This window comes from Pinus tabuliformis, chromosome 2_2 (assembly GCF_031772625.1).
Source record: "Pinus tabuliformis cultivar Carrire ecotype Pingquan chromosome 2_2, CPIR1, whole genome shotgun sequence".
Classification (NCBI taxonomy): domain Eukaryota; kingdom Viridiplantae; phylum Streptophyta; class Pinopsida; order Pinales; family Pinaceae; genus Pinus; species Pinus tabuliformis.
In genome coordinates, this window is record NC_142300.1 from 244,678,826 (window position 1) to 244,967,183 (window position 288,358).

The window sequence follows — 288,358 nt, forward strand, 5'->3', positions numbered from 1 at the left end:
GATGATCCTTGGATTGTCCCATCTGAATCTGAGATAGACTCATTCGGTGATGCTATGCCTTTGAGTCCATATGAAATTGCTTATGAAGCCGTCATGTCTTTTGCCGACTCGCGTTCAACCCAAATCGACCAAATGAATGTGGTCAGTGAAGAATCACTTTTCACCTCAACCTTAGAACGGATAGCGTTTCTCGAAGTCGTGTCATCTGACGAACAACTTCGCGAAATCCTAAGTGTAGACGATCTACCATGGGAAGATCTCCATCACAGATCTTCGTTTTTACCTAAGGATGATGCTTTTGAAAATGATTTTTCATCTATCTTTACCGCTGAATATGTCAAAGACGCTCAGAATCCAACGAAACATTCTGATTCAGAGTTGAATTTAGGGAATATTTCTCGCACTATTCCCATTGATATTTCAGTGAAGCATGGAATTGAGGAAAACATTCATATAGGTGCCTCATGTACAGAAGATGAAATCCAAACTTACAAGGCCCTATTCCAAGAATTCCGCGATGTGTTTGCCTGGTCTTACGAGGAAATGCCGGGAATCGACCCTGCCATTGTTGTTCATGAAATAAAGACCTACCCGGATGCTAAACCCGTCCGGCAACGATTGCGTCAGATTCACCCTCGGAAAGCGGCTGCGATTAAAGCAGAAGTCGAAAAGCTGTTGAAAGCAGGTTTCATTTATCCAATCCCGTTAACGGATTGGGTATCGAATATTGTTCCGGTCAACAAGAAACAAGGGACAATAAGAATCTGTATCGACTATAGGGATATAAATCGAGCTTGTCCAAAAGACAACTATCCTACGCCTTATATCGATCAAATTATTGATGATTGTGCCGGAAGTGAAATGTTTTCCTTCATGGATGGTTTTTCGGGCTATAATCAAATCAATATTCTACCTGCCGACCAACCAAAAACGACATTCATTTGTCCATGGGGGACATTTGCTTATTGCAAATTACCTTTCGGACTTAAGAATGCCGGGGCCACTTTTCAACGGGCGATGTCTTACGCATTTCATGACATCAAACACATTGTGCAACCGTACCTCGATGATTTGCCTGCTCATTCTTTACATCGAGCTGATCACCTTGTCCACTTACGAGCGATCTTTATGAGGTGTAGGCATTATCGAATTCGGTTGAATCCCCACAAGTGTGTGTTCTGTATAGAGACGGGTCGATTGCTGGGATTTGTTGTTTCAAAAGCCGGCATTCGCGTCGATCCCTCGAAGGTCGAAGCTATCATCAAATTGCCTCCTCCTTCGAGTTTGCGCCAACTCCAAAGTTTGCAAGGGAAAGCGAACTTTTTACGCCGATTCATTCCAAACTACGCCGAGGTCACTAAAGGTTTTACACGGTTGTTGAAACAAAACGCACAATTCTTTTGGGATGAGATTGCCCAACAATCTTTTGATGCACTTAAACACGCGTTGACCCATGCACCGTTGTTGCATCCTCCCAACTACAACCAGGACTACTTCTTATACCTCGCAGCTTCGCATTCCACTATTGGAATGGTGTTAGTTCAAGAAGATGAATTCGGAGCGGAACATGTGATATATTATCTTAGTAGGACCTTAAACCCCACTGAGCTAAAATATTCACATGTGGAGAAATTGGCCCTGGCAGCCGTTCAAGCTGTCCAGCGTTTTCGTCACTACATTCTTCTCCGTAAAACTACAGTTATTTCGGATTGCAACCCTATGATTTATATTTTGACAAAACAACTGCTAGGGGGCAAGTACTCTAAATGGATCGTTATCCTGCAAGAGTTCGACTTGGAGTTTGAGAAGTCCAAGTCTAAGAAATCCTTAGTTTTTGCGGAATTGATGTGTGATTTCCCGCGTGCTGACACAGAAACTGTGGCAGAGGAGTCCATTGCGGACGAATCTTTGTTTCTTATCAGTACTGTAGATCCGTGGTACGGGGATATAATCATCTATCTCCAAACCCAAACCTTTCGGCCTGAAGCTTCAAAGTCGGAACGTCGAAAAATTCGGTTTCAATCCCAGCAATACAAGATTATTGGAGATACACTTTATCGCCGGGGGGCAGACTTAGTTTTTCGACGTTGTTTAACTCACGAAGAGGCTGAGAGGGTTTTGAATGATTGTCACTCTGGAGCATGTGGCGGTCATATGTCTGGGTATGCCACAGCTCAGAAGGTGTTGCGCGCTGGCTACTTCTGGCCATCTATGTTCAAAGATTGTATCATTGCAGTCCGGAAGTGCCACAACTGTCAAGTGTTTGATCGCAAGATGCGCGCACCACCTGCTCCTCTCCACCCAATAATTGCCGTTGGTCCATTCGCCAAATGGGGTATCGATTTTATTACTTGTAACCCTCACTCGGCCGGGGGGCATGCGTATATCATCCTCGCGGTTGATTATTTTACTAAATGGGCCGAGGCGATGCCTACATTCGACGCAAGCGGCAAAACAGCTGCAGTTTTCGTATTCAATCATATTATAACTAGGTTTGGTGTCCCACAAGCAATCATCACTGACCATGGGAGCCATTTTCGAAACATCATGATGACTGAGCTTACAAGCCAGCTTGGTTTGCGCCACGATAGCTCTACTCCTTATTATCCGCAAGCCAACGGTTTGGTTGAGTCTATCAACAAAGTTCTAGTTATCATGATCTGACGAACCATTGGTATTCATCGGTCGAATTGGCACAACATGTTATTTTCAGCGCTATGGGCATACCGAACCTCAGTGAAAACTTCAACAGGGTTCACTCCTTTCCAGCTGGTTTATGGCTTGGAAGCTGTGTTACCCATTGAATGCGAAATCCCATCACTTCAAATGGCTGTCGAATTACTTCCAGCTACTTCCGAAGAGGAGAAGCGTTTATTATACTTAGCTAAATTAGATGAGACTCGACGTGACGCTGCATTGGCAATCGAGACTCACGCAAAGCGAATAAAAGCTCAGTATGATAGAAATGTGACCCCTCGAAGTTTTTCGGAGGGAGACCTAGTGCTATTATATGATCAAGCTAACGATAAGCTAGGTGCTGGAAAATTCGTTCCTATGTGGCATGGACCCTACATTGTAAAGCGAAAGCTAGCAAAAGGGGCTTATGAGCTGGTAGATTTTGATGGGGACTCTTTGGGTAAACCCAGAAATGGACTTTACCTAAAGAGGTATTATGCTTAAATGGTGGGTATGGAGAATTTTTAGTTAAGTTAGGTTTTCTTTCTAGCTAGTGTGTTTGTTAGTTTAGTTAGTGTGCTTAGCTTAGAGAGTGTGTTTTTCGTCGTTATTCTGGCTTATCTTGGTTTTACTCTTGATATTGCAGATGTCGACGCCTCTCCAAACATACATTGGATTTGCTGATGGTGCTTGTCGTAGTACACGGAATATCTCTTCCGCAGCTTGGGTTATCTATTCGCCCTCTGATGAGTTAGTTTCTATGCATGGGGTAAGCCTCGGTCAAACGACGAACAACATTGCAGAATACAGTGCAGTGGTTGAATTATTATCCGAATCTATTTCATTTGGAATTCGACGTTTGATAGTGAGGTTAGATTCTGAACTTGTTGTATTACAGCTTAATAGAGTATATGCCATTAGAAATCCTGTGTTATTAAGGTTGTTTTTGAGAGTGCGTCTCTTGGAACGTGAATTTGATTACATTGAATATCAGCATATTCCGAGGTCTTTAAATACATTAGCAGATGCAATTGCTTCTCGAATGTTGGACAGACATTTACAATAATCATGCAAGTAAATTTAAAAACATTTCATCACATATGTTAAACAAGATAAACCGGTAATAATGATATATATATAGATAGGAGTGTGTCAAAAAATATACATCGTCTTCGATCATAGGCTGAAAAACACCTTATGATCGGCAAAAATGATAAGTACAAAAAACCAAAAATGTCATATGTGTCTACAAAAGTGACTAGCCAATCACTGGTGGTGCTCTCTATACGAGACCACTGCCCGCGCTACCCTACACAAGAACCTCCTAAAAGGTCCTGGGACTGCGATCACATAGCGCTGAAGTCGAATAGGAATATCATCTATGGCGGTCTCTGGTATATCCGCCGTCAGACGCTCTAGATCCTGTTCCAGCTCGACTAAGGTCTCTGCGGCCGCATCCTGTGGGGGTGGTGCTGGTACAGCTGGTACTCTCCTCTCAAAAGGCCGGAGGTTGGCTGGCCGCTGTGGACCAACATCTGCATTTTGAAAATTTTTACTGTCAGTTTTGAGACGATATATATAAAAAACAAAAAATATATAATTTGAAAACTTGTGAAAAATAAAGTACCTCTGTCGTCCCATTGTTCTCCCTGTGGAAGAACCATGTCCGGATCACCTCGAAAATCTACTCCGGCATACGGAAAGTCCTGAATCGCAAAGACCTGGTCCTCTAACCAGTGAAAATAACCATCAGGGAATCGAACAACTGCCGCGCCCTCGTCAGGATGCCGGGCCATCACCGTAACCCATCGTATCAACTTTGGCTCCCGAGGACCCAAGATATCAACAGTGAGTTGCTGAGGGATCAGCATCAGAACTCTCTCTAAGGCAAAGCTCACAACTAGAGGCCCATATCCAAAGGTCTTCAGTTGTCCGTTCTTTGCCCTAGTCAGTTGGCCCTTCATATTGGCCGACACAGCATCGCACCAGTTGAAGATGGTGCCTCGGAAACAGTCAATCGCCATCCGCATTTGGGACCCGTTGGCAATATGTAAAGCGGCTGCACCGCAAATTCTGGTAACCATGAAAGCTATAACCTTGAGTTCACGCCGAGAGATGTATTTGATTTCTACGCCTTTCGCATGGTTTTGATTGGGTATGCACCAATCTGCCCAGAGACTAGCAAGGGATTGGCCACCCGGCCTAGTCCCGGCTAGATTGAGTTGCTCGCCCCTATTTGGCAAGCCAGTGAGAAAGTATATGTCAGAGGGCTCTATCTCGAGCTGGTGCCCTCCGATGTAAAAGCATTGCTCATGAATGTTCCATCTCTCTACCAGCCACTCCAAGAATCTCACCTGAGCCCTCATGCCAGGTATGGCCCAGTATTTATATAGTCCGCATGCTTTTAGGGCATCAATGGAAGGTTGATGATTAATTGCGGCTAAATCAACGTCCTCGTGCTCTCTTTCTCTCCAATCCAACATGGTGAGTGCCCTACACATCAAGAAATAAAGATTAGAATTTATTTGGGAAATTTTTAATGGTTGTTTTGGGGTTTGGGGTTTTCAAATTCCGCCTTTCGCGGGGGACGCACCCCGCGTTTAGGACACAGAGCGCCGGGACGCAGCTGGCCTGAAGGTGGGCTGCGTCCCCCGACCTTTTTCCTGTGTAGGAAAAGGTCGGGGGACGCAGGTCACCCTTAGGGCACCTGCGTCCCCCGCAGAGCGGATTTTAAAACCTAAAACCCCCCAAAAAACCAAAACTAAAACCTAAAACACAATTTTAATCGGATGAAATTGAAGAGGAGGATGTTGTGAAATACCTGGAAGAGACGGCGTTCGATTCTGACGGTCGGATTCTCCGCAACGACCACGGGAAGTTTCTTGCCAAAAGCCCTTTTTTCAACCTCAACAGTAAAATGGTAAAAATGACATGGTAAAAAGTCTTTTTATAGGTTTTTTGGATGAATGAATGCTAGGTTTGTTTATTTTTCACCATGGAAGGATATTTTTCAATGTATTTTTTGCCTATCTTAAACAGGTATGAGTAATGTGTCGTTTTTGTGCAGGACAAAGGGATTTAGAGGAAAAATTGTCATTTTTCACGAACCAAAATATCAGAGTCATCTTTTAAGCCCTTTTCTGACTCCTAAAATATGAAAAGATTGCCGAGCGTTTCTTTTACACTCGTTAAAACGGAATTAAAAGACGGTCCCCTTATAGCCCTTTTCTGACCGTAAAATCAGGAAAAGATTGCCGGGTTTTTGTCGTTTCAAACTCGATACGGAAATAAAACGACGTGTCTTTGATCGCTTTTTACTTTTCAGGTCAGTGGCACTAATTATGAAAGTACTCCTTGGTCGCAAGATCAAGCGGTTCCCCCAGGTATTATTTTATACTTTTTTAGGCTTGAGGGACACAAATCTACGAAAAAGTTCAACTTGGAGTCTTCTTAAGTTTTTCAGACTCTCTAAAATTGAAAAACACCGAGTTTCTCCTATACTGGACTCGTTAAACATTTCACAGTAAAGGACCTGTTCAATTACAAACAGGAACGAACCACTCCTTCCTAGGGTTCGAATCAAAACTAGGTTGGACTCATCCGAAGGATGAGCTTATAATCAAGCATATGTTATCCTCCTCAAGCTTGTTAAAAATAAAGAGGTACTTGCCAGAAATGGTGGGGGAAAAGAGAGAAGAATGAGCCTATTTGTTATCTTTTGTTTCAGAAGAAACTTTATTACCACTCTTGGACACGACACTTTTCATTCACCTGGGTTGGGAAATCCTTTACCTCACAGTTAATCAAACCACTTTGAAAGTCTTCAGCCGGGTTCCGGGGATTAACTTTGAGTTATTCATCACCAAGCCATCTGTCGTGTCGTTATGTGTTCAAGAGGTCTGCAAGCAAAACTTTCATCTGCAAAATACTTGTCATCCATTTGACCATCCCTGAGTCAGTCCTTACAGCAACATTTCTTCAACTTGAACAAATGATTTCGTGTTGTGGGCTTGCCTGCAACGAGTCGCTTTCTATCGACATCAGCACATTATCTAGAGAGATGACTTAGAAATCGTCAGTACCTTGAAGTCTGCATGCATCAATGGCAGGTTTCTCGCCTTTGACGACAGTTTACATCATTGACTTTCGATCGAAGGATTCCGTGAAATGTTCGACATCAACTCATTCATTCACATCTCATGGATTGTACTGGGTACTTTGAGAACCATTGACATTACTGGTGGTCTCTCTCACACTTGTTAACAGTTTACATCATCGACTGGTAATCAAGTGGTTTCTACCATGTTCGACATCAACTCATTTATTCGCATGGCTAGAATCGTACCAATTCGGGAAGTAGAAATGAAGACCCTGGATCTAGTTGCCACCATCCAGGCTGCGAGGAGTTTTGTATTCATTATCTAAGTAGACTAATCATAAACAGATGGCTGCGCCCATACTGTGTCTACAAAAGTCTATGATTATGATGTACTGCAAGATCATTCCTGTATCAGAGTAGTTAGTCTGTTAGTTAAAGTTTTGATCTGAGTATGGGAATGCCTACCTCAGTGATGATATAATCTTATACATGTATTTTGTGTTGAAAATTGCAGGTTCTGACCAGGCTCTCCACGAGATAATCCTTGAAATGATAAAGCGCTTCACCCTTCCTAGATAATACAAAACCCTAATCTATTACAGGCTTCGCACTTTAGGGGGCAATCTGTTACACTAAAAAATGTCACCATGGCTATTTACAGTTAGTATGGCTCTATCAACAGTCATGCTATCCTCTTAGGCAAGTCTTATGCCTCTGCTCTCCATGTCAAACTCCAAAAAGAGAGAAAGTCTTTATAAATGTATTTATCTCTGGGTACGCAGGTTCTCTCAACCTTACCTGCGGGTACGCACCCAATGTTCACAAAAGCTGCGTCTTTGGACGCTCTGTATGTAAAGGGGCAGGTGCGTCCCCCTGTAAAGGTCAAAATGCGCAAGTTTCATCTTTAAAAAGTTACTTGTGGTCATTTCTAGAGCATTCTAGAAGGTTGTTCGACGTGTATTGAGCGCCTCCAGATGGTTCATGTACCCCTACCAAAGAGGAACTTATCCCATCAATAAGGGAGCTATCCCATCCAAAGAGGGGATTATCCCATTGATGGTGGACCTGATTAACTTCCTCTTGAGCACTATAAATACAGGCATTGGGCCAGAAGGAGAGGAGGTTGGAAGCTATACATTTCTAAGGGTAGATGCTGCTGGAATTAGGACTCCCATTTAGAAGCTTGTGAGGAGAGATTGCCATCTTTGCTTGTTCTATTTGGAAGTGGGTGAGCTTTGTCAAAGTAAAGGAGAACTCTTGATGGACCCTGGGAGGGACTTGCACAACACCAAGGCTCAGGTTGTATTTGTTCCTTTTGTTACCTATTAATGCAAATGAGTCCATTCTTCTCAATAACTTGTTATTTATGAGTTGTTTCATGTACTCCTTGGTCTATGTGTTAAATATGTTTTATTTTATGAGATTATCAAGTGCTATTTAATCGTTTGATTGTTAGTGGATGCAGGTTTCAAAGTGAAGGAGGAGCTCATTCGGATCAGCGAGGCTGGACTGCTACAACAGCGTGGGACTACAGGTAGGATCTAAACACTTGATTTCTTATATAGTAAATGCGTGTTTAGGGAAGGATTGCTCTTGTTTGTCTTGTTTGTCACTAGAGAGTCTTAGGCTCCTAGGGAGGTTGGTTGTGTCCGCACAATCGACTCTTTCCGCCTGACACTAGCTTCTAAGGCTTTAAATATTTTTTTCCTTTTCTGTTAAGTAAGTTTTAACAGTTCATACAAAGAAATATTAGCTATAGTTCTCTTCATGTATTTGACCAAGTCATATTCTAGAGTTTCAATCTAAACATTTTTGTTTGAGGTATAAGTTACATGCTATGGTATGGTTACAATAATTGATGGGTTACAATTGAATATCATCTTATGCTTTTTCTGGTTGCACATAAACAACATTTTAATTTTACAATGCCCAAATTTTTGTAGAAGGAAAATTTAATTCCAACAAAAAAGAAAAATCATTCCAACAAAACAAAATTTAATAATGCTTGAATTTATATACCAAGTAGTCATAAAAATAATGCCACCAAAAAATCTATAGAAAGACTTCCCAAGACCAAGCCAACGATCAAATAAGCCAGATAAAGACTTCCCAAGACTAAGTCAACCACCAAACAATCTTCCTTGAACAAAACAAGATCTCCAACGAGTCAACAAGGTTGACCTTACCAAGAATGTAAGTTCTCTAAATTTTGGCTTCATCAGTCAGGTTTGCAAATTCGACTTCCAAAAACTCGAAATTGTAGTAACCCAAGAATTACAGAAACTCGCACCTGTGGGAAATTAATAGTAGGAGATTAGAGTTATTCTTTTCCTAAGATTCTTCTTTTCTTCACTAGGGTGATTTATTGTCTTATAGACTCCTCACACTACTTTTCTATCACATATCAAATGCCAATATGTGTGTAACTAGAGGAGGTCAAAGTCCTCTTATTTATAGTCTTCATAAGGGCTAGAGTGGGCCTCTCTAGGCCGACTTTATCATGGATGGCCGAATTGGTCATGTTGTCTTTCTACAATTTTTTAAACATTAAAATAATATTTTCTTTCTTGATACAAGATCCCAATAGGTTCTATTACATCATGACATAAAATTTGAATAAAGACAAAAACCATAGAGCACTCAATGGGTGCTTAGACCTAGGAACCAAAAACTTTGAGCATGAAACCCATGCTTTAGTAAATAAATTTCCTTTACAATATTTTTATTTTTCTTTTGATAAGTACATAAGAGATACATCATGTCATGATTCAAATACAATTATGAATACCAATACTAGTAATGAATTTCAATAGAAACTTCGCATGTTGCAGACCTTCAATGTCTTTTAGGGCATATTACTCCTCAACTACACTCGTATCTCCTTATTTTGTACTTCACATATCTTCTTATCCATAGACTTGCTATGAAATTAAGTGCATGTGTGATGTCTCTCAAAGGAGGTCGAATGCCTACTTTATATAGCCTTCCAAGGGCTCTTTAAGCCCAATAGGAGGCTAACTTCAACTAGCTAGCTGACCTGTTCTTGGGAGCACTATAAACATTTTTCCGAAATACAATTTTTTTTTTTTGATACAAGTTCCCAAATGGGTCTTTGCATAGTGAAAATGACATTTTGACTCAAGACAATCCTATAGGTATGAAATGGATGCCTGACATATTAACCAAAGACTCAAGCATGAAACCCGTGCTTTATAAAATTTTCTTTCTTATTTTGATCAATATATAATAATTAAATCATGAAATGAGACAAATGACAATTATGAAGACCGAAACTAGTTATATTTCCCAACATACAGGAGCATGTTGATTCAACTAAGCCATAGGAGAAACACCAATTATGTTTCCATTTTGAGTTTCTTGCTCAGTTTGGTACAAAGTTTCATTTGATACACAATCAAAACAAGAAAACTATGGTTCATGATATACGTTTCATGATGAGATTGTCCAGTCCTCAAAGTGCAGTGAAACAAAATATCCAAGGGAAGCGAAACAAGATCTCTTCAAGATGATGGCTCATCTAGCTTTTCGTGCTCACCAAGGCAACCTGCAACACCTCCTGCAATTTTGGACCCGAGGACACCATAGAAACCTTGGGGTATTCGTACTTGTGAACATTAGAAGACAAATTACAAACTTTCAGAATATTGATGTCTCTCAATAGGTCGAAGATCCATCTCTATATAACCTTTCCTAGAGGCTCCATTAGCCCTGTCTAGGCCGACTTTTCCTTAGCTAGGCAACTTGGTCTTGGGAGCCTTCTACAAATTTCTATTTTCAAAATAATTTTTCTTTCCTTTATACAAATTCCCGAAAGGGTCTTTTAAAATATGACAAGGACTCTTGACACATGAAAAACCTTAGGAGAATTCAATGGATGCTTGAATTAATGGAAAAGTGACTTGAGCGTGAAACCCATGATTTACAAAAATCATTTTATTTCTTCTTTTGATAGATACATAAAAATTACATCATGACATGAGTCAAATGAAAATTATGAAGGCCAAAACTAGTTACATTCTTCAACATATCGAAATATGTGGGTAATTTTTTTGTCATGGAAGATTAAATGCTATGAGATTATGTTGAGTTCTCAATTTATCGAGTGAGTTCATTAGTTAGGATGAATAGGTTCTCAATTTATCAATTTTTTAAATATTACTTGAATACTTTAAATGCAAATAACTTCCTTATAACTCACTTGTACTAATATAATGTTCTTTTGGTTTCATCAAGACTTTTCTCAACATCCCTTATGACACTCGCTAAAAAGTTTTTCTCATTTGATGGAGTGTTATAGGACGTTCAACCGAACACGTATTTGTCAGATCTATCTTTGTTGATTGATGGAAGTTCAAGTATGATAGAAAAAATTGACCAAAAATATGCTATGTCATCTAGCAGGCAAAGATCAACTAAAGGTCAAGAGATTAGAAGAAAATTCCATAGACGCATGGAAATTTTTCTCGCTAAAGGGGGGTCATGTTCTTATGATAATGAGAGAATACATGACATCAAGGTACCCTTGAGGTACAAACATAAAGTGAAACAATGGGCACACAAGAATCTTCCTAAAATAAACAATGATTTTTCTGCCAATGAAAGGCTATACCGCATTGCCCCATCACCATTACATGGTTTGGGGCTATTTTCCATGAATGGAATAAAGGTATGTTACGGAGGATTAACTGAATTGATGGAGTATGTCATACCCTGTTACGACTACGATGATTGGGTACGACTAGTCCAATATACCGAAATTATGCGAAAATATGGAGTGGTCGCAAATTATATACAACTAAAAGACAATGATGAAAATAAAGGCACAACTATGTATATTGATGGAAGGCCAAAAGGAATGTGGATTATTGTAGGGTTTACAAATAGTGCATGTCCTGTCACCACAAAGAAGCAAATAATGTATTCGTATGTGCCTTTAAATAAATAACTACAGGGGAAGAATTGCTCATTTATTACAATTTTAATAGAATAAATATAAATACTGCTATTATGGTGGCGATATGTATTCAATTTTACCCAACTTGTAAGCAATGTCTATTGTATGTTATGATTGTCATTTAGTACGATATATTGTTAGACATCTTGTAAGTTGAGGAAACATTTTAATATGTCATGGTTAAAATATTGTGTCAGGTTGACCAATGTCAAAGGGAACCAACCTCATAGCAGGTAAACATCAATGTAGTTGTACGTAAAATAATATAACCACAAGATATATATACAAGTACCAATTTATCCATTATAGAGTAATTCAAATTCATATTTTTAGGCATCATATAACTAAATGAAAGATTCACTATGCATATGACCAAGTTAAGAAAATGCATTCCTTCATCTTAGTCAAAGTATTGTTTTTATACAATATGGAATATATATTGATCCTGTCATAATTCTCTTGAAAGAGCCTTCCAAGATGATGAAGTTTTCATAAATTTAGAACCTTTTATATTGGCCATGATATGTCATGAAGTTTCTATATAAATTTAGACATACGTCAGTAGTTTTTTTCTTACTAATATAATGATGATTAAATGTGGATGAATTGAAAATTACACTTATTTGATAAATAGGGTGATAAGGGGAAGGCACCAAAATTAGAGAATTCCACAAATTCTCATGAGGAAGAGGTTACTAAAGAAGGAAATTTTATATCCGCTGATCAAATCCAATAAATAATGAATCTTCGAATGAAAGAAAACAAGAAAATCAATTCTTTAGTTCTAATGGAGCCTCAAACCGATGAGATAAAGGGCGAAATCAAAACCTTGATGCAACAAGTTCGTCGGTATGCGGTAAGAAACTCATTTAAGTATCCTATTTATTTGTTTATTATTTAGTTATCTCATCCTTTATTAAAAAACTCTTTATTTTACAATCATTTTTGGAGGAGCATGATCCTCATGCTACAACTATGGGGCCGACGTTGGTAGTACTGCCAATGCTCCACCTGTGAGTGATTCACTGGTCATTGAGACCGATAGACTTGCTAAACCATCCACAAAAAGATCCACACCCCCTGAACAACATACATAAGGATATACACATGATGCTATGGATGTAGAGCATGATCTGATTGCACAATTTGAAGTGAGGTTTCCTGGATCTTCCTGTGTTGCTAGCACATGATCACTAGCAATCACATTTTTGGTATATGATGACAATTCCCATGAAAATAGAGAAACTTACAGGAATTTAAGAAGCATTTTAAATATTAATTACAACCTAAATGAAATTAACGTATATTCTATCATTATTTCAAACCTTGTATATCGTTTTGCAGGAAAAAATGTATTTTATAGGCATTTGTATGAAATAACCTTGGAAATATTTTGACCTCCCATTCACACAAACTAGAAATCCCAAATTTCCAAGTTAAAAGATGAACTTATTACAAGGATGGTTTGCCTGTTTGGTGAGGTACCTTCAACAAAACTGTAGTTACCTCAAAAACAAGCCTACATTTAAAATATCTGCAGGAACAATATAGGTCTTAATTGGAAAGGGCAAGGTTGCATGAGCACCCTCCATTGATTTCGGAGATGGAGTGGAGAGTGCTCGTGGCAAATGCAAATGAGAAGGCACTTCGAAAAGCAAGGAAGACACAACCCAGATCAGGAAGGTATGAGACACTTTTAATAATGTAATTATGATGTTGTTGGTAGTGCTGGACCCACCACCATTCATGGATCTTCTTGGTATGAAGTCCCAACTAGACCTCACACCATTTGGTGTAGGAGTCCCATCTGGTATGATGGCTCGGTTGCCATTATGTTAAAGATATGCCTTAGCTCTTGCTTGTCAGCACATGGGAGTGGTATACTTAGTCTTCAAACATCGAGGTTCATTTGCCTGATGAGTGTGCCTGTGGTGTACCATAGCTTCACCTCTGCATGGAACATCTTCCACACAAGCTAGTGTGAAAACCATCACGATCAAAGAATCGAATAATACTTCTAAAAGGTTTAGACTCGTTTTTCATGAAACAAGATCCATACAGAGAGCTGGAGTTCTACCAGTGTGTCGTCAATGTTGTATCGGTTGCAACCACCCTCCAAAATTTTGGCTCGCATGCAAATTTCAAAGCCTACCTTGGATCCTATATTGATCATTCTTGGTCACTTGTTGGTAAGCTGATGATTTCAAGCTCCCCTCCTTGATCTTAAGAGTTGTCCATGTTCTCATCTGTATGCAGCATGTGTCATCTTTAGGCATAGGGGTTTTTGTTTGTCATGCCAAGGGAATGTTGTTTCAATTCAAGGGAAATCTTGTTCGTAGGAGTTGTTTTCATTACATAGATATGTTTCACACTCACTTCATGCACTCTTTTCACGAAGGTTGTTGCATCAAGAAAAGTATTTCTTATGCATTATGGATGGTCTATGTTGTGTCACTAAGTGTCCGTGTGTAATCATAGTCGAGTCCTATCACTATTTACATATGTGTCACTGATCTCACACTTAGCCATTTCCCAAACAAGCTAGCCTCATCCAGCTTCTGGAACTCTACACTTTTCTTTTGAAACCCTCAAGCTTTCTCCCTTGCCCCATGAAACCGCACAGTGCATAGAGACCCCAACCAATACTACTATCTAGAAATGCGCAGAGCAGTCAGGTAGCCAGCACTACTATCTGTAAATGCACAAAGCAGTCTAGCCGCCCTGCATTCAAAAATTGCGCAGAGGTGTCCTTCCAGGACCCCCATCCCGCAACAGTGTCATCTACCTCAAGATTGCGCAGTGTTGACCAAGCTACCCTGTCAAAAATTGCATTCAGAAACTACACAGATGGGCCTCCCGTGGCCTCATCCTAGGAGCAGTCACTTGCCACTAAAACAGTGTTGATCTACCTCTCACTGACTACAGGAAAAGCTGACATGATGATATCACTCCCAAGGAGTTGATGATAAGGACCAAGAGACTAAGTGATGGCAAAATATTAGGACCGCATGCAAACTCTATCGAATGCATGATCATCTCAAGGGTAAGTATGGTAAGTAAAGAACACCTTTCGAAGTACACCTCTTAGTTGATTTTGCAGGACTATTGGTCATTGTCATATCATCCTTCCTTCAGTTACATGCATGAGTGCAAACACAAAAATGTCATTTCATGTGTTTCCCCTACATGTGTTGCTTCCTTTCTCTTTTTTGACCAATTGTCATCTTCAACATGTTGATTTCCATGTTGCGCACCTTATTCTAGTGATATCAAAGGTTTGTCTTCATGTGCATGAGTTTTTTCAACTATGTAAACACCCATCCCACTCACACACAATTTTGTAAGCACTGTCGTGCAAGTGCCATCACAATCAATCGAAGGTCTATCTGAAGTGTTGCACTTGTTGCCTTCACCACTAGACAATCTCGTAGACAGTTCACAATGAGACATGTTGTCTTGTTGGTTTGAGGTGTCTTGTCGTCCAGTCATGTTGAGTTTGTGTTCACAAGTTCATGTATACACAAGTTCACTCGCTCGCACACTTAACCATTTTGCCAAAAATCTGTCGATCGGACCACCCTCCATCAGCTAGACCCCACTACACTGCACTGCGCAGTCTCAACCCCCAGTGACCAAGCATTGTTGCCTAGAATTGCACAAAGCTTGAGGTTTCCCTCCAAGAAATCTGCACTATGCAATTCTAGAATCAAAACGGGTGATTTTCACCCAGAACAACGCAGAAGTTTCCCAAGAAGCTATCTTAGTTTGTGCTTCCCACAAGCCTAGCCATCAAGCCTCTCATTGTTCAACCGAGAATTTGAATGGCAACAAGAAATGCTAAAAATAGAAGTGCTAAAAATAGCACTACTATAAATAGTAGTGTGGGTACCAGTGTTGGATATAGCAACAAAGAATGAAAAATGGAAGTGCTAAAAATAGCATTGCTATAAATAGCATTTTGGGATAGATTCCAATTTTAGTTAGTCCCTAAACTAAAATTGAGAAGTAGAAATTCGAATTTGATCTTAGCAGTTGTTTGTAAAATAATTAATTAATTCACCATGAGTTAATTACTTGTAGAAAATCAAACATGAAGTCTATGTGGGGACATGCAACAGTTTCTCCATTGATTGAGGAATTTATCCTTCAGTTAAAGAGATAAAGATGAGTTGTAATATTGAGTTGTAATTAGTTGGCTCAGTTAACTGAGTCAAGTCTAGTTAGATTAATTCAAATAGTTTGTTGAATTAATTTTGAGTTCAATTAGTTAATGCTTGCATGCATGTAACTGCTGCTCTCCAGATAAGTGAATATTCTCTCATAAATAACTCATGCATGTCAGTTCAGTCAGAGACCCAGTTGAGATCAAAGGAAAGGACAATGTACTATCAGTTAGAGGATTTTTCCAATAAAGGAAACTCATCCATGCAGAAGGAATTATCTCCTTCAGGATTGCACAGTTAGATCAAAGGTTAGTGAGTGTGTGAAGAGGCCAATTCACACAGGTGGCAACACTGAACCCCAAGGAAAACTGCACAAGGAAATAGGAGGCTTGGAGGGCAGAGGAGAAGGTTTGTGAGAATCCTTTGACTGTCTATGAGAAGCAATTTGGTTGCAGAGAGAGCAGGATAACTTGAGAGCCGATTCTTTTTGTAATTTGAACATATTTCCACTTGTGTGATAATACAGAGATTGGGGTTTTAGGTTGAGGCTTTCCTCGGGTTTCTTCTGTGTTATGTGTGATTGATTTCTCATTCTCAGTTATATGTGTTCTCATTGATCGTGCTCAAATTGATTAAGCTTCCACAAAGTTTGATGTAGAAGTAGATCTTGTATTTTGCTTTAGTCTATTGCATAATCTGTTGATCCACAGTGGGAATTTCTACATTTTTGTCAGTCAGTCCCCTACCGGCCGACCTACCACTCCTCTTGAAAATCGTGCAGTTTTATTGGATAGTCCACCAATTGCCCGACACCTCGCTAAGCCAGGAAACTGTGCAGACATGTCCTACATGATTGCCTCCCAGTTCTATGCAGTTTTGGCTAGCAAGCTCCCGTAGCCCGCTCCCAACCTCCCCTGAAATTCTAGGCAGTTTTCACTGCCAGTGCCTCTCGCTGCCTGCACTACCTTCCCCACAAAAATTGCGCAGTTCTGCATCCTAGTTGAGCCAGATCCCGCATATGTGATTGTTGCCCTGGACTGCTCAACCTAGCCTCTCAATGACCTCTACACAGTTTTTCTTGACAGTGTCCTAGAGCCTCACATCCCGTCATGACATGTGCTCTGCTTTTCTTCAGAGCCTTGTCCTCTCTCCCGGTAACCTGCACCCAGAAACAAAATAAAATGCATCATGGTAGACTAGGGTATTTCTAGATTTGATGTCATCTCGTCATGAATGATTGCAGAAACAAGTACATGGTTGAGACATGGCGCGATGATGAACGGGATGAACAAGGATCACATGCTAGAAGACTTGCTCGTGGTTGGAAGAACATACCAAGTAGCAAGTGAAGAAGACACGTGCACATATATGAACCATCAAGCGAACACTAAGACCATTGAAGACTCTGCGCACTTGTCCCTACCATTCTCTTGATCAATCAACACACATTCCAAGCCAAGTCAACTTGGTTGTTTTGATTGGGGATGAGAGGTATATTGATGCACAAGCAATATAACTGTTGACTTTAAGTTTCATCTTTGGTGTTTCTCTGCTGCTAGTAGGCCTGGACAGTACCCTGACGGAGTCACGCAGGAACACAAGCATCACTCCGCTGCCAGGGAGCCTGATCAGTACCCTGACAGAGTTACTTGTATCACCTCTCTATGCAAGAAGCCTTTCTCTTCTTTCGCCTTATTAATTTTTCATTTTTTTTTTCAAAGAATTGTGCATAGGCACTTATTTATTTTAGAGGTGGAAGAGGGATCCCAACTTATTCAGAGAATAAGAGGTTGTTCCTTCAGATAATTATGTTATTTATATCTCTTACATACTTGTTAAGGTTTTCCCCATCACCTTACTCTACTTGACTGAGCTGACAACGGTTAACCCAAAATAACCAATTAGAGTAGGCAGTACTAGTTAATAGCGCAAGCATTGTGTTTTCACAAAGACTCACTCTGAACATAACATATTTTCCATCAAAGCATTATCAACTAAAGATAACAAGTTCTTCATAAAGAGAGAGGATAACAGATAACCAGATGTTGATAGCTGTACAAGTCCTCTTAGATTTTCCCGGTTTGTCTCGAAAGCCAAACATGGTTTCATGAGAGGATAACCTATTGTACAAGCAAACAAAGAAAGAAAAAAGTGAAAAGCGTAAGTAAAGTGAAAGAAAAATCGAGTAAGAAAATAAATAAAGCAAGAAAACAAAACCAAGTAAGCAAGCAAAGAAAACATGAAAAAAATGCAGCAAAGCTAAGCAAGAAAGCGAACACTACTCCTACTTCTACGCTAAATATTGCATGGCCCTACTCACATGAAGTGATATTTCCAATGCAGCCACCGGTGCATTGGCTGGACCATGTTGTCTAAGGCATGATAAATAAGAAAGATATGCATGTGAACCAATGAACAAGAAAGATTTAACAATGAAGACCAACACACTCTGAGTTTAAACAAGTCCACAGAAAAGAAAAGAGTGAAAGCGCAAGACAAGCATTCTGTGAAATTAACATGGTGTTGTGACACAATGCATGTAGATGATAATCATGTGTACTCTTTTGACTGTGAAAAACAAGCAAACATGAGAAATAGAGACAACTTACGTTTTGCAGGTGTGCTTGCGGTGTATGATTCCTCCAGTGCATAAGCGATGGGATCATGTGATTCTGGTGGAGGAAGTGAAATTTGTGTGTTTGATTGATCTCTAGTGCATACATATAAGTGATGAGGAGCCTTTGGTTTTTCAATTTTTTTTTTTATCGGAAGTGGAATTATCCTCAGGACAACAAGGGCCTACAATAATCATCAAATCAGGATGACGTGCCTCGACAACCTGCGGGGTTTCCACTTCGTCAATAGATAGATCATCAGAGACCAGTGGCTTAGAAAGATTAACATTGAGTGAATCAACATCGTGATGAAATGAATAAGTACAGAGATCATGAAAACCATGATCAGAAAATTTGGGATGTTCGTCGGCATCCTCATGATTTGATGAATCATGCAGAGGGGTAGATGAGAAATAAGGATGTTCACCCTCTATGTTTTTAGAAATGACAGATGATAGATGGGACATATTTTCATAGGCATATGTGTCCTCTTCATGATATAATAACAGGCTGGCATCTGGTGTATCCTGTGAATGATCGGAAGTAGAAACATCTGGAGATGAGTTTTCAAAGGGAAAATCAAAAGTGGCAGAATTACAAGAGATGTGAGGATAGAGTGGATGAGGCATGGATGGAAGGGAATCATCCTTCAATGTGGGTTCTTCTTCAGATTCTCTCACACACTCATCATGAATGATAGTGCAGGTTGGCTGCAAAACACCAACTCTGTCGACAACTTAATCCTTGTTCACAACAAGTGTGGAGTTAGGAATGGAAGAACACAAGATAGTAAAATCCATAGGATCAATAGAATGCAAGGATAGAGGTTGAGGTAACAATTCCACATGAAAAATAGCAAGCTTGAAATCCAAATATGCGCAGATATCGAGAGCAAGGGGGGTGAGAGGATGTGATAGTTCAACAGATGTGCGCGCACATTCTCCCACCTCGCACTACGGAGCTAGAACTGTTTGATGAGAAGAGGACGGATAGTCACTTGTGATAGTGACCTCGTCTATCTTAGATTTGGAAGCTCTAACATCGAGGTATGCTGGGAGGGGTTCAAATAATTCCAAGAATTTTGGATTTTCAGAGATGTAAAGAAGATAGTTAAATATTCCATCGAGGAATTCCTAATCAATTTCATCTTCAGGAAATCGATACGCAAGATTACAAAAGCGTGTTTGAAATTTCTCAACGGATTCATCAGGTGCTTTCCATAATTTCTTTATTGAGTGCTTTACGGTAAAAATGATTGAAAGAACGGTCTATCTCTGTGATCAGATGATGGAAAGAGTGAATAGATTTTTTTGGGCAATGGGGCACACCAATGCACTAGGTGCCCTCGAAGCGTGTATACGAACATCGCGCAAGTCATGTAATCTTCATAGATTTCATGCCTTTCATAGGAGTCTACAAAGCCAACTCTATGTCTAAGCAAGGCTGTTTGGCCTCCACCATCGTATGTTTTACATGACAAGTTATTCTAGATCTCTTCCGAGATTTCAAAGTCATTACCATAAGGCATACACTCTGGAAGAGAAATTCTATGGTTAGTCATGATAAGTATGCGAAGATTGAAAACAGATTGTGAGGACTCGGGTTTTCATCTGGCCCTCCTTTTAGCACCAGAAATGTTGATGGTACTAGACCCACCAACATTCAAGGGATCCCCTTGGTATGAAGTCCCAACTAGACCTCACACCATTTGGTGTAGGAGTCCCATCCGGTACGATGACCCGGTTGCACATGAGAGTGGTATACTTAGTCTTCAAACAACGAGGTTCATGTGCCTGGTGAGTGCTTAGTGTAACTTGTGTCTAAGTTCTTTCACTACAGAGGGAGAGGGTGAGAGTGAGTCTCAAGTCGAAAGGGCATAGTCCCAACTCTGTTAGAGACACACAACACAACAAGACATGCACAACTTTTGGTAGAGTAGTCCAAACGGATGTGGTAGTCACAAACCCAAAATGAATAGATAGCCAACACCAATCGGAATAGTCCACATAAGTGTGATGGTCGTTATAACAAGTTTACAAGAATTGTTGAACACCTAATCCTCAATGGGTTAGTGTGGAAGCGGAATAGACAAAAGGAATTCCAAGAGGCCTTGGGATGTGAAACCCAACGATCAAACCATGTACTATAAATGTATATGATTTGTTAATAAAATTGTACTCTCATGTTTTATCTTTCCTATTTGTCTTTGCCATGTGTGTGTTTAACATGGTATCAGAGTAGGTGTATTCCTGCCCTGCATAATTTCTTTGAGCCATTTTTTTTATGGCCTTTTTATGTAGGTCATTTCTACCATCAATTATGCATTTCATGAATATTTTCTCAGCTAAATTTTAGCTACAACCTGTCATTTCTCCAACGCCATTTTTATTCACCTGCATATAAAAGCACTACTCCTCTGCTTTGCTTTGACATATAATACCCTGCTGGTATCTGCTCTTCTTTGAACGATTTTTTATAATCACTTGCATATAACATTGCACTGCCCTGACATATAATTCTGATACATATAACACTGCGCTACCCTGACATGGTATAATCTGCTGTTCTGACATGGTTCTAACATAATCTACCGTCATGGGTGCCAAATGGCATATCGATCTCGGGTGGAAGCGAGGAGAACGTTCCGGCAATGGTAAAACCTAGAAGAAAAGAACTCGAAGAGAAGTTGGCGAAGTATTATTCCTGGAGAGCGCCGAAGTGGAAGAGTGGTAAGCCTGGATTTCATTTTGTTTCTAATTGATAGAATGGTGCGGTGAGCGTGGAGGTGACTATGCTAGTGATATGCTGGTATGATATGTTGCGCTGTTGGCCCTGGTGATATTTGCCTTTGTGATTACAAACAAGGGAAGGGGACACGCTGTTGCGTGAGGTTTTTCCGCTGGCCTCTCATCACCATAGGAGTCATTCTGCTGCTGGTCTCAGCTGCAGGTTTTGTGGGTGCACTCTGGAGAGTCCCATATCTGTTAGTCATATATCTCATCTTCATGTTTACTGCATACGCTGTCTATGGGTTTCATTGAAACGATATTATATGCTGCGTTGTTTGAGAAACAATCCATTGATACACACTAAGCATGCGAGTTTGAATAGTATTCTGACTGTGAGGTTGGTGTGGTGCGTTCAAGACCGCTGCAACAATTTGATTGGTGATAACATATGGTGCGTATTGTTGTGAGCAGTCTATGGTGTGTTGGGTTGATATATTGACTGCGTGTGAATTGAACGTTGTGTTGTTCATTCCTGATATGTGCATTGGTATCATATATGGTTGTTAACGCTGCCCCATATATACACAGTTCTTGTATTTACGTTGTATTACATTGAACGCTGGTTGAACTATGGTTGTGGTCATTGAACTGTGGTTGTGCGTTGAATAGTTTCTTGAACGCTGTATTACATTGAATGCTGGTTCCATTGAATGCTGGTTCCATTGAAGTTTGAATAGTTTCATTGTATTTACACTCACCATATATTGAGCATTGTGGTATTACGTTGATAAACTTTTGATACATAGTTTTGTGTATTACCTTAATACTCCGTTACGCTGGTATTACGAGCGCTGTGGTATTGATTTGGCAGACGTGAAAGCCTATTAGTGAGCTGAGTTATTTCAATTTTATTATTGGGCACCGGACATAGCAAGCAAGATTTTTCTGAAGAGAAAGGGGACGAGTTACCTAATATATTGCTGTTGGTTGGTCTGTTGGTATTCTGGGTCAATTTCTGCCATACCAAAACAAGTTTGTCTCAGTTTGGATGCCATTTAGAGGTTGTGCGTGTGGTTGTATATTCTTTTCACTGGGTAGAGTATCTGAGTTTATTTGTTGACTGTGGGAAGTGTGACTTATGTCGAAATTTTGAATAATATGACACTTATTCACAGAGATTATCCCGATTATGCACTATTGCGGAATACATGCACAATACATAACCTCCTCTACGTTTATCATCAATTTAGCAGCATTAAAAACAATGAAACATCAATCGTATGCACACATTAACACAATGTATAACCCGGGGAAAGCATACATCTGAAAACCCCACACTATCTATATATTATAATGATAGAGAACATGTAACAATACATAGTACAATACTCCTCACAAGTACTCAGTACTATCTCCACCTATTACACACAAAACTAGCTCAGATCTGATCAATCACAGCTCAAATCTCCTCCACTGCTTTGCCTGCCTCCACTGCGCAATCTGCAAGAGAAATCATCCATTCCGTAAAACGAATTCCCTTGGTATACTATGCAAGCCATCATTGGAAATCTCCATCTATGCATGTGCAAATCTCATGCACAACTATATTCACAACTAATAGCAATCTCAACCTCTAACACCTGTCTCCACTGAACTGTACATGCACTGAGTTAATTGATGTATTCTTCAGTTGCTTTATGAGTTAATAATTAGTGAATTAATTAATATTTAATTCACACAACTCATCACTAATGTATTCTTTAGTTAGACTAAATTACAACTAGTTCAACCAAGTCAAACTGAACACAACTCCATCAACTCCACAATCAACTCCACCGAAACTCAACCACATGAGTTCTAACTGAAGTCCTGCATGCAATAGCTCAACTGACCCACAAGAAAAGCGTATTTCCTTCTGACAGCTGCATGTGCCACATCTGTAGCTCAAACTGAAGTGCTCCAAGAGGATAAGATAATGTTTATAGTCCAAATATTATTATGAGACAATAATATTCGACTGTTCTATTTTTAGCCTGGCAGTCTAAAAATTGAAACCGCCCATATGTCTAAAAATAGAAGTCCATCTATTTTTACCGACATGACCAATCATCCACAAATAGCATCTTACAACTCATAGACCATGATCCATATGTCTAAAGATAGACATAGTCTAAAAATAGACTTTGCGCCAAAAATAGCCTGCGGGCCCACTTAGTGAAGGAGACTCCTTTCCACTAAGCTCCATCATCTTGTTGCATTCTCAACACTCCCTCTCAATAAGATATGGATTATCAGCAACCCCTATCCTGCCTCGGTGGTATTCGAATTTGCTCCTGGTGAGCGCCTTCGTCAAGATATCAGCATCCTGATCCTCCGTTGGAATGTATGAAAGTAACATGACTCTTCGCTGCACACAATCTCTGATATGATGGTACCTGATGTCAATGTGCTTAGATATATCATGAAATACTGGATTAGCTGAGAGTTTAATGCAACTCTGGTTATCACAGTAAATCACAGTAGGCTCCAAGTATGAATCGAACAACCCGACCAGAATCTTCCTCATCCATATAGCCTCGCATGCAGCCAAACTTGCTGCCATATACTCGGCCTCTGCTGAACTGAGTGCCACGGATCTCTGCTTCCTGCTGTACCAAGAAACTATTGTCGACCCGATACTGAAGACCCCTCCTGATGTTCTCTTTCTGTCCGTTGGGCTCCTTGCCCAATCTGCATCTGTGAAGCCACATAGCTTCACCTCATCCTCCTGTCTGTACCACAATCCATATCCCGATGTGCCTCTGAGATAACGCAATACATGCTTGCCTGCCTTCCAGAAGAGCTTGGTTGGCTTAACCATAGCTTGTGAAAGCTGGTTAACAGCATAGCATATATCGGGTCGTGTATTGACCAGATACATAAGCGACCCCACCAACTGTCGATAAACAATGGCATCCACTTCTTCTGCTGAAGTGGCATCCTCCTTCCTCCAACCTCCAGGAAGAGGAGTATCAACAGGCTTGCAGCCATGCATGTTGAACTTCTCCAGTATCTCCCGAGCATACTTACCCTGAGAAACAAATAGTCCATCACTGCACTGCCAAATTTCCAATCCCAGGAAATAATGAAGGAGGCCCAAGTCCTTCATTTCAAACTCCTTAGCAAGATCATCCTTGCATGAAAGTAACAATAGCTCATCACCTGTTAGAATCAAATAATCTACATAAAGTACAATGATAAGCAACTTACCCTCCACCACAATCTGGTATAGGTTAGGATCCGCCTCACTCTTGGAGAATCCAAGTCCAGTGAAATAACTGTCTATCCATGTGTACCAAGCACGTGGTGCTTGTTTCAACCCATACAACGCTCTCTTGAGCCTACACACATGCGACTCGCTGCTGAAGATCTCGAAACCTTCGGGTTGTTCTATGTACACCTCCTCCTCAATGGCTCTATTGAGGAATGTAGTCTTCACATCCATCTGATGAATGTGCCATCCCATCTGTGCTGAGAGAGCAAGAATCGTCCGTATGGAAGAATACCTTGCGACAGGTGCAAAGGTATCCTTATAATCAATCCCCTCTATCTGTGAAAAGCCTCGGGCAACAAATCTTGCCTTGTACTTCTCCACACTCCTGTCAGCTGCCTGCTTAACTTTGTAGATCCATCTCGAACCCACCACTGATTTCCCTTCTGGTCTTGGGACAATCTCCCATGCACTGTTTCTGACAATTGAATCATACTCTTCCACCATGGCATCTACCCATGCGGGATCCTCCACAACTTCCTCGAAAGAGGATGGCTCAGTCACAACACATTTGCTCACAAGAGCCATGTATCCAGTGTACCGATCGGGTGACTGTCTCTGTCTACGTTGAGCTGTAGGTGGTCCTACAACCTTCTCTGCATCTTGAGCCAGTCGCTCAGCTTCTGTCAAGCACTTTCGCCCTCTGATGGTTGGTGCTGCATGAGTGGTCTCTTCCACTCCATGAACTTCGTCCTATGGCTGATACACGTCTCGAAGCTCATCCTTAGGAACTAATAGCTCCTCATTTGCATGCAAGTGTTGCTCCCTCTCAAGCGAAAACTTCATGGCTTTCTCCTCCTAAAATTTTATATCCTGTTGCACAACAGTCTTGCCACTGTCTGGCAAATACGCACGATCATTGTGGGGCGTATCAGTGTACCCACAAATATCCCAACCTCTGCGGTTGGCTCTAGCTTCTTCCTGGCATCCTTCGTCACATGCATGTAAACGTTAGCACCAAAAATCCTCAAATGAGAAAGATTAGGCTTCTTACCAGAATAAGCCTCCTCGGGTGTACTCATGCCAAGTATCCTGTGAGGACAACGGTTCTGCACATATACTACAGTATTGCATGCTTCTACCCACAAGTGAAGGGGTAGGCCCTGATCATGCAACATCACCCGTGCAGCACCCACGATTGTTCTGTTCTTCCACTCAGCAACCCCGTTCTGCTGTGGGTTATGGGGAGCTATGAGGTCTATTTGAATCCCTTCTGCACTGCAAAAGTCCTTGAACTCGCCAGAGATGTATTCACCACCATTGTCGCTCCTAAGAGCCTTCACCTTCTTCCCCAACTCCTTCTCAACCAGTGCTTTGAACTCACAGAGCTTTGAGTATGTCTCGCTCTTCTTCTGCATGAAGAAGATCCAACACTTATGAGAGAAATCATCAACAAAGATCACATAATACCTATGTTTTGTTGTCGAAGCTGCTGAGAAAGGTCCACACACGTCTGTGTGAATTCTCTCAAGGATCATCGTGGCATGACTATCCTTCTCGTGAAAGGTGTCTTTCACAAACTTTCCCAAAGTACACCCCTTGCACTGATCTGACTGCGCCTTTAGGTAGCCTAGTAGTGATCTGCTGCAGTATCTTCAAGGCTCCATGGTGAAGGTGACCCAATCTCCTGTGCCACAGCTCACCATCATCCCGGCTCACCAATCCTTCTACCTTGCATGCCATTGCTGCGCAGCCATCTACATGCAACTGATAAAGGTTCCTAACTCGAACCCCTATCTTCCGGGTTTCTCCAGTTGTCTTACTGCACAGGAAAGCCTTTCCCTCGCTGAAAATAACATCATACCCCTTGTCTTCTAACATCGCCACAAAGATAAGATTCTTCTTCAATCCTGGAACATGCATCACTTCCTTCAATACGAAGGGTTTACCAGACTCCTTATCAAAGGAAATGGTACCGATACCGGTCGCACTGTATCTACCATCATCGCCCATCTCGATGTGCACTCCAAGATCTTTCTCCTCCATATCAGAAAACAAATCTCGATCTCCTGTCATGTGAAAAGACGCACCACTGTCCAAGAACCACACCGATCCCATCACACTTGAAACCAAGCATGCGATCAATGAAAAATCAAGCTCAAACTACAAGGCTAGAGCCTCTCCTACTGCAGATCCAGCAGCTTGCTTGTTCTTCTTCTTCTGCGGACAATTAGTGGCATAGTGCCAGTGCTGGTGACAGGGAAAGCACTTCACCTTGGACATGTCCTGCTTCTTTCCTTTCGCATCGGAATGAGAAGATTTCTTGTTCTTCCCCTTATTTTCTTTGGCAGCCAAAGCGCAATTTTCTTCATCAGGTACCTTTGATGAAGATCCGTCCCTGGTATTCCGCCTGATCTCCTCTTGCACAAGATCTGACCAAAGTCTCTCCCATCCTGGCAATTTCTCCCAACCATTGACAGAGTCTTGATAGGAATGCCAACTCTTCAGAAGACCAAGGAGAGCCAAGCTCACCAAGTTCTCATCATCGATAGTCACCCCCACACTTCCCAGCTCATCCCTCTACTAAGTGAACTTTGTGAGATACTTGGGCATACTGTCTCCCTTCTCGCATTTAAAGTTTGTGAGTTTATCCTTGAGCGCCAGCTTCCTCTGATTGCTCTTGCTTTGGAATAGATCTTTCAACGCTTTCCACATCAAGTATGGAGAAGCCTTTCCATGCAGGCTGGACACAATGTGATCCTTCACGCCCTCCAACAGAATCCTTCGACACTTTGCTGTCTTCTTTTTCCAAACCTCAGCTTCGGTAGCATCAGTAGGCTTTGGGACCTCAGCCTCTATGAACTCCTTTAGCCCATTATCATTTAACACCGCCTCCATCCTGTCCTTCCATGCAATATAGTTTGAGCTGCCCTCAAGAGCATACTCTAATCGCAATCCGTTGAAAGACATTGCCACGTTGACACCAAGAAAACACTGCTGCAAATTCGAATTCCACCAGCTCAAAAACTCAATTGCCTCTGATCTAGAATTCATGAGAACAAATTATTTCTCGTACATAGATTGACTGTTTGGGATTTTACCGGATATCTCACCTTCCAAAGGAAGGATGAATCCAGAGGCTACCTGGCCCGATTACAGACTCTGCCTGAAGAAATAAATTGTAAACACTTTCTGAATAGTAGATCTGATGATCAACAGCTCCAATACCATGTAGAAATTTTGATTAATATGACACTTATTCACAGAGATTATCCCGATTATACACTATTGCGGAATACATGCACAATACATAACCTCCTCTACGTTGATCATCAATTTAGCAGCATTAAAAACAATGAAACATCAATCGGATGCACACATTAACACAGTATGTAACCCGGGGAAAGCATACAGCTGAAAACCCCACACTATCTGTATATTATAATGATAGAGAACATGTAACAATACATAGTACAATACTCCTCACAAGTACTTAGTACTATCTCCACCTGTTACACACAAAACTAGCTTAGATCTGATCAATCACAGCTCAAATCTCCTCCATTGCTTTGCCTACCTCCACTGCGCAATCTGCAAGAGAAATCATCCACTCCGTAAAAACAAATTCCCTTGGTATACTATGCAAGCCATCATTGGAAATCTCCATCCATGCATGTGCAAATCTCATGCACAACTATAGTCACAACTGATAGCAATCTCAACCTCTAACACCTGTCTCCACTGAACTGTACTTGCACTGAGTTAACTGATGTATTCTTCAGTTGCGTTATGAGTCAATAATTAGTGAATTAATTAATATTTAATTCACACAACTCATCACTAATGTATTCTTTAGTTAGACTAAAATACAACTAGTTCAACCAAGTCAAACTGAACACAACTCCATCAACTCCACAATCAACTCCACCGAAACTCAACCACATGGGTTCTAATAGAAGTCCTGCATGCAATAGCTCAACTGACCCACAAGAAAAGCGTATTTCCTTCTGACAGCTGCATGTGCCACATCTGTAGCTCAAACTGAAGTGCTCCAAGAGGATAAGATAATGTTTATAGTCCAAATATTATTATGAGACAATAATATTCGACTGTTCTATTTTTAGCCTGGCAGTCTAAAAATAGAAACCGCCCATATGTCTAAAAATAGAAGTCCACCTATTTTTACCGACATGACCAATCATCCACAAATAGCATCTTGCAACTCATAGACCATGATCCATATGTCTAAAGATAGACATAGTCTAAAAATAGACTTTGCACCAAAAATAGCCTGCGGGCCCACTTAGTGAAGGCGACTCCTTTCCACTAAGCTCCATCATCTTGTTGCATTCTCAACAACTTACTGCTAGTGTGATATCAGTCAAGGGGATTATTGCTAAAGCGATGTGGACTTGTCCTATAGCGAATCATGAACTAGTTGAAGCGTGGCACCTCTGGTAGCAGCATACATCACTACAAATATATTCATGCAATTATCCCAGGTTGAAAGATCTCATGATAGTCTGAGCACATAAATCCAAATCTGGGCCTGTGAGGATGAATTCCATTGTTAAACAGAGTTAGTGCGAAGTCCTTGTGAAAAGGAACAATTTCCCTCGAGTTAAAATGTTGAAAGTGTGGCTTCTCTGTGGGCTAAGAATTGGCATCATTCTTGTGGCTGAATTTTGTTAAATAAGGGCCAAGTACCACATTTGGAGAGTTTTTCTGTGCTGATTTGGATGCTGTTCTAGAAGAGAGAAGGAACAAGTTTACTGCCTGCTGGTTGATTTACCCCTTGTGAGCTGAGTTTAGCAGAGTCAAGGGACGTGTTTATTAACTTGTTGTAGCTGATACTGAGGTGCTGATATACGTTGAAGAGGTAGCCAAAAATCTACCAGTAACTTACTCAAATCTGGTATCTCAAATGTTGAAGTGGACTATTTTTTTCTTTGAATAAAGTGGCAAGATCAAAGAATATTGATTCGTACCCTAGTCAAAGTATTTATATATGAGCATTCAAGTCTTGTCCATGACATGGTGCTATAGTTGTTGAAGTTTTGATAGCCATCATTTTTGCTTTGAAAGTGAAGGAGTATTTGAAGGATCCAAGCAAGTTTGCAGTTGTTGTTGCCCCAGTGTGGCATTGTATTTAAAACTCATTATAGTTTTTGTCTACATATATATGCATTGATTCCTTGATTCGACTGCTGCATAAGAGTTTGGTGGGCTGTATAAAGGCAATGATTGTTTTGACAAATAAAAGTAATCTTTTGTGGAGAAAAGTTTAGTCGGTTGTATTGTCAGAACATAGTGCTGGTCATGAGTAAACTCTTATTTTTTATGTAATGGATTGTAATTGGTGCTTGCTGGTTGCACACTGATCATTTGCTGCACATTTATAAAGGATATTGCTAGTGGGTATTACTCTTTTGCATTGAGTAGTAGTTGTGATCAATTTTTAAGGTGTAATTCTAACATTAAAGAAAAAATGGCCAGAATCAATGAAGTATTAGAGTTCCTCAAAACTCTGATATTGTCTACTACTCATGATACATTAAAAATCAGCAAAGTTTCTCTCACAGACATTTAGGTCTGTCTACAAAATGCACAAGAGAAAATTGATTTTTTGCAGCTCGAATCTCAGCTACAACAAGAAGAATTAAAACAGAGGAGTCATTCTGAACCTGTTTCTATTCAGAAGATTGAAACAGACTCCCATAAAGCAGCAAGGTTACATGCAGATGCAGAAGTTCAGCTTGCACTTCCCAAGCCCATCATCAAACCTTGGGAAGAGCTTGTCCACAACAAACATAGAACTGGTCTCGGATATGAGAAGGACTTGTCCTTTCATATTCCAGACTACTCAAAGCCCATTTAGTTTCAGAGTGTTGGATTCCTTCATGACAGTTCACCTCCAGTTGTTCCAGATTCTACTCCTCTTCCACAACAACAACAACAGATTGTGAAATGCCAACACTGTGACCGAGTTGGCCATTTGAAATATCACTGTTTTGATCTTCATCCATGTAAGCATTGTCATAAAACCACCCATTCTTCACACAGATGCTTCAGAAAAAAACGTCCTGCAAGAACAAAGATTCATCTTGGATGGATCTCTTCTTGGCAATGGGCATCAACAACCAATAAGATATTCCAGTGACATGTCAGAACTTGTTCTAGAGTATTGAACAGTCTTGCATTTGAGTTTTCTCCATCATCTCACCTTGTATCTGATAAGGGGGAAATGATGGTCATCTACAAGCTTCAAAGTCACATCAAGCGAGCCTGAGCCACAACCTGCCACACCAGTTTCAGAGTTGTAGCCAGAAACAAAGATGCCCCTGAGCATGCCTTCAGTTGGTAATCTGGGACACTTCCTCTAGCAAAAGACTTCAGCTTCTTACCAATTTCGGAAGAATTCCAAGAAAAAAATTGAGAACACTTCCTCTAGCAGAAGACTTCATCTTCTCGCCAGTTTTGGAAGAGTTCCAGGAATTGCATTAAGCATTCTAGAGTTGTTGGTCATCCTTAAACCATCATAGTATGAGACTTCCCTTTTCAGGCTGAAGTTCTCCCTTTTATGTGGGGTGAGACCTCCCTTTCATGGTTGAAGGTTTCCCTCTTCAAAACAATAGGAGCACTTCCTCTAGCAGAAGACTTCAGCTTCTTGCCAGTTTTGGAAGAGTTCCGGGAACTGCACTAAGCATTCCAGTGTTGGTGGTCATCCTTAAACCACCACCCTTTACACCAACATTTTAGAGATCACATTCAGCCTAGTGCTGCCATGCATTTTTGCACATTTTGTATTGCAACTCTCTTCTTGGACTCATACATAACCCTTCAGATTAAGGGGGGGAATGTTGGACACCTAATCCTCAATGGGTTAGTGTGGAAGTGGAATAGACAAAAGGAAGTCCAAGAGACCTTGGGATGTGAAACCCAACGGTCAAACCATGTACTATAAATGTATATGATTTGTTAATAAAATTGTACTCTCATGTTTTATCTTTCCTATTTGTCTTTTCCATGTGTGTGTTTAACAAGAATGAATTTGTCGAGTGTCTGACAGAATAATCCACATGAGCGAGACAACGTTAACAACTGATACAACACATTTCCAACAACATATGAACTAAAACAACTGAAATAGTTCAAATATATTAATACAGTTTAAAGCAACATGCATTACAAGCATCCAAAGAATAGTCTTATAAAAAAATAAAATGCATGTGTGAAATGTGCTGGCCCGTTAAGAGGCTTCTGAATTAAGTGAAAGTTACAAGACACATCCGTACACCATACATCACTAACCCTGATAGTGGGGTGTTGGATCCATTGTTCGCTCCTCAAATAAAATGACTACAGACTCTCAAGGCTATGAGGGAGGAGCCAAGGTGAAAATCCTTTTGCATGTACAAATGAGGGGTATATATAGCCAAGGGTGAAATTGACCCTTGTGGCTGTTCGACTTCCCTCATGAATGTTCGACTTAGATGACTCTTTGACTTCATCCGTGGGTCTCTTGGAATTCCACGTTACATCACATTGATTACATAGTTATGACCCAAAGTGGTGATGTGGCCGAGGAGACTCATGACACAACTTGACATGACACCGCTGGTATGCACATGCTGGCTGTGCTATTCATGTCGAGCTGATGTGCTGATGAGTGTGCCCATGGTGTATCATAGCTTCACCTCCGCATGGAAAAGTGCAAAAAGTCTTCAATTGTCTTGGTGTTCGCTTGATGGTTCATTCATGTGCACGTGTATCCTTCGCTTTCTACTTGGTATGCTTCGTGTGTTCGTCCAACCACAAGAAAGTCTTCTAGCGTGTGTTCCTTGTTCATTCCATTCGTCGTCGTGCCATGTCTCATCCATGTACCTATTTCTGAAATTAATCATGATGAGATGACATCAAATCTAGAAATCCCCTAGTCTAACATGATGCATTATCTTTTGTTTCCGGGTGCCAGTGATCGGGAGAGAGGACAAGACTATGAAACAACGCAGAGCACATGTCAGGCCAAGATGCGAGACTCCTGGACACTATCAGGAAAAACTACATAGAGATCACTGAGAGGCTGGGTTGAGCAGTCCAGGAAAATAGTGAAATCTATAGGATATGGCTCAGCTGGGAGGCAGAATTGTACAATTTTTCTGGGGAAGGAAGTGCGGGCAACAGGAGGCACTGGCAATGAAAACTGCCCAGATTTTCAGGGGAGGCTGGGATCGGGCTGCAGGAGATTGCTAGCCAAACCTGCATAGAAATGGGAGGTAGTCATGCAGGACATGTCTATGTAGTTTCTGAGTTGAGCGGGCTGTCAAGAAGCTGGTGGAATGTCCAAGAAAAATGTGCAATTTTCAGGAGGAGTGGTAGGTCAACCAACAGGGGGACTAACTGACAAAACTGTGCAATTTTCAGAGACAATGCAGTGATATCCAGCGAGCACCAATCCCTCTTTTTTGCACAATTTCTTCAGTCAATGAAGGTAGGCAGGCTGACAACTTCTATGCAATTTTTGGGAGGAGTGAAGCTCGAGGTCACTGCCCAGTCAAATTCTCTGGTTGACCAGCGAGAGGCTTGATGGATAGGCTTTCAGGAAGCGCAAACTGAGATATATTCTTGGGCAACTTCTGCGTTGTTTTGGGTGATGGTCAACCAGGTTGATTTTAGAATTGCAAAGTGCATATTTCCTGGAGGGGAACCTCAATCTCCATGTAATTCTGGACAACAGTGCTTGGTCACTAGGGGCTAAGTCTGCATAGTGCATCTCGGTGGGGTTTGGATGATGGAGGGTGGTCCTGTCGACAGATTTTCGACAAAATGGTTAAGTGTGTGAGTGAGTGAACTCGTGTATACATGACTTTGTGAACAAACACTCCATGACTCAATGACAAGAAACCTCAAACCAACAAGACAATGCGTCTCAGTGTGACTGACTGTAGGACTGTCTAGTGATGAAGGCGACAAGTGTGAATATTCAGATATACCTTTGGACAACCATGACGACACTTGCACAAGAGTGCTTACAACATTGTGTGTGAGTGTGACATGTGTTTAAATAGTCGAAGCAACTCAGGCACACGAAGACAAACCTTCGATATCACTAGAACAAGGTTGCAAGCGTGACATGGAAATCAACATGCCGAAGATGACAATTGGTCAAATAAGAAAAAGGAAGAAAGACATGTAGAGGAAACACATGAAATGACCTTTTTGTGTTTTCACACATGCAAGTTACTAAAGGTAGGATGATATGACAATGACTAGCAGTCCTGCAAACTCAACTAAGAGGTGTACTTCGAAAGGTGTTCTTTACTTACCATACTTACCCTCGAGATGATCATGCATCCCATGGAGTTTGGATGCGGTCCTGATCTTTTTCCATCACTTAGTCTCTCAGCCCTTCTCTTCAATTCCTTGGGAGTAATCTCAACATGTCACCTTTTCTTGTAGTCATTGAGAGGTATATCAACATTGTTTCAACGGGCAGTGACTACTGTCAAGATGAGGCCATGGGAGGCCCATCTGCGCAGTTTCTGAATGCAAGACAGACAAGGCAACTTGGAAAACATTGCGCAATTTTAAGGCACAGGACACTGCTGTGGGATGGGGGTCCTGGAAGGACACCTCTGCACAAGTTCTGAGTGTAGGGCAGCCAGACTGTTCTGCGCATTTCTGGAGAGCAGTGCTAGTTGCTTGACTACTCTGCACATTTCTGGAGAGCAGTGCTAGCTGGGGTCTCTGCGCACTATAGGGTTTCAGCAGGTAAGGGAGAAAGCTTGATGGTTGAAGAAGCAAAGTGCAGAGTTTCAGAAGCTGGATGAGGCAAGGTTGTTTGGGAAATGGCTAATTGTGAGATCAGTGACACATATGTAAATAATGATAGGACTTGACTGTGATCGCACACAGACTCTTAGTGACACAACATAGACCATCTAGAATGCATAAGACATACTTTTCTTGATGCAAGAACCTTTGTGATAAGAGTGTGTGAAGTGAGTGTGAAACATATCTATGTAATGAAAACAACTCCTACGCACAAGATTTCCCTTGAAGCGAGACAACATTCCCTTTACATGAGAGACAACAACCCCTATGCCCAAAGATGACACATGCCACATAAAGATGAGAACACAAAAAACTCTTAAGATCAAGGATGGGATCTTGAAATCATCATCTTACCAACAAGTGACCAAGGATGATCGATTGCAGGATCCAAGGTAGGCTCCGAAATTTGCATGCTAGCCCAAATTTTGGAAGGTAGTTGTAGTCGCTACAACAGATGCTTTATCATCATCGCAACATCTAATTAAGTTTTTTAATGTTTTAAATATAGGTACCCAGATAATTCCAAATCCACGATGGATAGAATAACAAAACATGGGCAACATAATCTTTGCCCAGATGGTTACTCAAAACTTGCCCAAAAATTGTAAGCATATAGAAAAATAATTTACATCCAAATTAAAAATTGTTAACAATTTTAATTTAATATCATAGAAGAAGAAAAATTCAAGTTCTAATGCAAAATTGTAGGGGTCACAATTCAAAGAGTCTCCCATGGAGGAAGACCTAAAGCTTTCTTTCAAGTATGGTTATAAAGCCATGGTTGAACGAAGGACAAGCTTGGCATCTTCAACGTCTTCCACCACCCAACCTAACACTCAAGCAAATAAAAACAACGAATAGAATTTATAAATCATTAGTTATATAATCTATTGGTTGTTATTTTTGGCCATAAAGTAATGTTCTTGATTGTAAAAAGTAGGCAACCAATGTAGATACAACACATGAGTCTACTAACAGTGGAGTTCTTGAGCTTGAGACTGTTGTTCATCTCGGTATTGGAGGTATTTCATGTGCTATAAAAAAATTGTAGTATGGAATACAATTAAAAGGATTTAAATGCAAATGGTGTATTAATTATAGCCTTTCTTGTTTCTACACCAGAGCATGTACAATATGTGGAGAGAGAAGAGGAACATATGGCGATATTAGAAAGTATTCTACTTATTTCCACTATTGAAACAAGTAAAGAACACTATACTACTCTTTTTATTAATAATTTTTTTTTAATAATAATAACTATAAATATGAATTTAACATTTATTTCTTATTGCAGTTGATGCTCGACCCCACTTACAACAACATAGTCATAGGAATAGGTCAACAACAAGACATATTACACTAGAGACCACAACAATTGAAGGGTACTAAGATCAAGACATCCTAGCTAATTACATATTAAAAAGGAGAAATAAACCTTATAAAAAATGATTGAAATTGTTTATTTAGAGATATCTTTATTGAGTACCACATTTTTTACTGAGAGGTTGAATGCCTCATGGAATTTGCACATGTAACTTTAGACTATCTTAACAAAAAGTTGTGATTTTTCTATAATCAGATTCCCATCTTAAACTAAGCATTTAAACAATCTGTTCCCATGATAAGTCAACCATCTAATAATTTGTATACCTATCCCACTCCACCATACACTACAATACTCCTAATTTAGGTGCTAGCTACTCTTGCTTCAATGCATAATCACAACAATTTGTGATTATGATGACAATTTAAGTACATATGTATGTAATGTCCATGATGGGATGTATGAATTGTCATCCCCAAATTTCCCTTCAATGGTTAAAACCTTAAATGGGCTACCATTGTTCTATCTCATCATCTCAAAATGACCTGACAGATGAAAATTTACAATTTCTATCATCATCACTTCACACTATCTCGTTAATGACCCTTTCTACATATTATATGCATGAATTTATGGAAGGCCATCCCCTCTACTTATCCTATGACCGATTGTGACATTAAGTGAATAAATGACAATTTACGAATCTTTTTTGACAAGATACCCTACTTATAAATTGTACTTTGTTCACCTATTCTCACAATCAATCATAGGCTAGGTAGAGGGGATGGTCTACCAGAAATTCATGCATATAATCTATAGAAGGGGTCATCTATGAGACAATGTGAAGTGATGATGATAAACATGGTAAATTTTCATCTGCCGGTTCATTTTGAGATGGTGATGACAGACCAGTGCTAGCCCATTCAAGGTTATAATCATTGATGGGCAATGTGCAGAGGAAAATTCATACATCCCATCATGGACATTACACTCATGTGTACTTAAATTGTCATCATAATCACAAACTATTGTGAATTGACAACTAATATATGTTAGAATTTTGTTAGACTAATATAGATTAGAAAATGCAACCAATATATAGATTAGTTACAATAAATATAGTAGAAAATATAACAACCATTCCAATAGTGTCGACCAGGCCATCAAAAATAAAGAAAAAGAAAAGGAAATGATTGTAATAGTTATATCATTAGAAACATCACGTACCATATTATGAATATATTTTTAATGATAATTTTTTTTGAGATGAAGTATTTTGTGTCAATGATTATTGAATGAATGAATGAATGCATCTTATATGTTAATGAATAATTGCTATATGTCTCTTTATGTACATGGCATTGTTTCATATTATGTAAACATATTTTTAATGTTGATTTTTTTTGAGATGAAGAATTTTGTGTCTATGGTTAATGAGTGAATGAATGAATGTTATATATTAATGAATAATTTTTATATGTCTCTTTATGTACATGACATTGTTTCATATTATGTTAACATATTTTTTATGAAAAAATTTATTGAGACAAAATATTTTGTGGATTTACGAATGAATGTTTTCTATTTTTTTTTTTATGTATCTTAATGTCTTTCTTTCAACTATTTCCTATATACCAGATAGATTGGGTACTAGGGATTGAGAGTGGTGTGAAGGGAGGGGGTGCATGAGGGATTCCACCTTCACACGATTGGCCTGTTCAGTAGAGAAAAAATTAGGATTTGGATAATCTTGGAGAAAAACACCCTCAATCCAACATAGCAACAGCAAAGTCAATGTAGGTTTTAACCCCATACAGAAATTATCTGCATACAAATTCTAAAACACAAAAAATAAACAATGCGAGAGCATAACACATAAAACACATATACACAAAGATTTTCCCCTGGATCCCAAAACTGGGACTACCAGCTTGATTTTTCATTATATTCCTTTCAATGTTATAATACATATTTATACATTCCGAAGCATCCAATACCATGGACCGAAAACTATCACGTCCAAAAAACATGTGCGAAAATCACGCACAAAACCATAGGTGGATCTGCCCAACCTAACATAGGGTCCAAAACCAAAATTTTCCTGGGCGCTGCCCTGGACCCCATAAAGTGGGGTTACGGGTATGCCTCAAACCCCTTGTGACCCCCCCTGCTACACAATTGGTGCAACGAAGGGGGGCTCCGCCCCCCTCTAACCCCCCGGTTAACTACGTGGGCTAGTCGTGGAAAGAATATAACACAACCCAACATTCTCCCACTTGTTGTTTTCTTTCCACAGGGGGCCACAAGAGAGCTTAGTCATTTTTCCACCCCCAAAACACCCATTGTCTCTCTACACCAAGAGAACTTCTCAGAGCTCACAGATTTTGTCAATGCATCTGCAATATTCTTCAAAGTGTCCACCTTTACTAGCATCTCCTTTTTGTCTTCTATCATATCCCTCACAAAGTGATACTGAACATTAATGTGCTTTGTCTTTGAATGATATGCGAGGTTCTTTGCCAAGAAAATTTCTCTTTGGCTATCATAGTCTATCCTTATAGCTTCCTATACTAACCCCATACTTGAACACAATCTCTACAACCAAATTGCTTCCTTGCTTGCATGAGTGGCTACCATGTATTCTACCTCTGTAGTTGATAGTGACACTACAGATTTTTTCTTACTCATCCAACTGACTGCACCTCCAAATAGGTTAAACACATACCCACTTGTAGATCTTCTCTGATCCATATCTCCAGCCCAGTCTGCATCAACAAAGCCATGAATATCCAACACTCTGTCCAATCCTAGTCTTCCTTGGTAGCACAAATCATAATCACTAGTGCCACACAAATACCTGAAAACTCGCTTCACTGTTGTCCAGTGCTCCTTCCCTGGTTTTGACATAAACCTGCTCAATACTCCCACTACATGCGTAATTTCTGGCCTAGTCCATACCATTGCATACATCAGGCTACCGACTGCACTTTCATATGGAACATGGGACATGTCCTCTTCCTCTTCTTGTGTCTTCAGACATTGTTCAACAGATAACCTCACACCTACAGGAATAGGAACCTTCACCGGTTTACTATCCTGCATATTAAACCTCTGCAATATTGTCTCAACATACTTCCTCTGGTTTAATCAGAGCTTCCTTTTTTTCTGATCTCTTTTAATTTCCATGCCCAAAATATAGTTTGCAACACCAAGATCTTTCATGTTGAATTTGGAGGACAATTGGGTCTTCAAATCCTGGATAATTTCTTTGTCATTTCCAACCAACAACATATCATCCACATATAAGACGAGATAAATAACATGGTCACCAATTAATTTAAAATACACACAGTGATCTGCTTTGCTTCTGGTGAAGCCAAGTCCCTGTATAAATGTATCAAATTTCTGATACCACATCCTTGGTGACTGTTTTAACCCATACAGAGGCTTCTTTAACTTGCATACCAGTTCTTTCTTACCCTTCACTTCAAATCCTTCAGGTTGCTTCATGTAGATTTCCTCTTCCAGATCCCTGTGAAGAAATGTTGTCTTCACATCCATCTGTTCTACCTCAAAATCAAAAGCAGTAGCAACAGATAAAAGTAATCTAATAGAAGTTACCTTGGAACAGGAGAAAAAATATCACCAAAATCAATTCCCGGCACCTGGGAATAACCTTTTGCTACCAACCGAGCCTTGTATTTCTCCACCTTTCCTTCTGCATTTTTCTTCTTCTTGAACACCCATTTGCTACTAATGGGTTTCCTTCTAGCCGGCAACTCCACTAGATCCCAAGCCTCATTTTGTGCAAAGATGCCATCAGATGGACTATACCTTTCTGTCTGCCTTCTTTCTCGAACTGATCTTCTCACACCCGGAGTTTGTGGCTCTTCATCTTCTAATTCCTCCTCTGCTGTAGAGTCTGATTCTTCCTCCTTAATCTCAAAATCTATCTTCTCAGGTTCCTTTGGTTGGACTTCATGTTCAATAACATCTTTTACCTCTCTAAACACCACATCTCGGCTATACACAACCTTTCGTGTGACTGGGTTCCAAAGCTTATAACCCTTTAAACCATCCTTATACCAAATAAAGATGCACTTTTTAAATTTACTATCCAACTTGGTTCATTTCTCCTTTGGAACATGTACATATGCATCACATCCAAATACCCTCAGATGTGAAAGAGAGGTTTTCTTACCAGTCCATACCTCTTGTGGAGTCTTATCCTCCAACGTTGATGAAAGTGACCTGTTGACCAGGTAACATGCAATATCCACCACCTCTGCCCAAAATTCTTGTCCTAACCCGGCACCACTGAGCATGCTTCTTTCCCTTTCCATCAACATCTTATTCATTCTTTCTGCAACTCCATTTTGCTGAGGTGTATATGGAATAGTCTTCTGTCGTGCTATACCACACTTATTACAGAATTCTTCAAATTCCTTGCTGCAAAACTCTCCACCATTATTTGTCCTTAGCACCTTTATCTTCTTCTCTGTCTGATTTTCCACGAGAGCCTTAAATTCTTTAAACTTGTCAAAGGCTTCTGATTTCTTCTTAAGGAAATATATCCATGTATTCCTTGAGAAGTCATATATAAATGATACATAGTACACAGAATTACCCAGTGATGGAACCTTCTCAGGTCCAAACACATCACTGTGCACAAGTTCTAATATTTGTTTTCACCTCTTACTACCAGATGGGAAACTCACCCAATTCTGCTTCCCATATACACAATTTTCACAGAAATCAAAATCCATAGAGCTATTACTCATACCTTCTACCATACCTTTACCATGAAGTATTTGAAGGCCCTTCTCTCCAATGTGTCCAAGCCTTTGATGCCACAACATGGTCTTCTCTCCAGAGACCACTAGATTTTCTGCTCCACTTTCAGGAACCACAGAACTGTTGCACCCATCAACAACAGTGCTACCTTACAGCTTGTACAGAGTTCCAATCCAAACTCCTCGCATCAATACCAGTGCTCCCTGAACCATCTTGCATGTATCCTTCTTGAACACTTTTTTTACACCTGCATCATCTAGCTTGCTAACATAAATCAAATTTCTGGCTAATGTAGAAATATGCAGAACACCTGGAACTGTTCTAACCCTTCCACCTTATAGCTTCAACTTTACTTTTCCACGACCAATGATTCTAGCCTTACTGTCATCCCCCAAGAAGACATCACCACCATCATATTTCTCATACTCGCAGAACCACTCTCTATGGGGAGTGAAGTGAAAGGATGCACCTGAGTCAATCAACCACGCCTCATGATCTACATGTGTACTTGAAGAAGCCAAGTACACATCCCCACCTTCATCTGAGGTGGTTTTCGCCTCTGTAGAAGGAACATCATCAAATCCCTTTCCTTTATCAGGAGCTTTAGATTTATAGTCCCTTTTGTAGTGCCCTTGCTTTCTGCATTTCTAGCACACCACCTTTATAGGTTTTCCTGGAGATTTAGATCTCCCACTCGATGACTTATTTTTGTTTCTGTTCTGGGACCGTCCTCGTACAGATAAGGCATCACCATTTTGGCTCTCCATATTTTTCCGTCTCATCTCCTCCGTCAGCAAGGCTAAGACTATTTCATCAAACTGCAAGGTAGTTGCATTGCTACCTATTGCAATAACCAGACTATCCCACGAATCTGGTAGAGAACACAACAAACTGATGCACTTATCTTCATCTGAAATTTTAATATCAACAGATGCTAACTGACTTACCACAATATTAAATGCGTTCAGATGCTTTGTCACCGAGTCTCCATCTTTCATCCTCAGGTTATACAACTTTTTCCGCAGGAACAATTTATTCACCAAAGACTTAGATTGGTACAAATTCCCTAACTTGTCCCACAAAGCCTTCACTGTAGCTTCCCCTGATACATTCAGCAATACTGAATCTGAGACACACAATCGTATTGTGCTCTTTGCCTTCCGATCCAACGTCTTCCATTCTTCATCAGACAATCCCGTTGGTTTAGTATCCAGATCTACCGCGATCCACTGATCTTTATCCACCAACAGATCCTCCATCTTGAGTTTCCACAACTCAAAACTCTGACCATTAAATTTCTCAATCTCTATCTTTCCACTACTCGTAATCTTCTTTCACCACCAAAATCGATCTCGCAGATCTCCCATTGAACAGGGCCTACCACAGGCCCGAGCAAAACCCCTCAGCAACAAAGGCATCCCCTTGAAGCCAAAACTGCTCCGATGCCAAATGTAGGTTTTAACCCCGTACATAAATTACCTGCATACGAATTCTAAAACACAGAAAATAAACAATGCGAGAGCATAACACATAAAACACATATGCACAGAGATTTTCCCCTGGATCCCAAAACCGGGACTACCAGCTTGATTTTTCATTATATTCCTTTCAATGTTATAATACATATTTATACATGCTGAAGCATCCAATACCATGGACCGAAAACCATCGCGTCCAATACCATGACCCAAAACCATTCCATCCAAAAAACATGTGCGAAAATCACACACAAAACCATAGGTGGATCCGCCCAACCTAACATAGGGTCCAAAACCAAAATTTTCCAGGGTGTTGCCTCGAACCCCATAAAGTGGGGTTATGGGTACGCCTCAAACCCCTTGTGACCCCCCGCCCCCTTCCCCCAGCTACACAATCGGTGCAACGAAGGGGGGCTCTGCCCCCCCTGTAACCCCCCAGTTAACTACGTGGGCTAGTCATGGAAAGAATATAACACAACCCAACAGTCAATGTTGACCTCACCGCTGTTTCGTTGAGTTGAGGGAGGTTTGTCCCAAGATTAAACTACTCCAACAATTTATTCTCGAGACCAAGAGGAGCTCATTTAGATATTCATGCAAATAATTCTTTTTAGTTATTATTTATTCATGCAATTAAATTTAAAATTTGTTCAAACTTAATCTAAGTTTACCTCATTGGTCTCATGAATATGTGTAGGACAACTAGTCTCAATTCATATGTTGAAGTGGAACAACAATCTGAAGCAAATAGCTCAAAATGGTAATGGTTTAGGTGAGACAACAAAATCTGTTTGATATTTGTGTTATATGTCTTGGCTGAATGGGAGTTACATAAAGTTTTATTAGAAGTATAAAAGTTTTCCATGAAAAAAATTCATGTAGAATTTGTTTTTCTTTGACAATTGGGTTTGTATTTGAGTGAAAGACCATAAAATGTCATTTTTCATGCAAGGAAGTAGGAGAAAACATTACTCTAATAATTGGGCATAAGGCACTGGTACAATTTTTCTTCCATTTTATTAATTATTTGTCACGTATTAGTTCTCCTCCTTCCTTTTTTTGTAGGTACTTTCATTCGCATATCGAGATTTGAAATATTAACTATGGTTGGAGTCATATATGTGGAAAACAATCATCGAAGTACTAATAAACTTTATCCCACCAAGCACTTAGATACTAGGTATGAGATTTAGTTTTTCATTGCATTTGATTTCAAGTAATTTTTTGTTTCTACATTGCAAATCTTCCAAGACCACAAATGTTGAGAAAAACTAGGGCAAACATAATTAGGGTTTTTGTTATAATGTTTTCTCTTGTTATATTGACAATTATTGTGATATAATGTTAGTTCATCATCATCATTATTATTTTTTGTTCCTCATCAAGACAATGCCAATAAAGAAGATCTCAATGAAAATAAGAACACCATAAACAGGTTCCAGGCTAGGGCAAAATCCCTCCACAAGGGAAAGACCCAAAAACTTCTCTTCTTATAGAAATTCAAGGAAGACTTCCAAGACCTTTGATAAAGACAACTCACCAAGTGATAGGCCAACCACCCAAACAACAGTGCTTCTCTATATAACTCAGTGTCCTGCTCTTCCCTAGCTCGAAATATGAACAAAGATATCTTTTTTCCCATACGTGCAAGCTTTCCAAATAAAGAATTGATGCACAAGCCAAACAATTAAACCTTCTTTATTTCCTTGCTATCCTTCACCTATTTCTGACTCTTAATTTTCCTCAAACTTCTTGAAGAGACTGAATTACTTGTGTGACTCAAATGAGGTCCAATACCTCTCCTTTGTTGAGAACGCTAGGGCATTATGTGGGTTAGATTCTTCAATTAGATTTCTCTTGTCTTCACATTTACTTGTGAAATTATATGTTGATTATGTTAGTTGTCCTTTTATCAAACAAATGGAAACATGAAGATCACAAAGACAAGATTACAATATGTAGGCGCATAGCTAGGGAAAAACCCCTATGAAGGAGAAAACCCAATCAACTCTTTCTCTAGTAGATTAAATTAGGTTGAGACACACTTGATCCTTTGAATAAAGAAATAATATTACTCCAACCACTAGACTAGTTCCTCCTGCAATTGTCTCTGCCATAATGGTTCTTGGCTCCCTCTGTTTCAACTTCAAAATTTCTACCCTCCTTATGCAATAGTCTCAACCCTCCTACTTCAAAAATCTCACCCTTCCTACTTCAAAAATCTCGACTTTCCTTTTGCAATAGTTTCAACCCTTTTTGTAAACGTCTCTGCAACAAGGAACTTCGACGTCTCTATCATTGTTTCTACAATTAAAATTTTGGCATCCTCTCTATAATATTCTTCTAAGATTCTCGAATTTCTCTCCATTTCTCGGTCTTGTAATAGTTTCTCTTACTTCTTGAACAAATGCTTCAACTATCTCCTTCAAATGGTTAAATAGTAAGTTATTTATACTTATTGGTCACTGTGCATTTGAGTCGGCCTAAACAATTTGGCTTGAAGAAAACTTGTAGGCTTGTAATGAAGGCTAACTTGATTATCTTATAATTGGAGGTGAACTTTAAAGGATGAATGGTAATACTTTTGGGAGAAGGAATTAATTTGGTGTAGGAAATATTTAGAAACAAAACATTTTTCCTTTCTTGAAGTTAAGGAGCCCAAGAAGAGTCTCTTACAAAAATAACTTTGACTTTGACTCAACAAAAATCTTAGAAGCCTACAATGGAGGCTTGACCTATTGACCATTGACCCAAGCATGAAACCCATGCTCTAATAAGTCAATATAAATAATTTTATGTTCTTTCTTATGACCCATACAATTATGAAGACCGAAACTAGTTACATTATTCAACACTCCCACTTCACTAGGGAGGTATTCAAAATTATTTACGTATAGGTACAAGGATGAACTCAAAATGAAATGATCTACAAATATAAAGAGTCATACAATGCCACAAATATTTCGAATTATATACTTGACCAAGGTATCTAACTAGGTGGGACTAAGGTGTTTTCCAACCTTCAACCACTATATGTACCATTAGGCTTCCGCTCTAACTCCAACCTATGGATCTAGGTGCATATCCAAGGTCAAAGCTCTATGACCAATGCCACCCTCCTTACATCAGGATCTAGACATCAACACATGGACCAACCAGTTGTCCTCCCAAGCATCAGGCAGTCAACCCTATATGCTTACATCTCTCCCTATAAACAACATATATATCCATTAGTCAAGCATGCTTCCAAAAATTCATATTTTATCATGGAGTGATCATGTGCAAACACAACCCCAATTAGAAATAACCTTTCAATACATATGTACTGTTATCACAAAATCAAGCACTGAAGGCTGCCAATCAGCAAGATTCTGTGTAACTATTTCAAACCAGGCTTTGGACTAAGGCTTAGCCTCCTTAGTCTGAGAGGGCTCTCTCACAGATTATGAATATTGACTAATGACAAGAAAAGATGGCTAACTCTTATAAGACACATGAAAATAAGCTGGCTGGACAACATTGAATTGATTTCCATTGGGCTTATGGAGTCTCTCATATCTCAGTAAACAAAAACACTATCTTTTCATAGAAATCAGGGCACTTTACATCTATATGTTCAAACATAACTTTGAAACCACAGTTTGCCAAGGCATACAGGAAGTCAGAGCATGATTCATGAGTTCTGAGTGATTATGCATTAACAAAACTGTAAAAGAACCTTAAAGAAAGAATACCATCACACATTTGAAAAAGAAGATCCATTGTGAATCCTGAGAAGAAAACACAGTCATTTGCATTACTGAAATTTGTTTACACATAAACCAAAAACAGTCTTCTCCAAAACATCCAACCCCCACTACATCAAAGTCTGATCTATATATAGAGATACAATCTTAACCACTATGAGCTTCCTCCTCCAGCATGAGGGGAGCTCGAAGACTATTACTAATTACCCCTATCTACCAATTAACTAATTCATTAAATACATTAAGTACTGACTGTAATTACAAAGAGTGCTAATTAAACTACATATCTAATTCTATCTTCTTCGTATCATGATCCTTCTTTGCTCTTGGACACCTGTCTCTTTTCAGTTTGGCCGAGATAACTGAGAAGTGGATGCAATTGAACAAGGTTAGCATTGGATACTGAATGCGCTGATGGTTCATTGATCATAAGAACAAACCCCTGTTTTTCCGGTCCTTGTCTCCCACCATCCTTCGAAAGTTAAGCAACATGTTCCCAGCTCTTTAATACCCCAAAATTTATGAGCATCACCATATTTCAGATGTGTTGGAGGCTTCGTTGATGGACATGTGTATAAACCAAAACAATACTCCTCGTATGCCACTTCTGCCAAACCCTAACTGGTCATAAAGTACCTTTATAAAAGTTTTAACTTGAGACAAAATATTTCACCTTTACAAAAAGGCACACTTGTCATTATCTGAATGGCTAGGATAGCCTCATGTGGTCTCCTAAATGTCCCTTAGACGTTTCCTTTGATAATTTTCTGATCCTACCATCAAACTGTTTGTCTTCATCATCGCGCTACGAAACTGCTGTATTATTTTAAACAACTTGCTTTTTTGCAATGATTATTTGAGGAAAGGATCTCAGAGGTTCTTGGAGTATGCGGAAAGTCACAATTTCAGTAAAAACTCGGCCTGGAGTAAGCTCTATATGCATTAGTACCCATGAGCCAAATGACATAACAGAAACTGCAAGCGGTGATAAGCACAGCCAATAATATAACAGAAACTGCAAGCGGTGATAACCACAGCACAAAAATGGTTTTAGCAGCATAATACATGAGCCCCCTTATCCAAATGCGTTCTTTACCACAAGCAGCATCAACCTGAAACCATTCTTTAACCACTTTAAATTCCCTTAACTTGAAGTTTCAAAAAGATTCTGGCTGAAAAATATGTCTTGGGACAGAGCTCATAATTTCTCACAGAAACCGTATTTGGAAAAAATGAAGGAGGTTTTTGTGAAACAATCCGTGCTTAACAAAAACCTCTTTTGGTTTTTTGAAAAACTACTCCAGCTGCCCAGAATCGATCCTTGAAGAAGATGTGTAAAACAGGAAATTAAAAACTGCATCTACAGCAGTTTCGTAGTGCAACTTTTAGTCACTCGTTTCTCCCAGCTCATAATCAATTTGAAGAAACTGAAAGAGGTTTTTCTAGTTCAGTATGTTAGGAATAAAAACCTCTTTCAATTTTTGAAAATATTCTTTCAGCTGCGCTAAATACCTCCTGGAAGTTGACTGCTTAAAACAGAGAAATATGCCTGTAACAAACATCACCTACAGCAGTTTCGTAGCGCGCTACGAAACTGCTGTGTTATTTAAAACAGCATGCTTTTACCTCTTCTCCAGCATCTATTTGAAACAAGTAGACTGATTCACTGGTACTGAGAGGACTTTCTTCCCTTCTCTCTAATCGGTTTCCCACTTGGCCTCAACTTCCCCAAACTTATTCTCACGGTCTTCCCAACTACATACACACTGTAAGGTATGCAAAAGATTGCATGCAGCTTCTGGAAAATCAGGGCGCAGCGCCAAGGCTTGTTTGCAATTCTTAATAGCAGCTTCCACATGACCACTGTCTTTGTAAGCGGAGGCAAGGTTTGCATGGCCTTCAGCCATGGTAGGTCTAACTGTAACAGCTCGTATATAATCCTGAATTAGCTTTGCTAACACGACCAATCTCTTTGAGAGTGTTTCCTCTGTTTACAAGACCATCAGCTGCCATTAGATTTATCCGAAGAACTTCATTATAGCAAGCAATAGCTTCTTCATAATGCCCCTGCTGTTTGTAGATTATTACTAAATTACTGTATGGGGCAGACAAGCCTGTTGTTACAGCTAGGGTTGCCTTATAAAATTGGCAGCTACACTGATCATATTCCATTCCATGTAAATATTTCCAAGTTTGGTGAGAGCTTTGAGCGGGGCTAATGATACTTGCTTCATCAAAATCACTAAAAAATTCTCTCTCCAACTCTTGCAGCCATTTCCCCAATTTCGTAGCGCAGCCAGTGCAAAATATGAATTATGCGCTAGGAAACTACCTAAACATGCTGCGCTGCGAAATTACAAAAAGGCTTTATGCGCATCAAACTAATGTGAGCGGTTTTGAAATTTTGGCATTGGAATTTTCAGTGATAACATGTACGTAAACAAAAACCTTATGGGTCTTCAATTATCCTAATGTTTCTCATATATCTTGTTGCATTTTTCAAAAAAGCATTCAAATGTTCTTCAACTTTATTATCAACATCTTATGAACTCATGGAGGGTATCCAAGCTCCCCCTTAACTCAACAATAAGCTTTATCGGGTTCCTCTTTTCATCATGCTCATCATTAATTCATTTTCAAGATAAATGAACATCTTCAACATTTTGAAGATTGTACCTTCAAATCTAGTAACCAAATACAAATATATAGGAGTATGAGATCAATACAGGGTTACCATATCAACATGAAGAGAGTATCAATCATAAGTAGTTAAATTTTCATAGCTTAAACTTGAATAATATTTCATATCCAACTCAAGATCTTCTGCTAGGGTTTTTGACATAATCCCTAGATTCTAAAGTCAAATCATAGTTATTAACAACTTGTTGACAATGCTGGACATCCCAACATTCAAGGGGGCCTTCTCGATATGTGGTCGCAATTAGACCTCACATCATTTGGGATAGGAGACCCATCCAGAATAAGGCCTAATTACCATTTTCTTAAAGGTTTTCCTTGGCTCTAACTATCAGCAAGAGAGAGGAATTCATATGTGCCTTTGAAAAGCAAGTAAGTGTGTATGGTGAGTGTTCGGTTGTAGGTGTGTTGAGGTTCTTCTACTGTGGAGGGAAAAGAAGGTGAGCCTCTAAGCAAGAGGTAGTTGTACCACTCTAGTAGAAACACACACAAACAAGAGAGATCCGTCTAACATCCAACAAAATAGTCCACAAAGATGTGATGGTTATTGCAACCATTACAACACATTCTCAATATGATAAGCACTAAAATAACCAAAATAGTTCAAATACTTTAGTACAGGTGAAAACAAACATGAATCATAAACATTCAAAGAACAGTCTTACAAATATTCATAATCCATACATGAAGAAAGTGTTGGCCATTAGGCTTCATATATTAAGTAAAAGTCCCAAGGCACATGTATACAATGAACACCACTTGCTCCAATAGTGGAGTGTTGGAGCCGCTACTTGCTCCCAAAAGGAACTAGCTTATCTCTCTGATGCCTTGTGGGAGGAGCCAAGGTGAAAATTCCTTTACTTGTACAATGAGGGTGTATATATAACTAATGAGGTGATCCTTCACCTCCATTGTGACTCTTTGACTACCCTAATGAATGTTTGACTTCCCTATGAATTTTCAACTTTTACATGACTCTTCATATTCTGTACATGTCCTTTGGACTTCCACTTTACAATACATTTCTGAATACGAATTTACATAATCCACAAAATGATGTGGCATATGATGACTCATGACATGACAATAACGACATGGACTGCATAATGACAAGCAAATTTCAAGTCATTCTTGTTGTTTCCCACTATGTGTCTTCTTCAGAATGATCTTCTATCCACCTCCGAATGGCCTAGAGATGAGGAGTCTTCAATGTTATTAGGTATTGAGAGGCGGTCACAAAATGATGTCCCTTTACATTCTCTTGATTGATCCACTTTCTTATTCAATGACAAATGTGTCTCCTAGCATGTTCTCCTTCTCTATCTCCTTCTTCATCATCCTTTCATAACATGATAGAGTTTCTGCGTCTACAATTCACTCATGACAAGATGACATCATTTTTATAAACCCCTAGCTTAAGATGCTCGATGATGATGCACTGAATGAGTTGGAACTGGGTGGTAGGTTGAGAGCGAGGCTCAGTGACATGGAAATTATGTAGATCAAGTAGTCAAGGGTTAGGTCTGAGCTTTGAGACTTTGTAATGCACAATTCAGGTTGGACTGGGCATGATGATTTCAAAGTTGGGGAGCTCAAGGAGCCAGGATGAGGGCTTGGTTACTAAAGTTTCCCACTACACAGTGCTGTAAGGATAGGGAGGCTAGGTGATTGCACAATTGCATAGTTCAATAGCTAAATGGTTGGGCTTGAGGATTGAGACTGCGCAATGCGCAGTTCAGGCTTGGTTGGAGATATGGATTGCATAGTTTTGGAGCTTAGGGGATGGTCCTGAGCACTGAGACTATGTAGTGCATAATCCTGGGAGAAAGGAACTACACATTGCGCAATTCCAAGAGGTAGGTTTGCTTCTTGAGAGCTGAGACTACACAATGCATAGTTCAGGAGGGCTTACACAATGCATAGTTCAGGAGGGATGGATGATGCTAAGTTGCTTGGTCAGGAAGTTTTCCGAATTTGACTAAGTGTGGGAATCATGAGGCTAATGTGACAGTTACAAGACTTGATTGTGATCACACATTTAGAACACTTGACAACGCAACATAGATCATCCAGAAAACATAAATAACATACTTCCCTCAGTACAACAACTTTTCAACAACAAGTGCAACACCAAAGATACACTTTACGACGACCGTGACGACACTTGTGCGACAATGCTTAAAACTTTGGAAATGAGTGAGACACATGTTTACATGGTAAGAAAAACTCATGTATGCAAAGATTACTCCTTGAAACCACAAAAACTAGCTTTCATACAATGTGCGAAACTTGACATGTGAAAAGACGACACTTTGATTGTCTTGCAAATGGTGTTGGCATTATGATACAAGTGTTTTCCTTGATGGCAACTCACACCGATGACAGATCATAGTGTAGCAGGTCAGTAGCAAAGAATTGATGATCAGACTACAAAGAATGAAGAAAGAAAAGTATATACACATGTTCACCATATAGCAAGTCATGTACACACGCAGGTTCACTATATACCAAGTCGCGTATATACGCAGGTTCGCTATATACCAAGTAGTGTATACACGCAGGTTCACTATATACAAAGGCGCGTATACACACGGGATTGCTGATCAAAAGTCACGTATGCGTATGCACGCACTTTCATGCACAGAAAAGCGCATACATGTGGGAAATTTTATTTTTGGGTCCGTGGTATTTAGACCTATGGTTTTGGACCTTGGTATTGCGTCCGAAGTATTGAACCTAGGTATTGGGTGCCTAGTATTGGTTCTAAATAGTTTTGGACCATGGTATTGAGTAAGGCCTAAGACTATAAAAGGAGAAGAAGATCATTAGGCAAAGGGAATGAAGAAAGTCTTGAATATCTGATGAAGTATGAGATCTAGTATGCAGGTTATGGGTTCAAGATGCTTTGCTTGATCTGAGCTAAGGAGGAATCTCAGCAGTTGATGGAGAGCAAGATCTAAGGATAGATCGAGATCTAATGGCGTGGAATGAATCATCTCTATACGGTTTGATCATGTTTATTCTAGATCTGTATATTGACGCATGTAATGTTTTGATCTGGGTATAACTTAAGTTTGAAATAGCTGCAACTCATGAATGAATATTTACAGATGTATACGCTGGTTGAATTTGACAAAACCACGTGCATACACAGGTTATATACATCTAAGTAGCGTATACCATATACACTATGATATTTGAAGTTTCAGGTGGTTCTGGTAGTTGATGCAAAGTCTGAGTTTTGGTGACTGTTTACTGGTGTCAGTATTCTGCATATTCAGATTGGTTGATTATGTTTAGCTTCAGTGTTGATGGATGAATCAGGATCATAATGACTTATCTTTAGGTGATCTGATGGACTAGATCAGGTTGCTAACATGTGTGTTATCCTTGTATATGTAATGATCTGGTTATGTCTGAAGGCAGAAAGTGCAGCGAAGACATAAGTAAGTAATTAATGACATATACGCTGGTTCGCTTTGGTGAAGTTTTGTATACACGCTGGTTTGGCTCTTCCAAGTAGCGTATGCACTCTGATGCATGATTTTTATGATACAGTTGGATCTGAACATTGTTGCAGAGTTTTGTGTTTTGCTCTGAGTTCTGGTGATTGCAATTTTTTGATAGGGTTTCAAAGATTCAGTATTGGGTGATTCAGAGATTGATGATGCTAGTATGATATTGATGGGTCCAGTATGAAAATTTGATGAAACGTGGCCTTCAGATTATGATGATGTGTTCAATGAGTATCCAGTGTGAAAATTTATGAAACGTGGTACCTGGAGGAAGAAAGAGAATGTTTTAGCCTTCTTAGGGTCAGCACCTACGTACTAGTACATCAACTAGTACAAGAGCTAAGGGGGTGGTAGCTCCCTTCCAGTAGCACCTAGAAAAGGAGTGAAGGTTGGAGCATTCAGTAGGCCAGCAACTACATACTAGTAAAAGGATCAGCTAGTACAAGAGCTAAGGGGGTTGCAGCTCCCTTCCAGGAGAAGCTGGAGAATGAGAGAAGGTTGTAGCCTTCTGCAGGTAGAAGCCTGTGTACTGGTATAATACTGCACCAATACAAAAATATTGTAAAAAGAAGTTTCTTATTAAAAGAAGATAGAGACGACTTGCAGCAGGTGGTTTTCACCCACATTGGGTTTCCACCTTATATCATGGTGTTCATGTGTGTTTCTTGTGTGTGATGATCTGTTATGTTTTACTGCTCCTGTTTACTGTTCATATGGTTAATAATGTTCTGATGCACTCATTAAGGATCAACTAATTGAATCATAAGTTTACTGGATATATGCTTGTTGCATTAAACACAGTTGCATATACACGTGGTTTGCCTTAACTGAATATAAATCTGAATATGGAAATGAAAAATTTATATTGATTTGATAATACTGATTCACCCCCCGCCTCTCAGTATTATTTCCAACAATTGGTATCAGAGCCGGTCCATTAGTAGAAGCTTGATCGCTTGAAGGGGATCCGTAGAACAATGGGAAAGAAGCTTAAGAAGAAAGCGCCTAAGAAAAATAATACATCCTAGAAGAACTATGAAAGTGGGAGAATCGATTGCAGAGTATGTGGAAGAAGAACTTCAGAATGAAGATGAACAAGCAAAAGAACTATCAGGTATGAATTTGTTATCCTCTGGTGATACATTTCTCCATCCATTTGAAGATGATGAAAGTGATAAACAATGTAAACTTTGAAACGGGAACTGATACTGTTACCCATTTCGTAGAGATAGCAAAAAAGTGACTTAATTTTGAAAAGGGGTGATGCAGAACGAACATGTTTTTTTTAGAGCATACTTTTTGGCACTTTAATTTTTTTATGTACATTACGTTTTAGAATCGTTTTAGAATGGTAGTGATTTTCATGCTGATTTAAAAAAGCGAGTATTCTGCATCACCACCTTTTTTTAAAAGACCTGTGTTTTGGCTTTAAATTTTCTAATGTAAATAATTATTTTGTAAATTTGATCATTTTTGAAGTGGCCGTTTTCTTCACATTTTCTTGTTTTTTATTTTAATTTTAACTTTTTTTTTAGTGAGGTTTTTATTGTTTTGCATTTTTAAATTAGGAGGTCGATATTTAGAATTTTCAATATTCTACATATTTATACATCCTTAATTAACTTTTGAATCCACATGAAATAATTGTTTCTAAAAAACAATATTTTTTAACAATGGACATAAAAATAACCATTTTTAACATAAATATAACTAAAAAATTACATGTTTTGATAATTTTTTGCTAGAATTGACATGTCAAAATCACAATTTTTATACAATAATTTTAACAAAAAACAGTTAAATAATAGTTTTTTTAATGAATTTCATGTCAAAAAATAATAATAATCACTTCTTCTTTTTCAAAAAATAATGATTAACTTAAAAATCAATGCGAAAATCACATATTACAAATATTGAACGTATAACAACCCTAATTGAGTGTTTATTATTATAATAAAATATCAAAGTCAAAACATTGCAAAGCTTGATTTACAAGCATAACTTAAATTTAATCAACAATGTCACGTAATCCAAACTCTTCGTCCTCTAGAGTTTCATCATTGTCTTCTTCCACAATATTTCTGTTTTCTTTTGCTCACTTTCCTCTTCTAATGGGTCTTTGATGTCTGCGAATCTCCCAATGTATGTCTTTCCAAACATTCCATGTAATGGTGGTTGGGGTTCCTTTGCCTTTTTTGCCACACGTGATTCACTAAAGTCCTCTTTATTCAACCCAATTTCTTGCATTGCATCTGGAAGAAATTGAAGAACATTAATTCTTTGCTGAATGAAATTGCATTGTACTGGATCTTTTTCAATTGCAATGAAATTTCTTCCTTTTTGAAGGCAACATGCTAGCGTTGTACCTAATTATCAAGCAGAAAAGAAATAATGAACTAAATTAGTACAATGACATATTAATTTAAAAATAACATATTGAAATTCAATTCGATATAATAAAACTTACCTGAGCCAGAAAATAAATCCAGAACCTAATCTCCTTCATCTGACAAATGTCTATAAGATAGTTAATCAATAATTGTGGTTTTTATAAATGTTAACTATCTCTCCTTTTCCTTTTGATTCCGGGAATCAACCAGCCACCACCCGGGTGGGCAGCTGGTGGCTGGGTGATTCCCACCAGCCGAGCGGGTGGCTGGTGGCTGGTTCATTCCCAGAATCGCCCAACCGGCCACTGGTTGATTCCAGGAATCAACCAGATACCAGCCGGCCACTGGTTGATTCCGGGAATCAACCAGCCACTAGCCAGCCAAGAATCAACCACCCACAAGCCGCCCTCCCGGCTGGTAGCTAGTTGATTCCCGGAATCACCCAGCCACCAGCCGGGTGGGCGACTGGTGGCTGGTTGATTCCGGGAATCAACCAGCCGCCTGCCCAGCTGGTGGCTGGGTGATTCCGGGAATCAACCAGCCACCAGCCGGGCGGCCAGCTGGTGGTTGGTTGATTCCCGGAATCAACTAGCCACCAGCCGCCTGGCTGGTGGCTGGGTAATTCTGGGAATCAACCAGCCACCAGCCCGGCGGCCGGCTAGTGGCTGGTTGATTCCGGAAATCAACCAGCGACCAGCCGCCCGCCCGGCTGGTAGCTGGGTGATTCCGGGAATCAACCAGCCACCAGCCGGGCGGCCAGCTGGTGGCTGGTTTATTCGGGAATCAACCAGCCACCACCACCAGCTGGCCACTCAACTGCTGGCTGGTTGAATCCCGGAATCAACCAGCCACCAGCCGGCCACACCAGCCACCACCCGCCCGCCCGGCTGGTGGCTGGGTGATTCCGGGAATCAACCAGCCACTAGTTGGGCGACTAGCTGGTGGCTGCCGCCCAATTGGTGGCTGGTTGATTCCGGGAATCAACCAGCCACCAGCTGGCCGTCCGGCTGGTGGCTGGGTGATTTCCGGAATCACCCAGCCACCAGCCGGGCGGGGGAATCACCCAGCCACCAACCGGGTGGCCGGTTGGTGGCTGGTTGATTCCAGGAATCAACCAGCCACCAGCTGGCCACCCGACTGGTGCCTGGTTGATTCCGGGAATCAACCAGCCACCAGCCGGGCGGAGCCCCCAGCCGGGCGGGCGGCTGGTGGCTGGTTGATTCCCAGAATCAACCAGCCACCAGCTGGCCGCCCAGTTGGTGGCTGGTTGATTCCGGGAATCAACCAGCCACCAGCCACCCCTGAAATCAACCAGCCACCAGCCAGGCGACCAACTGGTGGCTGGTTGATTCCGAGAATCAACCAGCCACCAGCTGGGCGGCAAGCTGGTGGCTGGTTGATTCTGGGAATCAACCAACCACCAGCCGGGCGGAGCCACCAGCGGGCCGCCCGGCTGGTGGCTGGTTGATTCTGGGAATCAACCAGCCACCAGCTGGGCAGTGATTCCGGGAATCAACCAGCCACTAGCCGGGCGGGCAGCTGGTGGCTGGTTGATTCTCGGAATCACCCAGCCACCAGCCGGGCGGGCCGCTGGTGGCTGGTTGATTCCCGGAATCAACCAGCCACAAACCGGGCGGCCAGCTGGTGGCTGGTTGATTCCCAGAATCAACCTGCCACTAGCCGGGCGGCTAGCTGGTGGCTGGTTGAATCCCGGAATAAAACAGCCACCAACCGGGCGACCGGTTGGTGGCTGATTTATTCCGGGAATCAACCAGCCACCAACCGGGTGGCCGTTTGGTGGCTGGTTGATTCCGAGAATCAACCAGCAACCAGTCGGCCGCCCGGCTGGTGGATGGGTGATTCCGGGAATCAACTAGCCACCAGTTGGGCGACTAGAGTCGCCCAACTGGTGGCTAGTTGATTCCTAGTCGCCCAACTGGTGGCTAGTTGATTCCCGGAATCACCCAGCCATCAGCCTGGCGGGGAATCAACCAGCCACCAGCTGGTCGCCCGGCTGGTGCCTTGTTGATTCCGGGAATCAACCAGCCACTAATCGGGCGGAGCCCCCTGCCGGGCAAGTGGTTGGTGGCTGGTTGTTTATGGGAATCAACCAGCCACCCGCCACCCGCCCACTCAGCTGGTGGCTGGTTGATTCCGGGAATCACCTAGCCACCAGCCGGTCGGCCAGCTGGTGGCTGGTTGATTCCCGGAATCAACCAGCCACCAGCTGGGCAGTGATTTCCGGAATCACCCAGCCACCAGCCGGGCTGGCGGCTGGTGGCTGGTTGATTCCCAGAATCACCTAGCCACCAGCTGGGCGGCCAGCTGGTGGCTAGTTGATTCCCGGAATCAACCAGCCACCAGTGGCCCACCCGGCTGGTGGCTGGTTGATTCCCGGAATCAACCTGCAACTAGCCGGGCGGCCAGCTAGTAGCTGGTTGAATCCCGAAATCAACCAGCCATCAACCGGGTGGCCGTTTGGTGGCTGGTTGATTCCGAGAATCAACGAGCCACCAGCTGGCCGCCCCTCTGGTGGTTGGTTGATTCCGGGAATCAACGAGCCACCAGCCACCCGCCCGGCTGGTGGCTGGTTGATTCCGCGAATGACCTAGCCACCAGCCCACCCGGTTGGTGGCTGGGTCATTCCTGGAATCAACCAGCCACCGGCTGGGTAAGCAGCTGGTGGCTGGTTGATTCCCGGAATCAACTAGGCACCAGCCGGGCAGCCAGCTGGTGGCTGGTTAATTCCCGAAATCAACCAGCTACCAACCGGGCAGCTGATTGATTCCCCCGCCCGGCTGGTGGCTGGATGATTTCGGGAATCAATGAGACACCGGCCAGGCTCGAGGCTGGTGGCTAGTTAATTCCGGGAATCAACCAGCCATCGACCGGGCGGGTGGTTGGTGGCTTAATGATTCCGGGAATCAACCAGCCACAAGTTGGGCGGCCATCTGGTGGCTGGTTGATTCCCGGAATCAACCAGCCACCAGCCACCCGCTCGGCTGGTGGCTCTGCCCGGCTGGTGGCTGGTTGATTCCTAGAATCAACCAGCCACTAACCCGCCACCCGGTTGATGGCTGATTGATTCCCGGAATCAACCAACCACCAACCGGATGACCGGATGGTGGCTGGTTGATTTTCGGAATCAACCAACCACCAGTTGGTCGCCCGGCTAGTGGCAGGTTGATTCCGGGAATCAACCAGCCACCAGCGGGGCGGAGCCACCAGCCGTGCGGGCGGCTGGTGGCTGTTTGATTCCCGGAATCAACCAGCCACCAACGGGTCCGGGAATCAACCAGCCACCCGCCTGGCTGGTAGCTGGTTGATTCCGGGAATCAACCAGCCACCAACCGGGCGGCCGGTTGGTGGCTGGTTGATTGCCGGAATCAACCAGCTACCAACCGATCGCCCGGTTGGTGGTTGGTTGATTCTGGGATTCAACCAGCCACCAGCTGGCCGCTCGGCTAGTGGCAGGTTGACTCCGGGAATCAACCAGCTACCAATTGGCCGCCCCGCTGGTGGCTGGTTAATTCTGGGAATCAACCAGCCACTAGCCGCCCGCCCCGCTGGTGGCTGTTTGATTCCCGGAATAAACCAGCCACCAGCGGGGCGGGCGGCTAGTGGCTGTTTGATTCCCGGAATAAACCAGCCACCAGCGGGTCGGCCCGCTGGTGGCTGGTTTATTCCGGGAATCAAACAGCCACCAGCGGGGCGGGCGGCTAGTGGCTGGTTGATTCTGGGAATCAACCAGCCACCTGCGGGGCTGCTAGTTGGTAGCTGGTTGATTCCCGGAATCAACCTGCCACTAGCCGAGCAGCCAGCTGGTGGCTGGTTGAATCCCGGAATCAACCAACCACCAACCAGGCGATCGGTTGGTAGCTGGTTGATTCCGGGAATCAACCAGCCATCAACCGGGTGGCCACCAACTGGCCACCCGGTTGATGGCTGGTTGATTCCGAGAATCAACAAGCCACCAGCCGGTGGCTGGTTTATTCTGGGAATCACCCAGTCACCAGCCAGGCGGGCGGCTGGTGGCTGGATGATTCCTGGAATCAACGAGCCACCAGCTAGCCGCCCGGCTGGTGGCTGGTTGATTCTCGGAATCAACAAGCCACCAGCTGCCCGTCCGGCTGGTGGTTGGGTGATTCCCGGAATCAACCAACCACCGGCTGGTGGCTCGTTGATTCCCGGAATCAACAAGCCACCAGCCGGTCGTCCAGCTGGTGGCTTGTTGATTCCCGGAATCAACCAGCCACTAGCCACCAGCCACCCTCCCGGCTGGTGGCTGGTTGATTCCGGGAATCAACCAGCCACCAATGAATCACCAGCTGGCCGCCCGGCTAGTGGCTGGTTGATTCCTGGAATCAACGAGCCACCAACAACCAGCCAGGCGAGCGGCTGGTGGCTCGTTGATTCCTGGAATCAACCAGCCACCTGGAATCAACTAGCCACCAGCCGGGCGGCCAGTTGGTGGCTCGTTGATTCCCTGAATCAACATGCCACCAACCACCAGCCGCACGCCTGGCTAGTTGCTGGTGGCTGGTTGAATCTCGGAATCAACCAACCACCAACTAGGCGATCGGTTGGTAGCTAGTTGATTCCGGGAATCAACTAGCCATCAACCGGGCGGCCGGTTGGTGGCTGGTTGATTCCGGCTGGTTGATGGCGGAATCAACCAGTCACCAGACAGGCGAGTGGCTGGTGGCTGGTTGATTCCGGGAATCAACGAGCTACCATCTGGCCGCCCGACTGTTGGCTGGTTGATTCCGAGAATAAACAAGCCACCAACCGCTCGCCCAGCCGGTGGCTGGTTGATTTCGGGAATCACCCAGCCACCAGTTAGGCGGGCCGCTGGTGGCTGGTTGATTCCGGGAATCAACGAGCCACCGACCGAGCGGGCGGTTGGTGACTAGTTGATTCCAGGAATTAACGAGCCACCGGCCGGGCGGGCGTCTGGTTGCTCGTTGATTCCCGGAATCAACCAGGCACCAGCCGGGCGGCCAGTTGGTGGCTCGTTGATTCCCGGAATCAAAAAGCCACCAGCCGGGCGTCCAGCTGGTGGCTGGTTGTTTCCCGGAATCAACCAGCCACCAGTGAACCACTAGCTGGTCGCCCGGCTGGTGGCTAGTTGATTCCGGGAATCAACAAGCCATCAGCCACCGGCCAAGCGGGCGGCCAGTGAATCGTTGATTCATGGAATCAACCAGCCACCAGCCGGGCGACTAGTTGGTGGTTCGTTGATTGTCGGAATCAACAAGCCACCAGCCACCAGCCGCCCGCCCGGCTGGTGGCTGGGTGATTCCCGAAATCAACCAGCCACCGGCCGGGCGGGCGGTTGGTGGCTGTGTGATTCCCGGAATCAACCAGCCATCGGCCGGGCGGGCGGCTGGTGGACCAACCGGCCATCCAGCTGGTGGCTGGTTGATTCCCGGAATTAACCGGCCACCAGCCACCCTTCCGAACGGTGGCTCCGCCCGTCTGGTGGCTGGTTGATCCCAGAATCAACCAGGCACCAGCCGGGCAGCCAGCTGGTGGCTGGTTGATTCGCGGAATCAACCAGTCACCAACCAGGCGGCTCATTGATTCCCCCACCCGGCTGGTGGCTGGATGATTCCGGGAATCAACGAGCCACCAGCCGGGTGGGTGGCTGGTAGCTGGTTGATTCCGGGAATCAACCACCGCCCAGAATCAACCAGCCACCAACCGCCCGCCCAGTTGATGGCTCTGCCTGGCTGGTGGCTGGTTGATTCCGGGAATCAACCAGCCACCAACCGGTCGCTCGGTTGGTGGCTGGTTAGACCGGTTGGTGGTTGGTTGATTCCGGGAATCAACCAGCCAACAACCGGGTGGCCGGTTGGTGGCTGGTTGATTCCGCGAATAAAAAAGCCACTTGTTGGCCGCTCGGTTGGTGGCTGGTTGATTCTGGGAATCAACGAGCCACCAGCCGCCCTGCCGGCCGGTGGCTGGTTGAATCCGGGAATCACCCAGCCACCCATCGGGTGGGTGGCTGGGTGATTCCCGGATTCAACCAGCCACCGGCCGGCAGGGCGGCTGGTGGCTCGTTGATTCCCGGAATCAACCAGCCACCGGCCGGGCAGGCGGCTCGTGTCTGGTTGATTTCGGGAATCAACCAGCCACCAGCTGGTCGTCTGGTGGCTGGTTGATTGCCGGAATCAAGCAGCCACCAACCACCCTCCCGGCTGGTGGCTTCGCCCAACTGGTCGCTGGTTGATTCCCGGAATCAACCAGGCACCAGCCGGGCAGAGCCACCAGCCGGGAGGGTGGCTGCTTGATTCCGACAATCAACCAGCCACCGGCTGGGTGGGCGGCTGGTGGCTGGATGATTCCGGGAATCAACCAGCCACCAGCGGCCCGCCCAGCCGGTGGCTCTACCCGGCTGGTGGCTGGTTGATTCCCGGAATCAACCAGCCACCAACCGGCCACGCGATTGATGGCTGGTTGATTCCCGGAATCAACCAGCCACCAACCGGTCACGCCACCCGACTGGTGGCTAGGTGATTCCAGGAATCAACCAGCCACCGATCGCCCACCCGGCTGGTTGCTGGTTGATTCCGGGAATCAACCAGCCATCAGCCGGCCGATCGCTGGTTGATTCCGGGAATCAACCAGCCACCAACTGGCTGCCCGACTTGTGGCTGGTTGATTCCGTGAATCAAACAGCCATTAGCTGCCCGGCTGGTGGCTCGTTGATTCTCAGAATCACCCAGCCACCAGCCGAGCCGAGACACCAACTAGGCAGGCGGCTAGTTGATTCCCAGAATCACCCAGCCACCAGCCGGGCAGGCGGCTGGTTGATTCCGGGCTGCTGGTGGCTGGGTGATTCTGGGAATCAACCAGCCACCAGCCGCATAGCCCCCCGCCTAGCTAGTGGCTGGGTGACTCCCATAATCAACCAGCCACCATTCACCCGCCCGGCTAATGGCTGAGTGATTCCAGGAATCAACCAGCCACCAGCCGCCCGCCTAGCTGGTGGTTGGGTGATTCCTGCTGGGTGATTCCGGGAATCACCCAGCCTCCAGCCAGACGGGCTGCCGGGGTGGGGCGACCCAGAATCTCCCAGCCACCAGCTAGGCGGGCAGGCGAGCCACCGGGTGTTGCCACCCTAGGCTGCGCCACCCCAATGGCCCGCCCGCCTGCCCGGCGGGTGGCTGGGTGATTCCGGAAATCACCCAATGACCAGTCCCCTGCCTGGCTGGTGGCTGGGTGATTCTAGGAATCACCCAGGCACTAGCCGGGCAGAGGGAATCTCCCAGCCACTAACCAGGTGGGCGGGCGGGCCGTCGAGATGGCGCGGTCTGGGCTGGTGCCACCCCGGTGGCCCGCCCGCTCGCCCGGCTAGTGGCGGGGCGATTCCGGGAATCACCCAGCCACCACCCGGGCGGGCTACTGGTGGTTGGGTGATTCCAGCCGCCTGTGTGATTCCCGGAATCACCCAGCCACGAGTCGGGCGGGCGCAGGTGGCTGGTGCCTGGGCTATTCCCTAAATCACCCAACCACCAACCAGCCGGGCAGGCGGGGTGGCGCGAATCACCCAGCCACCAGCCGGGCAGGTGGGTGGGCCGCTAGGGTGGCCCGGCCTGGGCTGGCGCCACCCTGGTGGCCCTCCCGCCCGCCCGGCTAGTGGCTGGGCGATTCCCGGAATCACCCAACCACCAGCTGAGCGGGTGGACAGGCCGCCAGGGTGGCACAGCTTGGGTTGGTGCCACGCCGATGGTCCGCCTGCCCACCTGGCCGGTGGCTTGGCGATTTCGGGAATTACCCGGCCACCAGCCGCTCGCCCAGCTGGTGGATGGGTGATTCTGGGAATCACCCAGCCACTGGGCAGGCGGGCCGCCCGGGTGGCGTGGCTTGGGCTGGCGCCACACCGGCTACCCGCCAGCCTGCCCAGCTGGTGGCTGGGGGATTTCGGGAATCACCCAGTCACGAGCCGTGCCACCCCGTCGGCCTGCCCGCCCGCCCAGCGAGTGGTTGGTCGATTCCCGGAATTGCCCAGCCACCAACAGGGTCGGCAGGCTGGCCGTTGGGGTGGCGCGGCTGGGCTGGCGCCACCCCAACGACCCGCCCGTCAACCCGGCTGGTGGCTAGGCAATTCCTGGAATCATTTTTCTTTTGTATCTAGCATGTTATGGTTGAAAACATGTTGAATTTATACTTAAGAAAGAAAAATGATATCCTACCAAAAACATTAATGTGTTTTTTTCCTCATAAACAACTTTGTTTGGCACATAAAAATTGGGTTTTACTAGCATTTTTTAAAATTTTTGATAATTGACCCTAAAAAAAAAAGTCATTGTTCCAGTATCATCACTTTCGTTTTTAAGCTATATTTTGCATGAAAATTTCGTAGTAAATTTCGTAGTCACTGCCATTTTTAAAACATGTTCAAAATTGACCCCTCAAAAATAAAATCATCGTTCCAGTATACACACTTTTCATTTTTAGCACTGTTTTTGATGTTTTTTCGGGGTTTTTTGGCCAGAGTTCCGGTTTTGAGTTTATAGTTCCCATTTCAAAGTTTACATTGTTGATAGTGAAACAACTGAATTTTCTCTTATGAGTGACAAAGAAAGATATCAAATAGAGGAAGAATTTAAAAGGCTTACAAACAAAATTAGAGATCAACAAGATCTATTGCACAAAAGGGAATGTATCTCCAAAGAAGAAGTTACCAAACTAAAAGCTCAACTAGAGGAAGGAAACAAGGTAAGGAAGATCAATGTCAAAAGTTGCAGGATGAAGTGACATCATTAAGAAGTGAAGTAAATGAAAGGAGCACAACAATCAAGAAACTCAGACAAAGATCCAGTTACTATGAAAGTCTTGAAGCCACGATCCTCTCGCTAAAAGAAGATCTTGAAGAATCAAATAAGCAAAATAAAGAACTACTCCAAGCTCTTGAAAAACAAGAAATCGAAGTTCTTGAATTAAGACACCAGTTGGAAGAAGGAAGAAAAGCTGAAGAAAACATGAAGAAGCAGTATCGTGAAAAGGAAGAGCAACTTCAGGTTGAGGTAAATATTCTAAAAGATAACTTAGAAGAAAAGGATAAGCTCTTACGATTTCAAGATAGTACCGAGATCTTGGATGATATTCTTAGTAGTCAAAGGTCTCCTGCTATCAAAACTGGTCTTGGATTTCATGAATCTGTTGAAGGTAAATCTAGTTCACAAAATAAGACAAGGAACTCTAATGCACAATCTAAAATACTCAACAAGGAGATGAGAGGTCAATCCCATCAACAACCAAGGAAAGAAATTCTTCAAAGAAAATCTTTTACTCCTCCGATGAATAATGTTGAATGTTATGTATGTCACAATCTTGGACATGTTGCAGCCAGATGCAGAAGTAGAATGGTTCAAGAGCATCACACAGAAAGATCATCACGTTCCAGGTACTTTAAGGGATATTGTTTTTCTTGCAATATGTTTGGTCACAAAGCTGTTGATTACTACAGAAGGAATATGAAAAATGTAAGATGTTATGCATGTAACAAGCTTGGACATATAGCAAAGGAATGCAGGAACAAAGTACGGGCACCATACCAAAAGGAGAAAACATCATCACACTTGAAGATATGGAAGAAGAAGGAAGTACTATCAGAAAGATGTGGCACAACACAATGTACAGACATAACAGACTTAGAGGAAGCTGAAAGTGTAAAACTTCAGTGTTTTCAATCTCATACGCAAGTTTCATAAAGAGAAGTTGCGTATATACATGAGTTAGGCAGTGCACAGTCGTGTATATGTCAGTTTGAGAAAAGTAGTTGCACAGGCTCAGGAAAAGGGTCCGATATGATTTAATCCATTACTTGCTCTGTTTGATAATGGTTACAATCTATTGATGATGTGTGGAAATGTCTTGATACTTGTAAGATGTTTAGAAGTGTTTTGATCCTAACTTGTTGATGATGATGCCTTCATACTTCTTGCTGATATATGCATGATCAGATCTGACAGTAAACAAGATGGCACAGGTTCAAGGGGAGCATATACTTTTAATAATACATTGTTGGCATTATGGTTAGTAGTCCTTGGTGATGATGCTTATATGGCTAAATGATACATCTTGCTATGATATGGTTATGAGTTTTCCATTATAAAATCTCATATGATTCTTGGGGTTACATAGTTGGTGTTCAGATCAGATTTGTGGTTGATTCTCTGATGATGCATATATGGTGCTTACATGGTGGTCTTCATAAGGATAAGGAAAAGTACAAAGCTTGAATACACAATTTCAATACTTGATGATGAGTCACTCATATGCTGCTGTCAACATATAATACAGTTATGATGCAGGATTCCTATAGTTCTTGGCGTTCACATGGATGAGGATTGTTGTTGTTGATGATATCAAGAAGTATTGAAAAAAGATCTTGAGCTCAAGATGCATAGTGCTATATACAGTGTGCTGGATACATGGATGATTACTCAAAGTTGCATTGTTGGAGACATGATGATGATGAGTTCTTACCCATATGATGACAGGTTGACACTTACATATGTTGATTGATACAGATGAGGGATGTCCCTGAGTGATGATACATGGATGATATATATAAGATCATGCAGATCTTGATGTTGATGAGATGGATATGGTGTCTTTCGCATATGATATAATGTGAATGATTTTATAATGCTCAAGATCAAGAGGATGAATTGATATCTATATGCAGACATATCTTGTCACAGGTTGATGCTATCTACACTAATGGACATATACAGGTTGCTGGTCTAGATGCTGTTGACATATGCTTATGGAGCAGATCATACACTGTGTATGATAGTTGCTGATGACTATCATGATCTTATTTAGATGTTTGGTCTCTGTTATAAATGTCATGTATATCATTCAATGTAAAGGTCATATCAAGACTCATGATGTAATAGTTTGTCTTTGTATATTGTAGTCATTTGATGAATCCCTTTTGGTCATATGATGTAAATTGTACCCCCACTATGCATGGGAAGAATGATGTAATATTTCAATCATGTATAAACAATTGGTATCTGGTATATCACCACTTGGTTGGGAGATGGATGTATGTATGAGTCTTTGATGATAGGAAGGTCATTTATGATGTATAGAGTCATGTTCTTTTGTAGAACATCTTTTTGCAGACCTTGCTTACAGTCAGGGGGAGCATGAACAACACACTTCAGCAGAGCAGAGATTTCAGCATGTACTCAGAGGGAGCATGGACAGATTAGTACAACTTGGCATATACAAAGGCAGAGCTCAATTAGAGATTTTAGCAGGTACTCAGGGGGAGTATGGACAGGGGAATGTATATCAAGGAAGAGAATATCTTGGTCCGCCCTTTGCCCTTGATGTCAAAGGGGGAGAGTGACTTGGTATGGTTATTGCCATCAAGTCCAAAGGGGGAGATTGTTGGCATTATGATACAAGTGTTGTCCTTGATGGCAACTCACACAGATGACAGATCATAGTGCAGCAAGTCAGTAGCAAAGAATTGATGATCAAACTACAAAGAATGAAGAAAGAAAAGTATATACGTAGGTTCACCATATACCAAGTCATGTACACACGCAGGTTCACTATATACCAAGTCGTGTATATACGAAAGTTTGCTATATACCAAGTAGTGTATACACGCAGGTTCACTATATACAAAGGCGCGTATACACGCAGGATTGCTGATCAAACGTCACGTATGCGTATGCACACACTTTCATGCACGGAAAAGCGCGTACATGTGGGAAAGCTTATTTTTGGGTCTGTGGTATTCAGACCTATGGTTTTGGACCTTGGTATTGCGTCTAAAGTATTGAACCTAGGTATTGGGTCCCTAGTATTGGTTCTAAATAGTTTTGGACCATGGTATTGAGTAAGGCCTAAGACTATAAAAGGAGAAGAATATCATTACGCAAAGGGAATGAAGAAATTCTTGAGTATTTGATGAAGTATGAGATCTAGTATGCAGGTTATGGGTTCTTGATGCTTTGATTGATCTGAGCTAAGGAGCAATCTCAGCGGTTGATGGAGAACAAGATCTAAGGATAGATCGAGATCTAATGGCGTGGAATGAATCATCTCTATATGGTTTGATCATGTTTATTCTAGATCTGTATATTGACACATGTAATGTTTTGATCTGGGTATAACTTACGTTTGAAATAGCTGCAACTCATGAATCAATATTTACAGATGTATACGCTGGTTGACTTTGACAAAAGCGCGTGCATACGCAGGTTATATACATCTAAGTAGTGTATACCATATACACTATGATATTTGAAGTTTCAGGTGGTTTTGGTAGTTGATGCAAAGTCTGAGTTTTGGTGACTGTTTACTGGTGTCAGTATTCTGCATATTCAGATTGGTTGATTATGTTTAGATTCAGTGTTGATGGATGAATCAGGATCATAATGACTTATCTTTAGGTGATCTGATGGACTAGATCAGGTTGCTAACATGTGTATTATCCTTGTATATGTAATGATCTGTTTATGTCTGAAGTCAGAAAGTGCAGCGAAGACATAAGTAAGTAATTAATGACATATACACTGGTTCGCTTTGGTGAAGTTTCGTATACACGCTGGTTCGGCTCTTCTAAGTAGTGTATGCACTCTGATGCATGATTTTTATGATATAGTTGGATCTGAACATTGCTGCAGAGTTCTGTGTTCTGCTCTGTGTTTTGGTGATTGCAGTTTGTTGACAGGGTTTCAGAGATTCAGTATTGGGTGATTCATAGATTGATGATGCTAGTATGATTTTGATTGGTCCAGTGTGAAAATTGGATGAAACGTGGCCTTCAGATTATGATGATGTGTTCCATGAGTATCCAATGTGAAAATTTATGAAACGTGGTCCCTGGAGGAAGAAGGAGAAGGTTGTAGCCTTCTGTAGGTCGGTACCTAAGTACTAGTACATCAGCCAGTACAAGAGATAAGGGGGTGGTAGCTCCCTTCCAGTAACACCTGGAAAAGGAGTGAAAGTTGGAGCATTTAGTAGGCTGGCACCTACGTACTAGTAAAAGGATCGGCTAGTACAAGAGCTAAGGGGGTTACAGCTCCCTTCTAGGAGAAGCTGGAGAATGAGAGAAGGTTGTAGCCTTTTGCAGGTAGAAGCCTGTGTACTGGTATAAGACTGCACCAGTACAGAAATGTTGTAAAAAGAAGTTTCTTATTAAAAGAAGATAGAGACGACTTGCAGCAGGTGGTTTTTACCCACATTGGGTTTCCACCTTATATCATGGTGTTCATGTGTGTTTCTTGTGTGTGATGACCTGTTATGTTTTACTACTCCTGTTTACTGTTCATATGGTTAATAATGTTCTAATGCACTCATTAAGGATCAACTAACTGAATCATAAGTTTACTGGATATACGCTTGTTTCATTAAACACAATTTCGTATACACACGATTTTCCTTAACTGAAGTAGCGTATATGAATCTGAATATGGAAATGAAAAAGTTATATTGATTTGATAACACTGATTCACCCCCCCCTCTCAGTATTATTTCCAACAATTGGTATCAGAGCCGGTCCTTTAGACGAAGCTTGATCGCTTGAAGGGGATCTGTAGAACAATGGGAAAGAAGCTTAAGAAGAAAGTGCCTAAGAAAAAGAAGACATCCCAGAAGAACTATGACAGTGGGAGTATCGATTGGGCAATATGTGGAAGAAGCACTTTAGATTCAGAATCACTTCAGAATGAAGATGAACAAGCAAAAGAACTATCAGGTATGAATTTGTTATCCTCTAGTGATACATTTCTCCACCCATTAGAAGATGATGAAAGTGATAGTGAAACAACTGAATTTTCTCTTATGAGTGAGAAAGAAAGATATCAAATAGAGGCAGAATTTAAAAGGGTTACAGACAAAATTAGAGATCAACAAGATCTATTGCACAAAAGGGAATGTATATCCAAAGAAGAAGTTACCAAACTAAAAGCTCAACTAGAGGAAGGAAAAAAGGTAAGGAAGCTATTCAAGGAAAAGGAAGATCAATGCCAAAAGTTGTAGGATGAAGTGACATCATTAAGAAGTGAAGTAAATGAAAGGAGCACAACAATCAAGAAAGTCAGAGAAAGATCCAGTTACTATGAAAGTCTTGAAGCTACGATCCTCTCGCTAAAAGAAGATCTTGAAGAATCAAATAAGCAGAATAAATAACTACTCCAAGATCTTGAAAAACAAGAAAATGAAGTTCTTGAATTAAGACACCAGTTGGAAGAAGGAAGAAAAGATGAAGAAGAAGTATCGTGAAAAGGAAGAGCAACTTCAGGTTGAGGTAAATATTTGAAAAGATAACTTAGAAGAAAAGGATAAGCTCTTACGATTTCAAGATAGTACCAAGATCTTGGATGATATTCTTAGTAGTCAAAGGTCTCCTGCTATCAAAATTGGTCTTGGTTTTCATGAATCTGTTGAAGGTAAATCTAGTTCAAAAAATAAGACAAGGAAATCTAATGCACAATCTGAAATACTCAACAAGAAGATGAGAGGTCAATCCCATCAACAACCAAGGAAAGAAATTCTTCAAAAAAAATCTTTTACTCCTCCGATGAATAATGTTGAATGTTATGTATGTCATAATCTTGGACATGTTGCAGCCAGATGCAGAAGTAGAATGGTTCAAGACCATCACACAAAAAGATCATCACGTTCCAGGTACTTTAAGGGATATTGTTTTTCTTGCAATATGTTTGGTCACAAAGCTGTTGATTGCTACAGAAGGAATATGAAAATTTTAAGATGTTATGCATGTAACAAGCTTGGACATATAGCAAAGGAATGCAGGAACAAAGTACGGGCACCATACCAAAAGGAGAAAACATCATCACACTTGAAGATATGGAAGAAGAAGGAAGTACTATCAGAAAGATGTGGCACAGCATAATGTACAGACATAACAGACTCAGAGGAAGCTGAAAGTGTAAAAATTCAGTGTTCTCAATCTCATACGCAAGTTTGATAGAGAGAAGTTGCGTATATACGCGAGTTAGGCAGTGCACAGTCGCGTATATGTCAGTTTGAGAAAAGTAGTTGGACATGCTTAATAAAAGGGTCCGATATGATTTAATCCATTACTTGCTTTGTTTGATAATGGTTACAATCTGTTGATGATGTGTGGAAATGTCTTGATACTTGTAAGATGTTTAGAAGTGTTTTGATCCTAACTTGTTGATGATGATGCCTTGATACTTCTTGCTGATATATGCATGATCAGATCTGACAGTAAACAAGATGGCACAGGTTCAGGGGGAGCATATACTTTTAATAATACATTGTTGGCATTATGGTTAGTAGTCCTTGGTGATGATGCTTATATGGCTAAATGATACATCTTGCTATGACATGGTTATGAGTTTTCCATGATAAAATCTCATATGATTCTTGGGGTTACATAGTTAGTGTTCAGATCAGATTTGTGGTTGATTCTCTGATGATGCATATATGGTGCTTACATGGTGATATTCATAAGGATAAGGAAAAGTACAAAGCTTGAATACACAATTTCATTACTTGATGATGAGTCACTCATATGCTGTTGTCGATATATAATACAGTTATGATGTAGGATTTCTATAGTTCTTGGCATTCACATGGATGAGGATTGTTTTTGTTGATGATATCAAGAAGTATTGACAAAAGATCTTGAGCTCAAGATGCATAGTGCTATATACAGTGTGTTGGATACATGGATGATTACTCAAAGTTTCATTGTTGGAGACATGATGATGATGAGTTCTTACCCATATGATGACAGGTTGATACTTACATATGTTGATTGATACAGATGAGGGATGTCCTCGAGTGATGATACATGGATGATATATATAAGATCATGCAATCTTGATGTTGATGAGATGGCTATGGTGTCTTTCGCATATGATATAATGTGAATGATTTTATAATACTCAAGATCAAGAGGATGAATTGATATCTATATGTAGACATATCTTGTCACATTTGATGCTATCTACACTAATGGACATATACAGGTTGTTGGTCTAGATGTTGTTGACAGATGCTTATGGAGCAGATCATACACTGTGTATGATAGTTGCTGATGACTATCATGGTCTTATTTAGATGTTTGGTCTCTGTTATAAATGTCATGTATATCATTCAATGTAAAGGTCATATCAAGACTCATGATGTAATAGTTTGTCTTTGTCTATTGTAGTCATTTGATGAATCCCTTTTAGTCATATGATGTAAATTGTACCCCCACTATGCATGGGAAGAATGATGTAATATTTCAGTCATGTATAAACAATTGGTATCTGGTATATCCCCACTTGGTTGGGTGGATGAGTCAATATTAGTATATCCCCACTTGGTTGGGAGATGGATGTATGTATGAGTCTTTGGTGATAGGAAGGTCATTTATGATGTATAGGGTCATGTTCTTTTGTAGAACATCTTTTTGCAGACCTTGCTTGCAGTCAGGGGGAGCATGAACAACACACTTCAGCAGAGCAGAGATTTTAGCATGTACTCAGAGGGAGCATGGACAAATTAGTACAACTTGGCATATACAAAGGGGGAGCTCAATCAGAGATTTCAGCAGGTACTCAGGGGGAGTATGGACAGCGGAATGTATATCAAGAAAGAGAATATCTTGGTCAGCCCTTTGCCCTTGATGTCAAAGGGGGAGAGTGACTTGGTATGGTTGTTGCCATCAAGTCCAAAGGGGGAGATTTTTGGAATTATGATACAAGTGTTGTCCTTGATGGCAACTCACACAGATGACAGATCATAGTGCAATAGGTCAGTAGCAAAGAATTGATGATCAGACTACAAAGAAAGAAGAAAGAAAAGTATATACGCAAGTTCACCATATACCAAGTCGTGTAAACACGCAGGTTCACTATATACCAAGTCGTGTACACACGCAGGTTCGCTATATACCAAGTCGTGTATATACGCAGGTTCGCTATATACCAAGTAGTGTATACACGCAGGTTCACTATATACAAAGGCATGTATACACACGGGATTGTTGATCAAAAGTCACGTATGCGTATGCACGCACTTTCATGGATGGAAAAGCCCGTACTTGTGGGAAAGCTTATTTTTGGGTCCGTGGTATTTAGACCTATGGTTTTCGACCTTGGTATTGCATCCGAAGTATTGAACCTAGGTATTGGGTCCCTAGTATTGGTTCTAAATGGTTTTGGACCATGGTATTGAGTAAGGCCTAAGACTATAAAAGGAGAAGAAGATCATTAGGTAAAGGGAATGAAGAAAGTCTTGAATATCTGATGAAGTATGAGATCTAGTATGCAGGTTATGGGTTCATGATGCTTTGCTTGACCTGAGCTAAGGAGCAATATCAACGGTTGATGGAGAACAAGATCTAAGGATAGATCGAGATCTAATGGCGTGGATTGAATCATCTCTATACGGTTTGATCATGTTTATTCTAGATCTGTATACAGACGCATGTAATGTTCTGATCTGGGTATAACTTAAGTTTGAAATAGCTGCATCTCATGAATGAATATTTACATATGTATACGCTGGTTGACTTTGACAAAAGCACGTGTATACACAGGTTATATACATCTAAGTAGTGTATACCATATACACTATGATATTTGAAGTTTCAGGTGGTTCTGTTAGTTGATGCAAAGTCTAAGTTTTGGTGACTGTTTGCTGGTATCAGTATTCTGTGTATTTAGATTGGTTGATTATGTTTAGCTTTAGTGTTGATGGATGAATCAGGATCATAATGACTTATCTTTAGGTGATCTGATGGACTAGATCAGGTTGCTAACATGTGTATTATTTTTGTATATGTAATGATCTGGTTATGTCTGAAGTCAGAAAGTGCAGCGAAGACATAAGTAAGTAATTAATGACATATACGCTGGTTCGCTTTGGTGAAGTTTCATATACACGCTGGTTCGGCTCTTCCAAGTATGTATGCACTCTGATGCATGATTTTTATGATACAGTTGGATCTAAACATTGTTGTAGAGTTTTGTGTTCTGCTCTGAGTTCTGGTGATTGCAATTTTTTGATAGGGTTTCAAAGATTCAGTATTGGGTGATTCAGAGATTGATGATGCTAGTATGATATTGATGGGTCAAGTATGAAAATTTGATGAAACGTGGCCTTCAGATTATGATGATGTGTTCAATGAGTATCCAGTGTGAAAATTTATGAAACCTCCACCCCCCCCCCCCCCCCCCTCTCAGTATTATTTCCAACAAATGGGACAAAATAAATTTGAGAAAACTAATGTAACAAGTCTTAATGTTTGCGAAGACAGTATAAAAGATCAAAGTTAGGCTTTGAAATTTTGGTGTAGGCCAAAATTTTTGAGGGTGTTGTAGTAGCGAAAACACTTGGCGACACACTAGTAGAATTCCAACTTCCCTGTCTAGGTTGATTATTTTTTGCAAGGTCTAATTCCTTGGGGAGTATTGATTCATTGTGCATATCACTTTGGTTTCCATGATTATCCCATGAATAAACATAGTCCCCTCTGTCCCTTATTGGTTGAGCATAGACATAAGATCAACAATGTCACAATGTTTCAAATCAAGAAAGGGTAGTATAGTTCGTGAGCTTTAGATTTTCAGAGTATAGTTTTTCATCTATGGTGTTGATTTGATGCTAACAGGCTTTAAAAGTACCCCCACAAAGTTTCTACATGAACTCAAACATTTCTCCAATGCCAGCGAGCCTGGACAATACCCCGTCGAAGTTGCTTGCTTCACCTCTCTGCACAGGAATCCTTTTTTTTCTTTCACCTTTATTTAGATATATATATAGGACTATGCATAGGAACTTATTAATTTTGTGGGAGGAAGATGGATCCCAAATTATTGAGAGTAGGATAGGTTGTTCCTTTAGAGAAGCATATAAAAACATATGATTTAGGTTTCCTCATTTAGGGTTTCCCCCTTTTCCTCTTCTACTTGATTGGATAAGCATGAAAACACAAAAACATAAAGAATCGAGTATTGATGTAAGGTTTCCATAATAGACATAGGTATCATGGTTCAGCACAAAACTCTCCTTACAGAAGGATCATATTTTCTGTTAGAACATCATTAACCAAAAGACGTAACCAAAACAAAGAAGGAGGGCCAAAGGTTATCCAAATGTTGTAGTGTCACAAGATTCTTTTCAACTTAGGCACACACAAACAAGCCAGAAAACACGTTCACGCACGACACTTATTTACATGAAGAAAAAAAACGCAAGACCCAACAAACAAATAAACAAGAAAAAAACTATGTAATAGGGTAGGGCACATCCATAGACAATTATTGAAAATATTGTTTTAAATCTTGGCCATTAACATGAAGAGAATCAATCTTTCGGTCTAAATATTGCAAATGATATGTGTTTTTTCCAAGATTTTCGTGCACCGTGAATGGTCTGATCCAAAGGGATTAGAACTTAGTATGTTTTCCTTTGTCTTTGTGGGCTTTGTCCCACTTCAAGACTAGGTCACTCACACTGAATTCATTTTTTCCTGCAAAATTCTTATCAAACCACCTCTTGATATGACTATGGTGAAGATAAAATTTATCTTTAGCCTTTTGTCTCTCTTCTAGTAGCTTGTGAAGGGTGTCTATCCTACTCTAAAAAAATAAGCATGGCTTGCCATGGGACTCTTGTGAAAGTTGAAGGGTAGGCAAATAGATGTTCAAGGGTAGGATGCATTCTTTTCCATACACCAAGATGTAGGGAGACATATTAAGAGAAGGTTTTTGCATGACTTGGTCAACCCATAGGGAATTCACCAAAGCAGAGTTCCAATTCCTTTGTTAAAATAAACAATCTTCTTAATTATGCGATTGAGGTTCTTATTGGTAGAATCATCAAGACCATTTCCCTGCAGATAGTAGTTAGCAAAATGTTTCAATACAATACCATTTTCCAATGAAAAATCGTATAATCTTAACGATCAAAAATACGTTGTATTGTAAAAAACAAGTGAAGTTAGAAAGCCAAACCTGGAAATGATATTCTGTTTGAGGAAGTTGATGACTTCTTGATCATTCACTTGCTTGAGTGGAAGGCTTCTATCCACCCCGTGAATTAATCTGTGGTGGTGAGAATATATGGGTGTTGCTTCAAAGAGTGTGGAAAAATCTCACTGATTACATCTAGACCCCATTATTGAAATGGTTCTTCCACAACGATAGGATGCAAGGGGGTGGCTAAATTCTTTCCTTGGTCAACATACTTTTGACAGACTGGGCACTTGCGGGCATATGCGTGAGCATCTTTGAATAATGTGGGCCAATAAAAACCAACCTGCATAACTTTGTGTGCTATAATGTCACTTGAAAATTGTCCTCTGGTTGGTCCGTCATGGAGATCACACAACAATTTCCCTGAATCATGTGATTCCAAGAATCAATGCAATACTCTGTTATGGTGCTTTCTAAAAATCACCCCATGCACTAATTGGTAAGATAATTATTTCAACATAACTACCCTCTTCTATCATGCAGATAAGTGAGAGGGAAAAGTTCCATTCTCAAGACACTGGTGCACATCTGCATACCAAGAGTCTGAGGTAGCACCAGGGTAGCTCGCTCAACATTCTACATCTTGATTTCCTACTCCCACATGGATGAATCATCTTATGTTGCATTCACAGCTTCTGCTGGTAACTACATGGACCATGGCCTTTAATAATATGAACTGATTTGAATTCTAGATCATATTCTTGTAAACCAATCATCCAGTTCGCTCTTCTCTTACCCAGCTCTCATTGGACAAACAACAATCTGACTACTAGGTGTGAAAAAAAGATAATACAATGATTTCAGGAGATAGGGCTGAGTGTTCTTCTCTGCGTTATACACTGCATACACCTATTTATTAATGACGAGATAATTAAGTTTTCTGTGTAAGCATGGTGGAAAGAGAAGTATCAGAAGTAAAGGTGTAGAGAAGAAAATATTTGTTGAAATATGGGATATACAAGGTTGGTGCTTATACGATAGCTTTATTAATATGGGAAAATGCATCCTTTTACCCCTTTTCCCACTTGTAAATGGCATCCTTCCTCACCATCTCCTGCATAGGTTTCAAAATTTGAGCGTAATCATAGATGAGCTTGCAGAGAAAGTTTATCTTCCCAGGTAAGGACTACATGGATTTTTTTTTCACTGGGAAGGGAATCTACGTAATAGCCCTGACCCTTTTAGGGTCTACTTTAATCCCACTTTTCTCTATGATATGGCCCAGGAGGTTTCCCCTAGACACTGCAAAAAGTATCTTCTTGGGATTAAGAGATATAATGTATGTTTGACATCGCTCAAATATTTTCTTCAAGTGGTGTAGGTGGTCAAATCTCTTCTTTGAAAAAACTGTGACATCTTCAAGATACAAAACCATGCTTTAATCGATCAATCCATGAAATGCGATGTCCATCACACATTGAGAGGTTGCACCAACATTAACTAGCCCAAAAGGCATTCTTCTGAATGCGAACATGCCCCACTTCATTCAAAAGGTAGTTTTAAGTCTGTCAGGATCTGAGACCATCACCTGGTTGTAGGCAGTATATCCTTCAAGTAAATAAAATATTTCTAACCCTGATATTGTCTGTAATATATGCTCCATTCACGACACAGGATAATTTCCCTTGTCCAAGGCACAGTTGATATTTCAGAAATCTACGCACAAGTGTATTTCCTCAGACTTCTTCCTTATTGGGACCAGATTTGAAACCCATGTTAAATTTCTCAACTTGTAAATGATTCGAGCATCCAAAAAATTCCTTAACTCCTTTTGAATTAGCGACTCAAGCGTCGGATGCACCTTTCGCAACTTCTGCTAAAAAGGCTTGGCCCCTTCCTTAATTGGGATAACATGTTGGATTATTCGCATGTCATAAGTTTTGAGCTCATCATATGTCCACGTGAAAACATCTAAGTATTGATTGAATAAATGGATAAAGGATTTTCACTCAAGTTATGGTGTGTAACAAGTATTGATATTAACAAACTTTTGATATTTTTATGTTCCAAGATTGATTTTCTCATGCAACAACGTTGAATTGTGGTTTTGAAGTTGACTTGTCCTCTAAAGTGATTATGCAAGTCTTCCAACTTCTCTAATGATACCACGCACTTATACATGGAGTTCTCCTTGCTTGCTCAAGTTTCATCTTGCAACACTTTATCATGCTCGTCCTTGTCAATGGCTGCATCTTTGAATACATAAGCTTTTTCCATGAAATGCAGTATCTGGTGGTAATCATTAAAAACACATAAATTAATGATATTATAAGGGAAAGATGTTTTATAAATAATTTCAATAGAAAAACTATCCCTAAGCAGTGACAACCTAGCAACAACATTTTCTAATGCATCCGAAACTGTGTTACACATTCTAGGAACATATACAATATTAAAAGCTTGAAATTGAGAAATCAAATTCCATACCTATTGTTGATAAATTTTCAAATTAGGTGACACACAATGTATAGTATCTCGTACCTACTATATGATGATCTCAGAGTCACCTACTACTTTAAGAACTCTAACTTTGAGGTCAATGGCCTTCTGTAAGCCCAGGATGAGTGCCTCATATTCTACAGTGTTATTAGTGCACTCAAATTCCAAGCAGCTAGATATTAGGTTTTTTCTCTGTCGCATGTCTATTAAAACACAACCAGCTCTAAAGCCCTCTCGTGTCTTCAAAATTTCAAAAAACAAAGTCTAAACATCATATGTACAAGAATTATGCCATACACTGCTACTACTATCTACTCTACACATGTCATTTCCACCAGTTGGACTCGGAAGGAGTTCCAACTATGTGCCTAGTGGGATTCGGGAAGGCTGAGAAAGGTAGCACGCTATGTCAATCTCCAAGAAGAAATTTCCAAAGATAAGATCTATGAAAGCAACTGGTTCATTCTTTTCCTTGAAGGGTGTGACAATGTGCTTCATGTAAGGTTTTGAGTCTACTCAGCTTTGTTTATTACTTCCCTTATACGGAAGCCATAAATGTGACCAGTCGGTAGCAAAATACCCCTGTAATTTTTTGGACCAGTCCCTACTTAGTAATACACCATATGCTTCCGAGATGTCCATAATTACTATGTTTATACATTGGTGAACTTGTTGATCAGATGATAGAAAAATAAGCACATTTATGAGTTCACCAATAGCATGGCCAAGAGTCCTGTCTAGTTGAATGATCTGTGTATTTGTCTTATCCCATTTCACATTGATTTTTTTAGCTATGGATAATGGAATTACATTTATAGACACACCAAAATCAACTAAGCAATTGTGCAAATTGTAATTAAAACTTTCAAATGTCAATAAAAATAGAGGGCAAAGTGTGTTTGATTCTAATGTTAATGCATTAAGAACAGACTCCAGGGGACTAGAAGACTTACCAGATCCCTTCTATGAAGAAGTGTTATCACCTGGGGAAAACTGATCAAGAGCTCAGATGAGTATTTCCCACTAGCTTGCAATCCTTGTAAGTTCAAAGATTGAAATATTAGCACAATCTTTCTTCATGTATTCAACTATATTATAATAAATCATGACGATAATTGTCAAAGTGTATAAGGGAATGATATTATCTGATACTTCCGGAATGGTGGACTTGATTTTACCATTAGAGGAAGTATTGTTCGCTGTAACATGGTTTCGAGACTTATTGTGAATGTTTTGAGCTGAGTTGATAGGCGGTGTGATATTCCTTAACAAATGTTCTTTCAATTTCTGCCTCGTCAACTCTGGTTTGGAAACTAGACCTTGGCTTCTCAAATTATATCAATTATGCTTTTGAGCAAGGTACTCACTTAGTGGTGGTTCTTTGACAATTTTATTTTCAGCAACAAATACACAACTAAAAGCATTCATTGTGTGCCCAACACTTGGAGTTTCTTCAGTCGCAACAATTTCTTCCTTTTCTTTCACTGGATCAGTGTGCTCATCGGAAAGTACAATATCAATGATATGCACAACCAGAGCGTTCATGCTGTGATTCCACTGCAGGTATGTCTTTTCTGAATGACACTCTTGATGAAAAGAGTAATATTAGTCCATGCCCATGCTTTCGAAATTCGGTACAATGTTCGAGCTTTGTGTAGACTTGACTGACTGATTATTGTTGTTGCTAGAGTTGTCAACCCTTCTCAAGAATTTGAATTTTGGGGGCTTGTTGCTGATGGTGGTCTCACTTGACCTTTGCTTTAACTTTTCCATATCATTGGATAGAGACTTGATGGTTTGGGTCAAGCTTTCAAGATCAATAACTTCTTTATCCTTGGCCTTACTTGAGGAGGCTTGAGAACTTTTACCGTGTCATTGGAGTCCTTTGATAGTTCATCATCAATGATGAACCCAATTGCACACAAATCCTTTTCAACCTCAATGTCTTCTACATAATTTTCAGCTAGAGTTCCTTTCACAGTGCTCTTAATGAACTGTGTGATTCTTTTCGGTAAGGAAAAAGTGTAATAATCAATGGTGATGGAGTCATGAGATTTCGTATATGTAGGAAATATTTTCAATATGCGATTGAACCTCTATTTAAAATATATCAATTTTTATTTCTTCTCCCTCTTCAGATTACCCATCTCTTTTAATAACATAGTTGGGGTTTTGTCATTGGAAAAATTTTCGAGGAAAAACTTTATAAACCCCTTCCAATTGTGGATTGAGTTCGAGGGAAGACTATGGTACCATACCACTGCTCTACCATCTAAGGTGCAAGGAAAAAGTCTACATGCGACATCATCATAACATACCTCAAGAATTTACAAATGTAGGTAGAAGTTGTCCAAATGGTCTTCTGATTTAACTTCTTTGTCAGGGTCGTACTTTGTTAAAAACTTTTCCAGGTGCATTGACATATTGTGTAAAAAACCTGGTAGAGCAAGTGGGACTTGGGTCATCCAATCTAGATCTTGGTCTGCCATGTCTTCGACTTTGTGCTCCTGCTCTTCTTCAAAACCTAAGGGATCTTCCTCCTCCTCTTCATAACCACCTAACTGGAGGAAAGTTTCGCCTGAGAGTACAACATTGTCCTTGTCACCACTATTAAAAGATGGAGGATGCTCTGATTTTTTTTGTATTTTCCACAGTCTCTACTAACTCTTCAAGGGTGGCGAGAACCAAATCTTTGACTGTAGAAACCACTATCCCAGTAGGAGTTGTTACATTCTTCTTTGGAAAGTAAGGAAGATTGTGTACTCTAGGGATCAATCCAATAACCTTTGCAAACTTACAGGTTATAAGCCAGATGGCCTGGATCTGCTCATAGGATATTTCACAAGTTTGTCCAAGACCGAGTTGAGAAGATCCACCAACTTCAGGAATATGAGTAGGGGAGGTGCTATGAATATTTCTGTCTTGACTGGAAGAAGTATGATGAGGGTGGGTGGAGTTATCAACGATAAAAATCTAGATTCCCTCCTTCTAGTGCTAGAAATGTTGACAGTGTTGGACCTACCAACATTAATGGGGGTCTCCCTGATATGTGGTCCCAATTAGACGTCACACCATTTGGGATAGGATCCCCATCTAGAATGCAACCCAATTACTATTTTCTTAAAGGTTTTACTTGGCTCTAACTATCAGCAAGAGAGAGGAATGCATGTGTGCCTTCAAAAAGCAAGTGAGTGTGCCTAGTGAGTGTTTGGTTGTAGATGTGTCGAGGTTATTCTAATGCGGAGGGGAAAATAAGGTGAGCCTCTAAGAGAGAGGTAGTAGCACCACTCTAGTAGAAACACACACAAACAAGAGAGATCCATCTAACATCCAACAGAATAGTCCACAAAGATGTGACTGTTGTTGCAACCATTACAATGCATTCTCAATATAATAAGCTCTAAAATAACCAAAATAGTTCAAATACTTTAGTATGGGTGAAAACAAACATGAATAATAAAAATTCATTGAAAAAGTCTTACAAATATTCATAATCCATTGATGAAGAACATGTTGGCCATTAGGTTTCATATATTAAGTAAAAGTCCCAAAACACATGTATACAATGAGCACCACTAGCTCCAACAATGGAGCATTGGAGCCACTTCTTGCTCCCCAAAAGAACTAGCTTGTCTCTCTGATACCTTGTGGAAGGAACCAAGGTGAAAATTCCTTTGCTTGTACAATGAGGGTGTATATATAACCAATGGGGTGATCCTTCACCTCCCTTGTGACTCTTTGAATACCCTAATGATTTTTTGACTTCCCTATGACTTTTCGACTTTTACATGACTCTTCATATTTTGTACATGTCCTTTGGACTTCAACTTTAGAATACATTTTCGAATAAGAATTTACAAAATCCATAAAATGATGTGGCATATGATCACTAATGACATGACATGACATTGATCAAATGGAAATGCCAAGTAATTCTTTCTTCTTCTTTCTATGTGTCTTCTTGATAATGATCTTTTGTCCACCTCCTAATGGTTTAGAGATGAGCAGTCTTTAGTGTTATGAAATATTGAGTTGCAGTCGCAAATTGGCGTCCCTTTGCATTCTCCTGATTGATCCAGTTGCATATTCAACTACAAAGGTGTCTTCTAACATGTTATACTTCTCCATGTCCTTCTTCATCATCCTATCATAACATGATAGAGTTCCTGCATCTCCAATTCATTCATGACAAGACGACATCAATCCGATAAACCCCTAGTCTAAGATGTTGCATGATGATCCATTGACTAAGCCATAACCATTTGGAAAGCTAAGGGAGAGGCTCAGTGACTTTGAAATTACATAACTCAGGCAGTTAAGGGCTAGGTTTAAGCCTTGAGATTGCACAATGCACAATTAAGGATGGACTGAGCATGATGATTGTGCAGTTGAGGAGCTCAAGGAGCCAGGTTTGGGGCTTGATGACTAAAGTTTCCCACTACACAATGATGGAAGGACAAGGAGGCCAGGTGACTATGTAATTGTGCATTTCAATAGCTCAAAGGGCTGGGATTAAGGAATGAGGCTGCACAATGCATAGTTCAGGTCTAGCTGGAGAGATGGATTGCATAGTTTTAGAGCTCAGGTGTTGGTCTTGAGCACTGAGACTATGCACTGCACAATAATTGGAGGAAGTAACTTTTGAATTTCATAGTGCTAAGAGGTAGGGTTGCTACTTGAGGGCTGAGACTGTCCAATGTGTAGTTTAGGAGGGTTGGATGAGGCTAAGTTGCTTGGTTGGGAAGTTTTCCAAATTTGACTAAGTTTGGGAATTATGAGGCTGATGTGACAGTGCCAAGAATTAATTGTGATCACAAACATAGAACACTTGACGACACAACATAGATCATCTAGAAGACATAAAAAACATACTTCCCTCACTGCAACAACTTTGCGATGATAATTGCGACACTAAATATATACTTTATGGTGACCATGACAACAATTGTGCGACAATGCTTAAAATTTTGGAAATGAGTGTGAGGCATGTTTACATTTTAAGATCAACTTATTTATGCAAATATTACCCCTTGAAACCACCAAAAATAGATTTCATGCGATGTACAAAACTTGACATGCGAAAATATGACAATTTGATTTTCTTGCAAATGGGACAAGAACACTTTGAGAAAACTCATGTAACAAGCCTTAATGTTTGCGACGAAAATATACAAGATCATGGTAGGATCCAAAATTCGGGTGTAGGCAAAAACTTTGGAGGGTGTTGTAGCAACAACGACACAACTTGAAAGTGAAATCAATTCTTTAAGTCCTAGAAACTAGACTCAACACCCATAAAATCAAATATTGTACATCTAGGGTTTCAACAATATGCTTTTTAGAATTTCATGACAAACTTTACTAGGATTTGTTACAAACCATATAACTAGCAAGTGGACATCTACGGTTTCATTCATACTAATCTTGTGCATGGATACAAAAATTAAACCTTAGGGATTTCAAATAGGGTTTCAATAATTCACCAAACCCTAAAGGTTTAGGGTTTTATGAAAACCATAAAAGGCTAGGGTTCTACCAAAGTATTACCAAAAAACCTAAATATTGTTAGAATTACAAACCCTAAGTAGCCTATAGTTTCAATATTATCAACGATAAATTCTAAGCATCACCAAGTTAGAGTTTAAAGTGAACCCCAAAATTTAGGTTTTCCACAAAAATGAACAAATTACAAGAGATATGGTAGAGGTAGATTCAATCTAGTGATTGATATTCCTAATAAGAATATTTTACGATTCAAAATACTGAACATAAAATAGTTAGTAATATAAGTTAAAATTTTAAATAATTTTGATAAATAATCTTTTACAAATATACATACTTGGAGTTTCTCCTTTTACAAACATTGTAGGGTTTTTCCTCAGAGTTCTCTCTCTCATGAATCACAATTTATACCTACAATACTTAATGACAAGTACAACAAAACAAACTATACGATACCAAAAATTGTGAAGTCAATCTAGGATTTCCTAGGCAATTAAAGTTTCCAATTACAAACTTTGGAAATCAAAATATCTTTTACAAACCCTATGACTAGGGTTCTTCATGAGTTACCTAGGGTTTTACACTATTGGATAGAAACTACCAATCTTAAATTTGCTAAACCCTAAGATGACTCAAATCTTGATCATACATATCTTATTAATACATATCTTTGCCTTTGTTTATTCCATTCAAATTTTTTCCCTTTGCGAACTAAGGCAAATTTTTTGGATAACTAAAACATAAAAGATAAAAGTAGTACTTACCTGAGATGGATGAGGTCTTAGTGTCAAGGATGCTAGAGATAATTCCTCATAAAGTTTTCATGATCTACATCGCTTGTTTGCAAACTTTGATCCTTCTAATTGTTTGTTCCATGGTGATTTCTACTTATTTAAATAAATGCACATGTCTTATTCACTATTGATTAGAATTGGACTTCATGAAGGTGACTGTAAGAGGTATTATTTGTCAGCATATCTTTACTGCTACAGAAATTGAAGTTTCCCATCACCAAACAAAGGAGATAGTTCCTTCTTAGAGACTATATATTTTTCTTTTATGATCATGTAGACTGTTGTTAGGCATGCTCCTACACGTCATGATCAGAAAAACTATATTCAAAGGGTATAGTGACTTTTATTAATGTCATTCAAAGAATTATAACTATGGACATCCTTCCTGTTCAGTTATGTGGTGTACATGTCTTAAAATATTGAATGATTTCATCAAAACTTCTTTGTAGAGATCTTCAAGAGAAACACTTGTAGCTTTTCTTAGCTGACTGACTTGTTTGGGCTTGAGTTGTGTATACATATATACCAGTCTTGACATTACTGCTATGCAAAGAACTTATACTACAAATTTTATCTTCTAAGGTGACTATAGCTAGATGATATGCCTAATAAGCCTTCACTCTCGGTCTCCTTTATGCTTATAAATAATGTCGAAAATATCAGTTCCTATGATTGAATGCTTTTAATATACTTATGCTTAGAAGGTGGTATTATGGTGGCTGATGTCACTTCTTATGGTCTTCAAAATAGTACTATTATATTCCTAGAACAAAGGGTCTTTACCACCAAATTTTATGTGACAAAATATTGTAATACCAGTGAAATACTTTCTCCAAGATGATGTCGTGAAGGACAGTGATAGATCATTTTATAAGTATTGACCTTGAGCTTTTTTATGCATAGAATGGGTTTCGGTCCTCTTGAAACAACACATAATTTGAATTTTTGAAACAACACATAATTCAAATCTTTTGGAGTGATTTTAGAGCATGTCAAGTGTGCTTAGAACTTTGATCTATAGCCCAGGAAGTTCGGTCTAGAGAGAGCTTCTTTTCCACCTATTCAGATTCTTCTAATGGAGATTAGACTAGGACCTTCATTGTTCTACCTTGGGTTACCAAATTATCCTTTTGGTCCTCTAGAACATAAAATATATCTATTATTTGTGCTAGTGTATGTGCCCAAAATAATTGAGCCTTTAGTCTATATAATGTTATTTCCCCATCCAAAAAAAATCCCATGGAGGTCTCATCTATATGTAAAATATATAAGTCTAGCAATCTAACCCCTCACAAAAAATTATATTTTCTAATTTCCTAAAATTAGTCATTATTAACCAACTATGTATTCAACTCACATATTTTACAAAGTGGGACTATTTCACTTGTTGTCCCATTACATTACTTGTCAACACTGTCACTGTCAATGTCATAGTAAAATGAGTTAAGTCAAAGCAAGAAACTCATCATAGTACTTGTCATGGTAAGGCATCAATGTTAGGTCTATCAATTCATATTTACATAGCTCAATATTCTATATTACAACATAGTCCAAAGGTGTTGTATCTTCATGAACTATGGTTGTCATGTTAACACAATACCATGTCAATGTACCACTGTCCAAGATGTTGTCTTGTGTGCATATCTATACTCATAAACTACTTTTACAACTCATAAGGTCACTATGTTAAGTTAACAATTGTCTACAAGTCACTGTTTCTATGTCAAGTTTAATATAAAGGACAAACAAACTTTATATTGAGTTCATATTTATTTGGTATATAAGCCATAATTCTCATAGAAGACATACCATACGAACTATATAAATAATCAATGCCAAGACTGTATGAAAACTTCCATCACAGAGCCAAAATAAAATTTATATTGAGGTCATATGTATTTGGTATAAAAGCCATAATTCTCAGAGAAGACATACTATATGAACTATATAATTTATCGATGCCAAGACTGTATTATATATATTTTTTAAAACACAGAACTCCATCGGATATTCGATGACACAAGCCGATTGTCGAATATTCAATGCCTATCCATCACAGTACTCGTTGGATAATTGATGCGAAAATCGACAGATGGAAGCATCGATAGTTTAACACTCCTATCGTACAAAACTCTTGTCTATCACAAATCTAATGCATCACTGCCGACTTGTGAGTGTCATAGCGATAACACTTATGTCACACAATTTACCTATACTTTTGATTACTTGATGCCTAAATATCTCTTTTTCCCGTTGGACAAAACAACCTATGTGTCAAATATCTGAATGTGGACTGCTGCAAGACCTGCCAAAAAATTGATGTTCAGTCCGTGTCATGATGATTTGATGAGAACCAATGTGTCAGATAGCTAATGCCAATAAGTAACTTAACTGACTAATAGGCATAATATTTTTTCCCCATTTGTACTAGTGACTTGGCCAAGATTTCCATGTCGAAAGAATATTTTTCCTTAATTCTAGTCGAAGAGAGTTGATTTTTCTTACCCGCATCCTTGGAGTATTTAGAATCATCAGAGTCTACAATGACTCCAATAGAATGCAGATCCTTTTCAATAGCAAGGGCTTCTGCAAAATTTAAAGACAACGTCTCCTTTATAGATCTCTTTAAAAAACAAGAGATATTGGTAGGAAAGGAAGTTGTGTTATAGACATTTTTGTGCCTTACAACATTGAGCATGAAATGTCCATAATCTAAGGGATCCAAAGTCCCTAAACATGTTGTTCCTACCCCTAGAGGAACAAGGCTAACAAACCACAGCAATTCACAGAAGTTCTCCACCTGAAAACTGCTCAAAAACAAGTCAATTCAGGATCATTTCAGTGGCTACACTAGCTGTCTGCGCTGAATGTCAAAGCCAACACTGGCTACCTACGTTGAATGTCAACTGGAACACTGGCTACCTGTGCTGAACGAGAATGGACAAGTGGCAGGCTCATTTCTCAAGGTGTCAAAACCCAGGAAGCTTCCAAAATGACACTTGCCTCAGGGAATTCGACTGGTGATGAGTAAGAGGTTCCAAATCTCCAAGTGGAAGCAAGAACCTCCAAGTGGACTCAAGAACTGACAGAGGGAGAGGACACTAGTCAGATCTCAAGCTGACTCATCCTCTCTCCAAACATCTATATATGGATCTCTCCTCCATGAGATCTAGAGGCTGGAATTTTGTTATTGCAAAGAATTGTTGTTGGTTTGAGACTGGAATCATTGGGTGCTTAATGCTTTGAAGGGGGAAAAGAGAGGAATTCCATTTGCTGGGAAGGAGATGCTGGATTGGAGCCCTCTGGGTTGTATCTCTTCCTGAACCTTGTTATTCATCAATAAAGCTATCTTGGTTTCTCCTATATGCTGATGTATTTTTGATGTATGAATGTATTAGCATGTTTAGTTTATTTCTAATCCTAAACTAGTTATGAATGTGAACATCTGTCTTTGAGTAGAGTTCTTCTCTTGTCGCAAGTAGCTGTTCTCTTGTGATCTTGCAGGAAGTTGAAGCTGGATAAGCAGGAAGGCAAGTAGCTGTGAACTCCCAAAGAGAAGAGAGACCGGATCGAGGGACAAACGGAAGACACCGATAAGTCCATTGATCTCCCTTCTTTCACATTTCAAAAAGGTAGAAACCAGAATAGCTGTACTCGTTTGTTGCTAAGGCACTGTCACACCTTAGGTGGATAGGATCGTCCTGCATAGGCATTTTTCCCCACAACAAATTGGCGACTCCGCTGGGGAGATTTGTTTAGTCATTTTATTTGTGTTTCTATCATTTGTTTGCATCATAGACTTGACAGCAACAATCGAACTGTATCTTTCCCGGATGCAAAGTAGAAAGTTGCTGCTTTGATCCAGTTGCTGGACTTGTCTATGATCTGAAAAATGGATTCACAAATGATTTGATGATCCTTGTGATAGATCTTAGTAGCCCTTCAAAGCATCCCTCTGATTGTACCTTGCTTGTTGCTCTTATTTGGCCTAAAACAGTGAATTAAATAGCAATCTGTGACCCAGAACCTGAGGGAAACGAGAGTTTCTCCTTCAGCGCAGACCCAGTGAAGGGATTCTGCATTTCAACGCAGGTCCTGTGAAGGCTACCTGCACTGAATGTCAAAACCCCTGTGTTGAGGTTGCGCTGAACCAGTTTGTCCTTGTGCAGCTGGGGTTCTCTTCTCTGTTTTGCCTTGTTTTGATCTCTGATTTTTGTGGCCTGTAACCAGCATAGGTACCAGTCTGATAACTCCTTTTCTCTGCTTAGATTCCGCCTCCTTTTGTACAAAAAGACTGTGAGTGTTTTTATGTGTTTGTGGCGTCATTTACAGTCTTCCTTTGCATGAGTGAAATAGTCATCCTGTAGCCCTTGATTCAGATCTGTTGATTGTGATCTTAGAAGAGAGTTCATTGGCTGTTTGCAGATTGATTATACATTTACTTTTGCTTATTGGTTTGAGTTTGTCTCTTTTAAGTGTCAAAACAAGTATTCATTTCGAAAATCATTAAGTGTTGTAATCTCTTCTATCTTCTCTGATTTCGAAAAAGTAAACTTGTTTGTATTGATCATTTAAAAGCAAATTCAAAGTTGTACAAAAAGCTTTCTTTGTAGGCATCAATACTAAGAAAGCGGAAAACAAACACCTGCATTGTGCATTTGCATTTGATAGTTTGCATGTTGGATTTAGGAAAAGTGCATTAGAGTGTGCTGATTGCTCTTTGAGAAAAGATGGTGTCTTTCTTTTCCCTTAGTAGCTAGGATTTTCAAAGTTGAAAAGATATAAAGCTTGCTTATCATCTTTAGACTGCATTTAGGAATTTGTATCTTTCATCTCGTGGTGAACCTTGAAAGGCAAACTTTAAAAAGATCAACCTAAAATAAATTGAATGAACTTAACAACGCTTTGTAACATAACGCACAACATAGAGGTCTAGGCTAGAGACGTGTTCCGGCGTCGTTAAGCCTGGTGACTGTCGATCTCGTGGATGGTGGGTGATTCCTCCTGAGGGACGATAGCGCCAGTATGGATTGTGATCCCACGTACCGTCGCGTATATATTGGGAGACCCCTATAGGCATAAAACCTTTATCCTTAGGAAACCGTGTCGGCCGCCCTACTGATCGCAATGCACTGAACACAGCATTCAGGAAGATCGACCACCCGTACCCTAAAAAGTATTCTGCGATTTTGCGAAAAGTTTGGCACACCCTCTGCCTAGAACTCCAGAGCAGTTCCTTTTGGCCTTTTTCAGACTCTATAACGGAAAAATTCCATCCGAACATTTGTCACTTCGGGCTCGTTAAAACATCGAAGGAGACTAGAGTCATCTTTAGCTTTTTCTCGACTCTTTAAAACTGAAAAAGCAAGTTGTGTCTAAAGCGTCGTTAAAATTTAATTTTAAACGGAACAATCACCCCTATTCCTGCGTTGATCTTTAGGTTGAAAAATGGAGCACACCAACCAAGGAATTCCCCTTGGTGGAAATCCTAGTCCCTTCTCCTCTTGGGGAGATGTTGGTGCGCCCCACATGGCCACATTGTCGCTTCCAGGACTGACAATTGGCCTGCCAGTTTGGCTCTTTTCAACCAATGTCGTTCAGAACACCACCATTCCTGAACAGTCGAGTCAACAGTTAGACCAGACCAGAGTTGCCCACCAGCCTTCTACTTCATCTTCCTCTCCGCTTGACGGAACTGGTAAAACAAAAAACCAAGTTCCTAAGGAGAAGAAGGAAAAGAAGAAGAAAGAGAAGAAGAAGAAGGAGCCAAAGGCGACTGGGGGCAAACAAGTGTCGTCTGACAAAAATCCACACACAGCATTGACCAGGCCTAAATCACCATGTGTCATATGCAAGGGAGACCACTTCCACAGAGATTGTCCCTGTATCCCTCGAATACTAAGGGACTGGTCTCCCCGTTTGCACAATTCGGTAGCATCAACCTCTGATAACCATGTTGACTGCTCACAGTCGACTAGTGAAAGTGAAGTCCTAGGACAGAGAGGGAAATCTAGATTTCCCTGCAAACTGTGTGAAGGCGATCACGCCATCCACCGTTGTCCCTTCTTAGACGAGGCTAAAAGAGTTCTGGAAGATCGCCCGATTTTATGAGCGCAACTTCCTCCTGGATATCAAAAACTCCTGCCAAGTCCTTCACTAGTTGAGAACCCGGCTGGCCCGCTCAAGTGGTCAGCCGAAGCACCTATCATTGAAGATGAACTGTCTGGATCCATGCCTGACGAAAGTCAAAAGGTTGATACGGCAGTTGACCCATTTTTTCCTTTAGAGGCTCTATCTTCGAATGATACCATCACAGAGGAGAATAAAGACGACACCGTCCAAATTCTCTTCATCAACACTGACTCTGATGAACAAGGGGGCAATGCCCCCATTCCTTTATCGCAGGAAGGAAGTTCGTCAGAGCGATATCCGGCCGTTTATTCGGTCCCACCACCAAGCAACCTGGTTGTGTCCTTTGACTGGAACCAACTAGGCAGACCCCGGTTGCCAGCGAGCATACCATTCAGAATTATCGTTCAAATATACAGAATGGTAATGGCTGGCACTATCATTGATGAGGGGGCATCTGTGAGTATCCTTTCCTCTATTGCTTGGAAAGCGCTTGGTTCGCCAGCGCTTTTGCCTGAAATGAGAAATCTATCAGGCTTTGATAAAGGAACCAGTCAACCTTTAGGGATCCTCCCCAATGTGCCCATTACATTGAAAGGGAAGACCGTTCAAATGAACGTGATGGTCGTTCAAGGACCCTTGGATTATAACCTACTCCTTGGACGAGACTATATATATTGCATGGGAGCTATTGTCTCCTCACTCTTTAGAGTAATGTGTTTTCCGCATGAAGGAAGAGTGGTCAAGCTCGTGGACCAGCTTTCATTTCCCGGATCACGCATCGCAAATAGTCATATACCATCCCTAAATGGTCTATACACGCAAGAAGTGTCTCAACCCACGGTCCGTCCTCCTGATGAGCTCGAGTAATCCGGGAGGATATGACTGGAACCCAGGGGGCATGCGTCCTGGTCTGCTTCGGCAGGGAAACTTTGGGTATAGAGTAGGTTTCCGCGGGAGAATATGACTAGTCTGTACCCCGTCCGTCTAGGAAGAGGGTTATTCTAGAATAAGATTCTTTTGTCAAAGTTATGTGAGAGGACGGGACCCGTCGCTCACCTCTGTCTACTTCGGTAGACATTGCCGAGGAAGTGTTTTGTTTGAAAGATTAACGAGACAATCTTTGGGTAACCTGAAAGAGGTAGGCCTCTCTCGGTGAAATGAAAGTTTTGACGGAAATGAAGTAGAGGTAACTTTGAAATCGTACTTTATACCTGGGGGCATGCAAACCTTTTGGAGTGCAAGCAAAGAACGGTTATTTATCTGTTTTTTGGATTAGCCGTTTCCTAACTTGCATGAAGAAAGGATGCGGAGCAAAGCTTAGTGAGATGAAGCTCCTTAAAAAATAGGATCTTGATGAGACACTCTTATCATATGACTGGGTAATCGAGCAGTTTTAGCAGAAAGTTCATGCTCGTTAAAAAATAAACGCAAGATCCGAGCAGTTTTAGCACGTAATTCATGCTCGTTAAAAAATAAACGTAAAACCGAGCAGTTTTAGCACGTAATTCATGCTCGTTAAAAAATAAACGTAAAATCGAGCAAATGTTTCCACCCGCGTTTAAGCTCGTTAAAAAATGAACTATCCCGGTAAATAACCACTGTGAATGTTATATCATCAGCCATTAAAGCCTTGGTCGTGTTTGCACCGTCACCTCCACTTTTCATTTGGTCGATCGTTCACCTCCATATGATTGTTTACCCATTTTGAGGAACAGCTGCGAAGAATGATTTCACCTAGCCATCCTTGTGACACTGCCGTGATTGGAAAATTCCAACCTGTACCTGGAATCAGCTGCTAACCCTGTTTATCACTCGTTCCTCAAAAGACGAGTCTTCTTTAAGCTCTTTTCAACTGACTCGTAAAATATGAAAAGATTGCCGAGTTTTGGCCTTCCAGCTTGATAAAGTGACCGGAAAAGCTATCCCTCCTCTAGATTTTAATCTTTTTGGACCTGAGGGATTATTGCACAAAAAGATCGAGCGCTTGTTTTATTCGGCTCGTTAAAACTATCGAAAACTCATCCCTTCTGTATTGTTTTATACTTTTTCGGACTTAAGGGATTAGATGACGAAAAAGGACTTTTGGAGTTAACTTTATGTACCTTTTCAGACTCTCTAAAAATGAAAAGGACCGAGTTATCTTTGTCGTTGGACTCGTTAAAATAATTAAATAGCGACAAACTTGTCTTTAGACGAGAACGAGTTTCACTATCGCTAGGCTCGTTAAAACATAGCGATGGGCTTGCCCGAAGGGCAGGTTATAGAACAAGCATATGTTATCCTCCTCAAGCTTGACAAAAATAAAGAGGTACTGGTCAGCAATGACTGGGGAAAAATTGGGAGAAACTAAAGAAAACTTTGATGGTAGCAAGTCACTCTTGAACATGACACTTTTCCTCCGTACCACATTCGGGTTGGGTTGTTTCATTCACCGGTCACATCCATGGTCTCGCCATACCATCCATATTTGGGGTAATGCTACCAATCCATCGCATCAGTGTCACCATATGTTCAAGAGAAGTCGTTCAGAAGAGTCAACCGTGTCCCATCCACTGCCATACATCATCCTTCATCCTTTCATGACCGCCACCCTGAATCATATGTCACAGATCGTTTTCACCTCCATTAAAATCATTAGCTCCGTTCCGTGTCACTGATGTGGGATTCATTAAGGCCCTCCTTTGACGGATCGCTTCTTGTCGACATCAGCTCATTATCCAAGAAGTTGATCTAGGAACAACCCCTTCAGTACTTTGAAGCTTTCATGCCACAATGGCAAGTTCCTCACTTCCGGCGACAGGTATACATCAATGACCTTCGACCGAAAGATTTTGCGTGGTGTTCGACGCCAAGTCCTCTATTCACACCACGTGAATTGTACTACAGTACCTTGAGGGTCATTATAATTATCGGTGATTCCTCTCGCGCTTGTTAACGGTTTACATCATTGACCGGTAATCGAGCGATGTCTTTCCATGTTCGACTTCAGAACAATCCTCACATGGATCGACTTGTACTTAGAGTGAAGATCGAACGAGTTTTAAGACCTCGGATCTAGTTTCATCCATCCGGGCTGCGATATATATTCAGGAAAGATAAAGACATTGACATGTACATCATTGCAGCGGATAATCATCCTACTCCAAGGATGATAATTTCATCAAAATTATCAGTCTACCATCAGAAGATTGTCTGTTCTATGTACAGAAAAATGAATTTATAAAGCTGAGCATGGGAATGCCCGCCTCAGCTAGATCATGAAAGCAGTATGAAAAATAATGTATTGTATTGTATTATATTACAGGTCTCCTCCCAGCATTGGATGAACTTCGGATCCCCCTGATAAAGCATTTCGCCCGATAAACAGCCTCATACTTTAGGGGGCAACTGTTATAGACAATTTTGTGCCTTACAGCATTGAGCATGAAATGCCCATAATCTAAGGGATCCAAAGTCCCTAAACATGTTGTTCCTACCCCTAGAGGAACAAGGCTAACAAACCACAGCAATTCACATAAGTTCTCCACCTGAAAACTGCTCAAAAACAAGTCAATTCAGGATCATTTCAGTGGCTACACTAGCTGTCTGCGCTGAATGTCAAAGCCAACACTGGCTACCTGCGTTGAATGTCAACTAGAACACTGGCTACCTGCGCTGAACGATAATGGACAAGTGGCAGGCTCATTTCTCAAGGTGTCAAAACCCAGGAAGCTTCCAAAATGACACTTGCCTCAGGGAATTCGACTGGTGATGAGTAAGAGGTTCCAAATCTCCAAGTGGAAGCAAGAACCTCCAAGTGGACTCAAGAACTGACAGAGGGAGAGGACACTAGTCATATCTCAAGCTGACTCATCCTCTCTCCAAACATCTATATATGGATCTCTCCTCCATGAGATCTAGAGGCTAGAATTTTGTTATTGCAAAGAATTGTTGTTGGTTTGAGACTGGAATCATTGGGTGCTTAATGCTTTGAAGGGGGAAAAGAGAGGAATTCCATTTGCTGGGAAGGAGATGCTGGATTGGAGCCCTCTGGGTTGTATCTCTTCCTGAACCTTGTTATTCATCAATAAAGCTATCTTGGTTTCTCCTATATGCTGATGTATTTTTGATGTATGAATGTATTAGCATATTTAGTTTATTTCTAATCCTAAACTAGTTATGAATGTGAACATCTGTCTTTGAGTAGAGTTCTTCTCTTGTCGCAAGTAGCTGTTCTCTTGTGATCTTGCAGGAAGTTGAAGCTGGATAAGCAGGAAGGCAAGTAGCTGTGAACTCCCAAAGAGAAGAGAGACCGGATCGAGGGACAAACGGAAGACACCGGTAAGTCCATTGATCTCCCTTCTTTCACATTTCAAAAAGGTAGAAACCAGAATAGCTGTACTCGTTTGTTGCTACGGCACTGTCACACCTTAGGTGGATAGGATCGTCCTACATAGGCATTTTTCCCCACAACAAGTTGTATAATAATCTTTAGTGATGTCACCATGTGGTTGCAAATATGTGGGAAACTTACTCAGTATACGGGTAAACCTTTGATTGAAATCCTTTACTCTCTCCTTGTCTCCCATCTTAAGGTTCCCAAGTTATTTTAACAACATGGTGGGAGTTTTATCGTCCACAAAATTCTTTAAAACTAATTTCTTAAACTCCCTCTAATTTCAAATCGAATTGGGTAGAAGACTATGCTACCATACAATAACTCTACCTTCTAAATTGTACGGAAAAAATATACAAGAAACATCATGAAATTGTACCTCAAGCATTCATAAATGCATGTAGAAGTTGTTAATATGATCTTCAACTATTTTATTCTTTTATGGATCAAACTTTGATAACAAATTCTCCAAATGTTTAGGCATGTGGTGAAGATTATCTAGAAAAGCACGAGGCCCTTGGGCCATCCAATCCAAACCTTGATCAACCATCTCTTCTCCTCCTTCCTCATAATTTGAAATATCTTCTCCTTCTCCATTCAAATATTCGTTATAATTGGGTTTTTCTTTGTGCCTTGACTGTTCTTCATCGACAAATTGAAAATCCCCCTCGTTGCCTTCTAAAACTTCATTAATAGGTGGAATATCTCCTTGTTTCACTATTTCTTCTAAAGTTTCTACTAACTCCTCAAGGTTGGAAATAACCAAATATTCCACTGATGAAACCAATACACCAATATAGGTTGTCTCTTTATTTCTTGGATTATGAGGAATATTATGAGCAATAGGGAGTAATCCAAGAGCTCTTGCAAACTAACAAGTAATTGGTCAGATTGTCCGAAGTTGATCGTAGGTAACTTCAAAAGTTTGTTCAAGACCAAGGTGAGAAAGTTCTCAAATTTTAGGAATAGGATTTGGAATTGAACTCAAATTGTTATTGCCTTACATATATGCTTCATTGTTTGGGTGAGGTAAATTGTCATCCATAAAAATGTGGCTTCCCTCCTTCTAGTGCCAAAATGTTGACAATGTTGGATCCTGCCAACATACAGGGGATCTCCTCGATATGAATTCCCAATTAAACCTCACACCATTTGGTATAAGGGTGCCATCGAGATTATGGCTTGACCACCATTTACTTAAATATTTTCCTTGGCTTGATTAGTTAGCATGAGAGAGAAGCATGTTGGAAATATTGAGAGGGGGGGTGAAACAATATTCCTTAGAAATAACACTTTTAAATCTTTTAAGAGAATTAGTTAATCTTCAATTATTATTAATGTTTATGCAATAATAATAGTAAATAAAAGAACATAGTAGGCACAAGAATTTTAGGTGGAAAACCCCCTCCAGGTCAAAAACCACCGAACACTTTTCTAATAAATTCTTTAATCTTCATCCCCAATTGAAGTGAAAGCAACAACTTCCTGCAATTTTAGAAAAGCATTCTTCTCCAACTCCCACTGGAAGGATGCCCAAACGCCCTGGTTTGTTCAGTAATGAACTGAATCAATGCCCCAACACCCTAGCGAGCCACAACTCGCCCTAGCACCACCCTACCACCCTGAAGTGTTAACAGGCCCCAACCTATAGGCAACTTCATACACCTACCTAGCACCTCCTTGCCTCCCTATAATGACTGAAATAAGATGAGACTGTGGATTCCCAAACCAAGGACAACAATCCACGATACTTTAAGATGTACAATAAATTTCGTGTACTTGACCAAATACCCAATCACTCTATTACCTGCAACTCAACCATGACATCATCCCAACAATGACTCCTATACCTCCCAATAATGCCTTTTCGACTCTAGGCATATTGACTCTTCTACAATAATGACTCTTCCAATGATGACACTTTTACAAATGACTCTTTTACAACTTTACAATGATGCCCCTTGGCCTTGACACTTCTTCACAATATATGGATGGTTTTCATGTCTTCAAAAGATGTCCCACTGCAATGGTTCCTTTGATTTGATAATTCTACTCTTGAATTCTTGCTTGAAGTTGTACTTGAATCTTCTTCTACTTGTATGCAAAATTTTCCAGGTGAAACCAATCCCAAAACAAAACAAAATACCCTTCAACTTACCTCTGCCTGCAAAACACATGTAAGTGCATAATAATTAATAAATACAAATTAAAATTACAATGTGTACCTGAAGTATGCTTGTCACTTTTGTTGTTGAATTGTTGCAGTAGTAGACAAAGACTACCACTCTTGATATAGGCATGGACTCTATGCAAGATTATATCCAAAACTGACCTAAAGATATATACAATAAAAACTGATGATAGACCCTAGACTTGTGACGGACCAAGTTCTAAGTACAACAACGGAGACCATTCTATCAACTATGAAAAGACAAGTAACATGAACCTACAACATCATAGAGATTTACCAGACTTGGTGTAGCATCAAGAATATGTAGCATCAAATGTGTAGTATCAAGAATAGGACATCCGAAATGTGGTATCAAAACTAATTATGACATATAGAGACATAGAGATATAACCGAGACCATGTATATACTTACGTTGTCCTGAAAAAACATATGTCAGAGATGATATTGATACTTCAAGTGTAAGAAGTAATCATACATACCTTGTTGTAGGAGACTTACCCTTGACTATTGATGTGTGGTCCTTACTACAGTGATCCTTGAATGCATGTTTTTTCTTGCCTTCTAGGAGCTCGAAATTAAATCTGTTGTATCTATGTAATTTCGGATCTACAGGGTCTAAAATTTTGTCATGTGGTAGCCCTCTGAGTCCTCTTTCCAACCCCATAGGTCTGATCAATATTGGATTCTTCAAGAAAGAGTTATGCCCAATTGCCCACGATGACCTGATTATAGACTGGTTCAGTAGAGCGAACGTGTACGAAGTGCCACGTGTCATTGTTGTGACCTTCGACCCTAAAAACACTACTCAACAAACTAAAGTCCATCCTATTTCTGTGAATATTTAAGAAATTTGAGTCCAATTCTTAGAGAGAAAGTTATGACGATTTTCCCAATGTCACCTGTTTGACATGGAATCTGGGAGCCTGCACAAACCCTAACTTCCTTAGATCATACCTCCGAAAATATAGTGAATCAAGATCTGAAATTTGGTCACAAGGTTCATCACGATTTCAGCTCAAATGGGTTTGAATTTCAGATTCTGAGGCTTCGCATAAAAAACGGTATAGCTAAAATTCCAGGATTACCTGTTTGAAACTACAAAATCCCTACTAGAGGAGGATATGAGGGTCACTATTTATATGAATGTCTTGAGTTGAGAGGGTCCTCAACAAGTGAATGTTGGAGGGATTTTAGGAGAATTTTATTATTATTAATCATTGAATATTCAATGAACACAACCAATTATGAGTTCCATGCCACAACCCCATAGGGTTTTATCCCACTAACTGGGGTTACTAACTTCAATCATGAATATCTCTCAAACCGTGAAGAATTATGTGGCGTGCCATATATCAACGGAAAAATATCGACGAGTAGAATTCATCTAGAATATCCCTGACTCATAATAGAGAAAGTTGTCAAGTCAAAATTCCCATGCAAGATCGGAGTAGCCCCTGGTGCTGCTTGGGTTGACATCAATGACAACCACTGATCAAAAAAGCATGCACATGCTTCTGTATGAGCAAGAGAGTATGCCTTGTGAAATATTCAATTGTATAATGTATTGATATTATTCCACTGAAAGGAACAAAAGTGAGCCTTCAAGAGATAATTACTAGTATTGATCTAGTTAAGACACACGAACATATGCATGAGATAATCGTTAAACAACAACATAGCTATGCTTTGTGATGGATGAATGCCCTCTACTTCTACATCCATAGTTTTATTGTGGTGCTTGCCTCTGTGGGAGGTGCTGGAATCTTTCCCTCATCCCCCATTCAACCTCTCTCACTTGAGGCTATCGCAATCAAAAACTTGGTGCAATCTGGCTTAAAGGGGATTATATCCAAACATGAAAGATTTGTGAAAAAGTTAGAAAGTATCCCAAAGTATTAGGTCAACCCTGCCAAATCTGGGGTTTCAAATGTATGTTTGGCTGAAACAGGATTAGTAGGATAGTTCATGGGGATTTTTCCATCCCCAAAAATTCTCTGCCAATGGGTGAAATGAAACTAGAACCCTCTAGTTAAAGGTCAGATTGAAATTTTTTTTTGCGGGAAAGGTTATTACACCTCCTTACTTCATGGGATCTCAAGATGTTTGTTTGAACAGTTTGAACTTGGATTTCAATCCTAAAAATGATGTCCATTCCACTGTTCCAGTATAGGTGAAGCTTCCTCATCTTCCTCTCCATTATTGGGACAGAGAACCCTCCAAAATATCAATAATTCTCTTGGAAAATATATCAACAAAGTCGGGGTAAGAAACTATATGTATGCATGTGCAAGAATGTTTATTGAAGTTGATTTAGAAAACAATTTGCTTGAGGTAGAGTAGTTACCTCTTGATGGTTGGTCCTTTATTTAACGTGTGGACTATGACAAAATATCGTTTGAATATCGTTTCTTACATGAGTTTGAGAATTTTCCCAAGAAATTCCCCAATAAGGAAGGATAAACCACCCAATAAGATTAAGATGGGAAATGGAAGACACACTGAAAAGGAAAAATTAGCCATGCCAAAATCACAATCAAAATCAGCAAAATGAGGATCGTGCCCCCCCTTCCATCCCTATGAGGGGAGGCTCTAATATGGTGAAGGAGGGTGAAGGAAAAGCACCCACCACTCATTCTACTATTCTAATATCTATAATTGGAGCTGGAGAGGCAGAGGGTGATACCCAACACCCACAGGAAAATACTCATGAACATGAACAACATGAGAACGATGAAAAAATGGTTACAAAAGGCATGCCAAACCTTGAGGAAGCCCCAACAATTCAAAATTAGAGGAATACAAGATATTTTGAAGATGAAGAGGGATTCAAACTGAGGATAGGTCAAGAACAAAAGCATAAAAGAAGATAGAGATGGAAAAAACCAAACCAACAAGGAAAATTTTAAGAAAACTAAATAGATAATTTTTTCAAGAAAAAGAATAAAGGGAAATGGAAAAGGTATACAGGGGTTAATAAAAAACCCATCCTTCTAAATCCCTAAAAATGTGAGGAAAAGTGGTCAAGCAAGCTATTCCCATGAAGGAGGGCGGGAGGGGGGGTGGGCAAACCAAGCATTAAATAATGAATATAATCTCCTGGAACTACAAGGGGTGGGAAATGAGAAAAGGGAACATGAGATCAAAAAACTCCCAAGAGTATAAAATCCCCATATACTGCTACTCCAAGAGACTAAGAGGGAGAAGCTCTCATCAAAAGTCACAAAATATGGACAAACTTTAGTGCCATATCATTAGGCTCTAGGGGGGTGTTTGGAGGCCTTTACTCCATATGGTTCACATCACTATTTCACTTTCTCTCTTAAGAGAAAACATTGCATTATATCAACACAAAACTCATTCATATACCTTCTGGGGAAATATGAAATATCTTCAACATCTACATGCCCAACAATTTTCAAAACAAGGTGGAATTTTGGGGATCCCTTCTAGGGAAGAATGAAAAGATCCAAAATTCCAGTATCATATTAGGAGGGGACTTTAATGTTACCATCCAATAGTGGGAGAATAAAGGAGTAAGTCTAGTTAGAGTTCAATACCAAGAAAGGATGAAGAAAATATAACTAAGTTAGATCTTATTGATGTGAAAATTAAAAGGCCCAAGTATACATGGAACAATAAGAGAATCAGACCATGGTTCAATACAACCGAGTTATATATATTCTTAGTTGGTAGCAAATATCTTGATCAACACCTCTCATTATACAACTCCCATTTGTTTTGGGGGAATTCGATCATCACCCAATTAAGTTGTCCATTGAATGGTTATCGAAAAAATGGTTCATTCCCTTTCGTTACAACCATTTATAAGAAAATGAATCAGGATTCAACACTGTAGTAAGAAACACCTGGTCCATATGGATTGCATGCTCTCCTATTTACATATGGGAACAAAAAATTAAAGGTCTCAAAGAAGAAATAAAGAAATTGTCTCAAGATAGATTTAAATTCAAATCGAGGGAAGTTTAATCTCTTCAATTTCAATTAGTTGAAACTCTTTAGTAAATGGAAGATCTACTAGTGACCAAAGAGCTAGTGCTGAAAGAGAAATAAATCTATACATACATGCATAATAAATTAAATGTAAAATAAGTGACTTTGAGACTTGAATCAAGAATTCTTTGCTTAAAAACAAGATATAGGAACACCAAATTATTCCATAAACAAAGAAAAATGAAGGAGCACATAAACAAGGTCAACCAAATTCATGTGAATGGAAATAATATCATGGGTCCTAATAAAATTAAAGAAGAGGCCCTCTTGTTCTTTCCTAATTAGTACAAGGAGGAAGGAGAGATGGAATCTTAAAGTGTTTCAAACTTCTTGGACCATATACCTCAATCTGTTTCCCCATAGTTCAGTGCATAGCTCATGAAGCAGTAAATGAATACAAAATATGGGATGTTGTTTGGTCCTTCAAACCAGATAAGGATCCATGATTCGATGGGTTCACTTGTTCATTTTACAAAAAATTATGGGATACGTTCAAATTTTAGTTCTATAGGATGGTGTCATTTGTGCAAAAGTATGGAAGAATGGGCAACACTCTCAACTACTCCTTCCAAGTGTTGGTACCCAAAGAGGTAAATCCTTCCTCATTTGAAAGGTTTCACCCAATTTCTTTGTGCAACTTCTCATATAAAATATTTACTAAAATTATGGCAAAAATAATGTAACCCCTCCTCCCTCAACTCATCTCATAAAATCGAGGGTTTATAAAGAAAATAAAAATTATGGACAATATTGTCTTAGTCCAAGAAGATATCCACTCTAGCAAATATATAGGGGACAAATTAATGGTAATTAAATTGGATATAGAAAATGCCTTTGATCTATTCATACATCCCTTCCTTTTTGTGGTTCTTATGAAAATGGGATTTTCTGATGAATTATTAAGTTGGATTGAAGCTTGTATATCCTCCACTTGGATCACCCCTTTGGTCAATGATATATCCATACATTTCTTTCAAGCTTCATGTGGGCTTAGACAAGGATATCTACTCTCACCTACCCTTTTTATTTTAATGGCAGATTCTCTAAGCATATGTCTTAAGCAAGATCATATATTTAAACAACTTCATGGAATTAGATTCATGGATGTTATTAGAAGTGTAAATCACTCTCAGTTTACTGATGACACCATTCTGCTAGGAGGGGCTTCCTGCGTCATAGCTCGAAGATTTAAACTTATTTTGGATGAATATATGGTTGTCTTTGGTAGGAAAATCAATGAATGAAAAAGTCATTTGTGTAGCTGGAATATAGGTAGAGGTTTACAAGGAAGGATCCTATGCATCATAGGAATACATGGTAATTATTCATGGATGGAATTCAAATACTTGGGGATTCCAATATGCTTTAAACCTTTCCCCAACCCTTCATGGAACAATATGATGGAAAAAATTATCTCCAAATTTGAGAAATGGGGAGCCCAAAGGTTAAATCCAACAGGAAAGATAGTTCTAATAAAATTAGTTATCTTTTTTTCTCTCACTCTATCAATTCTCTGTCCTTATAGCTCCAAATTCTATCAAATAGAAAATGGCACAAGGAATCAGGAACTTTCTTTGGCAAGGAGGCAAGACAAATTCTAAGAAATTTCATCTTGTAAATTGGAATACAATTCATCTATTGAGAAACCAAGTTTGATGATGTCTAACACCTAATTTCTCTTCTTGATAATTACTTGTGAAAGTTAGATATATTCTTATTACTTGTTATGTCTTCTTCATCTATAAATTATACAAATATTTAATCTTCCACGAAAATATAGTGATCATAAAGAGACAAGAAACACCAAAATTAGGCTGCTATCTAGGGAAAAACCCATAAGGGGAAAACCCAACAATCCTCCATGTCACCTCCAAAGTCAAAGTTGATGCTATTCAAACCTACTTTAATTTGTTCAAACTTCAGAATTTTCAAACCTGAAACTAGGGTCAAATTTCAGGCTGCAACCACTTCAAAAACATTGGGCCTCTTTCATATAAATTTAAATCCACACATGTGAGCTACCATAAGGTTAAACTTTGGTCAATTAGGAATATTATTCTTATCTTTTTCTTTGTCTTTTCTCTCCTTTGAATCATCTTCCTCTTCTTCTTTACTAGGTTCATATGTGCTACTTTTTGTGTGTTGAATGCATGTCCCAAGTAGGTCAAATTGCCTATTATATATAGTTGTCTAGGAGGGTCAAATAGGTGTCTATTGGAGGTCTAGGTCAGCTTGACTAGGGAGAGTCGACTTGGTCATCTTGTGGAATTTTTGACTCAACATAAAATTCAAATTTCTTTTTCTTACAAATTTCCAAATGAGACATGAATCAAATACATTTTCTTTTGACTCATAATAAATTCTTTTTGACTCTCTAAACATGAAGATCATGCTTTGAAAAAAATATAACAAATATAAATATAAATATAAATAGAATAAATACATCAATGATAAATTAACAATATGAATACCAACTCTAGCTACAACTTCAACATCGTCTACCCAAAAATTTGGGAGGATTAGGAATTAGATATCCCATTCTCTTAAATATTTCCATGGGACCAAAATTGGTCTGGAGACTAATAATGAGAAACCAATACTAGTGGAAATAAGTCCTTCACAACAAATATTTTTCCAGAGAAAGACACTTGCATTTTTCATCCTCTTCCAAATAGAGGTAACTCTAAAACATGGAAAACCATAGACGCAACCATCCCACTAATTCAATCCAAATTAACTTGGATACTAGGAAATGGAAATAAAATTAGTCTCTGACATGATAGTATCATGGGTCCCCCTCCCCTAGAATCATTTCCCTCTATTCACTCGTTTCTAGATTGGCTCTCTTCTAACAACAAAACCACCCTTGAGGATGTTAACAGCTTGGTCACCAAATGATACTTGGGAGTCCTGGAATTGGAGTTGTATTATGGATAGTTTGAACAAAGCAAGCAATGATTTGAAATCGATCCTTGTAGGTTGTGCTCTGAGATCAAATGACAAGGTTGACTCGTTCGGATGGGGTCAGTCTCCCTACTCGTTTAAAATTGGTTGTGCTTATCTCTTAAATCCGAGAAAAACAATGCCATCATCAAGATTATGGAGGGATGTCTGGAATCTTGATTGTCTATGCAATATCAACACTTTCTGCTGGATCTTGGGTCATAAAAAATATTAAATGCTGAAAATTTAGCAAAGCAATGGATTCAAGGTCCCTCATGGTGTGTTCTATAACAAAAAATTAGGAAACTATACAACACCTCTTTCTAGAATGCCCCTTCTCTTTCAAGGTTATGAGCTTACTATTCTTCCCTCTTAGGAATAGGGTTATCTCTCCCAATAATATTCTAGATCTGATTGGGATATGCGTAGAAAATTACTTAGGATCCTTCGCAAGGAATAAGAAAATGAAAAGAATATGGGAATCACAATAAAAGTAGTCCACTGGAAAATTTGGTTGTCCAGGAACAAAATAATCTTCTCTAATAAAGAGGAAAACAACACTAGAGTTTCTGCAAAGGTGAGGGGATTAATAGGAGAAATATACAAGGCCAAGGATATAAAAAATGATGACCCAAATCTAGATACTCAAGAATTATCTTGGGTAAATTCCTTCAACATTCCAAATGTCCCCCCCAAGCAGCCAAAATTTGAATAAGATGGAGAGGAATTCAAGAAGTGGATATCCCAACATAAGCAATTTATCCTTTTTTTATAGAGCAACGAAAGGTAACCCAAGGGTAGTAGGAGTGGGGGGGGAGAGGGGGGGGGGGGAGGGGGGGGGGAAAGGTGATTATTCACCCTAAGAAAAATCTAGAAATCAAATTCGTCTGGGGATTGGTCGAGATGACAACAAATATATAAAAAACGCTATGCTTTCTATCAATAAATTAAACAAGCATTGAACTTAAACATCCAAGAAATAATAGTGATTGGGGATTCACTCATTATTCTATCTAGGATTCTAAATGGATCTCTCCCTATCGATATCAAACTTGCTCAGATTATCAACAAGTTTTTAAAATTATTTGTCTCATTTCTCAAAAGAAATACATCCATGTTTTAAGAAGTAATAATTTAGTAGTTGACAAAATTGCTAACCTTGGAACTTCTCTTCCCAAAGGTGAATTACTTGTACAAGGGAAGCCTCAAAAGGAACCTCTCCCTTAATGAAAATAATGAAGCATAATATATTCATATATGTTTCCATAAGTTGGTTAATAAAAGATACCCCCCTAGGGAACTTCTCTCAACACATATCAAGTATGCAACCCATCATCCGAGAGACATCCCATAAAATCTTAAATCTGAAGCCAAGGATTCATATGCAGAATTGAGTTATGGGTAAACATTGGAAGTACATGCTCTCTAGCCTAATCATGATGGATAATTATCTATTGTCTCCAATGAATTGTCAGATTAGCAGGAGGTATGATTACAGGAATTGGACTACTACTTCTTAGGTTCAAACTTCCTACAACATGATTTATAAAATAATGGAAGGCTTTGATGCTATTGACACAAATGGTGGTTGTCGATGTTCTAAAAAGATGTTGATTATCTCAAAATTCCCTTTAAAGCCCCTCTTTAGGATTTACTTCTATCTTACATTTTTTTACTATTGCTGCTCCTTTGGTGGAATTGTCATTTTTGCTACTCTTTGTTCACTCCTCTCATTCTAAGTTATTTTCTATTAGTGATTTGGACTCAAGGCCTTTACTAGGTGTTTCTCCTTGGCACTAATACTAGGATACTGGGACCCCTGTATTGTCTCCTTGGAAGCTCTGTTTCTACCTACTTTGGAATTTTTCCTATCTTTCCCCTCATCCAACCACAATTGTTACAGATTTTCTATGACCATGTTGAATGTTTGGCCGCTTCTTTTTGGTTCACTGATTACATGTGTAATGATTTTTGGAGGATGGTTACTCAATATTACTTTGCTGAAATTCAAATTCCCAGATAGAGGACTGAGCTCTTTATAAATATTAGTCTCAATGTGCCTCCTCATTGTTACCAGGGGATAGTTACAATCTAGCAGGAAAACATTCAAGTGGCAACTCAAAGTACCAAGTTAGCTCTTTAGGAAATGTCTCTAATTATGGAAGGTTTCCTTCTTTACTATTTATGTTCTTACACAGTGAAGCTCAAATCCAAATTATGGCCTTCTCCTTTGGGTGGTACCCAAACTCAGTCAAAAACTAGTCACTAGGTGAGTTGAAATCAGAATCAACTTCAAGATCAACAACAATTAAATAATGCTCTACATAGTTCTTGAATTGCAAATTTTTCTTCTTGGTTAATTGTTTTTGGCGTGTCTACAAGTGTTACAAGGAGATTAGTATATATGTAGTTTTTTATCTATTGCATGATGAAATTAGAGATTCGACCCATGAAAAAGTTGTATATATAAGGTTGATCTCAATTTATTAGTTTGATATGAAAATTACTTGAGCCTTATGCTCAAACCTCTTTTAATATAAAAATACCTGAATATTGTTTTTTTTTTTTGACAATAACGGCTAGTTTTTATTTATGATTCGGAAAAACAGTTGCTGAGGGCTTTAACATGGCTACTCTGTAATTTATTTTTACAGAATTGCATTTGATTGCAGATAAGGCTTGATTGTGCACTTGAACTGGATTCAAAATTTCGTCTTGGAGTTCCTCTGCTTATGCAAGCCGCGATTTAACTCTGCTTCCTTGCTTGCAGAGAGAAGACCCAATGCACCTGACATCCTTTGCCAAGACATCCAAAGCTATTGCTTGTTTGATTACTGGAGGAATGATACATTGTGCTTATGGATGGAAAGAGATGTCAACAATGCCGGCATTGCATGTCTTATCAGCAAAGAATGCAATAGAGGCCTTTCTGCTCTCTGAACTATCCTTGAAGGAGCCACCGAGAACCCCCCAATAGCTATCCATCTGATTGTAGAAAGACACAACAATGAAGTCTAGCAAGGAGCGGAAATCGATGATGAGTTTTGAGATATTCCTTGTGGAGGAGTCTGCGGAACCAAGCTACTGCCAGTAATCTGAACCAGAGGAAGCAGGGGCCCAGAATTCTCTAGACTTAAGGAATGCTGCATTTCGAATCCACATCGTTGACTAACAGAGATCTCTTGCTGCGGGTGGTTCCTTGATTGGAATCCAGGTCCGCCTGAGAGTTTAACTTCCTCAAAATATGATAGAAGGAGATTTTGTGGAACAGGGGCAGAACCAGAATGATTTTTTTGAGAATGGAGGCTAAATGAACCTGAGAAGGGATCTTTTTAGAGATCAAAGCTTGGATAATAATTCTAGAGTCCCCAAAGACTGAGATGGAGAGGAGATTCCTCTTGATGGCCAGATTTAGCCCCTACCACAGAGCAAGAGCCTTCGCTCTGTTGTTAGTTTCATGCCCCAGACCCCAAGCAAGACGCACCTTAGTTGAGCCACCTGAACTAATGAAAACTCCACCGCCTCCCGCCGCTCCTGGGTTACCTTTAGAGGCCCCATCAAAGAAGAGACAGTGCTCATCCAAAGCTCTCCATTTGATGAATTCCTGTTCTTCCAGATGAATTTCCCAATAAGCGAGGGCTTTAGTAGAAGGAATGGGTCTTTTCTGATGGTTTGGAGCTAGTTCTTTTAGCCATTGATCTTCTTTGCTGTCCAGGAACATACCATTTCTTATGGTAGGTTTGGTTTCTAGGATCTCACCCAACAGAGCTTTGATCTTAGAGATAATTCTGACTGGATTACATCTCTCCTCCCTAAAAATTCTGTTGTTCCTCTCCAGCCATAGTTTCCAGCATGTGAATTTGGGGATCCACATCCAACCAGTCTTGAGAAGATTTTTTTTGGAGAGATAGAACGGGGATAACTTGGCCTAGTTTCTTAGTAGGTCCGAAATATTTTCGGGAAGCTCTATTTTGTCAGGTCCTAACATCAGGACACCCCTCCAAACTTCTTGAGCAGAGGGACACATTAACAACAGGTGATTAGCCATTTATTCATTCGAAACACAAAGAGGGCACCTAGAGGGACCTTCCATTCCACGCCTTCGCAGATTCTCTCTAGTGAGGATACTTTTGTGTGCCAAAGTCCAACAAAAGAAGTCAATTTTGGGGAGAGAAGGAAAGGACCAAATAAATTTCCATTGGGTTGGTTCTGGGGGAACGTTTGGAACAGCCAATATACTTTTGTAACCTTCTGCTGCTGAGTATGAGCCTGAGAGAGAGCCCCACCCTCTTTTGTCCTTAGAAGAGGCCTTTAAAGGAGATTTTCCTTGAAGCAAATCCAACAATAAAGTGGCTTCACCATCCAGCCAATGAGGGACCTCCCCCAGATTCCAACCATCCCAGAGTCTTCCTGCATCTTCTGTCCAATTGGAGATATCCCAAAGAGTTTCCAGATTGTTGGCTTGTAGCCAAACTCTGATATTTACAAGCTCTGCCATCTGATTCAAGGGTTGATCGCCAAGGATCAAATATTCCCAAATTCTAATTTGTTTCCCATTACCTGGGATCTAGTATAGCTTGTGACTGAAATGTTTCATAGCTGTGAGATAGAGTTTGAATATCGGTGATCCTTTGGTTATTTTTCGAGGCTGGTCCAAACACCTCAAGCGATGCCCATGGAAGTATTTTTTCCACAAAACTCTCTTGCTCCAACTTGGGTTCCTAGAAACAATGTTCCAAAGGAGCTTTGAGCCTAGAGCAAGATTTTGGGCTGCCAGATCCCGCATTTGGAGACCTCCTTCCAAGAATGGCTTCTTAAGAGTGTCCCAGTTAACTAAATGGAGCCGTCTTTCATTATTTTTCCCTCCCTCCCACAGAAATCTTCTCAGGAGGCCATCCACTTTACTAATCAAGGTTTTAGGGGCTAGGAGAATGGAATTCTGATATAACAGTAGACTTACGAGAACAAATTTCATTAGGATTACCTTCCCAGCATTATTCAACCATGAGGCTCCCCAAACTTGAATTCTGAGCTTTATATTTTCTAGCAAGGGCATCCAGTGAGCTACCTTAGGGTTTGATTTGAATATTGGGATCCTAAGATACTTAAAAGATTCCCAGGTCAAGGTTCCTTCCATTTCTAACAGCCTTGCTATGTCTATCAATTCCTTGATCGAGAAATTCCAACCATAGATGTTGCTTTCTAGATAGTTGATCTTGCTGCCCGAAACCTCCCTATAAATGTCCAGTTCCTTCTTGAAAATCCTAGCAGAATTGATGCTAGCTCCTCCAAGCAATAATGTATCATCAGCAAACTGGGCATGATTTATGTCTTTAACCTTGTGAGCCATCCTCAGTCCTGGAAGAGATTGGATCTGTTGACAGTAGTCAAGCTGGAAGCTGAGCACCGAAGCTTGAATGGCGTAAAGAAGTGGGGACAAAGGGCAGCCTTGTCTTAGCCCCCTCGAGGCCTAGAAGAATTCGGTTGAACGACCATTAACCAAAGGCGCTATCCATGGGGAGGCAATGCAGGCTTTCACCCAAGTTATGAGAGCTTTTGAGAAGCCAAATTTCTCCATCACTGAAAACAGAAAATCATGTCTCACCCTATCAAAGGCATTTGTCAAATCTAGCTTAATCACCATGCCTTTCTCTTTTCTATGACAACTTGAGTGTATTGCTTCTTGCACCAGCACAATATTGTCAAGAATCTTTCTCCCTTTGATGAATCCTCCTTGGTTTTCAGGGATGATGACCGGCAGAATTTTCTTAAGACGGTTGGCTATTATTTTTGTAACCAGTTTATAGCTTGTATTACACAGAGAGATGGGCCGGTATCTGCTGAAGTCGGTGGCGCCTTTATCTTTCGGAATCAAGGCGAGGAAAGCCGAATTGGTACTGCCTCCAATCTTGGTACACGTCTGAGATTTCCGAACCATTCTCAGCAGATCTTTTTTAATTGTTGGCCAGCAAGTCAGGTAGAACCTTGCTGTGAACCCATCAGGGCCCGGCGCTTTATCCGGTTCCATGCAATCCAGTGCTTTTTTAATCTCATCCATACTGATCGGTGCAGTCATCATAGTATTGTTAGAATATTGAACACAATGAGGAATTAGATCAATCGGATAGGCTTGAGAATCGATAGGTGGGTCTTCCGGGGCCGAGTAAAGGTCTTTGAAGAAGGAGTGGGTTGCTCGCTTTATGCCTTCAAAATCTTTAACCACGGTGTTTTGATAATGAATTTCATTTACTGTTTTGAAGTGCTTGCATGCTTCAGCTTGCTTATGGAACTAGCTTGTATTTTTGTCTCCGGGTTGTAACCAAAGATTTCTGGATTTCTGTCTCCAAAACTCTTCTTCATCCCTACTTGCTCTATGGAGATCTTTTTGCAGCTCTACTTCCTTTTGAAGAAGGATTTGGGTTACATCAGAGTTCTCCATAGCTAATTGATGACCTGCTAAACTGTCATGCATCTCCTTTCTTTTGGCGGTGGGTGTTTTCAACCTTTTAGCCCACTCCTTGAGCTCTCTTTTCAGTCCCCTCAGTTTTTCTTCCGACACAAAGAACGGGGATCCTTGAACTTGCTGATTCCAGGCCTCAGATACCACCTCCTGGAAACCTTCTTGATGAACCCATAGAGAACTAAATCTAAAGGGAATGGGGCCCAAATTTCCATCCAAGGAGAGCTCGAGCATAATGGGTTTATGATCAGAGATGTAGTTCAACGGGATTTTAGAGGTGGCCATTAGAACACAGGTCAAGAAGGAGGATTGGACAATAAATCTGTCCAAGTGAGCAGCAATGTGATCGAGGCCTATTATTTTGTTGGACCAAGTGAATTTTCCAGATGAGGGCTTGATATCCTCCAAATCCCAACCTAAAATGAGATCTTCAACCCATTCTCTAGCTGGGTCCCTGACCAGCGAGCCCCCCTTTTTCTCTTCTGCAGCTAGAGTAACATTCAAATCACCTGCAATAATAATATTTTCTGGATTGTGCAAGAAGAGATATGACTGGAGCGAGTCCCAACAATTTTTTTCTCAAATGGTAAGACCGGAGCATATAGATTGAACATACTTACTTGATGGCCAAATTCTTTGTGGAGAAGCTTAGTGAAAAGTGTTGGGTCCCTATAATACTAGTGATTACCCCATTACTATTGTAGTTGCATCCCTTATTAATATTGTTGTGCCCCTATTATCCCCATATTGTTATTATTGTGCCCCATAGAATCCCTCTATTATTATTTTTGTGGCTTTATATTATTATTGTTAGGTCGGCTGGGTTATATTATGACTCCTTAGACTCCTATATATAGAAAGGAGGTTTTATCATTTGAATCATCAAAGAATTATTCATTTATGTAATGTAAAGGAGGTTTCCCCCTCAAAGAGGCTGAATTCTAAGGTGTTGATCTATCTTTTCTATCTTTTCTTGAGCTGGTTTCATAACATTTGGTATCAGAGCCTTGGATTCTAGGGTTTCACTACTCCAAATAGGTCATCGTGTCATTTTCGATATAAATTTTTTTTTTGCGACGTTTTAGAATCTGAAAAAAAAAAAACCATTTGAGAAGACATCGCGCTGAACCTCGGGTCTGGATTTCAGAGCTTTTCGCACTATATTTGCGGAGATATGATCTGAGGAAGTTGGTCTTTTTGCAGACTCCTGAATTACATTCCAAACAGGTGACCTATGGAAAATCATCATAACTTTCTCTCTGACCATCGGATTGAAATTTCATAAGAAGTTACAGAAAGAGGACGGAATGTAGTTTCTTGTGGATATTTTTCAGAGCCAAAGGTTGAAACAGTGACTTGTGGCATGTCGTACAAGTTCGCTCTACTGAACTAGTCTATAATCAAGTCACTGTGGGAGATTTCGCATAACTCTTCCTTGGAGAATCCAATTTGGGTCAGACTGGTGGCATTGGAAAGAGAACACAGAGGGCTACTGTAGGTCGCAATTTCAGAATTGTATGATCAGAAAGTACAGAGATACATCAGAGGCAATATCGAGCTCCTACAAAGTGAAAAAAGGTGTGTAGATTTTTTTATATTTTTGCTTAAGCTTGGTTTGAAAATTTATTTTGAAGGATTTTAAGGGGCATAGTAGAGCATTATTATCGGTAACTGATGCCCCAAGGAAAGAAAATGAAAACACCTAGTAAGGAACCTGAAAGCTCTAGCATGACTCATGAAGAAGAGGAAGAAATGCTACATGATATATGAAAATTACAAGAACAAGTGCAACAAATGTCACTCTCACAAAAGCTAACAGAAGCTAAGATAAATGGCGTGGAATCTAAGATAAAGGGCGTGGAAGCTAAGATGGATGATTTGAAGATATATTTGAGGATAGATTTGAAGAGAGACATGGCAGATTTGAAGACATATTTGACAAATTTTCTACAAGAAATACTGACTAATGGTGAAAAGGTAGTAAAGGAAACTCATGATGCGAACAAAAGAAATGTTAATCATGATTTCTTAGAATCTAATGTGGGATCGAAGACCCACCATATTCCAAAAATCAATATGAGGAAGTTTGATGGCAAGGATCCCGCAACATGGATATTATAGATGGAGCAATTTTTCGATCTCAATAATGTGCAAAACACACAAAAGGTACGTATTGCAACTTTACACAAAAGGTACGTATTGCAACTTTATATTTGGAACCAAATCAGTTTATATGGTATCAATGGCTTTGCTCTCGTAAAAAAATTATCACTTGGGAAATTTTTACGGAAGAATTGACAGCACATTATGAGGATACAAAAAGCAACACTTTTTTTAGCCAATTGATAAGTCTCAAACAAAAGGGTTCAATAATGGAGCACATTGAGGAGTTCCAAAAATTGAACATAAGGGTAAAAAATACTCCAGAGGAGCATAGGATTGATGTGTTCATAGGGAATTTAAAGGATAATATCCAACATGATGTTCGCCTTTGCAAACCTGATTCATTAGAGAAGGCATTCAGGTTAGCAAGAAAAATGGAAAGCAAAATTATGGCAACCAGGAAGCATACCACTCACAACTATAAAGATGGAAGTGTTGTTGCCCCTAGTCTTCCACAACCTATAAGGTTGACACCACAACAATTGGAAGGAAAAAGAGCAAAAGGGCTTTGTTACAGTTGTGATAGCAAATACACTAAAGGTCATAAGTGTGCTGAGAATAAATTATTCTACATAGATTGCGAAGAGGAAGAAGAAAAGGAGCAAGAAAGGTCAAAAGAAGAGGATATACTCCAGGAACAAAGCCTAGATAAAGAAGAAATGAATCCGACCATATCTTGTAATGCATTGGCAGGAATTACCACTCCTCAAACCATCAAGATAGAAGGACAAATCAAGAAGAAAAAGGTAATAGTGTTGATTGATTCAGGAAGTACCCACAATTTTATTCATTGTAAGGTAGCAAAAGAATTGAATTGCTTCTTATATCTAGCACCAGAGTGTCAAGTGATGGTTGCAAATGGAGGAACAATAAATTGCTCTGGAAAGTGCCATAATATCAAGCTATCAATGGGAGAATATGTATTGACTAGCCCAATGCTTTCCATTCCAATGGGAGGTGCTGATGTTGTACTAGGAGTCCAATGGCTACAATCCTTGGGTACAATAGATTTTAATTTTCAAGAACTTTTCATGAAATTTTCTGTGGAAGGAAAGGAAGTTGAATTAAGGGGTATTGCAGGGAAAGTGGGAAAGATAATCAGCTCTAATGGTATGACAAAGCTTCTAAAAAAGGAACAAAGGGGTGTAATTGCACAATTATGTTCGCTAGATGTTTCCACATTGCAATCATCTATTTCTCCAGATCTCCAAAAAGTCTTCGACAATCATTCCAAGGTATTTGAGACTCCCAAAGGTCTCCCACCTATTCGTGATCATGATCATGCTATTCATCTGATTCCAAGAAGTGTTCCTCCAAACATCAAGCCGTACAGATATCCCTATGCCCAAAAGAGTGAAATTGAACGAATGGTTGCAAAAATGCTAGAGGCTGGTATAATTCAACCGAGTCAAAGTTCTTTCTCTGCTCCAGTAGAATTAGTGCACAAGAAGGATGGATCATGGCGCATGTGTCCGGATTATAGGGAGCTCAACAAGCTCACTATTAAATATAAGTTTCCCATTCCCTTCATTGACAAATTACTAGATGAATTGCATGGATCAATTTACTTCACCAAGTTGGATCTTCGTTCAGGATATCATCAAATCAGAATGAAGACTGAAGACATTCTGAAAACAACATTTAGAACTCATGAGGGTCATTATGAATTTTTGGTCATGCCTTTTGGCCTTACCAATGCACCTTCAACATTTCAAGGTTTGATGAATTCCATTTTCAAACCATTCCTTAGAAAATTTGTTTTAGTATTTTTTGATGATATACTAATCTACAGCAAGTCTTGGAAGGATCATGTTGAATATGTTGATAGGGTGCTACAATTATTGGAGGAGAAACAATTATATGCAAAAAGATCCAAATGTTTCTTTGGAGTAAAAGAGGTGGAATATCTAGGTCATATTGTATCTCATGAAGGAGTTAAGGTAGACCCTAGCAAAATTAAAGCCATTAAGGAATGGAAAATCCCCACATCCATAAAGCATCTACGAGGATTTCTTGGGTTGACAGGGTATTATCGCAAGTTTGTTAAGAATTATGGGAGAATAGCAGCACCTCTAACAACATTATTGAAGAAAGATGCATTTTCATGGACTCTAGAAGCAACAAAGGCCTTCGAACATCTTAAAGAGGCAATGTGCCAAGCACCGGTCTTAGCTACACCAGACTTCACAAAAACCTTTATTGTGGAATGTGATGCTTCAGGAAATGGAATTGGTGTTGTTTTAATGCAAGATGAAAGACCCATTGCTTTTGAAAGTTGTCCAATCAAGGGAAAGTTTTTGCACAAAGCTATTTATGAGAAGGAAATGTTGGCAATACTCCATGCACTTAAGAAATGGCGACCCTACCTAATGGGAAGACACTGCAAGGTAAAAACAGATCATGATAGCCTTAAATACTTTTTAGAACAAAGATTATCCTCTGAAGAGCAACAAAAGTGGGTCACAAAGATGTTTGGTTATGACTTTGAAATCATCTGCAAAAAAGGGAAGCAAAATGTGGTGGAAGATGCACTCTTAAGAAAGGATGAGGATGTGGAAGCATTGTTGTGCGCCATTTCTATTATCCAACCAGATTGGATAAATGAAGCAAGAGAGGAATGGAAGAATGACAAAGAAGTGTGGGCACTTATTCGAAAATTGCAACAAGATTCCAGTACGTCTGATACATTTAGCTGGAAAAATGATTCTTTATGGTACAAAGATCACTTATACCTCTGTAAGAATTCCCAACTAAAACAAAAGATTCTTATGGAATTTCACACTTCTCCCTTAGGAGGGCACTCAAGATTTTTAAAAACTTACCACAGGGTTAAGAAGGAATTTTTTTGGGATGGCCTTAAATCAGATATTCAAAAATTTGTGGCGGAATGTTTGGTTTGCCAAAAAAATAAAGTTGAAGCAATTAAGACACCGGGTCTATTACAACCTTTATCCATTCCAAGCCAACGTTGGGAGGAGGTTTCAATGGATTTTATCACAGGTTTACCCAAGTCTGAGGGAAAGAGTTTCATCATGGTGGTAGTTGATAGACTTATCAAGTATGCACACTTTTGTGCATTATCACATCCATTTAAAGCCAGTATAGTTTCTACTGCATTTATGGAAACAATTCAAAAGCTACATGGAAACCCAAAGATTATTGTAAGTGACAGAGATCCCATTTTCACTGGAAATTTTTGGACAGAATTATTTTCTTGTCTTGGTACTCAGTTAGCTCATAGCTCATCTTATCATCCTCAATCTAATGGGAAAACTGAGATAGTAAACAAATGTTTGGAAGGATATCTTTGTTGCTTTGTATCTGATAAACAGACATAATGGGTCAAATGGTTGCCTTTGGCTGAATGGTGGTATAACACTTCCTTCCATACAGCAACAAAAATGACCCCATTTATGGCACTTTATGGACATCAGCCACCATCCATCACATCATATTTAAGAGAAAATTCTAAGGTTCAAGCAGTGGAACATCACATCGAACATCAACAACAAGTCCTCCAACTCTTAAAGGATAACCTCGTGTTGGCACAGAATAGAATGAAACAACAGGCAGATCAACATCGTAGTGAAATAGGTTTTGATGTAGGTGAATGAGTATTCCTACGGCTACAACCATATAAGCAAATGTCCCTCAAGCAAGCTAAGAAGGATAATAAATTATCACCAAAGTATTATGGTCCATACAAGGTGTTGCGAAAGATTGGTACTATGGCATACAAATTGGAGCTTCCTGCAGCTTCTTGATTGCACCCAGTTTTCCATGTTTCATGTTTAAAGAAGGTTATAGGCGACCAGCTCCCAGTTCAAACAATATTGCCAGAACTTGACGAGGAAGGAAAAATTATATTGGAACCGGAAGCAGTCACAGAAACAAGAACTCGATAGCTACGAAATCGATCAATTTTAGAGTATCTTATCAAGTGGAAGAACTTATCCACTGAAGATTCCACATGGGAGGATGAGAATTTTATACAGAAGCATCCAGAACTACTAAAGTGTTGAGGACAACACTTTTTTTGAAGGAGAGGGGCATGTTGGGTCCCTATAATACTAGTGATTACCCCATTACTATTGTAGTTGCATCCCTTATTAATATTGTTGTGCCCCTATTATCCCCATATTGTTATTATTGTGCCCCATAGAATCCCTCTATTATTATTTTTGTGGCTTTACATTATTATTGTTAGGTTGGGTGGGTTATATTGTGACTCCTTAGACTCATATATATAGAAAGGAGGTTTTGTCATTTGAATCATCCAAGAATTGTTCATTTATGTAATGTAAAGGAGGTTGCCCCCTCGAAGAGGCTGAATTCTAAGGCGTTGATCTATCTTTTCTATCTTTTCTTGAGCTGGTTTCATAACAAAAAGCCAATGGGGGCAACATTCTTCGTAAATCAAATCATATTTGGAGCTGTCCTAAAAGGAGGCAATCCCTCCAAAGGCGCCTCTGGCACTGACTGCCCTCCCTTGCCCTTTATGCTAGAACGCTTTGCTTGCTTGATGGAGTAGAAGGTCCTCCAGCTTTGTCTCCTGGATGAGAAGGATTTCAGGTGAGTACATCCTCACAATGTCTTTCAGAGCTTCTTCTTTCAATCTGTTGCCTAACCCTCTGCAATTCCAAGAGACGTATTTCATTATTTACTAGCTTAGGGGGTTGTGGCTCCTTTTGGAGCCTGATCAGACTTGCGCCTGGATCTGGTATTCATCATTCCTTTGAGGGTTTTCTGAGAGCCTTGGAGTACATCCAGATACGTTTTTTCCTCTCTTTGTTTCTTCTTGGACTTTCGACCCTTGGCCGATTTGATAGGAGTGACTTGTGAGCTATCTAATTCAAAGACTCCATCTTCTGAATCTCCCTCAGAATCGGTTCCCAGATTGATGTGCTCCTCGTTTTCTTCTTTTCCCCCTTGCTCATCCTCTGATGGAGGAAGATTTGACTTTGCCTCAGCTTCTTTCGCTTTCTTCGACGGGTCTTCTGGTTTCTCTTGGATCCCAATGGCATCCGTCTTTTCCCATGAGGAAGAGCCTTCTTTTGGAGCTTCTGTGGCTTTTAGTTTAGGTTGGGGCTTCACCACTGGCCCTGAATTTTTCTTCACAGTTGGTTTTGGGATTGCCTTGCCCTTTTTGATCTCTTTCCATCCTTCTTCATCCACTTTGTCCCCAGTCGGAACTTTTGGGTAATTTCATTGGAAGTGTCCATGCTCGTGACAGGTTCTGCATTTAAAAGGCAATTGCTCGTAATCCAATTTTTGATAGTGTTGCCTTTCTCCGACTGTAAATTTTATCGCTTCGGGTAGTCCAGCTTCCAGGTCGACTTCTACACAGATTGTTGCACAGGTATATTAGTGCTTGTTGTCTACTTTGTCAAAGAAACGACCAAGACCATTTCCAATCTTCTGCAAGGTGTGATAGCTCCAGCAGTGGATCAGAAGATTGGGAAGCCGGACCCAGACTGGGACCTCTTTAGGGGCATCGACTGAGGGATCGAAGTTGGGAGTCCACTTATTAAGATACAGTCCCTGATTTCCCATAAAATACAGGCCGTTTCTGAATACTAGATCTCGATCTTCTTTGGAGGTGAACTCGAAAATGAAATACCCTCTTCCGACAACGTAGCAGATCACATTGTTTTTCAGTTGAGGTCTCCAGTTGCGATGGATCCAGTCATCTGTTGTTTTTGTAGATGGCCAACATCCCATAAATTGTCCTACCAACCCTCTTTCAGCCAGGGCAAGGGCGATTTTTATCGGTTGTTCTTATGGCAGGGCGATCTCAGGGATTTGTTCCAGTTTTTTGATGAATTTCGGGACTTCTGGGATTGGATTTTTCCTCCCTTTCTGCGTTAACAGTCTGCAGAAATCTTCCTCTGATGATATTGGAGGGGTGGGAGAAGGCTCCCCACCCCCGGGTGCACTCATGGCGGCGGCTAGGCTCCTCTCCGGTCGTTAAACCTAGCAGACGCGGACGCTGATGTGCGGTGCCTCTATTAACATCGACTAGCACTGGCCGGAGGAGGAGAGCAGAGACCGATTGCGGGGATGCCGGGGAGGAAGACTGGAAGCCCAACAGTAGGGGCTGCCAGGCAGGAAGCCTACGGAGGGCTGCAGGAGACAGGGATGCAGGGGCGTGGGAGCTCCAATTCAAACTCGCGCGCGTTTTTTATTACTCGATTATTGTTAAAAAAATAAGTAAAAAGTAATTAAAGATGAAATTATAATTTTTTTTACTTTCAAGTACTTTATCTCTATATATAAAGTTGATGTAAAATTAAGATGAAAATTGAAGTATATTTTCTTTATGGACGTCTTTGAAATATTTTTTGTTGTTATTACTATTTTTTAATATGTTAATGCAAATATTATTTTATTATTTTTAAATGTAATGTGATGTGTCAACATCTCCCCCTTACTTAGCCCAACCACATATCAACTCCATATTAAAAATTGAATAAATTACACATATAAAAATTAATTTCAATTCCTTTATATATTTGTATATAAAGTCGATATAAAATTTTGTTACTTAATATGGCCATTCAAATATTTTATTTATGGCTGACACTAAATTATATATATATATATATATATATATATATATATATATATATATATATATATATATATATACCATGAGTTACGTAGTTGAAATATCAATGTTATTTTTAGAAACCATGTGTCAACTCCATATAAGTAATAAAGGAAGTACACATCTTCTTCACACTAAAAAGTAAAAAGCAATTATAGATGAACGTTATATTTTTTTTCTTTTTTAACTTTCAATTATTTTATCTCTCTATATAAAGTCATCTTCTTATTTTGATACCATTTCTAATTTACCTAATCAAAATAAGAAGATGGTTTTTATTTAGGGTACCCTATATCCTCAACATTACATAAAGAGGGTATCGGGTACTCCAGAACAAAGGTTTATATCTTTTGTACCACTATTGCGTAGCTAAGATAAATACCATTTTTAGTGCCATGAGCTTTACATAATTATTTGAACCACAACCCAATCCCGCTCTTAATTTCAACTAATGGGAATCTAAGAGATGAACTTAATCCCCTATGCCAAATATCAAAGGCTCGCCCTAAATAACTCCATTAAAATGAATCCATGCCTATTGTCGTTGATCTCTTCCTTTATCTTCCTAGTAATCTTTTCCACTTTTAGCTGTAGGAAATGTTTTATAATGTTTAAGCTTAAAAAATATACCTATTGCTAAACAAACAAGTGTTAATTGCTATCCATATCCCCAAATGCAATAAAGGAAAAGCATTTAATCTCTTTATTTACCCATTTGGTTCCAATATCTTGAGAGTTATTTTAATAAATTCCTACTCCAAGTTTAATTAATACCTCCAATTAGATCAATCTCCTTCCAAACCTAAGAAGAAAAATAACATCCACATGGAAAATGATATATGGTTTTCTCATTTTCTTAACACGGATATCATCAACTAGGGCTAGATTTGTTACTCTTTTGGAGTTTATCCCAAGTGAGAACCTTATTAAATAAATTCAACCATAAAAAAACGAGATTTTAAAGGAAATTTGTATTTCCATGTTTTCTTTTGTCAATAAATGGATGTGCCTATAAATAGTAATTTGCATTAAACCTTATATCCAAGCCATGGATTATAGTAGCTCCCATTCCTATTTTTAGACTATAACAATTCATATTTTCCTCTTTGATCCTTGCAAGATTGGCCCTTAACGAAGAGACATAATTCTCTCAAAGCTCTACATCATCATCTCTAATACTTATTTGTTCAAATCCTTGGATCTAAAAAATAAATAATTTTGCATTAATAATTTGATACAATGTAAAAATTGATTTTTCACTAAGAACATTTATTATATTTTGTGGAAACCTATACCCAACACCACTTCCCACCAAGGGATATTAACCTTAATCTTTTGGCCATCCCATACTTTCCATATTAACCACCTCCTTATAAGTGGAAAAGCTACAAATAATAGCTTCCAAATAATTGGACCATTATGAAAGAGTTCATTAGCATATTTAATCCAATCCTTAATAGAATTTGGCCCAAAATATTTTTGAATATACACTTGACACCATAACCCATACTAGTAATCAAAGTCTACATGTTTTTTGTTGAGAGTGCTTTTGTAAAATGATGTATATTTATGACACCCCACACCCATCTCCTTAGGAGATACTATTTTGTTCCATATAACAAGGGAAATACCTTCTTCTCCTTACAATTATACCATATAAACCTAGCGCTATGGAGGACTAGATCAGGAGAGTGGATAAACCATATGCAAATATCATAGTGAATTGGAGAGAAATTCTAAATTCTTTCGACCTCATTAGTTATGGACTAGCTTGGACAGTCGACAAAATAAACAAAGTAAGAATTAGATCTGATCCTTGGCTAGGTTGTGGTGAGATACACATCCTCCCTCTACTCCTCATTGACTCCCTTAGAGACCAAGACATTTCAAAACTTGCACATATTGATAATCTCGCAACTACAACTCTATGGAGACAAGGTTATAAATCAACAATGGAACTAGGGTTGGATAATGTGCATCATGAAGTATGGAATGAATACATAAATTCCCTTACAGTTGGCTACATAAGACTAACAGACAAGGAAGATAATCTAGTTTGGAGAATATTCCATTTTTACTCTTACACTCCAAATCTTGGCTATATTCAACTAAACACAACTAGAGTTTTAGGGGAACTAAAGTGGTGGTTGAAATCAATCTAAAAATCCAATGACCTAGAAAATCCATGAATGTTTATGTGGTGCTTAATGGAAGAAAAGACCCTTGCATACGATGTTATGCGAAAACGTTTCACGATTGGGTTGGGATGGTGCTCTCTCTGTGAAGGGAGTGGTGAATTAGCTACACATCTATTCGTATAATGTTTGTTTACTTTACAAGTGTGGAAATCATGTAGATCATCACTTGGAACTTTATTTCACTTGGAAAGGGAAGATATAGAAGGAGCTTGGAGGTTTTGGTTTTCAAATCCCACCACCCGTGCTTTTAAAGCAATTTCGTTAATTATTTGTTGGGGGGTCTAGCTGGTCCATAATAAGGCCATATTCCAAGATAAACCTTCAGTTCCAGATTGTGTGGCGATGGAAGGGCTGGTGATCCTAGCAAACTTTCACCAAGATAAAAAATACAATCACCCCTAGAGTTACAGTGGTAGAACTCCCTGACCCATCCTGTCCTTGGGTTTATTTTGACGGAGTGTCTCAAGGCACAACCCAAAGAAACAGGGAAGGTTTTGTCCTTCACCTCTCAGAAACACACTCCTCCCATGCCAAAATGGGATTTGGAAATGACAAAAACAATCTTGTAGAATTACTGGCCTACAAAAACATGTTTCTCTTTGCAAAAGAAAAATGAATTAATCAAATACAAGTTTACAAAGACTTGATGCTTGTGATTAACTGGTTGAACAAAGTTCAAAATTGCAGAAATATCTTGCTTGCTCCTATTTTGGAAGAAATAGTATGTATCAAAGGCTCTTTTAACAACTTCACCTGTGCTCACATCTCAAAGGAACGAAACCAAGACGCATACATACTCTCCAAAGTTGGATTGGTACTAGAATAAGGAACATGGTAGATATCAGAGAATAATGATGGTAATGCACATGAATACTACCAATCAAACATTATATGAACCAAATAAAAAATTGAATCCACACATAATCTGTGAAATGATGTTTCTACATAATTTTTATTTTTGTATATATTATTAGACTTTGAGAAGTCAGACACCATTTTTCAAACACCATAGATAGAGATAGGGTTGAGAGCCATTTTCTCCACTTATTTTGAAACACATATATAGAACAATGTAAAGAAAAATGAGCAAAATAAAATATTAACTCTACCCTTGAATGATTAAAATAGAGCTAGGGAGAAATACACATAAGGGTATGTATCTACAAAATGTAATTTTGTATCATTTTCAGAATGAAATACAATTATGATTTTTTTCTTGCAGAAAAATTGTACCATATAAACCCAAAATCTATTTTCCTTAAATGGTCAATGAAACCTTTTGGAAAGAAAGCTAAATACAACCAATATACTAGAATTTATACAATCTTAGACTTTACTAGAATTAACCTACCACCTTTAGATAACCATTGGATAAAATAGATGGATAGTCTATTTTCAATATTTGCAACCAACCACTCCTAATCCTTTTCCCCGAGTACTTTTATTTTAGAAAAAAACACAAAAACAAAAAAAACTAGATAGTTAAATCCCCTTTCAATTTCAATTTATTAGAAAGGAAATAACTTTAAATAGAATTTTGCTTCATCAACATTGATACTTGAGAAAGATATGTAGACTTCCCAACAATTTTTTTCATACATGTGGATGTAGAATAAATATTAAGTATCTCCCTTCAAATTTCTAGAATTTCTTCTAGATCCATCACAAAATGTCAATATATCATGATATACAAAAAAAATGTGTCAACTTTAGAGATTTTCCAACCCTAATTCTTGACAAAGTACCATATATTTTAGCTCTTATCAATTTTGAAATAGGTAATGAGGTTTGGTCTTCATAAATATGAAATTTACTCTTGAACATTGTAAAAAGAAAGATAATTTTTTTTGTAGCATGGGTTTCATGCTCAAGGTAAATTTATTTATAGGTCAAGCACCCATTGAGTGCTTCTAGGAATTTGTCATGAAGTCAAGAAGTCAAAGAGTCATTGTAATATGTAAAAGACCCCATTGGGCATATTGTATCATGTCAAGAGAATTATTGTAAGTCAAAAAGTGTCATAAGACTCCCTCCAAGACAAGTCGGCCTAAGAAAAGATAAGTCAGACTCATAAGGGTTGTTCGAGCTACTTAGATGGTATATATAAGAGTGGAATCGACCTCATTTGGAAGAAAGAAATTCATTCAAGTTTGATCTCAAGGATAAGAAGGAAATAAAGACAAGAAGACCTAGTGAAGAATATCTTAAATAAGAATAAACCAAAGTTTTTAACGAATTTTTTTGGGTTAAATCCTCCCTCATGTGTGAAGAGTTAGGGAATCAATTTGTTGTAGGAAGACTGAAATGCAGAGTTGTCAAAAGGACAAATTTTTGGTACCAAGAATACCTAAAGTTTGGAAGCCGAGTATGCAAGAAGAAAAGATTAAACTAATCTAAGGAGAAAAAGGACTCACATAGTTCACATGTGCGAAATTCAAAAAGATTGCAGGAGGTCGAAAAAAATTGTAGGTCTAGGAGGCCAAAAATTTGTAGAACTGAAGGAGCCAAAATTTGTTGTAGGGGACAAATTAGTGCCAAAGAAGAAGTGTTTGACTTGAGTTGACTTTGTGAAACAAGTTCATCAAGGAGAATTTGAATTGGTCTTGGAGGGGTCTTTGTCAAGGGTCTTAGGTCTTGGAATTCATTAGTTAAATATTCTATAAGAAGAGAAGAATTCTTGTGGGTTTTCCTCTCAAGAGGAGAGGTTTTGGCCCTAGATAACAAACTATATTGTGTGTCCTCTTTTCTCATTGATATTCATAGTTTGGTAGCTATTTAATGATAATAACACATAATAATCAAGTGAAAGAAGAAGTTAATTATAAGTACATCAAATTAAGGAAAAGAAAATCATAGGCAGTTATCAAAGTAAGAGAAATCACCCTAATTCAACTACCCTTCATTGCTCAACAATCAAGGCCCTATTAGTATATTCAACTACAATTAGGAAGAGAAAATGGGATGGTGGATATTCCAATCTTAGCCCTTTTCTGAGTGTGAAGAAAATAGATGCTAAGCCATTTATCAATATGGAAAATGACACAATAGATGAGACTCATCACCCAATTGAAAAACTAAGCATAGAATCCTAGGTGGACCATCATTAATCTTAGATATAACTAGCTCTCTCTATCATAAGATTTTGATAAATCAATTCTAATCACCATAGTTGATAACTTCCTCCTTTTTATGTAATATAATCCTTCATGTGCAACACCTATTGCCTCATGTATATCTCTTAGAGAATAAACCAAATTGTTTATTATAAATTGAATTTGAATGCAAGCATTTAAACACCATGGAAGTGATTTTAGTAGTGGTCTTGTAGATGCAATTACATAATATTAACCTAAATTCTTCAAAAGGTGTGGGATTATCTGATTTTGGAATAAGAACAATAAATGCAACATTAAAGGCACCCAAAGTTATTCTATTTACTCTAGACTCGTCAACTAGTCTCAATAAATTCTCATTATTAACTTCATAAAAACTTGTAAATAAATTTGTCATCCAATTGTCAGGCCCAAGACTTTTATCTTGTGTCTAGCTATGAAGAACTAATTGTATCTTATATTTTGAAACTTCTTCAAGGATTCTCCCATTGTCTTCTTCAATTACAAAACTTGGAAAGAATGAAGTCATTTATACCACTTTTTCAATTATTACTCTTTCTTATTTCTTATAAATTTCTTTAAAGTGCTACACAACAAATTGTCTTCAAATTCTGGCACCATATCTCTATTGCTTCTTTTAACTATCCAAATGGTATTGACACTTTTTCAATGGTTTTCATAATGATGGAAGAAATGTGTATTTTAATCACCCTAAGTAAGCCATAATGCTCTACTTTTTAAACCTCCGAGCTACCTCCCTAACATCTAAAATATTCCTTATGCTATGCTCTAATCTACACACCTCCTATTTAAAAATATTTAGTAGGATATCCAACCATTTTTTTATTATACTTATGGCCAACTTCTCCTCCAAAGAAATCAATTATTGAGACCTTCTTTTTTTTTTTTCCATTTGCCCATCCCATAACATTTTTCTTAATCCTTTCCAATTTTTCCTCAACTTGAATTGTTGTTAATTCTCTTCTACTATTATCAAATGATAACCAAATATTCTTTTCCAAATTTACAAAATCCTCTTCCCATACCAATATGAGTTAACTTGAAATGAGCTTGGTGGTTTCCTCCCTTTATAGGAAAATAGGAAAATGGTTAAATTCACCCCTGACCCTTCCCATTATCTATCTATGAGATGATCATTAAGAAAATATTCAAACAATAAAAATATATCCAACCTCTTAGCAACCCTTCTGTCTCCTAGCTCATTTTTCTCCATGTGTTTCATATCAAGTAACACATGTTCCTCTAATATAGGAATACAAAAGTTATTTAAAGGATGGGCCTAAGAAGAAGCTCCCCAAATCTCATTTTTTCTTAATAAAACATTAATATTACCCCCTAGCATTACATCCCCCCATTTTAACATGTCCAAGATGAATATGTTCTCCTATAATGCCACCCTATTTTATTAAGGACCATCTATATTTAGAACCAATAATTATTTGTGTATCTCATGAGAAAAATTAACGTTTCTAGACCTTAATCACAAGAAATAAAAATAGTGCATTGCAAAGATATTTCCTTCTAGCTAGTAATAACACGTCTCGACCAACTTTTGTCATTAATAAAAGAAAATGCACATCCATTGAACATCTTGACTAGGTCTAATAATTTTGTTCTCCATCCTCATAATCTCTTGTAAAATAATAGTGTTTGGGTTGGTTAACTCCACCTTCCTCTTTAATCAAGTGTTTTAGAGTACTTTCCTAAACATTTCCAATTTAAGGATAAAAAACATAACTTACCCACTATCAGGGTAGCCTTTTCCTTGACTAAATTCATATGATATTTTGTAGCCATACCTAAGATTCTAACCTCATTTCCACAATTCATTGTTATTCCTTCTTTTATATCCCCACCTCCACCTCTAGTAGATTGCTTTTATTGCTCAATGTTTTTCTTGAAATATTGAAGGGTTACTACCACACTATTTATTATCATCTAAACCATTTGCCCCTTCATACCCACTTCCTTGTTGATTGAAATAAGAAGGATATCCAACCTTTGGAAAGAATAAAGAACTTAAGAATGTATCCCACCTTTACTTCCCATGTAGCCTACAACTAATCTTAGATACCTTTTTAACTTAATCTACTTCCTTGAGATCTCCTAACTAGCGTCCACAACACCATTGAAACTACCTTGTACAACTTGGCATCTTCCTTGAATATAAGCTTGGCCAAAATATTTTTTTGTTTCACACACTTCCTCTTCTTCTTCAATGCAATCGGCATCTACTCTTATGCCTTAGATAATTTATCCCCCCTTCGTCTAGACAAATCCTAGCTCTATCCTTTAATGATCCACAAAATGCACTCTCCTTTTTGATACCACCTCAACAATACACTCAAAACTTTTTCTCAATCTAAAAATAGCGTTTAAAGCATCATCCCCACTATCGACAATTTTATTTTAAAAATTCCCATCAATAATAGGGCTTATCTCCACCCTCCTCAACTCCTAAATAAAAATGCTTATGCTTTGAAAATTTTATATTATTAAACGTAGAATTTATGAGCTTACCCTAATCTAATTATCCAAAAAATAAATAAAATGTATTTTTGTAAAACCTCAAATTTTTAAATTCTTAAACATAGAGTTTATGAACTTACCCTTATCTAATTGTCCAAAAAATAATGAAGTGTATTTCTTTGAAACCTCAAATTTTATTGAAGAAATTAGATTAGCATATTATATTTTCTCACAATTTACTTTACCCATCAAATCCATTACCTAAAAACCAAAAAACAAACTTCGATCTATTCACTCAACCCAAAGTTAAAAATAAATCTAAAATAAAAACTCAAAACCTCTTTCCCTCACTGGATTAAATTTCTTTTCCAACCCTAAATTGAAATCCAATTAATTAGTACCAAACTCATAAGTTTTACACAATTGAGCCACCTAAAAAGTTGTCACATCATCCCCACCCAAATCCTTTCCATTAAAATGGACATCCAAAGCTAATAACTTACCTATTCCATCCCCACAATCCACTTTTGAAAAGTGGCTTGATCTCTTTTCAAACGCAAGAACCTTTTTAAAGTCAAATTTCTTACACCGACCTTTAAACTTAAGTGAAATGAAAATTTCAATTACACCCGACTAATCTTATGAATACTCTACGCATTCTTCATATGTATCCATATTTACCAGCTAAGGTATCGTGGAATAAAGAAACCTGAATTCATTTTTCAAAAAATCTTCCCGAAGCTTCATAAGTTAATATTTCTAATTAAAAATTGCATTTAATTTATGATGTTTTATATTAAGGGTAGTTTTAAAAATATATAGGATAGATGAAATGATTTTTTTACGTTATTTTTTTGGTTAATTTTAACTAAAATTTGGCAGAGATTTTTAAAATTTTGAGTTTAAATTGTTTAATCTATAAAATTGTGTGTTAAGAGTTTTTCAAGATTTTGAATTCATTTATTCATCCAAAGATATATTGTAAACAAAAAAAAATTCATTCTCACTTCAAATTGTATCGTTGAAGTGAAAAATACTATTTCGTTTATAAATTAAACTACACTATAATTTTATCTATAAATTAAATTACACTTATATATACCTACCATACTTATAATAACATCATATTTAAACTAAAAAATAATCCAATCAAACGTAATTAAAACCCATAAAAATAATAAATTATATAATACAAATCCACAAACTCGACTTCCCACATACATATATATATATAAAATAATAAAAAAATCAAACCTTTTAAAAAATTGATATATTACGCGCTTTTAAAAAAAAATGGATCTATTACATGCCCACAAATTTATAGTTGTGAAAAATGATATAATGCGAACCAACAAACGGATTTATAAGAAATGCTCAATAAAAATAATTTTATTAGTTTCCAATTGGTGGTTGGGAGTGATGTTAGTGTTATCTCATCAACTTCTTTAAAAGGTAATCTCTCTCGTAAAATTAAGATTACTTTACAAATGGAAAATTAAAGCCTAAAGGACCATAGAAATATCATTCACAAAGGAAATTGAGCAATCGAACCATTTCCCACTTGACATCTTTAACATTTAACTTTTCTTTTAGTTTTATTACAGTGTTATATGGTTATTTTTTTAGGGTGGGGGCTGCTAGTGTCTTTCATTTCCATATTATACAAATTTGGACGATAAATTATGTAGTATTTTTTTTCTTCAAGACGAAAAAGCACTATGTATTTATATAAGATATATAAAAAGCCCCATATACATGATGTAGAACAAAGCATATGACCCCGGAAAGAGTTCTGGATCAGCAAATAAAACCATAGACATAATACTGGGTAGACACGGCTTAAAAAAACCGGAACTCCCACCAACTAAAAAAGACTGAAGAGACTGAAGACCGGAAACAAAGAAAAGGATCCGCATAAGCAGATCGGCCACATGTGGAGATATACCGCATCAAAAAACAATGCGGACAACCAAAGCATATCGGTCACAAAAAATATGAAGCTATAAGATGTGTTCCTGTGGAAAAACCGCCTCATAAGACTAACAGACCTGTGGATATATAAGGCTGGAGCATCAAAACACTAAAAAGATTTAAAGACCTGCAAGCAAGAAATTAATAGTCAGAAGGATAAAAATCCTGAATGAAGTAGATATCGCTTTTCACGGAGACCTGAAGATGCCAATGACCAGGAGCTTCAAGAAGACCCTTCTTCGACAGAGCATCAGCCTGCGCATTTTTATCCCTGTAGATGTGTTGGATTGAGCCATCCTTCAGAAGATTCCAGTAGAACTTTATCCTGTCTAGCCAACCAAAGAGGTGAGGACTGGAGATGGAATTATTTCCTTTGACATATTCCACCATGATCTTTGAATCGCCGTAGATAGAAACACCCTGAAGATTAAGAAAAAGACAGAAGTATAAAAGGCCAGCGAGGGCCATAGCCTCGGCCAAATTGTTGGAGCCTTTTCCCCCATTCCAAAAGATTAAAAACTTTGTGTCTTTATCTACTACAATATAAAAACCACAGCCACATGATCCGTTTTGCTCAGCGCCATCAAAAAACGCCCTCGGCATAGATGAGATTTCCAGATAAGGATCCATACCAACCTGTTTCTTATGCTTGAGGGGAGGAATAGGGATAGCTTCGTAAAGAGAAGAAATATCAAGGAGGATTTCCTGGAGGGATGGGATTTTACCTTTGAATATGAGAATATTGCGCCATTTCCAAATACTCCACACAGAGATGATGAATATTGTCCTGCATGACTCCGATTGCTCGTTGTACCAAAAGAAAGCTTCCTTTATAGAATCTTGTAACAGAAACTGTATGCCGAAGAAGATCTCCAGAGATGACCACAGCTTCTGAGTACCCAAACAACTTATGAATAAGTGATGATTATCTTCCGCTGCGGACCTGCAGATGGGACAGTAGCTCGGTCCCTGCCACCCCTTCTTTCTTAAATTCTCCCATGACAGGTTTTTATTGTGAAATAACAACCACGAGAAAAAAACCATTTTGGATGGGCATCTCACTTTCCAGAAAGCAGTAGGGAAAATGAAAAGGTGGGAAGACTGTTTTTGCTTGATCAATCTCTGATACACATCCTTTACCCGGATGGACTGAATCCCTTTTGCATTTTTCCAAATTAAAGCGTCATGTTCCGATGAGCGAAAAATGCCACTGTTCCTGAGCTTAATCCTGAGATGGTCCCATTGAGCAGCCATGTCATCCGGCATTTGCAAACTATCCGCATCGCACCACAGAGGAATTGGACCCAGCCACCCAGAAATTAAACCATCCCAGAAAAAAATACCTCTTCTATGGAGGAAAGCGAGAAAGGATTCCGGGACAATGATCTCCTCCATGCCACTTAGGAATGCATCTTTTCCAATAAGGATCTTTTTCCCAGATTGAAAACGCCATATCAAATTCTTCAGAATTTTTTTTTCCATTTTACGGAGACTTAACCAGATTGACGATCCATAGGATGGGCCAATCCTTTCTTTCCTGTACCAGAAGGATATATCCTTTCTGCCTAGATACTTCGATTGTATAGCTCTGCTCCAGGGCCCGACTTCAAAAACACCCCTCCATAATGTTTTGCATAAGAGAGCCATACCAAAGGATCGTAAATCCAGAAGACCCCATCCTCCCATCTCCTTCAGCAGAGAAATATGGGATAATTTCGTGAGATGATATTTACACTTTCCTGCTTGACCTCCCCAGATGAAATTAGCAGTGAGCTTATTCATTGTTTTGATTATGCTTGAGGGGAGGAAGAACAAATGAGCCCAGAAGACAGCCAATTGATTTAATACAGACTGAGCCAATATTACTCTACCTGCCAAAGAGAGACATCTGTACTCCCATACTGATATTTTCTTGTAATATCGCTCTGGGATCCATTGCCAATCCGCCGATGAGTAAGCATTTGCTTTCAATAAAAACCCTAGATATTTGATTCCCCCACTGATGGATCGGGCCTCAATACCAAAAAGAGTACATAACCAGTCTATATCTTCTTGTTGAATGTCATTATGATAGATAATAGATTTCGAACAATTTATCAGCATCCCCGTTGCCCTCTGGAATTTTTTTAGAATTTCATAGTAAGAAATCCATGTAATTCTGCATAAAATCCCAAACAATATGATGTCATCCACGAACAGATTATGAGAAATCGTAACATTTCTGCATATGTGCAACGGCCGACATCTATTTTCCTGTACAACCTTGTTTATATGTAAACTAAGGGAGTTCATAGATAATATGAAAAGCAGCGGGGATAAAGGACATCCTTGGCGAAGGCCCCTGGATGCAGGGAAGAAAGTTGATGGAAACCCATTTATGATAACCGCATAATGCACCTTATCCACGCATGCCATGATCCAGTTTATCATGCCGATCCTCAAACCGATCTTCGCAAGCAAACATCTGATGAAGCCCCAATCCAAACAATCATATGCTTTACGAAGATCGATCTTGACAATGACTGCATCCTTCTTTTTTGAATGAATAGCAAAAAGGCCTTCTTGAGTTGTTGCCACCGCGTCTAAGATATTTCTCCCTTGAAGGAATGCATGCTGGTCTGATGATAAAGATGACGATAGGACTCCTTTAATTCTTTCAGCAATTATTTTTGATATGATTTTATAGGAGATATTACACAATGAAATCGGCCGGAACTCCATGAACGATTCTGCATTCCCTTTTTTTGGAATGAGAGCAATATTTGTGGAGGATATTTTTTTGTTGATGCAGCCCGACATCCTCGTTGCTTCTACCATCTTTAACAAGTCTGTTTTGATTAGATCAAAAAAATGGATGTAAAACTCTATTGACAAGCCATCCGGGCCAGGGCATTTGTCCCTTTTAAAAAGTTTCATTGTTCTTAGCAACTCCTCCTCGGAAACTGGTTGAAAAATCTGATCATTTAAGGCCTCATCAAACATCTGAGGAAACACTTCAATGCCCCATAAAATATCCTGGAAACTGTTGTTTTCTGATCTCTTATACTGCTTCTCAAAAAAACTTACTGCCTCCTTTGAAATTTCCTGTTGAGAATATATAAAACCACCTTTTCCATCACTTATTTTCCAAATGGAATTCTTCTCCCTTCTAGAGTTTGCAAAGTTATGAAAAAATTTCGTATTCCTGTCACCTTCTTTAAGCCACAACGCCCTGCTCTTCAACCTCCAGAACATTTCCTCCTATTTCAGTAACTCTGTTTTCCTCCTCTGTAAATCCTTTATATGAATCCTCATCTGGAAAGATAGTTGATGAGCAGCCATAGCTTCCGCTGCTTGATCCAATTCCAATTGAATTTTCCGGAGCTCGGTTTTGTTTGATTGTCTTTTGTTGAATTGCCACTTTTTAACCACTCTACGGATATGATCCATTTTGTCCCTGAAAGTCATTAAATACGAACATGGATTAGACGACAACATCTCACTCCAGGCATTTTTAATGAGCTCATCGAACTCAGGGTCCTCCAAATGAGTCCTGTTAAATTTGAAGGAGTATCCCTTCCTGAATCCATTAGCCCTCCATCCAAGCATAATCAGACAATGATCTGAGATGAAAACCCTCTCTATCGTTGAAAAAGGCATGCCCATCACATCGATTAAGCTGGCATGAATAAGAAATCTATCCAGTCTCTTTGCAATATAGGCCTTCTCAATTCTTCCGTTTTCCCACGTCGGATACAGTTGGGGAGGGAGGATATCCACAAAATTTCTTTTCAATAGCTCATTTTTTATTCTCGCAGCCAGAGGGTCCCTTCTTCTATTGATGCCCCATACTTCATCCATGTTTAGAGTGAGATTCAAGTCCCCTGCAATCAATAGAAAATCAACATCAAAAATCTCAGAGGAAAACAGATTTTCCCAGAATGACAGTCTGTTCCTGTAGGGAGCGTATATATTCAAGATATTTATGGGAGATTTTTGTCCTCTCAGATGAGCCGAGATTAGGATGTCGGCCACACAACTATAAGTTTTTGCTTTGATCCATAGCGGATCCCAAAGGACCGCTAAACCACCTGAGAGCCCATTTGCTCCAATAACAGATATGTACCAAGAGGGGAGCATCTTCCTGAAATAGGATATTGCCACTGAGGAGTCGTGCATGGTTTCCTGAATTAGTATAATCTTTGGATTTACAGAGATAAAAAGTTTTTTTAACGACAAAAATTTTTGGTCTGCTCCCAGACCCCTGATGTTCAATGATAGGATAAAATTCATTTTGGAATACTGTCGGCCTTGCTTTCTCTAAGCGGCCTGTCTTCTATCATATCTATGACCGAGACATCTATAAGGGCTAAATTGTGAATCCCCCTTCCCACCCCCTCTCCTCTACCCCTAAAGTGTCGGTTGCCCCTGTTGTTTTTTCTTCTGACCGTGATATTATAGGCAGAATTTGGATTGATTTGAGGGGACTTTTGAGATCCAGGTTTATGGATGGAGAGAGCTCTGAGCTCCAACGATTTTCTGCTCAAGAGAAAGTCCAAATTGCTGCCTATGGAGTTTGTGGGCGAGGATGTTGGAGAATTTTCAGGTGTGGCCGAAATCATAATCTGCTTCCCTTTCCCGGACGATGATGAATTCTTTATAGGAGAAGGAGAGGATGATTTAATAACATGGACTTCTTTTCGATCTATATCATATGGATGAGGAATCAAGGGCAGGTTGGGGATTTCTTTGTCCAGCGCCAGCTACAGAGGAGGTAAGGGAAGAGATACCTGATTGATAGGGGTTTCAAAGTCAGAGGCAGGCTCCAGCGGGGGCATGGATGGAGAAATGGGCTCTACCGGGGCAGGGAAATTCAGCGGAGACGAGGGACTCAGGATATCCTCCGATAGTGGAATATGTCGACCCTCAAATTCTGAAGTGGCACGGCTCTTTGAGGAAGGAGACCATTGCTGGTCAGGATGAGAATGTTTTACCCTCCGCCATCTTGTAGATAACTGGTTATGGTGCTTTCGATTGGGAATACGCCGAGAACAATTCTTAATTAGATGGCCTGTGAGATGGCAAGCAACACATCTAAAAGGAATCCCCCAGAAGTCTAATCTTTGCTTGATTTTATATTCCTTCCATTGGATATCAATATATTCCGGGAAGCCACCTCTGAATGCTTTTTCTATTAAAACCCACGGCACACATTTGTCTTTCTCTCCAAGGCACCATGGATCAACATACACGCATTTACCTATAGCATTTCCAATCTCCGGCAGGGATTCTTTTGACCATAGTTCTAGAGGCAAGCCTGGAAGTTTAACCCAAATCAGATTATTTGTTGGAGTATTCCTTAGCGGATTGTAGCCCAGATACCATCTATGCAATGCCAGAAAGCTTCTCTTGTAAACCCACTGATGCCTGAAGATGGCTTCCAGATCATCCGAATTCAGAAAATGAAAACAATACCACCCCTTTAGCAATCTGGCGATAATGGGGACATATCCTATTATCGGTTTCCACTGAGATTCAAGCCAGCTTCTCGTCTTCTGGTCGTCCATTTCCGGGAAGTGCCACCTCCCGACTAGAGCGTTTCCCTTTAGGCTTTCAATGCGTTCGACCAGGTGGATACTGTCTATTTTGATAGCAAAAGGAGGAGGAGTCGTCTTGGCAGGTTTCTGGTTTGCCTTTCCTACAGGGTCACTTTTTCCATGACTAATACGCTCAGGCTTTCTGGTAGGTCTATCTAGATCATTCACGTTCTCCTGTGGGGCCGAGGGGCGGACAATCATGTCCTCCAAGGTGGACTGCCAGTTGTATGCCAGCCTGGCATTTTCATGGGATGATTCTGCTTTGATGGCGGCCTGAATCATTTCTTCCATGGCAGATGAATCAGATAATAACTCCATACTGCAGGGTTCACCTAACTCTATCTTTCAGAGTACAAATGATAATCCAAGAAGGATATGTCTCGGACTATGCCTTCAGAAAGTACATCAGATTCTGAATATAGTCCCCAGAGGATAAAGATATGGATAGTAAATACGCAGCCCGTCTCGGTACTTTAGAAGCACCTCGAGAAAATGGAAAGCACCAGAAGGAGGGAAATTAGAATGCCATCTGTCCCTCTGGATTACGTAAGATGACTTTACCAAGACAGAAATATGACCGACGATGAGGGAATTTTGAAAATAGGCGGCTTGTCTTAATTCGGAGAGTCCTATCTCGACCCAAGAAGAAATAAATTTCCCGAAATGTAGTACTAGCGGACCAATCCCGAAAAGAGACGAGAATTTATGGAGGTAAGATGGAGTTTGCCGATGGTCAAAATCCGGTGTCGATTGAGATTATCCGGCCCGGAAAGATCAAAGGAGCGAGGACGATAGGATTCGACCAGAGGTTTCTGGAGGTGGAAGCTCAGAAAAACTACTATGGCAGAGGCATTACGAGGCTTCCTCTGGACAGGCAATGCAGCAACAAAAAACCTCACAAACACACCACCCAGGCCCCAGCTTACAACGGAAGTCAGAACACGGTTTAGTGATAATGAAGTACTTCTGTATCTTGAAAATCGACTTCCATGACCGATATAGGACTGGTTTCTCAGACATATTACTTTCTGGACACCTTCAGGAGCTAGAATGAAAACAACTTAATTCCCACCCAGATCGATGCCTTTAACAGTATGCTACCCCGGTGAATAACTTCCATTTCCTTCAGCGATCTACTTTACTTCAGCAGATAAATTAAATAGAAAGATATTCCTATAATTAAAACCTTCCATGCTGATAACAAAACTTCTGAAATAAAAAACTGTTCGTTTAAACCACAAAAATCAAGACAAGAATAACCCATAACATCATACTAACAAGGCAGAGAGAGAGACTGACCCGGAGAGACGCAGGCAAGTCCGAAGCGGAGTGCAAGAACGGTAATATAAAAACACGTCCAGAAAAAAATACAATGCTCAACGCAGGATTAATATTCTTCAGCAGAAATCCGGATAGAAAATGGAAAATAAGAAGCTAACGATAGACACTCAGGAAAGAAAGCTCTGATAGCCTCCTCCCCTGGAGGGGAAGAAAACTCCGGACAGTCAGAAAACAGATGGCTTTCTAGGCAGAATGTATGCATAACTTCCGGAAAGAGAAGGAAATTTTCATTCTGGCAGGATACACTGCATGCACTGGCTGATGATACACACCTATTCAGCGTTCATAAGCTCTTACCCATAAAGACGATCTTCGGTTGGTTGATATTACCAGCACTCCGCTCCGTCGCTGCCGCGTGCTCCCGATTAATTATGTAGTATTATATGATGGTTTGTTGTCTAATTAAGCCAAAGGTTACGGAACCCGTGGGTAATCTACGAAACCTGCCACCATGAATGGCCGGAAGCTCGACCCCTCAAGTAACCGCTGAGGGGTCTCCATGAAACACTCTTATCCATTACTTATAATTTGGATTTTTTATTATTTTTAGATGGATGTAGAATTTGGGAATTGAAGTTATTACTATTTATGAATTCTAGAATTTTAAATTGTGAAAATTGTATTAATATTTTATAGTATTTAGTAAATTTTTATAATTAAAAATATTTTATGGTGATGATTAATAATTAAATATGGTTTATTATTTACTAAAAATTTTTATATGTTTGATTATATTAAGAAAAATATTTCAAAAGTAGTATTTCCTTTTAAAATTAAAAAAATTATTAAAATTATGAAACAAATATTTATGTGAATTAATGTTGGACAATTTAAGAAAAAATGTTTGTCATTTTTAATTTTATTAGCATTACAAAAGCAACAAATTATTTCATTTACATAGTTTTTTGGAAATTGATCAGTGTCGATTTTCATATTAAAAGTCTTAAATATTTTATTTTTAATTTCTTTCCTTATTGAATTTTAATATAATATAATTTTATTTTGCAAAATGATTTCATTCTTTATTTCTTAATGGTTCAACAAATATTAAATATTCTTATGCTATTTTGATTTTTGCTAAAGAGATTTTGAGGCTTATTCTCATGACACTGTTCACATTCGTCGTTCCTGATAGAATCTTGAACTGGTGTCTTGAACAGGTGTCCCTCCCCCACCATTTAAAGCCGTCAACTTTTCTTTGCACGATAATGTGCAAATACTAGTTTAAAGTATTGAGGATGGCTCTATCCGTCGAGATGCCTTCGTGTTTATTTGAAAAGGTTTGAGGAATGAAATGGGTATCAATGTATTAGTGTGTAGCGTATAAGTATATAGATTGGTTAAAAAAAATTGAGTTGTGGAATATGTATAATTTAAATGTCTTAAATTTGAGGGTGTATTAGGTTTTATAATGTGTATAAAGTTTAAAGTTAAGTGATAGAAATAATTGCGTTGAGAGGCGCTCTACAACCCAGTTTAGGGTGGATGGGTGAGGATTAGATGTGTAAGCGTTAGATGGGTGAGCATTAGATGTGAGATATTTTTTAAATTCAATTTTTTTTATATTGTAACTTTGTTTTTTATTAGCCCACGGGGGTTTGGATTGACGGTGAATGGGTGCGCTGTTAAGGCACTCCTTGCGATAGGTCACCGGTTCAAATCTCCCGTGGGTACGTAGGTTAGTCTTAATATAGAAAAAAGAAAAAGAAAACTTTGTTTTTTATTAACGAGCGTAAATCCATCTTAACCCCAGATCTATCAAGCGCCAAGAGAGATCAAATCTCTCAAGGTTTAAACCTCTTTTTTGGGTGCAAAACTAGAGGAAAAGTTTGCACCTCGAGAGATTTGATCCCTCTCAGTGCTTAATAGATCCAAGGTTAAGATGGATCTAGGTTGGTTTCAGTCGTATGCAGCCATACAATATTTGTTGAGCATATAAGGATTTTGATCATTTTAATTATGCTAAATATGTCTAATATCAATTTCGTCAATTTAACTTTAACTTTTCTTAGTTACCTCAGTTTGTTGAGATGAGAGAGACTCTTAGTAACTTGAATGATGAAAAATGATGAAATAAAATTTTTAAGTGCAAAGTGACAATGTAACAATGTTGAACGATAGAAAATGTGAATAATAAAAATATAGTGAATTACAAACAATCTTCATTGCGATCAATCTGAAACTATTTTCTTCTACTATTCTTATTGTCAACTTATTTGTGATTTTCTATTACCGCGTTTGAATGCAAAGTGATTAACAATGTTGAATGATGGAAAATGGGAATAATAAGAATGTAGCCAATTACAAATAGTGTACATTTTTAAGAGGAAGACATTTCTGGTAAGTGAACAATTTAATTAGGATGAAAATTCAAGTATTGTATTTATGGTTGAATTATTGTAACGAAGAAGTCAATTCACGTCATGAATAATGTTTAAGTGTGCACATAGAGAGAGAGTTTGTATGTTTTGGGGGTGAGATAGAGATATAGATGGAGGGGGACAGAGAGGGAAGAAGAGAGAGGAAAAGACATGGAGGGAGGAAGAGATATAGATATAGAGAGAGAAGTGATAGAGAGAGAGAGAAGGGGAAGAGAGAGAGAGAGAGAGAGAGAGAGAGAGAGAGAGAGAGAGAGAGAGAGAGAGAGAGATATGGAGAGAGAGAGAGCGTGTATGTTTGTAGGGTGAGATAGAGAGATAAAGAAGGAGAGACAACATGAGATAGAGATATAGATGGAGGGGGTAGAGACGTGCTTACGTTGAAATCAATGCACACTATTAATCTAATTACTTTGAAATCATACATCTAGTTGCATCAAATTAGAAATCAACATCCACATTGAAATCAATGCATCTAGTGCAAACAATCAAATAGTATTTCTAATCCCTCAAAAAGGAGTTTTGTACTCGAAAGAGATTTTTTCACCTCAAGAGATTTGGTCCTTCTCGACACTTGATAGATCCAGGGTTAAGATGGATCTAGGCTGCTTAATACTAGAAATTGCCTCTAAAGGTGTAAAAATACACCAAAGGAATTGAACATGCTTATTATGTTACTGTTAAAATGTTGCAGCAAAGGACAGATAACGACCTAAAGGGTGGAGGATGGAGGGGAGGAAATGTGTTCATGCTTGCAATAGTCTCACACTTGTGCCAATACCTGTCTGACAGAGGTTGCTCGAACAACCTAGCTAAATCATTTTTTCTAATCACACCACTATGCCAAAATCTTATATACACTTTATATCCAAGCTATAACATGCAAGGTAATGAGGAGAAACATTACCGTAGGTCCTTGTGGGCACTGGCACACAAAAAATGTAATTGCACAGAGTAAATGACTAAAGTCAATGTGTGTTGATAATGAGATTAAATAAAGAGCATCTTTCACTCAAGTGACCTTTAGATTCCAGGATATTCTGCAATCAACATAAAGAAGGGGGTTTGTTTTAGAATTTTAGCTATCTCCTTTTAAAAAATTTAAATTAATTTGGAGCCATTTTCCTAGAGCCATTAATTCCAGTTTTAAATTTAAATTTAAATTTTGTCTAGCAAATATTTGTTGGAATTGCAAATTTATGTGGTGTAGTTTACACAATCCAACTATCCAAGTAAACTTTCAAGGCATTGTATCCATTTATGCATTCAAAAATACAGTTTTAAAAATGAAAAGTTACACATGCTATATGCATATATAGAACCAATACAGATCCATTTTGAAGATGATTAAATCTCTTGAGGTGCATACATTTTTTCAAGTTTTTGACTCTAAAAGAGGTCCCATAGATTGTCTTTAACCTTGTGGACATTAAAAAAATTTCTTCTTCATTTTTCATCTTTCCAGAAGTAATTATGATTTCCCTTGCACAACTCATGCAGTTCCCACAATAACAAGTGACCATCTAAGTTAACCATAATTAAGAAGTCTTTATGTCAAGGATGGCGATTCTTAAACAAAAAAATACCCAATAACGTCTCAGGTTGAACACAATTTAAGGTGAGACTTTATCATTATTGGTTAAAGCAATTTTGTGTGAGAGTTATCTTAAGAATCCCCAAAGCCAGAATTTCTATACGAACTTGACTAAAAATTTAGATATTTTCTGTTATATAAAAAAATTGGTTAGGTTATGATCTAATTGTAAATTGGTTAAAAAAAATCAAAATTAAGCCCATTTAATTTTTCAATTAAACATTTTATATCATTCTACCTAAAAAAATCCCTTAAACACCTAAAGGAAATCTTTAAAAATACATAATTTAATGTAAATCTTATCATATTTATTAATATGCTAGCATCAAGAATAGTGTAAAATGCCATGCCAAAAATGGCTTGTTTAAATCAAATTTAATTTAACGAAGCTCCATAACCACATCCTAAAAAAGAATATAGTTATTTTTATTTATGATATATAAATAAATATTCGACTGCACATTACATGTATCAGAATCAACCTATGTAAAACCCTTGTACCTTTCCTAGTTTTAAGATGAAGATAGTTCATTATATTTTAATAAAATAAGAACTTTTTTCTTGTAAAAGTTTTTATGACTTTGCTTGATGTGTTGCATGAGTTTGCTTATTTATATTTTATTTTCAATGTCATATTATAGTGATGCATATTTATTTCTTATTTCTTAGTAATTTAAATATGTAATATAATTGTAAAAAACAGGGTTATCAAGTTTTTATTAATATACAAATTTAAATGTGAATTTTTTAAAATAATGCTATTTAAAAGTGAATTTGATTAACTCCAAACTTTTTATAAATAAATTAAAAAGTAATTATATTTAAAAAATAAAATAATTATAATATATTTTTTAAATGGAAATATTTAGTTTAAATGAAAGTGAGTTATTTAATTGATGTGATAATTTTTCCATCACTTGAATGTTAACCTTGTTAATAATTTTGTTATTATGTTTTATTTTCCTTTAATAATGAGTGAGTAAACATTTTCCCCATTTTTAATTTGAAACAATAAGTAAACACTCATCACTCTTGATTTGAAGGAGTACCTACTAAATATATGATATGCATTTATAGTTTGGAAAATTTTCATATTATTGAATTGTTTATTTTACATATATTTGTTTTGTATGTGGAATGGAGAAATTATAAATCTCAATTTCATATTAACAAAATATAATTATAAATGAGAGAAATTTAATTTATATATATATAACAACGATTAAGAGTATGTATCTCTTTGGTAAAATGTTATAGGTTCAAATTTAAAGAGGATTAAAATATATATAACTTTCTAAATTTTAAATGAAAAAATCTTATACATCAATTTAATATCTAATTTAGCCATAATCTTAAAATTAAATTATTATTATTATTTTTCAAAAACATTAAAAATAAATAATAACAAACTTAATTTTTTTTTTTTTTTTGAATAAAGACTAATTCTATTAAGATTAGAAAGTATAGTACAATCAAGCTTGCATGCAAGCTTAGCAGAAAAGCAAGGGAGCCGAAGGTGAAAGGCTATCCACCTCGCTCCAAATAGACAAACAAGGGAAGGGCCATAGAGAACATGGGAATACAAAAAGCTAGAACTAAGCAGAGAGATCTACCCTGAGAGGGCAATTACTGCCTTACAACATTTTTTGCCTTTTGTCTTGCTTACTTTGACCCATCCAGAGGAGTTTGGCTGAGCCGTTACAAGTTGTCGACTATTCTGCCTTGGCGGCGGAATATCCTTATCAGAGTCTGAGGACGAAGATAAATGAGAACGTTTCTGAGAGATCTGAGGGGCGGAGGGGTTTGTCGGACCGACCGAGGGAGCGTCCAGCGGAATCTCAACATTCTGCCCATCTGCTACAATTTCTTCCTCATCCGAACTAGAGGAATCTGTATCGTCCATAGGAGGGGGAGGCACACATGGATTCCAGCTTTTGGATTTGGGTTTGCGATTCAGATTCTTCTTTTTGTCGAGGAAGTGGGTACAGGAACTCTGGAGGTGCCCCGTTTGATGACAATGGCGGCAACGAAAGGCTGTATTCTCGTAATCCAAGGTTTGAGTCCAGTGGAAATCGCCATACTTGAGATTAATCTGATCCGGTAGTCCTTTGCTAATATCTATTTCTGCACAAATTCTGCCATAGGTGTAGAGTCCATTTTCCTTTCGTGAAGAATCTACAGCCAGGTATCGTCCTAAAGTGTCTGCAATGGCTAAGAAGACAGAGATATGCCATAGATGAGCCGGAAGATTCGGGAGCCTGACCCAAATGGGAATCTTGGTGATGACAGTTGTAGAAGAGTCGAAGTCTGGAAACCAGGGGGTGAGGAAAAGCCCAGCCGAGCCCCAAAACCAAGGGCCTCCCGTTAAGGCCTTCTGGTAATCTTCATTTAAGTCAAAAGCCACAATGAAGAATCCTTTTGAACATAAGTAGATCTCGCTTTTTTTAGTCCAATTGGTATGGATCCATTGGTATAGATCTGATGTGTGAGGCCAGAGCCCATTAAATCTTCATATGAGTGTGGATTCTGCAAAAAGCTGATAGCGCTCATCAATCCCATAATGAGAGAGACTGATGGAAGGAATTTGCTCTGATTTGTCTACCAAAAATGGCTTTGGAGCCCCAGATGGTTGGGCTGCTTTCGCAGAGGGCTGCGGTTGGGCAGCGTCTTTGCGGACTGCATCTTTATAAGAGAAAGAAGGGGCAAAGGAGGTCTGCCTAAAGGAACCACCTCTTAAACGAAAGGTAGCCACAATAGAAGTGTCCTTATGAATGCTGTAAGAGGAGAGAGGAAGGGGATTCATAAGTTGCTTACCCTTATATAGTAATTTGAGGTAAGAGGCGGGGATCCCCAGCTGGTGTTCGAGTTTTTGCAAAAAGATCCTGCACGAGATCTGTTGCGCGTGCCCATAGCATTGTCGTTTTGCCCGAGAGATTGACTTGGATCTGAAATGCATGTGTTTCTTTAGTCAGATCTAGTTGGTTCAAGAGAGGAAGCCACTTCCAACCAACAGCGGATAGATCCAAGTCCAGTTTCGCCAGTCTTTGAGCATTGACCAGAGTGTCTCTGAATTGTCTTTTGGTGCCTTCGACAGCAGCAGCAATAGCACTGCCATTTTCCGCGACCTTTTCCATCTTTGCTATGGCTGCCTCAGTTATCTGAAGACCCAGACCTGGGCTATATTCCATGGCTGGCTCCTCGCGTGCTACCTTCTAGCGCTCGTTGGTGTGCTCATGGAAAATCCATGCGGTTTGACTGAGATCTATGATGTGGCCGGTTGCAAGGTAGATCTCCTCTTTCCAAGCTCCAATACGGGCCTGTGTGCCCTCTGCTGAGAGATCCATGCAATGGGCTATGCATGCAGTCCAACGGCAGCTTGTTCCGTCCAGAGTCGACCTTACGGCAGCCAGTTCTCCCAGGGCAGCAGCAACATAGCCGGCTGCACCGCCTCTAACCCCCTTATCATTGTGTCCCTTCTTGAAGTGCCTAGCGTTTCTCCTAGTTGGGATCTGCAATCCTACCTTTGTTGTTTTGCACACAGGCTGCTTCCTGGAGCCTGTTCCGAGTCGCCCACCCTTTCCGCTGCTCTTTCCTGAATTCACCATCGCAGCTCTCCGCATAATAAGTAATCTAGATTTCTTATGTGTTATGGGAACACATTATTCACTTTCTCCAAGCTTACAAACAAATGGTCAATGTATTAACCTTGATACTCTTCACATTCACATCAATAACAAACTTAATTTTAATTTAGATATTAAAAACGAATTAAATATATTTATCTAATTTAGCCATAATCTTAAAATTAATTATTATTATTATTATTATTCAAAAACATTGAAAATAAATAAATAACAAAATTTATTTTAATTTAGATATTAAAAATTAATTAAATATATTTATCCCTACTTTATTGTGGAGATTCTTAATTTATAAATAGACTTTATTATAATAAATTTTTTAAAATGGAAATATTTAATTTAAATGAAAGTGAGTTATGTCTCACTTCCATTTAAATTATATATGGATGTAATATTAACCCCTTTGATTAAATATGAATAAAGACTATCTTACAATTAATTAACTAAATATTTAATTACATGATTTTAATATAATACTAAAAGTTTTTGTTTAATTATATAAACTTTATATAAATTTAATGTCAGCCCTTTTAATTTTAAGTAATTCATTACCTTATTTATATTGATATTAAACTAACTATTTAAGTATATGTAAATTTAATATTGCCCCTTTTAATTTAGTATAATTAAAACTAACTTACAATTAGTTTTAATAATTAGTTAATTTTTAATTATATATTTTATATATATATATATATATATATATATATATATATATATATATATATATATATATATAATTTTTATATGAATAAATATCTTATCTAATTTATATTTGATTTTAAACTAACGAACTAAAGGATTTTTTATTTTACTTAAATATAGGTCATTTCAATAAATAATTATTTCCCTTAATTAATTTAGATTTAATAATGATAATAGGCATTATTAACTTTTTAACCATTATATTCTCCTGTCCATATCCTTTTGTCAAGTCCAATTAGCCGTTTCCCAGTCAAATATAGCTATTAGCATTCTAGCTGACCAATTCAATATAGTCATTGCCTCGTCAAATATAGCCGTTGGATGTTCTGCTATGTCTATTTAACATGTAGCCTAGATTTGAATCTTCAACTTGTCCTGACTATGAACCACACTCGTCGGTTCGAAACGCATCAACAAATGCATTCGAATGTGATTTACATCGAAAAATCTTCTCAAAAAACTTGATATGGATCACAGAAGCTTAAACTCAACGAAAGTGAGTTATTTAAATGATGTGATAATTTTTCCATCTCTTGAATGTTAACATTGTTAATAATTTTGTTATTATGCTTTACTTTTCTTTAATAACGAGTGAGTAAATATTTTCCCCATTTTTAATTTGAAACAATAAGTAAACACTCCTCACTCTTGATTTGAAGGAGTACCTACTAACTATATGATATGCATTTATAGTTTGGAAAATTTTCACATTATTGAATTGTTTATTTTACATATATTTGTTTTGTATGTGGAATGGAGAAATTATAAATCTCAATTTCATATTAACAAAGTATAAATATAAAGGAGATAAATTTAATATATATATATATATATATATATATATATATATATATAACAACTATTAAGAGTATGTGTTTCTTTGGTAAAATGTTATGGGTTCAAATTCAAAGAGGATTAAAATATATATACATTTATAAACTTTAAATGAAAAAATCTCATACATCAATTTAATATCTAATTTAGCCATTATCTTTAAATTTAATTATCATTATCATTATTATTATTCTTTTTCAAAAACATAAAAAATAAATAAATAACAAACTTAATTTTTTTTTTTTTGGTAGGTAAGCACCCACAGGGGATTTGAACCAGTGACCTATCACAAGGAGTGCCTTAACAGTGCACCCATTCAACGTCAATCCAAAGCCCCGTGGGCAATAACAAACTTAATTTTAATTTAGATATTAAAAATTAATTAAATATGTTTATCCCTACTTTATTGTGGGGATTTTTAATTTATAAATAGACTTTGTTATAATATCATGGGGGATTACTATGGCAGACAATGCCTAGCTTGACCAATTTCAAAAAGGTGTAGGAATTTACAGGGTAAGTTCCTCGGATAGAACCCCAAAGGACACTGCTCACAAACAGATCATAGATCAATACACTAGTATTCTTGACGTGGTTAAAACCCTCAAAGAGAGAAACAGTGCACGGCTTGAGCCAACGCGACCACTTCAGGCAATTTATTAATAAAAGAATGAAAATTTACATAAGCTCCTATCATGAATGGTTACCCTACAAATGACCCTCCATGATCTTTAAATAGATATCATGGACCAATCGGGTGTTAAGCCACGAATCAAGTGTCAGTAATACCGAGGAGAGAATGAACTGTCGGATCACTACATATCGCGACTGTCGGAATGTAAGTTACAAAAGTACATAGTAAAGAAACACACTTTACCTAACTCTATACTAGACTAAGTCATACTCAACTATTTCCTATGTGTCGGAATATCCTAACATCTCCCCTTAAGAAAAACTTGGGATAGGATTGAAGGACGTACAAATATGACACAATAGGAGAAGGAAGGAGGCATTAGAGCCTATCACCCCTGAGTGACAACTTCCTGAACTCCAACCATAAATCGAAGTTTAGTAAACTTCGCCTTTGTGAGAGCCTTTGTAAAGATGTCTGCAATTTGATCATATGTAGAACAATATTGCACTTCAAGAACATGATCATGAATGAGCTTTCTGATGAAGTGCACGTGCAGTTCAATGTGTTTGCTACGCTGATGTTGGACTAGATCTTTGCATCGTTAAATGGCACTTTGATTATCACACCAAAGTGTAGCTGGATGCTACTGCTGAAAGCCAAACTCTGATAGGATCTGATGAAGCCACAGGGCTTCCTTACTAGCTTCTACGACACCACGATACTCTGCTTCTGTTGAAGAAAGAGAAATAGCACTTTGTTTCTTGCAAGCCCATGTAATAGGTCCCAAACCAAGAGTGAACACATAACTTGCAGTAGACTTCCAATCATTAGGGTCACCAACACAATCGGAATTAGTGAAACCAACCAATAGAGGAGGTGCTTCGGCACTGTAATAAATCCCAAACTGAACTGTACCTCGAACATAACAAAGTATTCTTTTAGCTTCTTTCCAATGACTTTCATGTGGGTTTTGCATAAACCGAGCAATAAGGCCAACAACAAAGGAAAGGTCAGGATGAGTATGGGTCAGATACAAAAGTTTTCCTACAAGTTGATGGTATAAGGTAGCATCAACTTCAGGGGAAGTACAAGTGACTAAAAGTTTGGCTCCAGACTGAAAGGGAGAAGGGGCTGGCTTACAGTCTTCCATGTGAAAATGGCATAGAAGATCACATGCATACTTGGACTGGGAAAGGGAAATACCTTCCTTGGATTGCAAGACTTGAAGACCAAGAAAATAATGCAAGTGTCCTAAGTCTGTCATTTCAAACTTCTTTTTAAGGTTGGACTTCACATGTTTTATAAGGTTGGGATCACTACCAGTAAGGATAAGATCATCAACATAAAGAACAAGAATGATAAGAGACTTGCCCACTTTCTTGGTGTAGACAGTATTATCAGAATGACACCTAGAAAAGCCAGTTTCTAAAAGAAAGCTATCCATTTTGGCATACCAAGCTCGAGGGGCTTGCTTGAGACCATAAAGGGATTTCTTAAGCTGACATACAAGGCTGGAGTCTATTTGTATAAAGCCAGTAGGTTGTTCCATATAGATTTCTTCATGCAAGTCCCCACGCAAGAAGCCAGATTTAACATCCATCTGATGGACTTCCCATTTGAAAGAGGTAGCAAGGGAAAGAACAAGGTGGATATAGTTCATTTTGGCAACAGGGGAGAAGGTTTCAGTATAGTCAATGCCTTCTACTTGTGAAAAACCCTTCGCAACAAGACGAGCTTTATGTTTATCAAATTTTCCATCTGGTCCATACTTGGTTCTGTAAACCCATTTGCATCTAACAAGTTTTCATCCCTTTGGTAGAGGAACAAGATCCCATGTATCATTTGGCAATAATGAAAGATATTCTTCATTCATAGCTGCGTCCTAATCTGGATGTTCTGAAGCTTCTGCAAAGGTCTCAGGATCATAATTAGCTGAAGCTTGATCCAGTAAAGAAGAGGCTCTATCAAACTAAGAACATGTACGTTGTTGATCTGTAGGATCACCAGCAAGAGCACCTGCTGCATCCTGAGTAGCATGGACCCATTTTGAAGATGAGGAGTTGAAGGAGGGTCCTGAGAAGGTGGGGGAGGATTTTCATCCTCACTTTCATCATCTAAAAAAGAAATATTTTCAAAAGTAGAAGAGATAGAGAGAGGTGGCACATCCGCCGAACTATGCTTGTAGGCCGATATATTTTCAGCAAAATTTACATCTCTTCTAATGATAACATTTTTGGACTTAAGTGGAATAAGTCTATATCCTTTGACATCTTCAGAATATCCAACAAAAATACGTTTTTCACTCTTAGGTTCTAAAGCTTTATGTTTCTCATCTGGAATATGGGCCCATGCTTCACTTCCAAAAACATGAAAGTGACTTACATCTGGTTTAATTGAGCTCCATGCCTCTTCTGGAGTGATATTCTTTAAAACCTTAGTAGGAGTGAGATTTATTATGTAATTTGCACAGTTAATTGCTTCTGCCCAAAAATTAAGACTAAGTCCTTTAGATTGAAGCATACAATTAGCCATTTCCTTTAAGGTGCGATTCTTCCTTTCAGCTACACCATTTTGTTGTGGAGTATATGGAACGATATGTTGCATTTGAATTCCATTCTCAGTGAAAAAGTTGATGAATTTGTTGTTAACATATTCTCCGCCATTATCAAATCTTAGCTTAAGAATTTGATGTCCAGATTGTTTTTCAACAAAGGCCTTAAAGGCCAAGAACATGTTAAATAATTCACTTCTTGATTTTTAAGAAGTATACCCAAGTGCGTTTGGAGAAATCATCAATGAAAGTTAAGAAATACTTGTAGCCAGAGAATGAAACAACTGGAAGTGGACCACATAAATCACTATGCACAAGTTGTAAAGGGGCTGAGGCGTGCCAAGAGGCATGTTTTTCAAAACTATCCCGATGATGTTTTTCGAGTACACATCCAGAACAAACACCATCTCTGCAAGATATCATTGGAAGACCTGTCACCATATTTTCTTTACATAGATTTTGAAGGGAGCGATAGTTTAAGTCACCAAATCACTCATGCCAAAGTTTGCTCACTTCATCATTATGAGCAACAAATACCGAGGGAAGATTTGATGGCCCAAAATTGTTAAACTTATACAACCTTGTAGAATCATTAGCAATGCCAGTAGCTAAAATCTGTCTAGGATCTCTTAGGTCCTTAATTACAACATCGTGAGGTGAAAATTCATCGATTTTACCTTCACCTGAATGAGTTATCTGATATACAGATAGAAGGTTGCAGGATAAGGTTGGAACACATAATACATCATTAAATTGACCATTGTCTATATGAACAGTTCCAGCCCCTACAACACTAAGAGATCTATCATCACCAACATATATATTTTTGGTGTTACAATCAGTTAAAGAAGAAAACATGGCTTTGTTTTTGGCCATGTGATAAGAAGCTCCAGAATCAATGAGCCACTCATGAGAATTAGAAGAAGAAGATACATTTAATGCATATCCAGACCGAGATGTTTAACAACCACATGCAGAAAGTGCTATTCCTGAAGATGAAGTTGAAGTTGAAGAGTGCTCCAAATGGATGTTATGCTTCTTCGTTACTACTTCCAAGGCTTCCATCTTCTTAAAGCATTTGGATTCTAAGTGGCCATCTCGATTACAAAAGTGGCAATGTCGATCAATCTTCTTCCCTTTGTTTTTATTTGCCTTATCATTTTGTTGAAATGATTTTTCATTTTGAGGCTGAAATTGCTTAGGACCCTTGTTTGGTTTAGGACCATTCTTTTTAGGATATGACTTTTTAGGATTCTTTGAATTTGGTTGTTGCTGGGCGGCTAAGGCTTTCTTAGAAGAGTTTCCAAGATTAAGAAGACCAAGGTGTAAGAGTTTTTCTTGTTCTCTTATTAAAGAATCACAAAAGGCATCAAAGGAAGGGGACTTGTAGTCTTGTCCTTGAGAAATGAAGGCTTCGCTTGTAGAATGGAAGGTGGAAACAAACACAGCGTAGGCTGGTCCCAACTTAGTAAGAATGGAATAGATAAGGTTACCATCTTCTTTCTTAACCTTAACACATTCCAAGAGAAGTCTAAGGGTCTTGAACTTGGACAAAAAATATTCAATGGAAGAAAAATTATTGGGGTCCAATGTAAGCAACTCATTTTCAAGTTGATGGGCTCTAAGTTCATTTTTAATTCCAAAAACTTTAGTGATCTGTTTCATTGCTTCATTAGGAGTATCAAGTTCTGTGATATGGAATCTAAGGACTGGAGAAAGAGACATCCCTATCAACCCACGTGCTTGTTTCCCATTTGGCTGCCTTATCTTCATCTTTCGGTTTGGTTTCTTGGCTTGAGGCTATTCTGTAAAGACCTTTACTTCTAAGTAAATCCACAATGTAGGACCACCATTGGAAGTAGTTGGTGCTGTCAAGAATAACTTGGCATGGACTTTCCTTTTTAACAGAAACTGAAGCTATAGATGCTGAAACTAAGTGTTCCAATGGAAAGATCTCGAAAAATTAGGTTGATTAAAAAAAAATGGCTTTCGGATGAAGAAGTTATGGTTTTTTGATAAAAAGTTGTTGAAGATGCCGACGAAGTGTGGGAATGTGCAGAAATGAATGATAATGTTATATTTTAAAAAAAATCCGCCCCCTTTCCAAACTTAATCTAATTAGCTCAACAAAGAGAAAGACTTGAACTCAAGACCTCTATTCTCATAAAGTAACTTTGGACCAAGTGAGCTAGTTTAAAAGGTTAGTAATTTTTGGAAAAGAGGAAGGGTTTTTTTTTTTTAGTCACCAAAGCTTTGGGGTGCATGCTTACTTGAGAAAGCTCTTTTTTGCCTACAAAACAAAAACCACAAAACCCAAAATCGGACATACAAAAGAAAACAAACCTTATGGTTTGAAGTTAGCTTTGCCCGGAAACTAACAATTTTCCTCAATGTTTCTGATTTTTCGAGATCACACTAAGGTGCGACGGAAAAGAGCATACAAATGAGAAAAAAAAATTCCTTTCTGTTTCTGATTTTCCCAGATTTCACAGAGTCGGGGGGCAAAGAGCATACACAAAAATGAACGGTGTAGATCCGGTAATAAAAAAAAAAGAGATAAATAAACTGAAATAAACAGAGAGAAAATAAGTAGAAACTGCAAATAAACATTGTATACCTCCAGTTCTTAAAAATGACGTAGTTAGGGCTACGAGGAACCTTTTCACGTGAAACGAAAGGGGTTCCTCACTGGAAAAAATGCTCCTAACACAACAGAGCAGTCCTCTCAGCCCGAAAGCAGTAAGAAATAGTAGATCTAGGAAACGATAGTCGGATGCAGTTCTACCGGTTTTAGATTTGGATCACTAATGGATGCGGCCTTCAAATAGCTCTGATACCATGTAGGAATTTATAGGGTAAGTTCCTCAGACAGAACACCAAAGGACACTGCTCACAAACAGATCACAGATCAATACACTAGTATTCTTGACGTGGTTAAAACCCTCAAAGGGAGAAACAGTCCACGGCCTGAGCCATTGTGGCCACTTCAGGCAATTTATTAATAAAAGAATGAAGATTTACACAAGCTTCTCTCATGAACGGTTACCCTGAAAAATGACCCTCCATGCTCTTTAAATAGAGATCATGGACCAATCGGGTGTTAAGCCACAGATCAAGTGTCGACAATACCAAGGAGAGAATGAACCGTCGGATCACTACATATCGTGACTATCAGATTATAAGTTACAAAAGTACATAGTAAAGAAACACACTTTACCTAACTCTACACTAGACCAAGTTATACTTAACTATTTCCTATGTGTCGGAATATCCTAACAAAAGGGACACATTCGGTGTAAATATAATAAAATAATGTTTGAAGTCTTTAGGGTTAGCTTAGTTGGTTGAGTCTCTACATTGTTAAAACACTTATGCTATTGAGAGGTTACAAGTTGAATTTTCTCGAAACTCTTAGGGCGAGACATCATTGTTATGCTGATAAGAAGTGATCATTTTGGATAGATTTGCATAATACAATCATTCCATGGAATTAACGACCACCAACCTCTGGAGACCATGAACCACATAGAAAAAATAAATAAAAAAATTGAAAATATTAATAAATTAATAAAACTTGGAAATTTTAATGTAGTGTTATATAGGTTTTTTTTTTTTTTTTTTCAAGAATAGGATTTTTTAAAAGTATTACATGGTTCTTTTCGAAAATTAAGCAGGACAATGTGATGATGTTATAATAGTGTTGATTTTAAACAATGTGATGATTTTATGACAATGTAAGTGATGTTGATTTGAGTAACATGTAGAGTGTTGTATATTGTTTCGATCAGTGGAAATGATATGGTTTTGGATATTTTTGTATCAATTTAACTGTTATAATTATTAATATTTATTTTTCTTAATTATTGAAAATAAAGTCATTTGATTTTTATTTAAAGAAAAGTATGAAGTGCGTTTAGATCTTCCTAGGTGCAATTATATGTACAACCACTATTTGGAAAAACTTAAAGTAACTTATAACTTTAATGTTAAACTCTAATTGAAATTAAATCTAACTTAATAATAAAAGAAAACCATATATACAACCACTACTTGAAAGTACTTGAAGTAACTTATAACTTTAGAGTTAGGCTCTCTTTAAAACTAAACCTTACCTAATAATAAAAAAAACTCCTCACATTTTACTATCAAATCTAACTCATTAAAATAAACATACTAAAATACATTTCTTTTCCGAAAGTCAAAATAGAAAAGTGGAAGATCTTTAACTAACAATGCCTTTTATATATACCGACGTAAACATCTTTGACGCTTGACTTTACTTTTATTAAGATATTATTTGTGGACATCTTCATGTGCTAGTGTGTCGTATTATTATTTGAAGTCGGAAAATTTGAGGCGTGATTTTGTAAAGTATCTCACCCATTACATGATAGTGTTAGATAAAGGTCTGTCTATAAAGGTATGTGTATAGGTCGGCTGATGGCAGATAGGGTTATAAAATTAACTAAAAAAGAGAATTATTATTATTTTTTTTTTTGTTGTGGGTTAGTTGGTGCATTGTGGGGTTGAAAGGTATAATTTAGTATAAAAGAAATACAATTTAAAAATAGCTATTAATAATAAAAATTTGTTTAAAATTATTATAAATAAAATATTTTAATATTTATTTTAAGTATGTGTATATATAAGTGTAAAATGATATATGTTATAAATAGGTGTTTTCTATATTTAAGTATAATTTGAGTGAGTTTAATGGTTAAAAATATGTTTCTTTCTTTTTAAGAAGTTATAGGTTCAAATCCAAAAAGAGGTAGAGCATGTACATCTTCTAAACTTTAAGATTCAAATTACATGATGATGATGATGATTATTATTATTATTATTATTAAGAAGGTGATGTGTAATTACTTTGTATTCAAAAATACATTTCAATTAACTAAAAATAGTGATTTCACTCAGAAATGTGTCAATAGAATTAGGTGGAAAAGACAAATGTGTAGAATAGCTAAACTTTACCTAGGAAAATATTAAATAAATAAATAAATAAATAATTCAACATTGTTGGTTATAAATAAAATATTTTAAGATCATATATATATATATATAATGAAAGTATATACATACATATGGTCTGAAGTAAAACTATTTATTATTAGACACAAAGTCACTATTTGCAATCCAATATAAAGGGATGTGTAATTCCTCCCCTATTCAATATGGAGTTGACATGACATTTAGAAAAATAGTAATTACAAAATATATTTCAATATTGATTATAAATAAATATTTCATTGTACATTAAAATATTTTAATATCAACTTTTTCTTTTTCTTTGGAAAAAAATCTCTGTATTCCAGAAAAGAATATACATATGACTGTCCATCTAAACTCCCAAGTAGACTTTGCAATTCCTATTTTGTTTCCTTCATACCTAATATTTGAGATTTACCAACCCAAAACTTCATACAATAAGCAAGAAATGTACATAGCAGTAGTGTTCACACTTAAACAAAAACTTATGCAATAAAAAGAAAGACTTAGATGATAAACTTATAGTACTTATAAGACATATTACATATAAGATCAAACCTAAGTCTTAAAAGGAAAAATTCATGCTTTGCACCTCCTGTCCATTGACAAACTCATAGACTACAAAAGCTCCTTCCTTGCAATCTAGGGCTTCCATAGAAAAACTATTGACCATTTGATTGAGTTAATGGAGGATATGAGATGACAAATACCACTCTAGCTCTTGGATGAAACTATGGATTTGAGTGAGAAGACATTGGAGCCGAATGGTATCCACCTTATTTTTTCCTTATTTTGAAGCTTTCGATTCCCGCTTGTATTAGCAATAAACAATAGTGCAAACATAACAATGAACTTGGATTTTGTATTAGACCCGAGACCTAGTGAATACATGATATAGAGATAATGTTTTGTATTAATGAAAAACACACCCAACCCCACATTTGGGGTGGGATGGGGAGGTCTCCTTGATTAGTCCCATTAAAAAAAAGCTAAGATTTTTTAATCAAGAGCGGGCACTGTTGGCATATGACCTTTCTTTAGTTTCAACTCACATTTGTATTCATGAGAGAGATTGATAATGAAACCTTTTTTTCCCAAGGAAAAATCACAATTTTATTCCAAGAACAAAATTACATTTTGCATATGCTAAAAAGAATTCAATCATACCAGTCAATGACTGGTGCCCAAGAAAACGAAACTAAAAAGGAGAATCACAACCAAGGAATATGACATGCATTTGGAGCTAAGTGTGAAAGAACTTAGTTACTCTTTTTTGCCCTTCTTTTTCTCCACTTTGATCAAGCCTACAAGAATAAGTTTTGAAAAACATGTAAGTTTTGATCTCACCAAATATAGTAAATAAAATGATAGGGAAAAGAATCAAAACACTCTACAGTTTCATCCACTATGAAATATTCAATGCATAGTGTTAGAAAATTATATATTACAAAGCAATGGAACACATAAAATGTTGCAGAAACACAAATACAAAAATGCATAAAACAAGAGAGACACACATATACATGGTTCACCCAAATTGGGCTACGTACATGGAGAAACAACCAATCCTTCCTTTTGCATTATCTAACAAATTGAAAAGATACAATCTACACTGGATCTGCTGTAATTTCCTCTTTTCTCTCACACAACCTCCTTTCTCTCTCTCTCAGAATAATCATATACAACCACAATACAATTCCCTCATATAAATCGAGGGTTTCCTTCTAGGGAAAAAAACATAAATTAACATAACTTCTACTGTCATATCATTCGCCTAATGAACAACCCAAATTGACTACAAAATTATAATATTTTACAAGGCAAATTTTCATCTATTTTTAACTTCGGGGGCGCTGCGCTGAACCCCCGTCAAGGGGGGGGGGGGCTCTTTAAAATAGTTGTCGGCCCCCCTGGACCCCCTGGCAACTATCATACAAGTGGTGTTGTCGCCATATTTAGGAACAGGGGTCCAACGCGGCTGAGACCTCTGAATCAAGAAGATAATCAGGCTCCACACCCAAGAGATAACACCAAGATTTCTTTATTCCACAAAGAGTGTAGATTAAGGTTGTTACTAGCCAATCTCTAAACCCCTTGAGAGAAAGAACATGAGACATTGATATGGAATATTGATTTAGACTTTCGATGGCAGAGGGCACACTAGCTTGGCCCAATCCAACCACACTTAATAATATAGTCCCAAGTGAGAAATTTGTTATTGAGCACCAACCATAATACAACTTTAGACTTCATATGCCCATGTAACTTTCAAATATGATCCTACTACTAATGAACAATCCTGAAAGGAGAATTCTCCTCCATCTTGGTTTTATATCCAAGATTTACAGTGTAGACACTAGTATGAGGATTCTTGGACCATGAAAAGACATCTTCTTCTTCCTCAATCAACCTAACATGGAAAGACACCAACTGGATAACATACCTGTGCCATTCCTCAATAAGATCCTCTAGTGATGGGCCTAGTGAATCTTTAAATATCTAGCTAGATCTTCTTATACTACCATGTAGGTCCGATCTGACCCCCCACAGACTAAAAATGTCATGCGAATTGCAAAAAAACATGATATTATCAATGGGTCTAAACTCATATTTCACCCCTACCCATGGATCCTCCCTAATTCTAACCTTTTTCTTATTTATGATATTCTAAATGAGTCATCTTCCTATAAATGGGAACACATCCACAAAGGATTTCTACATAACATAACTATTTTTATATGATTTTCTTGAAATCTAAACCAATATTCCATTGAAGAGCCTCCAAGATATTTTGACCGCATAACTCAGCCTGAGAGAGCTAAGTTGTAAACTATATGTCAAAGGCTTTTTCTTACCAATGCTTTATTAAAGAAATGCAATTTTCTTATGCCCTAGCACCCAAGATCTATAGGATAGGTGATCCTTAACCATTTAACCAACGAGATTCCAAATTTATCCTTTGAAACCAAATAAAATGAGAACACTTCTTCTCGATCTTACTTAGTATTCCCTTAGACACCTTTGCTATTGATGTCTATCACATGTGCATATTGTCTAAAACAAGGATAATTTTAGGGGCGAATGTTCGCCCTTTGGCGAAATTAAGGGGTTTTAAATTTTTAGTGGGCGAATATTTTGTATCATAGTACATTTTTACAAATCACCTCAAATAGCCCACCTTATTTTAAGGGAGAGTGTAAAAAAGGTAAATTTAGCCCTTGAAATTAGGACTTACAACCTTCCATTCGCCCATTTTCAAGAATAGTTTTATTTAAGTGAATCCATTCGCCCATTTTCAAGTATAGGTTTTATTTAAGTGAATCCTATGGGCCAAATACCATATTTATAAAAAAGGTATGGTAAATTAATAAAAATATAAATAAATGAGAGGTATGGTAAATAAATAAAAGATTTTTTATATTTACTCCATAAGTCACCTTATATACATGTAAGGGTGTAAACAAATAAAAATATAAGTAAAGTGGAGGTATGGTAAATAAATAAAATGTATTTTTATACTTACTCAAAAGGTATGGTAAATAAATAAAAATATAAATAAACTAGACGTATCGTAAATAAATAAAATCTCTTTTTATATTTAGTCCATAACTCTCGTTCTATTTATGAAGGCTCAAGAAATAGGTTTTATTTAAGTGAATCCTATGGGCCAAATACCATATTTGTAAAAGAGGTATGGTAAATTAATAAAAATATAAATAAACGAGAGGTATGGTAAACAATTAAAACATGTATTTATATTTACTCCATAAGTCACCTTATATTTAAGAACACTCAAAAAATGGGTTATATTTAGGTGAAACCTATGGCCAAAATACTATGGGACAAATACCATGGACTAGATTGTTATTAATACCATGCAAAAAACCATTGTTAACCCTAATATTAGAATTAATAAAAATAAAAATGGCACATGGTATTGACCCATGATATTCACCAAAATGGCACATGGTATTGACCCATGGTATTCACCTGGAATGTAGCCTATTTAAATTAGGGAATTAAACCAGCATGTAGCCTATGCTAAGATTCACTAGGACTTTACAAAGTTTTATTATTTAGTGAAAGACTCACCAAGATCTTACAAGATTTTATAATTGAGTAAAATATTCGCCATGCCTGGTGAGAGATTCGCCAAAAAATTATATATACATATTATATTATTGATAAAATCGCCTTCCATTTTTCCTATATACCATGGAGATTCGCCAATTTATTATATTTATAAATTTAGGGGGGGTTCTTAAAATTTTCCCTGGTCTAAAAAATATCTAATCAACATTAGTCAACCCTCTTTGAATAACCATATGTTGACAAAGTGAGTTTTGGGCCTTAATTTTTTTGTACATCCATATCTAATCTCCCAAGTCACATTAGAGGAAATTTCAGCCTAAAAGTGGCATCCTAAGGAAAAATAATAAAATAATAGTTAAAATAATAAAATAAGAGTTATGAATTTTGGAGGAAAAATAAGAAAACTACTTTTTTTTTTTTTAATTGTATTTTTGGCTTATATCCTTATAGGTTTACTCAAATTTCAAGTGTAGATGCTCTTTGGATGCGGAATTAAATTTCACATCCAACAAGTACCCATTATGCATACTTTTGAGAAGACCTACATTGATAAAAAAATGAAGATGCATTAAAAAAGCGTGTTGAACACACTTTTTTAATGTATCTTCAATTTTTATCAATGTGGGTCTTCTCAAAAGTATGCACGATGGGTACTCGTTGGATGCGAAATTTAAGTCAGTATCCAACAAGTGTCTACACCTGAAATTTGAGTAAACCTACAAGGAGATAAGCCAAAAATACAATTTAAAAAAAATAATTTTTTTCTTTTCCCTCCAAAATTTTTACATGTACATGTTTTTAAAATTAAAGGATTTTGATTGGTTTACATATTATGACATGGAAATTATGTGAAAATTTCATAGGCTCTTTTAGGCTAAAATTTCCTCCAATGTAGGCATTGGGCTTCAACTTGAACCTAGAGTCAATACTTTTCCAAGGAAAGGGAAGCATAACATCCAAAGGAGCACACATATCCTCCCAAGGGAAAGAGAAATGGATACCTGATTTATTCTAATTTATTTCCCTTCCCTTGACTACACAAAACAAGTCTAGGATTCGATGAATGCTTTGAAATTCTTATGGATAACCTACACCAAACACAAGGACATTATAAATGAACAATAGGAGAAATGAAAATTTAGATGGCATGATTTTGAGGCAGAATAGGTCACCCATAAGTTAAGCATTGATTATCAAACTTATCCCTTCAACAACTAAAAGAAAAAGAAACATGGAAAAAGAACATCCTTGTCTCAACCCTTAGAAAGCCCAATTTTTTTTTGAAGGAGAATCATTTACAAGAAAAATATAAGAAACTATTTGAATACACCCAAGAATCCAATCGATGGACTCCAAATTTAAACCCATTTAGATAAAGACTAATCTAATGAAATTGTAGCTTACTTTGTCCTAAGCTTTGGACAAGTCCAACTTGAGCAGAACCAAGATTTTTTTTGGTTTTGATTGAATAAATGGATTCTTGTGAAAGGGAAACAAAATCATGGATTTGATGTCAAGACAAGAACCTGATCTCTGATCTACTCTTCAAACATAAGTTTTCTTAGAAGAGGCTTACTCTAATTGGAAATGATCTTTGAAATGACTCTATGAACAACATTGTAGCAGGATCTAGGCATGTAATCATCAAAATATGCAACCTCATTTTTCTTAGAAATGAGACACAAAAGCATAAGATTAATGCCCGTAATGAATTCAAAAATATATTTGGACTCTTGCAGAACCTTGAGAACGTCATATTTTAAAAGCTCATAGAAGCTAGTATAACCATCAATAGAGAAACCATCTCAACTAGGGATTCCCCCCTCCTTCATAATGAACATGGTAAACAAAGCTCATATTCCATCACCTTTTCTTCCATGGCCTCATTCATTTCATTAATGAAGACTTTTGGAAAAATCTGAATAACACCCATCATCTCCATAATAGGACAACCTTTTGATCCTTTAAATAGACAACCAAAATAATTTTCTCTTGCCTCTGCTTTATTAGCAAAGGATTTAAGCATGACTCCATCCTTATTTTTTATTTACTATATATTATTTATATTCATGTGGGGGTTGGAATAATTCCAAAATAACTTAGTATTGTTGTCTCCCTCAGAGATCCAAAGCGCTTGAATCTTAAGTCTCCATGTCACCTCTTTTTTTCTAGCAAATATTTTCTATTGACCATATGGTATTTTACAACAGCTCATTCTTCCTCCAAAATTACCCCCAACGAGTTGTTTTCATACATGGAAATAATCCCCTTTCTTGACATCTATTCTCTAAGAAAAGCTTGAGAATGCTGGTAAAAGGAGGCCACCCCATTCTGAGTGAACTTATTACTCTTTACACATTATCACTAAATTAATGCATATATGAAGGCTTTGAATCTTCTCTTAGGTGGATCCACACCAAAGAAACCAAGTTTTGATAATCTTCCTCAAGGAGCCAAAAATGATTGAATTTCATGGGAGAAGGAGGTTTTTTATATATACCTTTACTTCATAGGAAAATGGGAATATGGTCAAATAAGCTCCTAAACTCCACCCAAAACTTAAGCTTCCATAAGTTATCTACCAAATATTCTAATATTACAAATTGATCGAGCTACCTTGATACCCCCTCTTCACCTTGCCTCTGATTCCACCAAGTGGGGATGAGCTTTGGAGGCTCCAAGTCTACCAATTGAATAGATTATATCAAATGTAAAAATAAGCCCTCTAGGGGATCCTTCCTTAGACTTGCACCCCACACTTTCTAGACTAATAAGTTTAAATTAATATCTCTACCCAAAATAATGTTTGTCCTGATAAAATTCTTGCATCAAATAGACCTTTCCAATAAGGTGTTTTGTTCATGTAAGGGCCATATAAGTTGATCACTCGAAATGAAAATGCTATATCCCAGACTTCTAAATCTGCTACTATGCCAAAATCAACTAGTACTAATGAAAAAAGCATGAGGTTTGGAGTCCAAGAAATGATCATACCACCATAAAGGCATTTTTAGTCTAATAGATAAAAGAACTAGTTTTTTTATCCAAGGAGACAAAATATCCTCTACTTTGAGCCCATAACACATAGTCTTTGAAGCAAAATCATGTCAAGAGAATATTGTTTGACTAGTCTTTTGAGGGCTTGTAGCTTAGGAGAACCTCGAAACTCTCAAGTGTTAAACGACATAAAAACAATACTGCACCTTTAACATGGGCATCCCCTGCTCTAAGGGGTTGAATGGTTGTGGCTTGTTTACTCCATTAAATTTCGTTCATGAATTATATATAGGGTAGGGAAATGTGGGACTTCCTTCCCACGTGGCCGACATTGGATATTTCTAAAGGTAACCCCCCATCAACCAAACCGTCCACCTTAGGATTTTGATGCAACCCGAGAATGTACATAGGATGTCAAGGACTATCTAGCCTCTTCAGTATTGGGTCATGGGAGGCTTCTGTTGGGTCTCCAAAATGTCATCCATTTCACCCTCTTTTCTTTCACTTTCCTTCAATATTTACCATATTTCGTAGCTCCATCATCCTACACTAAGACCATTTTCATGATCATATATGGGTTTATCCTTATTATTTTCCAAAGCATTTATTTTAGTATTTTGAGTGAATTTATGATTAAATATTAGAAAAATAACATATATTCAATTATATATAAAAGTTGGATGATTTTTGTGATTTCTATAGGTCTATTTTAAGATACTAACACAGTCATATTTGGCCTCTAAGTCTCAAATTCGAATTTCATCTTCAAACTCTTGAAGATTTGAGATCATCCTTCAAGCACATTTCATGGAAAATAATCATGGGAGTTTTGATATGTGTTTCCTATCAAAGCTATGAGAGATTTGTGAGAGGAAATGAAGAGATGTTACTTGCTAGATGTTAATACATGGTTGTAACCACATGATATTTTTTTGGATCTAGGAGATATTTGTGGATCTAGGAGAGAAATGTGGCTATTAGTTTTTTTGTAAATAGGAGTGCCTTCTCCATTCAAAGGTGTGTTAACTTTTGGAATGCTAAGGATTGACTATGCTTATACTTAATGTTATGAATTCTATTGAAGTTCACATGTTATGAATACAATCCTTTGATATGGTTATTCTTTCGTGATGGGATCTGGTGTTTGATCAATAACTTCCTGAACTTTCCACCTCTTGTGCACTTCAAGATGATCACCTGATGAGTATGAGTGTATTTTAATGTTTCATTTTTGCAAGATAGATTAGTTTCTTTTATGCTCATTTTCTGCAATGTTTATTTCAAGTCTTTTGATTAGATGCTTTGTTGCTCATTCCATTTATGTTCTTTTGCATATCAAGCACATTCATTTCATTCACATAAATTATTTCATAGCATAATTTTCTTGCACAAACATTCTTAGGAAAATCATGGTTTTAATTTATGAATGAACTCTAAGCTTTGAACACACACTAAATTTCTAAATTGCTTTACAATCTTCAATGCTTTCATATATTAGATTTACTTGGTTTCCTAGATTAAAGATTTCCATGCTTTCATAGACTAAATTTCAAATGTTTTCATAGATTAAGATTTCATGCTTTGATAGATTAAGTTCAAATGCTTTCATTAGATTAGATTTATTGCTTTAATTAGCATAAGTATCTTTTCTTTCATTATATTACAAGTTCTTTTCTTTCCTAGAATATATTGTCTTTTCTTTCACTAGATTATAATATTTCCTTTTCTTTTACTGCCATCAAGAATATTCATTTCATCACTTCCATCAGAATTATCTGTGTGTCCTTTGACTAGATTTAATCTCATAAATTTTCCTTGCATTTGCAGTCTTTAAAATTCATTTTTTTTTAGATTAATATTTCATTTTCACTTCATCGCATTCTTTTGATTCATTTTCATAGGCCTACCATTCATTTCTTTCTATTATAATTCTTCTTTTATAATTAAAATTGGAAGTTGTTTCTTATCATACATTGTGCAAGTGTACTTCACAAGTATACGAACCTGGATTGAGAATTTAATGTTAAGTATTTAACCAAAAATTAAATTACCCAACAAGTTCCACGAGGCCTAGGGAACACCCTTCCTTATTATCCTCAAACCCATGACATAGGTCCCTCATCGGGAATCTGGAGAAATAGTAAGGGGTTGGGGTGAAGTAGTGGGTATCATCATCAACAAAAGAAAGGATAGAGTTTGGGGTTTTCAAACAAATAACTATTTTATCTTGAGATAATGTGATGGTACTTCCAAGGGAGATAGACTCAACATTAAAATAAACGTGACCTGAAAAATAATTTGAATGAGAGATAAAGGAAGAAGTCACAGGCTTACCCTAACAAGCTTCCACATTGTCAACTGAGTGCTCACCTTTTCATTGATTTTCCACCTCCTTGCCAACATAGTTAGAACAAGGAGAGGGAACTTTACATTCTTTATTTGTCACTCTATTACTACTAGCTTCTATAGATTGAGCACACTTATTTTTCCATTCTTTTTTGAAGGGAGGATGGAGCCTCAAAGAGTTTGGACAATGCTCTTGCATATGGCCAACTTGACGAAACCCGTAATAATGAAAAGGAAAGAACCCATAATAAATACTTTGAACCAATGCTAAGTCACCATATACCAATCCAATTTCTTCACGCAGTCCTTCTTTAGCCTCAAATTCAACATGCACCCATGTTCATCCATTATCAGGATTAAGCTACCAATCCTTTTCTAACCCTATGAACCACATGATTTTATTTCTAATAAACTTGAAGATACTCTTGTGTTAGAAAATTAGGGGTAGTTTAGGTAGAATCACTCAAACCACCATGGTGGAGATGGGATATCATATGGGTACAAAAGAAACTTCCCATTCCTTAAGTGAAAACTCAAATTAACCACAACTCCAGTCTTTACTGATAATAACTTGAAGATCATTTGCGTTGTTGAATATAAAACAAATCCAACCTCTACTAAGACGTGAAAGGGAAAATTATACCTGAAAATAGGAACCCATGAAGAATCCCACAAAATCTTGAGGGTTTCGTATGAAACAATCTTCCCACTAAACTAACCAACTATTGATTTACCTAAAATCTCTAGAAAACCTTCCACTGAGACATCCATTCCTACCAACATTCTAACTTTTTCTTTTTGGATGCACATACAATGTGACTTTTTATAGGCTTGTGACAAGGTAGGACTACCCTTTTCCCTATATGTCAGTCCCACACCAAAAATTGGACGATATAGAGGCTCTAGGTCTAACATGAGTTACAGTATTGGAAGTTCAAAGGGGAGGACCTTATCTATGGCATGAAAACTTTAAGAAGCTCCACATTGAATAAAACTACCACGTTGGAAAATATTATGAGCATGGGGCTTTGCTCCTGGATCTTAACCGGATGTCCCTCCATGCATCCACAACGAATGGTCCCAAATGGATAGAGGGATATTACATTATTTGAGCTAGATAATAATACATTCTAAATATATTCAAAATATGTTTTTCTTAATTGAGTGGATCATAACCGTAGTCCAGCTTTTCCCAACATTGTGAGAACCTCATGTAATTCTATAACCAATGTTTTTCTATTCATGTACATACACCCATAAGATTTAATATCTGAGCTTCTTTTGACATAATGAGGGTTTTTTTAATTGGATATAAATATTGGAGTTTCATCTAGTTCAAATCCCTCCTTCCCAACAAGCTTACAAATTACCTATTTCAAGCATCAATGTTTATTCATTTCAATATCAACCTCGTATTTCTCTATACACACACACACATATATATAATACCTCATCAATTGGATGTAGCTCAAGAAGTTGGGAGAAATGTTGTTATGCTCCCCACATAGTTTCAATTAGCATACATGACATTCTTGAGGTTATAATGAGTATATCCTTGTAATGGATTCAAGCCTTGTTGTATAAAAGTCCCTTGAGGACCAAAACTTGCATATTCCTCATATAGAATATAAGGAAAATATATAATACCCTAGTTGCACTCTCAAATCAAATGGATATCTCAAAAATGACTAGCTATGGATTTTCACAAAGGTTGAAAAAAATAAATACCTAGTGCAACAAATGGCTCTCCAAAGCAAGCCAACTTGTCCTAGTTAATTATCTTCTAGAAGCTATCCTAGTCTACTAGACTATTGGGTTCTTAAGGGCATCTTGGGAAAAATTGGACAAATCTCATTTTTGTTTCTATGGTTAGGATGAGATGAAATTCAAATGTTAGTTCTTTCTTCATGGAAGAATTTGGAAATCCCGAAAACTTTGGGGCTGAAATCTATTTCCTTCTCCAAGGCATTGGTTACAAAAAGTGTATGGGGGATACTTATAGGTTCAGGTCTTTGGACAAAAGTACTTTAGGCCAAATACTTTCCAAAAGAAATAATTATATTTTAAATCCAAAATACAAGAAAATTAATGTCTAATGGTTCCATCATCTCGAAAACCATCATCAAAGCCTTTTCTCTAATAGGAAATTGGTTGATCTTGAAGATTGGGAATGGGACCAACTTCCTTTTAGGAAAGTATCTTTGGATCAAATGCAACAACAAAAATAACTTATTACCTAAAACTTCAACGACAGGGCTAAATCAACTGGATTATTTTTCCTTAATCAAATATGGCTCAAAGATATGGACCCGTGTAAGAGTAGGACAATGACGTAGTATGAAGTGAGACTCTCAATTGTTCAAGTCCCTATATAAACTCTCTTATATCCACCTTTTTTTAGACGAAGAGGATAAATTAATTTTGTCCCTCCCTTGAGGTGCATATGTCCCCAAAATTGGATACTATACTCTTGCTCAAGGAAACATGTGGATCCTACACCTTGGTGGGGGATAAAACTATTGAAAATTCATTTCCCTTCAAAAGGAAAACTATTTATGTGGCTCATTATTCATGAAAAGGTCTTGACTTGGGATAATATTCAACTTAGGAATTTTAGAGGTCTCGGTAGATGAAACCTTTACAAGTTGGATATTGAATCAAGCAAATGTATTTTCCTCAAATGTAATTTCACTATTGATGTATAGTGTGAGATTTACAGATCTACTAGAACTAAACATAGGTGGTTGTGGGATGCCATAGATGAGGGCCCAAAATGTTAGATGAATAGTCAACACAATAAAAAATTCAATTTCGTCCCTCTCACTATAAGATGGGGTATTTTTCTTGCTAGGAATAAGGAATTATTCAAGGATAAATCAATCTCTTTGTCACAATGTTCCCTTCAAATTCTAGCCATTCTCTCTACCTACTCATATCCAACTCCTTCAAGGCCTCATAGATCTCAACATGAAGTGTTTTTCCCAAAGGATAAACCCCAAACATTATTTGATGATGCTACCTAGGGAACACCTTCTATTGAAGGTGTAAGTGGCATTATTAATTTTTTTGAATCTCATACTATTTCCTTCTCTACTGGTTTAGGCCCCGCAACAAATAATTTCAGCAAATTAATGGCCTTAAAACTATCTATTTGATTGGCCTTTAAGAAAGGAGAATCTCATATACATATTTATGGAGACTCAAAACTTGTTAGAAAATTGATGAATGGGGATATCTCTCTTCAAAATTACTTTCTATTTCCACTTTCCAAGATATTAAAGGAAGCATAATTACCTTATCTTACCTCTCATTCACACATGTGTATAGGGAATGGAACCAAGAAGCTAATCAACTCTCCAATGTTGGAATGACACTAGACAGGGGCACATGGAAGATATCTAAAAATAAATTGTGCTCATGTTCATAATATTTTCACCATTCATGGCTCTAGATATGAGCAAAAACTTAATTAACTATCTTAGATTTTATATGGATAGATATATGTGTTTCTTTTGGTACAATTTTATGAGCACTTTCTAATGTAGATGAAAACATATTATAAGTTTAGTGAATCAGTTTTCCCTCCTTGGGATGGCTGATTTTTTAGAGTCGCTACAAGAAATTTCACTCCTTCTAGTATCCGACCAAATAATGATTAGATGTTGATACAAATTGATACCCTCTCTTTGTTGATCCTTTTTTATTCGACAATTTATAGGGATTGTCTCTTATATCATATTTCATTTGGGCTTATAACTTGAAGCTTGCCAAGAACATATAATTATGTAATTTTGTTTATATGAAATAAATTTATTTATTTTTTCTTTGCAATAGACACACACACACACACATAACATAGTTCAAAGTTAAAAATTTCTAATATTTAAAAGAATACAATGGCATGCTATTCAATATTAAGCATATAATGTGATTATTTTCATGGTCAACATGGAGTTGACAAGTGACATTTAAAAATATATTTAATAACAAAAGTAGTTTAGTATGGACTTTGAATAAAATATTTCAAATTCAACTTTACACACACATACATACTTGGAATGAAAGCACGAGAAACCCAAAAGTACTTCCCCACATTTCATGAATAGTAAACCGGGTAAATAGTCAACCCTAATTACGAGGCCTTGCCCCAAGGGAATCGAAGAGAATCGAAGCTAGGCTCAACAACAACTAACAACAATATCAAATAACTTCACATCTAGATCTAGACCGATTGGACCTAATAAAGAATGTAATTGAAGGTAAAAAAAATCTTATTCCATATGTAAATGGGTGATTTAGACATTTAAGTATGAATGTGATGTGTAATTCCATCAATTCTTAACATGGAGTTGAGACATGGCATTTGGAAAAAATATATTAATAAATAACAAAATATTTCAATGTTGGTCCTAAATAAAATATTTCAAGATTGGCTTGATATGATGATGATGATTAACATCCATTGAGATAAAAAATGGTCTATCAGAACTTAAGAAGGTAAGATATTACTTGGAAGTCTTTACAATTTAATTTCTATATTCAAAAAGCATTAAGAGAAGCATTCCATGATCACCATAGTTTTGCTGAGTTAAAAAATCAAGAAAGCTAGTAATGTGACAAATATTTTGAAATTTAAAATCTAATTTGAGTATATGATTGACATTCTAATAGAATTTTTTTCATCTTCAATCCTTTTAGTGTCATAAAGGTGACACTCTCACTCATCCCAAAGGTTTTGGGAATTTACTAACGCACAATTTCATTATAGAGCTCATCATAATTTGTTATTATTTTAGAAATGTTTATTTTTTGCTTTACACTAGTTAAGATAAGGAGATACCTTTGAATTTTGAGATTTGGATTGGTTTCCTCCTTATAACATCTTCATTTCCTTTGTCTTTGTAACTCCTTATCACACCCCAATTTCCCCTTAAACTTTGAGGCAACAATCTTTTTAATGTTATCCTTATTATGAAAAATGATATATTTCTTTATCCCCCATTGGTGTAGCCAAGAGTGAGCATCCTATTGATCCCTCTTCCTATCAAAGACAAGAGTTAAACTCCTAGGGACTTATCTAAATTTCATCTATGTTTTTATAGAGGTGGTACTCCTCTTTTCATTAACTCGTATCCTGAAAATTAATTCAATGCAAAAAATTTAACAGTCAATACATTCACCTTAAAGTGGACTAGGCAATTTTTTAAAGAAAGAAAAGAAGAAATAATAGAAACAGATATTATCTCATTGGTGATTCATTCCAAAGTACATATCCATTAACATATCATTAGGAAGACATATTTGAATGAATTTATAGACATAAATAAAGAAATGTCCCAAATTTTTAGAAAACTCTAAAATGATTTTATTCATTCAACATCATAAAGAGTCATAGGAAGACATTGATGATATCTTAATGCTTAGCCAAAAGCATATGAGACCAAAATTGTCATGCACTCCTAAAAATAGTTCTATGTGAGTGAAAAAAATAATATTATAGATTTTAAGTTCAAATAAAGTAGATTCCTAAAGCTCTCTACAAAATTCTTGATACTTAATCAGAGTTTGACTGCATATGTCCCTAATAGAATAGGATGGGGCTCTTGTGGGCCAATAATTAATATATAGAAACCGAGAAGAAACAAAAGGAATAAAGTAAAGGATCAAATTCACAAATGTAAAACACATTTCGCAAAGATGGATTATCAAAGGTTGGGGAGAAAGAAAGGGGAATTGCTTTAGATAAAATAAAGAACACTCACAAAATTGTAGAAGGATAACCAGTGGAATGAATCTTCTCTTCATTGTAGCATCATATTTTTGGACTATATATAATTAGCTTCGTATATTTGTTAATCTAATTTTTGGACAATTATTTAGGATTAAAATTCTCGTTTAAATATTTCCTAATCCATTCTTCAATATACTGCCTCATTGGTGGGGCGATTAAGATATATTATTCTATTTCCTTTGAATATGAATGCAATTGTTCAATGACTAAGAGTTTGTCTTCATTTTTATTAATAAATGTAATTAACCATTTTTTAATTTCTTCTTATGGAAAATTTGTTAAGTTATCGAACTCATCATTTAATAACTTTCAAAACTTCTGGTAATATATCTTTTAGAACTAACATGGAGTCTCTAAACATTCTAATACCTTGAAGATATTCGACAAATTTAATAGCTTTGAAGAAATAATTACTCCTTTAGTCATTAATCCTTGTGCACTTAAATATAGCATCTCGTGACATCTTGATCCGAATATGCCATTTTGCATTAATTTTTTTTTTATTTGCTTCCCTATTGGAAGCCCTTGTTGATTCTTCTATAAGTTGCTAAGGGTAGCAATTTTATTGATAAACATCATTAAATCATTATCAACAAAGTGTTGATCATGTTCTAAGTTCCTTCACCAATAATATTAAAATGAAGAAATCCTTTGAGAAATATTTCTTAAATATAAGAAAATGTCCCATGCTTCTTAAATAATACCCAATTGTTTATTAATATTATTTGCGACATAGGTACTAATGCCATTTAATTAAAAAAAAATTCCTTTTGAAATTTACTAGTTGTGTTAGGTGTAGCTATTGGTGTATATTTTGGGGCTTCAATAGCCAAAGGGGATGTTGGGTGTTAGAATTGTATTTCAATCCACAACACTCACTTGTCAAACCAAGGCCTCATATACTTTGAGGCGTAGAAAAATCAATGCCAAAAGAACCTATCAAATTATGCAAGTCCTATCTCTAGTCCATTAATCAATCTTTCCAGATTTTGTAATTAAAATTAAAAAATGAAAACCCCTTTACTTATATTCCCGCATTACTCACACAAAAACACCAAGATCACTCTAGATGCTGGCCTCCTTTCATAATGTTGATAAATACTTTAAACTAAAATATCCCTTTTAAGAAAAGTTAAAATAGGTTCCAATGATGACTTAAAAAAACATACTTAGAGAAAAGAAACACACAAATCACCAAAAATGTTCCTGTATTGAGAAAAAATTCAATCACTCTTATTCCTGCACTAATTCAAATCATGAATCTCTTGCATACTACATAAAGAAGATACAACTATTCTGGTGCATTCAAAATGTAAACCAAGAAAGCCTTTCTCAATTCAAAAATCACTCAATCTTTCAAATGAACTTTGTCAAAAAAAACTTATCAAACCCTACTCAAATAATATCAATCAAATCCCATGCTAGAGTAATAAAAAATCAACAGTAAACTCTTGTTCAAGAGACTTTTTACACATGTGCATACAACATCACAAAGAAAACCATCCGTGATTTAATCATTAAACAAGCAAATTCAAACATATAATACTATGTTTTATTTGCTATACATTTCAAGACCAGATCTTAATATATAAACATCGATACTAGAATCGCTAGACTTAAGGCTAGATAAAGAGACCCAATCTGAAACTTGGAATCATTCAACACCAGGGAAAATTTTAAGAACCACCCTAAATTTATATGTATAATAAATGGGCTAATCCCCATGATACATAGGAAAAATGGGAGGCGATTTTATCTATAATATAATATGTATATATAATATTTTTGGCAAATCTTTCACCAGATTATATTATCTTGTACAGTGATGGAGAACCTTTCACTGAATTATAAAATCTTGTAAGATCTTGACAAATCTTTTACTGAATAATAAAACATTGTGAAGTCTTGGCGAATGTTTTGTTAAAGTATGAAACCATATATGATAATAAGAAAACTTATTCATTAAACTGTAATATACTAACATACATGTTTGGAAAAAGAAACATAATTTTCTCTTCCTACAAACAATGTTCCAAGTTTCAACCGTGCTTGTCAAGGTTCTTACAATACACTCTTTTATATCCTTCTATTAGTTTTGATAATATTCCACAACAAAGTTCTTGTAGGTGTTGATATTGACAACGAGTTCTGTCAAGGTAGGAGAGATTAATCTTTTCTCTACAACTTTTGTCAAGCTACCAGTTTTTTCAAGTTATCAAATTTATTTCAAGTTTGTTTACCCCAACACGCCAACAAGTAGCAAGCCCCAACTATATTATATAAGAAAGTATTAGGTATCCCAAGGGCTCGAAGGGGATCTAATTGAAAGAAGTGACCATTGTGAGAATCCTTCCAATCAATATATGAATATATAAATGTAGATTTATTATTATTTTAATTGGAAATCTTCTATTAAATAATAAAATTTAATTACGTCCCTCCCAATCTAAATTGCTTATTAGCATAATTCACTACCCTCATAGGTCTCGCATTTTTTAACAACGTTGTAACATGTAGATTAATTTCCTTTTTGGTGAACAATCTCCAACTTTTAAGAAAATATGGTGCAATGGTTCCAACCCCTATAGATCATTAGGACAAACTAAGAATAGCACAGAAGATGAAAGGTTGTACAAACCAACTTATTTTTCAAACAACTAATCCAACATCAGTACCTAAACTTTTCATGAAGATATCATATTGAGAATGTTTGAAAAATGGTGAGAAATCTTCTGTGAGGGTGATGTGGAAAGAGTGATAAGGTTTCATTGTTTTGAATTTTTTTTTTTGTTAAATCAGAAAAATTTAAAACCCAATATTAATGGAGATGTTGGTATTTTTTACTAAATTTTGTGAAGTGACTAAATGTAGCTTTAACCATTCACCTTAAGATGTTTTTACAATATAATTTCCTAAGTCTATTTAATATCTTCATAATCATAAAAACCAACCTATATCCATCTTAACTCCACATCTACCACTCTTAGGGGGATGCAATCTATTTATCCCTCTGAGCACTTGGTAGACCCAGAATTAAGATGGATCTAAGATGATAGAATTTCCCCTTTAAATAGTCTATGCTCACATGAATACCATGGTATTACCATGGGTCAATACATGGGTTATCATAAACCTGGAGGTTAAAAATTACTATTAGTAATTGATAAAAATTAATAAAATTAATAATTGATTTTTATTTTAACAAAGTTAAAATGTTTAACATACATTAAATTACAACATCCATTTTTACTCTTGATCCACCAAGCCCGAAGAGGGATCAAATATTTTTTTCACTCTATGCTAGTTTGCATATCACGATATTTGATACCTCTCAGGGCTTAGTAGATCCAGAGTAAAGATGGATCTATGCTGGTTTAATTCCCCCATTTAAATAGGCTACATTCCACGTGAATACCGTGGGTCAATACCACGTGTCATTTTTGTTTTTATTAATACTAATATTAGGGTTAATAATGTTTTTTTGCATGGCATTAATAATAATCTAGCCCATGGTATTTGGCCCATAGTATTTTGCCCATAGGTTTCACCTAAATATAACGCATTTTTTGAGTGTTCGTAAATATAAGGTGATTTATGGAGTAAATATAAAAAAATGTTTTATTTGTTTACCATACCTCTCGTTTATTTATATTTTTATTAATTTACCATACATCTTTTACAAATATGGTATTTGGCCCATAGGATTCACTTAAATAAAACCTCTTTTTTGAGCTTTCATAAATAGAAAGAGGGTTATGGACTAAATATCAAAAGAGGTTTTATTTATTTACCATACCTCCACTTTATTTATATTTTTATTTGTTTACACCCTTGCATGTATATAAGGTGACTTATGGAGTAAATATAAAAAATGTTTTATTTATTTACCATACCTCTCATTTATTTATATTTTTATTAATTTACCATACCTCTTTTATAAATATGGTATTTGGCCCATAGGATTCACTTAAATAAAACCTATGAAAATTAGGGCGAATGGGAGGTTGTAACTCCTACTTTCAAGGGCTAAATTTACCTTTTTTACCCTCTCCCTTAAAATGAGGTGGGCTATTTGAGGTGATTTGTAAAAATGTACTATGATACAAAATATTCATCCACTAAAAACTTAAAACCCCTTGATTTCAAGTTTTTATTAATATAAAGATTTAAATGTGATTTTTTTTTTAATAATGCTAATTAAAAGTAAATTTGATTAACTTGAAACTTTTTATAAATAACTTAAAAAGTAATTATATTTAAAAAATAAAATAATTATAATACATTTTTTTAAATGGAAATATTTAGTTTAAATGAAAGTGAGCTATTTAATTGATGTGATAATTTCTCCATCACACGGATGAGTAAACATTTTCCCCATTTTTAATTTGAAACAATAAGTAAACACTCATCACTCTTGATTTGAAGGAATACCTACTAAGTATATGATTTGCATTTATAGTTTGGAAATTTTTCACATTATTGAATTGTATATATTTGTTTTGTATGTGGAATGGAGAAATTATAAATCTCAATTTCATATTAACAAAGTATAAATATAAACAATATATATATATATATATATATATATATATATATATATATATATATATAAAATAAAACAACGATTAAGAGTATGCATCTCTTTGGTAGAATGTTATAGGTTCAAATTCAAAGAGGATTAAAATATATATACCTTTATAAACTTTAAATGAAAAAAACTCATACATCAATTTAATATCTAATTTAGCCATGATTCTGAAATTAAATTATTATTATTATTATTATTCAAAAATATTAAAAATAAATAAATAACAAACTTAATTTTAATTTAGATATTAAAAATTAATTAAATATTTATCTAATTTAGCCATAATCTTAAAATTAAATAATAATAATGATAATTATTATTATTCTTTTTCAAAAACATTAAAAAAAAATAAATAACCAACTTAATTTTAATTTAGCTATTAAAAATTAATTAAACGTATTTATCCCTACTTTATCGTGGAGATTCTTAATTTATAAATAGGATTTGTTATGATATATTTTTTTGAATGAAAATATTTAGTTTAAATGAAAGTGAGTTATTTAAATGATGTGATAATTTTTCCATCACTTGAATGTTAACATTGTTAATAATTTTGTTATTATGCTTTACTTTTCTTTAATAATGAGTGAGTAAACATTTTCCCCATTTTTAATTTGAAACAATAAGTAAACACTCCTCACTCTTGATTTGAAGGAGTGTGATATGTATTTATAGTTTGGAAAATTTTCACATTATTGAATTGTTTATTTTACATATATTTATTTTGTAAGTGGAATGGAGAAATTATAAATCTCAATTTCATATTAACAAAGTATAAATATAGATTAGAAGAGCTAAAGGTTCCTTTTGAGTTGAGAGCTACCGCTATAAGGTTATACGAGAATGTAATTGCCAAGTTAAAGAGCAATGAGGGGTGGTCGAAAGATATTAAGTGTAGTATCAGAGTTAAACAAGGTTGCCCCCTCTACCCTACCTTATTTGGCATTTACATCGAAAAGCTAGAAGGTTGTTAGAGGAAGCAGGATGTGTTGGCACGATCTTAGCTGGGATAGTCATCATCCTTCTTCTCTATGCTGGCGATATCTTTCTTCTCGCAAGGTGCCCATCTGATCTTGATAAGAAACTTAGACTTCTTAAGGATTTCTGCTCTACCATGGGTATGATTGTTAATACTGACAAAACAAAAGTTATGATTATCAAATCCAAGAAGGACACTTACGCTAATTTTATGTATGGGAATAGTAACTTGGAGGAAGTGTCTTCCTACAAGTACCTAAGAATTGATATTCATCACAAGCTCAACTGGAACTATAGCATTGAGAAAAGGATTAATGGGGGGTGGAAAGCTTATTTTGGTCTTGAAAATAATTGTAAAACAGCAAACCTTGTAATGTGGGATAGAAAGAAGTTCCTATTTGAAACTTTAGTCACTCTGGTTATCTTATATGGATGTGAGGTTTTGGGTTGTAGCATCTCTAGAGAATCCTGGAGAAAGATTGAGCAAATCCAGAAGCATTTTATAACGTATAACCTCAAAATTAAAAGCAACACACCTTATCATATTCTCCTTATAGAAGTGGGTCTTTCCCCTATCGAGAGCCTAGCTATGACTAGGCTTCTGTTGTATAAGCACAAACTCAATAACATAGGAGACCATAGACTTCCTAAACTAGCTTTAAATTCCAGCCAAAACCACCTAAGGCTCAAGCGAGGCTGGTATAAAGACATCAGGGCCTGGTTAAACCATTGTGAGATCGACAAGAATGTTGCATTGCAAAACATTAATAACATTAAAAATATTGTTACTTCTAAGTTCAAAGAAAAAATGTGGTGTGAGAAAGATTTAGTAGCTCAAATAAAATTAAGATATTATAAAGAGGTCATCGACCCCACCCTAGAAGATCAAAAGTATCTCTCTGTTTTAACTAGCTCAAAGAAGAAAATTAATATAGCCAAGATTAGAACGAACTCTCATGAACTCCATAGTGAAATGGGTCGTTGGGCAGTTCCTAAAACACCATGGATGGAAAGGTTCTGCCATCTATGTGAGAATACGAACACTGAGGATGAAAATCACTTCCTCTTAGAGTGCCCCGCCTACAACCACATTAGATCTCAGTTTCAAAATATTTGTTGCAATACTGACCTTCCTAGCCTTTTACGATGTCAAAATTATAGTGAGCTCGGAAGGCTTCTCTCCAAGCTTTTTGAGCATAGGAATAAAATTTTAAATCAAACTAAATAATTCATTTCTTTAGGTCCGATAGACCAAAATTTGGTCTCAGTGGACGTTAACCATCATCATCATCATCATAAACAAGAGAAATTATATATATATATATATATATATATATATATATATATATATATAGCAACGATTAAGAGTATGTGTCTCTATGGTAAAATGTTATAGGAATGTTATAGGTTCAAATTCAAAGAGGATTAAAATATATATACCTTTATAAACTTTAAATGAAAAAAATCTCATACATCAATTTAATATCTAATTTAGCCATAATCTTAAAATTAAATTATCATTTTTAATATTATTATTCTTTTTCAAAAACAGTAAAAATAAATAAATAACAAACTTAATTTTAATTTAGATATTAAAAATTAATTAAATATTTTTATCTAATTTAGCCATAATCTCAAAATTAAATTATTATTATTATATTTATTATTATTCAAAAACAGTCAAAATAAATAAATAACAAACTTAATTTTAATTTAGATATTAAAAATTAATTACATATATTTATCTAATTTGGCCATAATCTTAAAATTATATTATTGTTATTATTATTCTTTTTCAAAAACATTAAAAATAAATAAATAACAAACTTAATTTTAATTTAGATATTAAAAATTAATTAAATATATTTATCCCTACTTTACCGTGGAGATTCTTAATTTATAAATAGGCTTTGTTATAATATATTGTTTAAATGCAAATATTTAATTTGAATGAAAGTGAGTTATTTAAATGATGTGATAATTTTTCCATCACTTAAAAGTTAACATTGTTAATAATTTTGTTATTATGCTTTACTTTTCTTTAATAATGAGTGAGTAAACATTTTCCTCGTTTTTAATTTGAAACAATAAGTAAACACTCCTCACACTTGATTTGAAGGAGTACCTACTAAGTATATGATACGCATTTATAGTTTGAAAAATTGTCACATTATTGAATTGTTTATTTTACATATATTTGTTTTGTATGTGGAATGAAGAAATTATAAATCTTAATTTCTTATTAACAAAGTATAAATATAAAGGAGAACATATATATATATATATATAAAGCAATGATTAAGCGGGTGTTTTTCTTTGGTAAAATGTTATAGGTTCAAATTCAAAGACGATTAAAATATATATACCTTTATAAACTTTAAATGAAAAAATCTTATATATCAATTTAATATCTAATTAAATTATTATTATTACTATTTTTCAAAAACATTAAAAATAAATAAATAATAAACTTAATTTTAATTTAGATATTAAAAATTAATTAAATATGTTTATCCCTACTTTATCGTGGAGATTTTTAATTTGTTAATAGGCTTTGTTATAATATCACGAGTCATTACTATGGTAGACAATGCCTAGCCTAACCAATTTCAAAAAGGGACACATTCGGTGTAAATATAATAAAATAGTGTTTGAAGTCTTTAGGGTTAGCTCAGTTGGTTGAGTCTCTACATTGTTAAAACACTTATGCTATTGAGAGGTTACAAGTTGAATTTTCTGGAAACACCTTGGGTTAGACATTCAAGCCGATAAGAAGTGATCTTTTAAGGTATATTTGCCTAATACAATCATTCCTTGGAATTAATGACCACCAACTTCCTGAGACCATGAACCATATAGAAAAAAAGAATTAAAAAAAAGGTTTGCTATTATGTAATGTAAAAAAACAAATAAAATAAAGTCCTATAATATTTAAATTTAAATGAGATAAAAATATTTGAAAATATTAATAAATTAATAAAACTTGGAAATTTTAATGTTTTTTTTTTTTTTTTATTAAAGAATGAGATTTTTTCAAAGTATTACATGGTTCTTTTCAAAAAGTAAGGAGGACAATGTGATGATGATATAATAGTGTTGATTTTAAACAATGTGATGATTTTATGACCGTGTAAGTGATGTTGATTTGAATAACAAAAGTGTTGTATATTGTTTTGATTAGTGGAAATGATATGGTTTTGGATATTTTTGTATGAATTTAAAAGTTATAATTATTAATATTTATTTTTCTTAATTATTGAAAATAAAATTATTTGATTTTTATTTAAAAAAATATGAGGTGTGATTTAATCTATTTATATGTGTACGAATCACAATATTTTTTGTTTGCTTGATACGATTATATGTACAACCATTTTTTGTTTGCTTGATACGATTATATGTACAACCATTACTTGAAGGCACTTAAAGTAACTTATAACTTTAGGGTTAAGCTCTCATTAAAATTAAATCTTATTTAGTGATAAATAAAACTATATGTACAACTACTACTTAAAAATACTTGAAGTAACTTATAACTTTAAAATTAGACTCTTTAAAACTAAAACTGATTTAATGATAAAAAAAACTGCTCACTTTTTACTATCAAATCTAACTCATTTAAATAAACCTATTAAAATTTTAAAAATAGTATTCTTAATAATATTTTTATAAATTCAATTTTAATTTAAAAAACAATCAATTTTTAGAGATTGATTGTAAAGTTGATTGAGTAGAGCATAACTTGCATGAGCAAAAGTTAATGGAGTAAAACACCATATATAATTGGATTTAAGGAATTTGAATGGGAACAATAAATTTACTATCATGGTAGGGAAACCACTTCATTGAAATTAAGAAAAAGAAGTAAACCTGACGTATAAGATGTTTTTGTTACCCTCTTAACCAACCATAAGATTTTTTGTTAACCTCTTTCACGCTTAACTTTACTTTTATTAAGATATTATTTGTCGACATCTTCATGTGCTAGTGTGTCGTATTATTATTGAAGTTAGCAAATTTTGTAAAGTATCTCGCACATTACAGGATAGTATTAGATAAAGGCATGTGTATAGGTCGGCTGATGGGCGATAGGGTTAGAAAATTAACTCTTAATTTTGTTATGGGTTAGTTGGTGTATTGTTGGGTTGAAAGGTATAATTTAGTATAAAAGAAATGTAATTTAAAAATAAATATTAATAATAAAAATAGTTTAAAATTGATTATAAATAAAATAATTTAATATTTTTTTTAAGTAGGTGTATATATAAATGTAAAATAACATATTTCAAAAATAGGTGTCTTTTACATCTGAGTATAATTTGAGTGGGTTTAATGGTTAAAAATATGTCTTTTTCTTTTTAAGAAGGTATAGGTTCATATCCAGAAAGGGGTAGAGCATGTACATCTCCTAAACTTTAAGATTCAAATCATGATGATGATGATGATGATGATGATGATGATGATGATGATGATGATGTGTAATTACTTTGCATTCAAAAATATATTTCAAGTAACTAAAAATAGTGATTTCACCGAGAAATGTGTCAATAGAATTAGGTGGAAAAGACAAATGTGTAGAATAGCTAAACTTTACCCAGAAAAAAATTAAATTAATAAATAAAAAATAATTCAACATGGTTTGTTATAAATAAAATATTTTAAAATCATATATATATATATATATATATATATATAATGAAAGTATATATACATCAGTATATATACATATGGTTTGAAGTAAAACAATTTATTATTAGACCCAAAGTCACTTTTTGCTATCCAATATAAGGGGATGTGTAATTCCTCCAGTATTCAATATGGAGTTTGCATGCCACATTTAGAAAAATAGTAATAACAAAATATATTTCAATGTTGATTATAAATAAATATTTCATTGTACAGTAAAATATTTTAATATCAACTTTTTCTTTTTCTTCGGAAAAAAATCTCTGTATTCTAGAAAAGCATATACATATGCCTGTCCATCTAAACTCCTAAGTAGACTTTGCAATTCCTATTTTGTTTCCTTCCTACCTAATATTTGAGATTCACCAACCCAAAACTTCATACAATAAGCAAGAAATGTACATAGCAATAGTGTTTACACTTAAACAAAAACTTATGCAATAAAAAGAAAGACTTCGATGATAAATTTATAGTGCTTATAAGACATATTACATATAAGATCAAACCTAAGTCTTAAAACAAAAAATCCATGCTTTGCACCTCCTGTCCATTGACAAACTCATAGACTACAAAAGCTCCTTCCTTGCAATCTAGGGCTTCCATAGAAAAATATTGACCATTTGATTGAGTTCGTGGAGGATATGAGATGACAAAGACAACTCTATCTCTTGAATGAAACTATGGATTTTAGTGAGAAGACGTTGGAGCTAAATGGTATCCACCTTATTTTTTCCATTTGCTCAATCATTAACAACCTGGGAATCCCAAAGACCTTCAAGCTTTTGATTCTCGCTTGTATTATCAATAAACAATAGTGCAACCATAACAATGAACTTGGATTTTGTATTAGACCCGAGACTTGGTGCATACATGATATAGAGATAATGTTTTATATTAATGAAAAACACACCCAACCCCACATTTGGGGTGGGATGGGGAGGTCTCCTTGGTTAGTCCCATTAAAAAAACCCTAATGGATTTTTTAATCAAGAGTGGGCATTATTGGGATATGACCTTTCTTTAGTTTCAATTCACATTTGTATTCATGAGAGAGATTGATAATCAAACCTTTTTTCCCAAGGAAAAATCACAATTTTTTTCCAAGAACAAAATTACATTTTGCAAATGCTAAAAAGCATTCGATCATACCAGTCAATGTCTGGTGCCCAAGAAAACAAAACTAAAAAGGGGAATCACAACCACGAAACATGACATGCATTTGGAGCTAAGTGTGAAAGCATTTAGTTACCCTTTTCTACCCTTCTTTTTCTCCACTTTAATCAAGCCTGCAAGCATAAGTTTTGAAAAACATGTAAGTTTTGATCTCACCAAATATAGGAAATAAAATGATAGGGAAAAGAATAAAAACACTCTAGAGTTGCGTCCACTAGGAAATATTCAATGCATAGTGTTAGAAAATTATATACTACAGAGAAATGGAAGACATAAAATATTGCGGAAACACAAATACAAAAATGCATAAAACAAGAGAGACACAGATATACATGGTTCACCAAAATTGGGCTACATCCATGGAGAAACAACCAATCCTTCCTTTTGTATTATCCAACAAAATGAAAAGATACAACCTACAGTAGATCTGCTGTAATCTACTCTTTTCTCTCACACAACCTCTTCTCTGTCTCTCAGAATAATCATATACAACCACAATACAATTCTCTCATATAAATCGAGGGTTGTCTTCTAGGGAACAAAGCCTAAATTAACATAACTTCTACTGTCAAACCATTTGCATAATGAACGACCCAAATGACTGTGAAATTACAATATTTTACAAGGCAAATTTTCATCTATTTTTAACTTCGGGGGCGCTGCTCTGAACCCCTACTGGTGGGGGGGGGGGGGGTCTTTAAAAGTAGTCGTCGCCCCCCCTAGACCCCCTAGCAGCTATACTATAGGTGGTGTTGTCGCCTCATTTAGGAACAAGGGTCCAACGTGGCTGAGACCTCTGAATCAAGAAGATAATCAGGCTCCACATTCAATAGATAACACCAAGATTTCTTTATTCCACAAAGAGTGCAGATTAAGGTTGTTACTAGCCAATCTTCAAACCCCATGAGAGAAATAACATGAGACATTGATATGGAATATTGATTTAGACTCTCAATGGCAGAGGACACATTATCTTGGCCCAATCCAACCAGAATTAATAATATTGTCCCAAGCAAGCAATTTGCTACTGAGCACCAACCATAATACAACCTTATACTCATATGCCCATGTAACTTTCAAATATGATCCTACTACTAATGAACAATCCCGGAAGGAGAATTCTCCTCCATCTTCGTTTTATATCCAAGATTTATAGGGTAGACACTAGTTTGAGGATTCTTGGACCATGAAAATACATCTTCTTCTTCCTCAATCAACCTAACATGGAAAGACACCAACTGGATAACATACCTGTGCCATTCCTCAATAAGATCCTCTAGTGACAGTCCTAGTGAATATTTAAATATCTAGCTAGATCTTCTTATACTACCATGTAGGTCTGACCTGACCCCCCACAAACTAAAAATGTCATGCGCAGTGTAGAAAAACATGGTATTATCAATGGGTCTAAACTCATATTTCACCCCTACCCATGGATCCTCCCTAATTCTAACCTTTTTCTTATTTCTGATATTCTAAATGAACCATCTACCTACAAATGGGAACAAATCCACAAAGGATTTCTACATAACATAACTATTTTTATATGATTTTCTTGAAATCTAAACCAATATTCCATTGAAGAACCTCCAAGATATTTTGATCACATAATTCAGCCCGAGAGAGCCAAGTTGTAAACTATATGTCAAAGGATTTTTCTTGCCAATGCTTTGTTAAAGAAATGCAAATTTTTATGCCCTAGCCCCCAAGATCTATAGGATAGGTGATCCTTAACCATTTAACCAACGAGATTCCAAATTTATCCTTTGAAACCACATAAAATGAAAACACTTCTTCCTGATCTTACTTAGTATTCCCTTAGACACCTTTGCTATTGATGTCTAGCACATGTACATATTGTCTAAAAAACATCTAATCAACATTAGTCGACCCTCTTTGAATAACCATATGTTGACACAAAGTGAGTTTTGGGCCTCAATTTTTTTGTACATCCATATCTAATCTCCCAAGTCACATTAGAGGAAATTTCAGCCTAAAAGTGGCCTCCTAAGGAAAAATAATAAAATAATAGTTAAAATAACAAAATAAGAGTTATGAATTTTGGAGGAAAAAGAAGAAAACTACTTTTTCTTTTAATTGTATTTTTGGCTTATATCCTTATAGGTTTACTCAAATTTCAAGTGTAGATGCTTGTTGGATGCGAATTAATTTTTCATCCAACAAGTACCCATTATGCATACTTTTGAGAAGATCCACATTGTCAAAAAATGAAGATACATTAAAAAAGCGTGTTGAATTTTTATCAGTGTGGGTCTTCTCAAAATTATGCACGATGGGCACTCGTTGGATGCTAAATTTAATTCCACATCCAATGAGTGTCTACACTTGAAATTTGAGTAAACCTACAAGGAGATAAGCCAAAAATACAATAAAAAAAAATAGTTTTTCTTCTTTTACCTCCAAAATTTTTACATGTACCTGTTTTTAAAATTAAAGGATTTTGATTGGTTTACATATTATGACATGGAAATTATGTGAAATTTCATAGGATCTTTTAGGCTAAAATTTCCTCTAATGTAGGCATTGGGCTTCAACTTGAACCTAGAGCCAATACTTTTCCAAGGAAAGGGAAGCATAACATCCAAAGGAGCACACATATCCTCCTAAGGGAAAGAGAAATGGATACCCGATTTGTTCTAATTTATTTCCCTTCCATTGACTACACAAAACAAGTCTAGGATTCGATGAATGCTTTGAAATTATTATGGAGAACCTACACCAAACACAAGGACATTATAAATGAACAATAGGAGAAATGAAAATTTAGATGGCATGATTTTGAGAGAGAATAGCTCACCCATAAGTTAAGAATTGATTATCAAACTTATCCCTTCAGCAACTAAAAGAAAAAGAAAAAGGGGAAAAGAATATCCTTGTCTCAACCCTTATAAGGCCCCAGAAAAATTTGAAGGATAATCATTTACAAGAAAAATATAAGAAACTATTTGTATACACCCAAGAATCCAATTGATAGACTCCAAATTTAAACCCATTTAGATCAAGACTAATCTAATGAAATTGTAGCTTACTTTGTACTAAGCTTTGGACAAGTCCAACTTGAGCAAAACCAAGATTTTTTTAGTTTTGATTGAATAAATGGATTCTTGTGAAAGGGAAACAACATCATGGATTTGATGTCAAGACAAGAACATGATCTCTGATCTACTCTTCAAACATAAGTTTGCTTAGAAGAGGCTTACTCTAATTGGAAATGATCTTTGAAATGACTCTATGAACAACATTGTAGAATGATATAGGCATGTAATCATCAAAATATGCAACCTCATTTTTCTTAGAAACGAGATCCAAAAGCATAAGATTAATGCCCCCAATGAATTCAAAAATATGTTTGAACTCTTTCACAACCTTGAGAACATCATATTTTAAAAGCTCATAGAAGCTAGTATAACCATCCATAGAGAAACCATCTCAACTAGGGATTCCCCCCTTCGTCATAATGAACATGGTAAACAAAGCTCATATTCCATCACCTTTTCTTAAATGGCCTCATTCATTTCAATAATGAAGACTTCGGGAAAATGTTGAAGAACACCCGTCATCTACATAATAGGACAACCTTTTGATTCTTTAAATAGAGCACCAAAATAATTTTTTCCTGCCTCTGCTTTATTAGCAAAGGGTTTAACCATGACTCCATCCTTATTTTTTATTTACTATATAGTATTTATATTCATGTGGTGGTCGGAATAATTATGAAAGAACTTAGTATTGTTGTCTCCCTTGGAGCTCCAAAGCGCTCAAATCTTAAGTCTCCATGTCACCTCTTTTTTTTCTAGCAAATATTTTCTATTAACCATATGGTATTTTACAACAGATCATTCTTCCTCCAAAAATACCCCCAATGAGTTGTTTTCATACATGGAGGTAATTCCCTTTCTTGACATTTATTCTCTAAGAAAATCTTGAGAATACTGGTAAAAGGAGGCCACCCTATTCTGAGTGAACTTATTACTCTTTACAAATTATCACTAAATTAATGCATATATGAAGGCTTTGAATCTTCTCTTAGGTGGATCCACACCAAATAAACCAAGTTTTGATAATCTTCCTCAAAGAGAAAAAAATGATTGAATTTCATGGGAGAAGGAGGTTTTTGATAAATACCTTCATAGGAAAATGGGAAGATGGTCAAATAAGCTCCCAAACCCCACCCAAAACTTAAGCTTCCATAAGTTATCTACCAAATATTCTAATATTACAAATTGATTGAGCTACTTTGATACCCTCTCTTCACCTCACCTCTGATTCCACCAAGTGGGGATGAGCTTTGGAGCCTCCAATTCTACCAATTGAATAGATTATATCAAATGTAAAAATAAGCCCTCTCGGGGATCCTTCCTTAGACTTGCACCCCACACTTTCTAGACTGGAAAGTTTAAATTAATATCTCTACCCAAAATAATGTTTGGTCCTGATAAAATTCCTGCATCAAATAGACCTTTCCAATAAGGTGTTTTTTTCATGTAAGGGCCATATAAGTTGATCACGCTAAATGAAAATGTTGTAATCTAAACTTCTAAGTCCGCTACTATGCCAAAATCAACTATTACTACCATAAAGCAATGTTAATACCACCATAAAGGAATTTTTAGTCTAATAGATAAAAGAACTAGTTTTTTATCCAAGGAGACAAGATATCCTCTACCTTTATCCCATAACCCATAGTCTCTTGAAGCAAAATCACATCAAGAGAATATTTTTTGACTAGTATTCTGAGGGCTTGTAGCTTAGGAGAACTCCTTGCTCTAAGGGGTTGAATGGTTGTGGCTTGTTTACTCCATTGAATTTCGTTTGTGGATTGTATATAGGGTAGGGAAATGTGAGACTTCCTCCCCACTTGGCCCACATTGGATATTTCTAAAGGTAACCCCCCATCAACCAAACCGTCTACCTTAGGATTTTGATGCAACTCGAGCATGTACATAGACTGTCAGGGACTAGGTAGCCTCTCCAGTATTGGGTCATGGGAGGCTTCTGTTGGGTCTCCAAAATGTCATCCATTTCACCCTCTTTTCTTTCACTTTCCTTCAATATTTACCATATTCTATAGCTCCATCATCCTACACTAAGACCATTTTCATGATCATATATGGGTTTATACTTATTATTTTCCAAAGAATTTATTTTAGTATTTTGAGTGAATTTATGATTAAATATTAGAAAAATAACATGTATTCAATTATATGTAAAAGTTGGATGAGTTTTGCGATTTCTATAGGTCTAATTGAAGATACTAGCATAGTCATATTTGGCCTCTAAGTCTAAAATTCGAATTTATCTTCAAACTCTTGAAGGTTTGAGATCATCCTTCAAGCACATTTCATGGAAAATAATCATGGGAGTTTTGATATGTGTCTCCTATCAAAGCTATGAGAGATTCGTGAGAGGATACGAAGAGACGTTACTTGCTAGATGTTAACACATGTTTGTAACCACATGATATTTTTTTGGATCTAGGATAGATTTGTGGACCTAGGAGAGACATGTGGATCTTAGTTTTTGTGTAAATATGAGTGCCTTCTCCACTCAAAGGTGTGTTAACTTTTGGAATGCTAAGGATTGACTATGCTTATACTTAATGTTATGAATTCTATTGAAGTTCACATGTTATTAATACAATTCTTTGATATGGTTATTCTTTCATGATGAGATCTTGTGTTTGATCAATAGCTTCCTAAAATTTCCACCTCTTGTGCACTTCAATATGATCACCTCATGAGTATGAGAGTATTTTAATGTTTCATTTTTGCAAGATAAATTAGTTCCTTTTATGCTCATTTTCTGCAATGTTTAATTCAAGTCTTCTTATTAGATGCTATGTTTCTCATTCCATTTATGTTCTTTTGTAGATCAAGCACATTCATTTCATTCACATGAATTATTTCATAGCATAATTTTCTTGCAGAAACATTCTTAGGAAAATCACGGTATTAATTTATGAAAGAACTCTAAGATTTGAACACACACTAAACTTCTGAATTGCTTTACAATCTTCAATGCTTTCATATATTAGGTTTACTTTCTTTCTTAGATTAAAGATTTCCATGCTTTCCAGACTAAATTTCAAATGTTTTCATAGATTAAGATTTCATGCTTTGATAGATTAAGTTCAAATGCTTTCATTAGATTAGATTTATTGCTTTAATAAGCATAAGAATATTTTCTTTCATTATATTACAAGTTCTTTTCTTTCCTAGAATATATTGTCTTTGCTTTCACTAGATTATAATATTTCCTTTTCTTTTACTGCCTTCAAGAATAGTCATTTCATTGCTTCCATCAGAATTATGTGTGTGTCCTTTGACTAGATTTCATTTTATAGATTTTCCTTGCATTTGCAGTCTTTAAAATTCAATTTCTTTTTAGATAAATATTTCATTTTCACTTCATCACATTCTTTTGATTCATTTTCATAGGTTTACCATTCATTTCTTTCTATTATAATTCTTATTTTATAACTAAATTGATAGTTGTTTTCTTAGCATACATTGCGCAAGTGTACTTCACAAGTATACGAACCTAGATTGAAAATTTAATGCTATGTAATTTAACCAACAATTAAATTACCCAACAAGTTCCACGAGGCCTAGAGAAGACCCTTCCTTATTATCCTCAAACCCATGACACAGGTCCCCTCATCGGGAATCTGGAGAAATAGTAAGGGGAGGGGGTGAAGTAGTGGGTATCATCATCAACAAAAGAAAGGATAGAGTTTGGGGTTTTCAAACACATAACTATTTTATCTTGAGATAATGTGATGGTACTTCCAAGGGAGATAGACTCAACATTAAAATAAATGTGACTTGAAAAGTAATTTGAATGAGAGATAAAGGGAGAAGTCAAAGGCTTACCCTAACAAGATTCCATGTTGTCAACTGAGTGCTCACCTTTTCATTGATTTTCCACCTCCTTTCCAACATAGTTAGAAGAAGGAGAGGGAACTTGACATTATTTATTTTTCAGTCTATTACTACTAGCTTTTATAGATTGAGCACACTTATTTTTCCATTCTTTTTTGAAGGGAGGATGGAGCCTCAAAGAGTTTGGACAATGCTCTTGCATATGGCCAACTTGGCGAAAACAATAATAATGAAAATGAAATAACCCATAATAAATCCTTTTAATCCATGCTAAATCACCATATACCAATCCAATTTCTTCACACAATCCTTATTTAGCCTCAAATTCAACATGCACCCATGTTCATCCCTTATCAGGTTTAAGCTAACAATCCTTTTCCAACCCTATGAATCACATGATTTTATTTCTAATAAACTTGAAGATACTACTGTGTTAGAAAATTAGGGGTAGTTTAGTTATAATCACTCAAAACACCATGGGGGAGATGGGATATCATATGGGGACAAAAGAAACCCCCCATTCCTTAAGTGAAAACTCAAATTAACCACAACTCCAGTCATTATTGATAATAACTCGAAGATCCTTTGCATTGTTGAATATAAAACAAATCCAACCTCTGACTAAGAAGTGAAAGGAAAAATTATACATGAAAATAGGAAACCATGAAGAATCCCAACAAAGCTTGAGGGTTTCATATGAAGAAATCTTCCCACTAAACTAACCAACTATTGCTTTACCTAAAATCTCTAGAAAAACTTCCACCGAGACATCCATTCCTACCAACATTCTAACTTTTTCTTTCTGGATGCACATACAATGTGACAAGGTAGGACGACCCTTTTCCCTAAATGTCAACCCCACACCAAAAATTGGACGATATAGAGGCTCTAGGTCTAACATGAGTTACAGTATTGGAAGCTCAAAGGGGAGGACCTTATCTATGGCATGCAAACTTTAAGAAGCTCCACATTGAATAAAACTACCACATTGGAAAATATTATGAGCATGGGGCTTTGCGGTTGGATCTTAACCGGATGAACCTCCATGCATCCACAATGAATGGTCCCAAATGGATAGAGGGATATTACATTATCTGAGCTCGATAATAATAAATTCTATTATCTTCAAAATATATTTTTCTTAATTGAGTGGATCATAACCTTAGTCCAGCTCTTCCCAACCTTGTCAAAACCTCCTGTAATTCTATAACCAATTTTTTTCTATTCATGTCCATAGACCCATAAGCTTTTATATCTGAGCTTCTTCTGACATAATGAGGGTTTTTTCATTGGATATAAATATTGGACTTCCATCTAGGTCAAATCCCTCCTTCCCAACAAGCTTACAAATTACCTATTTCAAGCATCAATGTTTATTCATTTCAATATAAACTTTGTATCTCTCTATACACATACACACACACACACACACACATATATATATATAATACCTCATCAATTAGATGTAGCTCAAGTAGTTGGGAGATTTTTATTTTATCCTCCCCACATAGGTTCAATTCCCACACATGACATGCTTGAGGTTATAATGAGTATATCCTTGTAATGGATTCAAGCCTTGTTGTATAAAAGTCCCTTGAGGACCAAAACTTGCATATTCCTCATATGTAACATAAGGAAAATATATAATACCTTAGTTTTGCTCTCAAATCCATTGAATATCTCAAAAAGTTTGGCTATGGATTTTCACAAAGGTGGAAAAAAGAAAATACCTAGTGCAACAAATGGCTCTCCAAAGCAAGCCAACTTGTCCTAGTTATATATCTTCTAGAAGCTATCCTAGTCTACTAGACTATTGGGTTCTTAAGGGCATCTTGGGAAAAGTTGGATAAATCTCATTTTGCTTTCTATGGTTGGGAAGAGATGAAAGTCAAATGTTAGTTCTTTCTTCATGGAAGAATCTGGAAATCCCGAAAACCTTGGGGCTGAAATCTATTTTCTTCTCCAAGGCATTGGTTACAAAAAGTGGATGGGGGATACTTTTAGGTTCAGGTCTTTAGACAAAAATACTTCAGGCCAAATAACTTCTACAAGAAACAATTATATTTTGGACCCAAAATTCAAGAAAATTAGTGTATAATGGCTCATCAAAGCCTTTTCGCTAATAGGAAATTGGTTGATCTAGAAGATTGGGAATGAGACCAACTTCCTTTTAGGAAAGTATCTATGGATCAAATGGAGCAACAAAAATCACTTATTACCTAAAAATTCAATGTGAGGGCTTAATCAACTGGATTCTTTTTCCTTAATCAAATATGGCTCGGAGATATGGACCCGTGTAAGAGTAGGACAATGACATAGTATGCAGTGGGATTCTCAATTGCTCAAGCCCCTTTTTGGAACTAGTATATAAACTCTCTTATACCCACCTTTTTTTTTAGATCAAGAGGATAAATTAATTTTCTCCCTCCCTTGAGGTACATATGTCCCCAAAATTGGATACTCTACTCTTGCTTAAGGAAACATGTGGATCCTCCACCTTGGTGGGGGATAAAACTATTGAAAATTCATTTCCCTTCAAAAGGAAAACAATCAATGTGGCTCATTCTCCATGAAAAGGTCTTAGCTTGGGATAATATTCAACTCAGCAATTTTATAGGTCTCGGGAGATGCAACCTTTACAAGTTGGATATTGAATCAAGAAAATGTATTTTCCTCAAATGTAATTTCTTTTTTTTCTTTTGCAAATGCAAGAGTCGGACCTTCCAATTCATTAATAAAAAAAATAAATTACATATAATACATCTAAACTCTCATGGTCGATAACTGGGGGGTGTTACACTAAAAAATGTCATCATGGCTATTTACAGTTAGTATGGCTCTATCAACAGTCATGCTATCCTCTTAGGCAAGTCTTATGCCTCTGCTCTCCATGTCAAACTCCAAAAAGAGAGAAAGTCTTTATAAATGTATTTATCTCTGGGTACGCAGGTTCTCTCAACCTTACCTGCGGGTATGCATCCAATGTTCACAAAAGCTGCGTACTTGTACTCTCTATATGTAAAGGGGCAGGTGCGTCCCCCTGTAAAGGTCAAAATGCGCAAGTTTCATCTTTAAAAAGTTACTTGTAGTCATTTCTAGAGCATTCTAGAAGGTTGTTCGACGTGTATTGAGCACCTCCAGATGGTTCATGTACCCCTACCAAAGAGGAACTTATCCCATCAATGAGGGAGCTATCCCATCCAAAGAGGGGATTATCCCATTGATGGTGGACCTGAATAACTTCCTCTAGAGCACTATAAATACAGGCATTGGGCCAGAAGGAGGAGAGGTTGGAAGCTATACATTTCTAAGGGTAGATGCTGCTGGAATTAGGACTCCCATTTAGAAGCTTGTGAGGAGAGATTACCATCTTTGCTTGTTCTATTTGGAAGTGGGTGAGCTTTGTCAAAGTAAAGGAGAACTCTTGATGGACCCTGGGAGGGACTTGCACAACACCAAGGCTCAGGTTGTAATTGTTCCTTTTGTTTCCTATTAATGCAAATGAGTCCATTCTTCTCAATAACTTGTTATTTATGAGTTGTTTCATGTACTCCTTGGTCTATGTGTTAAATATGTTTTATTCTATGAGATTATCAAGTGCTATTTAATCGTTTGATTGTTAGGGGATGCAGGTTTCAAAGTGAAGGAGGAGCTCATCCGGATCAACGGAGCTGGACTGCTACAACAGCGTTGGACTACAGGTAGGATCTAAACACTTGATTTCTTATATAGTAAATGCATGTTTAGAGAAGGATTGCTCTTGTTTGTCTTGTTTGTCACTAGAGAGTCTTAGGCTCCTAGGGAGGTTGGTTGTGTCCGCACTATCGACTCTTTCCGCCTGACAAATTGGCGACTCCACTGGGGAATCCATTGATGTGAAAGTCTTTTCCTTTGTATGCAACTTTGCTATGAGAAAAGTCATTTATTTTTTGGTTTTTGGCTCTGTGACTTTGTTTTTGGGTGGGTTAGCTTAGGGTTAGATTCAATTTAGTTTTTCTTGAATTTTCCAGTAGGACGCACCCTCTGAGTATTGCACAGTGCGTCCCTGTACGCACTGTCGCTGTGTGCACAGAGCGGGCCCGCACCTGTCTTAACGGGTTGCCTGCGTCCCCTGCTAAAATTTAAGAAAATTCCATTTTTTGCATTTTTTCTCTTAGATTTTGCTTTTTCTTAGTTTTTACTGCCCAGATCCATTAGTCTCTTGTCAAAGATCTTCACCTGAACTTGTTTCGATAGCATTGAGTGTTTTAGTGGATTTCATAGAAGTTTAAGCCCTAGGGTTTGATTTTTGGGTAGGTCTTGTAGTGACTTTGGCGGTAGAAGTTGTCAAGCCTTAGATCTCTCTGGTTTTGTCAGCATTCTTAGAAGTCAGACCTGTCATAAAGTCTACCTGTGAGAGCAACTTACCTTTGAGTGGTCTCTTTGGCAAATTTCGAAGTGCTTGTTGATTAAGTATTGAATTCCATTTTACAAAAAGAACAAAAAGATTTGAGTTTTGTTTTGACTGGTCTTTTGATTCTGCATTAGCTGGTCCTTGACTTGATTGTGGTCAAGTAAAACAACCTAGAATCATCTTTGTAGGCTTTTGCCTCGTTAGGTTTGCTTAGAGTAAATTTCTTTTTGATTTGCTTGTGAGTCAAGTTTTCATAGATTTTATAGCTTTTGAGATTGATTTTCGTTAAAATAGATTTATATGCTTTATTAAATAAGAGAAAATACAAAAACATCTCCTTTGAAAAGTTTTGTTTCAAGTAGCTTTGAAGAGTTTTGAAAGAAAAAGAGTTTTTCGTGCACGTAAGGAGTGGTCATGTTTGTATGCTTGGAAAGATAAAGAGAATTGTTTCTTTGATTGTCTTTACTAAGAAAGTTGTTTTCTATAAAATTTGCATTTCTCAACTCTCTTAGTTAGGAATTTCATTGAAAGAGAAAAGTAGCGTAAATCATCTTAGGTGCATCTTTGTAGTGGTTTGAGTCGAGTCTACACACCATTGGTTTCACTTCCGCTACCTTTTGTCTTTAAGAAAAACCATAAAATTAACGCTTAAAGTAAAATCAACGTAGTAACTTTTATTTACTAGGGCTCTGAAACACCAATTTAGATCAGGCTAGTGTCTTGGAGTAGGTGAGTAATTAACTCTCCAAGACAACAAAACCAAACAAGTAGCTTATCTTGTGATAGAATAAATCCAATTGTCTCATTTGTACTCTGGGAAAGCTCCTCTTAAAGGAGAAGCACGAGCTCGTGTCCGAACCAGTGAGGGGATCAATCCCCCCTCGTTGGGAACGACGCCAGACACGCACGTATTACAAACGGTAAACCTCGGATTAACCATTGTCGAGGAGCCAGGGGTCACTTGTCGGTAAACCTTGGATTATTGTCAAGGAACTGGCAAGGGGATTGAGCTTGATACTCCGCCCTTGCGTGCTGTCGGAGTGTAGACTGTTCCCCCAGGTGCATTTGTTGCGGTTGGTAACCTTAGTGACCATTATCTTTAGGATTCTACCGAGGTGACGGTGGAGGGAAGATCCCACTGTACTTGGAGCAGACGTCGGCTAGACTCACTTGGATTTTCCAGGGGGTTCACTTCACTCGAGACGGTTAAAGTGGAGGAACTTGTGCCGGTCTATTCATTAAGCAGGTTGCCGGGGTAACTGTTCCACCCGCCACTTCTGTACTGAATCCGGCGATGTTGGGTTTCATCTCCAACTAGCGTTTTCGGTCTGGAAGGCTACTGTTTGTGCTTGGTTTGACGCCCTAGATTCTTTAGGCGTGTGATTCAAATTTGTTTGGTTCTTTAGAGACTTTAGGCGGTTTGATTTGAAATTTTACTTTGTTTTCGTGTGTAGTAGTTAAAAGTTTTTAGCTGTGGCGGAATTACCGAGACAGTCCCGTAGACTTCGGGGCCAGTCTCCTGAAGTTGTTTCTGTGGCCGAATTGTTGAGAAGATCCCGTAGACTTTGGGGTGAACCTCCTCGAGACGACCCCAGTAATCTAGAAGGTTTGAAGGTCCTTGTAACTCCTCCTAGTGGTAGTAGAGTAGGTTCACCTGAAGAAGGAGAATCTTCCTTGGTAGTCCATTCAGATTACCAAGGTCTAGAGACAGGTTATAATCCCGAAGCTGTTACAGTTTCTGAGCTTGTTGGTAGTTTTTCGTCTACTAGTGATACAGGCGAAGAACCTGAAATATCTGAACCTGTTACTCCGACTTCTAGTGTTCCAGATTCACCAAGAATAGAACGAGTTATCACCGAAAATCTTCCTACCGGTTTGATTGCTATCGAAGAACTTGCTCCAGAGGAAGAAATAGGCGTCTCTAACCTTGAAGATCAACTTACTATTGATCTAAGGGAGCGTGAATCCATCTTTTACAGTCCTCCTAGAAGTACTACTTGGTACCTTTCGTTAACCAATTATTTAGACAACTCAGGGGTAGGTTTTTCTACACCTCGTACTCCCTTTCCACCTGGAGGTATTTATACTCCTGTAAATATGTCTGGTCAGTCGTCCGTGTTTACTCAAACTCCTGAATCTTTTTTACACGGCGGTCCTTCTGTTCCCACCGGGTATCAATCACTTTTTGGTACCTTTGCGGGGGCATCTCCTCAACCCGTTGATCATGGGTTATTAGCTGGAAACAATGGTAATATACCATTGGGTGTAGGAGACATTTACATGATGTCAGGTTCAGTTCCTGTTTCCCAACCTCAAGGTGGCCAATTACCGCCTGGGGGGCAGCCTCAGTTAACGCCTGGGGGGCAACCTCAAGGTACACAAATCGTGTCTGGGGGGCAACCTCAAGGTCAGTATGTACCTATGGTGCAATACATGCCTCAAGGTCAACCCCAGCCTCAATATGTACCCCAGGGTCAACCTCAGTATCAATATCAACCTCAAGGATGGCAACCTCAAGGGTATCAACCTCAAGGGTATCAACCTCAAGGTCAAGGTTAACCCCAGTATCCGTATTTACCTCAAGGTTATCAACCTCAAGGTCAATACTCGAGTCAAGGTTATCAACCACCTCAAGGTCAGTCATATGTTCCAGGTATGGGAACTACACCTTTCAATTATCAATCCTATCCTCAATCCGGTTATGGATCTCAGTATCCTCAACCTGTTACGGGTCAATACCCCGGAATGTTAGTGTGGGATCCATCACAGGGTCAACAGGTGTTGCAGCCAAGTTTACAGTTGGTACCTCAAGCTGGACAACCCGTAGTTTCTGGTCCACCCCAGCAACCGCAACCTGTCCAGTCAAATGTTCAAACTTCTGTAACTTCGGTAGTTACTCAGCCGCCAATTGCACCTAGTACTCCATCTCAAACGGCTGCTGCAACTACCGCCACATCTACCATACTTACTTCTGGAGTATCGACAGCTCCGGTTTCTACTGTCTCTGCAACCACGCCTCAGACATCTTTACCGTTGTCTGGATCTACGATTCAAACCACGGTCCAGATGCCTACAGGTCAGCCTGGTATAAGTACGGTTGTCACTACTCAACCTCAATTTGTTCAACAACCGTACCAGGGACAGTACCAACATGGGCAAGCTGTCCAACAGCCGGTTTACCAGTATCAACCGTATCCTGGGTACACTTATCAACAACCTCAAAAACCCCAGTACGGTCCGGTTAATCCTGGTTTTCCAGGAGGATATAATATCCCTAATGCGACTCCTGTACCTAGTTATCCTGGATATCCTCCTCCTGGGACTGGTCTTGTGACCCAGAGTTTTAGAGATCCTAACCGGCAGTTACCGTTTATCGCAACTTTGGATTTACCAGACTTGACGCGCCTAACGAATGATCCAATTCAATATCTTCAGTTCTGGCCGCCAATGCCAAATAAGTTGCCCAGTGATATACCCAAGTTCGAAGGTAAGTCTGGAGAGGATCCGTCCAATCATGTGATGACTTACCACCTCTGGTGTGCTTCAAATTCTATCTCGGATGATTCGATCCGCTTACGTCTTTTCCAGCGTACACTCATTGGTCTCGCGGCCAAGTGGTACATTGAGTTACCACGGGCCTCTTTTTACAATTTCAGCCAGTTAGCTACCTCGTTCCTAACTCATTTTCAGTTGCCGGTCAGATACGATAACGGCACGAAATTATTAACTTCACTAAAACAATCGACGTCCACGTATATTTCTGATCACATTCATGAGTGGAGACGTCGAAGAAGGTTGGTGAAAGTTTTCATCCCGGACCAAATCTTAGCTGAATGGTTTGTTAAATCATTATTACCGAAGATTACTGAAGATGTAGCTAAGGCCGAAGTAGTTACTGAGGAGCAAGTCATTTCTCAGGCGCAATACCTTGACTTAGTTTATACACAGTCGGGTACGTTACACGAGAAGATTCCAGATCTTCCAAAATCGAATCAAATCGCTGCTGCTCCTTCGGGATCTCATGCTGCTGATGGTATGATTGGTATCGTGAATACAAAGAGTAAGAAGAAGTCTTCCAAGGCTTCAACTACTCCTATAATCACTTTGCCCGATTCCCCGACAGGAGAGTCTTCTCCTGAACTTTCCGCCGATATTCATGCTGTAGAGTCATCTACGGCCAAATCAAAAAACGGTGGAAAGAAGAAAGGAAAGAAGAAGGCTAAAGCAGAGAAGGCTCCGAAGGAGAAAACGGAAAAGTCGGAAACCAATGACGAAAAGCGCAAACCTCGATATCCTTGTCTTATTTGTGAAGAGGATCATTTTACGAGAGATTGCCCTCATCGAGCCGAGGTTGTGAAAATAGTCAAAGGTTCTCCTACTCCTGCTGTGTTAAAAGATCCATTTCCAAAGCAGGAGAGTAAGATGATAGGTTCTTCCTCGACTGCCAGTGAAGAACCCATTTTGATGATGTCTCATGTAAGGATCCTGTTGATGGTAAGGAAGCAGAATCTTCTCATTCTAATCCATCAACCTCAGCTCCTGGTTCCGATACACTACAGATCGAGAAACCTAACCCGAACTTAGTAATCAAACCGCCCGCCAAGGGTGTACTTCGAAGGTCTGCTTTCAATCCACATGCGAGAGCAGCCCAGAATTACAACATTGTTGAGGACTTAGCTGTTTCACCCTCAGCAATGTCGGCTTTAGAAGTGCTGCAATCATGCCCAGCACAACGAAAATTACTTTTGTCGGCTATCGGAGCTGTTGATGTTCAGGACCCGAATCTGATAATCTTCGATCTAGAAAATAGTACACCGCGTCTACCCCATCAAATGGCTTTCCAAATTCCAGTGATAGTCAAAAACAGGCCTATTCATCGGACTGTGATTGATGAGGGAGCTTCTACGTGTATTATGTCGATTCAATGTTGGAGATCGCTTGGTTCTCCTTCGTTGAACCAATCCCCGACCATCCTTAAGGCCTTTGATGGCCGTGGGTTCCGTCCGTTTGGTATTCTACAGGAATTGCCTATAGGGGTAGAAGGTAAAACCGTTAGTCTGGATGTGGAGGTGGTTGATGCCCCTCTAGACTACAACCTTCTTTTGGGTCGAAGTTGGTCATATGCTATGACAGCGGTCGTTTCATCGGTCTTCAGAGTAATTAAGTTTCCACATAACGGTAAGATCGTGAAAATTGATCAGCTGACATACTTTTCATCCGACCCAGCCTCTTCAGAGAGTATCCAGCATGTCGGTAAGACGACAATCCCTTATAGGGACGTTGGCGTAGGTTTAGTTAAAGATTCCGGTTTACTGGGAACTTTTCCTTTCCCTCCAATCAACGCAGACCCTTCATTTGCATCAATTCATATGATTACATCAGAAAACATTATTTATGATGATCCTTGGATCGTCCCATCTGAATCTGAGATAGACTCGTTCGGTGATGCTATGCCTTTGAGTCCATATGAAATTGCTTATGAAGCTGTCATGTCTTTTACCGACTCGCGTTCAACCCAAATCGACCAAATGAATGTGGTCAGTGAAGAATCACTTTTCACCTCAACCTTAGAACGGATAGCGTTTCCCGAAGTCGTGTCATCTGACGAGCAACTTCGCGAAATCCTAAGTGTAGACGATCTACCATGGGAAGATCTTCATCACAGATCTTCGTTTTTACCTAAGGATGATGCTTTTGAAAATGATTTTTCATCTATCTTTACCGCTGAATATGTCAAAGACGCTCAGAATCCAACGAAACATTCTGATTCAGAGTTGAATTTAGGGAATATTTCTCGTACTATTCCCATTGATATTTCAGTGAAGCACGGAATTGAGGAAAACATTCATATAGGTGCCTCATGTACAGAAGATGAAATCCAAACTTACAAGGCCCTATTCCAAGAATTCCGCGATGTGTTTGCCTGGTCTTACGAGGAAATGCCAGGAATCGACCCTGCCATTGTTGTTCATGAAATAAAGACCTACCCGGACGCTAAACCCGTCCGGCAATGGTTGCGTCAGATTCACCCTCGGAAAGCGGCTGCAATTAAAGCAGAAGTCGAAAAGCTGTTGAAAGTAGGTTTCATTTATCCAATCCCGTTAACGGATTGGGTATCGAATATTGTTCCGGTCAACAAGAAACAAGGAACAATAAGAATCTGTATCGACTATAGGGATATAAATCGAGCTTGTCCAAAAGACAACTATCCTACGCCTTATATCGATCAAATTATTGATGATTGTGCCGGAAGTGAAATGTTTTCCTTCATGGATGGTTTTTCGGGCTATAATCAAATCAATATTCTACCTGCCGACCAACCAAAAACGGCATTCATTTGTCCATGGAGGACATTTGCTTATTGCAAATTACCTTTTGGGCTTAAGAATGCCGGGGCCACTTTTCAACGGGCGATGTCTTATGCATTTCATGACATCAAGCACATTGTGCAACCGTACCTCGATGATTTGCCTGCTCATTCTTTACATCGAACTGATCACCTTGTCCACTTACGAGCAATCTTTATGAGGTGTAGGCATTATCGAATTCGGTTGAATCCCCACAAGTGTGTATTCTGTATAGAGACGGGTCGATTGCTGGGATTTGTTGTTTCAAAAGCCGGCATTCGCGTCGATCCCTCGAAGGTCGAAGCTATCATCAAATTTCCTCCTCCTTCGAGTTTGCGCCAACTCCAAAGTTTGCAAGGGAAAGCGAACTTTTTACGCCGATTCATTCCAAACTACGCCGAGGTCACTAAAGGTTTTACACGGTTGTTGAAACAGAACGCTCAATTCTTTTGGGATGAGATTGCCCAACAATCTTTTGATGCACTTAAACACGCGTTGACCCATGCACCGTTGTTGCATCCTCCCAACTACAACCGGGACTACTTCTTATACCTCGCAGCATCGCATTCCACTATTGGAATGGTGTTAGTTCAAGAAGATGAATTCGGAGCGGAACATGTGATATATTATCTTAGTAGGACATTAAACCCCACTGAGCTAAAATATTCACATGTGGAGAAATTGGCCCTGGCAGCCGTTCAAGCTGTCCAGCGTTTTCGTCACTACATTCTTCTCCGTAAAACTACAGTTATTTCGGATTGCAACCCTATGATTTATATTTTGACAAAACAACTGCTAGGGGGCAAGTACTCTAAATGGATCGTTATCCTGCAAGAGTTCGACTTGGAGTTTGAGAAGTCAAAGTCTAAGAAATCCTTAGTTTTTGCGGAATTGATGTGTGATTTCCCGCATGCTGACACAGAAACTGTGGCAGAGGAGTCCATTGCGGACGAATCTTTGTTTCTTATCAGTACTTTAGATCCGTGGTACGGGGATATAATCATCTATCTCCAAACCCAAACCTTTCGGCCTGAAGCTTCAAAGTCGGAACGTCGAAAAATTCGGTTTCAATCCCAGCAATACAAGATTATTGGAGATACACTTTATCGCCGGGGGGCAGACTTAGTTTTTCGACGTTTCTTAACTCACGAAGAGGCTGAGAGGGTTTTGAATGATTGTCACTCTGGAGCATGTGGCGGTCATATGTCTGGGTATGCCACAGCTCAGAAGGTGTTGCGCGCTGGCTATTTCTGGCCGTCTATGTTTAAAGATTGTATCATTGCAGTCCGGAAGTGCCACAACTGTCAAGTGTTTGATCGCAAGATGCGCGCACCACCTGCTCCTCTCCACCCTATAATTTCCGTTGGTCCATTCGCCAAATGGGGTATCGATTTTATTACTTGTAACCCTCACTCGGCCGGGGGGCATGCGTATATCATCCTCGCGGTTGATTATTTTACTAAATGGGCCGAGGCGATGCCTACATTCGACGCAAGCGGCAAAACAGCTGCAGTTTTCGTATTCAATCATATTATAACTAGGTTTGGTGTCCCACAAGCAATCATCACTGACCATGGGAGCCATTTTCGAAACATCATGATGACTGAGCTTACAAGCCAGCTTGGTTTGCGCCACGATAGCTCTACTCCTTATTATCCGCAAGCCAACGGTTTGGTTGAGTCTATCAACAAAGTTCTGGTTATCATGATCCGACGAACCATTGGTATTCATCGGTCGAATTGGCAGAACATGTTATTTTCAGCGCTATGGGCATACCGAACCTCAGTGAAAACTTCAACAGGGTTCACTCCTTTCCAGCTAGTTTATGGCTTGGAAGCTGTGTTACCCATTGAATGCGAAATCCCATCACTTCAAATGGCTGTCGAATTACTTCCAGCTACTTCCGAAGAGGAGAAGCATTTATTATACTTAGCTAAATTAGATGAGACTCGACGTGACGCTGCATTGGCAATCGAGACTCACGCGAAGCGAATGAAAGCTCAGTATGATAGAAATGTGACCCCTCGAAGTTTTTCGGAGGGAGACCTAGTGCTATTATATGATCAAGCTAACGATAAGCTAGGTGCTGGAAAATTCGTTCCTATGTGGCATGGACCCTACATTGTAAAGCGAAAGCTAGCAAAAGGGGCCTATGAGCTGGTAGATTTTGATGGGGACTCTTTGGGTAAACCCAGAAATGGACTTTACCTAAAGAGGTATTATGCTTAAATGGTGGGTATGGAGAATTTTTATTTAGGTTAGGTTTTCTTTCTAGCTAGTATGTTTGTTAGTTTAGTTAGTGTGCTTAGCTTAAAGAGTGTGTTTTTCGTCGTTATTCTGGCTTATCTTGGTTTTACTCTTGATATTGCAGATGTCGACGCCTCTCCAAACATACATTGGATTTGCTGATGGTGCTTGTCGTAGTACACGGAATATCTCTTCTGCAGCTTGGGTTATCTATTCGCCCTCTGACGAGTTAGTTTCTATGCATGGGGTAAGCCTCGGTCAAACGACGAACAACATTGCAGAATACAGTGCAGTGGTTGAATTATTATCTGAATCTATTTCATTTGGAATTCGACGTTTGATAGTGAGGTTAGATTCTGAACTTGTTGTATTACAGCTTAATAGAGTATATGCCATTAGAAATCCTGTGTTATTAAGGTTGTTTTTGAGAGTGCGTCTCTTGGAACGTGAATTTGATTACATTGAATATCAGCATATTCCAAGGTCTTTAAATACATTAGCAGATGCAATTGCTTCTCGAATGTTGGACAGACATTTACGATAATCATGCAAGTAAATTTAAAAACATTTCATCACATATGTTAAACAAGATAAGCCGGTAATAATGATATATATATAGATAGGAGTGTGTCAAAAAATATACATCGTCTTCGATCATAGGTTGAAAAACACCTTATGATCGGCAAAAATGATAAGTACAAAAAACCAAAAATGTCATATGTGTCTACAAAAGTGACTAGCCAATCACTGGTGGTGCTCTCTATACGAGACCACTGCCCGCGCTACCCTACACAAGAACCTCCTAAAAGGTCCTGGGACTGCGACCACATAGCGCTGAAGTCGAATAGGAATATCATCTATGGTGGTCTCTGGTATATCCGCCGTCAGACGCTCTAGATCCTGTTCCAGCTCGGCTAAGGTCTCTGCGGCCGCATCCTGTGGGGGTGGTGCTGGTACAGCTGGTACTCTCCTCTCAAAAGGCCGGAGGTTGGCTGGGCGCTGTGGACCAACATCTGCATTTTGAAAATTTTTACTGTCAGTTTTGAGACGATATATATAAAAAACAAAAAATATATAATTTGAAAACTTGTGAAAAATAAAGTACCTCTGTCGTCCCATTGTTCTCCCTGTGGAAGAACCATGTCCGGATCACCTCGAAAATCTACTCCGGCATACGGAAAGTCCTGAATCGCAAAGACCTGGTCCTCTAACCAGTGAAAATAACCATCAGGGAATCGAACAACTGCCGCGCCCTCGTCAGGATGCCGGGCCATCACCGTAACCCATCGTATCAACTTTGGCTCCCGAGGACCCAAGATATCAACAGTGAGTTGCTGAGGGATCAGCATCGGAACTCTCTCTAAGGCAAAGCTCACAACTAGAGGCCCATATCCAAAGGTCTTCAGTTGTCCGTTCTTTGCCCTAGTCAGTTGGCCCTTCATATTGGCCGACACAGCATCGCACCAGTTGAAGATGGTGCCTCGGAAACAGTCAATCGCCATCCGCATTTGGGACCCGGTGGCAATATGTAAAGCGGCTGCACCGCAAATTCTGGTAACCGTGAAAGCTATAACCTTGAGTTCACGCCGAGAGATGTATTTGATTTCTACGCCTTTCGCATGGTTTTGATTGGGTATGCACCAGTCTGCCCGGAGACTAGCAAGGGATTGGCCACCCGGCCTAGTCCCGGCTAGATTGAGTTGCTCGCCCCTATTTGGCAAGCCAGTGAGAAAGTATATGTCAGAGGGCTCTATCTCGAGCTGGTGCCCTCCGATGTAAAAGCATTGCTCATGAATGTTCCATCTCTCAACCAGCCACTCCAAGAATCTCACCTGAGCCCTCATGCCAGGTATGGCCCAGTATTTATATAGTCCGCATGCTTTTAGGGCATCAATGGAAGGTTGGTGATTAATTGCGGCTAAATCAACGTCCTCGTGCTCTCTTTCTCTCCAATCCAACATGGTGAGTGCCCTACACACCAAGAAATAAAGATTAGAATTAATTTGGGAAATTTTAAATGGTTATTTTTGGGGTTTGGGGTTTCAAATTCCGCCCTTCGCGGGGGACGCACCCCGCGTTTAGGACACAGAGCGCCGGGACGCAGCTGGCCTGAAGGTGGGCTGCGTACCCCGACCTTTTTCCTGTGTAGGAAAAGGTTGGGGGACGCAGGTCACCCTTAGGGCACCTGCGTCCCCCGCAGAGCGGATTTTAAAACCTAAAACCCCCCAAAAACCAAAACTAAAACCTAAAACAAAATTTTAATCGGATGAAATTGAAGAGGAGGATGTTGTGAAATACCTGGAAGAGACGGCGTTCGATTCTGACGGTCGGATTCTCCGCAATGACCACGGGAAGTTTCTTGCCAAAAGCCCTTTTCTCAACCTCAACAGTAAAATGGTAAAAATGACATGGTAAAAAGTCTTTTTATAGGTTTTTTGGATGAATGAATGCTAGGTTTGTTTATTTTTCACCATGGAAGGATATTTTTCAATGTATTTTTGCCTATCTTAAACAGGTATGAGTAATGTGTCGTTTTTGTGCAGGACAAAAGGATTTAGAGGGAAAATTGTCATTTTTCATGAACCAAAATATCAGAGTCATCTTTTAAGCCCTTTTCTGACTCCTAAAATATGAAAAGATTGCCGAGCGTTTCTTTTACACTCGTTAAAACGGAATTAAAAGACGGTCCCCTTATAGCCCTTTTCTGACCGTAAAAACAGGAAAAGGTTGCCGGGTTTTTGTCGTTTCAAACTCGATACGGAAATAAAACGACGTGTCCTTGATCGTATTTTACTTTTCAGGTCAGAGACACTAATCATGAAAGTACTCCTTGGTCGCAAGATCAAGCGGTTCTCCCAGGTATTATTTTATACTTTTTCGGGCTTGGGGGACACAAATTTACGAAAAAGTTCAACCTGGAGTCTTCTTAAGTTTTTCAGACTCTCTAAAATTGAAAAACGCCGAGTTTCTCCTATACTGGACTCGTTAAAATTTCACAGTAAAGGACCTGTTCAATTACAAACAGGAACGAACCACTCCTTCCTAGGGTTCGAATCAAAACTAGGTTGGACTCATCCGAAGGATGAGCTTATAATCAAGCATATGTTATCCTCCTCAAGCTTGTTAAAAATAAAGAGGTACTTGCCAGAAATGGTGGGGGAAAAGAGAGAAGAATGAGCCTATTTGTTATCTTTTGTCTCAGAAGAAACTTTATTACCACTCTTGGACACGACACTTTTCATTCACCTGGGTTGGGAAATCCTTTACCTCACAGTTGATCAAACCACTTTGAAAGTCTTCAGCCGGGTTCCGGGGATTAACTTTGAGTCGTTTATCACCAAGCCATCTGTTGTGTCGTTATGTGTTCAAGAGGTCTGCAAGCAAAACTTTCATCTGCAAAATACTTGTCACCCATTCGACCATCCCTGAGTCAGTCCTTACAGCAACATTTCTTCAACTTGAACAAATGATTTCGTGTTGTGGGCTTGCCTGCAACGGGTCGCTTTCTATCGACATCAGCACACTATCTAGAGAGATGACTTAGAAATCGTCAGTACCTTGAAGTCTGCATGCATCAATGGCAGGTTTCTCGCCTTTGACGTCAGTTTACATCATTGACTTTCGATCAAAGGATTCCGTGAAATGTTCGACATCAACTCATTCATTCACATCTCATGGATTGTACTGGGTACTTTGAGAACCATTGACATTACTGGTGGTCTCTCTCACACTTGTTAACAGTTTACATCATCGACTGGTAATCAAGTGGTTTCTACCATGTTCGACATCAACTCATTTATTCGCATGGCTAGAATCGTACCAATTCGGGAAGTAGAAATGAAGACCCTGGATCTAGTTTCCACCATCCAGGCTGCGAGGAGTTTTGTATTCATTATATAGTAGACTAATCATAAACAGATGGCTGCGCCCATACTGTGTCTACAAAAGTCTATGATTATGATGTACTGCAAGATCATTCCTGTATCAGAGTAGTTAGTCTGTTAGTTAAAGTTTTGATCTGAGTATGGGAATGCCTACCTCAGTGATGATATAATCTTATACATGTATTTTGTGTTGAAAATTGCAGGTTCTGACCAGGCTCTCCACGAGATAATCCTTGAAATGATAAAGCGCTTCACCCTTCCTAGATAATACAAAACCCTAATCTACTACAGGCTTCGCACTTTAGGGGGCAATCTGTTACACTAAAAAATGTCATCATGGCTATTTACAGTTAGTATGGCTCTATCAACAGTCATGCTATCCTCTTAGGCAAGTCTTATGCCTCTGCTCTCCATGTCAAACTCCAAAAAGAGAGAAAGTCTTTATAAATGTATTTATCTCTGGGTACGCAGGTTCTCTCAACCTTACCTGCGGGTACGCATCCAATGTTCACAAAAGCTGCGTACTTGTACGCTCTGTATGTAAAGGGGCAGGTGCGTCCCCCTGTAAAGGTCAAAATGCGCAAGTTTCATCTTTAAAAAGTTACTTGTAGTCATTTCTAGAGCATTCTAGAAGGTTGTTCGACGTGTATTGAGCGCCTCCAGATGGTTCATGTACCCCTACCAAAGAGGAACTTATCCCATCAATGAGGGAGCTATCCCATCCAAAGAGGGGATTATCCCATTGATGGTGGACCTGAATAACTTCCTCTAGAGCACTATAAATACAGGCATTGGGCCAGAAGGAGGAGAGGTTGGAAGCTATACATTTCTAAGGGTAGATGCTGCTGGAATTAGGACTCCCATTTAGAAGCTTGTGAGGAGAGATTACCATCTTTGCTTGTTCTATTTGGAAGTGGGTGAGCTTTGTCAAAGTAAAGGAGAACTCTTGATGGACCCTGGGAGGGACTTGCACAACACCAAGGCTCAGGTTGTAATTGTTCCTTTTGTTTCCTATTAATGCAAATGAGTCCATTCTTCTCAATAACTTGTTATTTATGAGTTGTTTCATGTACTCCTTGGTCTATGTGTTAAATATGTTTTATTCTATGAGATTATCAAGTGCTATTTAATCGTTTGATTGTTAGTGGATGCAGGTTTCAAAGTGAAGGAGGAGCTCATCCGGATCAACGGAGCTGGACTGCTACAACAGCGTTGGACTACAGGTAGGATCTAAACACTTGATTTCTTATATAGTAAATGCATGTTTAGAGAAGGATTGCTCTTGTTTGTCTTGTTTGTCACTAGAGAGTCTTAGGCTCCTAGGGAGGTTGGTTGTGTCCGCACTATCGACTCTTTCCGCCTGACAGGGGGAAGCCCCCACAAAACTATTCCTACATCCTATCTTCAAGCATTACATTTATCGAAAGAAAAAACACATGGACTTGGCTCTGAAAAGAACCAAAGGATGATTGCATATAAAGGCCAAAACACCGCCCGATTACTTAAACATTGGTTTGGTGGCCCGCACGGAAAGAACTTTAAAATATCCCCCGGTAAACGCTTTTCCCGCCAAACCTAGCCCTCCTTTAAAATCTTGACCATTGAACCATTCCGATTGATCAAATGGCTGAAGCCCAAAACGCCAAGAAAAAATGCTCACCCTTTACCGCCAGGGTCCACAACTTGCACGCGTGACTAGAACCATTGATTCGCCTTAAGAGATCCAACAGTAAAGATAGATCTCGCACCCACCAACATTCAAGGGAATTAACGTGCGATAAGGGTGGTTTTCCTCCCTACCCCACCGCCACGTGGAGTTCATCGAGTGGGATCACTCCCGAAAGGGAAAAACCGCTTCCCGCTTGTGATGGCCGCGATCACCTGAAAACCACTCAATTTGCGGAGAACAGGGCGAAAAAGGAAAACCTCTGGTTACGTTGTCTTCAAGTGTCATCTACTCCCGCTTGCTCGCACCTTCTGCCCTCCTTGACCCGAATCTTGGAACAATCGTCACCTGCCTTCCTCCAACCCCTGAACCTTTCTTCCTCTTCCGTACAACTGGAAACTTCATTGAACCAATTAATTTGGGAATCACCGGTTAACCTCTCCAGACCGCTTTCAAAAGACCCCATTGTGAACCTGCCTCTGATCAAACACCTGCTGGTTAACTGTACCCGCCCTCATGGCTTTTCTAAGGAACACTGTATTGTCTTCGTTCGCTTGGTTTTGACACTCCATCTTTAGTCTGTTTCTAGGGAACTCTCGCCAATTCATCACTGCCCTATTATCAGTGCAGATCACTCCTTGATTGGCTAGCAAGTCTGCTAGTTTATTGGCCTTTCTTCTCACATGAGCAAAGCTAACAGTTCTCAGTCTTTGTAGATGACTTTGAATCTATTGGAAGACTTGAATTAGCCTCCAGTTTGAAGAGGCTTTTTCCGGTTTTGTTCCCTAGCTTATTCTTTTGACTGCGTTAATGACTAGTTCGGAGTCAGCTTCAATGATCGTGTTTTGGTGATTTTCGTGAACCAGGAACTCAAGACATTGTTCCCTGGTCATTAACTCCACCCTGTTGTTGGTGGATTTTCCTAAGTGGCCATGGAAGATACACATAATATCTCCCTTGTCATCCCTTAGCACCCCTCCATGGCCTGCCTTGCCTGGATTACCTTTGGAAGCCCCATCAATGTTAAATTTTAGAAAGCCCTTAGGGGGAGGATGCCAGACATCTAGATCAGGATCCACTATAGAAACTTTTCTGACTAAGCCCTGAGGAACAAGACCCTGCAGTTATAGCCTACAGAGAATCCTCCAGTCTGTAGCAGAAGGGGGATTCGAGGGAAGATTTCGAATGGTAGTCTTGACTGTTTCCTTAATTTGTTTTATGATCAGATCATAAATAAACTGGGAATATTTCTTAATATTCTTGAAGATTCTATCATTCCTTTCTTTCCACACATTCCAAAGAATGAATCTTGGTGTAAGAGTCCATGCTGAATTGAGAACTTCATTATCTAAAAATTTCTTTCGCCAATTGGAGAGAGTATTGAAAAGACTTCCAATATCTCTATCAGACTGTTGGAAGATTACTGTAAAAGAATCCCATAATTTGGAGGTGAAAATGCAATTATTGAGAACGTGTTCCATGGTTTCCTCTTGAGCCTCATATAGATGGCATCTAGAAGGCCCAAGGAAGCCCCTTTTCCTGATATTATCCCAGGTCAGGATTTTCCTTTGCAGAACCAGCCATAGAAAAATTTTAATTTTCAACCAACCCTGATGCTTCCAAAGGTTTTGCCAAATCCTGTCAGGAGCCTGGGAATCCAGTTCAAGGAGAATGAGTTTAGCTTCTTTGAGATTAAAGTTCCCCTCATTTTTGTTTCCCCATCTCAGCTGATCATGCCCCCTTGAAACAAGAATTTTCCTTTGTTATAACATTTTCATTAGTCTTTCGGCCTTGGTTTTCAGAGGACTATCATTTCTGAGATCAAGTTTTGTCCATTTTCTCCATTTCCCTGAACTATCAGTTTGGTCCCAAAAATCCTTTACCTGGGTGAGCTCCTTGGTATCTGTCTCTGCTTTGAGGTTCTCAAAGTCCTCCTGTAACAGAATAGGTTCTTGTTGCCATCTATCCTCCCAGAATAAGGCTAAGTCTCCCTCCCTAATTTCCCAGAAGCTATGGTCTTGAATTAAGCTTCTGTTATCCCAGGCTTTGTTCCAAATATGAGATCCTCTTATATTCCCATCCATCCTTATGCATTCATTATCTAGCCAAGAACTTGCATATTTTTCTTTCCAAGTGATGGCCCATTGTGCTTCTGGTTCCTTTATCCATCGCCACCATAGTTTAGCCCCTAGAACCTTACTAAGAATCTCAGGATCATCCAATTTGAGACCCCCGTGGTTCTTGGGTTTGCACATTTTTTCCCAGGCAACTAAGGCCCATTTCTTCTTTTCTTCCCCCTTGCCCCAAAGAAAGTATCTTTGAATGTTTCTCATTTGATGTAGAATTTCTTTAGGGGTAGGGATAGCTGAAAGCATAAAGATTGGGATTGATTGAAGCACAACCTTTGTGAGGACCAACCTGCCAGCCAAGTTTAATGATCTTACTGTCCATTTCCTGGTCTTGTCTTGCAGCTTACTTATCATTGGCTCCCAAATATTCTTGTGTAATGGTTTTGCCGTTAATGGAACCCCCAGGTATTTCAAGGGGAGAGAGTCTCTTTGGAAACCCAGAATTCTAGATATATTCTTTTGAATAGCAATGCTAGTATTGAAGAAAAAAATCTTAGATTTGGAGAGATTAGCTTCCATACCAGAGGCCTTGGAAAAGTCATGGAGGATTTGTTTGTAAGAAAGAGCTTCTTTGACTATGGGTATTCCCTGAAGCATGATGTCATCCACAAATTACTGATGAGTTAAGGCATGTCCATTATCAGAGAGTTGAATCCCCCTAATATTACCAACTGTTTTTGCACGCTTGATAGCTCTGCCCAATCCTTCCATCATGAGGATGAAGAGAAAGGGCGAGAGAGAGTCACTTTCCTAAGGCCCCTGGAAGGGGTGAAAGTCTTTGAAGGAGATCCATTGACCGGAATTGAAAAACTAGCAGAAGTAACCAAAGCCAACATCCATCTTACCCAATTGTGATCAAACCCAAAAGCAATCAGAATTTTCCTGATATAGTTCCAATTCAGTTTATCATAAGCTTTGGCTATGTCCAGTTGCATGATCATTCCCGCTTTTCTCTTACTAGTAAGAGAGTGCAACACTTCATGAGCTTGGATGATGTTATTAAGAATTTTCCTTCCTTCCACATCTCCCGACTGTTCTCCCGAAACTAGTGAAGGCAAGAGGGGTTTGAGTCTATTTGCAGCCACCTTTGATATTATCTTGTAAATCACATTGCATAGAGCTATAGTTCTGAACCTATTAGGTGTTTGAGCCATCTCCTGCTTAGGGATTAGAGCTATAAAAGAGGAGTTCAGAGCTTTCAAAATGGTTTTGTGCCTCTTGGAATCTTCCACTACCTGCAGAATATCATGTTTGACAATATTCTAGCACGCTTTGAAGAAATCGACATTGAAGTCATCCGGGCCTGGCTCCTTACCATTCTGCATTTCTTTGAGAACCCCACTAACCTCCTCTTGGGTCACAGGCCTATAAAGGTTAACAATATCCTCTCTGGAAACTAACCTGCGTATGTGCTTAGTGAAGTCCCGGATGTGGTGATCTATTCCATAACATGTTTCCTATGCTGTGTTTCTAAAGTATTGGACTAGAACTGCCTCTATATCTTCATGAGATTTGAGATTATTTCCTCTTTTGTCCTTAATCAGAGAAATTCTATTATTAGCTCTATTTGCCATGATGGATTTGTGAAAAAATCTGGTATTACGATCGCCTTCTTTTAGCCACTGGACTCTGGATTTTTGTCTCTAGAATATTTCTTCTTGTTTGCATATATTCTCCCATTGTTGCTGATATTTTGTGGCTTGATCACTTCGGTCTTTGTCATGGCCCTCTTTGATAAGGGTTTGGTTAAGTACCAGCAGTCTGCCTTCAATCATTTTTTTCTCTTCAAAGATATTGCTAAATTCATTCTTGTTCCAATCCTTAAGCCTGAGCTTGATGTGTTTTAATATTTTCTGTAGGAGGAACATTCTGGTTCCCTGAATGTTTAAATCCTCTGCCCACCATTTGGTTACATTGCTGATGAAATATGGGTGGGAAAGCCAGATGTTCTCAAATCTAAAAGCTCTATTCCTGGGGTTACCAATGCCTCGAACCTCTAGTTGAACTGGCTAGTGATTTGACCCGCCAAAGGGTAGCACTCTTGCTACCATTTCCTTTTCATTGAGCATAAGATCCTCTGAGATTATGAATCTATCTAATTTGGAAGCTGCTTGAGACTCTCCTCCTCTTTTATTTTTCCAGGTGAAGATTTCGTTATTCATTTCAATATCCACCAGCTCCATCTTATCAATAAAGGTTTGAAAATCCAAAGAGTTTTTTCCAAGCACTCTGGTTACCCCTTTTTTCCCGTGAATGATTAATCATGTTGAAATCACCCCCTAAGATCCAGGGTATTCCTACATGTCTATTTTTGAGAGTCTCCAGAGAATTTAGAAGCCTAAGTTTGTCATCCATTCTTTGTGGGCCATAGACATTTGTAACCCGGTAGGTTTCCTTTTCTCCTACTGGTTGCATTACTATAGATAAATAATCCCTAGATGCCTCCACATATATTAAGTCAATTTTTTGTGGATTCTAGAGAGTGAGAATACCTCATGCTGTATTCTCTTCTTTGACTTCCAGGAACTCAAATCTATTGAGCCATTTACTGTGGATATCTCTTATCTTCTGAATGGAACACTTAGTTTCCTGAATGAAAATCACATTCGGGGATGCTTGTTTCATTCTATTACTCAGTAATCTTTGTTTCCTTTTACTACCTAGACCCCTGATATTCCAAGAAGTGAACTTCATAATTAAAGATTAGTAAAGGAGTAGCTGGATAGGTCTTTCATCTTACCTGAATCTATCATTAGCTTCCCACATTCCATCAACAACTCTTTCTGCTTTTTTCTGCCCCTCTTCTTTCCTAGGATTTTGGGTGCTAGTCCTACTGTATTTTTCATCGTTTTCACTCCTTCTTTGACTTGTCTATCTTTGTGTTTTAGTCTGTCCAACCTCGTAGTTTGGGTCTTCCATAAAAATAGCTGTTGAACCCTATTGAACTCCTCTATGGGTAACGAGTCTAACCCATCTCTGGTTCCTTGATTCAAGAAACCTTCTAAGTCTAGGTTCTCTTTCTCAAGAATTTCCTAGAGTTCATGGTCCTCCATATCTGTCTCACTTTGGGTCATTTCAAGATCCATCGCTCGTTCTCCAGTACTTAGCATAAATTATTTTTGTTTGTTGTTTTCTTGTATTTGAACACTTTCTTCTTCTTTTTCCTCGTCCACTAGGCTTCCTTCCTTTGCTTTAGCAGTATCTATAGGACCTTCGTCTGCTTCAAGGAATTGGAACATGTTCTGGTTAACTTGCTATCCTGCCGCTTTGCGTGTTCTTAGTCCTCTTTTGCCCCCCTTTCCTTTGTGTTCCACCTTGAAGAAGCTTTCTGGGTCCTTCATTATATCCGCATTGTTTTTGTTCTCGATCTTACTAAGAGGGAAATCTCGGAACAGATGTCCATGTTCGTGACATTTGCGACATCTGAAAGGAATATGTTCATAATCTACTGTTTGTATCCATTCCTCATCAAAAACTTCTATAATAACCTCATCCGACAAAGCTCCAAAGAGATCCATCTCCACACATATTCTAGCGAAGGAAGTATACTTTCCCCTTCTAGTAGCCTCAGAAACTTTCACAAAGCGCCCTAACTTATTTCCTATGGCTAATACAGATTCCATTTGCCAGTAGTCAAGAGGTAGAGAATAGAGCCTTACCCATACTGAGACTGAAGTAGAAGTTTCACATTCCGGAACAAAGTTCATGGTCCAAGGTCGCATATAGAGGCCAGCTGCAGCATAAAAGTATGGCCTTCCTTCAAACACTCTATCCTTATCTTCAATATTTGCAAAAACTACAATGAAAAATCCCTTGGACCCAAGATGTAGGTCAATGCTGCCTTTTGGTTTCCGGTGGTATTTAATCCATGTTTGTAAAGCTTTTTCAATGGGCCACACCCCTATGAATTTACAAATGATTGCATAAGTTTGCATGTGATCCCTGTGCACCTGCAGCGCTGGATCATTTAAAATGACTCTTGGAGTTACCGCTGCCTTGGGTTTGCATGGTCCCATGTGAGCTTTGTCTTTAGTGCTTTGTTCCTTGATTCCTTCCTCATTTTCCAATGCATCATTGTGTTCCCTTGACTTAGTTCCCTCTTGTTCTTCTTCATTGTTTCTCTCCTTTCCATTTGGAGGCTCTCTGTCATTTTCCATTGGTTTTTTCCCCTATTAGCCACAATCTGCTTATAGGAGGGAGTGGAGCTCCCTCCTGTGCGTCCTTTCATGGAGGTCTGTCTCAGTGGCAGTTCGAAACCCTGGTTTTCTTCCTACTACGTTTCCACCGCTTCTTCCGCAAATGTAATTTCACTATTGATGTATAGTGTGATATTTACAGATCTACTGGAACTAATCACATGTGGTTGTGGGACGCCATAGATGAGGGCGCAAAATGTTAGATGAATAGTTAACACAATAAAAAATTAAAATTCGTCCCTCTCACTATAAGATGGGATATTTTTCTTGCTAGGAATAAGGAATTATTCAAGGATAAATCAATCTCTTCGTCGCAATGTTCCCTTCAAATTCTAGCCATTCTCTCTACCTACTCATATCCAACTCCTTCAAGGCCTCATAGATCTCAACATGAAGTGTTTTTCCCAAAGGATAAACCCCAAACATTATTTGATGATTCTACCTAGGAAACACCTTCCATTGAAGGTGTAAGTGGTATTATTAATTTTTTTGAATCTCATACTATTTCCTTCTCTACTGGTTTAGGCCTTGTAACAAATCATTTCAGCAAATTAATGGCCTTAAAACTATCTCTTTGATTCGACTTTAAGAAAGGACAATCCCATCTACATATTTATGGAGACTCAAACCTTGTTATAAAATTGATGAATCAACATATCTCTCTTCGAAATTACTTTCTATTCCCACTTTCCAAGATATTAAAGGAAGCATAATTACCTTCTCTTACCTCTCATTCACACACGTGTATAGGGAATGGAACCAAGAAGCTAATCAACACTCCAAAGTTGGAGTGACACCAAATAGGGCCACATGGAAGATATCTAAAAATAAATTGTGCTCATGTTCATAATATTTTCACCATTCATGGCTCTAGATATGAGAAAAAATATAATTAACTATCTTAGATTTTATATGGATAGATATATGTGTTTCTTTTGGTACAATTTTATGAGCACTTTCTAATGTAAATGAAAACATATTATAAGTTTAGTGAATCGATTTTCCCTACTTGGAATGGCTGCTTTTTTAGAGTCACCATAAGCAATTTCACTCCTCCTAGTATCCAACCAAGTAATGATTATATGTTGATCCACATTGATACCCTCTCTTTGTTAATCCTTTTTTATTCGACAATTTATAGGGACTGTCTCTTATATTGTATTTCATTTAGGCTTATAACTTGAAGCTTGCCAAGAACATATAATTATGTAATTTTGTTTATATGAAATAAATTTATTTATTTTTTCTTCGCAATAGACACACACACATATAACATAGTTCAAAGTTAAACATTTCTAATATTTAACATAATACAATGGTGTGTTGTTCAATATTGAGTATATATGTAATTATTTTCATGGTCAACATGAAGTTGACATGTGAAATTTAAAAATATATTTAATAAAAAGAAATATTTTAATATGGACTTTGAATAAAATATTTCAAAATCAACTTTACACACACACACACACACGTACTTGGAATGAAAGCATCAGAAACCCAAACGTACTTCCCCACGTTTCATGAATAGTAAACCGGGTAAATAGTTAGCCCTAATTATGAGGTCTTGCCCCAAAGGAATCGAAGAGACTCGAAGCTATGCTCAATAAAAAGTAACAACAATATCAAAGAACTTCACATATGGATCTAGACCAATTGGACCAATAAAGAATGTAATTGAAGGTAATAAAAATCTCATTCCATATGTAATTGGTTGATTTATACATTTAAGTATGAATGTGATGTGTAATTCCATCAATTATTAACATGGAGTTGACACGTGGCATTTGAAAAAAATATATTAATAAATAACAAAATATTTCAATGTTGGTCCTCAATAAAATATTTCAAGATTAGCTTTATATGATGATTATGATTAACATCCACTAAGATAAAAGAATGGTCTATTAGAACTTAAGAAGGTAAGATATTACTTGGAAGTCTTTACAATTTAATTTCTATATTTAAAAAACACTAAGAGAATCGTTCCAAGATCACCATAGTTTTTCTAAGTTAAAAAATCAAGAAAGTTAGTAATGTGACAAATATTTTGAAATTTAAAATCTAATTTGAGTATATGATTGACATTCTAATAGAAAATGTTTTTCATCTTCAATCCTTTTAGTGTCATAAAGGTGACACTCCCATTCATCCCAAAGGTTTTTGGAATTTACTAACACACGATTTTATTATAGAGCTCATCATAATTTGTTATTATTTAGCACTGTTTATTTTTTGCTTTACACTAGTTAAGACAAGGAGATACCTTTGAATTTTGAGATTTGGATTGGTTTCCTCCTTATAACATATTCATTTCCTTTGTCTCTCTAACTCCTTATCACACCCCAATTTCCCCTTAAACTTTGAGGAAACAATCTTTTTAATGTTATCCTTATTATGAAAAATGATATATTTCTTTATCCCCCATTGGTGTAGCCAAGAGCAAGCATCCTATTGATATCTCTTCCTATCAAAGACAAGAGTCAAAATCCTAAGGACTTATCTAAATTTCATCTATGTTTTTATAGAGGTGATACTCCTCTTTTCATTAACCCGTATCCTCAAAATTAATTCAATTCAAAAAAATTAACATTCAATACATTCCTTTTTTTTGATCAAGTAAGAGTAGGACCTTCTATTAAGCTAGCCAATTATACGTAATATACATGAATCCACACCCGCTCTGTGAGAGTTCAACAGTCAGCAGGGCAGGCAGAAACCGAACCACTCACCCAAAACCATGAGAAGCCTAAACAGGAAAAACTGAGGAGAAACCGCCAAACAAATAGGGCAAAAGACCATCTGGTAGTGCTGACGTGCAACAAATGAACCTTGAACTCCTTGGAAGACGAGTCCACCGAATCGGGGGCCACAAAAAGGCCACAAATGACCCACCGAGGGTCCATAAGAAGTCCCACCACAAACCACACTTAAAACTTTCAAACGGACTCGACAAAAATTACAAGCATAGCACTCTAAACTTTTTCGGGTCCAAAAATCCCAACCAACTAACACAAACAAATCGCCACCGTTGATCACTCGACTTGGATCCAATGGCCTTTGTGAATATCAGGAGGATGAGAAGCGCGAGAGTTAGCTGCTCGATGAGGGTGGTTTTCTCTCACCTCTCGCCGCAACATGTTGCACGAAGAGTGGAATCGGGGCCAACATCAAAAAACTAGAAACCAGTTGGACCCCTTCAGATAAACCACTTTTGGTTTTGAATCGGTTGTTTTGCGGAAAATAAAACATGCTCTTTTGCCACTTAATGTCCGTCAGTCTAGTCCAGCCGGCAGTTCTTGAGCCAATCCAGTCTACCCAAATTCTCTATTAGACACCAACTAAGTATGAAAATGGACAACCAAACCTGTGGTACTATTCGAGTCCATATTTTCAACATTCAAACAAAAGTGCTCCGAGCTTTGGAAAATGGCCAAACCAAAAAGGGTCAAACAGTTTAGGGTTCTCCACCCTCTTGCCTGTCTCCTAAATCCCTTTGATCCATCCTGTTAGTCCATAGTTCCATATCTTGTGTTGCCTAACAGAGATAGTCCTCCCACAATTTTCTTGTAGGTAATGAATCCCAATCATACCTGGAATCCCTATCCCTATTGGTGACTCCTTCATTCACCAACCGATCCGCTGACATGTTAGCTTTCCTTTTCACATGAAAAAATATGACAGTTTTAAGGGTTTGCAGGTGGGAGTAGATATGGTGAAAAACCTGCAAAAGCTTCCAATGCTTCGACACTTTATCTGGAGAGGTTCCATTGCATATTTTCTTGGCCACTCTAATAATCAATTCCGAATTTGCTTCAATTATAACATTGTGTGAATTTGAGTCCAGTAGGATTTCCAAGCATTGCTTTAATGCCATGAGCTCATCCATGTTATTAGTGGCCTTACCCAAGTGGCCATGGAAGATTTTCTTTATTTTCCCCTGATCATCTCTTATGGCACCCCCAAAGCCTGCTAATCTTGGGTTGCCCTTAGATGCTCCATCAATATTAACCTTTAAGAAACCATAAGGAGGGGGCTTCCAAATGTTAACACCTGTATTTATTAGGCTCACTTCATTTATTATTCCTAGAGGACAGATGCACTGGAGGCCCAAGTGAAGTATAATACTCGCCTCTTGGGGCAGAGGAGGATCCTTAAGAAGAGTCCTCAACAAGCTTCTTACTGTGTCTTTAAGCTGCCTTAGAATTTGATCAATTATGTGTTGGGGTTGGCTTGTCTTGTTTTTGAAGATCTGACTGTTGCGCTCTTTCCAAACATTCCAAATGACAAAGCTTGGAACCAGAATCCAAGATTTATTAATAATCTCATTCCCCGAGAAATTCTTCCACCAATTCTTCAAAGTATTAGATATGCTAAGACTATCCCTATCAGTTTGTCTAAAGATTGAGACCACCCAGTCCCACACCTTGGAAGTGAAAGGAAACAGGTTGAGAAGGTGTTCAATCGTCTCCTCATGAGAGCCACAGAGGTAACATTTGGAAGGATCAATGAAGCCTTTCTTTAGGATATTCTCCCAAGTTAAGATCTTCCTTTGATGCACTAGCTAGATAAATAACTTTATTTTCATCCAGTGGGGGCTTTGCCATAGTTTGTTCCAGACTTGATCAGGATTCACAAAGTTAAATCTTGTAACTTCCTGTTTGGCCTCCTTGAGGTTAAATTTACCTTCGGTGTTATTTCCCCATCTTAATTGGTTAGGTGAGGAGGAAACCAAAATCCTTCTATGCTCTAGATCCTGGGTGAGAGCATCTACCTTGCCCTTTGGTGGACTCTCATCATTGTATCTTAGAACCTTCCAATTCCTCCATTTTCCATTATTCCTTCCCTAGTCCCAGAATTATTTTACCAAAAACAGACCTTTTCTATCTGTGTCACTTTTGAGATCTGCTAATTCATCCCTATAAGGGTTGGGTTCCTATTGCCAGTTGTCCTCCCAAAATCGAGCAAGGTCCCCTGCTCGGATTTCCCAGAAATAATGTTGTTGAACAATACTTTTATTTTCCTAGGCAAGGTTCCAAATATGTGAGCCCCTGATTTGCCCTGACATTCTAATGTGATCCTTCTCTTGCCAATACTTGGCATACTTTTGTTTCCAAAGCTTAGCCCAGGGGGAATTCTACTCCTTGATCCATCTCCACCAAATCTTGGCTCCTGAAACTCTGCTGAGGGTCTTAAGATCATGAAGCCCCAAGCCACCATGGATTTTGGGCTTGCAGAGCTTATCCCAGGCTACTAAAGCCCACTTCTTTTTCTCTTCCCCTCTACCCCACATAAAGTCCCTTTGTATACTTCTTATCTGCTGCTTAATGCCTTAAGGAGCATGAAGAGCTGAAAACATGAAAATGGGAATGGCCTGCAAGACTGCCCGTGTGAGCACAAGGCGCCCTGCCAAATTTAGTGACCTGCATGCCCATTTTCGGACCTTGTCCTAAAGTTTATTTAATATTGGCTCCCACACTTTCTTTCTTAGAGGTTTTTCAGTAAGAGGAATGCCAAGATATTTGGAAGGTAGCTTCTCCCTTTGAAATCCAAGAATTCTGGTAATGTTTCTTTGAATAGCAATATTAGTGTTAAAGAAAAAGACTTTGGACTTGTTAAGGCTTACCTCAGTGCCTGCTGCCATAGAAAATTCATTTAAGATGTTTTTGATTGCTCTGGCTTCCCTTACTGTGGTTATGCCCTGCAACATTGTATCAGCCACAAATTGTTGATGAGTGTTTTCCACTCCATTCGAGGTGAGTTTGATGCCCTAAATTCGTCCTTCCACGTTTGCCCTTTTGATCGCTCTACCCAGCCCTTCCATCATGAGGAAAAAGAGGAATGGTGAGAGTGGATATCCCTGTCTGAGTCCTCTGGATGGTGTGAAGGTTCTTGATGGAGCTCCATTAAGCAGTATGGAAACACTGGTCGTAGTGACTAGTGCCATAACCCATCTTATCCAATTTTGGTCAAAGCCATATGCTTTTAGAATTGCTCTTATGTAAGACCAGCTTATCTTGTCATAGGCTTTCGCTAGGTCCAACTGAATGATCATACCTGCTTGTTTGTTGCTTTTGAGAGAGTGTACCACCTCATGAGCTTGGATGATATTGTTGAGGATTTGTCTTCCTTCCACATAGCCTGTCTGCTCCTCCGAGATGAGAGAAGGTAGAAGGGGCTTGAGTCTATTGGCTATTACTTTGGAAATAATTTTATACACCAAATTACATAAGGCTATGGGTCAAAAACCATCCGGAGTCATGGAATTTTCCTGTTTTGGGATCAAAGCTATGAAGGAAGCAAAAAGAGCCTTCAAAAACTTTTTGGACTTTCTTGAGTCTTCCACAACCTCGAGGATATCCTGTTTGATTGTTTTCCAGTAGGCTTTGAAGAAGTCTACATTGAATCCATCCGGGCTTGGTGCTTTTCCATTCTTCATTTAATTAATTACTTCACTGACCTCCTCTTCTAACACTGGCCTATTAAGATTGTGGTTGTCCTCTCTAGTAACCCGCTAAGGGATAAACTGAGTGAAATGGTCAATGAACCTGGATCTATCCTCCAATGGATCCTTTGCAATATTGAATAAGTGTTGAACAAGGACAGATTCCATATCATTGTGAGAGACAAGCTCAATCCCTTGAGAATCTTTGATCTTTGTGATTCTGTTGTGAGCCCTGTGAGCCATAGTAGATTTGTGAAAGAACTTTGTATTTCTTTCTCCCTCTCTAATCCATTGTATCCTTGATTTCTGCCTCCAGAAAATTTCCTCTTGTAAGCATCGATCTTCCCATTCTTCCTGCAAAGAGTTAGTTATTTTTTTCCGCTCTTCGGTGAAGCCATCCGTGATGTTGATCTAATTGATCTCCTGGAGTTTCTACTCAATTTCTCTTTTGGCTTTGAAGATATCGCCAAATTCCTTTTTGTTCCAATCTTTAAGTCTAGATTTGATATGTTTAAGTTTCTGTTGGAGCATGAACATTTTAGTGCCTTGAATGTTCAACTCCTCTCTCCACCATTTATCAATGTTACTAGTGAATTCAGGGTGTGAGAGCCAGGCATTTTCAAACCTGAAAGGTCTGTTTCTCGGTGTTCCCATAAAGGTGGCTTCTAGCAGTACCGACCAGTGATCCAATCCTCCAAAGGGCAGAATGGAAGCTGTCATGGTAGGGCCTGTGAGAAGGAGGTCCTCTGAAATAATAAATCTATCAAGTTTGGATGCAACTTGAGAAGCTCCTCCCCTCTTGTTGTTCCATGTGAAGGTTCCATTTATTGTTTCAGTGTCCACTAGTCCCATGTTCATAATGAAGTTTTGGAAGGCCATGGAGTCTCTGCCTAGTTGTCTAGTACCTCCTTTTTTCTCTGAAAGAGATCTTATCATGTTGAAATCTCCTACAATGATCCAGGGCATAGTGGGATGTCTTGCTCTTAGATCCTCCAGTGAGGTGAGAAGCTTGAGTTTGTCTGCTTGCTTTTGAGGTCCATAAACATTTGTGATCATGTATATCTCCTTATCGCCTACAGGTTGACATACCAAGGAAAGATAGTTCCTGGATGCTTCAACATCTAGGATTCCAAATTTCTGTGGATCCCACAGTGTGAGAATCCCCCCTGCCGAGTTATTTGCCTTAACCTCTAGATACTCATACTTGATTAACCACTTATTGTGAATTTCTCTTATCTTATCCATCGAACATTTTGTCTCCTGAATAAAAACCATATCTGGTTTTTCTTCTTTCATTTTGTTACTGAGATTTCTTTGTTTCCTTCTATTTCCTATGCCTCTAATATTCCAAGTTGTGAGCTTCATTAAGAAAGGTTTGTAAAGGAATAACTGGTGAGATCTTTCATCTTACCTGAGTTAATCAATAGTTTCCCACATTCGTTCAGCAGCTCATTCTGTCTTTTTCTTCCTCTTTTCCTTCCTGAGCTCTTTGGAGATTGTGCCTGTGAATTCTCCATCATTTTGACCCCACTTGGTTCCTGGCTTTCATGATTTCTTTTGACTCCAGCTCCCTTCGATTGTGACCTCCATAGAAAGAGTTGTTGTACTCTGTCATAATCCTCTTTCGGCAGGGAGTCCACTCCTATGTTCTTTCCTTGTTCTAGAAATTTCTCTAGATCTAGATTTTCCCTATCTAGAATCTCTTGTAGTTCATGGTACTCCGTTCTTGCTTCACTTCGAGTCATCTCATGGTCCCTACTGATCTCCATGCAGTTTGGTAGATCATCCTTTTGCTGGTTGTTTACTGTGATATCCTCCATTTCAGCTTCCTCATCCTGCTCCTTGGTTATATTTTCCATGTCTTGGATTGTATCCTTGTTACCCTATTCTTCCTCTATGATCTTGAAACTGTTGTGTCTTGTATGTCTGTCCTCATTTATCTTCTTGTGTTGATGTTTACCCACTTTCCCTTTGCCCACAACCTTGGTGAAACCCTCATGATTTCTATCCACAATAGTTTTCCCACTACCTTCCATATTGATTGTTGGGTAGTCTCTGAATAGATGCCCATGTTCATGGCATTTGTGGCATTTGAATGGGATGTGCTCATAGTCAACCGTCTGCACCCATTCTTCATCATACACTCCTAAAATTATCGCTTCCGAAAGGGCTCCAGATAAGTCCATTTCCACACATACTCGTGCGAAGGAGGTATATTTTCCTTTCAGAGTTGCCTCCGAGATCTTTAGAAAATGCCCCATCTTGTTACCTATTGTTTTCAAGGATTCTGGTAGCCAATAATCCAGAGGAAGGGAGTAAAGTCTGATCCAAACTGGTACTGATGTGAATGTTTCACGTTCCGGGACAAAGTTCATCATCCATGGCCACATGTAGAGTCCTGCCGCATAATAGAAAGATGGCCCCCCTTTGAACACTCTATATTTTTCCTCTAGGCTTGTGAACACCACTGTCAAGAAGCCCTTAGAACCCAGATGTAGATGTATTTCCCCCTTTGGCTTCCAATGGCTCCTTATCCAGACGTGTAACGCCCTCTCCATCGGCCATAACCCCATGAACTTGCATATGATCACATGTTCCATCATATGATCCCTATGCGCTTGTATTGCTAGATCGCTCAATATGACCTGGGGAATGATGCTCGACTTGGGTTTGTAGACCCCAGTTGTCCTTATGGAAGTTGGTTTTTCACTGTCGCTTCCATTCTCCTTTTCTTTACTTGTTTCTTGTTGATCCCCTTCCCGATCCTGAAGTTTGTTTCTTCCAAATGCTCCCTTGCTTCTTGCCTCTGATACCTTCTCTAGAGGTTTTTTGAAATGCGTCTTTCCTGCTTCCTTACCTCCTTCTGTAACTACCTGACTGTAGGAGGGAGCAGCACTCCCCACTGCGCGTCCCTCCATGGTACCCTGAGTCAAAACCCTAGCGCTAACTTCAACCCTAGCTCAAGTTGCAGTCTTTTTGTCCTCGCATTAACCTAATATCATTCAATATCATCAACATTCAGTACATTCACCTTAAAGTGGACTAGGCGTTTTTTTAAAGAAGTAAAAGAAGAAATAATAGAAACAAATATAATCTCATTGGTGATTCATTCCAAAGCACATATCCATTAAAATATCATTAGGAAGACACATTTGAATGAATTTATAGACATAAATAAAGAAATGGCCCAAATCTATAGAAAACTCAAAAATGATTTTATTCATTCAACATCATAAAGAGTCATAGGAAGACATTGATGATACCTTAATGCTTAGCCAAAAGCACATGAGACCAAAATTTTCATGCACTCCCAAAAATAGTTCTATGTGAGTGAAAAAATAATATTATAGATTTCAAGTTCAAATAAAGTAGATTCCTAAAGCTCTCTACAAAATTATTGATACTTAATCATAATTTGAATGCATCCGTCCCTAACAGAATAGGATGGGGTTCTTGTGGACCAATAATTAATATATAGCAACCGAGAAGAAAAAAAAGGAACAAAGTAAAGGATCAAATTCACAAATGTAAAACACATTTCACAAAGCTAGATTATCAAAGGTTGGGGAGAAAGAAAAGGGATTTGCTTTAGATAAAATAAAGAACACTCACAAAATTGCAGAAGGATAACTAGTGGAATGAATGTTCTCTTCATTGTAACATCATATTTTTGGAGTATATATAATTAGCGTCATATATTTTTTAATCTAACTATTGGACAATTGTTTAGGATTAAAATTCCCATTTAAATATTTCCTAATCCATTCTTCAATATACTGCCTCATTGGTGGGGCGATTATGTATTACTTCATCCTCAATGTGAAGATATATTATTCTATTTCCTTTGAATCTGAATGCAATTGTTCAATGACTAAGACTTTTCCTTCATTTTTATTAACAAATTTAATTAACCATTTTTCAATTTATTCTTCTGGAAAATTTGTTAAGTTATCTAACTCATGGTTTAATAACTTTAAAAACTTCTTGTAATATATCTTTTAGAACTAACATGGAGCCTCTAAACATTCTAAGCCCTTGAAGATATTCGACAACTTTAATAGCTTTGAATAAATCATTAACCCTTTGTCATTAATCCTTGTGCACTAAAAAATAACATCTTGATCCCAGTATGCCATTTTACATTAATTTTTTTTTATTTGCTTCCCTATTGGAAGCCCTTGTTGATTCTTCCGTAAGTTGCTGAGGGTAGCAATTTTTTTGGTAAACATCATTAAATAATTATCAACAAAATGTTGATCATGTTCTAAGTTCCTTCACAAATAATATGAAAATGAAGAAATCCTTCGAGAAATATTTCTTAAATATAAGAAAATTCCCATCCTTCTTAAATAATACCCAATTGTTTATTAATATTATTTGCGACATAGGTACTAATTCCATTTAATAAAAAAAAATTCCTTTTGAAATTTACTAGTTGTGTTAGGTGTAGCTACTAGTGTAGATTTTGGGGCTTCAATAGCCAAAGGGGACGTTGGGTGTTAGAATTGTATTTCAATCCACAACAATCACTTGTCAAATAAAGGCCTCATAGACTTTGAGGCATAGCAAAATCAATGCCAAAATAACCTATCAAATTATGCAAGTCCTATCTCTACTCCAATAATCAATCTTTCCAGATTTTGTAATTAAAATTAAAAACGAAAACCCCTTTACTTATATTCTTGCATTACTCACACAACTCCAAGATCACTCTGGATGCTGGCCTCTTTTCAGAATGTTGATAAATACTTTAAACTAAAGTATACCTTTTAAGAAAAGTGAAAACATGTTTCAATGATGACTTAAAAAAACATACTCAGATAAAAGAAACACACAAATCACCAAAATTGTTCTTGTATTGAGGAAAATTTTCAATCACTCCTATTCCTTCACTAATTCAAATCATCAATCTCTTGCACACTGCGTAAAGAAGATACAACTAGTTTGGTGCATTCAAAATGTAAACCAAGAAAGCCTTTCTCAATTCAAAAATCACTCAATCTTTCAAATGAACTTTGTCAAAAAAACCTATCAAACCCTAACCAAATAAGATCAATCAAATCCCATGCTCGAGTAATAAAAAATCAACAGTAAACTCTTGTTCAAGAGACTTTTCACACCTGTGCATACAACATCTCAATGTTCTATGCCTACCTAAAGTATCTCATTGATTCATGTTCCTCATGTATCGCAATGTTCTTTATGCTACCTAAAGTGACATGCTACCCCTGTTCTATGCCTACACATGAATCTTTAAGCTATGCATGCATAAGATTATCATCTTGTTGTTTGCTTGATTATTCTATAATGGTTGATGGTTGCGGTCCTTCCTATGTGATCAAAGCTTCATATCAATTTCCTCCCTTTTTGGATTCTTTAGATGCATTACTTGTTATTCATAAATTTTTTCTTCTTGGAAGACAAATTCTCAAAATCTTAAAAATCTTTCTACCCTAAGATTTTGGAAACTTGCTAAGAGGAGTTGAGCGGAAATTCCTTAAGTAGATACCCATGCACATGACACTTCCTAAGTCTAAATGGGATATTTTCATAATCCAATGGTTGATACCATAGGTTATCCTGGTATTAAATACAAATGTTTACAAGAAGTGGTTGAGAAACATTCATATATACACAAATGCATTCATAGGATGTATATCTACCTTTTTCTGTGGCTTCTAATCACATAATGTATTATCTTAAGGCATTATCAATGCCTTATAATGGTTCACTATTCCAAAACTCCAGAGGAAGGGAGTATAACCTAATCCATAAGGGTGTTATCAAGAAATATTATATATCTAGGGAGAAGTTCTCTCTCCATAAATAGAGGTATGGCCTAGTCAAGTTGAACAAATATGGCCCATTTTGAAAGGTTTTGGTATGATCCTTTAGTTTATTGAAGATTTTATGAGAAATCCCTTAAATCCTAGTTTATGTTCCACATCCCCCTTTGGTTACCAGTGTTTTTTGGATTCTACCTATTAGGTATTTTTTCTGATGGCCATAGCCTTAGAAACTTTCCAATAAATGCATGATCATGCATGGATTGAATTCTTTCTGCAATTCTTGAAGACATAACCTCATATTTGAGGATATTTTTTCCTTGGGGATACATGAGCCATTTTTGACTTACTGATCAGAAGTGATGTTATTGATCTTTTTTTTTGGCATCATATCTATTCCTTGAGAATAATTATACTCATTTTCAGAAGGTTTATTCATATGGCTTCATGATCCATGAGTATTTATGGAACTGCATGGATCCATGGCATACCTGGCTATGTTATCCATTTCGGCAAGAATGTTGCAATAGGAGGGGGTTGGTCCCTCTCCCTCAAAACGGTCCATGCCCCTAATATGTAAGGATCATAGGGCTATTTCATGTTGGTGTGGTTAGAGTCTTAAATTGTATAAAACACTAATTTAAAATACTTTTCTTTTCCATTGTTAAATTCCATACCTAGTCGTATTTCCAAAAGTTTGTGTGCAAAACGTTTTAGATCAATTAATAATCTCGCACTCCGCACACTTTATTCTCTACACATAGTTCATCCCACACTACTCTTATAATCATTCATTTCAAAAGTGTGCAAAATTCCCTGCCCATCCAACACTTAGAAAATTCAACTTTCCACACATCCCATTCTTCTACACAACACTTTCCTCCACACTTTTATTTGTCTACACACATAAAACTTTTGCACAATGCATACCATATACTGTATCAAAGTGACTTCTCTGCACATAGGCCATGCTTAGTGAAAATCATAGCCATTTTCTCCTTTTAGGGCTAATTTAAATATCATTCAAGTAAGTTTTATCTTTGAGGTGGAAAGGTGTTGATATTGTGTAATGTGAACCAAATCTGCTAATACAACATTTAAAAACTTGCAATAGGTTAAAATCTTCTTGTTATTATTCTTTCATGTCCCAATGAAGATGATATGTGTTGAAGGATTTACTATTAAATGCTACCCATAAATTGAGCCTTAAACAATTAAACCTGCTTCGTAAATTGTCACTTGACTTGTCACATATATCAAAGTGAAATATAAGAATAAAGCAATATGGAAAGTAAGAGGAAGGAGTAATTTTGTGGGGTTACAATTAATTCACTCATACAAAAAGACAAGAACATCCATTACTATATAGTTTATCTAATGTATTTGAACTTAACACCCAAGGAGAAGCATAATAACAAAATTTGGATTATAGGCCTCACTAATGTTGGATTGTCCCAGAAGTATTTGATTTTAAAGAAATTATTTTCTAGTGTGCCTTCCAATTCAACCCTAAGACTAGGATGATAAAAGTTTCTTTATAAGGAAATAATACAACCCTATTGACTCCCAAACCTTTTAGAAGGATTCTCAAGTTTCCAAACCCAATTAGGTATCTCGTTGATGTTTTTCTTGAATCTCAGGGTGGTGTAATCAATGTCATCTGAGAATTCATGCTCAATTTGTGTATGTTCAAACAATACTTAATTATATTGATATTTCATTGCTAGCATATCCATACATGGAATTTTCTTAGTCATTATCCCTCACTATGGGATGTAAATCAATGTCCCATGTACCCAAGTTGGTATTATACATCTTGGATTCTTCTTTCAGAAAGGATACTCTTTTCAACTAGGAAGAAGTAACCTCTAATAATATTTCCTTCCAATTAGCAAATTATTATAAGACCTAGGTATTTTTCATGACAACCTATTTAGTGATGACCATAATTTATTGTAACCTATTCAATGTCTTACCTCCAAAAATCAACATAAATACTAAAGTGGAGCACATATAATTTTAGTATCTTGTTTTGTGGAGACATAAACCATTGTTTCACTTATGCCATGTCCAAGACTGTTTTGTTATAGAATTTAGATACATATTGACTAGAAATTAACCATAGAGGATAACTTTAGAAGCATAGGAGTTCCTCGAAGGAAGATGAGTATATGTAGCATGGGACATCCATATATGCATAAGAGTTTATGGTTATCAATATAAGCTATTGTTACTCCCTATTTTTATTTCTATAAGTATTTTATTGCAAAAGTATGTAGATAATATTGTTACTAATCAATTTTATTTGACAGGAAAAAGAAGTAATTCATGTCATTATTGTTTAAAGTTGGAGAAGTCATGGTGAAAAATTCTACATATTTAGTAGGATTGTTTGAAGGGTTAATAGCTTTTAACTTGAAAGAGTTTGAACCCACCCAATGATTTGATCCAAAGGGCATATTTTAAAAACACATGTCATTGGTAATAAACAACAACCTGTTCACCAAAATTATATACGGAAGTGGAGAGAATGAAGTAGAAACACTAAGAGAAAAAAGGAAAGGAACCAATCGTACATAATGATGATTTAATCACTGTAATTAGTACCAATTAAGAAAGGAAGACCAAGACCAAGAAAAGAGGGAAGAGCCCTAAAAATGTACAATCCTCATCATACCCATAAATTTGTTGGAGTTTCTCCTTAGCTCATAGAAAATAGGAAAAAACTACAAACCTTGGAGAGAATAATGAATTATGAGTAGGTGGAGATGATTATGAAGATCCACCCCCTCACGGTAGCTTGGAAAATTCTCATGTTTCCACTTCATCGAAAAGTGATGAAAGCTCCAGTGAAAAAGGGTCACAACACATAGAAGAACCCACTAACATGGAAGTGGACAATGGTATAATCCCAGACTAGGTAGCACTACGTTTAGATGAAAGTAAAAACATAGTAGAATAATTAGCTACATAGGAGCCAACCATTTTTGAACAACAATCACTAACAATACATAATACTCAAGATGATAGGGCTAGTAATAAATTGAAAATTGAAAAGGTGCATATTAAAAATAAGAAATTCACAAAAATATCGAAGTAAGAGGTAGATGTATTATGAGTTGGATCTATTGTACTTCTTAAATTTCACATGAATACAGGGGGTGCACTTGCTACCTCTATTACAAAGAAATAAACTGAGAACGTGATATTGAAGAGAAAGATCAAGAAGCTTGAAGAAGCTCTTAGTCAAAGACGATTATTCATGCCCCCTATTAGACCCCAGTATTGCTCTAATTTCTACCTATAGAACCTGACCTTATCCTTTGTTCCACAATTTAAAAAGACCTTTATGCATGCATTTTTAGCCTCTACTAATATTCCACGAGAAATTGGGTAGAAGTTGCTCATATTTTAAAAAAGGTCAATATGTTAATATTTTTATGGTTATGTGCATATATTCATGTTATCGTATAAGATTTTGTTGATATTTGACATTTATTATAGTTTGGAGTGCATTTGGTATAAGAAGTAGTCAATTACGGGATTCCTGCACTAGTCTAAAGTCTTATTCCTGAACTAGTCTAGGAGGACCGTTGGATGAAGAAGTTTAGCTAGCAGTCGATGTGACATGTCAAGATAAGGTTTTCGTGGAAAACAAGGAAGATAATGCCCACCTTTCACTCCTAGTCTCTAGCAGATCAACTGTAGTTTTGGTATCCTCCTACTGAAGATAGTCTAAGATGAAACAGAGTGTGAATGAACCAATGATGTTTGTTGGATAGGTATATTGTTAAGAAATTGTTAGTAATGGCTTCCATTTTTTTCTATGAAGAGATGACTCTATGTGGCCGATTATTTACTATAAATACTTATATATACTGAGTCATAGAAACGCATAGGTTAGTGATACTATTGGTTATCTTATATTCCTTTTTGTCAAAGGTTTGTATCACCCGGATCTCCTCTAGAGTTGGATCTTTCTGTATCAGATGTATTAAGAAGAGACTTCTATTAATAAAAAAGATCTTTAATTCTAGGTTCAAATCATTTTCATGTTTAATATTTTGAATGGTTTATCATACTTCATAAGTTAATCTCTTTTTTTCTTAGCCAACCCAACTCGTTCTCCCTTAAATAGTCACACTGTGTGTGTTATATTTTCTATTTTGGTGTGTGAGTTATTCTCAATGATTGGTACAAAGAGTGTGTGAGTTGTTATGAAACCTTGGTTAATTAAGGATCATAGAAGGTGTGTTCTTTAAAAAAGAGTGATATTAATCTAGATCTGGAAGCTAGATGTGTGTTTGGAGGGTTTATTATACTGTTGTGTTTTACCTTTGAGATCATTCTTAAAAGGGATTCAAACCTTAGGTGGTTAATCTTATGTTATTTTCTTGCTATAAAATTTTCAACAACGAAACAGAGCTTGGGAGTTGAAGTAATGACTGAGAAACCCTAGTAAAATCAAGACTTGATTTATTCTTATGCATTTCGATTAATGTGTATAAACGTTAGGATATCTCATTGATATACTACATGTCTTGGGTGATTATACCATTATCACAATCCTATGGCAAGCATACTCTCCTTGTTTAAGTTTGGGGCTGTGGAAAAACTTTAAGGTTAATCTGTTGAGATTATTTTATGTTTATAAACAGACTATGATTGATCTGGTTTCATTCTACAATTTTGTTTATGTTTTAAATAGGATATTTGATCTCAAGGTAATCGGGTAAGCATGTGTAACGTCCTCAGGTTAAAAATCCATGTAATAAAGTTAATAAAGGAAAAATAAGACCAAGGTCATGGGATACGTATTCCAAGTTGAATGTTGGGAAAAACATCCTAGTGTGGGTGTTCATTTGGTCTATTATGGCTAAGGAAAGTGGAAAATGCAATGACAAAGGCTTTGAAAAGGCAAAGAGCCATTAATTGACATTTTATTTATGAAAATAATGGAAATTGGGAGAGAAGGAAGGTGAAAGGTCACAGGTTGGATGTGAGGAGGAAATTGAAGGAGAATAATGGAAATTGAAGAAAATTGAGGCCTCATTGATAAAAAGGCTTATGAGGATTAGTTCATGGACTTTTAATAGTTTTTGGGTGGAGCTCTCTCTCCGTTATCTCCCTCACACTTAGAGCATTCTTGGAGCACTCTAGCATTGGAGTAAGGAAGGAAAAGGAAGGACAAGAAAGCAAGGGGAAGCAAAGATCAAGTAGGGAAGAGTTGGATCAAGCTGCTACATCGGGATTACTTGCAGGTATCAAGTTGCATGTGTGATTCCATTGTTATTTTTTGCATGCATGGTACATGCATGTGTGTATTTGGTTCTCTTGTTGTCATTGGCATGGGTTTTTCCAGGTGTGACAGTGGCTTTCAACCTTGCCTTGCCATTTCCATATAGCCATGGTGTGATGGGGTTTATATTATTTGGTTGAGTTGGTTTGTTGGATGGTTTCAAAACTAAGTGGAGTCGTCTCAGGGGAGAAACACAAGGCCTAGGGATCCCTAGACCAGTGAAGGTAGGATTGTGGTAAATCTTGGTTGTGTATACCGTTGTTGGTCCTAGGAATCCTCGACTGGTAAATGGCGAGATATACAGTAAAGCCTAGAGGGTGGAGACATATAAATTCCCCGTAGTTTAGGTGGAGAGATCTAGAGGCCTCCATGCTTGTATAGGCCTAATGATACCTGGACTAATATATCGTGGGATTGCGGTAAAGCCTAGTAGTGTATGTTTCTTTCTTGGGCCTAGGAATCCCTTGGTGGGATTTCCATAAACCCTAGTTGTATAGATGAGGGATTGGGCCTAGGAATCCCTTGAGGGTATTTTCGTAAATCCTGGTTGTATAGATGAGGGATTGGGCATGGGAATCCATTGGTGGATTGCAGTAAATCCTAGGGAACCCTGATTTTTTTGTTGTAAGTCCCACATTCATGCTTGGAATATGACACAGGGGTGAATTGGTTGAAATGAAGATTTCTTTCAACCCAATCTATGGTTGGGTGGTACGTGGAAGTCCTTGGCTTGGTTGGATTTTGCATATGTTAATAAGACCTCTTTTTCCCTTGTATTTCATGACTAAATGTGCTTGTTAGTATGTGATTTTAATGGTTATTCTATCATAGTTATTATTCTATTTATATGTTGGTCATAAGCATGGTTTTATGATAGACTTGAGTTATGGCCCTCTTCATGTTTCAATTAATAAATGAATGAATAATGGATGTATGACCTAATAGGTGATATCTCAACTATTATGAGAAGGCACAAGACCCTCTTGATGATTCTCAAATAAGTATGAGACCCATATGCTGAGGTGTGTATTCATGACCTATACATTACATGTTCATGATGTGTTTGACGAAATGCTTGTCATGGTTAGGCTTGGCTAGGAAAATTCCTTGATCAATTTTTCTGTTAGAAGCTTTATATTTGTGTCATTTATTGTTTTGGAAAGTTTCATCAAGTTTTGGGCAATGACTTGGAGTCTAGCCTCGAAAAGGTGGCACAAATTTCGTGGTCTCAAGCACAAAACTGGCTGAAAAGTACTGCAGTCACACCCAGGATGCAAAACTAGAAAAGTTGGATATCCAATTACTTGCAACAACTATGTAAAATCAAGATCCACTTTAGATTCCTAAACAAGAGGTAGAGATAATTTCAAAGGCATATATGCAAGCTCAAAAGAAACAATACATTTTATTGAAAGGTAAGAATTGTTAGGGTCCTATAATCTTTCATTCTGCAAGTTATTTCCAAATATATATATATAAACAATAGAAAAAGAAAAAGAAATGAAAAAGGAAAAGCAAAGGGGATACAAAAATATATATTGTGAAACAATGAAAAATGGGAAAAAATGAAAGAATTAAAAAAGAATCAAAATAGCTTATATATATATATATATATAAACAATAGAAAAAGAAAAAGAAATGAAAAAAGGAAAAGCAAAGGGGATACAAAAATATATATTGTGAAACAATGAAAAATGGGAAAAAATGAAAGAATTAAAAAAGAATCAAAATAGCTCCAAAATAAAAAGAAAATGATGAATAACCTTAGAAAAAATCAATATGTGCTTGCAAATCCAAATGTCGCATTAAGGTTAATTAAGTGTGTTTAAAATTAATTAATCGCATCATATAAGCACAATTAATATAGTTGTAATAAAGTTATTTGGTGAACACGACGTTTTTCGTTTATAATAAACAATGTGCAAAAACAAGCGGCCGCGATTCACCCTGCCTGGATCAACGGTGGGTAATCATATTCAGCCCCTGAGTCCCTCTGACGCTTAATCACAAAAGGGGCGTCTGAAAAGGTGGAAACCACTTTCCCACTTTGGGAAATGTGGCAGCGTCGCAGGTGCTTCGCACCTCCCCCCTCTTAAAAACCCTTACTACCCTTGCCCCCCTCCAAAAACCGCCATCCACCTCCCGCTAAAAATAAGACCATCATCCCGCCACATCTCCCATCCCATCCACTAACCTTTTACCATGTACCTTCCCCGCTCCTTCCTAACATTACTCTTCCCCCACTCTTACTCCAACCATATCCTGCCATTTGTCCCTCCCGTTACACCTATCCGTTAACTATCTGTTCACCATGTGAATGTCCCCCCTTTGTCAACAGATCTGTTCCCTAATGGTCTCAACCCAATTGTAAGTTGTTTTTACAAAGTGTAAAAACCCACAACCCTGTTCAGTGGCCCCCTTTTGCATTTTGTTCCCGGAAATTAAAAATAAAGAGATTCTTTGCAATGACTAATCAACAAAATCTACCTACCTTTGCGGCCCATTCAGCAGAACCAGAGCCTGTACAACCTTCAGCCATTAGGATTACCTTACACATCCATAGGAACTAAGCCATTATCTCTAGTTTTCCTTTCCCAGGTAATTACAACATCCATTTTTCCTTTTTTCTATTCATCATGGCCCCTAAATGAATGTCTAAAAAAATCGAGGAAAACCCCATGTTACCCACAATCATAGACATGGACCATCAACCTCTGGTGGACAATGAGTACAAAATTTCTAAAACCAGTTGTGAATTTGACTTATATGAACTTCACAACTGGTTAAAGAAAAACTTCTTAGACCAGAGTGATGAGTTGAGTCTCTCGGAATCTCTCCTACCCCAATTCATCTTTCCCCAAACATACCATTTCCCTAAATTTGTCTCATGGTGTCATTTTAGGTATATTCCTAGTTATATGGCAGTTGTGGCCTATAATGGAGACATTGTGTTCACCATAACCCCTAAGTGAATCAACCAAATACTGCAAATCCCAAATAGTGACTCTCTAAGCCCATGTTCAGTAGATTCCCTCATGGAACTCTACAAGAAACTTACCTTCCCACAGAGAGCTAAAATTTTTGAAATTTTGCTTCAAGAATATGTTTAGTTACCAAAAAAGAATCCACCTTACCCATATTCTATGTTTCCAGACATGACCAAGCAGATTATTTCATTAGTATCATGTCTTTTAGGCTATCAATGTGATCAGTGGGTTGATGAGCCCATCCTAGGTTTTCTGTTATTTTTTTGCCGCAGGAGAGAAACCTTTTGTCATTTTCAACAACAGTCAGTCTCTAACAGATACAATTCATGAGAAATTTTTGAAATTCTCAACAGAGGGAGTGTTTAAATATGCTTATGTATTAGTTTATCTATTTTTATTTCACCAGGCCGAGAGATTCTAGATTTCATTGCAAAAAATAGATGAGCAAGGAAATTCTCAATCAATAATTCATTGGACTTCCTTGATGAGGAAGCATTCCAATGAGTTTACCTTAAGTGACTTTGGAGATCAATTTCCATATATAGTTTCCTTCTTGCTGAACAATGATGTGGAGCCTAGGATAGGACCAGAAATACAGAGAATTATGCATCTCAGTGAGCAGACTAAGACAGGAGATTGGTACTTGTACCAAAACTATATTGAGATTAGAGTTTATGGGTGTGAATTTCCACCATACAGGCTGCAAAAATTTGTTCCCATGAGGATCTTCTCATTAGAATACATAAGACAGATGATGAATATGGATGATCTCCATTTTGTTGCAGCAAAGAAGAAGTCTCAGTTTAAGATCAAGGCACAGGTTGGACCATTTATATGTAACATTAGGGCAACAAGTAAGGAGGCAGATTTGATTCTTAAGAAATTGAATTTCATGTTGAGTTTCACCTGGTCATATGACCCCTTTGGAATCATTTCCAAACTGAGATTGGAGCAGAAACCTACTCCCTATATTCACACTCCTAGACCAGAGATAGAGAAATTTATGAATCAAAGTCAGTGGGAGGAGAATACTCTACAGGAGGCAGAAGAGTAGGTGATATCCACAACTACCTCACAGAATCCAGTACCTCAAGAGAAACAATACAAGAGGCCAAGGGAGGATTTTTCCCCTTCAGTGACAAAGATTGGAGTAAAACAGTTTTAGATATACAAGAAGAAACAAAAGACTAATCCTACACTAGTTTTTCTGGAGGAGGATGATGAGAATTCCATTATAGTCCTAATAGGCCTTCATGATTCTACAAGGAAAGAAGATATCCTCACAGGATCTGCATCTTCCTCAACTTCCCAAGATTCCCCAGATACAACTCAAACAACAGAATTGATTCAGGACGAGGCTAAACCAGACATTTTTTTCCAAATTCAAAGAAATCAAGAAGAAAAATGAACTGCTCAAAGCCACCACATACTCCCAATTCTGGAAGCAGACAACCTCTTCACAGCATAGGCTTCTTTCAGCCTTTGACACAGAAAAGGGGAAAATGCAAATTGCATTCCTTCAAGCGCATGTCCCATTTCCAAAAACTCCAATTGATTACAAGAAGTCTATATTTTCCTTTGATGCCCAGTAGATGTATCCCATTGACCAAATGGACATGCATAAACAAATTGGGGAAATTCTATACTCTATTCTAACCAATACTGCCATGACAACATCCAAATTGCAGGCCTCAGTCAGAAACATACAATCTTAGTTAAAACTTGAAAAGATCTCATATCTGGCTAAAGATACAAAGATCAAATATTTAGAAGACCTTGTAATCAAACTGAGGTATGATCCCAGCGATGTGAAAGCAACATAAGAGATTGTAAAGAGGAAAAATGTTGACATTGCAGCACTCAGGAAGCAGCTCAAAATTCCCTCTACAGAAGATCCATGGACTAAGGAAGTTTGGGGAGCTTGAGAAAGAAAAAGAGCACATTTTCAAAACTATAATTGAACAAAATGGTCAGATTAAGGACATGGAGGTTGAGATGGAAACACTGCTAAAGGAAAAGGACCAGTATTCACAACTAGGAATAGTTCCACTGAAAACAATCCCTATTTTAGTTGCAACTATAGCAGGAGTAGCTACATCAAAAACAACAGAATCACTAACCAATGACTCCTCAAATGAGTTGGTTAAAGCTATGGAAGACCTATCCATGAGAGGGCGGGAAATTGAAAACTTAAAGGCCCAACATAAAATTTTACAGGAGTAGAAATTGAAAATAGATCATTCATATATAACAGAGCTACAGAAATATCACAGGCTAACCCAAATGATTAAGAAGCTTGAAATTGAATCTATAATGGCTCAAACACTGGCATAGGACAAATAAAATATATGGATTGAAATCAATGAGGGCATCACAAAAATTTGGCCTTCAATTGAAATAATCTTTGAAATGGAGGACTTAATACAGAGATCAAAGGGTATAATTGAAGAAGTCAGAAACAACTTGGGACAAAGGCCAAGGGAGGCTATTACTTTAATTAAAATTTTGAATTCAAAGACCAAGGATGAGTTAGCAGAATTTGAAATTGCAGATAGGAAAGAGACTATTTTGGAATTAAGGAGAGTCCTTACTAAAAGGAATTTTCTAGTACAGTTGGAAAACAAGTGCCAACATTTGGAGACTAGCATCCAAAAGTTCCATAAGAAATTGAATGTATTACATTTAAAGGGACTACTAGGACTAAAGGGGATTGGACACAAGTTAGTGCCACTAGCAGATTACCAACATAAATTGTACTCAATAGCCCAGAACAAATCAAAGTTTTCTATTGTCAAAGGCACAATCAAAGGAAAATCTTTCATGGAGGATTTAGAATTTGATTTGCTTATCAAAGCTAAAGTCAAGCATTTATTTTTGGAAAAACCAACTTTCTAGAAATATACTGAGGTAGATGAAACTTATAGAAATTAAAATGCCCGTTCCAGATGAAGACAGATGGGACAATCTATGTCAACTCATGGAGTAAAAAGTAGTTTTATCTTCAGTAATAGAGAAACACTTTTCCAGGCTCAGTCATCAACAACAACCCTCGAAGATAGTGCCAACAGATTTAGCAATTTAAAGTTATTTATATATTTTTTTCTATTTTTACAAATAGTTTAGGTTATTTTGTAAAAGACCTTAAGGTTTTCACTCAAGATATTTTTAGATAATCTTGTATAAGTACTTGATAAATTTAAGTACAAATGTTGGAACTTGGATGAAGAAAGTAGCCTCTTGATGTAAATTTGTTCATTGAGATGAAAGTGATCATTTCTTTAATACAGAAATATGTTCCAGGATTCTTGTGTTAGGCGAACTGGTGATGTTTTTCTTTTGTAAAATTGATGTATCTCTGCTTTCCATATGTTATTATGATCTATATTGTTTAAAGAAAATGAAAGACTGAATTTGTTTAATTACACTTTGTCTTGGGTTATAAGCAATATCTATGTTTTCAAACTGAAATTAAATATAGAATTCTTAACTGCTCTATGTTTAATTAAACCTTATGCTTTTCCTCTCTATCACTCCATCAAGCTACGAAGATCCAATAGCCTGCCTACCTTGCGCTATTACATCTGTTCTGATATTTCTGCAGCTGATCACCCTAAGGCCTTCAACTCCATTTTCCCAGTGGCCTTTCTCTGCAATCTCAACGAAAAAATTCAAAAAACCAAACTTTGAACCTTAAATCTAGCCTAAAATCCCAAATCAATAAAGTTAAACCTGATAGAGAGATCCCTCTCTAAGTTTAGAAGGGATATCTTCTAAAATTAAAAGTGGTTTTGTGGTTACCTCTGTAATTCCTTTACAACCTTGGAAATTATGGTGTGATAACATTCTAGTGACTCCACTAGGGAGAACATATTTCATAGAAAATTAATTTTCCTTGGTAATAAAAATCATTATACCTTAAATCTATTTCAAGTTTGTGGCTTTGAAATAGATATGTTTTAGGTTGTTTTCCACTTTAAAGTTGTATACATTTTATCTGTGAATACTTAATAGTAGATCTGGCTCCTAAAATAATATAAACCTGAGCTAATCCAAATCCAAATCCACTGAAAATTGTAGATAATCTAGAAAAAATAATTAGAAAGAAAATTCTATCTGAGAGTGAATCAAGTGAAGGTCCTTTGCCTAGGGTTAACTCCCTTCCTGAGAATTTTTTCACTTTAGAAGATATCGAATTCAATTTATATTTTGATCATAGTCTTTTTAGAAGTAAATATAACAAATTTGTGTCTAAAACTGTGATTGATGAAAGCTTGCTAAAACCCTATAAATCAGACTCTGTTGATGATGAACTTAAACAATTTGAAAAGCTTGAATCTCTGGTAAGCCAGTTAGATTAGGATGTGCATAAATCCCTAATCCATCAATCACCTAAACCCTCACCTTCTTCTTCTATCGCTTCATCCCCAACCCCACCAAAAATTACACTTAGTATTTCCATCCCACTAGAAATTCCTCCCATTTATATAGTTCCTTTAATAACTTACCTCATTACGATAGTACCTACCTCCACTACTACTACAACAACTCAATAGAGTTTTTCTCCACCTCCTTTAATCCCTCCCACATACACAACTATTATAATTTCATTATCTTCTCATTCTCATTTACCAATCATGGCAACCTGTTATGCCCCCTTGGTCCTACCTACACAACTCAATGCAACGCCTCAAGATTACTGGAGTAGGATTCCTCAATTCGATAGCACTGGGCCCATAACTTCTTAGTAGCATATTGAAAAAATGAATGACTACTTAGACCTCCAAGAGATAGATCACGATGATGTAAAAATGAGATTGTTTGCTCAAAGTCTCATTGGTGAGGTTAAAAAGTGGTTTAAAGGATTACCAGCTTGTTATATCCCAAACCTTACTCAATTTCATAAAAACTTCCTTAGAAGATGGGAAGTGAAGAAGAACCCTATACAAATCTTAGCAGAGTATAAAAGTATCAAAATAGCCCCTGGTGAAATAGGCTAGGACTATTATATCAGATTTAACAAATATCTATAACTCTATCCCTATAGCAATACAACCCCATCTAATGCTAGCCCTGATTAAATTCTCATATGGTTTTGACCCTGATATGTATTACCAATTAAGAGAAAGAAACCCTGCAACCCTTGAGGAAATGAAAAGAAATGCAGTTAGTGTTGAAGCCAATCTATTAGCAGAAAGAGCTAGACTAAATGCCAAAAGAAGAGTTACCATAAAATAGGAACATGCTTCTTCTTCCTCTGATGTTAAGTTGGATACTTTAGTAAAAAAATGGAGAAAATAGTGGAGAGAATTACTATCACTGATAGAGCCCCTCCAAGGGAAAATCAAGATGGTCCCCAAATTAGAGATCCAAATTTCAAGAAAAACCAGCCTCAGATTAAACAAAGAGAGCAGAGAGGCCAAAATGATCAGCAACAGTTTAGACCTCCATTCTAAGAAAACTATGCAGATGAGGAAGTTGGCATACTTAAAGATCTTGAAGAAAATCAAATAAATTTGTTTGAGGAAACCGAAGTTGACCACATTTTCCTGACTAAGGAAGAGCAAGACATTTTCCTACTCTCACAACTAGAAGCCATTCCATTAGACTCTGAAGACTACAAACAAGGATATCAGAACAAAATTATGGAAGTACATAGACAATATAACTTGAGGAGTAAAAAGACTACTGACACTCCTCCCAAGAAGACCAAAACCGATACCCCTTCTACTACTCAACCTAAAGATGATTCTCAGAAGGAAACTTCTAAGAAGCAGGATGAAACTACTAAAGAAATAGAAAAACATCCTATATCTTTTAGCTTTGAAAATGAAATGGCTAAGGTAAAAATTTATATTCCCCTCATTGAATTAATCAATAAAAATGCATATAGATCACAAATCATAAAAGCCTTGAAGATAGGGGAAAGAACTGAACAATCAATTTGACTCATGACCAACCTGAGTTATTGTTTGGCCTGAGGTCGAAGGAAAATCTCAAGATGGTAGTGTGACCCCTTTCTACATTAGCTTGAATATTCATGATAAAATTCTACACAATGTTATGCTTGATTATGGAGCCTCACACAATCTAATTCCTATGGATATTATGGAGAAGCTAGGCTTAGACATAACCAGGCCATGCAAATATTTATATTCATTTGATTCAAGGTAAGAAACTTAGAATTAATCAAAGATTTATGTGTTACTCTAGTTCAAATACCAACAAAGAGCTTGGTGATGGACGTTGTAGTAGCAGACATACCTCCTAAGTATGGAATGTTTCTCTCTAGATCCTGGGGAGCAAAATTACAAGGCACTTTACAAATGGATATGACTTATGCTACCATTTTGGTGTTTGGTCAGCCAAGAAGATTATACAGGGAGACACTAATGAAGTACATGGTTAGTAGTCAAGACAAACCCAACAATTATCCCCTGTATTCAATACATTTAGACATGGATTCATTTATCTTGTATAATAATGAATGTGTAGAAAATGAAGTTTCACACTTAGAGGCTGAAATCAGTAATACAGAAGTAATAAAATTGGATATTGAAGAAAAGGATGTAGAGGGAGAAGCTCTTTGGAATATGAATTTCGATGGGGCTGTGAGTAAGGATGGAGTAGGGGCAGGTGTTTTCATTGTAAACTCATCAACAAATATGGCAAAGGGACATGGTTACAAACTTAATTTTCAGTGCACCAATAACATAGTTGAATATGAGGCATTGATCTTAGGGCTGCAAATTTTAAAGAGATTAGGAGAAAAAAGAATTTTTGTGCATGGGGATTCTGAGCTAATTATCAATCAAATTAAGGGTGAATATTCTGCTAAACACCCTAGATTAAGAGCGTATAGGAATGCAGTCTTAGATTTTTTGCAATGCTTTTCTGAATATGATTTGTCTGTTATCCCTCGAAGCCAAAATATTTTAGCTGATGCCTTGGCTGTTTCAGCCAATACTTGCAAAATGCATTTCCATCCCAATAGGAAATATGTGGTGTAAGTAAAACACAGGCCATTTGTTCATGATAAAGTAAGATATTGGCAAGTTTTTGGTAATGATGAGCAAATATATATTTTTTTACAAATGAAAGATGCGTTTGAGTGTGTGAATATTGATGTAGATAATGATATTGATGATGATGTAAATATGAATGAAAAAGAAATAGTGTTAAATGAAGTTGATGACAATCAAGAAGAACTTGAGGTTCTGCAATTAAATGACAATGTTCTTCCAAGAGGATTGGTGCCATTGGAAGAGCTTTTTGACTTCAATGCTGTGGCCAAAAATCCAAAAATTGAACCTATAGGGGATGAGGTAGAGGACTGTAATATAGGGATGGAAGAAAATCCTAAAATTTTAAAACTGTCTAAAACCTTGCCTCCTAAAGAAAAGAAAAAACACATTGAATTGTTTAAATAATTCTCTAATGTGTTTGCTTGGAGTTATGAGGACTTAAAATCTTATGATACTAGTATCATAAAGCATACCATCCCCATCAGAGAAGAACAAAAACCCTTCAAACATAAATTAAGAAGGGTAAATCTAGTGTTATTACCTCTAATACAAAAAGAAGTGAAGAAATTGTTTGATGCTAAAATCATTGTACCCTTGAGGTTCTCAAAATGGGTCTCTAATCTAGTACCAACTAGGAAGAAAACAGGAGAAATTAGACTTTGTGTAGATTTTAGGAATTTAAACAAGGTCTCTCTTAAAGACAACTATCCTCTCCCTAAAATGGACCATATTTTACAAAGAGTAGTTGGTTCTAGTAGAATTTCTCTATTGGATGGTTTCTCAAGGTACAACTAGATTCTGGTTCACCCTGATGATCAACACAAGACAACTTTTACTACACCTTGGGGGACCTTTATGTATGTCAAGATGCCCTTTGGCCTCATGAATGCAAGGGCCACCTTTCAAAGAGCTATGGATTATGCATTTGTTGATGAAATAGACAAGTTCATAGTAATTTACCTAGATGATATAATTGTGTTTTCAAAAATAGATGAAGACCATCTGTTACATTTGAGAAGAGTTTTGGAAAAATGCAGAAAGTATGCAATATCCTTAAACCCTAAGAAAACTTTTTTTGGTTTAAAGGAGGGAAAACTTCTAGGTCATATTATTTCTAAAGAGGGTATCAGGATAGATCCAAATAGAGTAAAACCCATACAGAAAGTTGACCCTCCCATAAACAAGAAAGAAATCCAATCTTTTATAGGCCAGATAAACTTCCTCAGAAGATTTATTCCAAACCTGGTCGAGATCTTAAAAGCCATCACTGATATGCTAAAGAAATATGTTGAGATAAAATGGAACACTAAAGCCAAAAATATTTTAATGAAGTAAAGTTAGCTTTAACAACAATTCCAGTTTTAATTAGCCCTGAATTTACAAAAGGATTTTATGATTTTTTCTTTTGCATCTGAACATACTATTACAACTGTTCTTTTGTAGAAAAACAGTGAAGGATTTGAGCAACCTATTGCTTTCTTTAGCAGGTCCTTGAGAGATGCATCCCTAAAATATAACATCATGGAGAAACAAGCCTTTGAATTGGTAAAATCAGTGAAAGATTTCAGAGTTTACATTTTACATTCCTACATCATTGCTTATGTTCCTAGTGTTGTGGTAAAATATATTCTTACACAGACAGATCTTGATGGAAAACGAGGCAAGTGGATAGCAGTCATCCTAGAGTATGATATTGAAATAAAACCTACCAAGCTTATTAAAGGGCAGGGATTGGCTAAGCTAATGGCTGAGTCAAATTTCCATGCTCTTGACATAAATTTCATAGCTTCTCTTGATGAACAGGAAGAGTAGGCGACTCCACAGGTTTCAGAAGCATTTGATACCTCTCCTTGGTATGTAGATATAATTTTTGTTTTATAGAATTCACAAGCTCCTCTCGGTTTAACTAAAACTAAAGCTAGATGTCTTTAAGTTAAAACCTATGAAATTTTGCATTTTAGATCAGAATATGTATTTGAAAGATGCTGGAGGTATTTTTTTAAACTGTTTATTTAAGGATGAAGCAGATAAGACCATACAAGAATTTCATCAAGGAGACTGTGGAGGACACTTCTATTGGAAAACCACAATCAATAAAATCCTCAGAATTGGTTTCTACTGACCCACCTTATTTGTAAATGTGTACAAGAAGGTCTCAACATGCCATCAACAACAAATTTTTGAAGGTAAAATAAAGTTGTTGCCCTTACCCCTAAAACCTATTTCAGTAGAGGTCCCCTTCCAACAGTGGGGCCTAGATTTCATTGGAGAAATCCATTCGAGCTCCTCAGCTCAACATAGATGGATCTTGACAGCCACTGACTATTTTACCAAGTGGATTGAGGCTATCCCAACCAGGCAGGCTACAGACATGATCATCATACAATTTTTAGAAGGTAACATTTTGTCTAGGTTTGGATGCCCACACAAGATCATAACAAACAATGTTGCAACCTTTAAATCAAGGAAAATGATAGAGTTTTGTCATAAGTATAACATAAAATTAGGACACTCAACTGCCTATTACCCACAAGGAAATGGGTTAGCTGAGTCCTCCAACAAGATTTTAGTCAACATCATCAAAAAGCTATTGCAGGAGAATAAAAAATCCTAGCATAAAAAGTTGATTAATGCCCTGTGGGCTGACTGAATTAGCACCAAAAAGTCTATTGGAATGTCTCCATTCCAAATAGTATATGGAGTTGATGTTGTTTTTCCTACTTCTTTGGGAGTTCCTGTGTTAAAATTGTTACAAGAATATCAAGTAGAAACCAATGATTTACAAAGAAGAATTAATCAATCCATACAGTTGCAGTAGTCCAGGGAGGAAGTCTACAATAAAAATCAAATCATTCAGGATAAGATTAAAAAGATCCATGATAGAGGGAATAAATCAAATTATTTCCAACTAGAGGATCTAGTATTGAAATGGGATTCAAGGAATGAGGACAAAGGAAAACATGGGAAATTTGATCATTTGTGGAAGGGACCCTACAAAGTTGCAACCTTTTGAGGAAATAATGCATTTTTCTTGAAGGACTTGACTGAAGAAGCACTACCTGGTGGACTTGTCAATGGCAGACTTCTCAAACACTACTTTCCTCAAAGTTAAATCAATTTTCATTTAGAATCATTGTATATATCATTTTACTATTCTACTGCAAGAGTGAAGGTGGCTAACATCAGAAATTGAAGCCCGAAGAGAAGGCCCTGAGCTTCTGGTGATTTGTTACCCATATTTAAGAATAACAACAGGTAATCAGTTTATCTACAGAATAAGGACTCCATGCCCAATGGATAAAGGCTACTGATCTACAACGTTCTTGACATCTCACAAGGAGCATGCCATCCCCATTGGAGCCACTGTTAGGGTCCTATATTTTATAGGATGAGCTGACTATTAGCTATTGATTTTTTTGTATGAGATGTTGTATATAATCTTTCATTCTACAAGTTATTTCCTATATATATATGTATATGTATATGTATATGTATATGTATATACATATACATATACATATACATATACATATACATATACATATACATATATATATATATATATATCTACATATACATATACATATATATACATATATATATATATATATATATATAGATATATATATACATATACATATACATATACCTATACATATACATATACATATACATATACATATACATATATATATATATATATATATATATATACATATATATATATATATATATATATATATATATATATATATATAAAAGAAAAAGAAATTAAAAAAGGAAAAACAAAGGGGATAAAAAAATATATATATTGTGAAAAAATGAAAAATGGAAAAAAATGAAAGAAATAAAAAAGAATCAAAATAACTCCAATCAGTGAGCTAGTTTAAATGCCATTTAAAAATAAAAATAGATGTATTTTTCAAAAAAGAAAAAGAAAATGATGAATAAACTGAGAAAAAATCAACACGTGCTTGCAACTCAAAAATGCCGCAATAAGGTTAATTAAGTGGGTTTTAAATTAATTAATCTCATTGTATAAGCGCAATTAATATAGTTGTAATAAATTTTTTTGGTGAATACGACATTTTTTTGTTTATAATAAACAGTGTGCAAAAACAAGCGACCACGATTCACCTTGCTTGGATCAACGACGGGTGATCGCATTTGCCCCCTCCCAATCCCCTCCGACGTTTTATTGCAGGGGGGGGGGGGGGGCGAAAAGGCGGAAACTGCTTTCCTATTTTGGGTTACATGGCGCCTCCTATGTGCTTTGTACCCCCCCTCCTAAAACCCCTTACTACCCTTCCCCCCCCCCGAAAAATGCCATCCGCCTCCCACCAAAAATAAGACCGTTACCTTGCCATGTCTCCCATCCCATCCACTAACCTTCTACCACGTACCTTCCCCACTCCCGCCTACCATTACTCTTCACCATGTGAATGTTCCCCTTTATCAACACATCCGCTCCCTAATGGCCCAAACCCAACTATAAGCCATTTTTACACTATAAAAACCCACAACCCCTTACGGTGGACCCCTTCTACATTCTGTTCCCCGAAAATTAAAAAGAAAGAGATTCTTTGCAGTGACCAATCAAAAAAATATACCTACCTTTGCAGCCCAGTTAGCAGAAACAAAACCTGTACAACCTTCAACCATTAGGATTACCTGTCACAACCATAGGAACCAAGACACTAATCTTCAGTTTTTCTTTCCTAGATAATTACACCATCCAATTTTCTATATTTTTTTTTTCCTGTTCATCATGGCCCCTAAAGGAAAGTCTAAAAAAACCAAGGAAAACCCCATGTTACCCCTAGTCATAGACCTGGACCATCAACCTCTGGTGGACCAGGAGTACAAAATTGCTGAAACTAGTTGTGAATTCGACTTATATGAACTTCACAACTGGTTAAAGAAAAACTTCTTAGACCAGAGTGATGAGCTGAGTCTTTGGGACTCTCTCCTACCCCAATTCATCTTTCCCTAGACATACCATTTCCCTGAATTTGTCTCCTGGTGTCAGTTTAGGTATATTCCTAGTCAGAGGGCAGTTGTGGCCTAGAATGGAGACATTCTGTTCACCATAACCCCTGAGTCAATCAACCAAATGCTGCAAATCCCAAATAATGACTCTCTAAGCCCATTTTCAGTAGATTCCCTCATGGAACTCTACAAGAAACTTACCTTCCCACAGAGAGCTAAAATTTTTGAAATTTTCCTACCAGAAGATGTTCAATTACCAAAAAAGAATCCACCTTACCCATCTTCTATGTTTCCAGACATGACCAGGTAGATTATTTCATTAGTACCATGTATTTTAGGCTATTAATGCAATTAGTGGGTTGATGAGCCCATCCTAGGTTTTCTATCAGTTTTTTCCATAGGAGAGAAACCTTCTATCATTTTCAACTATAGTTAGTTTCTAACAGATAAAATTCATGAGAAATTTCTGAAATTATCAACAGAGGGAGTGTTTAAATATGCTTCTGTATTAGTTTATCTATTTTTATTTCATTAGACTGAGATATTCCAGGTTTCATTGCAAAAATTAGATGAGCAAGGCAATGCTCAATCAGTAATTCATTAGACTTCCTTGATGAGGAAGCATTCCAATGAGTTTACCTTCAGTGACTTTGTAGATCCATTTCTATATACAATTGCCTACTTGTTTAACAGTGATGTGGAGCCTAGGATAGGACCAAAAATACAAAGAATTATGCATCTCAGTGAGCAGACTATGGCAGGAGATTGGTACTTGTACCAAAACTATACCGAGATCAAAGTTTAGGGGTGTGAATTGCCACCATACAGGCTACCAAAATTTGTTCCCATGAGGATATTCTAATTAGAATACATAAGATATATGATGAATATGATGATCTCCATTTTTTTACTGCAAAGAAGAAGTCTTAGTTTAAGATCAAGACATAGGTTGAACCATTTATATGTAACACCAGGGCAATAGGTAAGAAGGCATATTTTCTTCTTAAGAAAATTAATTTCAAGTTGAGTTTCACCTAGTCATATGACCCCTTTCACATCATATCCAAACTGAGAGTGGAGCAGAAAACCACTCCCTATACTCATACTCCTAGACTAGAGATAGAGAAATTTATGAATCAAAGTCAATGGGAGGAGAATACTCTACAGGAGGCAGAAGAGCAGGTGACATCCACAACTACCTCACAGACTCCAGTACCTCAATAAAAACAAGACAACAGGCCAAGGGAGGATGTTTTCCATTCATTGACAGAGATTGGAGTCAAAGAGTTTCATATATACAACAAGAAAAAGAAGACTAATCCTACACCAGTTTTTCTACAGGAGGATGATGAGCAGTCCACCATAGTCCTAACAAGCCCTCATGCTTCTACAAGGAAAGAAGATATCCTCACAGGATCTCCATCTTCCTCAGCTTCCCAAGATCCCCTAGATACAACTCAAACAACAGAGTTGGTTTAGGACTAGGCTGAACCAAACATTTTTGTCAAATTCAAAGAAATCAAGAAGAAAAATGAACTCCTCAAAGCCACCACATACTCCCAATTCTGGAAGTAGACAACCTCATCACATCACAAGCTTCTTTTAGCCTTTGACACAGAAAAGGGGAAAATGCAAATTTCATTCCTTCAAGCACAAGTCCTTTTTCAAAAAACTCCCTCTCATTACAAGAAGTCTATATTTTCCTTTTATGCCCAACAAATTCATCCCATTGACCAAATGAACATGCATAAACAAATTGGTTAAATGATATACTCTACTCTAACCAATAATACCATGACAACATCTGAATTGTAGGCCTCATTCAGCAACACTATAATGGCTCAAATGCTAGCACATGCCAAAGAAAATATATGGATTGAAATCAATGAGGCCATCAAAGAAATTTGGCCTTCCATTGAAATAATCTTGGAACAGGAGGACTTAATACAGACATCAAAGCGGCTAATTGAAGAAGTTAGAAACAACTTGGGATAGAGGCCAGGGGAAGCTAATACTTTAATTAAAATTTTCAATTCAAAGACCAAGGATGAGTTAGCATAATTTGAAATTGCAGATAGGACAAAGACTATTTTGGAAGTCAGGATAGTCCTTACTAAAAGGAATTTGCTAGTATAGTTGGAAAACAAGTGCCAACATTTGGAGACCAACATCCATAAGTTCCATAAGAAATTCAATGTATTACATTTAAAGGGACTACCAGGACTAAAGGGGATTGGAGACAAGTTAGTGCCACTAACAGATTACCAACAGAAATTGTACTCAATAGCCCGGGACAAATCAAAGTTTTCTACTATCAAAGGCACAATCATAGGAAAAGCTTTCATGGAGGCTTTAGAATTTGATCTGCTTATCAGAGCTGAAGTCAAGCATTTATTTTTGGTCAAACCAACTTTCCAGAAATATATTGAGGTAGATGAAACTTATAGAAAGCTGGTTAAAATGCCCATTCCAGATGAAGACATATGGGACAATCTATGTCAACTCTTGGAGTAAAAAGTAATTTTATCTTCAATAATAGAGCAACATTTTTCCAAGCCCATTCATTAACAACAGCCATCGAAGATAGTGCTAGCAGATTCAGCAATTTAAAGTTATCTATATTTTTAATCTAATTTTATAAATAGTTTAGGATATTTTGTAAAATATATTGAGGTTTTCACTCAAGATATTTTTTGATAATTTTGTATAATTACTTGATAAATCGAAGTACGAATGTTGGAACTTGGATGAATAAAGCAGGCTCTTGATGTAAAGTTGTTCACTGAGCTGAAAGTGATCATTTCTTTAATATAGAAATCTATTCCAGGATTCTTGTGTGAGGTGAATCGGTGATGTTTTTCTTTTGGAAACTTGTTGTATCTCTGCTTTCTATATTTTATTCTCATCTATAGTGTTTAAAGAAAATGAAAGAATGAATTTGTTTAATTACACTCTACCTTGGCTTATAAGCAATATCTATGTTTTCAAACTGAAATTAAATATATAATTCTTAACTACTCTATGTTTGATCGAACCTTAAGCTTTTCCTCTCTATCAATCCATCAAGCTACGAAGATCCAATAGCCTGTCTACCTTGCCCTGTTACATCTGTTTTGATATTTCTGCATCTGATCACCATAAGGTTTTCGACTCCATTTTCCCAATGGCCTTTAACTGCAATTTCAACCAAACAATTCAAAAAACCAAACTTTGAACCTTACATCTAGCCTAAAATCCTAAATCAATAATGCTAAACCTGACAGAGATATCCCTCTCTAAGTTTAGACGGGATAACTTCTAAACTTAAAAGTGGTTTTGTGGTTACCTTTGCAATTCTTTTATAGCCTGGGAAATTATGGAGTGATAACAGGAATAATTATGCATCTTCAAATTTTTGGGTTTGTAAACTTAGTATTAAAGACACTGTAAAAACTATCAAAGAGGAGAAAAATGAGATGTAAATCAAATATATAACTAATTTAAGAGATGGGTGAGAAATTGGTCAAATTTGGTAGGACTAATTTCATGATTAAATCCTACCAAATCTCCTTCTCAACCTAAATATGAAGATTATCTCTTGGTATGCAATGGGTGTGAATGGTAAAACCAAACATAGAATCCTAAGGGAAAAAATAAGATAAAAAACTAACCATTCTCATGTTGCAAGTAACCAAAACTGGAGGGAACCAAATTCTTCATCTAATTCAAGTCGTATGGAAAGGATGCCAATATATAGCATTAGATGCTAGGGAAGCATCTTAAGGATTCACAATTTGGTGGAGAAATCACGCTCTCAGATTTTATAGCCAACAAAAGATTAATTTTAGTTAAGATTAAAAGCATAAGATACAAAATTATAGGATACAAAAAAAATCATATTGTCCAACCATTACAAGAGAAAAAACTACCTTTCTAGATAGTATAAAAAATATTAATTCTAACCTAGTAGCAAACAACTGGATTTTAGGAGGTTACTTCAATTTAATAAAATCACTACAAGAGAAGGGGGGGGGGAGTATTCGTTGGTTGGAGGAGGAAACATTTTAATTCAAAGATTTGATAGATGATGTAACACTAGTAGACATGGAAACTCCTAATGATAAATACACTTGGAAAATACAAAAATGGGTAGAGCACAGGTGCCTTTGAGATTGGATAGACTTATTATAAAAAAATCGCTACTAGTCAAAGGCATACAAATGGAGGTAGCAACCTTACCAAGATATGGGTTAGATCACCATCCCATAAGATTATGGGTAGACTAGAAGGGATGTAAAACAAGATAATACTTCAAATTTGAGTCCTTCTAGTTAAGGCACCACTCCTTCGTAGACAACACTAAAAAATGGTGGAAGGAAGCATCAATCATTAAAGGAACTATCATGCATAACTTATACCAAAGAATGAAATATATCAAACAACAATTGAAACATTGGAACAAAAAATAGTTTGGAAATATATTTGATGCCAAATTTCAACTCAATAAATACTTGATAGAAATAAAACAACAGATCACGCAAGAAGGCAAGACAAAGAGGCTAGCCAAAAAAGAAATGGAGTTGCAAGCACAAGTAGAAGAATGACATAAGTAAGTAGAAATCATATTGAAGAAAAAATCAAGTGTAACATGGCTAGAAGAAGGCGACAATAATACTAAGTTCTTTCACATATATATTATCTAATATAGATAGAAAAACACCATCATAGGCATCAAATATTCACAAGGAAATAGAAAGGAAAACCATGCTAATATGTAACATGAATTTGTTTCCTTCTACCGTCATATGTTAATAAAGACCATCATTAAAAAAAGACCAACTATTTAGAAAATCACTAGGAATATTCCAACTTTTATAACACCAAAAAAAACACTTTCCTTAGCAAAATCACCAAACAAAGGTGGAAAATGTGGTGAAAGGAATGAGCGGAGACAAATCCTCTAGGCTCAACGGATTTAGTATGGAATTCCTCCAAGCATGTTGCCCAATCCTAGGGGATGACGTTTGGGAAGTAGTGGAGAACTCTATAAGAAAAACCTTAATCAACTGAACACTAGATGCCACTTTCATTGCCCTAATACCCAAAGACGAAAAAGGCAAGTCCCCAACTTCTTTCAAAACTATTGTGCTTTGTAATGTTATTCATAAAATTATTTTAAAAGTGATAGCAAACACACAAAATTCAATTCTTCCAAATATTTTCTCCAAGTATCACATGAGATGTTTAGAAGGGAGGAAAATCTTGGATAACATCATCTATCTCATGAATTGATTCATTCTTTGACAATCATTAAGAAACTTGGAATTCTCGTTAAGTCACATATCCCTAAATAGCTTGTGGTATTGTCTAATAAGTGAATCCCTTGGCTTCTAGCCTTAGTGACTAAAGCATTCTTTTCCATTATTCTAAATGGATCCCCTTTGAAAAAATTCACGCCCTCCAAAGGTATTAAAAAATGGTACATCCTTTCACCTTTCATCTTTCTTTTGATGGTGGAAGGTCTGGGCCATGCATTAAAATTACTTGTCCATAAGGGAAACTTAAAACGACTCAAATTTTCCAATTTAGAGTCTCCCATCATCCACCAATAGTTTGTCAATGATAGCTTGTTGTCTAGTTTCCCATCATCTAGAGAAGCTAGAACCTTCAAAATGGTGTTAGAAGATTTTTAGGTAGCCTTTGGGATGGAAATAAATCTAAAGAAATCCCAAGTTTTCCCCTTCAATACTCCTCCAACTGTGTAAGATAATATCTCTAGAATCCTAGAAATTCAAGGGAGTTCCCTTCTATCCAAGTATATAGGAGCCCCTCTTTTAGAAAACTCTCTTTGATATTATGCATTGGAAGAATTGTTTAGAAAATTTGAAAATAAACTCTTAGGTTGGACCTTCATATCTTTTCATATTGTTGGTCAACTAGTCCTCCTTAGATTGATGCTTCAATTCATTCATATTTACCTTTTTTCATCTCTTGTAGCACTGCTGATTATAATTAAGAAAATTAGAAATATTTGATGCAATGTTCTTGGGGAAGGATCAAAATTGGAGATAAAATCGACCTTAATATCTTAGTAGAAAATATGTAAATTAAAAATAAAATGAGGCTCGGGATTAAGTGACCCAGACATACTGGGAAACCCACTAACTACTAAAACATGGTGGAAATGGCTAAACCCTCCAAGTGAATTATGGAGTATGCTATGGAGGAAAGAGTAGACCCAAATCTCAGTTGAAGCCAACTTAATCTGCCTGAAAGGGGATACCAAAGGCTTTAAAATTTGGAACAAAGCTTGGGAAAACTAGGCCATCATTCAAGATCATAGTTTCTAGGAAGTTAGAGAACGAAATGATTTTTAATTTTAGGAGGATGCTTGGAATCAATAGAAAAACATTTAGGAGGAAAATAGTTACATTGATTTTAGGACATAGTTCATTCATCAAGGAAATATGAGGATAGTTCATTCATCAAGGAAATATGAGGATAGTTGACTATTGGTGACCTCAATCTCATCCCCAACACTCGACCTTGAAGGAACATTGGCCTTTGAAAAATACATTAGAAGTAGTGGAAAAGTTATGAGAGGCATTCCAGTAAAGGAAAATTAAATTTCAGGTAGGTCCAGACAAAACCAGACGGGGGTTACAAAGAATCAGGTAATTACACTGCCAAAGAATCATACAATTTAGTGATTGACGATGACCCAATATTGGATAATAAACTATGGAAAAAGATATGATCATTAAAGCATTGGAAAAAGGTATCATTATTTTTGTGGCAAGTAGGACACTAAAAATTTCTCACTTGGGACAACCTTCAGGAAAGGGGATTTCTTGACCCCTCACTTTTCCATCTATTCAATCAAATAGGGGAATTGACAGATCACCTTCTATATTCATGTTCTTTTTCCTATAACTTATTATTTATCTTATTTATTCTAATTTTACCTTCCCATATAGAATTAATAATTATTAATAGATTGCTTTAAAATTAATAATTATTAATACATTGCTTTTGTTCACATCCCCCTAACAATTAGATTCTTTATCTAATTATTTGAGGTCTAGCACTCTTCGTATCAATAATTTAGCTTTTTGTCCCCGGAGATGGGTGAAGTTTTCACTTAAAACATGACACACCTCAACAATAATACATAATATTCCATAAAACTTAACATCAACATATTATGATTGTGAAAACGTACATGCTAAGACTATTACCTTTTAGTGCTAACAATGGTATACAAGATTGAGGTTGTAGAAGTGCCATAGAATCACATGTGTTTTAACCCCCTAAATAGTTGTTGCAAATATCTCAACAATTGTTGCAACTCTTTGTGGGACAAAAGTGTTGCAACTTCGAGTTGTTGCAACTACCTGTTGTTGAGATTCTCAACTTGCCATTGTGCTAATTCACTACTCTCTGTTGTTACGCCCCTCACCTTTTCAATGTTGTAACTCTTTCTTGCTATGACTTGCATCACATGGTTGTTTATACAACTCACTCAATACTATTGTTGCAACTCAACAAAAGGGTGTTGTAACTCCATGATAGCTGTAATAATACATTAGTGAACTAAAAAAATGTCATCTGTGGATTGGATAGGAATTCAAAGAACCAATATCCTCACGTAGGAGAATGACAAAGGAAAATAATCACTTAGAAAGGATTGAATGACTCAACTATCATTTGTCTTACAATTGATTAAGTCAACATGTGCCTGATTTTTTCTAACTTTTGGAAAGTTGATGTAACAGGATGGAACAACCTAATTCTCATGGTTTTCCATCAACTACTTTGATTAATTTAGATAGATAACATCACTAATAAAAACCCATTCTCTCATTGAGTTAGGAAGTTATCAAGTTATCTAGTTAGTTAATGAGAATTAGAAGTAAGTTCTTTATTGTATTTCCACTTTCCTACAATATAAAGTTTCTTCTCATTCTAGTTCAATCAATGGTGTGTTGAGTATCTAGCACCTTAGTACTTTCTTAAAGCAATGCCTTGTCTAAGGAGGTAGGCCCCCCTCCTCAGTCATGTACAATCTATTATTTATAGAATAGTTGTAGTATCTTTTTTATATAGTTTCCTTATGTCCACAATAACTTATTTAGTACTTAGATGTAATTCTGATATTTCCTTTGTCACAACTTTGAATTTTAATTTCTATAACACTAATATTCATATTGATGAAACTTTGCATATTAATTGTTGAAACTTTGGATTTTAATTGTTGCAACTTTGGTATTCTATATCACTATAACTCTTCATTTGAAGTTCAATTGTTGTAACTCGGGTATCTCCTTTGTTGTAACTATGAAGTTTAATTGTTGTAACACTAAAATTCATATTGCCATGTTGACGGTTATGGACTTACCAACATGTCAGGGGATCTCCCCGGTAAGAAGTCCTAACTAGACCTCAGGTCGTTTGGAGTATGAGTCCCAATAGTGGGTAGTAAAGGTAGTGCCTTAATCATGGTAGCGCACAAAGATAAGTATGATAAATTTGTCAGAAGAAAGTGTGTGACCTCACAACGAGTCAAGTGATATGCATGAGGGTCCTAACACACGGAAGGGAAAAAGGAAGTGTGTCCCTTAGAAGCCTATAATAGTATGCAACCTAAAAGGAACACACGAGAGGAATGACATCATCGGCTGGAAGTGGAATAGTCCAAAATCCAAAGTGATGGGTTAACACAACAACACGTCTCCAACAAATACAATTGCATACAAATAGTTCATACACAAATAACATACATAACTAAAATAACCATAATAGCCGAACTACAATAACAACATATGCATGAAAATGTGTTGGCTCAGCTATATATTATTAAGTGAAAGTTCCATCCATACACCATTGACAACTGCTAGCCCCAATAGTGGAACATTACAATGAACACCACCTGCTCCTCCAAAGATATGTACTCGCTTTACATTGTGGAGAAGCCAAGGTTGGACACAATGCTCTCCAAGCCTTCTCTAAGCAATGCCTAGACAAAAGCTTGACTTCCAAAAGCCTAGACTATGAGTTATGAGGTTCTATATATAGAAAAGGGCAGGGTGACCCTTGAAATTCCCCTTTGACTCTTGGACTACCCTCATGACTCTTCACATTACATAGTGAGTGTTCACATTCCACTAGTGACACTTGGAATTCCACTTACAACATATTGACAATAACAAAATTTCCAGATATACCCATGTGGGACAAAATAGGCTTGAGTCAACCTAACAAGACAAACAACATCACTCGGGGTCTTGGGGAAAGACCAACTCGGTAACCTCCTTGTGTTGATCTTCGGTGACAAATTGATACCAAGCTTGGTACTGCACTATCGTGTCCCTGTACTGTTTGGTGATGTCTTTATCAAAGCAGACTCTTCCCTCCATGGATTCCAGGTATATGGTTTTGAAACCTCTATCCAGCTCATCCTGAAGCATGTGTTACACTATCCTGAGTGTGGCTGGACTACTGATGTACTTCTGCATGTTCCCTCCACTAAACTGCAAGTCATCACAGGTGGTTTCAGGCATCAACTGCTCTATGTACCTGTCAACCTCCAACATGACTTGGTTCTTCCTCATGGCTTGAGTGATGGTTTAGATGGAATGGATCATGTGTTTCCTAACTATGACATCCAAACTCATGTACAACCGTGCATAGGAAGCCTTAGTGCTAGTGATGAGTAGAGGGAGTTTCTCATAACTACGGATCAACATCTGAATCTGTGCTTTGTCTAGCTCTGCCTGCGGCTTCATCGTACCTCATTGTCCATTCCTATACATGTGTAATGGAAGCATGGATGTCTTTGAGAGTTTGGGTTGTCCTCGTGCACTACTGCTCAAAACTGTATAGATGGACAACCACTTTGTGCACGGTGAAAAATATTCTATACAACATCCGTATGGTGGTATCCAAATTTGATATCTCTACAAGTATTTCTTTCTTTGTTTCTGCCATACCAGATCTTGGGGATTACTCTGTTATCTGCCTAGCCTCTTACAAGTCCTTCGCCATTCGATCATTCTCTAGTATCAAGAAATTTCCTGTCGAAATTGTGGCTTTTGCATAATCCTTAGAAGCCTTTTCCATGGCAGCTCAATGTCTTATAACATTTGATACAATCACCCTTTCCTCTATGTACGTAGGTGATGTGTGGTCATCTGGGAGATGCTTTCTTCGTGCCTGTCCAATCTTGTGTTGTGACTTGTCGAATGACATATTCTACACATCCATCTCTAGATCATCATCAAGGAGAAAAACCTCCCCTTTCTCGCTCAGGACCGGTTGTGATTCTACATGTGAGACTGTGATGCGACCTTGGATCCTCTTGGCATGAGATCGATGTCTTGGTCCCGTGGCTCTTGTTTCGTCTCCATGTTCGTTGCCTCAACCATCTGTTCAACCTGCTAAGTAGATTCCCGAACCTCCACCTTCTCACCCTCTTCTTCATTTGCTGGCTTCTCTATTATCTCAACCTATATAGGCGCAATTTTCTCTGTCAATGCACCTTGCCTTTCCTCCTGTTCCTGTTTCTTCTTTTCTTCCCTTTCTCTCCTCCTGAGCTCTTGCTCTACTTTCAACTTCTTTTTTGTTTCCTGCAACTTCCTCTCTGCATATTCCAACCTTTGTTTCTCTCTCTTCCTTCGTTCTACTCTCCTTTCATATTGTCACCTCTTTGCCTCTATCTCCAAAGCCACTTTATCAACAAGAGGATCTTCTCTGAATTTCTAGCTTTGCTCAGCCTCTAGGCTCTCGGAAATCTTCCTCTTGCCTTTTTCTTGCGCCAGTTTGCTACTCGCTATTTTTTTGTTGTTGCTTCCTATGGTGTTGTTTCCTACAGTGTTTCTTTCCATTCCACAGCTATGCTAACAAATTCATTGAGCCTAGAGGAGTTGTAGCAATACCTCATAAGATCTTCCTTTGGCTAATGACATGCCATGTGGATCCATGTGTAATACACCTTCGCATGGTGGTTCTTGTATATGCAGTGGGGATCATACGGATTGGAACTCCCGGTGCCGAACCAAAAATTCTTCAAGTCCTTGGCCTCGACTTCCACATCCTTCAAGGTACGGATCTCGTACAACCCAATCCACAAAGGAAGAGTACTCCATGTTGCCCTCTTCCTCCTACACAATCTTTCTAATAACCCTCTGGAGATGTGGTATGCAACCTCTTGCATGACCAGCTTGTCCGTGGCAAACCTTGGTTGTTCAAGTAGAGGTTTCTCCGTGCCAAAAATCCTAATGAAGGTGCCTCCAGGTGAGGCATATCGATCTGCAATGTTAAGCAATGCATTCATCGCTTCTTGGGACATGCAAAGGTGGATCATGTTTGAATGTCATCCTGTACAGTGGGGTGATGAAGTGGTTAGACAACCTCGCCATGAATCCTCAGTAGCTGCAGTCAGAGAGAAACTTGCAATAGATGTCCACAACATCCTCTAATGGTGTCCATGTCCAACCCATGCCAGGGAACTACCGTTGGGCATAAATTGCATCAAGCAAGTACGCGAACATAAATAATATTGCTTTCTAATCTGTAGACAGACTCCGAGCATTAGACACATTCACTTTCAACTGAAGAGCCAACATGTCTGACCAGTTGAATGGCCTTCCTTCATTTGCCACTTGATCCAACATAACCACACAACTTTGTAGGAAGGTCTCTGTGTTCTCTTGACCATACAAGTGGCATGCAAAGATGACCAAGAGTTGGTAAGCCTTCCTAAGTGACTTCGTCTTGTAGACCTAGTTGGGTGTCGCTCTGAACTTTGACGGATCTTTTACCTAACGCTTAATGATGTCCCTAGCGTTCACATTGTTGTTCAGAGTGTAGAACAGTGCATCCATTTAGTTCACCAGTTGCAGCAACTGATACATCTGATGGTAGTTTTTTGTCCTGAAGGCGGCAAGTTGTGTTCCACTAGTAATTCTCAGTGTCATCGTCTCATAATCAGTATGTGAGACAATCTAGTGAATGATATATGTGCATGGGAAGGCGGGGTACCTACATGCAACCCTGTACAAAGCCTGACTTGTGAAGTTTGACATAGATTTGTCAATCTTCCAGATCTTCCTTGAAATTGCCTGCAAATGTGTCCTTTATTTCTTTCCATGTAATCTCCATGTCCTTCTCTATGAACAACTAAGTCTCTGCATAGATAGGCAAGTTCATTGGCACTTGTTCAATCACATCTCCAGCTCTCTTGGAAACCATGCTGCATGTACTGCTGAGGAGCTTCTCAATAACTGATGTACCTGTAGACAAAGTGGACACTCACGGCAAGAAAATGTCAACTTAAAAACACAAAGAACTTCAAGGATCAATCATGCAACAAACCAGGGAACTGTTGGGAAAGATTGTGTAATCGTGGCTCTCAGAGGTGAGGGATTGTCAGCTAGATTTGCGCATTACACAGTCCCAACTTCCAGTGAGAGGTACTAGTGATTGGAGCTCTGCAGAGCGCAGTCCAGTATGGCTTGTTGTGGAATGGAACTGCAAAATGCGCAGCTCAATCTTGTTGTGAATACACATTGCACAATCCCAATGGGAAAGACTGGGGACTGTCTCCTGGAACTATGCAGAGCACAGCTAGAGCCAGTGACTGGTAGCCTATATGCACTTCCTGGAGCCAAGGCAGAGCCTTGAGTTCCAAAAATGCGCAGTGCATGCCGGGAAGAGCTAGATCTGAGCCAAGGCAACCCAAATCTACCCAAGGGAAACTTGAAAATAAGTAGAGCTGAATGCATGAGCTAAGGATGGTGCAAATTTGAGTGAATGACCATGAATTCAATCAAAGCAAGTGCAGAAATCAATCAAACAGACAAACGATGAAGCTTGTGGGGAGAGTCGTTGTAACGACGACTGTTAGTGAAAAAAACAAGGTTATGCATTCGACGCTTAAGAAAGGCAATGAACAACTTGAAACAACACTTTTGCAAGTTAAAACAAACTAAAATGCTAGTGGTAACTCAAAACAACACTCGCACAAGCCAAGGAAACAAAAGCGATAGAAAAAGCAGCAAAAGACTTGAAAAGAAAAACTTACCCGGAAAAGTTATGCCAATCATGCCAAAGGTTTCTAGATGCCTCAGGAATGCCATATCTCCAAGATCGAATGTGAAAATAAGCTCTGATGGCACCCATTAAATATATTTGATTGATTCATGTGAAAAATCTAGGAAAAAGCGAAAAGTGGTGGTAATTTTCTAAAATTAACTCAAGTGTAACTCCCAGTGCTAAAAATATATCCCTATTTTTTAGGGATGTTTTTTTATTTTTTATTTTTTTATTTTTTCTTCTTTGGGAAAGGCTGCCATGCATGCATGGAGAAATTGCGCAATTCTAGGGAGAACCAGGCAACCTACCAACACATGCATCGGGAAATAGTTGAGGGAATGCTTCTACGCAATCCTTGGGCTGAGTGGCTCTAGCTGCCTCTCATGCTCTATGCAATTTCCCAGCTGAAGACAACTTGTCAGTTGGGTCTACACATTTCTGGAGTCGAAGCTCACTACTGGGATGATCTGTGCAATTCTTAAGAGAAAGGCTCACTACTGGGCTTCTCCGTGCAATTTCTGAGAGCAAGGCTAGTTTCCCTCTAGGACTGTGCAATTTTCCAAGGCAGTGCAAGAACCAGATGAAACCAAGTCATGGGGGGGTCATATTGTGGTTAGAAAACAAAACAATTAAACGAAACAACCTATAAAGCGAAAGACAAATTCAAATGAAAGCACAAGTACCTGAGCAGTGCAAGACAAGCTGCTAATATTTAAGTAGGGAGGGTCCAAAATTAAGTGAAGGAAAATTTTTGGAGGGTGGTTGTAGCCATTACAACATGCCGCAACTTTGGATTTCAATTGTTGTAGCTCTGATATTCCATATCACTACAACTCTACTTTGTAGGTTTATTGTTGTAAATTTGATAATTCATATTGCTGCAACTCTATAAAATAGGTTTATTTCTACAATACATTCATTAAATTAACATTAATTATAGACTAATCATTTCCATGATATTTACACAACAATTTGTGACTTAGGTCATTGTTGCAACTCCATATTCACACTAGAATTATGTTTACTCTATTTTTGATTGGGTTATGTTTACAGCCTCTAATTTATAGCCTTATTTAATTTATGAACAAAGTATTGTTTGATGGTTCATGAGTTATTGCATCATATTTCACGTACAATTTCATTTTTGTTACAACAACCATGATCATTTTAACACTAGAACAAGTCACCTTAGATGCCTATATGATTTATTTTTTGCAAGTGTGGTATTTAATTTTCTAGAAGTGTAATCTTTAAATTCCTACAAAGTGTGGATTGGATTAGTAGATTTCTCGTAATGACTTATCAAAGCATCCTAATATCATGTTTTGTGACACTCGTTTATACTAGTACAACTTGAAATTGCACTAGCATAAACGATGCACAATAGTTCCTGAGTTCCATACAAACCTTGGATTGAAAATTAAATGTACAATATTTTTGGTTATGTTTCTGAAAAATTAGAAAGGTGATTGAAAGGCCTGACATTTTTGGAATCGTTGCGAGGAACTTATCCATAATACAATTAACTATTAATAACATAGCCATTATTTTATTACTTGAATTTTGTCTTTAAGTTTTGTTTTAGTGGTCATGATTTCTTTTACTACAGATTAATATAATCATTTCTTTTTATAGAAACCTATCTTAGATAGAATGTATTTTCAATATTTCATGTCTGGAACTAGAGATCAATAGGGTATATTTACCAAAATCCCTAAGGAAACCAACAGTGAAAGACAATTTTAAGATGAAAAAGGGAAAAATCAACAAAATTACTTGACTCCCACAACGAGCTCTCTTGCCAAAAAATAATCTTGAAGTCTTTAGGAAAAAATCCAGTGTCACACAAGCATCATCCTCCACACCAACATAAGGTGTTTTTTTGTGTTTTGTTTTTTGTTTTTTGTTGTTTTTGTTGTGTTTTGTGTTTTGTTTTGTTTTTTATTTTGTTTTGTTTTTTTGAGGATCTAGTTAACTAGTAAGTAGTTCTACTCTAAGGAAATGAATTTTCTAGCCTCTCCTAAAGCAACTTTGGAGGAAGAATATAAGTCCCAAGTATAGATGGCCCACACAATCAAGGAGGAAGAAACCACCTCTAAATTCCCCATCCTTGAGTCTAATGAATAAACAAAGATGAAAAAAATTCCTCACTCATATTTTCCCAAATTCCACAATCTTTGCAAGGAAGATATTGATACCTTCCTTTTTGAATTATATGTACTCTGTTGAATCTACAACTATGTTTTAGATGTTGAAAAGTTCAATTCTTCCCCAACACACTCAAGAATGCAACAATAAGTTAATTCATGAGCCTCAACAAAGGTAGCATCCGCATGAGGGATCAAATGAAGAAGAAATTCTTAGAAAAATTCCAAGATCACTATAAGGATCAAGAAAGAAGGGAAGAGGTATTTAGAATGACCCAAAATGAGGAAGACAACCTTGATATTGTCAAAAGATTCAACTAAAATCTTCACAGAGTAAGACAAGAAAACTTGGCTCCTGATACACTATGTGTCTTGTTACTAAGAAGAATTCAGGATGATTCCATCGAGCTCCTCAATCTGATGGGAGATGGATATGTCTCTCCACAACCTTACAATTTCATCATTGAATTATTTCAAAGATATTACAAGGGCATTTCAAAGGTTGGTAAAGGATCTAGAGACATACTAACAAGAATTGGCAAGGCATTTGGTAGTGGGACAACAAGAGCAAAGATTCAAAACATGCTTGAATATTACAAGACCAATATACTTAGTTCCTTGAGCTCCTAGCTAGAAATTCTAAAAATGTAGAAGAGGAGGGAAGAAACAAAACTAGCTCTAGTCATCTTCTACCCAAAATTAAGAATAAAATACCCACTAAAGGAATGTCCCTTGGATTAGATTGATGTTGCAACAAATAACACGCTATAAACAACTTCCCCTCTCTGCTTGATTTGAAATTTGTTTATCAAGGAGTGGAATAACTAAAACAACTATATATTTTAGCCTAGAAAATGCCATGGGAGAAGAAACCCCAAGGTATGAGTCAAGACCAGTCTAACAATTGTAATTTTTAGTGGACCATCCATTCTATGCAATATACTTCATAGCCATGGTGTCTGTTAGCACAACCAGGGATAACATCTTTGTTGGAGAAACCTTGCTTATGAAGGCCCTCAACATGATGTTGTATAGCCACCCCATGCAACTTTTATCCCCTTCATAGATGTAGACATCCACATTAGCCCCTTCTCATCCATAATTACCTACAAAAACTATTCCTAACCTTAATAATGGGAGGATATCCCAAATAGCATAGTATACTAGACTCGCCAACTACACTACCTATTCTACCTCTTCCCTAAACTGGCAGGATATTAATCTTCAGTTTAGGAAGACATTAACAAAAATCAATCCTCTTGTTCATATTGAATATTTGAATGAGATGTATAGACTAAAGAAGCAAAACAAGAACCATATCCTAAACCTTTGAATGATCCCAAATGCCCTAAATCCTAAAACCCACTTTATCCTAAACCTTTGAATGATCCCACATGCCCTAAATCCTAAAACCCACTTTATCCAAAGAGACTAACCCAAGAGAAACCTATTACTCAACCTAAATTTGAATTCTTTGGGGAACTTAAGAATGTGTGTGTTAAAATACCATTATTCCAATCCATCAAGGATGTTCCCATCCATTCGAAAGTGGTAAGATAATTTTTTTTAAGAAGGCCCCGTTGAAGAAGTAAGGATCACAAAACTATCTATGTCATGGGAAAGCTATCAAAGTTAATGTTTGTGTGTGTGTGGGGGGGGGGCGGGCGGGGGGAGGGTTCTCGTAGCCAAATAATATTGCCTTGGTATATCATTAATTAATGTATAAATAAATAATATGGTTGCTCATAACACATTAATCAATCTAGGAACTACCATTAATGCCATGACTCAGGAAACTACGGAAGCCCTAAGACTCTCTAGTCTTATTCAAACTCATACTATGCTCCAACTTGTTGACAAATCCACCATTAAACTAGAGGGAATATTGGAAGACATAGTGATATTCATAGATTCATGGGAATATACCATCAATTTCATGGTCCTATAACCCAAATCCTCTCTAGGTGGGTATCCTTTAATCTTGGGAAGGCCATGGATGGCCACGATAGATGCTTATATTGACTGTCGATATGGTAACATGAGCATATCTCACAAGACCTCTACTAAAACATTAACCTTGCATCCTCCGACCAAACCCAACATAGATTTTGAAACACCAATCTAAGATGAAGGAGAGGATAGTGATGATGAAGAAGAAGATCACTAATTCCTCTATATATACTAATATGTATCCACAAAGGGGGAAATCGAGAATGATGAAATCAATGATTTCATAGCCTCTTCCTCTTCCTCAGCAATCTCACATGCTCTTAACCATGTTATGCATCATAAAACATAGGATTCTCTTTCTTCAACAAGTTCTTCACCTTTAGATCATTAGTCGTCAACTAAAAAAGACCAAGGTTCCACTACAAGAGCTATAGAATTTATCCTTGTGATGGCCCTAAAAATTAATCGGGGGTTGACTAAATAACAAAAAGAGTGTTTGGTTAAAGTGCTGCAAAATCACAATGATGCCTTTGCTTGGGATTACTCTGACATGAAGGATATCAATGTGTACACACCATATATACATTAAATAAGGATCCAAACTCATCTTCCAACCCTTGTGCAAGATCAATCCAGCATTGAGGGAAATAGTGAGCGAAAAGATGTAAAAATTGCTCGAAGCCAATTTTATATATCCAATTTTTTTCATCCAGTGGGTACCTCCTCTCATCATTGTACCAAAGAAGAAAGGTAAATGGAGGATTTTTTTGGATTATCAAGAAATCAACAAATAAATGCACAAATACCATTTTCCACTTCCATTCATTGACCAAGTATTGGACATGTTAGTAGGGAAGAAATGATTTTCTTTCCTTGATGTATTTAGCGGGTACGACAGATCCATATCACACCTAAGGATCAAGACAAAATAATTTACCTGTCCATCGGGGACATTTATCTATCATGATCTACCACTTTGGTTATAATGCTTATGCCAACTTGTATTGTGGCACTGCATTTTGGCTAAAGGCATCCAAGTGGATTTAACAAAAATCAAGGTAATATTAAACTTTCTAACTCCATATTCAAAAAAAGAGGTACAAAGTTTCTTTAGGGTGTCTTGGTTAATATCGTCGATTCATTGAAAGATTTTCATAAATTTCTCATCCATTTTTTCTTTACTTAATAAGAATTATAAGTGTTTGTGGACAAAAAGTTTCCAATCTGCATTTGAAGGACTAAAATCCAAGATATCTTATGCTCATATATTGAGAGGACCCAATTAGCCCCTCAAGTTTCATATCTCTACAGATGCATTAGACATCGCCATTGGAGTTGTTCTAGGACAATTAGAAGGAAATTATCCGTACACAATCTACTACATCAACAAAAATATTTCACCTACAAAACTAAATTATATGGTAATGGAAAATGATTTTCTTGTGGTGATACATGTGATTAGTAATTTTTGGCATTACATCATAGGATATCGAATAGTATTACACACTTACCATTGTTGGTATTATGAGTATCATAAGCAAACATTTACACCCAAAAATTACAAAATAACAAAATATACACCAAAAGAATCACATTGTATTAAATTACAATAATGATACATCACTCTGACACACACTAATACATTACATGAGGCCTCTTAATATAGAATTGGGGTTCCCATAACAAATTTCTAAAATGGATAATTGTTTCAACCATATCCATAACTATCTTTACAATATCTCCATGAATATCTCAACAAATATATCAATTGATTTTATGTGATCTCCATCCCTAACTTATCTCATTGTCCTCATCTTTGATGATATGTAGAGTAAGTCTACTTTAATTATTAATAATTTCATCATATCATTATCATATCATAAGTGTGAATTATTCCATCACACTCCCCCTTAATGAATACTTATGATTCAACCTGGATGTCTTGAATTGTCTACATCTTTATTCTTCAACACTCTGCATCATCTTCTTCTATATCTTCCATTGTTGTCTTCTTGTACCAACATGTGCTACACCATTCTTTGATATTTATGAATCTTGAGTCATTCATCTAGACTACATCATATTCATATCAAGGATTACTTTATCTTCCCCTTGATCTTCCGATGGGTTTTCTATGAATCATCGTTTAACCATTACATCATACTCTAGGGTTTTTAACTTACCCTTAGCCTCAAAATGGTTCAACGTACCACGAACCAATCATTACATCTAATGGTTTCGGTTGACCACAAACCTCCATCTCTCATTTCAAAGTGGTTTTTGGTGTACCATGAACCAATAAAAAAATACTTATGCTTCATATGACTCAAGAAATTACTCTAAAAACTCTTTCCTTAATGAAAACTAACCTTTGAGGGACCAACTAGTTCATGAATTTTATATGGGAGATATTGTTGTAAAATTGAAGTTTTGACCTTCTAAAATATTTTCAACATAAAGCTAACTTTCTGCCATCCATACAAATATATCCAACCACATTATACTTTTATATCAGGATTTGATATTTTTTTATTACAATACTTATGATGATCATGACTTGTAAGACCACAAACATTGCATGGATGTAGATTCCAATATTTATCTCATACATGTCCTTTTCTTTCACAATTACTGCAAATTTGTTCTTGCTTTTGTATTTGATTTGTTGTATTGCTAGTTGTAGATGTCCCACTTGTTGTCAACGTTTCTCCTTTCCCAAATTTGTTAGTTGCATTTCTTGTTGACCTTCATAACCCAGGCCTTCATTTTTTGACCTTACATATATCTATGCGGGATTTTGAATTCCTTTACCTCTTTTTTGTAGACCCTTTCCATCATAACCATTTTATTTAGAAGTTTGGCACCAATTCCTTTTGTATGTTTCTCAAAATAGCCTAGTTCATCATCTTTATGAAATTCATTATTTGAAGCCTCATGACAAGAAAGAGAAATATGTACATCATCAACAATCAAATGGGAAGTATTGGTAGAACCATCATTTTCTAAATGAGGTCACTAGTATCACAAACTACATCACACTTGGATTTTTCTTGATTTAACTATTTCACTTTACTTTCAAGTGCTAACAATACATTTTCTTTTGTCACTAATCCTTGTTGCAATGATTCAATTAATTTGTCCTTTTGATCTTGAATTTTGAAAATATCATCTACCCATTGATTTAGTGATGTCATTCTTTCCTCTAAGGTGTTGATGCATTGTGTAGTGAAACTGACAGATTCATGATAGAGTTCATTATCTCTTGATCTTAGTTCTGCAACTTTGCCTATCATGAAATTATTTTGTGTTTGTAATCTCTCTATTTCTTGTAAAGCATCATCAAGATCTTGTTGCAGTAGTTCAATTTCCTAATTAGCAAATTGTGACCTTTTTCCTCCTTTGATTAATGTTTGCTGCCAAATAATAACCACAATATACATAGGATGTATGGTACAACTAATAATATACCCTACTTTCAAATATAATAATAAAATTAAAGTGTCAAATAACATTGATCAAACACCTTTAATTTAACTTGAACAAATTAATCTCATACTTGACTTTGATATCAACTCTCTATCATGACTTTGGCTTTGACTCAAATGGTCACACTCTTCCACTTTAATATTTTAACTTTTTACCAACTCACTTCACTTTAAACTTTTGACTTCAATAATTCAACAACTTTCACTCTTTACATCAAAATTTACTTTATTCTCGCCTTGGCTCAAGTTATCAAATTCTTTATGGACTTTGACTAAACTTACACTTACTGATTTTTTAAAGTGCCCCCTTACATTTATAAACCGGCCCATACTTTTAAGTAAATTCTAAATGAATTCTTCACTCAAATGTTCTTTTATATCCTTTTAATACCGAAAACCCTATCAAAGAAAATAATGCCATGTAAATCATTTATACGTGACCTTCGCATTGGTTATATGGAGATACATATCTAATATTTAAAAATTTTGATGCTTTTCCATTAAAACATATATTTGCTTTTAAAAAATATGCATGCCTTCACTTGAATTGTTTAACAATCAATATAGATTTATATTAATTGCAGATTTAGTATCAGAGAGAAAGATTAGATTTTTTTTTGTGTAAATTTATTTAAAGTTCAAAATATAATATGTTATTTTTCATTGTTTAAATTATATTTTTGAATGCTAAATACAGTGTATATAGGACTAAATAAATGTTTTAACCATAAAATTTTATTTTTTGTGATATATACATAATTTTAAAAATGATATATAATGTATATGTAATCGACATTAAAATATTTTACATAACATGTGTATCGAGACATTTTATCATGCAAATTAAAATTATTTTTTATTAATAATATATTTTTAAATATATGTCAATATTAATTCGTATTAAAATATTTTATGATAACCCATATTGAATATTTTTATACAACATTAAAATATTTTATTTTAACAATTTGTTTTAAGTTCATATGGACATAAATATTTAAATATCTTTTAAAAATATAAGATTTAAACATCTTACTCACACATTTTTTTTACTTCTAATTACTTTGCAGCATATTCATTTTTTTTTATTATAAGTGGACATTATTTTTCAATTTAGAAATTAATTTTTAATTTATATTTTTAATTAAAGAGGAACGGATGAACGAACAAACTTAAACACACATGGGCAGCAACAAAAAGGAAAGATAAAACATGAGAATACAATTTTATTAACAAATGATATACATTTATAGTACATGTTGTGACCGTTGGATTCCACATCCCAAGGTCTCTTGGATTCCTTTTGTCTATTCAGCTTCCACACCAACCCATTAAGGATTAGGTGTCCAACATTCCCCCCCTTAATCCGAAGGGTTATGCACGAGTCCAAGAAGAGAGCTGTAATACAAAATGTGCAAAAATGCATGGCAGCACTAGGCTGAATGTGCTCTCTGAAATGTTGGTATAAATGGTGGTGGTTTAAGGATGACCACCAACACTGGAATGCTTAGTGCAGTTCCCGAAACTCTTCCAAAACTGGCAAGAAGCTGAAGTCTTTTGCTAGAGGAAGTGCTCCTATTGTTTTGAAGAGGGAAACCTTCAACCATGAAAGGGAGGTCTCACCCCGCATAAAAGGGATAACTTCAACCTAAAAAGGGAAGTCTCAACCTGTGATGGTTTAAGGATGACCAACAACTCTGGAATGCTTAATGCAATTCCTGTAACTCTTCCAAAACTGACAAGAAGATGAAGTCTTCTGTTAGAGGAAGTGTTCTCAATTTTGTTCCTGGAATTCTTCTGAAACTGGCAAGAAGTTGAAGTCTTCTGCTAGAGGAAGTGTCCCAGAGTCTTCGAAGAGGCATTACCAAATGAAGGCATGCTTAGGGGCATCATTGTCTCTGGCTACAACTCTGAATCTGGTGTGACAGGTTGTGGCTCAGACTCGCTTGATGTGGCTTTGAAGCTTGTAGATGACCATCATTTCCCCCTATCAGATACAAGGTGAGATGATGGAGAAAACTCAACTACAAGACTATTCAATACTCTGGAACAAGTTCTGACATGTGATTGGAATATCTTCTTAGTTGTTGATGCCCATTGCCAAGAAGCGATCCATCCAAGATGAATCTTTGCTCTTGCAAGACGTTTGTTTCTGAAGCATCTGTGTGAAGAATGGGTGGTTTTATGACAGTGCTTACATGGATGAAGATCAAAATAGTGATATTTCAAATGGCCAATCGGTCACAGTGTTGGCATTTCACAATCTGTTGTTGTTGTCATTGCTGTGGAAGAGGGGCAGAATCTGGAACAGCTGGAGGTGAACTGTCATGAGGAGCAGGTGAACTGTCATGAATGAATCCAACACTCTGAAACTGAATGGGATTTGAGTAGTCAAGAATATGAAAGGACAAGTCCTTGTCATATCCAAGACCAGTTTTGTGCTTGTTGTGGACAGGCTGTTCCCAAGGTTTGATGATGGGCTTGGGAAGTGCAGACTGATTTTTTTCATCTGCATGTACAACTGCTGCTTTATTGGGCACTGGATCTGAACCAACTGTAACATTATTGACTTGCTTTTGATGGGTTGCAGTCTCAATGTTCTGAACATAAACATGTTCAGAATGACTCCTCTGTTTTAATTCTTCTTGCTGTAGCTGAGTTTCAAGCTGCAAAAATCAATTTTCTCTTGTGCATTTTGTAGACAGACCTGAATGTCTGTGAGAGAAACTTTGCTGATTTTTAATGTATCATGAGTAGTAGACAATATGAGAATTTTGAGGAACTCTAATACTTCACTGATTCTAGCCATTTTTCCTTCAATGTCAGAATTACACCTTAAAAACTTATCACAACTACTATTCAATGCAGAAAAGTAATACCCACTCATAGTACACAGCAATATCCTTTATAAATTTCAGCAAATGATCAGTGTGCAACCAACAAGCACTAATTACAATCCATTACATAAAAAATAAGAGTTTACTCATGACCAACATTATGTTCTGACAATACAATCGACTAAACGTTTTTCCATAAAAGACTACAATCAGCCCAAACTCTTTATGCAGTAGGCGAATCAAGGAATCAATGCACTATAATGAGTTTTAAATACAATGCCACACTGGGGCAGCAACAACTGCAAACTTGCTTGGATCCTTCAAATACTCCTTCACTTTCAAAGCAAAAATGATGGCTATCAAAACTTCAACAATTATAACACCATGTCATGGACAGGACTTGAATGCTCATATATAAATACTTTGACTAGGGTACAATTCAATATTATCTGATCTTGCCACTTTCTTCAAAGAAAACAATAGTTCGCTGTAAGAAACCCAACTGGAATAACTAAGAGAAAACCACAAAGAGTCTTGAGTTTGTATGGTTTGGTCCACTGTAGTATTTAAACAAACAGTTTGTGTATCAAATGTTGTAGGTGCATTCCTTGTTGTTGGCTCATGTAAATATATAATATGTTGGACAAATACTTCTGGAAGAACTTCAAAATATTAACTTGATATCAGCTTTCGACCCAGCAAGCATAAATAATACTAATAACAAGTGTAGCAACCACAAACTTCTTCACTCTTCACTGAAATACATGTTCAGGATTTACACAATGATGTTGTAGATAAAGGGGAGAGCTAGTACACAAACAAAATCTGATATATATATATGCACTGTCTATGATGGCATTAACTCACAGTTCGCTTCAGCATTTGGTCATGTTGAAACGCCCAGCCCTTGCTGTATATGCACTTATATATCTGCAATGCAACTTTCAGAGAATAGATGTTCCATTCTTCCACTTTATTCCCTCTTCTACAACCATGTGAAGCTATAGGAATAGATTCAATTGAAAAGTCATAGGTATAGTCAATTAAATGACTGCATCCCTCTAGGAACTCATGTTTCTGCTACTTGAAAGGCACACACAGTCAGCAGAGAAGAAGAGTGGCTCTGTTATGTGCAAACATGGGTCTAATCTTCCTCAAAGAGCACCCAGCAAACATAATAAAGACAGTGGCTTAGTTTAGCAAAAGAACACGACTATCTGAGGGCCACTTTTGAACTCCAAAAAGGAAGCCCCTGCAGTTTTTCCTTGAGTCTATATCAGTTGACATTTAAACACTGAATTTTCATCTTACATCATGAAATGCCCATTTTAGTATATTATGCACCTAAAAATTCCAAAGAGGATTCTAAATCTTGGAAGTATTGACATTAACAAAAATGGTGTTAAAGGATAACCCTGATGGAGTTATTTTATATGGGCGAACAATACTGCATTAGCCATGGTCTCTTCTCATTTTTTGTTGCTAGAAAGAAACAAAAGAAATGAATATTCGAATACGTCCATGACGAAACCCATGATGTTCAAGACTTGAAGAAAACCTACGAGGAAGAACTCTACGAATTTCGCTCAAAAATAATGGTGCCCATTCACTTCTTTAATATCTATAGGAGTGGAAGCCATGACATTAGCATCATGCTATAAGAGTTAGTCAAATAAGTGAGAAGTGTCTCCTAGCTGTCGAGAATTTTGAGATGCTACTATACAGTGCTAAATATGTGATTAATTTCTAGAAGAGGCTTTGCTGGACTACAGAGATAGATACCATGTATAGGCAGCGTACCAAAACAACGTTCAACACATGGCATTCAACACATTTTACATGCCATGAACAACGTTAAGACAATGCCATGAACAACGTTTAATAAGACCAGCGTTAATACAATACTATGAACAACGTTAATACAATGCCATGAACAGCGTTAATGGGACCAGTGTTAATACAATGCTTGTATACCAGCGTATAGCCAAAAATTTCAACGTATAGCCAAAAACTTTAACATATATACTAGCACTTCCAGAATCTTACTGCAGTCTGGATTGTCAAATTGCGAGTCTGGTTTCTTGGTCTAGAGATCTTGGTGTGCATTCTCTAGGTGTCCAGGGAGTTGTAATGGACAACATTGCCTCTGAAGATCGATCTGCACGAGAGAGTGTTGATGCAGAAGATCTACTGTGAGCGTAGATGCTTCTGGTCCCTCTCTCAACCCAGCAGCGTTTCACACACCATTCATGTAGTCGTTCAACGCAATAGTGTTCCTTCACGCAGGTATGGTGCACAACACTCCCTCACACTTCAATAGTTACTGGCAAGGGAAGGCGAAGCGGTTGTTGGCAAGGGTATAAAGGATATTTCATTCCCAGTAGCAAGAAAACAGTGGATAGATTGTGCAGTAGGCACGCAGAGAGGTAGTGGACCATGATGATTATGCGCAAAAGACACGCAAAGAGGCAGTGGATAGACTGTGCAGTAGACAGAGATTATAATTAATGAAATGGCCAGATGTACAGTGGACGTTGGAAAGAAAGAGCGCTGACAATTGCAGAGAATGCCCAAAAATGAGAAAATGTGTTTCTGACAGAGGCCAAATTAGCAAAGTGTTAGGTCATGCAGGCAATTAGAGCACTCAAGTTCTGGCAAGTAGGATAGAGCCAATAGAGAAAAAATGACCAAACCAGGGCTCAAATTGGAGCAGGGTCAAAATTTGCCCGCTCTGATACCATGTTAAACACACATGGTCAGCAACAAATAGGAAAGATAAAACATGAGAATACAATTTTATTAACAAATGATATACATTTATAGTACATGTTGTGACCATTGGGTTCCACATCCCAAGGTCTCTTGGACTCCTTTTGTCTATTCAGCTTCCACACTAACCCATTGAGGATTAGGTATCCAACACCCTCATACTAGGTTGTAGAATTAGCCTCTCGACTCAATCAATTCGAATGCCTATGCATGCAACCATTTTCCAACCATCGAAAATTGAAAGGATTTTCCGCAAGCATTTTATTTGGATCTCACAATCAATGATTTCTTCTATCAACTATGGGTTGCATCAAATGAATTTTAAATTACATAGTGAAAATTACAACTTTATATTAGAGTTTACATTTCCAAAAAACATTGTCGAAAATATAAAAAATGCTACATAGTAGGCAGTCCTTGCCGCTTAGTTTAAATATAACTAAATTAAAATAAAAATATTGAATTCAAGTTAGTGTTAAGGTTAAGTATATGGTCAATTTAGGTTTTGCCAATTACTAAATTGAGGTAATTTGTTAATTGTAATTATGTATTATATGGAGGTATGAACAACTTTGTTGCTAATTTCATTTGTTGAAATATGAATTCATTCACCATAATCCTTTCTCATCATTAAGTTAAAGGGTGATTTCATTGAAATATTTAACCTAAAATTTTCATGCTAAAATTATACTCTCTTTAGCTTATATACTTTATTATAGTGTTCTAAAATACCTTGTAAATGATTTGTTAGCAAATATATATGTGTGAGAGATTATTTTATTAGTTATATTGTTAGCGGATAAAAATATTGAGAAGATTATATAGAAGCAAATAATTAATATATATATATATATTATATTTATATATATGTATAATAAATAATTATCTTTTATTTATAAAAGATATAAATGTATTTTTATTATTTATTTATTATATATGTATGTGAAGTAAATGTGGATATCCACAATTTTTTACTTTATTTTTAATATATCAACGAAATCCTCAATAACAATTTAGATTTTTATTATTATTATTATTTATAATATTATTATTCTTTTCTGATGCCTTTTCATGTTTTAAATAAAGAGATGACGATGTGGGGCTGCTCCATTTCTTGGAATTAGTAGAAAACAAAACATATGTCATTGCATATAGTAAAAGTGTTATATATAGAGATATGCTTTGTTATTCATCTATTATGCAAATATGTTTAGTTATTTTATATTTATTTATGAAATTAAGTTTTGTTAAAATATTTATTTTTAATGATTTAATGTTTATATATTATTTATGTTTAATTATTTTTTTGTTGTTTATTCATAAAAATAAAATTAGAAAAAAAGAGACGGCTTAAAGAAAAAGCTCGAGTTTCTTATTCTCCTATGATCACACATTTAATATCATTGATTGTAGATCACATAATATAGAGAACAAAATGTGATCCTAATCTAAATGATAGAGAATTGAATCGAATCAAAAGCTACAAAATCATGATGGTAGTTTAATTTCAATGCTTTGTTGCTTTGGTACTCGACTCATCATATGATGTGATAGAAGATCCGCCTATAAAACAATGATAAAGCTAGTAACCATGGCTAAATTGGTGGCACCACTGAATATAAGGCACATTTTGATTGAACTGATCCAAATTGAAATCAGAGTCATTTAATGTGTCAAAGGTTCAAATTTTATGAACTGACAATAGGTACATCACCATCATTGCAAGATTTCATTAATTGAGGCAATGAGCAATAAGATGTACAAATTGATAGCAAATAAGATTGAAGATAAATAAATTAAATTATTGTTAAAAAAAAAGTTTCGATCTGCAATGTTAAAGTATAGAAAGTTTGCAACTTTGTTTTGTTAAACCCAAACTAATATGAGTTTGATAAAAAAATCCAATGTGTTATCTACTACCTACAATACGGATAATAAAAGATGATGAAATAATCTGCTTTGTACCCTTTCAAATTCATGCACCAAATTATTTGTGGCACACTCTAAGGATTTCACATTCCACATAGATTTATGGGGGCTTCATGCACACATTCCAAAAATGCGTACGAGTAACAATTCGATTCCTCTTCAAATTTAAGTTCGATGCTCTATAGCCTTCATCAAGCTCGGGGTTGCTTGAAAATATAATATCTCTTTTTTATGAGAAATCTAGATTAACTAATATGAACTTTCCATAATTTGTATGTTTGGAGTGACCTTTTCCTTACAACACCCGCATTGTAATATCCATCATTAAGGGCATGCTAAAGTAATATAATTAGGAAAATCAATGGAAACCAAGTGAGAAACATTAGAAACTAATCCAAACTTATTAGTGGAATGTTATTTGAGTGATAAAACCAAAACCATAGATCTGATTATCAGATTAAGAATAAAAAATGAAAATGAATAATTCCAACATAATATCCTCTAGTGTACAGACATAACTGAATTCAATGCATGTAACTATAATAGAAGTTTTTGGCAAGCTATCAACATCTTGAATAGTTGAGATTGGAGGAGAGAATTTAAAATGGATTGAAACTCTTAAGCTTGCAAATTTCCTCTTTGATAGGCTGATTTCTACTCCTCTCATGCCTTTCCATGCTAGTCCACGCAACTACACAACTATGATCACTTCCCAGCTATGATACCAAATGTTGGTATTATAAGTATCATAAGAAAACATTTACACACAAAAACTTACACAAGAACAAAACATACAACAAAAGAATCACATTGTATTAAATTACAATAATGATACATCAATCTCACATGCACTAATACATTACATGAGGTCTCATAATATAACATTTAGGTTCCCATAACAAATTTCCAAAATGGCTAATTGTTTCAACTATATCTATAACTATCTCCATAATATCTCCACAAATATCCACTACAACAAAACATGTCGTTAGCACTAGAAATAGTGCAAAAAAATGGTCTTATTAAGCTTATGAATTGGGTTCAATTGGTGGCTTAAAACCTGATGTTACAATATATTTTCACTTGGACACTGGAAATAGCACCGAAAATAGTGTTGGTAATAGCACCAGAAATATCGTCGGGTTTAATGCCCAGAAGTGTTTCTTCCATTCTTACTTCCATCGTTGCATCCATTTGTACTTCTAGTTTTGGTCCCAATTGTGCTTGTTGTTTTTCTTCAGGTATGACATCGAAAATAACTTCTTTTGGCATCGTAATTTATGCCAAGTTATGCTTCCATTATAACATCGTTTGTTTCTTCGAGTTTTGTTGTCAATATGGCATCACTTGTTGTATCTAGCTTTGCTTCCATTATGGAATCTTCTTTAGCTTCTAATATGGCTTCCATTATAGTGTCTTTTGTTGCTTCTAATAATGCTTCCATTATTACTTCTTGGTTTGTTACCTGAATGACTTATTTGTTTGCTTCTTAGGGAACACCAAGTTTGGATTCTAATATTGCTTCCATTATTACTTCGTTGTTTGCTACCTGGATTGCTTCTGTTTTTTCTTCTCAAGTAATGCCAAGTTTGGCTTCTAGTATTACTTCCATTATTACTTCTTTGTTTGCTACCTAAATTTCGTCTTTTTTTGCTTCTTTGGTAACGCCATGTTTTGCTTCCAAGATTGCTTATGGTGTGCTTATAGTTTGGCTTTCATTGTTGCTTCCTTTTTTCTTCCTAATTAGCCTCATGATTTTCTTCCTTTTAGTTGCAAGGTTTGCTTCTTGTTTAACACCTGGGTTTGATTCCTTTTTAGGTCCAAGGTTTCCTTCCTTTTAGTCTCGGGATTTGCATATTAATTAGCCTCCAATTTTGTTTCCTGTTAAGCAACCAATTTAGCTTCCTATTTAGATCCAGTAATAGCTCCAAGTATGGCTTCCAATTTAATGTCGAATTTTAGTTCCATTTTAGTAACTCATATTGCTTCCTTTATAGCTTCCATTTATTAATTTAATATTTTTCATTTCAATTAAATTAGTTAGGTATATCATGCCTCTTAAATAACTTATATGATTATAGAGTAAATGATATTGTATTTGAAATATTTTATAGCATACCATTTATAAATAATTTTTAGGGCAATGGACATCCATACAAACTAACAACATCATTATACTTATTAAATCTCCATCAAAATAAAATACACAACTTTTCAGGCTTATTATAGTTACAAACCACACCATAACATTGGAATAAAATAACAAGATAATTTTTTTTAACTATAACTGGTATTATAATATTATTAATAAACAAAATTGTTGGTCCATGACTAACTACACATAATGCAGGCCCAAATAATACATGTAGAGATGATATAAGTCAAAATGATACATGTCGAAATGATACAACTCAATATGATAATGCAAGTGAAAATTATACATATGATAATAAACATGAAAAGAGGCATCATAACAATCTATCAATAATGATTCATGATGGAGTCTATATGATCAATGTCACTGGATACTACCAACAAATTTCTCATCATCATCATCATCATGTTTATCATGATCATCATCAATGTTATCATCATCGTCATTTGCCTTGGTGTCCTCTCCATCTACCTCATCATAATTGTCTCAAATATCTGAACAAGACCCAACATAATTTGGATCAATCTCAGGATCAACTGGATCTTCTGGAAGACCCAAGTTCTACAAAAAAAAACATTCAAAATGAAAATTTATTATTTATTTCATGCAATATTTAATATTTTTTTATATTCCTAATATCATAACATATGAAACGGAAACATAATAATATTACATCATATCAAAGTGCACAAATATACCATAATAAAATTTCAATTAATTTACAACTAAGATGTCACTCCAATGATGTAAAACATGCAACAATTCTAACAAACGTTAGTAAATATCATAAAAAAAATTGTTATACAATTTAACTATCAACTGTAAATTCTATTACATATCCTTAATTACCATCCCTCTCCTTTCAATACATAAAATCCTTTTGTGTGTCAACATTAACTTTGTATGCAGTCCACAATCAAATAGAATTGTACAATATTTCATAATTCAATTGACAATATTCCATAATTCACTTGTTTCTTCATAATTGTGTTGAACAAGGATGTAGGCACCATCACCAAATTTCCCTTGACCAAGCACACTTGCAAGATCTAACATAACTCAATTCTGTTTCTCGGTTTTGTTTTTATTCCCTTGGTTGAAATTAGTTATGTGTCCTTGAATGGAATTGGGCGAGTTGAAAATCGCCATAGCTAAAATGTTGAGGCTTGATTGGAAAAACTGTTAGTTCTGTTGGAATTGTGACATTGGATTATCACAAGGGACACCCCTCTCCAATGACTCCATGGACCGATTGTTGTCTACATCGAAAATTTTCACAACTATGGTTTCACTCATTAGCATGCAATGCTCTGCATTATATGATCAGATCTTGAGAATTGTACCAAATGAGGGCTTGGGCACTGTGGCCATCTTTCCCTTGACTAAACATGTCTACAAGAGCTGATGGAACTCAATTTTGTTGCTCGATTTTTTTTATGCCCCTGGTTTAAATTTTCCATGTTTCCCTAAATGACGTTGGGAAGTGAGTTGAAACTCTGCATAATTGGAAAACTGAGACCCGGTTGTACAAACCCTCAGTTCTATTGGAATCGTGACACCAAAGTATCCTATGTTGTTGTTAGGTACTAGAAGTACAAGAAACTATCCTAAGTTAAGCATTGAAAAGGAAAACCTATGAGTTAAACTTAATGATGAGCATTTTATATGTCTTAAAAACAATTGGCACTTACTCCAATTATTGACTGAGGGGCTTGTAGGCTTTGAGGCATCAACATAGTATGTGTTAGTTAAAATCTATCCTAAACCTAATCCTATGTCATTGTTAGGTACTGGAAGTACAAGAAACTATCCTAAGTTAAGCATTGAAAAGGAAAACCTATGATTTAAACTTAATTTGTCTCAGGGAAATTATCTAACCAAAATTTCAAAGTAAACTAAACTCTAATCTAATCCGGTCTAAAAAAGAGTATGTCTAAAGAAGATGATTATTTCTTTAAGTTTGATGATGGAGGTGTTCAATAATTGCTTAAATATTAAATATTTTGGGGGTTTAAGAGAATAAAGGAACTTATGGGATTCATTATGAACTAGGTTCTTTCTACTAGCATTCAATATTTAAGATCCACTTGGGTGCTAACATGCCATGATAATACCTCAAGAAAATACATAACATTTCAATGTTAAACAAATATTAAAATATGAAAACTTAAAACCAATCTCAAAAAAACACATAGTACCTCATAAACTAGAAAATTTCATCATCATGAACATCAATTCCACAACAATGCTACTCTTCCTCAATAGTAGTAGAATTCCAAACAAGAAAAAGAAAAAGGTAAAAGATAGTGAACTCCTTCCTCTTGTCACCAATGTGTTATGATTTACAAATTAGAAGTCTCTTCCTATTTATACATGACCTAAGAGACCTTTTAAATGTGTGGGGAACATGCCTCCCCACATAGCATGAAGTAAATCCTCATTAAATTTGGGTGGACAATAACTCATCCTCATTAAATTTATGTTGTGCATGAATACTCCAAATTGGATTGATTTTATAAGGTAAAAGGTAAGGATTGTGTGCCTCAAATAAATTCACACTAGGAGCTGTAATTAATTGGCAGTGTAATAATGATCATTCCATCCTAAAGGTACAAAAATTTTCTAGAACATATCATACTCATTATCCTAAAATAAATCTTACTCAATAAAATCCAAGTCTACCAATGTAATAATTTATCATATTTGCCAATTTTCAAGTTGGAACAAATATGCACTCCTGGGCCAAACCAATTACACTCTTGGTAATGAAATTTTAAATGGGACATGATTGGAAAATACCTAACCTTAGGATATAACCTTGCATCATGTCTAACAAATATCCTACATAACTATGTTTCCCACTTATACGCAACTTTCACATAAGGCAAGTTGAAGAAAAAATTAGAATGTTGTATGAAATTTGAAGTATAAATATTTAAGCTCAAAGAAAATATATGGCAATCTAAAAGTGTGTAAAATGATTAAATAAACAATCTAAAATTTGAATCAATCAGATTGACCAAGAAATGAAGCTTGCGCGTGCATTTTAGTAAAGCAAGGCAATTTTGGTTTGCTTCCCAAAAATGCATGTCAAACCTTCATTTTAAGGTCAAATTGAATGATTCAACCTGGAGAGTGTTTTTTAATCATAATAACATTAATACAATTAAATTTTTCTAATTTAGTGATCTAAAGGTCGAAGTTAATGTAAATGAAAGTGTTGCAACAATTGCAGTTCACAATGTCACCCCAAAAGTGTTAACAATTTGTGAACAACATAAACTTACTAGAAGAAAATTAGTGTGTAAAATTACTAATTAAATAGTATACAATTTGAATCAATCATATTGGCCAAGAAATGAAGGTTGGGTGTGCATTTTAGTGAAGCAAGGCAATTTTGGCCTGCTTCACAAAAATGCACTCCCAACCTTCATTTCAAGGCCAAATTGAATGATTCAACTTGGAGAGTATTTTTTTTACTCATAAGTAACATTAATACAATTAAAGTTTTCTAATTTAGTGATTTGAAGGTCGAAGTTAATGTAAATGAAAGTGCTGTAGCAATTGTAGTTCACAGTGTCCCCCCAAAAGTGTTAACAATTTGTGAACAATAGAAACTTATTGGAAGAAAATTAGTGTGTAAAATTACTAATTAAATAGTATATAATTTGAATCAATTAGATTGGCCAAGAAATGAAGCCTGGACATGCATTTTAGTGAAGCAAGACAATTTTGGCCTGCTTCACAAAAATGCATGCCCAACCTTCATTTCAAGGCCAAATTGAATGATTCAACTTTGAGAGTATTTTTTTACTCATAAGTAACATTAATACAATTAAATATTTTAAAATTTTCACATATATATTTATTTTGTTCAAGAATACTCCAAATTTCATGGATTTCATAGGGTAAAAGGCAGGGTTTGTGTGCCTCAAATAAATGCAAACTAGGACCTGTAATTAATTAGCAGTGATATAATGATCATTCCATCCTATGGGTCTACAAAATTGTGCCTCACTCCTGTGGTTGTAACAATGCCCTAATGGGCCTTAGTGTTGAGGTGTAACAATTCCCTAATAGCCCTCAGTTCTTGGGTATGAAAATGACTTTTTTGGGCCATCTTATATGTCATATGAGAAAATATTATGACAAAGATACGAAGGAGATATGCTGAGCCCTATGACAAAGATATCATGACAGACCTATGACTATTTCACAACATTGTTATTGCTAATGTGCTCCCTACATAAATTATTATGATGATATGGGGTGAATGCAATGTGAAAATGTTGAAAATGTTTTAAAACGAAATTATCTACAAGAGAGACTTCTATCCCTAAGAAAATTAACATTGTTTGTACTATACTAGTTAATGTTTAATGATGAATATGCTTGAGTAAATTGTAACAACCGGCCCTAGTTGATTTTCCATGTAAATAAAATAAAACCAAGGTCATGGAACACATATTCCAAGTTGAATGGTGGGAAAACATTGTAGTGGGAATCACTTGTGGTTTATGAATGGCTATGGAAATTGGCAAATGCACTGGCAAAGACAAAGAGGAAATAAATGACAATTTAATTAAAGAAATAAAGGAAAATGGGAGAAAAGCAAGATAAAGAGACACAAATATGCATGCAAGGGAAATTAGAGATAAATTATATGAAAATGAAATAAAAAGGAAAAAGGAAAAAGGAAAGGAACAGAGTATACATCAATAATAAAAAGGCACTTGAGAAACTATTGACAGTTTTTGGGCTCAACTTTTGCCTGTTCAGTTTTGGTTCTCTCTTTCCATACTCCCATTCTCTCATGCATTCTTGCACACTTAGAGAATTCTTAGAGCACTCTAGCATTTACTTGAATTTGGAGAAAGCAAGCAAAGGAAAGCAATGGAGCACAAGGAGAAAACTGGATTAGCAGCTACAATATGCTTACTTGATAGATAACAGGTTGCACGTGTGATCTCCTTGTTGGTTGTTGGATGCATGATATATGCATGTGGTTTTATGATTATGTGATGTCATTAGCATGGAGGTTTGCTTGGATTGACAATGGTTTCAATCTTTCCTTGACATTTCCTATATAGCCATGGTGTAGTGGGTTCCCCATTTTGGATTTTCTGATTGGTTCTGAGGTTCCCTATGGATGTGGGTTGGGCTAGGATATTTGGAGCCATAGAAGGTATGTGGAGGCTGTGGGTTGATGTTGAATCCCCGAAGCCCTACATAACTTGGTTAGAGATCAATATAGTTGATGATAGTGATTTCTATACCGTATAGGTGAGATCACTGTGGTTGAGGGTTGAGGTGGTTTCACCTTTGGAAGCCCTGATTGGTTTCATTTATTTTTAACCCATATGATCCCACATTCATACTTGGAATATGTCACGGGGGTGATTGGTTGAAAGAGAGATTTGGTTTAGCCTAATATATGTGCGGGTGGTACGTGGAAGTCCCTGACTTGGTTGGCATTTTCATGTGTTAATATGAACTATTTCCTATTGTTATCTATGAGCATTTTTACTGGCTAGTGTGGTGATCTTATGGATGATTTTTCATGGTTTCTACTCTAGTTATATGTCGGCTATATGTATGGTTCTATTAGGTTCTATAGTTATGTCTCTTGTTTATGATTTGATAAGTTATTGGCTCATTGATGAATGCATCAGCTAACAAGTATTATTGCAGCTAGCTAGAGAGGGCATAAATCCCTCTTGGTGATTCTCAGATGAAGTTCAAAAGTTTATGATCAAATATGCATTTGTAACCTATAACTTTTATTTGTATCATGTGTTTGAAGAAATGTCTATCATGTATTAAGTACATATAGGTTATGATCTTACTCAAGTTATGATTGCTTAACATTGTTATCATCATTTCCATGATTCTGGAAAGTTACAAACAATTCTAGGTAGTGGTATGGAGGCTAGCTTGAAAAACTCGCATAGATCGCATGACCGCATGCCCAAAATAGGGGATTTCGGGTCATAACCACATGGAGACAGGCTTGTGGGTGCAGTTATATCCTCCCAACCGCATTGATGAAGTGTTGTGGGTGTGTTTGGGGAGAAAACCTAGTGAAAAATAATTCATTAAGGCATGATTTTGATTATGTCTTATATTTGGTTTATCTAGCATGGTATGATTGCACGAAACACAAGATCATAGATGAAGAGCAAGATAGTTGAGTATAATTCATATGACTCTCTGTATAGGCCGAAAGAGACATTGGTAGGCAAGGAGAGGGATAATATTCTAGCTTGGTAGATACACTAAGAAGTATAAAGGCATAAATTGTGGGTTGCAATGAAGATAATGAGTGGTTGATTGAGGCACAAGAAATACTTTCCAGAGCTTAGGAAAAACAAGAAGAAGTTAATGTATTCATCCTTTAGATCCTTTCAGATTTGCAGAAGCAGGGGCAAATGGGGATTAGCTAGGGACAAGAAGGAAAGACAAATGGGGCATATCGTAGTTGGCCTCATAGAGGACGTAGATTAGATAAGGATGAAAAAGTCAGAGGTGGAAGATATTTGGATACACCTGATAGACAGGCTAACAATCATGGATTTTATTATAGCTCCAGTTCTGAGAGACATCGTCATCATTACCATCGACATCCTTAAAATAGGAGTGAGAGGGGGTAATTTCCAGATGAGTTCAAGAAACCTAAGCCTCCTACATTTCATGGAGATATGAAAAAATCAAAAGATGCAGAAGCATGACTACTTGGAATGAAGAAGCTTTCTAGATTACATGATTATTCAAAGAGCATGAAAGCCAAGATAGATACTTTTAGTCTCGAGGGAAAAGCGAACATCTGGTTGGAAGGTGTTAAGTGTGTCAGAGGCATTAGAGATGAGGAGCTGATTTGGGATGAGTATAACAAAGATTCTTCAAGAAGAAGTAACTTTCTAAGAGGTATTATGATAGAAATTCCAAGGAATTCTATGATCTAAGGATGTAAGTGACAAGGAAAATGTGGCACTTCATAAGAAATTTGATGCAACTGAGAGAGGACATGGGTCTCAACCAATAGAGTAGTAGAATAAAGGTATTGACATAGAACCATTGGGGATTTGAACCTGTGGTGGAGACAATCACCAGAAGCATTTCCCTTTGTGTCATAGTGATGTAGTGGATGTGTGGCAGGCCTCAGATTTACAGTGCTCAAGGAGCATAGACAATTGGGGATGTTGGTTAGAGTATTTCTTGGATTTATGCTGAAGAGGATAACAAGTTGGCAGACCATCAGGAATTCATCATCGAGATAGAAGGAAGAACCAAAGGGAGAGTTCCAGGAAAATCCTCAATGCATTCTGTAGTGGAACAAGCTCATGCTACAAAATCCAGTAATCGAGAAAGTTAAAGTGTGTGGAAGAACTTTTAGGTTAAGGAAACTACATGGAAGACGACTGATTAGATGCATATATAATAACTAGTTTCCAGTTCTAGTTAAAATTTTCAAGGGAATTAGAATCCCTTGGGAGATGATATGTGTAGGTTTTCAGTTGTTGGGCAACATGCTGAGTACAAGAGGGAAAGGTAACTGGTATATTTTTATATTTATTTATGCATTGACTGACAATTGTGTGTTTATGGTAGTATGATGTGGGGATTTTCATGGAAAAAGAGACTTCCATAGATATTGAAGAAGGCTCGGGTTGAGATTTCCCCTGGAGCACTAGGAACCATGGGGGTTGATTCAGGGTGTCTGTTGAGAGTCTTTTGCTTTCACCATTTTGTGATTTTTTTATGCTTGATTTGCGGTTTTGACTGTGATTGGTGCATGGCCATGCCACTTTGTTTGTGGTGTTAAATTGTTGTTTGGTTTTCCATGTTTTATTAATCTTTCCTTCTTATCCTTGCCTTTTATGTTTTGAGGGTATTGGGAATTAGTTGGGGAAAGAGTAAAGTTAATGGAGCTCGGGAGAGTTGAGTGAAACCCAATAGGTAGTATAAGACCCAGATGAAGCTTGATGCATGAATAAAGGGCAGCTGAAGGCAAGGATATGGAAGATAGTGGGATGGTTGGGTCCATTGGTGTAAATGGATAGTGGCATGACTATCATGAGAAAGGTAATTGTTATCACCCCAAGAAACTCTCCTAGGTTGTATATCAAAGATGCTCGGGAACATTACAAACTCAACAAAAAGTTGGATAAATGGTGGATGAGTGAAAGAAATGTTGCATATTGAAGCCAGATGACCACTTCTACTATGCTTAACCCTAGACATGGGTGACACCCCCATACTACAAGGCTTTAGACCACCAATTACTCACAGTTTAAGGAAAATGTGATGATGGAGAATACTAATCACACCAGCAGATGCACAGGACCTTGTGATGGCCAGCTGCAACCAGTTAAAAGGTCTGTATATCTATTTTCTAATGCACAGACAGGCTGACAGCTCTCTGACATTAAAACAACAGAAACCTGCATACAGATTCAATGAAACTAACTAGATTCTAACACAGAGGTGGGATGACAGCCCCTCTAATGCTAAACATCAGCAACACATGAATAAATGCATAACAGCCACAGCTTGGAGCAAAGAAGAAGAAGTTAAAGTAAGCAATTAACAGCAAAAGAAGCTTGCATTAGCTGGAAATTAAGACCAGAAGCTGCAGGTGTCACAATAGTTGCAGTATCCAAAAGTTGAAGTTTACATCAAGATAACATTCATCAACCTATTACAATCGTCTTCTGGATATATATAGAGATCGATTACAAATTGCTCTGCTACGTTATACGAGGAAGGATCATAATGACCAACAACCACATTTACTATCAGATATGGGCCTCTGCTACAATCTGAGTGTTTTAATGAACAAAATCGGCCTTTTCTGATGCTCTGTTGTCCTTCCTGAGTAGGTGGAATGATTTATGGATGAAATTCCATGCCTGATAAATGCTTTCAACTGCTCTTTTCCTGTACTTTTCTTCCTCGGCCATGCTGCTTGTTAAATGTGGTTGCTGAGATATTAACTGTGCAGGTACAGGGTGGCTGATCGTTCCATCCTTCAGGAGCTCAAAACAGTCAAAGGAGTGAAGACAGTATGGTGGAGTTAGGCACAGGAGGAGAAAAAATAATGGTTGTCAGATCCACGGATGAAGGACAGAGATCACATCGGGAGGAGCTATCGGGAGTTTAGCAGATGGGCGAATGTGGGCCGTCGGATCACAGTCGGGCAAATCCAACGGCGATCGGGTGGCAGAAGTGATTGACAGTTAACGAGCGAGAGAGGGCAATCGAGAGTCGTTAGATCTTCTCGTGGCAGATCCAACGGTTATCATGCGGTAGAGAAGCGCAAACATTAATGAGTGGGGGAAAGCGGATTCGCGGGCGGGCGGAATTCCCCGCACCGCCTTTGGACCGATGGCAGTTTCCATAAATGAATGCACGATCCAGTAATAAAGCGCCACGTGGCAGCCCAAAACCACCCCCCTGTGGGTTAACCGGTACGCAGGTCGCACGATCAGGGGAAGCGTCCACCGTTGATCTCGTGATGGACGGCCAGAAGACTAGGGACGCGCAAGAAGATTATCGTGTGGTAAAACAAAGGAGACCGTTGGATCGCAATGCGATCGATGGTGGGAATTAAAGCAGAAGGATAACGGAGTAGGCGTGGGTTATGGGGGTTTTGGCGAACTATCGGGGTTTTAAAGAGTTATAAACAAAAATGCCCAGAAGCTGCGAAAAAGGTTTACGCGGGGTTTAGAAAGGATTAAAGAGGAAAATGGAGATAATGGGATTAAAGGAGGGTAAGGAAAATGAAGGGGAAGGAGGAAACACAGGGAGCGAGAGTTATAAGGGAATAAGGCAAATGAAAGGGAAGGATAAAATAAACTGCTGCAAACCCTTTGCAACCCAAACCAGCACTGCTTGACCTGATTTCATCCACCAAATGTTGCAAACTATAGCGGAGCTAACACTGGCTCCTTCTGGGGATGAGATCCTCCCTGTGAGGTCTCAAGAACTGCAGACCAATGCCTTCACACAAAACCAACTTAAAAACGTTTTCCTAGTATCCATTGGGCATGGAGTCAAACTAGGTCTACACTAAAATCTGTAAAATAAAATGCTTACAATAAACAGAATTACTCAAAATTGGCCAACTGATAGGCCCTCAAAATTGTTTCTCCTGCTCTCGGACCCTTCATCATAGAGCTGCAAAACAGGATTGATTTGATCATCTACCTCAAACAATTTAGGAAATTTGAGCTTAAGAGGTAGATATTGATAAAATTTCATTTCCCCTCTGTGTGCTTTCCTCCTTGGATGTTCTTCACAGGAGCCTTTGTACAGCTGCTGAATAATCATGGCTGCTGTGTACATGTCTGTGTCTTTTGTAGTCTGCACAACTATATATGAAAGATGCACCACTGTATTCTTGCGCAGGGGACACAAAGACATTATCTACTCCTGAATCTTTGTTTGAACAGTCCTCATCCAAGGAGGGATTCCAAAATTGTGCACCCTCTTCCTCTGTCATCTGATAGGCTGCCTTTTCAATCTGCGTGGAGACCTTCTGGGCAGGCATCAAATATCAAGACTGAGATGATCAGTTTCAGCCTTGAGCATTAAATTTTGTTTTGCCTCAGTGTTCAAGGGGAAACTGTGAGGGATTTTCACTTGAGCAAACAGAGGGACAAAAGATGGTGGGGAGATTTATTCTCCCTTATTGATCACTGGGCAGGGGACAAAAGCAGGTTAGAAAATTTGTAGATCTTCATGGCCATGCGAAGATGAGCTGGCTTCGGGCTCAAATTCTTGGAGGATGGAGGTCCCTTTTGCTGATTGCTGCTAATAAGCTTGTTGTTCTGCAGCTACAACAAACTGACCAATAGTGCCTCTTGATAATGCTTTTCATATGCAGCTCTGGTTAGGAAAGGAGCACCTTCCAAACCATGGACCTCCTCCTCTTCTTCAAACAGCTCTTCTTCCATGACTGAATTCTGCAAAAGGGTCTTGACCCCTTTATCTTCATTTGTAACTTTATTTCTTTGCAGAATCTGCAAATGCTCATGTGTTCCTCTACATGGATTTGGAGTTGGAAAAGAAATGGAACAATGAGCTCCTGCCTCCTTAGAATTCTGCTCAGCTTTTAGTTTGGAAACTTTAGAGGCCAAAAACTCAATCATCCTAGCTAATTCATCTATCTCAGGCTCTGAGGATGATGAGGATTCACCTCCCTGTCTTCTCCTTTTAACATCTCCTTCGAGTCTTTCTGCAGCAATAATGTTTGCTTCTACTTCAAAGGTTGCAATTTGCATATCAGCCAAAGAACCACATCTTCTTTCTCTTAACATCAGGAAAAATTGAGAATCGAAAGCATTAGAATAAGTGAGCATAGTAGAAGCAGGGGTAGGTCTTACTTCAGCTTGCATTTTGTTGTACATATGATTGAATCTGATGTTAAATTCAGACAGAAGCTCACCATCTTCTCTCTGCAAGTTCCCAAATTCATCATGATAAAAGAGCAGATATTTATTATTCCCCCAGTGCTTTAAAAACACATCATCTAAGGCCTCAATGTCTGCAATAGACCTAGGGGGTAATTCTCTGAACCATTTTCTAGCTTCCCCATCTAGGCTTTGGACAAAAACCCTCATCCATACATCCTCTTCATTGATATCCAAGTTATCAGCATAGCTATAAAATGCCTCTAAATGCTCTTCAGTTGTTACTCCTTCTGCACCAGTAAACTTTGGCATAAATTCTTGATAATCTCCTGCAGGCATGGCATTCAAAGGTGTAGGCAAGACTAAGGGTCCATACCTAGCAGCAACTATTCTTTCTATCTTTGTGAGGGCTTGCTAGCCTGCCATGACTGAGGTATATGAAAGGATACTGGTGGGCTGAGTGGTATGAATCAATGAAAAGAATGACAGAAACAGAGGAATATGATGGACAACATGGATGCTTTTTTGAACTGAGGTCCGAATGGGAAATGAATAACAAGGAGCTGTATGAATCTCTGAAGGTATTTCTACACTAGCAGAGATACATAAAAATTCCAAGGCTTACCTGATCCTGATGCTCCTTACTGCGATATTTTCTTCTACTGACCGATCTTCTCAGGATCAAGCACTGGTTCAGCTGATGATTTCTGAAGATATCTCTGAACATGCCTCACCAACTGCGCCAAAACTGCAATGTGGAGTCGCCAAAGGTTGGTCTTCCACCAGTGGAGTCGCCAGATAGATGATTACAACCAGAAACTGTGTTCAAACCTTGTCTATCATCAAAGATTGAAGCTGTGTCATTTTCCCATGGAAGCTGAGCTTCAATTCTCCTCTCCCGGCAACGGCACCAATTAATGTTATCACCCTAAGAAACTCTCCTAGGTTGTATATCAGAGATGCTTGGGAACATTACAAACTCAACAAAAGTTGGATAAATGGTGGATGAATGAAATAAATGCTGAATATTCAAGCCAGATAACCACTTCTACTATTCTTAACCCCAGACATGGGTGAACACCCCCAGACTACAAGGCTTTAGACCACCAATTAATCACAATTTAAGGAAAATGTGATGATGGAGAATACTAATCACACCAGTAGATGCACAGGACCCTGTGATGGCTAGCTACAACCAGTTAAAAGGTCTGTATATCTATTTCCTAATGCACAACAAGATGACAACTCTCTAGCATTAAAACAACAGAAACCTACATACAGATTCAATGAAACTAACTAGATTCTAACACAGAGGTGGGATGATAGCCCCTCTAATGCTAAACATCAACATCACATGAATAAATGCATAACAGGCACAGCCTGGAGCAAAGAAGAAGAAGTGAAAGTAAGCAGTTAACAACAAAAGAAGCTTGCATTAGCTGGAAATGAAGACCAGAAGCTGCAGGTGTCACAATAGTTGTAGTATCCAGAAGTTGAAGTTTACATCAAGATAACATTCATCAACCTATTACATTCTATCTTCTGGAGATATATAGAGATCGATTACAAAATTGCTCTGCTGCATTATACGAGGAAGGATCATAATGACCAACAACCACATTTACTATCAGATATGGGCCTCTGCTGCAATCTAAGTGTTTTAATGAACAAAATCAGCCTTTTCTGATGCTCTGCTCTCCTTCCTGAGTAGGTGGAATGATTTATGGATGAAATTCCATGCCTAATAAATGCTTTCAACTGCCCTTTTCCTGTACTTTTCTTCCTTGGCCATGCTGCTTGTTAAATGCGGTTGCCGAGATATTAACTGTGCAGGTATAGGGTGGCTAATCATTCCGTCCTTCAGGAGCTCAAAACAGTCAAAGGAGTGAAGATAGTATGGTGGAGGCGGGCATAGGAGGAGAACAAATAATGGCCATCGGATCCACGGATGAACGGCGGAGATCACATCGGGAGGAGCTATCGGGAGTTTAGCGGATGGGCGAATGTGGGCCGTCGAATCACGATCGGGCAGATCCGACGGCGATCGGGTGACAGAAGTGATCGACAGTTAACAAGCGGGAGAGGGCAATCGAGAGCCGTTAGATCTGCCCGTGGCAGATCCAACAGTTATCGCGCGGCAGAGAAGCGCAAACATTAACGAGCGGGGGAAAGTGGATTCGCGGGCGGGCGGTATTCCCCGCACCGCCTTTGGACCGATGGCGGTTTTCGTAAATGAATGCGCGATCCGGTAATAAAGTGCCATGTGGCAGCCCAAAACCACTGCCCTTGCAGGTTAACGTGTGTGTAGGTCACGCGATCGGGGGAATCATCCACCGTTGATCTCGCGATGGACGGCCAAAAGACTGGGGACGCACAAGAAGATTATTGTGCGGTAAAAAAAAGGAGACCATTGGATCATAATGCGATCGACGTTGGGAATTAAAGTGAAGGATAGCGGAGTAGGTGTGGGTTATGGGGGTTTTGGCGGACTATCAGGGTTTTAAAGAGTTATAAACAAAAACGCCTAGAAGCCGCGAAAAAGGTTTACGTGGGGTTTAGAAAGGATTAAAGAGGAAAATGGAGATAATGGGATTAAAGGAGGGTAAGGAAAATGAAGGGGAAGGAGGAAACACAGGGAGCAGGAGTTATAAGGGAATAAGGAAAATGAAAGGGAAGGATAAAATAAACTACTGCAAACCCTTTGCAACCCAAACCAGCACTGCCTGACCTGATTTCATCCACCAAATGTTGCAAACTGTAGCAGAGCTAACAGTAATTAGGAAAGGTAAAGTAAATGGATTTGAGGCATTAGATGCCTTTGCTATGTTGGGAACTGTTTTTCTCAATGTTGTGCATACATAAAGGGAGTTCTCTTAACCTTGACCTTATGGATACTTGTAATTATGTTCTGATCATGCTTATGCTAATGTTTATATATATACATGTATGTATGAATTCCATTAGCTGACATGGTCATCGGGGTTCATTTTTGTGGAAGAATGATTACTTTACATAGGTGAATTACATGAAAAGATTCTTGTTTTACAAGGAATCGAGTGGGCCAGTAGCCCTATAAGGTCTATGAGGTTAGTATCCTGTGGATATGATTTTGATATTATGTGCTTATAATTATGCCTATGTGTAGTTATGGACATGCAATGCTAAAGTATACATCAATGAAATGAAAGTAGTGTGATCGGCTACATGATAGGGAAAGCATGGATAGTGGAAAGAGCCATAGACTCAGGACTTGGGTTCTAGATGCATGCAGTAAGGCATGGGAAAGACAATAGAGGAAAGGTTGCTTGGTAGAGATGGTGTCGTCTCTAGATGTGCAGTATTGTTATTGTGTACATGTTGTATATGTGGTGTTATGTATATGTCATGCATGATGTGTTTGTCCATGTCGTATTGTGTCATGTGTTTTTTGTAGTCGTTCCATTGTGACATGTGTAATCGTTGTGTTGTTCTATGTGTTGTCTTTTACATTGTGTATGTTTATGTGTTGTGAAAGGGATTGGTTCCCAAGATCCATGGAGGCTATGGATTGGGATAGGACCTTTAGATCCCTGTAACAACTTGGGTTCCCTGGAGGCTGTGGGTTGGAACCCTGTAATAGCTTGGGTTCCCTGGAGGTTGCGGGTTGAGATAGTGGTCCCCGGAGCTGTGTAATAGCTTGGGTTTCCTGGAGGATATGGGTTGGAAACCTATAACAGCTTGGGTTTCCTAGAGGCTATGGG